The sequence below is a fragment of the Argopecten irradians genome, chromosome 10 (genome assembly GCF_041381155.1).
Source record: "Argopecten irradians isolate NY chromosome 10, Ai_NY, whole genome shotgun sequence".
Taxonomy (NCBI): Eukaryota; Metazoa; Mollusca; class Bivalvia; order Pectinida; family Pectinidae; genus Argopecten; species Argopecten irradians.
In genome coordinates this window covers 9143452-9431809 of record NC_091143.1, presented here as the reverse complement: position 1 = coordinate 9431809, position 288358 = coordinate 9143452, and the positions used below count along the sequence as shown (strand labels likewise).

Below are 288358 nucleotides of genomic sequence, written 5' to 3'. Positions count from 1 at the left end.
ATCAAATTAAGAAATTTAATATTTTTTTAAACTTAATGTATCCAAAAGGTAGGGAAAAAGGGGCCTAAAATCTTCCAACGTGCAGATGCAAAATGCCAGGCTCAACTGGTACATTGTTTGGGATTAAATGCAGTTGTTTTTGAAGCTAATGGTAGATACCATTTTGAACTTTTCATGTATGTAACGCTAGCATATTGTATTCATCCGGAATAATCATCAATCAATTAATCATTATACTCTAATATATTACGGGGATCCTTAATGATTTTATCCGTTATTGTCTATTGGGTTATACATGTCAAGGTAAAATTACTAAAATATTAATCCAGATGAATCAATACTTTTCGATTGATATCGATATACTATATTGTGAAACAATAGGTGCAGTTAAAAACTGAGGTACAGCTATATTTGTAAATATAGAGGTTACACAGCGAGCGGTTATTGGAAAGGGCTTTATATCACATAGGTGAGCCGTGCGATCTGTTTATAACACAACTATCTAAATCATCTACAAGTACGAGAAGGCCAGACTAAGATAAACAGTATTTGCCGGTATATGCACATAATGTGTACAGTGATATCTTCATAAGTAAATGTAGGCACTCATTAATAGTCAAAAATCTGAATTGGAAAAAATCTCCAGCCTCAGGTTTTACAACATTTTGTGACCCTCGGATAAAATATCCCTATCCTTCATATCCACACATGAAAGAGTAATATTCTACCACAATAAGTGGGTATTATTCAACTCCAGGGTATCAAATAAACAATGTAGCTGTTGATTAACAATTTGTTTATACCACACTTTAACTTTGTACGCATTCCGATTGATTGGCACAATGAACTCTGACCGAGTAACTTATTCCCCACTGCAAACGTCAACATTTGTCAATGTCATCAATATCCGAGTGACGTCATGTTATGTTATGATCGCCGCTTGACGTCGAAACTACTATTGGAAAGCATATGTGTCGTGGTCATTTTGTCAAAATACGTGACGTTTTTGTGTACAGTATAGTTATCTGTGTAACGCGTTTTCACGGAAAAGGAGATAACTGATGTGTTTGGTAGACTTGACGAGCCTGAAACAGACTTGAACTTGATTACGATGACTTGATGATTATTTGTGGCGGGAAGTTGACGGCATGGTCCTAGATATTTCAACTATTAGTGTTACATATATATTGTTGAAGCAACTATGAAAATTTGAACTCAATAAAACTTTACGTGGATAATCGCAATTAGAAGAATTTTATATCAATGAATTCTTTGGATTGTATCCGTTATTTCTATTGGTTTATAAATGTCGAGGTAAAATTACTAAAATATTAAACCAACACATGCCTGCCATTCCGTGCGAGACAGTGACGAAGATTTTTCAGAGCAAAGTATTTCATCGTTACCATGACTTCACTTGTTTTTCGCGGCCCTTCAGATCGCGAAGAGCTGCGAATGGCGGCGAAGAGCTGTGCTCTTAATAAGGCGCGTCGAAAATCGAACCTCTGCTCCGGTAACATGTACGTAAGCAAAAGTACATTTTAAGAGCAATGACCTGCATGCATGTATGGCTAAAAAAAATTCGTACTTTCCGGTTTAACATGTTTTGCTCCGGTACTGCTCTCCAAAATAAATATATATGCAAATGCATAACAGGAGTAATGAAACATTTTTTATTACTTTTCAAATAATAATAATAACACTTTGAAAATTAAAAGCTACGGAATGTAGTCAAAATATCCCCCAAGCGAAGATGAGGAATCATGACGTCAAAACACGTCAACAAATGGCGCGAAATCATAGGATTCGCATATGCGGCACTCTAGGCCTTGCATGAACACAGAGAAATCCGAATCTTTGAGTTCATATTTTTATGTTTATGCTTGACAATTATTATATTATATACTTCTATAACTTGAAGTAAGTTCTTTTATTTCTAAATTATTATATTTTTTTATACTCAGGCTCGTCATGTATCATATATACCATAGCCATATCATTAATAAAGAATACTAGTTGGGCGACACCTGAAGGAGTGTCGCGGATGAAATGAAGAGAAGAGAAAGGGAAGATAACTCTTGTTGTTACCCTTAAACGGGACCAATTCCATTAGGTTATGAACGAGAGGCCGATGGGCCTTAACGGTCATCTGACTATTGGCACAATACAACACCTCAAAGAATAAAGAAGTGGCACACAGTTATAAGGCAATCCAAAAAAACTCATTTATTAGAAGAAGTGCAGGTCCTGATATATTTAATGAATTAGACCATGAATGAAGGTCCCTTGATCCCCACCATGCTGCAAATCCAATTCCAGTCTCAAGGTATTCATTCATGTTACAGGCTCAATATCAGGTCTCTATAGGCCTTTAAGTTATTCACACGAAGTCGTTAAAATTTTTTAGCCTATTTGACCTGATGAAGGTCAAGATAATTTATTTGAACACAAACTTTATAGCCCTTCATCCAAGCATGCCGCAGACCCTATATGAGTACCCTGGAACTTTTGGTTCTTGAGAAGAAGTCGTTTAAAGATTTTAGCATTTTTGACCCCTGTGACCTTGAGTGAAGGTCAAGGTCCTTCATTTGAACAAACTTGGTAGCCATTCATTCTAGCATGCGACAGACCCAATATCAGATCTCTAGGCCTCTTGGTTATTCATAAGAGGTCATTTAAAGATTTTACCCTATTTCACCCCTGTGAACTTGAATGAAGGTCATTGTCCTTCATTTGAACAAAGTTGGTAGCCATTCATCTGTGCGTGTCACAGGCCCAATATCAGGTCTCTAGGCTACTTATTTATTCACATGAAGTCGTTTAAAGATTTTAGCCTATTTGACCCCTGTGACCTTGAATGAAAGTCAAGGTCATCTGTTTGAACAAATTTGGTAGCCATTTATTCTAGCATGCCACAGACCCAATATCAGATCTCTAGGCCTCTTAGTTATTCACAAGAGGTCATTTAAAGATTTTACCCTATTTGACCCCTGTGACCTTGAATGAAGGTCATTGCCCTTCATTTGAACAAAGTTGGTAGCCATTCATCTCTGCATGTCACAGGCCCAATATCAGGTCTCTAGGCTACTTATTTATTCACATGAAGTCATTTAAAGATTTTAGTCTATTTGACCCCTGTGACCTTGAATAAAGGTCAAGGTTATTTATTTAAACAAACTTGGTAGTTCATTGTATAATATATACTGGCAGTTAACCTGAAAGATACAATATAATTGATTGTCTATAAAAACACCAATAAAGGAATGTAATTAAAAAATGAAAAAATCCTTTTAAGCTACATCCTCAATACTAACTCCATGGGTAACTATCACTGACGTAATATCCACTCTTGGAATATCTCATAGTAACTTGGAGCCACTTCAGAAGAAACAAACTGACCAATCACAGGCTTGCAGAAATCATTTTTGGCTACATCCTCAATACTCCAGGGGTTACTATCACTGACGTAATATCCACCCATGGACAAATATTCTTAGTAAAATTGGATGCAGTTCAGGAGAAAAACAAGAGGCCCAAGAGGCCTTGATGGTCACCTGAGTGCTGATACAGAAAGAACATTGCAAAGTTGGTTCAAATCTTTAAAAAGCATTTATGAATTAAAAGAAACCCCTTTTGGACCCAATCCTCAGGCCCCTGGGGGTCAGTCATGGAAAATTTGTTAATAGGATTCAATGGCCATATCATACTGATAATTCTGACAACATTTGACTCATTTTCTATTACAAATGACCAAATAATGTTCAAAAATGTGTTTTCCCTATAAAAACTACAGTAAACTTGACCCCTCCCTCCCCAAGGCTCATATATAATTCATAATTATTGTAAAGGACCTTAAGACCTTTCCATCTATGAAGAGTATTTGATTCTACCATTTCCACAATTTTAGATGAAGGTTTTTGAAGTTTAAGCCTATCCTATTTGACCCATTTTAGCCCCACCCCTCAGGCCCCTGGGGGTCAGTTATGGGAAATATGTTAATATGATTCATTGACCATTTCTGATAATTCTGATAATTCTGATTCATTTTTTTACTATTACAAATGACCAAATAATGCTCAAAAATGTGTTTTACCTAAATAAACACCTATAGTAAACTTGACCCCCTTCCCCCTCGTGATTCCATCTATGAAGAGTATTTGATTCCACTATTTCTTGAATTTTAGAAGAAGATTGTTGAAGTTTTAGCCTAATTGACCCCTTTTGGCCCCAACCCTCAGGTTCCTAGGGGACCATATAATTCACAATTTTGATTGACCTTTGGCCTTGAAAGGTCTCTGCAAAATTAGATTAGGTCACTGGAGACTTCATCTCAGGTGACCTCAAAACTGAGTCCTGCATAGACTTCCTTTCAAGATTACAGAGAAAGTGACACCCAACTTCAAACCAACCCCTGAGTGATAGCCAACTAACCCCTGGCGTATGGAGAAGGATTAGGCTATTACTCTGCTATTTTCTTAAATAAAGGGAGACTTAAAACTTGAATGTGGCATTTTATAATTGTCCCTATGACATACAATTAAGCAAGGAGTTCATCATAATTGCTATTGCTGCCTGGAATATGCATTTTCATGAATAATCATGCAAAAGTCTCTGCTAGCTACCCCCATTTTATCGAAAAAAAAAGTAAAAAAAAAATGGTAATAATAGACAATATCGCCTGGCTGGCACTCAATCTCTTACAAATACATACATTTTAGAGAACAAGAAATGTTAAACAGTTTTTTACAGAGAAAAAAAAACCAAAATAAAACTACTGCTATAATCAAGTTAAAATAACCAGAAAATGTATAAATCTATGTAATAGATGTATAAATGTATGTATGTACTTCATATGATTGCAATTACTATACATACATGTATAATGTATATGGTATGTCGGAGTGAATGTGTATATGCCTGTATTATGTAATGTACTATAAAATGTCTTGAAAAATAAAAAAAAATTATAAAAAAAATAAAAATAACCAGAATTCATTTAATATGGATTATATCGTTTCATAATGACACGGCATCAAAGATTTGAAAAATATCATGTAATTATACATGTACATCACGAATAATCATGTAAAAGTCTCTGCTACCCCCATTTTATCAATAAGAAACTGTTTTTCCACATGTAGATAAAAAAAATGTCAAAATATAGACAATATTGGTCTGACCGAATACTCAATCCAAAACTAAACATACATTTCTCTGTTTTTGCAATTCTTTTAATGATATTGAGCATTTTGCTAGAAAATATACCTTAAAAAATAATAAGCCAATTACCTCCCTTTATCCAATCCCAATGAAAACTGTTCATATGAACATTTAAAGAATATAAAGTTTTTAATTTAAAACCCACGTACCCTTTTACAAGTAAGTCAGTTGTTTGATGGTATACATGCATCTGATCATACATGTACTTGCATAAGATATTTAACAGTATAGTGCTTTAATCAAGAAATGCCTTGGAAATGTATAATGCTAATTCGAATTTCATGTTGGGCAATTAGGGTAATGAGTTATATTAGGTGCCAATCTTTCTAATTATCATAACATTTATGTGACCTTTTATGAGAACTCTATTCGTGGGGCCACAGTGACCAAGTGGTAAAGTTGTCCCAACATATTACCCCAAGCCGTCCACCTCTGGGTCACAAGTTCGAATCCTATGTGGAGAATTTGCCAGGTACTGACAGCTGGTCGGTGATTTTTCTCCGGGTTCTCCGGCTTTCCTCCACCATCAAACCTGGCACGTCCTTAAATGACCCTGCATGGCTGTTAATAGGACGTTAAACTAATAAAAAAAAGAGAACTCTATTCTATATCCGAATTGTACATCCTAATTGGAACACATATGGTACCAGGTAATTAAATTATTTTAAATCCTTGATACTGCTGAATGATATGAAAATCAGTTAAATAAATCATCACATTAAAGGATCTATTTGTAGCTTTTATTCATACGCAGAAATGAATTACTTAATTGGTACATCTTTCATACTTCAGTCTTTTGTTTTATTAATCATATTGAATTTTTATATTGAGGAAGATTACCTACATATATATATATATATAGGTACTAGTATTTAAAATAGTTACCGTTTCCAAGTGTTATTCATCACAGATGAAAAAAATGTCAACAGCAAGCAAATCATATATTTAAAAGTCTATACCTTAACCGAAATGGCTTTCAATGTATCAATTTTTTTTTTTAAATTGTTTTTTTGATTTAGAAACATTTTGAAAACCTTTCTCAAGCTGATGAGGCTGTTACAAGTTTGACATTATCTACTGTATAGTGAGTGTTATAACCAGGTCTCCTTTTACCTAGATACTGTATGATATTTTAAAAAAACCCAGAAAACTGTTGTTATTTTGGAAATAAAATGTCAAAATATCCTTAAAGGCTCGTGGTATTTCAAATTTTATAAATTTAAGTTTAATAAATTTCAAATGATGTAGCCATGAGTGTAAGATTCTATTTATCACATAACTAGTATTAATCAAAACATAGTCAAATCTTCAGTGATTCTGACAGGACAGTGGCGTAGGAAGATGAATCGTAGTGGGGGGGGGGGGCAAAGGTCCTCAATATTTCATAATTTCATAACACCCCCCCCCCCCCCCCCCCCCCCCCCCCCACCCACCCACACAGGAGATACTTGATTTACTTTTTTCATATATCATTACATATTTTATTGGGGGTCCGATGGATTTGAACATACCGGATTCACACTATCGGCACATTGTTGTGTAACTCAAAATAATAATCAACTGATTGTCTTGCTAAGACATATAAACATATAAATCTTTTAAGAAGCATTTTTTGTAATAGTATAATTCCTTGATGGACATTTTTAGTCTAGTTCGTGTGTATTGAATTTTCATTATTAAAGGTTTGAACATTACATGCTTGAATGTTTTAGGAAACGCGCAGCGAAATATTTTCTAAAAAGTTCAAAAATGTGTAGGAGGACCCTTTTTTTCTTTCAAATGTGAATTTTTAGAACATTTCACTCGGCGAAAATGGGGGGGGGGGGGGGCAAAAGACATGTTTGCCCCCCCCCCCCCCCCCCCCCCCCACCCCCCCCCCCCCCCGCTTCCTACGCCCCTGCAGGAAAAAGGGCATCCATGGTGCTTAGTTTAAAGTGCACCTTGACCTCAATAAATGACCACCAGATCAGAGTCCAGGGGCACCAAGAAGATATCAACAACTTCCTTTACAAGGAAAAATCTTACAAATTTTCTTGAACATTGTTTATTTAATTCTAGATCTATTGAATCCTTGAGAGAATAGCCAGGGCTTAAGCTCTGGGTCAAAATTGGGATTACTTTGTTTAGTTTCAATTCTGTTTTATGTAAGAGTGGCGAATCAGGCTTGGATTCGATGTGTCAACCGAGATAATCATACAATATCACAGACGTCATTAATATCTACGACGCCACAATAACGTTCGTCTTACAACATTTATGACATGACCGTATATAACATTGCTAAATGGGTCAGAGTGATATTATATATGTATGCTAATTTTCACAACACGGGTCAATCTGATGATTCCTGTCGGCATCCTACATTGTAATTATTACGCAGTAGTTGTCTATCACTATACACAACACAGCAAAATTGTGAAATGAATTTTCATTAATATTATTGCCCTCACCCACCCAGTCTGTACAGTAACTTAAGCCTAAGCAATTATTATGTGTCATGTAAAACTGCAGTGCATACAAATGTCCATATCTACATGTAATAATGTTGATCATATCCATTGTCAAACTACATGTACATTGTTACCATTTTTTTCTGGTTCGTTTTCTTTAGTTGTCTAATATTCAGATTACTCAAAGACGTTTCGGTACCTCCTGAAAGTCATTTCGCCCTGTTCACTTTATGATACCGAAAAGACTTCCGCATGTACCGAAATGACATGTAACGAAGCTAACGTTACGTACGTTACATGTGAGCCTACGCACTACCGAAACGATATACATGTGTATATGTGCATGACTTTATGGTTTAACTACTAGCAATTTAATCATATGCTCAAACAATATATTAGGAGATACATATATTCAAACGGCATCTGCCTCAAAGTCGGTACAGTTGTCAGTTTACGTGCTGTTAAGCCACGATTTAGAACACATGCATGGTTCTGTTGTCAGACAGTCACTCGCGATGGTGATCATAAACAGACTGTAAACAGTACCTAACGTTATATTTGCAGGCCTACAAAAACAATCAAATATATCTGATAATACTAATATCCACCGATAATGATATTGATGTCTATAACAAGTAAAATGAACAATTACTTACCTGATAATGCCGGATTTAACTTGAACATCAAGGCGGCTTCAACGTTTTTACTCAACCGGATACAAACAATACACATTCCTTATAGGGGGCGCGATAGTCTGCGCCATGATTTTGTGCGTTCGAGACAGTACAAATAGATTCATTTCACTGTTGCACTTGTTGGACGCATTTTGTAACCTAAATCTGATGATTAGTGCATACATTATTTACTTATTTTATAATGTTTAGTCACTTCTACAGAAAATTTCAAAAATATCACTCATTTTGAAATGGTACATTTGCCGGTCCAATCGTTCAGAATAGCTCAGAAGGAAGGCGCCTGGGACCCCGAAATATCTCGTCTGTTGTGGAAATTTACCGAGAACCTGCGAAATACCACCTTTATTCATGGCTGTATTGTGGCCGTTGTATATAACATTTCCAAAAGTAAGAACTACCGTTTTGTTCAGAATTACAAGGACTTTTTATATGTAGAGTTCTAGCTTCTCAGCTTTATTAATTTATTTACTAGGATAGATTAAACAGAAATCAGTGGTCAAAATGCCGATTTTGGGGGTTTTACACCAAAATATCTCGTCGTTTTGAATTTTCACAGCTAAGGTGATTATATCAATCGATAGATCACGCCGTGATTAGCTTACATTCAAAATTTCAGCAAAATATATCGTTGGATTTCCTTATTACTCAAATCGCGGTTATAAGCGGGTTGATAGCTAAAAGTTGTCGTGTTAACATTTCGTTCCGAAGGAACGATAACAGTTGTTATCGTACCTTACGTCTCTTCATTTCATATCATAAAAGAATACTCTTTAAAAAATAACGTTTTTAAATATCCATAAGAATAAATAAAGTTGAATAAATAAAATAAAACAAAGAGTTGTTTAATCTTAAATGTAGAGAAATAAGTATTTATTAAATTGTGCTGTTCATGTCTCATGATGTACAGTACATCTTCGTACATTAAACTATTTAGTCGCTAGTTGCCCACCAACACTTTTTTATCATTGCAGTCCGGTATGTTTCTTGTATGTGTATGTCATGGTGAAGAGAAACATAATCCTTAAAGAATATATGTATATGTGTATAAAAAGAAAACACAACTATAAAACAGTTTTTTATTTACATAAAAAGAAAACACAACTATAAAACATGTATATGTGTCTATAATTTCACAAATCAAGAGCCTAGGGTCATTTGAGTGATTGAAAACCCCATGCATTAAGTAACTGACACACAAAAAGAAACAATGCCCATCACCTGGTACATCAACTACGCGATGAGGTGGTTGAAATATGGTTTGTGATTCGTCGGATTAACATCACCTTCTTTGGAATAAACACTAGCAACTACGCGATGGAGTAGTTGACATGGTTTGTGATTTGTCAGATTAACATCACCTTCTTTGGAATAGACATAATCATGATTGACGTTCATTTTCTCCTGCATGGGTGGATAAATTTGATTTGTTTGTATTCACCGCTTCAGCGGAGAATTTTTGACCAATGGTACACTGAGAGTGGATAAGATGTGTAAGATCAGATTGGTAACTGTTACGATCAACTGTTCTAGAATGAGACAAATAGCTATGGTCGTGTTTGATATTTGCTTCAGTGAATTCCGCGAAATCTTAAAAATGGAAAAAATAATCAAATCATGGTAAATAAAGTATCCAGTGGGCAGTGTGGAACGTTTTGGAGAAAAAAACTGACTCTCTAATCACTAATTAGTGTTTAGAAAAGGGGTTCCGATCACTTACGATCTCTACACCCCTGGACTATCTCATAGTGAAATTGAAGTCAGCTCAGCAGGAAAAAATTGACCAATCACAGGCTAGCAAAGATTTCCTTTGAAGACTACAGAAAGAGCGACGCCTTATATCAAAGCAACTACACAGTCAACCACAGTGTACCGTTATACGCCTCTTTTGATGTACATCAAATGACTAAATTACCTATTCTATTTTGTTGCCTCCAGTTTTACTATGGGATGGTCCAGGGGTGAAGAGATTGTAAGCGATCGGAACCCCTGGAATATCGAGGATGACATGTTCCAGGCGTTTCGCCCCATAGCTAATCAATATTCTACATTCAAAATAAAGTTTGATTCGAATTCTTTTATCGATTTAGTTTGTTATTTAAATAATACAAATGTATTCATTGAAATTAACACACTGTATTTTATTTTTTGAACAATTTTGATGTAAGTCCAAAATGTTTATGTCTTTACTGTTTTGGACATTCAATTCTCCCATGACGTTTCGCCTCATGCTTTTTGAACATTTAACATTCAACATTTCGTTTCATTCATTTTTTTTTAAATTATTTATTTAATTATTTTAAAGAATACAAATATATTCATTAAAATTAACGTACTGAAGTTCACTATTCACAATTTTGGTATTAGGTCGAAACGTCAAGTTTATTTTTATGTAGGGGACTAAGTCTCGCTATTTAGGCGAAAGTCTGTGTTTCTTCCAAATGGCTTGAACGCTTGCAAATAAAGAGCAATATATAGTTCTGAGCTTCTGCCGGATGAAGATTACTTCGTCGGATCATAAAAACGTTTGAACCGCTGGATTTTATAATGAGCTGACTTCAAAGCATCGCAATCACGATGATGGGATTTTTTATAATGGGTAAATAATGGCGGCCGCAAACTGAAGCTGTCAGTGTGTAGGTTTGAATTCGGAAGATTGTGTTTTTTCTTATATTTTCATGTATGTGTTACCGTAAAAGTGCTTCGAACTTCGTGCCCTACGAAGGGCTGCGCCCTTAATAAATGTCTATTATAATAATTTTTTTAATTTTAACAGAACTCAATAATTCGTATTTGGACGTTGATTTTCTGTGTCCTTGCAGTGCTACAGGCCTGGGGTGCCGCGTATGCGAATCCTATGATTTCGTGCTATTTGCTGACGTGACGTAATGTCAGGATTCCTTGTGCTCATCTTCGCCTTGGTGGATATTTTGACTGCATTCTATAGCTTTTAACTTTTAAAAGTGTTATCAAAACTATTTAGAAAATAAAATAGATAATGTATAAGTAATCCTGTGGAAGCCTTTGCATTAGTTAAATAAATTTACTGAAGAAAGCAGTATCGGATAAACGCACAAACCGGAACAGGTTAATCCGGAAGTACGAAAAAAAATAGCCATCTATGCATGCAGGTCATTGATATAAGTATGTACTTTTGCTTACGTACATGTTATCGGAACAGAGCTTCAATTTTCGATGATGTACCTTCTATCTAATTCAAATTCCCTAATTATTTTTCTCGGTCTATTTAGTCGTGCCTCAGAAATCACAATCGTTGTAGTAATAAACAACAAACTATTATCTTAAAAAGAAGCTACGAACCATTTCTCGTTGTGTTATTCCAGAAAAATTGAGCAAAAAAGATGTATGAGTTTTTTTATATTTTTTCCATACAAATTAAACGATAAGTGAATTATTTCAGCTCCAATGTATATAATGTTACAGTTTAATCACGAGAAAGACAAGAAACCATGAAAATAATTCGCCTCAACAATAATAATGTTGACATTTTTAATCATCAGAAACGATATTAAGGAAATTTATTAATACACCTTCTTCTGGAAATTTAAATTTTATTAGTACGGTGAATATATTTTAACAACTGCAAAGTAACAGAAAGGACATGCATGTGAGTGCTTTCTTAGTATTGTGCAAACGGAATGACTGTTCATTAAGTAATTAATTCCATGGCCACAACGTAAACATGGTAAATTATGAAGTACGAGAGCTGAAACACTTACAAAGTAAACAAACAAAAAGAACAAGAAAGAGACCAAAATAGGATATGGAACGCTTAAAAGATTTGTTTTTAGACGATCTGATCCTTATCGTTTAGAAAAGCAGCCTGATTCATCATACATGTACATATTGTATAAGAAGGTGTTTTGAACTTCATTACTAAAAGGTTGTCTGGGGACACACTATATGTCTGGGCTTTAACACCCACCAGGGAGACACCAACAGACTGGATCAAGAGGATGTTTATCAAGGAGACAAAAACAGTGAGGGTCACGAGGACAGGTGTCATGGAGACATCAACAGTCAAGGTCATGAGGACGGAGGACAAGAGGACACTAACAGTTAATGTCATGAGGACGGGTGTAAAATGGTTTAATCAACACTTATATGACTCATAATAAGGCACAACAGTGCCATGTATTCCAATAACCACATGGGGAATTTAAAGTTTTCTTCTGTATCATAGGGATCTGAGAATCAGTTACAGTTTATATAATTATGACCAGAGTGTCCTAAACCATTTTAGACGTTTTAAAGGTCTAGATAAAAAATCAGTAAAAATCATACTTTACAAAGTACTATTCACGTAAAGGGTGGAAAACTCTCCGACTACAAATGTCTAACCCGCCTATCTTTAGCGGTAAAAAACTAATTTCTAGTATATTCTCATAACAACGGTTACTACCGTTTGAAAGAGCGATAATTGTTCTTTCAAAATCATCCTACAAATCTTTACAAAGTGCCGTCACTAAGAATTAGCAGCCCCATTTGGACAAAAACATACTCACGGTCGCTGAGTTAAAATTCATGATTGCATTTTAATTATATTTTCTCGTGCATTATGCATGAGCGAGACCTCTGCTGCAATCTCATTGGCTGACTGAAATGAAAAGTTGTTATGCTTCTTTCTGAACACCTCGTCATTTATCTGTGCCGAAACCCACACACAGAAACATCTAAAGGGGTTATATCGTCATATAAGTGATAGTACTGATTTTAAAATTAATGTTTTCTGAAACGACGATACTAGGATACAGTCTGCATACTTGTGCTGTATAATTAAAAACAACGACTGAATTTCCCCTGTCGTGCTGTCTTTTTTCGAGCTGTCGCTTCGAGCGTAGCTATATCCCGTGTACGGATGATAGACGGTGGTGTTGAGGATGACTAAATGAATGAACCGAAGAATGTACCAGTGGGACTCCCTGATGAAGCAGATCAATATTATACCAACAAACCAGTTTGTTTTAATGTCTTAAAATATGTAGCTATTAGAGGAAGCGTGACAGTGTATACGTAGATAAAGTAGAGTCAGGGAGCAGATTGTCTTACTACATAGATAACAATGGAACAGATAAAAAACTTTTTATTGTTTTCATATATGATGATTATAAGTGTTTTAGCCACAACAAGACGTTTCCAGTTCAGCAGGATACTGCGGGTAGCTCCAGTGGATCTGAGTAGTCACTTAATAAGTTCCCAATCTGGAATTGCCAACCATGCGATTTGTGCGGGGAATTGCAAAAGTCACGAATGTCTCTCTTTTGCCTATACACCACAGGATGGGAAATGTGAAGTTTATTCTTATTTTCTCGAGGAGGAACTTACTGCCAGTTTATCTATGGATACCTTTTTCTTCACGAAGGGTAAGTGTTCATTACACCTCATTGTGTGTGTTAGTGGTGGATTCATGGACAGGTTGGGGTGGATTTGAAGGTGGAATTTTTTTTTATAAATTTGGACGCAAAACAAATACAACAAAGTGACCTGTGATATGTTTTGGCCATTGTGTAATTACATGACAATGAGGACAACGTGATATCTCTTGATATAAATCTAGTTCGAGTTGACCAAGCCCTGAAGATCGAGGATAACCGACAAGAGCCTAGCAAAAAGATATGAAGAAAATTGTATCACTTTTTGTGATGCAGATTTTCATATCTTTTTGTACAATGATATGGTACAAACACGTGAACGTGTTTTACGAAAGATTATATACATCTTTGGAAAATAAGTTTACATTCACTTCTTTATGTACAGTTGAAATGAGTCGGCAAAAAGATGTGAAAGCACAGTACACAATATGTGAAACAACTCTCTTTTCACATTGTTTTGTACCATAAATAGTACAAAAAAATTGTGAAAGCATCATACACAAAGATGTGAAGGAGTATAGGAACAGTGGTATCAAGCACCACAAAGGGTGTCATTAATCAGTTCTGATGACAAACGGAGTCTAAACCTGCATGTTTGGCTTGGGTTGGGTTATTATATTTAATTCCTATTAACAACATGTGTTATTTAAGGACGGCCTCCCATGTATGTGGTTTCTTGTGTGTGTGAAGTGCGAGGTGCCTGTTTTGAAAATTGGTAGACTGTATATTCGTTTTGTGTCTTCTTGTATAATGGAACTCTTGCCCTTTTTGTGTTGCTTTATCACTGAATCATGTTGCAGAAGACACCAAGCAACACATCCCACCCGGTCACATTATACTGACAACTGGCGTAGCGGTCGTCCTATCCCCTTAGTGCTGAACGCCAAGCAAGAACAGAAACTTTCACTTGTCTATGCTTTGGTGTATTTCAGCTAGATGTAGAAGAGATAGAATAACGAATAAATAATGAACAAAATATTCTAAAAAATTAAAGTTATCTTTTTTAGTAATCCATATGAAAACATATGCATATCATGCATGGCTATCGGTTCTGCGTACAGTTCTGATATCTTTGTTTTTGCCAGAGTCACTCTGGTCAATTGATAGGTAGTTGATATGAAGACAGCTTCAGCAGGGTGTCATATATGTCAAAATCAGTTACATTGTTTGGCCTTTTATTTGGTTGTGTACCATGACTGTTTACGACCGTTATTTAAGGGACAAAGAAGTTATATCAACAAGATTTTCCAGATGACACGGGATTCCATCAAACGTAAGTCTCTAGGATACAAATGACTTCAAATGGTAAATATGGGACAAAGAGGTAATTCCTACCGTGTGGACAAAATGTCAAATTTTCGAAGCGATCTGTCCCTTCATCAAGACACACTAAACGAACACGATTACATAATGTGAAACGAACAGTAATACGGGACAATGAAAGAAGACAAAAATTAAGAAGCACAATGGAGCGCAATTAACCCTTCTACAAGTGGCAGCCGAACTCCGGATCAAATAATTCGTTATTCGTCCGTTATTTCGGTAGAGAAAGGAACCAAAGCGGTTGCTCATTTATATCCCTTTCACATCTTTTGTACGATGCCTTCATAAAGTGCATTTGTTTTTGGCTCGGGCACTATTCCATTCCTCGACAGTACTATAAAGCAATACTGCTCTCTTTAGAAAGGCAAAATAAAGTTGACGTCCTATTATATTTTCGTAATATTTTTAATCGTAAAAGAAATGTTTATAATCTTATGAAGATATTTCTTAGGCCATTTTCAGACAAGCTCTTTTTTGTGTTCTATTTATATATTTATAATAAATATTTTTTGTCAAAAATTTACATATTTGAACCAAAAAAATAAATTCAAAAGGATATCGATATTTTGTTTTTAGAACAGTTATAAAAACATAATGGGACTTTAACTTTAATGTGTTGAAGTGTTTCTGAATTAGAAGAAAAAATGCGGAAATGTACAAATCACGAAAATGGTTTGGGTAATATTTGGATAGTTTTTCAGTCACAAAAAAAAGTAATTTACAAGCAGCTCTAAAAATAACATCCTAACATTAAGAATTCTCTAACATTGACCACCCATCATATTAAAAAATATTTGTAGAGCTGGGTAGATGATTGTGTTTATGTAAGCGTCATTAAAACAACGTTCCAGTACCGTATTATGTAACTTATGATTCATTTACAGTGTTTCGAAACTGTTCGTTTTTCCCGGACGGGTATTCCTCTGGTGTGTACCACATCAAACCATCAGACGACAGTATAGTAGCCTACTGTGATATGGACCGTACCGACGGACCGTGGACGGTAAGTAAATTATACTGGTCACTTATGTCCAGGTACGTAATACATTCAGTACCGACGGACCATGGACGGTAAGTAAATTATACTGATCACTTATGTCCAGGTACGTAATACATTCAGTACCGACGGACCATGGACGGTAAGTAAACAATACTGATCACTTATGTCCAGGTACGTAATACATTCAGTACCGACGGACCATGGACGGTAAGTAAATAATACTGATCACTTATGTCCAGGTACGTAATACATTCAGTACCGACGGACCGTGGACGGTAAGTAAATAATACTGATCACTTATGTCCAGGTACTTAATACATTCAGTACCGACGGACCATGGACGGTAAGTAAATTATACTGGTCACTTATGTCCAGGTACGTAATACATTCAGTACCGACGGACCATGGACGGTAAGTAAATAATACTGATCACTTATGTCCAGGTACGTAATACATTCAGTACCGACGGACCATGGACGGTAGGTAAATAATACTGATCACTTATGTCCAGGTACGTAATACATTCAGTACCGACGGACCATGGACGGTAAGTAAACAATACTGATCACTTATGTCCAGGTACGTAATACATTCAGTACCGACGGACTATGGACGGTAAGTAAATAATACTGATCACTTATGTCCAGGTACGTAATACATTCAGTACCGACGGACCGTGGACGGTAAGTAAATAATACTGATCACTTATGTCCAGGTACTTAATACATTCAGTACCGACGGACCATGGACGGTAAGTAAATTATACTGGTCACTTATGTCCAGGTACGTAATACATTCAGTACCGACGGACCATGGACGGTAAGTAAATAATACTGATCACTTATGTCCAGGTACGTAATACATTCAGTACCGACGGACCATGGACGGTAAGTAAATAATACTGATCACTTATGTCCAGGTACGTAATACATTCAGTACCGACGGACCATGGACGGTAAGTAAATTATACTGGTCACTTATGTCCAGGTACGTAATACATTCAGTACCGACGGACCATGGACGGTAAGTAAATAATACTGATCACTTATGTCCAGGTACGTAATACATTCAGTACCGACGGACCATGGACGGTAGGTAAATAATACTGATCACTTATGTCCAGGTACTTAATACATTCAGTACCGACGGACCATGGACGGTAAGTAAATAATACTGGTCACTTATGTCCAGGTACGTAATACATTCAGTACCGACGGACCATGGACGGTAAGTAAATAATACTGATCACTTATGTCCAGGTACGTAATACATTCAGTACCGACGGACCGTGGACGGTAAGTAAATAATACTGATCACTTATGTCCAGGTACGTAATACATTCAGTACCGACGGACCATGGACGGTAAGTAAATAATACTGGTCACTTATGTCCAGGTACGTAATACATTCAGTACCGACGGACCATGGACGGTAAGTAAATTATACTGATAACTTATGTCCATGTACGTAATACATTCAGTACCGACGGACCATGGACGGCAAGTAAATTATACTGGTCACTTATATATGTCCATGTACGTAATACATTCAGTACCGACGGACCATGGAAGGTAAGTAAATTATACTGATCACTTATGTCCATGTACGTTATACATTCAGTACCGACGGACCATGGACGGTAAGTAAATTATACTGGTCACTTATGTCCATGTACGTAATACATTCAGTACCGACGGACCATGGACGGTAAGTAAATAATACTGGTCACTTATGTCCAGGTACGTAATACATTCAGTACCGATTCAGTAGTTAAGGAATGTTGATGAATCTGTGCCGAGGTTAACTCTATAATACGCATTATTTGATGTCTGTTGCAAAAGTGAAACTAAAAGAAACGCAAAGTTAAGCAGCTATCGTTTGTTTTCTTAATACATATCCGTGCCATGGTGTTATGTTATCATAATCTGAGTACCACTTGTAATTGTATATGATTTTGCATAGGCTTGAGTAAAAGATCTGTCTGAGGAAGTTTTATGGTGCCGGGCCCAGATTTATCATAGGCTTGAGTAAAAAATCTTTTTAATCTTCATAAAGTTTTATGGTTCCGGGTCAAGGGCCCAGCACCATAAAACTATTCTCAGACAGATTTTTTTATTCAAGTATATGATTTAACACAGACTTGAGTAAAAAAATCTGTATGAGAAGTTTTATGGTGCCGAGCCCAGATTTATCATAGACTTGAGTAAAAGATCTGTCTGAGAAAGTTTGATGGTGCCGGGTCCAGATTTATCATAGGCCTGAGTAAAAGATCTGTCTGAGGAAGTTTTATGGTGCCGGGTCCAGATTTATCATAGGCTTGAGTAAAAGATCTGTCTGAGGAAGTTTTATGGTGCCGGGTCCAGATTTATCATGTATGTTAAGTATCTCGTCGATTAAGCAATACGACACATCCTATAGAGAACCACGTTATCTTGTTTTCCGCACATCATCGCGGAAATCCGTGCAACAAACACTCTTTTTTATTATTTTTATCTGGTTCAATAGACATTTAAATAACTCTTCAATAAAATTATGGCTTAGATATTACTTAAAGTTATACATTGTATGTGCCGTATTTTTCATAGTCACGAATCAAGAAGAGCTTTTAATATGTTATTCAACTCCAAAAGTTACCAACATTTTGAGAATTACAATACTTTCAATGTATAGGTTTAAATTTTACAAGTACAAAAGAGAGCTGAAAATGATTTTTGGCAGTACTGCCAAAAATCATTATATTATTATCTTTAGTGTAGTGAAATGAGTTCATACGGTCAGACCATGAAGCCATATTATTGTCCACAATTTCATTGCACATTTTTACAGTATTATTAGTAATTGTAAAGTGATTTCTGAAGGTATGTTTCCATCTAAATGTGTATAAGGCATAAAAAACAAAAATTTCACAGTTCATAACCTATGTGTTCTAACTAACGTTTATAAGGCATTATATATGTTTGTCTGTCCATTTGAATGATTTTCACAGCTTTATTCATTAAAACTTATTGTTTTAAATAGATAATTAAAGAAAAAATAAAATATCCAAATTTTCGGCCAGTTACGGCATACATAACTTTAAACATTTGTTTTCCATTATTATAACGACTGCTACAAATAATTAAGAAACCACATTTTTTTTTTTTTTTTTTTTTTCAAATGAAGACTACAAAGTATTACGTACTAATGCTGATTAAATGACATAAAAGGTCATATGTAACTTAATGGAACAAGTGCTTTTTTATAGCGATTTTAATTATGTCTCAGTGATACACGGGGCCAAGGCGTCATTGATATTTTCATGTACACTGTTATTGGGATGATGTTTCAGTTGATTCGGTCGCCTACTGCGATATGTAAACAAATCTTTAATTGTTTAGTAGACATTACCCTGCATTTATATGAATTCGAAACCAGTTTAATGAACATTCATTAACTTTAAGTAATCCCTTAACTTAACTCATCCCATAGAAAAGCATAGCATTTCAAAAATTAAGGAAAATATCTTAAGATAAAGAACCTTAAAATCTGTAATGCTTTATTATGGAGAATATTAAGTTAAGGGGTTCCTTAAATTAAAGTAATGTTCGTGAAGCTGGGCATCGACAGACACAATGTGCCCTCATGACGTGGATATGTAATTTATATGGAATTAATCAAATATGAGATAAACAGAACCAGGAGCTCCTAAAGATCATCGTCAACAATGGATTTTAGACAAAGTTAAGATGTCTTTAAGATGACGTTTATTGTTTAAAAGGGGACATACTCTAGATAAGGCCAAATTTGAGTTATCCAAAACAGGTCCCATGGGCACTCGCTTTCGTATTCGATTACGCTTTACAAAAGTAAAAAATAAAGTTGATTTTTCAATTTAAAATCCATGTCATAATTAGTATGAGTTACGACTCTGTTTGCATTCTTCCGTTATTTTTTGCAACAGTAACAATATCTTTGTGTTTACGAAAAGCTTTGGTAGAAGGTTAATGAAGTACTGGGGTTTGTATACCATTTCTCTCATGCTCTCTCTGTTACCTGAGAGTGTCACATTAATTATTATCGTATTATGTTTCCCTCCGTCGTCCTAATAAGCGAACGTTAATTGACTATCACTGTTTCAGACGACAAAACAGCAAACTGAATCTTCATTGTAAACATAGATTACTCAGGAAATCTTGCATTTGTTGTATGATATTGTAACCTCATCTTAGGTCACCGATAGATATATATATATATATTCTTATGCTATTAATGGTTTCGGAAAACATAAAGGGCCTTTAAGGTCACCCGTTTTAAATGCTTTCATACAATTGTGACAGATAACAGTGATAAGATGCATCATCTATAATTAAGATCGCACATATATTTAAGACATGCGCTTTATTACTGCATCACTCAAGTTTGCGAGCGTCTCGGGGGTTATCTACTGCAAGTTTTATGATTGTATGCTGGAAATACATAATTATTTCATAATGCAAACCCCAGGAACATTTGTAACATGCCCTCGATGGATGACTTCAAGGTCGCTATAGGTAAGAACTGTTTTGAGTGAAATAATATCATGGGCAAAATGACATGGCCTTTCATCACTTTTTCGTGTACAAATTAAAATGTTTCAATTGCAAATCTCACAAATTATATGAAACAAACAATTTACCTATCTCTGGTTGCCGTCCTATTGTTGTCACGGAAAACACTCCCTAAAAAATGATGAATCCTGCTTGAACTGTAAATTTCTTTAAATGCATGTACTTCATAAAAATATATATAAAAAAAAAAGAAAAAAAAGCGTTGCATCATATGTATCACAGTATCAGATGTATGTGTGTGGTATTCTCACCCAAAGCAAACATGCATAAAGATAGAAATTATCAATTGCACTCTATAGAGGTAAAACATCTGTCATGCAAGTATAGTTTGAAAAAATAACATGATTTCTGAATACCAGTATTTCGTTTTAATACCACTTCTAAACAGGGATAGATAAAATATGTATATAGACAATACGGACAGACAGTCACAATATGTTACATCAAGAACGAATTTAGTTAAACAGTCAGATAAGTGCATAGAATAATTGTATATTACAAATTATAGGAGAAAGGTGTTGAACGTTCCTGGAGAGATAGCTAAATGAAGGCTTAGACAAGACAAACAGCTCTAAGGACACGATATTGTTGACAAGAATATCTTATTTATTTATTTTGTTATAAATAATGGTGATCATTTGTATATATAAATCTAATTAGATATCATATTTTCATTTAAAGATGTTCCACCGCCGACATAGCATAAGCGATACTCATCATTAGAACAATTAATTACCAAAATATACATGTAAAAATAATTTATATCGCTCTCCGTACCTTATTGTAGAGCATAGTAACGTAGACTTTTGCGCAACGCAATTAACTTTTTTAATATTTTCATCTTGAAGTAAAATGAGAAGCTTAAACTGTTCAATGGTGGTAATTGTGTAAAGTAAGTAACTTTTGTTACCAAAGAATACTAACTCGTCTGTTCGTGTTTTTTAATAAAGAAAAAAATATCATTCTTCAGCAGTGGAGCATCTTTAAATGAAACCCATATCAAGCTTAGTAACATGTTTGTTTGTTTGTTTGTTTGTTTTGTTGTTGTTAGTTTTTTTAACATTTTTTTTATTCGATTTCAATTTTATCAACAACACATTACATATACAAAACATGTACATTCAAACTTATGAGTATGCAACCATATCAATTTGTATAGAATTTTACAAGTAAACATTAGCATAAGGTTGGCTATTTTATATGCCTTTACTTACTCAATCACACACATATATATAAAGATCTAGACAACACATACACAATGGGGGAATGGGGAGCTATATTAATTTGCAGACTCAGACTAGGTGATTCACTAACCACATGGTTAAAAAGTTAACAGTTTGAACATGAAGTTAATTTAGCAGCACAAAAAGGTTTCATTTTATATAAGAATTCCGTGTAATTATGTACATGTGTCTCAAATATAGATGCAAGTATATATATCCCAAGTTTTATTTTAATACAAGTTCATCCCAAGTTCCAATCGTCATTAAAGCTATAATGATTGTAGGTTTAAACAAGTACTGTTTAATTGATAGTAAGATAAGGTTATCTACTATCAAATCAGCATCACGAGAATTGAATTTTGATAGTTCAAAAGAAATTCACTTCAATATGGAGTTAAGCGAAAACTTCAACACTGGCTAATTATAACAGAGTTTTGTTGAACATTGGCCAATTAAAATTAGTAAAACAAAACTACATCATAGAGATATTAAGATCATATGTTAAGCCAGTTTTCAAGATTGTTTTGTAGCTCAATGTTGTTATGGTAAGCCTTATACTTAACCATCATCTGCTAATGAGCTTTAAGTTCAAATTGTATATGATTTTTTTAAACTTATTAAATTGATATCTTTTTCTAAACATTTCATTTGAAACAAATATTGCTTAATCAATAGTAAAATAAGGTTATTTACTGTTAAGTCTGCATCACAAAAACTGAATTTTCCAAAAATAAATTCCTGTTTAATAAAATCAACAAAAATGTTATTAGCATTATGTAATTGTTTTAAATCACTTAAAAGATTAGTTACTTTGTCACAATCCCAAAACATACGTTCAATTGTTTCTGGAAAATTTCTATAGAATATGTTATGTTATTAGTGTAAAATTGTATTTGTAGTTAAATTTCTATGGTTGATTCTGTATTGGAGCCATCTTAGCTTTGTTCTATTAGTGGTTTTAAAGACATTTACATAAATTTCTTTCCATTGATTTTCCTGGATATTAAAAGTTAAAGACCCTTTTCTTTGTGATGTGGGTTTTGTGTGATTATAACACAAGATTCTGTAGATGTCGTGTGTCCCTTTTTATTTCTTAATATAACTTTCAAATTTAACTGTATGTTTGGTAAACAGATTACTGAAGAGAAAGTTTCATGTTTACTATTTATAAAATGTTTTACTGCACTAGCAATACCATGAAATGTTAAAAAGTTGGATCTTATATCATATTTTTGTTGAAATTCTTCAAAACTATAAAACGTTACTTCTTTTTTGACGATATCATATATATACATTACTCCTTTCCTGAACCATTCTTTGCGAAAAAACCAGGTTTGTTGTATATTTTGATGTTATAATTATACCACAATGGGTTTTTACAAATTTTATCATTGTAAGTATTAGACCCATCTATTGTTTTATACCATGCTTCTATAACATCTTTCCAAAACAAGTTTGTACATTCTTTCAAAGTAATTTTGAGTTTTTGAAGTCCACAATTCGCTAATGAAAATTTATCCATATATTTATCTGCAATATGCATCAAACTAGCACCATCTTTATACATCCGCCTTATCCATGTTGCCTTGAAACCTGTTATAAAAAGATTTTAAATTTACCATTTTTAACCCACCTTCTTTATATGACTTAATTATAACATCACGTCTAATTTTATCTGTTTGATCTGAGCCATCCAGAATTGCAGAAGTATCGTCTGCAAATTGAGAGAGTAGTAATTCATGGTTATCAACTACAATACCATGTATGTCTGAATTATTTCTTAATAATATTGATAAAATCTCCGCAAATAATATTAAAACTTATGAAGAGACTAGATCCCCCTGTCGGCAACCTCGCTCAATATCGAAAAAAATGTCAAGTTACCTCCAATATTGATAGCAGAGTGACTGATTCTTTTTAAAAAGTTTAATCTTAAAAGTTAAAGTTTAAATAATTGATTGTCCAAAATTGAAAAAAAATTAAAGTTTTTGAAATGAATTTCCAAGAAATAAATTCAAAAGCTTTTTCAAAGTCAATTAACAAAAGAAGACCAGGTATATTATGTTCATTAGTATATTGCATTAAATCATTGTACCAGATGCCAGTTTGTAAATAGTATTAAGCAATGTAATAGGGCGCCAATTTTTGACTGATTACGTGGTTTATCTCCTTTTAGGAATACACGTTATAATTCGTTGTTTTTGAGTTACAGACAATTCAGATATAGAGTAACCATAATAAACGTAATAAACCATGGTTGACGTGACTATGAAATGACCAAGTTGCTTCCAAAATACTTTTAAAAATTCAGCTGAAAATCCGTCAGAAGCAGAACTTTTATTTTCTTTCATTGTTTTAATGAGTTACCCATCTCAGCTATGGTAATTGGTCCTTCTAAAGATAGAGGTTCAAGGGGAGATAATTTGGGTACATTACAATGACCTAATAACTCTTCTAAATCAGCATTAAGGATGTCATCATTTTTTTGTATAATTTTTTATTAAAAAGTTCAGTTTCCTTAAAATTTTTATGTTTTCTTAATTCTTCCAGTTCTTGCTTTTTAGATTCAATGCTATTCAGCTCAGTATCACTTACAATTGTCTCAGTTTCTAGTTTTTTAATATCTTCTATCAACTTCTTTTCCAAATTATTATTGGCTTTGTTTTTAAAAGAAAAATAGTCTTGCTTCTATTTTCTAACAATAAAATCTCTAAAAATAGTTGGTCATTAATAACAAACACCAAGTCTTCAGGAGGAATATTTTCTATGTTATCCATATTATATACTGGTAATGCACATTATTTTTTTAACTTCTTTTACTATCACAGACCGAATAGCGTCTAAAAAATCAGAATCCAGAAGTAACGAATTATTAAATTTCAATTGCCCCCTTGAAAGCCCTTTTGAAATTTGGTAATATTAAGGTTTATAACATGCAATGAGTGTTCTGATCGGTAACCGGTCTCAAGGCGTGACTCACTTAAACTTGATAACAGTCCGTCAGAAATAAAAATGTGGTCTAATCTTGCCTGTTTACACGGATTCCAAGTATTTCAAGTATATCTTGTAGCATCAGGATTGATTTCTCTAAATGTGTCAATAATTCTAAGTTCCTGTTTAATTTCCAAAAAATTCTCTCTAGCTTTTGGGTTGCCAATCTGTCTATAATTATCACAATCAACATCTGGGTTCATAACAAAGTTAAAATCACCACACATAATAAACTGATTATTGCCTAACTCTGTAATAATGTTTTCCACATTTTCATAAAAATCAAGTTTGTCATTGTTTGGACCGTATAAAGTAATAAGAGAGAGTTTCTCACCTTCAATTATAATATCAAATGCTAAAATATTTCCGCATTATTTGAAATTTTGTACTCAAAATTGTTGTTAAAAAGGATAGCTACCCCTCTACTATTTGACCGATATGAATTGAAATAAGAATCAAGTCCCCAGTTAGATCTAATCAAGTTTTCCGTTTCTACTGTAAAGTGTGTATTAAACTTAGTAACATATCTTTCCGTGTATTTAAATATTTCCTATATATAGCACAAAAACTAATTGTTGCACGAAAAGCATTGTTTTGCCCAAATACAATGCAATTCGTCCCGTGTATACCTTCCAGAGACGATGTCGGGAGGTAACAAGTTGTATTGCTGAAAATGAGTCACATACATGTAAGTTACAAAATGTGAAAGTCGACGAAGGGTTCATTCGAAGATGTCCTTTCGTCGAGACATGAAATTAAAAAATAAAAAACGAAAAGAAAGAAAGAAAAAACCAATACAAAATATTTTTGTTTACAAATGACAATACAACACTGTTTTTTACCATCCAGGTTATTCAGCGACGAATAAATGGGGATGTTGATTTTTATCGCAACTGGACGGAATACAAGAATGGATTTGGTGATCTACTGGGGAGTTTCTGGATTGGTAAGCAGCGTCAAGGGAAACATTTTATTACATTTCAAAATATAACAGTTAGTTATACGAAGTGACGTTACCATTAATTAAGAAATAACTTGAATAGATTTTTATGTGATGGAGATATAAGATCGACACGAAGCGGATTATGATGATAGTACATTAAAAGTTTTGCATGATAAATAAAACGATTCAAATTAATCCCCATAATTCAACCTACTTTTTTTATCTTTTCAAAATTCCAATTTTAGTTTGGGGGGTATTTTTTTTCTTTTTTTTTTGGAAATCACTGCGCGGTTATATCAGACAACCTGAAGCGACGTTTTAAATGACGACGTAATAAAATTGCGCTCAGCATACAGCGAGTGGGACGACTGGTGCGCCCGTTGTCAGTATAATGTGACCGGGTGGGGTGTGTTGCTTTGTGTCTTCGGCGGCATGCTTCAGTGTTATAGCACTATAAAAGGGCAACAGTTCCACTATACAAGAAGACACAACATGAATACACCGCAGTTCTCCAAAACACGTTCCTCGCACAACATACACGCAACATATCAAATAAATGGGAGGCCGTCCTTACATGAACATAGCTGTTAATAGGACGTTAATAAATCAAACAAACAAACAAAAATACATTTTAAGCAAATACAAATGCTTGTAAGAAGCAAATTAAAATATTTGGATTTGTTGTATTTTGACGGCGTTTTATCGCAATGACAATCATCAAATAAATGTAAGTTAAATAAATAAAGGGAGACAATAAACAAGATATAGTAATGATACAACCGTCTTATCCATTGTGCCTCATTGGTTATCACTTCTAGTTCTACCAGGGAGTACGAGAGTGTGTTGTCCAAGATACAATATTACACAGCGCTTTAGAAGACACTTAATTCTTTTTTGACGTTAACCTAAGCCTAGTTTTCAAAGCATTTTGTCGATAATACATCGATAACCATCCGTAATAAGTATGGAAATGGTCATGGTTGTTCTTCATCGATCAAATCTGATGCTTTATGAATGTCAAGAGGGATTAAATGATTTTATGTCTCTGATGATTAATTTTTGTGTTGAATAATTAATATCCAATTTTGTAAACCTTGTTATATCTCAGTTCTCCTTTGGATGACTGGTCTACAGTATATCTGATTTGTAGTTGTTGCTAATAGTGATTATCTCTTAAAATTATCTAATGTTTAATCTAACTTGGTGGATTTAAGTAATAAAAACTTATAATCCTTTCGGATGGCCATTTCAATTTCAGTCAGTTGTGTAATTGTCCTAGATATGTGCGGAAAGGCATACATTTATCTATAACCAGAACGCGAAATTCAATTTTGTAAAATTGACTACAAAATCGCGAGTTCTTGACCGGCGAAGATAACTAGCTATATGGTACATCACCTAATTATCTGGCACAGCCATTGGTGACATTACTGACGTAATTTATTAATTCATAGACTGATAAAATAAATTTTAAGCCAATACAAATAGCCAATTTATTGGGAGGCAATGACCATGATATATGAATGCATATCAAATACTAATATTTTCTGTAAATTGTAAAATTCATCAAAGACAAAATTATTATCTTGAGAATAGTACTTTAAAATAGAATTTGCTTTTACAACTTTACAACTTAATGTTTTAAAATAGAGGTTACTTAATTTGATACATAAATATTTATATTTGTAATGCTATTGCTTTTATCAACTATTGTCGGTTAGGTAATGACATAATTCACCAACTGACGATGAATGCTCCGAGGATTCTGCGTGTGGAAGTAGAGACGTGGGATGGAGTACAAGCATATGCTCAGTACTCAAGATTCCAGGTAGCTAGTGAAAGCCTGAAGTATAAAATACTCGTGGAGGGATTTTCTGGAAACGTCTCATGTAAGTTACATGGTAATTCCTGGAATTTCTTTTATTATTGTTCAGACCAATTTCATTTTGAAATGTATTTTGTAGAGTTTGTTTCTGTTATTTGAAGTTTTGTGACAATATAATATAAAATGAGATACATATAATATAATGTACATGAACCATCATCGCCTTAAACTTTCAGTAATAGAAGATTCACCTTTTGAGGTACATTTGTAAATCCAGATCAAGTCTCTATCACATGGAATGTAATCGGTAATGTTGAGGATATGTCATCGTTGTTGGATTTTAGTATAAATACAGCTCATATTGTTCTCGTCTATAGTGTTATCATTTTCTCTTGTATGTATACATTGTATGTATAGATAGTTTACACACCTTTCTGTTTACTGCCGTTCTATCATAAGATTGCACGATTGTGTTACATTACTAGTGTATCGACTACATCGCTACATGTTACAGGTGAAGTGTCTATGTAACACGCATTGTAATTGGCTGAGTTCTATATAAAAATATCCAAATTGGACGTTATAACTTTGCGTACAGTCGACAGAGCAGGTACATTTTCATTTGTACACACGTTTGCCTCAATAAGTTTGCTTGTTTTTTCATTTTCTTCTGATATTCAACGAATTTACCCACTTTGCGATGTTTCGACAGGTGGATTTACAAACGCTGACCGCTTTAGATATATTTCCATATGACACCCCATCATTGTACATTTTCACTACCCTTTCGCGTACTTTTAGATCGATTCGTGGTTCTGACATGTCGCCATATAATCGGTTGAGGACTGCTTCTAATTTTGGCTGTGATCGGTTGAACCGCTTCTAATTTTGGCGCAATTTTAGCGAGAGATTGAAATAGTAATGTACACATGTGCAAACACACATGTACCGGTAACTTTTAATATGCACGCTTAGACAGCTTGGCAACGGACGATTTTAAGTACTTCCACACTTTATTATTCAGTGTAAAGTTCAAATTAAGAGTTAAATTAACATTTTAAAATACCTTACCATAATTATGAAACTGAACAGTTATGTTTTAGCAGATACTTTCTTCTTGACCTTCATACTTATTCATTACCAGTATTATTATGTTTAAATCAGTATTATGTATTCTTCTACAGCTAGTATAACCTTATTGTGTGTTATCTTTTTCCATGTTTGATTTTTTTTTAATCATATTATTTACATATTAACAACAGCTATTTCAGGAAACTTGGACCGTCAAGTTCGTCAACGTCGGTAAGGCTATACGGAAAAAAACACCCCGGATTAAAACAGTCATGTATATTTTACAGCGCGAATTCTATATATCAGCGTTATTTATTTTTACGGCGTAATATTTCTATTTTACAAATATCAATTTATCAGATGTTTATCTATTTGAACATTTGTAATTGTTTCGACGTACTTACAACCTCCCGATTTCACAAATAGGGGCCATTTTAAACTGGGGTGTTTTCCAGCGGATGTACAATTAGGTTGTGTAACGTTTATTTATATACACACACTTCAGCCAATCACAATGCGTGTTACATAGACACTTCACCTGTAGCATGTAGCGATGTAATCTACTACAATGAGTCGATACACTAGTACTGTAACAAAATCGTGCATACTTATGATAGAACGGCAGTAAGCGTGATTATTCTATACCATAGTGTTTGAAGCTATTAGACGATATGTAACATTGCATTATTGTTAACTTTCAGATAATGCCATGAATAACGATAACGGGTACTCCTTCACCACTTACGATAATGACAACGATGAAAACGCAACAGCAAATTGTGGCATGCAGCGACATAGTGGCTGGTGGCACAAAAAGTGTACCCGCGCCAACCTGAATGGACGGTACCAGATTAATAACAACGACAGAAAGTTAGCGGTGTATTGGTTGTATTTCCCAGATCCTCTGACTAATTATACGCCTCTGAAGATGACGCTGATGATGATTAAATGACCATACATGCCTCGTATTATAGAAGGAATATCTTTCGATGTACATATACATGACACAAACGTATATGTATTATATAGATAAATGTTTTATATCGAACACTGCTGTTGATTGGATTAAGAGTATTATATATTGATGCTGAATAGTTACATAATTACATCAGATAATGAGCCAACTTTTTAGAAAGAACTTTTGGTGCACTCCTACTGGAAGCGGATTAGTCACATTTGTTAATAATTGAACTGGCCGAAAATAACACTCAAAGTTTTGCTATGTTTTTAAAATGTAGCCAAACATTTATTTGTTATTCATTTTGCTCACATATTTGTGATCATAATATGTAATATTTATACTGAAATTACTTAGTTTGACGACATACAACATTATTTTGAGACCGTTTTGGATCAAAAAGGGAACGCTGTCATACACCTGTCCTGGATAACTTAAATTTCGTCATAGCGCAGGCCCCTGGGACATTTTGAACTTTTTAACGTATTTCCAGGGTTTGCATTAATGTTGCTTCATATGAAATTAAGTTTTGATAAAATTGGTTCGTGGGCAAAATCCAAAAAAAGTTCGTGAAAGAGGTCTTTTCAATTGTTGTGAAGGACTCTTTTATTCTGTGTTATCCGAATGCGCCGTTGTTTCATCCAATCAGAGAGGATGTTACAAACGACGACTTCATGAGATGATAACATAATTTTAACCAACGAAAATCGTAACAATTAAGCAAGATTGAACTTCTGCATGATCTTTGGGCTGTTTTACAATATGTACAGAATTGACCTGGAACTACCGATACAACCGTCTTTTCCATTGTGCTTCATTGGTTAACACTTTTAGTTCTACCAGGGATTACGAGAGTGTGTTGTCCAAGATACAATATCACACAGCGCTTTAGAAGACACTTAATATCTCTTAACACAAGCCTAGTTTTCGAAACATTTTATCGATAATACATCTATAACAATCCGTAATAAGTATGGAAATGGTCATGGTTGTAATTTATCGATCAAATCTGATGCTTTATGAATGTCAAGAGGGATTAAATGACTTTATGTCTATGATGATTAATTTTTGTGTTGAATAATTAATATCCAATTTTGTAAACCTTGTTATATTTCAGTCCTCCTTTGGATGACTGGTCTACAGTATATCTGATTTGTAGTTGTTGCTAATAGTGATAATCTCTTAAAATTATCTAATGTTTAATCTAACTTGGTGGATTTAAGTAATAAAAACTTATCATCCTTTTGGATGGCCATTTCAATTTCAGTCAGTTTTGTAATTGTCCTTCATCGTGAGTTCTTGACCGGCGAAGATAACTAGCTATATGGTACATCACCTAATTATCTGGCACAGCCATTGGTGACAATAACATTTATTGCTGGCACAGCCATTGGTGACAATAACATTTATTGCTTACTTAAAGATGCTCCTCCGCTGACAAATGGTATTTTTTCACTATCAAAAACAGGAGCAGACGATTTAGTATTTTTCTTCACTTACAAAAGTTACTAAATTTACACCATTACCACCATTGAAAGGTTTGAGCTTCTAATTTTATTTTAAGTTAAAAATATAAAAAAATAATTAATTGCATCCCGAAAAAATTGAAATGATTGCCCATGCACCAAAAATAAAATGAATTATTTTATATTAATTTTTGTGGTGTTAATTAGACATATATATACATGATTAAACACAAATTATTGTTCAAATGATGAATTTCATTTATGCTCTGTCGGCGATGGAGCAACTTTAAGGTGAGCAAGACAGAGTGAAAGATGTCGTGAAGTTATTGTAGATACTATTAAACAGAAGCCTGTCGTTATATACACGGAGAGACATCTAAGTATTTAGCTGCAAAAGGCTGGGTCTTTTCATTTGCAATGTTCCAAAAAGTTATGGCAACAAAGCCCCTATAATTGGTTGAGACTATTTGATGGTCTATAGATAAGAATTCAATATTGTTATGGAAAAACCTTTTCGTTATTTAGTAACACCGGTCACAAACGAATAATTTGTATTAATAATTCGAATATGACCTCGAATATACAATATGAACCGCTACTACTTAAAGATAATATGTATAGGCTTTGCTTGTTATTAAATTTTGATTACAGATAACTGCGTCAATAACATTATTAAAAACAACGAAATGAGCATGGCATATTATTTCATTGGGTTTGTTTGTTTTATTGTAGATGTACATTTTATTAAATTGGAGATAGAATTATAGGCTTTGCATGTTATTAAATTTTGATGACTGATACCACTTCTTCAATAGAATTAAAAACAAAAATGAATTAACATGGCATATTATTTCAAAGGGTTGTTTGTGGTTTGTGTTATTATAGATATATTGTGATTTAGATAAAAGGAAAATAAAACTTTTAATTACAATGTATATGCTTCTCCCTAGTATTGTTTTTTTAGAATATAAATCAAGAATTGCATGTATACAAGTGTTCTACACCCCAGTGATGGCGGTGGCCGAACGGTTAAAATGTTCCGACACACATGTATTACCACAAGCTAGTTGGAATCCCATTTGGGACAGCTGCCAAGTACTGACCGTTTACCGTTGGGTTTCACTTGCTAATATGACGTTAGATTAATAAAATCACAAAAACCATAAACAAATCAGAAACATTTCTGCCTATAATGACCACTTTCGGTCAGTCTCTAGAATTTTACTAAAAAATTTGGCTGGACATATTTTATCTCTGCAACATGTGTGATTATATACCTAAATTACAATTGAGTCGAGATCCTCTAGTATTAGCATTCATTTGGGAAAACTTATCAATAACAGGTGACGAGTCAGGATGTCTGCCCTACAGAAGCATTCTAGAGGTCCTTTGTAGTAAACACAGCATGGCTTTGTTTGCAGGACAGTGTTCTTTGTCGAATTCTAGAAAAAATCTTTATGAAAAATTCAGTTATATCTTCGAATAGCTGTATAAAATTGTTGAATGTGGTCTCTTATATTTATTTTGATCTGTCTGTGATATGCAATGTGTACCCCATCGAAATCGACTTTTTGTAGGGCACTTTTTCAATCTAAGATAAACATATTATTTGCTTTCGATGATGGATGGAATACTGATTACCATACCATTACTGAGCCGTAGTAGAAATCAACAGAAGTTAATTATTATAGACTCAATAGAGATAGATCTACTTAATTTAGATTCGGTGTCAGTGTCGTTGTTCCGCAACTAAAGGCAAAAATATCAAAAGGTATCAAAAAGTGAGCGGATGGAGCAAAACAGATCGATAGCATTCCTAACGATACACTGCAACCATTTGGCGAGTCAACGTCGTAGGTAATGAATGTATATGCCAGAGTGTGCCAGGCGACGCGTAACAGTGGAAGCCAGACTTACTAACTATTTGGAGATACGGTCACAATGAAAAAGAAGAAGCACTCATCGTTATTGTTAATATGTATGATGAGTATAAGTTCAATAGCCACAACAAGACATTACCAGTTCAGCAGGATACTGCGGGTACCTCCAGTGGATCTTAGTAGTTACATAATAAGTTCCAAATCTGGCATTGCCAACCATGCGATTTGTGCGAGAAATTGCAAAAGTACTGAGTGTCTCTCGTATACCTACACACAACAGAAGGAGAAGTGTGAGTTGTATTCTCATTTAATTGAAGAGGATGACACCGCTGATTTATCGATCTCAACCTTTTATTTCTCCAAGGGTAAGTTTGGATATGTTCTGTGATCTTGAGATTGGCTTGTTATAATTAGAACAAAAACAACTTAATGATTTTACAAACGACATGGTCCCACAAGACAGCATTCCGTTTTCCTGAATGTTATATTGGTAGGTATAATTGGACAGTGTAGTAAGGGAATACACAGGCGTACTAACTTTGGAAAATAATTTTATCATTACGATCCCCATAGAAAAATTAATAATGTATCTACCGATTGAAAACATTGGTGCTTTTGCGTATTTCTCTTTTGATGGAAATTGTATCAGTGAGTTGCATGATAAAAGATACCGATACATTCTTCCGTGGACTCTCTCACAAAACTGTAATGGATATAATGCCGTAAAATTGTCCAAATATTAAATCTTGAGATCAGAAACGATTCAACAAACAATTTTTAATTTTCATATCATCTATAAGATATATACCGAAAACATAAACTTAAATGGTGGACACACTTAATTTAATACGTACAATCCATCAGCCTTTAGACGACCAATTTCAGAAACAAAAACCTTCCATACATGGTAAATGTACATTCGTGTTTTGTCTTCTTGTACAGTGGAACACTTGCCCTTTTTATAGTGCCATATCATTTTGATCATATCGCTAACGCTACTTAGCAACACATCCAACGCGGTCACATTATACTGACAACGGGCGAACCAGTCGTCCTACTCCCTTAATGCTGAGAGCTAAGCGGGATAAAAAACTACCATTTTTATAGACTATGGTGTGTCTCGGCCAGTGAAAAGAACCCAGAGCCTACTTTAAATGGGCAAGAGGGCAATTGAAGGCCAACGGTGAACCAGTGTCAAGGGAGACGTTAGGAAATGGAAAGTCATTTAGGAAGAAGAGAAAAAAGCATATCCAAGATTTAGTAGCCTTTTACCATTATGAAATAGGGGCAGCAGGTACAATGCTAACGTCCCATCTGCGTATATCATTATATGCTATATGTTGATCCCAAGGTTTGAATTTGAAATTAATGTCAAAATTGTAATCGTGGATGATTATTATATATGTACAATTTGTATCGATATATTGTTGTATAAATTAACAAAGCCAAAGTGAAGTCTATTAGGGTATAAACGTGATCATGATGCCATCACTTCATCGTCAAAATGGTTTCATCTTGTGCAGCATATCGTTATTGAAAACGACTTTCCAAATTTCACTTAAACATACAATTTTAATGCAGAGACACCAAAATCAGTTAATAATAATAATATATCAGTATTAAACTATATTCCTATGGCATATATGGTCTATTAAGATACCTAAGCTTTGCAGACAATCTTCCCGTAATGCGCGCTCTATACATTGCGGTAAAGGTAAACAGTGGTAAATAGCTAGGATGGAATTAAAAGTAAATATTTAAAATCCTTTCGGAAAAAAAAACAGACGAACGATACAGGACCTGTAGACCTCTTGGTAATTTACATATTTTAAAGAGCGTTCGACGGGATAAATTCGATACACAGTTATTAGACACCAAATACGGAAGAATATAGGGTCTTAAAGATACGTTTAACAAGCTCATCTTCGCCTAACCCATATAAGTTACTTTTTGACTCAATATCCTTCCGTATTAGGTCACTAACAAAATTTGTAAATGATAGAAATGATAGTTTGTTTGGCTAGGTAATTTGGTGACGAAGCTTGTGAGCTCGAGATCCTAATAGGGCACGACTCATAGAATGACACATCTATATATAGATTCATATGTAAGGCATCCATGTACAACTAGTTTTCCTGTGAATTTTTAAGTGGAGGAAACATAATTCTAGACACAGATAAATATATATGTATTTCCATGTCATGTTAAAATGAACCAAACAACCCTTTTTGTAAATAAATGATTTATCCACACAACATAAATACATAACATATTCAGGGTTTAAAGTGCCTTAAAAAGTCCTTTTTGTTATCTATGTAAATCTATAAGACTTTGGTTGGTAGAAACTTTATATGCTTACTCAAACATGTAGGCGTTAGAATTGTGCCTGCAGTCCCCATTGCACAGCAATAAAAGATAAGTTTTGGAATACTATCTATTATCACCTTCCTAATCGACCTTGACACCGGTATCGCTTCACTTTTAGCCTTGGGTTGAAATGCCTCAAGTTCTATTCCATATCATGGGATAAATATACGTGGACATAGCTCATAAAAATGATTTAGCAACGATTACGATAATATCCTTCACTGGTGAAAAATTTTCATCTATCGAAATTTAAAAAACAAACGGAATATGTTGTTTAATATTAAATATTCATTTTGTGGTTTTTTTTTTCTAAAATAAATCTAATTACGGATTGTATGTACAAGATGAATACAATAATGTTAATGAATATGTTAGACAATGTGTAATGTGCGGGGTTTGAGATAATTATATTTCAATTACAGTGTTCAGAGACTGTTCGTTTATCCCGGACGGGTATTCCTCTGGTGTGTACCACATCAAACCAACAGACGACACTATAGTAGCCTACTGTGATATGGACCGTACCGATGGACCATGGACGGTAAGTAAACAGTACCGACGGACCGTGGACGGTAAGTAAATAATACTGGTCACTTATGTCCAGGTACGTAATACATTCAGTACCGACGGACCATGGACGGTAAGTAAATAATACTGGTCACTTATGTCCAGGTACTTAATACATTCAGTACCGACGGACCATGGACGGTAAGTAAACAGTACCGACGGACCATGGACGGTAAGTAAACAGTACCGACGGACCATGGACGGTAAGTAAACAGTACCGACGGACCATGGACGGTAAGTAAACAGTACCGACGGACCGTGGACGGTAAGTAAATAATACTGGTCACTTATGTCCAGGTACGTAATACATTCAGTACCGACGGACCATGGACGGTAAGTAAATAATACTGGTCACTTATGTCCAGGTACGTAATACATTCAGCACTGAAAAACTCACAGTAGCAGTGTGGGTAAGTAATATGGTCAAATAATCCATTTCAGTTGAGAAAATGTAACTTCAATTCCCAATAGGAAAGCATAGGAAAACTCTTTAACATTGTTTTCTTAATCTCAGTAATGCTTTTGAATGGAGAATTTTACGTTAAGGAATATTGATGAATCTGTGCCGAGGTTAACTCTATAATACGCATTATATGATGTCTGTTGCAAAAGTACAACTTAAAGAAACGCAAAGTTTAGCAAGTCCAACGAAAGACAAGATAAATGTTAAGGGTCTACATTTAGGGATGGGGCGACTTCTTAATGCATATCTGTGATATATAGTATATAAGCCTACTGTCATATGGACCGTACAGATGGACCGTGGATGGTAAGCATAGCCACACCATTATCAAACAATATCTTGTAAAATAATTTCAATTAAAACGCTTGTTATGCACAAAACCGTAAATTATTTTGTTCGTGTGCAATTTTTTTGCAAAGTAAATCCATGAAAATGTACCTCCATGATGAAGAATGTTCCTTAGTTATTTGGAAAGATCATTGTGATCAGCTTTCCACCACGAAAGGAAAATTTAAAAAGTTAGCTTCCTCTCTACCTAGTGTAAACGTTAGGTGTTTAACAAAACTATTGCGAATTAATTGAAGTATTTTTGAAACGGATGACAAAATAGGACATATCGTAAATCAGTCGCTATAAACATACACTTTTCATCAGGCAGGAAAATATATTTTATGTAATGATAATTGTTACAATTGCTACAAATTCCGTTACACAAAACATGCTTTCCAACCTGATTTGTGCCCTGTTGATGACTGGTATAGTATCAGTACCCAAAGGGGTCAAAGTCTACAAGTTTTCATCAAAATGAAAGTCGAAGGTCGTTGCTCGTTGTGCGTGGTATATCCGAAGTTTATATACCGCAGGTGTCGACGTATTGAGAGCAACGAAACCCAACACTGTGTGCTTTTGTGTTGGTAATTCTTACTTTTTCCATGTTGAATACATTAAATGTTGATACTTAAAACGAATTTTCATGCAGACGCAAATGCAAAGACTAGTATCATTTGCATTTAGTTTGTTCATATCGAATTCGTTTTTGTGTTCGGTTACATCATTGTTTTAATATTTAACCACAAACATAGCGAAATACAAATCAAATGTAAAATTATATGGATATTTTCTGTAAAACTCGTAGAGTTAGCTGTAAAAATGTCTTATTTTCAAACCATTCATTTTTTTCTGGGATTGTTGAATTCTTAGCGTCCATAGAGTCAATTTCCAAATGAGAGTTCCAATCGATAAAAACTGCATAAAATTATTTTCTTCCATTATTAGTCGATACTTATCCTACAGAACGATAGTTATGAACATTCCATTCCAAATGCTACCTTAAAATGTGTTCGGTGATCAACTTAATTCCATATCGTGTTGTGCTCTGCGGATCATAGTTTATATAAAACTTATGTAATAATTATTTTATAGAATATGCGAACTGCTGAAACTTTTCCATTTCTTCATAACTCTGTGGAATAACAACTGACAAAAAACTATTTTTTACCATCCAGGTTATTCAGAGACGAATAAATGGGGATGTTGATTTTTATCGCAACTGGACGGAATACAAGAATGGATTTGGTGATCTTCTGGGGAATTTCTGGATTGGTATGTGTAGTCATTGCAACCAAGACTGTCATGTCACATCCAGCACTCTAAATATGTTACAAAGTTATGTTCGTATTGTACAAAGGTTTATCGCATTATAGAGTGTTATTTTATGAAAGATACATACGTTTTTGACGCACTAACTTTTGTAAAAGTAACGGAACTCGCCAGTAAAAGAATCCATGTAATATATTTCAAACGCAAATTTGCGCAGTTCTCCTAGAAAAAGAACTTTGTTGTTTTGACATATTTGTGTGTTTTGAATGCTATCTCGAATACACGTGATTACATCACAAACGTATATTGTAATTTAGAAAGGTTTAAAATCGATTTTCAACTACGAAGTTGAATACTTGGATTTTTCAGATTAATTTTCCTTACCCAAAATAAAAAAAGATATTTCAACAAATGGAAAAAACTGCTATTTTTGCGTTTGCGTCGTATCAATTATTCTCCCTAAGGTAACGACAAACTCCATCAGCTGACCGCCACCCCGAGGGTACTACGTGTGGAACTGGGGGCATGGAACGGAACAACAGGATTCGCTAAGTATTCGAGATTCCAGGTGGCAAGCGAAGATTTAAATTACAAAATCCTGGTTGAGGAATTCTCTGGACACATTGGTAAGTTACATTTGTTATCTTACAAATCTTCATTTTGGGACATGGTTCGCATCACAGCAGGAGCGAAAGCGTGTTACCAATAATTCCCGATACAGATATAATACTGTAGCTTGATTGACTGAATGACGTCAACTTTTCGGTTTTTTATCAACATTATATTCATGACAAACCTTTCTATCATACTTTTTTAGAAATTATAAATTACGCACGATTTGATATCATGAATGGGGTTGGTAAAACATAGTTATTCGGCTCCGATCTAATATTTGACGCCATGCCACGTAACGAAATGATATGTACAATTGACCTAGAGTTATGTGCGTCAAGATGCACTACCCATTGTTTTTGCGCTATTAAACGATATCACCTGTAGTATACTGTTTGTTACGTAGGACGAGCGTCGAGTAGTTAGATAGGAAATGAAAACAATGAATCTACAAACAATTAACCATTTATCTACATAAAACACATAACACACTCACTCTCAACCCGTTCCACACCGAATATTCAGTATCTAAAGTCTCTGCTTCGCCACACTGAGTCACAAAGAATCACGAAAAGTCACCAGCAACGCCAAGATCCACAAGTAGCTACAATCGGCGTCGGCCCACTATGGGAAACAGCATCTCTAAATATAAACATGCCACCAATCCTGACGCAATTTCAGCATCGCAACGTAGAGATAGTCCGTCACCACATACTCCTCATGGTCTGGCCCTTGGGGGTCTAATGGCTGACCTTCCTGAATGAGGGTCCTGACGCCCTCACTCCCTTATAAGTTGGCTAGGCCATGGTTGAGGTTATGTCCTCCTGATCATGTGACCGTCACTTGGAGCTTAAATGAATAAACAAACCAGCTAATACTTGCACACAGCTTAACATGCACCTATGTCTAAATATGGGAATCATTTTAGCAAAATAGCAGAAAATCATTACAGGAAACTGCTAAGTTACTGCCGAATATCATAAGACATATTCTATTACAACAACAAAAATGGTATGTTTAAACATAGAATACGTGCGAGGTCAGTATTCCTTAATATCTATATCAACAATGACAACCGCAATATTTTACGACCATTCATGGCTTCCATACTTTTTTCCACTCACACATACATTTCTCATCCGAGTACTTTACAAACCCATAATACTAAATATAAGTTATTATAATGACCCAAACATATGCATATAACTTATTCTAAGATTCACATATTAAAATACAAGACTATATTCGACTCTAATTGCACAAAATACAAAATGTACACATGGCAAATCACAATATCAATACTATGCATGACTCACCCGCACGTTCTAACGATTGTTTACCAATGATATTTATCAGTTATAGATCTACAAAAACAGTAAATTAAGAAAAGAATGATAGATATAGACTTACGATAGTCTGTCATCTGTGCCTGTATGTCGGTATAAAGCTTTTATCACAGCATATAAGGCGTAAATCACCCAAAAAACAACTCTGCACGAATTCACGTGTCCGCCTTGAACTCGGACTCACTTCGGTCGCACATCCTGGTACTGCGGCCCATATGGAACATTGACAAGACGGTACGGCAGCACATAAACGAATATATACATACGACGTGACACCGGTGATATATCCAGTACCGTTTGTATTGTTTCCAAACGATTTCCTACACGACTAATGCTCCATATCAATTACATTTAACGGTTCCACTTAGAAAAAAACAAATGAATTACACCATCATGATTTTGAACACAAGCGTCAAAAACCGATTGAAATAATTGTAGGTACAAAAAATATATGTGTAATGGTATTTGTGTGTGCTGATATATGTTTTGATACAATAAAGTCAATAAAGTGATATTTCGTCCACATCATGTAACAATGCTAATATTTTACTTTACTTAAATTATGTGTGAACGTATCAATGTATTTTAAATTTGACACGAGAATAATTCGTCTATAGATAAAAAAAAACTTTGAAAAAATAGTGATAATATTTTACAGAACATTCGCTCCGCTTTTAACATAAAATAATGCAGCATGATCTTGTAATATAATGGATAAAAACAAAAGACGAAAGACCAGTAAACAATTATTAGTGTTTTCTATAACGTTGTCCTGCAAAGCGGCGGCAGACGTGAAAGCGCTTGTGAAAATGCAGAAATGTTTATTCAAACCGGAATAATTAATTTTTCTTTGTTTTCATACCAAATCTGGCTTTCTGATTGGCCAATATTTTTTTGCATACCACTATGAAAAAAAAATCGAGAATGGCGCGAAACCCCGAGGTTATCGTGACGTCACAACAGGAATGTTGACGTTGCGTATTGATTCGGAAAAAAGAATCCTTTGAAAAACCACTATAACGTTACATTTAAACATACTTCATTTTATCAAATATAGTATAACATTAATTATAAGCATTGATGTCACTATTTTTTTTTATTTTATCGGGTTATGGAAAAAAACTTTCACAGTTTGCAAACAATTTTTTTTTCATATCCCGATAATATTAAAAAATAGTGACATCAATGCTTAAGTGAAACAGAAATACTTTAAGGTGAAAATCTATGGTAATTTTTCACCCGAGTGAAAAGATCAATTTTGACATTTTTACTCAATACTTAGCAATCAAAACTTAGCATTTACATTCACTGTAAAGATATCGTTTGAGCGGGGAAATCATTTTTTTTAAATCAAACCAAAACTGTAATATTACATACATGTACATCTTTCCACGCCCGTTATGTACATTTGATTATGGTAATGTATGTTTCTTTGAAATTTGCACCCCATATGTGGAAGTAAATTACTAATCGGGGAATAAAATAAGAGGGGTGCATTCAACATAAAGAAATACCTGTACAAGTATCAGTGGGCGTGTAGTGTAGACCTAGGTTAGAGACGTAAAATATAATAAATATTATACGTCCCTTGATTACTAACAGTTATATTTCATCTCGTGAGGAGGAATCTTTTTTAATATTTTTCACTCATGCATCGTACTCGTGATATATAAAACATATGAAATTTTTTACCCAATTCGATGAAATATAACTGTTACTCAGGAAACAAGGAATATTCTTTATTTATTATGTATACTACATGTGTGTTTATGTTAGGTACTGTGTAGAAAATTTTAAGTGTGCATGTTGATATTTACCATTACAACATTTCAAATATTCAGAGGATGCCATGGCTAACGATAACGGGTACTCGTTCACAACTTACGATAGAGACAACGATTCAAACACAACAGCAAATTGTGGCGTTGAGCGTCATAGTGGCTGGTGGCATAAACAGTGTACCCGCGCCAACCTGAACGGACGGCACCAGGAAATTAAAAACGAAATAAAGAAGACGATGTATTGGAGATACTTCCCAGATCCACTGATACATTTCACACCTTTGAAGACCTCAACGATGATGATCAAATAAAGATTCTCTCATGGAATTTGGATGAAAAAGTTCATTGTACTTAATATAATTTATATTGTTTATACGCCAATTAAAACATAGCTTTGTCCGCTATATTGTTTCTGTATTTTAACTCCAATGTCGTGGTATTATTACATGTATATGTAATATGTGCAATCTTGAACTCTATTGTAAGACAATAATTAATTCAATTGTAGGACAATATTTAACTTCATTGTAAGACAATAATTAACTTCATTGTAAGACATCAATTAATTCAATAGTATGACACTATTAAACTTCATTGTAAGACAATAATTAATTCCGTTGTAAGATAATAATTAACTTCATTGTAAGACAATAATTAATTCAATTGTAGGACAATATTCAACTTCATTGTAAGACAATAATTAATTCAATTGTAGGACAATATTTAACTTCATTGTAAGACAATAATTAATTCAATTGTAGGACAATATTTAACTTCATTGTAAGACAATAATTAATTCAATTGTAGGACAATATTTAACTTCATTGTAAGACAATAATTAATTCCATTGTAAGACAATAATTAACTTCATTGTAAGACAATAATTAATTCCATTGTAAGACAATAATTAACTTCATTGTAAGACAATAATTAATTCCATTGTTAGACTATGATTAATGACGTCATGACGTATTTCGTCTCACACATTGAATGTTATATTTTGTCAAGGTGAAATAAGATATTTGTAAAACCGCTGTCAGACGTAGCTGATAACAAGCATATAGCTACCACAAAACAGCCAGGAACACAAAAAACACGTTCGAAGCGATTAAAGGGTCATAATGAACTAAACAGCCTATATTTGATGAGATCTCCGGACAATTCCCTTAAGTTCAACACAACAATGAAAATTTCGTTTATTTTAATCTAAATTTCTAAAAAAATCCCACAACACAAATATGAACTCTCAAAATGAAATGTATCCAAATCTGTATGTGAATGTACCAGGTTTTTACAACATGTAACAGACATTTCAGATCAGTTAATAGTAGCACGTACAACTCTTTCTAACATTATAAAAACTTACATTTTATCCATTTAATAATTTGTAGATGTTTTACATAATTCAGTGAAAGGTTTATTGTTTATGTAATGTATATAGTACAGGATGAATGAGTCATGTGTAATTAGTGTGGTGAGATCCCCACTGTATGGGGACATTGTTTAATTTTTTGAAGGCTGATCCTAAGGCCCTAACATTCAAACGAAATTCAAATTCAAAAATGACATGATGTTTCTTGGGCATTTAATGTTTTTTTTTTTTTTTTGTTTTTTTTTTGTTAAAATACTTCATAATAAAATTTTAGTGAATAATTCCGGAAGCAGCCAGGATTTATAACTATAACAGGATCGTCACCAGTCTAAACGTGTACCCGAATCATGCTCACTTTACAGATTTCCTGGCTTAATTATTGTAACCATAGTAATGAAACAATATGATAATACTTATTCGCGTGTCTTTGAACCAAGGCAAATCCTAAGAAATCCATAACATGATCTTCTAATATCCATTAACCATTTTAATGTTAAACACTCATTTTCTTTCATACCTACACGTGTAATACTGGCTGGTCTAGGGCAATACACTCATGGCGCCTAAGGCTGTATTGCATGGCTACCCATGCAATAAAGCCTCGTGACGTCACGGCGTCAACAAAATCTCTATTTCCTCGGTAAAATTTTAACATTTTTTTTCACAAAATTGACTGGTTTTACCATAAAAGATGCAAGCAACGGAATTTGTGTTGAAAATATCACGTAATTTTTCATGTATGGAAATTGACTTCCAGTCGTGGATTTCTTCGAATTTATTTCAAAATGGCGGGATATTATAGTTGTAAAATTGCAGTAAAACGTCGTGGTATGAAAGAAAAATACTCTTTCATAAGTGGATATGAAGGATAGGGATATTCTACCCTCGGGATCACAAAATGTTGCAAAACCCTCGGCAAGCCTCGGGTTTTACTAAATTTTGTGACCCTCGGGTAGAATATCCCTATCCTTCATATCCACATATGAAAGAGTCTTATAGTATTGAAAGGTGTCAGAAGCTTAATGGAAATGCAAATATTATATATTACCGTGTATATCAGAATACAAAATGAAGCCAACAGATTTGCATAAACATCATTACTCAATCTGATAGGTTGAGGAGATACACAATCATGTTCAATGTAAAAATGTTATCGCAAATTTATAATACGTTGTCCCACACAGGAATTATTTGACTTAAATGGTCTTTCTCCGACGGAAAATCCATTTGCATATGTAAAACATTGTAACAGATATCTACAGCAATCCCGCTTTCTGTTGTCGGACACAGTTATATTTCATCTCGTGAGGAGGAATCTTTTTTAATATTTTTCACTCATGCATCGTACTCGTGATATATAAAACATATGAAATGTTTTACCCAATTCGATGAAATATAACTGTTACTCAGGAAACAAGGAATATTCTTTATTTATTATGTATACTACATGTGTGTTTATGTTAGGTACTGTGTAGAAAATTTTAAGTGTGCATGTTGATATTTACCATTACAACATTTCAAATATTCAGAGGATGCCATGGCTAACGATAACGGGTACTCGTTCACAACTTACGATAGAGACAACGATTCAAACACAACAGCAAATTGTGGCGTTGAGCGTCATAGTGGCTGGTGGCATAAACAGTGTACCCGCGCCAACCTGAACGGACGGCACCAGGAAATTAAAAACGAAATAAAGAAGACGATGTATTGGAGATACTTCCCAGATCCACTGATACATTTCACACCTTTGAAGACCTCAACGATGATGATGATCAAATAAAGATTCTCTCATGGAATTTGGATGAAAAAGTTCATTGTACTTAATATAATTTATATTGTTTATACGCCAATTAAAACATAGCTTTGTCCGCTATATTGTTTCTGTATTTTAACTCCAATGTCGTGGTATTATTACATGTATATGTAATATGTGCAATCTTGAACTCTATTGTAAGACAATAATTAATTCAATTGTAGGACAATATTTAACTTCATTGTAAGACAATAATTAACTTCATTGTAAGACATCAATTAATTCAATAGTATGACACTATTAAACTTCATTGTAAGACAATAATTAATTCCGTTGTAAGATAATAATTAACTTCATTGTAAGACAATAATTAATTCAATTGTAGGACAATATTCAACTTCATTGTAAGACAATAATTAATTCAATTGTAGGACAATATTTAACTTCATTGTAAGACAATAATTAATTCAATTGTAGGACAATATTTAACTTCATTGTAAGACAATAATTAATTCAATTGTAGGACAATATTTAACTTCATTGTAAGACAATAATTAAATTCATTGTAAGACAATATTTAACTTCATTGTAAGACAATAATTAATTCCATTGTAAGACAATAATTAACTTCATTGTAAGACAATAATTAATTCCATTGTTAGACTATGATTAATGACGTCATGACGTATTTCGTCTCACACATTGAATGTTATATTTTGTCAAGGTGAAATAAGATATCTGTAAAACCGCTGTCAGACGTAGCTGATAACAAGCATATAGCTACCACAAAACAGCCAGGAACACAAAAAACACGTTCGAAGCGATTAAAGGGTCATAATGAACTAAACAGCCTATATTTGATGAGATCTCCGGACAATTCCCTTAAGTTCAACACAACAATGAAAATTTCGTTTATTTTAATCTAAATTTCTAAAAAAATCCCACAACACAAATATGAACTCTCAAAATGAAATGTATCCAAATCTGTATGTGAATGTACCAGGTTTTTACAACATGTAACAGACATTTCAGATCAGTTAATAGTAGCACGTACAACTCTTTCTAACATTATAAAACTTACATTTTATCCATTTAATAATTTGTAGATGTTTTACATAATTCAGTGAAAGGTTTATTGTTTATGTAATGTATATAGTACAGGATGAATGAGTCATGTGTAATTAGTGTGGTGAGATCCCCACTGTATGGGGACATTGTTTAATTTTTTGAAGGCTGATCCTAAGGCCCTAACATTCAAACGAAATTCAAATTCAAAAATGACATGATGTTTCTTGGGCATTTAATGTTTTTTTTGTTTGTTTTTTTTTTTGTTAAAATACTTCATAATAAAATTTTAGTGAATAATTCCGGAAGCAGCCAGGATTTATAACTATAACAGGATCGTCACCAGTCTAAACGTGTACCCGAATCATGCTCACTTTACAGATTTCCTGGCTTAATTATTGTAACCATAGTAATGAAACAATATGATAATACTTATTCGCGTGTCTTTGAACCAAGGCAAATCCTAAGAAATCCATAACATGATCTTCTAATATCCATTAACCATTTTAATGTTAAACACTCATTTTCTTTCATACCTACACGTGTAATACTGGCTGGTCTAGGGCAATACACTCATGGCGCCTAAGGCTGTATTGCATGGCTACCCATGCAATAAAGCCTCGTGACGTCACGGCGTCAACAAAATCTCTATTTCCTCGGTAAAATTTTAACATTATTTTTCACAAAATTGACTGGTTTTACCATAAAAGATGCAAGCAACGGAATTTGTGTTGAAAATATCACGTAATTTTTCATGTATGGAAATTGACTTCCAGTCGTGGATTTCTTCGAATTTATTTCAAAATGGCGGGATATTATAGTTGTAAAATTGCAGTAAAACGTCGTGGTATGAAAGAAAAATACTCTTTCATAAGTGGATATGAAGGATAGGGATATTCTACCCTCGGGATCACAAAATGTTGCAAAACCCTCGGCAAGCCTCGGGTTTTACTACATTTTGTGACCCTCGGGTAGAATATCCCTATCCTTCATATCCACATATGAAAGAGTCTTATAGTATTGAAAGGTGTCAGAAGCTTAATGGAAATGCAAATATTATATATTACCGTGTATATCAGAATACAAAATGAAGCCAACAGATTTGCATAAACATCATTACTCAATCTGATAGGTTGAGGAGATACACAATCATGTTCAATGTAAAAATGTTATCGCAAATTTATAATACGTTGTCCCACACAGGAATTATTTGACTTAAATGGTCTTTCTCCGACGGAAAATCCATTTGCATATGTAAAACATTGTAACAGATATCTACAGCAATCCCGCTTTCTGTTGTCGGACACTTGTTTTCCAAACCAATCTGCCTTTAATTTTCCAAATTATGGTGTTATTTTCACTTATTTCGAAAATATTTAACATTAGGTTTCCAGAGATTTCGCCTAGGTCCTATCTTGTTGAATGAAGTTTTTTGAGAATAGGCGATGATAGAAAGACACACTATAAAACACATTTATAACGGACCCCAAGTGGGGTAGTTTCCAAATACTGACCGCTAGTCGGTGATTTTTCTCCGGGTACTCAGAGTAATTAAGATGTCTTGACATATTACAACTAGGTCGCGAGTTCGAATCCCATTTGGGGCAGTTTCTAGGTACTGACCGCTGGTCGGTGGTTTTCTCCGGGTACTTCGGCTTTCCTCCACCAACAAACCTGGCACGTCCTTACATGAAACTGGCTGTTAATATGATGTTAAACTAACGAAACACCGAACCCGCATATAACGAAATTATTTCGTTGGTCCCAAGATGTTTGTTATAACGTTTTTATCACAGAATCCGCCTGATATCCAGTGATTTCGCCTGTGCAATATTTTTGCATATGTCACTAGTGTAATACATGAATGACCTTGAGCGATTTTCATTGGATGAAAAATCATTGTAACGTCAGACCGAAACAATAAAATGACGTCAGGGAGTCAAGTTTAGATCATCGTTATGTTTTCTGTTTTTCGTCCATTTGCTTTTCTAAGACCTACCAGTAACCAACACACACTAGAGAATAGCACAAAAATCCCATAAAGAACAAAGACATTAAAATAAGGCATTCAAAATGATATATGTAATGTTATTAACATTGTTAAAAATTCTCCAAAATAATTTACTTAATAAAAATACGAGGTTTAAGTGGTATATTGTTTGAGATTACATTCAGTTGTTGTGGAAGCTAATGATAGATAAACGAGACCAGTGTAGAAAGAACAAGATAAAATATAAATGGATGTAACACTAGTGTATTTTAATAATCCGGAATAATCATCAATCAATTATTTATTATACTCTAATGTGTTCTGAGGATGTTCTGGATTCTCTCCGTCATTGTCGGCTGGTTTATCAATGTCATAATTAATAAAATATTAATCCTGATGAATCAATACGGTTTGATAAATATAGATGTATTGTGAAACAATAGATATAAAACCGAGGTGTAGCCAAAGGTGTAAATTACAATGGGTACACAACGGGCACTTATTGACGCCAGCTGCCAATCAAACCGCACGTGACTTTGCATTTGTATTGTGTATGCTACGATGTTTGCCCCGACATTGAATAGGTACACGTGTGTTAGCTGGCACGAGGCGTGGCTATGTTACAGCTTGTGTCCTTTGCTACCTTAAAAATATAACTTACGAGTGTGAAATAAATCTCATTTTCAATAGCCACGAGTTGTGTGACCTGTTTCTACTACAACTACATGTAAATCATCTACAAAAGGCCATACTTACATAAACGATATATATGCTTTTTTGAAAACAAGTCGCTATTCATTTATATTCCTTGAAATGGGTTTTATTATGTATTCAAATGCATTTTTTAAACTTTTTAGGTATTGTTTTTATATGCTTAAAAGGAACGCAAGGATAATGTCTGTTAAAATACAAGCGTGTCCATGCAAATGAGACACATAACCATATCAAGGTATCTAAAGGTATCAGGAACACTGGAAAGACAAATTCGTATAGTCATTCCAAAATAGGTTTCTATGTAAATATTGTAACATTATGTGAAGGGAGAGGGAAGAAGCCTTGCATATTTCGCTTAGATTTGTAGCTGACTTTGGAGGGAGTACTTGGGTGTCAAATATCTATCGTCATCCTGCAGTACTTACGTAGGTCCAATGTATGTTTTAATATTCTGCTTTATTACTGAACATGTACAGGTTAATTGTATAACACCAATGAACAAATATGACACTTTGCACATAAAATTCAGTTTAGGTATAAAAACTAAATGAAGCAAAAATGACAAGATCAAATGCACAAGATAAGAATATATTCAAAATGAAAAACAACACATTAAGTTCAATGTGAAAACATAAAATAATGATTATTTGTAAACTCTTTAAGCCTAATTCACTAATAAAATCACAATTTATACAAGGATATAACATTATCTACTTTATAGTTTTAGTATTCATACTTCAGTACGGATTCTCAAAGGTTTTTGTTCAATCTCCATTGGGTAATAGATTGAGTATTAGGTCTTTGTTTTCAGTGATCCGAAAAAAAATATTTTTAAAACATCCTGCGTTTTACTTCTTTGCTACTGTAATCATACCTTGTCCTCGTTATTTTCACCACCTTCGTCGAACATGACTTCGTTTTAACATTAGCGCATTCATGTAACAATTATATAACTTTACAATTAATTGCGTTGGAACTCTAACGCGAAGCGTTGACTCGCGAACATATAAGAGATTTATAGTTTATACAGTAAAATAGTTATAACACTTGTAAAACATAACGATCCAGGGAATTCACATTGCTATTCAAGTAGGTAACTTTTTAGATAGAGTACGTTAAACCAATCAGATATCTGTATTTGGTTATAAATGTACTTCAATTTGTTCAATGACTTCAGTGTAAGTATAAACGATTATCAACTTGTTAGAAACTTAAGTTTATGACCAGGTCACATTGTGCTCGCAAATAACCTTTCTTTTTTCTAGGAAAAAAACCAGCAAAATGTTTTTGTTGATAAGGTGTATAATTTCTTTCATTGGTGATTTTTATAACTACGAAAATGTGGTGAATGGGCACAATTACGAGTTCATTATACAACCAAAAAGTACTTATATAAAATTCATAGCACAAAATTTACGCTACTAATATTATATATTGCCGCATTTCATGAATGCGTTTTTAACCAAACAAGACCTGTTTGTTGCCACACATACAGCCTTAAGTTTTACTATGACATAGCCCACAAGTACACACATACAGCCTTACGGTTTACTATGACATAGCCCACGGGTAGAAATCATGACACCTGGAGTATCGAGGATAATACAAAATAGTTTTAATGAACTTGATTGGAAAATATTCTATCCGCGTTATTGCTTATTGATTTTAATTAAATTAAAATGTATGCCACGAAACAAATATACAGATTACTATCTGGCTGGAAATGGAATTCCAGCACAAGCTACCCCATATAAACAATCCAGGTATGTCGGCTTGAATTTACACCGATTAGTTTTTATTTGTCGGTTTTACGTGAAGGATTGGCAATTGAATATTGTGAAGCAGCAAAGCAAAACCAGAACGATAATATTCATGTTTTATGAGCCAGATTTTTTAAGTTCTTCGTCCAGATCTGTGCCAGGTTCTAGTGGATCAGCCCCTTCATTCAGTAGAGCATCTGGTACGTATTCTGTTAAAAATAAATTACTGAACTAATTAACATGCTTCCAACCCGGATACTGCAAATAAATAAATAAAGCAAATGACGCACTTTAAATAAATCAATATGTGCTAAAAGGAAGAAAGTGTATTAAAAGTAGTTATAGTACATTAGCAAAGCTTGGAATCCATTTAGGGATAAAGAAGTACTTTTGACGATCCCTCGAGATCAAAACTCCGTTCCAAAATATATAACTTAACAGCACATAGCCGTGGATCACGTTTCAAATATATACAGCCCACATAAATGATTACAATAAGACCAGCTGTATATATCTATGTGTATATCAGAACAATTGATTTATTTTAAATATCAACGGGAAAGGACTAAATTGGAAAATTTATGGGAAAATCTAATTGGAATTATACAAAAATAAAATGTCTTAATTTTAATCATGATGTAACATTAATATTCCATAGTACTAAATATCAAAAAGGTAATGATACTGAAACGGCAATTCAACATATAAACAAGATAGTTATATTGAAGCTATGTAAATATATTAGGCGTATAGATACAAACCATTGCAACGGTACACCAAGTCTGACCAAATGACCATTTCCTGTGAGAAACAGAAAACCCCCAATTTGCCTCCACGTAATGTGTTATCAAATATATTTCCAGAATCAGCCACCAGATTCGTCTCTTCAAAGAACAATACCCTGTCATGTAAATAAAAGTTTAAATTCATAAATCAACATCACAACAAAAGAACTACAACATTGGTTAATATACTTTGTTTGAATTAAATGAAATGAATTAAACATGAATACCAAAATTTAAACATGCCACGATGGTATAGATGAAAATATATGAAAATAGCGGTCATAAAAGTACGAATAAAATTCATAAATCAATGTTGTAAATTACAAGCATTTCTATAATTTGTGTATCATTTACATGTATTCTCCTATATAAATAAGCAGGAACGTATCTTTCATGGGGTCAACATGATCTCGACAGATCTAAAGTTATAACTGATACACAGATTATAGACAAATTTACAAAACTGGTCAATGAATTATTTTTTCATTTTCCTACTTTTTCATATAAGGACCATTATATTACACCCCGCAAGATTTATAGACATAACGGAACGCTATGTGACAGAAATGCACAGGATGATATCGGTAACTGTGACGCTACCTTCGTTCCTGGCGCTAATGATTGGAGCCGAATGGGATATAGAGTCACATTTTTATTCTGAAACATATTATGGTTTTAGTCATAGGACGATGGACAGTAAGGGAATTAGAAAACTGGATTAACGGGTACCGGTGTGACAACTGTTACAAGTAAATAAAGTTTATCCGTCAATACGATCACGTAGAGTTCCACATCTGAAGGAACAGTTTCTAACTTGACCCCGAGTTTTAACCATCCGTGAAATGAAACGGCATTCAGTCCCGCTAAAAAGTGACGTCACATTCTCAGGAATGACGTCATTGTTACGTTATCGGTAATATCGTATGGTGGTGTCGTCTTTTTCTTGGGTCATAGCAAAGGGATGTATTGTAAAGTAATTCTTTGATCGGCTGAGTGCTTTCATATTGTTTCAGTGATATTACACACTGAATAGAATTACTCGTACTTTTTGCGAATGTGCTTATATATTTCCAACGGAAGAAAAAAAGGAGTACACTCTCATTCGGTTAAGTGAATGAATCTTTTCATTTGCATCAAAGAAACATCTCGCGAAACCAAGGAATAACTGGCAATTTGCTTTCGTTTGAATTTTATAATTTTTGCAGGATAAACAGAATATATGATTTGTATCTTACAATGCAAGTTTTCTTTTGGTGCTCGGCACGGAAGCCGAGATGACTCGGCGAAACCTCATCACCTCGGCTTTCCTAAGTCTCGCACCAAAATAAACATTATATTGTAAGATACTAACCATGTATACTCTATGTATTCGAACACTGAATATTAGGTATGTACCAGCAAGTATGTGGTACTCCTAAATATACCCTCTTATTGATCTACAGTGTCAATTGAAATTGTTTTAGATTAATACTACATCCATAATCTACTTTATCACGAAGTTCAAACGTCTTGTCGTTTTCTAGCATATCATCTACCTTTACAATTCACTGCTGAGTTTGCATAATTAGATACGAGCTCCGATTCTAGTACACGGGGTCATAGCTAGCACATACACACATAAAGAGTATGCTGATCAAATTCTATTTCTATTATGGATTAAGAAACACTTGAATGATCTTCCAATCAATCGATGTCATTTATCTCGTGATAACTGTTTGACTTTTCAGTACTCTGCCAAGGTGCGTGCAGTCACATTACATCCATTGGTAAACATATCGAACTTACCCAACCTAAAGCCAGTCAATAAAATTTATATACATATACAAGACTAATCACTTACCGAATGAGTCCGATTTCAGGACGATGAATAAGCTCCCAACGATAGGCAGTTTTTTCCTTCCATCCGATATTACGAGGGTCGACCCATAACAACTTCACCTGAGAAAAATATTGTTATTCTTAATTTTGCAAGATAAAACACTTAGCGTAATTTTGCGAAAACTCGAACACTCATATTCAAATGTTAAAACGTATAAGTTTCATTATACAAGTTTATGTTAATTCACAATTTTCAGTAAGAGCCCTTGATCGCGGCTTTCTGTATTCGCTAATATGTGGGGGAAAGCGAGAACGATGACGCAAAATAGGCTATAAACAGTTAGCAATTTTCTGTAGGTGCCATGCATAATATTTTTAAATCGCTCGTCATTGTCATAACTGTCATAAAAATCTGATATCTATTTTTGTGTGTATAGTATTTACCAGTTAAAATAGAGGCCTAGTAGAGTGTAAACTGTATTGGTAATACGAATTAAAACGATAATGAGGATGAAAGACATTTAATGTCTGTTAGCTTTAGGACAGATGTCTACATTTCTAGTGCAATTAAGTACCTGGTTTTTAGTATCACCAGTGTGCCACAGAGCGTTACGGAGGAATTCCCCGGGTCCAGTCGATGAATTCACCAGTTTTAATTGAATACCTGGTTCTGCTACTGCGCGGAATGGGGTCGGATGCCAGTAAGTCTGTGTAGCTTTCTTCCACATTACAACATAGAAGTGGGCATTGTCCTGGTAGCTAAATATAAATCCGGCATAGTCATCGTCGACTTCAGAGTTGATGAAAAACGTCCCACTGAAGTCGACTCCGCTAAATTTCGTGTAGCCTGTAGTCAACAAAAATATACGGAAACATATAGAAAACTGTAAGCATCATCGGTTAAAATCTAAAACTCGTTGTTTTATATATTTGACCTTCTACAAAGCATAAATTCATGATTTCTTTTCATTAATATAATTTTGTAGATTAGATGCAACAAACTTAAATAATATATTGAAGATTTTTGCCTAATATACGTTATTAATGAGTACAAGAAGGTTTTATCAAACCAATCAAAACAAGTTTACTCTGACACATTACAAGGTCAGATGTCTATTTGAATCTATTGTAAAGAAAACAGGGTGTGTAAATGTATTTTGTATTGCAAACAAAATATCGCTGTATACGGGAATAGTTTCGTAACAGAGGATAACAATTTCATGATGAAATACATATGAACAATAACATACTGACTGCTATTCCCGGGTCACTGTTCATTGTCTGAACGATTTCTGCTCCCTGGGGACAAAATGTAGAATCATCATATAGAAATAACAGACCAAATTATATAACTGAAACAATAATTCAAACAATAAAAAAACAGTAAATGAACGAAATATTAAAGAAAAGAATAAATGTGTAGAATGCAAAATAAAAGCAAAACTATGTGCTCAGAAAGAATAATTATCCTATATTATATACTTATTATTATACTATAATTACAAATATCATTTAATTGATTTGGAATGGTTTCATGTGACATGTAAAGCAGAGATACTATCTCATGTAATTCGTACAATATTATCAATATCAAAATATTGACACCCAATAGCAAACGTTGAATTACAATCATATTGTTTTGATTCAGTAAACACGCTTAAAATGACTTCATTGTTATAAGATAGTAATTTACATTTAATGTTAAAGTTCTTCTAAGACGTTTGCAATAACGAGGCACTTTGTTACTGTGTTTTACTGTAAACCGCAAAGGCACTGATGCCAACTTTGGAATAAATTTGTATGAATACAGGTAGGCAACTACAGCTAGAAGTATAAGTATAAATTGATACAATACTGAAAACAGAAATTAAAACATATTCCAATCTAAACATTGTTAAAATAAAGTAAGTAATAATCCACCTCGTTGAGAATGACCCAATTAGGATCAATCTGGGAGTCTCCGACTGGATCCAGGATTATAGTGTGGAATGCTCGGAAGTCTGTGGAATGGATTTCTCCATTATCTGGACAGACATCTTCTGCATCCGGGTACCCGTCCCCATCACTGTCCTCCTGACACGCGTCACCAATAAAGTCGTCTGTACAAAAAGGTCCGTATTACAGCTATATTATATTTTGTGCATGTATAAATTGCATTTAGAGCAGCTGATGTTTACTGAAACTTTTCACACCTTTGACAGAGTGAAATAATGAAATTTAATGCTTTAATATGGTATCCCAGCAAGATGCATGTACATCATCAAAAATATTAACAAAGGAAAAATTACATTTGAACTATTATATAATGAAAGTTATTCTAATACAATAATCTAATAAATATTGTTTTATGGATGACCTAAAAAAACTTACCATCAGTGTCAGTTTGGTCTGGATTGTACACAAGCGGGCAGTTATCATCTTCATCGAGCACATCGTCATTGTCATCATCGTCATCACAGACATCACCTGCGGAGAAATAATATTAGATAAAAACAGTGAGAGGAGAAAATGACCATTCTCACTAACATATAAAATATGTTTTACCAGAATTTATAATTAAGTGTATATGCTCCAGTAATCCAACCATTTTTGTTTTTCATGAAGACGTATGCTGCCAATGAAAAGAGGTCGTTTTTTTCCAATTAATGATCAATGACCTTTTGCTGATCTCACCTTTTCCATCACGGTCCGAATCTGTCTGGTCCGAGTTGACCATATGAGGACAATTGTCTTCTGTATTTTGTACTCCATCTTGATCACTGAAATGTGTTGATGTTTTGGTAAGTGTCAATGAGACGAGCGATGAGTAACATTCGAGATATCGAGATGTCGAGACATTACAATACAACTGGATATCTTTAAAAAAAATCCACCGTTCAAATATCACTTAGTAAAACAGAAGTAAAATATAGTAAATTTCAATATCAATATTGAATACTTACTCGTCATCATTCGAGTCACACATGTCACCAATCAGATCATTGTCAGAGTCAATCTATAAAGATGATAGTTTATATAATATTTTATGCAAATATTGTCTTTAATAATTTCAATTTTAACCACCGTAATGGTAGTCAACTGAATTTTTTTTAATGAAAAGATTCGTTTGCAAAAAATGCCCAATTACTAGAAATCTTATTCAATGGTATGTATGTCTGAATTGTCAGAAAAATGATCACATTTATTAACTGAATTCGTAGAAAAACTTTGTGTTTTTAAACGCTTTTCTGATAATGGAGGAGATGCATACCTGGCCCGAATTAGGGAGGAAAGGACAATTGTCACACACATCACCGTACTGATCCCCGTCCGTATCCAGTTGGTCTGGGTTTGGTATTAACTCACAGTTGTCCTCATTATTAAACACACCTTAAACACACCAATAACAACATCTTAGGTCGGTTTTATGAAAATTTAGAGCTGAAGTTAGTTCTTGGCATATTTACATTTCCTTTATTGCTTTTCAACATTGAATTGAAGCAACTGGTATATGTCAAATCAATGTCTAAAGAGGGTTTGCCTGTCGTTAAAGCATTATTTCACACTTATTGTATTAAGACATATTATATAGGCCATGGGCTAGGAGGGTCCCACATGCACCCCCCCCCCTAAACCTCCGAACCAATATTTTTCTTAACCCTTATGACCCACTGATCACAAATCAAAATGTTAACATTGCGTAAGTTGGGATGAACTTTCGGTTATGACGTCATCATGATGGCCGCCATCTCAAATTTCACTAAAAAATGAAAAATAGTCATAACATCGACATTTTTCAACCGAAGTAGACAAATGAGGTATCAAAATGACACAAATAGAACAACAAATACATATCAGGACTAAAATATCAAATATTTGTAGTGATTGTTACGCAGAAAATGAAAAAATCGGATTTTAAGCTCAAAAATGGTGATTTTTCAGCAAATTTTTCATATTTGGCTTGACGCTGCAAAAATGTTTCCCAACAACAAATTATTATTCATAATCAATTGTTTGATCTCTTGTCAATCAGTTTATACAACAACAAAAAGAAAAGAGAATTATTGTTATACCATCATTTGGTTTACAAAATATCATCGGATTCGTATACAGGGCATATGATTTTTTTTCCAAACCACCGACACTAGTTTCCTGGTGTTTTAGAATTTCCTGAATATAATATTGGCTATTGACGATTTAGATCTTAACAAATTTGAATTTTAAGTTGGATGAATATCTAAGTGGGACTTCAAAATAATCCATTTTCATGTTCGAAATTTTGTGGACTAGTAGCGTCTCACACTTATTACAGCAAAACGGCAACTAATAGCTATATGGTAGCAAATTAAAACTGAGGTAAGCTTGTCATTCCGTAAATACCATGACACTCTCCAAAACGTTTTGGGTCTTTCAGAATGAGCACATCCATTGTTATTTCCTGTGTATAACGTAAGGAAATATCAGATGGTTACTACAGTGTCACATATTTCTTTCACTAGTTCTCTGTCTTCGATGGCGAAAAGCTGATGTGACGTTACATTACCGGGTTACCGTCGTGGTTCTAACTTGCCAACCGTCCATGGACAGAGTTATTATAAGAAACATCGGCTTCATGGATGTGGGAGCTCAACCTGTTTCCAACCTAGTGATTCAGATATCGTATATGATGTTCCAGACTTCACCGGCATGATGGAAAAGACACCAGATCCACATTCTGCGAAGGGTTGAGTTGGTTCTCCTTAATTCGTATGAAGCACAATTCCTCATTCGTGTGAACCCTCAGTGACCACAGATGGCACAGGTGGATTCTTTGTGGTCATAAATGAGGTCTGCAGTGATGTTGCACTATTTGCTAAGTCTGGAAAGCATTGTAGAAGACTTTCTGTAGAGTCTTCAATGGTCTCTTTATGCATACACCAGATGTGACACAACCAGCACATTCTAGGGAGTGGGAAAAGTCAGACCAATGATTTTTTTAAACATGTATGGCCTCATTAATGACCTCGTTAATATCACCTGTGCCATTTATTGTCGAACGAGGGTCCACAGGATTGATGAATGGTACTTCATACGAATTATGAAGTTATGTATTAAGGAGAACTAATTCCACCATTCGAAGAATGTGGATTTGGTGTAATTTCCATTATGCCGAATAAATCTGAAACAGCATACACATATATGTTAGACTCTGTGGGAGATCCCGAATTTGATACTGATATCTCGATTACTCTTATTTGGACTGCAAGCTTAATACATGCCTCTTCAGTGGATAGAGTAGTGAGGCGAGAAAGCACGCATAATGATAATGGTTATCATAAAGAACCAGTGAAAGAAATATGTAACATTGCACAATGAATGGGCTAATTTTCAAAGACACAAACGTTCTGGAAACTGTTAATGGTATTAACGGAAACACAGGCTTACATGTAGGTGTTGTGCTGTAATCATTATTTTTGAGACACTGCTAATCTCCGAAATTTCAAACATGAAAATGGATTATGTTAAACTGTGACTGGTCCCACCTAGATATTCTGTCAACTTTACATTATTTTTTTTCAACTTATAAATCGTCAATAGTTAATGTTCTATTTAAGGAAATTATAATACACCAGAAAACTGTAGTGTCAGCGGTTTTAAGTTCGAAAAATAGCATATGCCCATTATACGCTCCCGGTGATGTTTTGTAAACCTAATTAGGGTATAACAATAATTATCTTTTGCCTTTCTATATATTTTTGTATTTGTTGTTGTTTTTACTGATTGATAAGACATCAAATAACTGATTACGAATAAGAATTTGTTGTTGGGAAACCTTTTTGTTGCGTCAAGCCAAACATGAAAAATTTGCTGAAAATTTGCCATTTTTGAGCTTAAAATCCTATTTTTTCATTTCTGCGTACAAATTACTACATATATTGGATTATTTGGTCCTTGACTGTATTTGGTGTTCTATTGTGGTCATTTTGATACCTCATTTGTCTACTTCAGTTGAAAAATGTCGAAGTTATGACTATTTTTCATTTTTCAGTGAAATTCGAAATGGCGGCCATTTTGATGACGTCATAACCGGAACTTATACAATGTTAACATTGGTTTTTTGTATTTGTTATTGTTAAAACTGATTGATAAGTGGTCAAAAAACGTATTAGAAATGATAGGTTGCTGTTGGGAAACATTTTTGCAGCGTCAAGCCAAATATGAAAAATTTGCTGAAAAATCACCATTTTTGAGCTTAAAATCCGATTTTTTCATTTTCTGCGTAAAAATCACTACATATATTTGATATTTTAGTCCTGATATGTATTTGTTGTTCTATATGTATGATATTGATACCTCATTTGTCTACTTCGGTTGAAAAATGTCGATGTTATGACTATTTTTCATTTTTTAGTGAAATTTGAGATGGCGGCCATCATGATGACGTCATAACCGGAAGTTCATCCCAACTTATGCAATGTTAACATTTTGATTTGTGATCAGTGGGTCATAAGGGTTAAGAAAAATATTGGTTCGGAGGTTTGGGGGAGGGGTGCATGTGGGACCCTCCTAGCTCATGGCCTAAATATGGTGTAGTTACCACCTCCCTGCATTCTCTTTGTCATTGCCCCGTTCATCCCCTATATTATCACTATGATAACCATCTACCATCGTTATCTTTGTCAGGGTCACACATGTCCCCTATTCCATCACCATGGTAATCACCTACCATCGTTATCTTTGTCAGGGTTACACATGTCCCTTATTCCATCACCATGGTAATCACTTACCGTCGTTATCTTTGTCAGGGTCACACATGTCCCCTATTCCATCACCATGGTAATCACCTTCCATCGTTATCTTTGTCGGGGTCACACATGTCCCCTATTCCATCACTATGGTAAACACCTACTGTCGCTATCTTTGTAGGGGTCACACATGTCCCCTATTCAATCACCATGGTAACCACCTACCGTCGTTATCTTTGTCGGGCCTCAATCAACCCCTATTCCGTCACCATGACAACCATCCACTGTCGTTATCTTTGTCAGGGTCACACATGTCCCCTATTCCATCACCATGGTAACCACCTACTGTCATTATCTTTGCCGGGGTCATACATGTCCCCTATTCCATCACCATGATAACCACCTACCGTCGTTATCTTTGTCAGGGTCACACATGTCTCCTATTCCATCACCATCGGTATCAGTCTGGTCGGCGTTGGGTATACGAGGACAATTGTCGCAGGCGTCACCCTGTATGTCTGCGGTGTCGTCATCCTCCTGGTCAGGGTTAGAGACGTACGGACAGTTGTCCTGGAAACATAAAGGGTAAAGATTAATAGCAATACCGTACATAGAGTGTAGATGTGAATCAAATGTCCATGTTCGGCTTTTTTTCTCATGTAAACTCGTGTTCGCTCTTTTACATATTGATAAGATCATGTACATACCGGTGAATTGATGATGCCGTCGTTGTCAATATCATCGTCACATGCATCTCCGATGCCATCGAAGTCTGTATCCTCTTGTCCACTGTTAGGGATCAGAGGACAATTGTCCTACAACAATTACGATTCAAAGATAAGACACTTATTTAAGCTTCAAATCAATACAAAGCGATAAAACACAACGTAATTTAATAACATAACAAGGAGCCGCAAAGCGTGGCATTATCCCCCGCGCCCCGTAGTTTGTATAACAACCCAAATACATCAAGGTCAAAATAACAATTATTCAAGTATAGTATTGAAAAATTGAAAAAAGATAACAGCAAGTAACAAAAAGAAACTGTTATTTGGTAATTTTGACTGAGTTTCCATGGTTACAAAAAAAATCCAAAAACTGAATTTCCGAAACATCAAGAGGCACAACTAGGGCACTTTTCTGATATATACAGAAAGTTTCATGGAGCTGTGTTGAATGATTTTGGAGTTATAGCCCGGAAACAAACAAAAAACCAGTAATCTAGTAATTTTACTTAGTTTCCATGGTAACAGAAAAACGCATAACATGGAAGGTACGCAATAAAGCAAAAGGCACTACTAGGGCACTTGTCTGTTAAATTCAAAAAATTTCTTGGCGCTGTGTTGAACGCTTTCTGAGTTATATTCCGGAAATAAAAGGAAACAGTAATTTGGTATTTTTGATGTTTCCATGGTAACGGAAAATGTTCCAAAAATGGAAGGTCTATAATAGCAAAAGGCACAACTAGGGCACCTGTCTGATGTATACAGAAAGTTTCATGGAGCTGCATTGAACGATTTTGGAGTTATAGCCCAAAATAAAATCTCGGACGGACCGACGGACGGACGGAGCCCAAAACAATATCCTCCGCAAACGCGTTTCAAAATAATAAATAACATAATTAAATAAGCATTTCTACAATAAACAGCGAATAAAAGGTCTTTTCAATATTTTTTTTCGATTCAATTAAAACTGCATAATAACGTTATAGCCGAAACATCATTATTTAACGATGCGATGAAAGACGGCAAAAGAACAAACAGCTCGAAAGATAGAGCAGCAAACCGACGTAATGACCAGCAGACTATTGATAATTTGAATCGTGTAGTGATTGATTGTGTATAAAACTATTGATATGTTTATCAGTTCTAAACTTCTAACACACCTTCTTGCATCGGACGCCGGAACATGATATATTCTCATCTGGCCAGCTGTCAACATCCGTATCTCTACCGCAAACGAACCCGTCACCGGCATATCCAATAGAGCACTGAAAAAAACATATACATTAAATCTTACAAACCAAAAATCAATCACCACCACATCTTTTCCATATCAAAGTATTTTAGGTTATGACAAACCTTTCGTAAAGACAATGTCACCACGAAATAATTTACAGCATAGAACAATATTTTTTGTCGAGTTCTAATAATCGTGAACGTTAAAGATGCTCCACCGCCGTCAGAGCATAAATGGTACCCATCATTTGAACGATAATTGGTGTTTAATCGTGTGTATATATGTCTAATTAAAGAGACAATTCACTCAGGCTAATTCTTTTACATAACCAAGAAGCCAAATATAGCATAAATGTATTGTTCTACATTTCTTATGAAATATATAACGTAAAACATTGACAAATTCCTCGACATTGTTAAGTATTTTAATTAATATCGTTCAAATATCAAATCGTTGATCAATACGATTAAGCAGGTACAATATGGACGCTGTACCCATACCCGAGTCAAAGGCACGCACGTTAAACAAATGAACTACATAACCACTGAGAAGGTGATAAAATGATTTTTAGGCAAGACAATTCACCTAACAAGGTAAACACACTACCGTCAGAGCGATTTGAGCAGTTCTAGACAAAAATTGCATTACTCTACGAGCAAGGGACAGGGTTCGGCATACAAGAAGTTTGACCACAGTGTGTAATGGCCGACAGCGAGCGTGTTTGAACATTTCACACACATGTCACCCCCGTGGGCATTTCATGCATATCACAGTAAAACCGACTGATCTTATTTCCATAAGAACTAGTTTTTTTCGATATATGTACAAATTTTAATGTTCTCTTAGACTGAATTGTCCCTTTAAATAAAAAAAAATAATATAAAATAATTGATTTTGGTTTCAGTACATGCGCAATCAGTACTGCATATTCCAAATAGGATATAGTGCCACAGAATATTTTCGGGATGCAATCAATTATTTTTAATAATTTTATCTTGAAGCAAAATAAGAAGGTCAGACTTTTCAATAGTGGTAATGGTGTAAAGTAACTAACTTTTGTAATTGAAGAAAAATACTAAACCGTCTGGTCCTGTTTTTGATAGCGAAAAATTATCATTTGTGAGCGGTGGAGCATCTTTAAATTGCAGTGTTTTTATAATTCCTGTGTATCCTGTACGATTACCTGACAAACGAATCCCTTTATGCCTCTGCGCAGGATACACCTGGCGTTAATATCACATTCCTTTATACCATCAGGACACTGTGTACCTAGTTTACGACATCCAAAAGTCTGATTTCCAATATAACCCTCGTCACAGTCGCCGCATACAAAACTGCCCTGAAACATAAATTTGGTCATGAACTTCAATTTAAACACGTGATGACTTGAATTATGTAGAGTTGACAAATTACTTCCTTTCACCACGTGTACAGGTGGAATTAAAGCGAAGAATACATATACATAACATATACATTTTTTTATTTTGGTTTTGCTTGAAACACTCTCAAACAGGAAACAATTCCGGATGAAAATTTATGTCACCATTCACACTGCAAAGTTTACATAAAAACTGCTACATATATAGGAAATTGGGATGCCCTAAATCAATTAACGTCTATATAAAGATTTATTTCTCAACATCTGAACCACACGTATACGGTAGGAGGCAATAAAATTAGCTCATATTAACAAATCCAACACAGTTTTTTTATTCTCGAAAGTAGCTAAAACATAACTACGTCCAGTTTAGATAACATGGTCTGATATAACACCGTCCGATGATGAATACATACTCATCACAGTGTTCATACACACAGAGTGATCTGTACATCCTCCAGAGTAACTGATACTCACCACAGTGTTCATACAGACAGAATGATCTGTACATCCTCCAGAGTAACTGATACTCACCACAGTGTTCATACAGACAGAGTGATCTGTACATCCTCCAGAGTAACTGATACTCACCACAGTGTTCATACAGACAGAATGATCTGTACATCCTCCAGAGTAACTGATTCTCACCAAAGTGCTCATACAGACAGAATGATCTGTACATCCTCCAGAGTAACTGATACTCACCACGGTGTTCATACAGACAGAATGATCTGTACATCTTCCAGAGTAACTGATTCTCACCACAGTGTTCATACAGACAGAGTGATCTGTACATCCTCCAGAGTAACTGATACTCACCACAGTGTTCATACAGACAGAATGATCTGTACTGTACATCCTCCAAAGTAACTGATACTCACCACAGTGTTCATATAGACATAGTGATCTGTACATCCTTCAGAGTAACTGATACTCACCACAGTGTTCATATAGACAGAGTGATCTGTACATCCTCCAGAGTAACTGATACTCACCACAGTGTTCATACTGACAGAGTAATCTGTACATCCTCCAGAGTAACTGATTCTCACCACAGTGTTCATACAGACAGAATGATCTGTACATCCTCCAGAGTAACTGATACTCACCACAGTGTTCATACAGAGTGATCTGTACATCCTCCAGAGTAACTGATACTCACCACTCACCACAGTGTTCACACAGACAGAGTGATCTGTACATCCTCCAGAGTAACTGATACTCACCACAGTGTTCATACAGACAGAGTGATCTGTACATCCTCCAGAGTAACTGATACTCACCACAGTGTTCATACAGACAGAGTGATCTGTACATCCTCCAGAGTAACTGATACTCACAACAGTGTTCATACAGACAGAGTGATCTGTAAATCCTCTAGAGTAACTGATACTCACCACAGTGTTCATACAGACAGAGTGATCTGTACATCCTCCAGAGTAACTGATACTCACCACAGTGTTCATACAGACAGAGTGATCTGTACATCCTCCAGAGTAACTGATACTCACCACAGTGTTCATACAGACAGAGTGATCTGTTCATCCTTCAGAATAACTGATACTCACCACAGTGTTCATACAGACAGAGTGATCTGTACATCCTCCAGAGTAACTGATTCTCACCACAGTGTTCATACAGACAGAGTGATCTGTACATCCTCCAGAGTAACTAATACTCACCACAGTGTTCATACAGACAGAGTGATGTGTACATCCTCCAGAGTAACTGGTACTCACCACAATGTTCATACAGACAGAGTGATCTGTACATCCTCCAAAGTAACTGATACTCACCATAGTGTTCATACAGACAGAATTATCTGTACATCCTTTAGAGTAACTGATTCTCACTACCGTGTTCATATAGACAGAGTGATCTGTACATCCTCCAGAGTAACGGATACTCACCACAGTGTTCATACAGACAGAGTGATCTGTACATCCTCCAGAGTAGCTGATACTCACCTTAGTGTTTATACAGACAGAATGATCTGTACATCCTCCAGGGTAACTGATACTCACCACAGTGTTCATACAGACAGAGTGATCTGTACATCCTCCAGAGTAACTGATACCCACCACAGTGTTCATACAGACAGAGTGATCTGTACATCCTCTAGAGTAACTGATACTCACCACAGAGTTCATACAGACAGAATGATCTGTACATCCTCTAGAGTAACTGATACTCACCACAGTGTTCATACAGACAGAATGATCTGTACATTTTCCAGAGTAACTGATACTCACCACAGTGTTCATACAGACAGAGTGATCTGTACATCCTCTAGAGTAACTGATACTCACCACAATGTTCATACAGACAGAGTGATCTGTACATCCACCAGAGTAACTGATACTCACCACAATGTTCATACAGACAGAGTGATCTGTATATCCTCCAGAGTAACTGATACTCACCACAGTGTTCATACAGACAGAGTGATCTGTATATCCTCCAGAGTAACTGATACTCACCACAGTGTTCATACAGATAGGGTGATCTGTACATCCTCCAGAGTAACTGATACTCACCACAGTGTTCATACAGAGTGATCTGTACATCCTCCAGAGTAACTGATACTCTCCACAGTGTTCATACAGAGTGATCTTACATCCTCCAGAGTAACTGATACTCACCACAGTGTTCATACAGACGGAGAGATCTGTATATCCTCCAGAGTAACTGATACTCACCACAGTGTTCATACAGACAGAATGATCTGTACAGCCTCCAGAGTAACTGATAAACACCACAGTGTTCATACAGACAGAGTGATCTGTACAGCCTCCAGAGTAACTGATACTCACCACAGTGTTCATATAGACAGAGTGATCTGTACATCCTCCAGAGTAACTGATACTCACCACAGTGTTCATACAGACAGAGTGATCTGTACATCCTCCAGAGTAACTGATACTCACCACAGTGTTCATACAGACAGAGTGATCTGTACATCCACCAGAGTAACTGATACTCACCACAGTGTTCATACAGACAGAGTGATCTGTACATCCTCCAGAGTAACTGATACTCACCACCGTGTTCATGCAGACAGAATTATCTGTACATCCTCCAGAGTAACTGATACTCACCACAGTGTTCATACAGACAGAGTGATCTGTACATCCTCCAGAGTAACTGAAACTCACCACAGTGTTCATACAGACAGAGTGATCTGTACATCCTCCAGAGTAACTGATACTCACCACAGTGTTCATACAGACAGAGTGATCTGTACATCCTCCAGAGTAACTGATACTCACCACAGTGTTCATACAGACAGAATGATCTGTACATCCTCCAGAGTAACTGATACTCACCACAGTGTTCATACAGACAGAGTGATCTGTACATCCTCCAGAGTAACTGATACTCACCACAGTGTTCATACAGACAGAATGATCTGTACATCCTCCAGAGTAACTGATACTCACCACAGTGTTCATACAGACAGAGTGATCTGTACATCCTCCAGAGTAAATGATACCCACCACAGTGTTCATACAGACAGAGTGATCTGTACATCCTCTAGAGTAACTGATACTCACCACAGTGTTCATACAGACAGAATGATCTGTACATCCTCTAGAGTAACTGATACTCACCACAGTGTTCATACAGACAGAATGATCTGTACATCCTCCAGAGTAACTGATACTCACCACAGTGTTCATACAGACAGAGTGATCTGTACATCCTCCAGAGTAACTGATACTCTCCACAGTGTTCATACAGAGTGATCTTACATCCTCCAGAGTAACTGATACTCACCACAGTGTTTATACAGACGGAGTGATCTGCACATCCTCCAGAGTAACTGATACTCACCACAGTGTTCATACAGACAGAATGATCTGTACAGCCTCCAGAGTAACTGATAAACACCACAGTGTTCATACAGACAGAGTGATCTGTACAGCCTCCAGAGTAACTGATACTCACCACAGTGTTCATATAGACAGAGTGATCTGTACATCCTTTCAGAGTAACTGATACTCACCACAGTGTTCATACAGACAGAGTGATCTGTACATCCTCCAGAGTAACTGATACTCACCACAGTGTTCATACAGACAGAGTGATCTGTACATCCACCAGAGTAACTGATACTCACCACAGTGTTCATACAGACAGAATTATCTGTACATCCTCCAGAGTAACTGATACTCACCACAGTGTTCATACAGACAGAGTGATCTGTACATCCTCCAGAGTAACCGAAACTCACCACAGTGTTCATACAGACAGAGTGATCTGTACATCCTCCAGAGTAACTGATACTCACCACAGTGTTCATACAGACAGAGTGATCTGTACATCCTCCAGAGTAACTGATACTCACCACAGTGTTAATACAGACAGAGTGACCTGTATATCCTCCAGAGTAACTGATACTCACCACAGTGTTCATACAGACAGAGTGATCTGTATATCCTCCAGAGTAACTGATACTCACCACAGTGTTCATAAGACAGAGTGATCTGTACATCCTCCAGAGTAACTGATACTCACCACAGTGTTCATACAGACAGAGAGATCTGTACATCCTTCAGAGTAACTTATACTCACCACAGTGTTCATACAGATAGGGTGATCTGTACATCCTCCAGAGTAACTGATACTCACCACAGTGTTCATACAGAGTGATCTGTACATCCTCCAGAGTAACTGATACTCACCACAGTGTTCATACAGAGTGATCTGTACATCCTCCAGAGTAACTGATACTCACCACAGTGTTCATGCAGACAGAGTGATCTGTACATCCTCCAGAGTAACTGATACTCACCACAGTGTTCATGCAGACAGAGTGATCTGTACATCCTCCAGAGTAACTGTCGAGTGTTACACATTCGTCTATATCCTCACACACCTGAGGGGAAACACACTCATAAAACATGGACATATTAAGTCATTGGAGATCTGGTAAATTTGGATTTTAACCGCTATGTCTAGAATTCCATGATATTTCCCTAAGCAACTACATAACACGATATAAATTACCTATGTGACCGCTTTGTTACCAGGGAAAACCATTTTTTATTGAAGTGAACATATGGTATCAAGCAAGTTTTACTGATGATAGAAGTCAGATAGGATCAGAGACATAACATTGATGGTCGCAATAAGATGCAAGTGTAATTGAAATGCTATGCTAGAGATTATTGTATGTATTTCTTTCTTTTAATTTTGTTATCCATTTGTTTCAGAATGTATGTGTTAATGATCAAACATAAGTTTGAATTAATGATAATTTTCCTATATAAGATTAGATTCTAGGTAAACTGTTAAAACGCGTTTAAGCGCATTGTTCAATCCGTCTTCCGAAGGCGAAGGTAATTCGTAGAATCGGTTGAACAATATGTTGATAGTTGCTCTACGTTTCTTCTGGCATTTCTATCCGGCAAAAACTTTGCAAGTCCTTACAGGTTCCTGTGTGGTAATAGAGGCTCAATTGATATCAATACGAACTGAATAAATAGAACATTTATTAAAATAATATAATAATATTCCTACTTTACCTGTGTCTGGTTCTGGGCCATTTCCACTCCGAATCCCCCGACATCATTACCTATATAACCTGGGGGACAGTCCGAACATTGGAACCCAGGAACGGTATCTATACATTCTGTTAGGTCAGAACACGGGTTGTGGTGCTCGCACTGTAACAACAGAGGGCAACCAGTAAGTAGGAAATGGTAATGTGAATCCTGGACCTACATAAGGCTATTTACAATATTTCGTATGAGTTAAGCATTTTAAAAGAGTACCAACGAGTAAAGTCTTTAAATGAATTTGATAAGTGTAGGATATATCAACATATGTAAACACCTGGTGATAGGGCATTTTACAACATTCCTTTCCTAATAGGAGTAAAATAAGGGGTTTGCATATAAAGAACTTAATTTATAAATTAAGTTATATAATTACGACATTTTGGAAATACAACACGAATTGATAGATATGCAACACATTGAGTCAGAGTTGTTATAAATTCGCTCTATGAACGCTTATAAAATCACAAGGCTTACCTCGTTTACATTGTTGCAGACAGTGCCGTTACCCTGGAAACCAATAGGACAATCCCCACATTGAAACCCTTCTTCAGTGTCCGTACACTTGACACCAGGGAAACAGGGACTGACGTCACAACCGATCCTCAGGATATAACATCCGTTTATAAGACCGTCTCCCGTCATCCCAGGAGGGCATGGGCCACATCGGAAACCCTGTTCTGTGTCAATGCACTCGACTCTCGCGAAACAGGGATTGATTTCACACCCTATTCTTATTATTTCACATCCATCCCGTAGGCCGTCTCCCGTCATTCCCGAGGGACATTGACCACATCGGAAGCCCTCTTCCGTGTCAATACAATCAACACTCTCAAAACATGGGTCGGTTTCACATCCTATTCTCACCATTTCACAACCACCCCTCTGTCCATCACCAGTCATACCCGCCGGACAAGAGCCACATCTAAAACCTTCAATAGTGTCGATGCACTCTACTCCGTCAAAACAAGGACTGGTTTCACACCCTATTCTCATGATTTCGCAGCCGTTCCTCTGTCCATCACCAGTCATCCCTTGGGGACAGGACCCACACCGATACCCCTCGGGTGTGTCTGTACATCGTACTCCTCGGAAGCACGGCCTCGTTTCACAGCCAATCCTGATCACCCGACAACTTCCTCTCCGCCCATCACCGGTCATACCGGGCGGACATGGACCACACTTGTACCCTTGACGTGTGTCCTCACAAGGTACACCTGATGTAACGAAATATTTCGGGTCGGTGAAATAGCGTCATCAATGAAATAGTGAAAATTATCAGGACCAAATTACAGTGTATATTACAGTGTTTTCTCGTAAGACACCAGATCACGACAAAATGATTGCTATAGCCGAAGAGAACAAATAATAAAGGAGCTTTAGTCGTTCAAATTTAGCACGGGAATGGCATTATTCACTTATTTATGAATTAATAAATACATTATGAAGGCAACTAGGCAAGTACAGCAATTAAACTATTTAAGTAATAGATGCTGACAAAGCAGTGTATTTCACTGAAGCGTAAAAAGGACCGTGCCGCACAAGTGTATCACTGCGACATTAATATACCTCTACTTTATTTACGCTATGTAAAAGTTCCTTGGTTAAATTGACTAGCTCTCTACTTTTTTTCAAAACCCTCGATCAGCTGTGTGTTAGTTATTCAAACTAGCACACCCCTGGATGCTACAAATCTAGCACACACCCGGACTCTGGCTATTTCCGTTTAACCAATCAGATTCGAGATGGGTGGGACTTGTTTCCGATCACGCCATCAGTTGCTAGGTGGCGTAACAATTGGGCGGAGCTAGTTTCCGATCACGCCATCTCCGTTGACGTACTCAGACGACGTTAGTATAGATCGGAAACTGTTACCGAACACGTCGTCATGTTTATCTTGTAAGTGAGAGGCTTGTGAAAAATGCAATAGGGTCAGAGGACAATACCTTTTATATGTACATATACGTACAGTTGTTATGTGTATATTTAGGCTACCTGTAAGTAGTTAACGTCTCGGAATTTCAACAAAACTTGTTTATAAATCTAGTATTATGCCTTGTGGTATAAATGTTGAAATATCGAGAAATCATAACGGAATCAAATTTGCGGTTTGAATAGAAGCAAAACAAAACGGACATAAAATCACAATTATCGTCTCGGAATAATTTGTATGTTTGAAGATAAGATTACGTAGATCGATTACAATGTAAAATTCTCTCAATCTCTAAAGACCAGGACAGGAATATAGCGTATGAGAGAAATATATTTTTAGTCTAATCATAGCTTTTTTTATGTATCGGTATATTAAAACAGTTAAAGTATGGGATTGAGTGATATATCAAGTTTCCGGTTTCCCACGAACTTGTCTATTTCCCGAGGCGGAGTCTCTTGAAACCAGAAACTTGCTAATTCCCTCAACCCCATACTTTAACTTATATTAAAGTATAATTAATATTCAAATTTTGATAACATGAGACACAAAGATAACTCTGAACGATATACGAAATAGTTTTTGTTTAATAATAATAAAGTCGTTTTAAGACTAATTGTTTACTAACCTTTGAAACAAGGATTAATGGCACAAGTAGGAGGAAGTTCACAACGTACGCCATTACCGACATACCCCCTTGGGCATGCGCCACACCGGAAGCCACGACGTGTATCCACACATCTTACACCCCGAAAACAGGGATTGAGTTCGCATGTTCGCTCCGGTGGAAGTGGAATCTCTCTCCCTGAAAATATGCACAATTGATAAGCACCAATAGATTTTATTTTATGAGTAATGCATGTCAATCACATCAATTTGGTAGTAAACATTATAAGCGAAGACGGTCTCAAAAGCGTAAGGGATGAGTGTTTGTAAGAGAGTGCATTTGTAAGTATCTTTGTCTCATGGGGCTTGCGACTTTTACAGTATCCCCGTATTGTTTTATTTTTCATCTCTTACATGTAGGTAGAGTGTTGTCCTTTGACCGCTACCTACCATGACCTATCTGAAGAACAGTATTTCTCGTGAATGGGTTTTATATGAATAGTACTCACGTCTGTCCTGTTCAGAAAGCACTGTAGTGGGACCACGACACATACTACACTGTCGCAAGGTCTCCCGGAGGTACTGGGTCTCCCTAGTCTGGACACAATATTAATGTAAAATTGTGAACATGTGCTAGGTAAGAATTCGCTCGAGATTATCTTTTAATATGATTTATACCGATCAATTTATGAAATTAAACGTTAATGTCGACAACGAAATCACAATAATAATCAGGGAAGATAAACTTCCAATTACAGAGGGAACATAATGCTTCTCCTGATAGCGAAAGTCAACAAACACTCTCACATTCTGTTCTTTTTATCTGCGAATAATCAAATAAGGTTGCAGTATAGAAAAAAAGATTACACAATGAGTCATATGTCTATGATTTGCTCAAATATTAAAATAGCTTTAATATTATTTACACGGCTATGGTATAAACCTTGAATTGTGAAGGTAATGGCTATGATCATATCATAAACCCGTGGCATAAGAACGTAATTATAATATAATGGTTAATGGTATAGACATCAGTACCTGCATTTGGATTTCTCTCTGCAGCTGTCGGACTGTGTGACCCAAATCCCTCATGGTGGTGGTTAGAGAGTGAAAATGATGGTATTCTGTCAGCAATACAGTGCAATAATAAACATATAATGATTAAACGATTGGTTGATTTTTTTTTTTATTTATAAATAACATTATGTTCCTTTCACAGAAGGACTTGCACACAAATTTCCATATTTAAATAGATTATTCTAATCTTGAACACAAACTTTCACCGCTTTCACATTATTTACAGATATATTCATCATTTATTCATAATTACCTCTCAATCATTCATATCCATTCAAAATAAATTGATATTTGTAATTTCAAATAATTAATTTACATTGTGCATATAATATGTCAGGTAAGGGGAGACAACTCTAATATAAAAAATCGGTAGAAGGGAGACTACTCCGTATCACCTATTCTGACATTCTATTACAAATATGATATAAATGCTTTCTTACTTCTAATAAATTCAGTTGTTACATATTATGTAATGTTATTTGTTAATATGTACTTTTTTTTTACATTTTTAAATCTAACTTCTAATCAATCCATAATATTACTTTTAAGGATTATGATGAACACAAAAAAGTATTAAAATTGATATCAACAACAACAAGGGGAGCTAACTCTCACATATACTTGAGTGATAAAAGAGTAATTATAAATACATGTAGTTCTTAAGTCACAGTTTTTGTAATAAACTTCGGTATTTTGAAACTATCAATTCCTTTTTCCCATTTTGATTGATTTTTATGTATAATGACAGATTATCTTTAAGTAATTCTTTTAAAATTTGAAATGCTGATGTAGGAGAAGTTAATTTGTTTTGGTATTTTTTTATATTCCTGATCTTCCATATAACCCATTTAGTTGTAATTATGAGATATTGCATTTTTCAATAAATTATCAGTGCAGTCACCGAGCATCATTTTCTCCTCATCCATATTCCATGTCATATTTACAGTGTCAAAATTTTCATTATTGTAAAGATTAGCATGTATTATGTCTAACAATTGGGTTGTGAATAAACAGTTAAAAAACAAATGGGTCAAAGTCTCATTTTCAGTTCTACACATATGACATAGTCCATCGTATCTATTCATTAGGCTTAGTTTGTTTTCGGTATATATTACCCTATTTATACTTTTCCATTGAAATTCTTTCATTTTATTTGTAATTGCATAGTTGGTATTTCCAAAAAAAATCCAAACATTTATCCAATCTATTTCCTTCTGAAATTGAGTATTCCATTTAATTTCTGCTTCTGGTCTTATAGAAGGAGTAGTAATAGTATGCAGGGTTTTCAATTTAAGTTCTTTTGGCTTTACAATTTTAAAATGATTCACATTAAAAACACATATCTCTAATTTATTGTTAATATATACATGTTGTTTGTGTTCTGGTTCTGGTTCATTACCTTTAATAATTTCAATATATTTTCTAGGTATAGCTTTCTTTATTTTAGAAATCTCGGCAATCCAATTATGTTTAAATATAAGTTTCCTTAAAAGTTCTTGGTTGTTGATAAAGTTTTTCCTGTTCTCATCCCATATGTCAGACACTTTAGTGATTCCACTTTTCGAAAAAGAAGATAAAAATAACGGTTGATTATTATGCTGTATGTTTTTGTTACCAAACAATGGTTGTGACAAAATTTGTGATATTCCACTAGGTACTATTTTAGATTTCAAATTTGACCATGATTTCAAAATAGTGTAATAGAATTTAGGAATTTGATTGCTAATATTTAATCCATTCAAGTCAGAACATCTAGCTAGAAAATTGGTTTGCATATATTTGTTATCAATTTTTTTAAGTAGTGTTTTCCAATAGCATTCCATGCCTCGGTTTTTGTGTGCATAATTCTGATTTTTCTATTTTAACATCACTAGCTAAGGTCATGGAAGGATGACATCAACCAATGACCACGTGAGGTGAAGACAAAAACATACATGAATTTGTATAGCATGGATGCATTTATTTCCAAATGAAAAGCAAACCTCATGAGAACTTTATAGGGGTACGTACGCAGGCAAACTAACCTTACATGAAATTGATTTCAAAAAGTCAAAATTTTCTGAGGACAAATTCTAGTCAATTTTAGGTAAAAATTTCTTGTGGTCAATTCTAGGTTAAATTTCATTTGAAATTCTGGTCAATATTTCCTGAGGTCAAATTCTGGTCGATTTCAGGTAAAGGTTTCTTGTGGTCAATTCCGTGCCAATTTTTACGCGACTTTCTTGTGAGTTGCAGACCATTTTTAATCAGTAATTCATATGAATATTACGCATGTGCATTACAAAGATGGATGAAACACTCTATACTAAATGGTGTCTAAATTATCATAGTTTAATTGTAGTTACCATAATTTGGAACTGTCCTAGGAATTTCATTGTATCTGTTTGCACCCAGAGTGACTCGATCATCATCCTCATCGAGTCGTCTGCCCACCGGTGGTGGACGCAGTGGAACCTCGTTTTCAATGTTGTCTGCAACCGGACTTGGAGGTATGGGTAATAATTTGTTGGGCATATCATCGTCACAGCCTTTGAACGCAAACAGTGCGTCAATGGAAGGACTGGTGTACAGATTAAAGGCGTCATCCTTTATCTACAGTGTCAATACAATGGTATATATAGTACCTAGATATATATATAATCCGTGGACAATGGTAAATCTCTTCAAATTATCCAAATTTCAATATAAGACAATAAATGCACATGAACATATATATAATTTATTTCACATTAAGCAATATTTAAATGTATCCGATTTGGAATGAAGTAGGTTTCATTGTATTAGTTTAAAGTGTTATTGGTACCCTATTGCGGCTAGTACTTTTTCATAACAACAAAGTATCGGAAGTTTAACTTTTCACTAGCACTTTTCAATAACAAAATTCAGTAAGATTTTGACTGAAATACTGGATAACATTATGAGACAAGATTTGAAAAATAAAAACACAATCTAGTTCCAGTTCTGTTTTCGATTTACTTACGATGGACGGTTCACCTAACAATCCTTCCCTCAGAGGAACTTCTGTGGTGTCCCGTCCAATCAGATTACAGTTGATGTAAAGCGCTATACCGTTGGATGTGGTTCTTAGTCTACTTAAATGGATTGTTAATTGGAGGTAATCTCGTTGTAGATCGTCCACGGGGAAAGTTATCCTGTAGTCTCGGCCGTCTCTGGAACGCATCCGGATAACAACTGCACAAACACATATACTACTACTTATACTGCCAAACAACGATTTCGTAACGTCGATCTATTTTACTCACTACGGTAAAACATGCGTATAACGAACATGTTTACAGCCAATCCCTGGTTATAACCTAGTTATTTCCATTCTAGGTAATACATGTACATGTATAACGAACAATGCTTATAACGATTTCGTTGGTTCCCAAAGGTTCGCCGTAACGGTGCTTTACTGTATATACAAAATAAAATGAAATAATGATTAAAACAGCCACGTGTCACCCAAAGGTTTAAACAACAGCACAAACCGGGCTTTTTTTAGGCATACACATCCTTATAGGTGGGAATCCTCCAATATTCACGTTGAGTTACAATTGATGACACTTCGAGAATTCATTCTCCCATACCTGCTTAGATTACTTAGTACATGGGTCGTGGGTACTTCCTTCCATTATTTGTAGCTTTCAAACTATGCCATTGGTTGTTTGTGGTTAGTCAATGGGGGAGTGATTTCAATATGGTATAAAACAAGAACGAGATACTAGTTGGACTCACCTTCGTTAGAAATGAAGTCGACATAAATGACAAGGTTAGTTCTGAGTTGAACATTCTCCGCCCGGAAAATCCCAAACAAGCCATCCTGATTCTTTACGAGTCCAGATAAATATAAATCAGAGTTGAGGACAAATGCTGGACCAGTATTCTCCTCCGTCACTGAAATGTCACACGTAAACCTTAACTACAGATCATCCAGATTTGTAATAGAAGTTTTAACACATTAGTTCATCTTAAAACCCTCTTTTACTTAAAATAGTTAATAATACCAAACACCAAGTAGCAAGAGTACTTTCGTCAATACCAACTTTTTTTCGCTAGCGATTTATTTTCGCGAATTTCACGATCAAAATAAATTCGCGAAAGTTTATATCCACGAATTAGCATCTACATCACGGATAAATCCTCGAATTTTGATATTCGTGAACTTTTTTTGAAATGGGAATCGCGAAACTGAGTAGCCGTGAAAGGCAGTTGGTTCACAGTAACAGAAATGTATCACAATTGTAAATTAATTACTTGCAAATGTATTAGTCCCGTGGGATTCAACGTGTTGTGCGATGTGATTAATATTTACATATGCTATTTTAAAACAACATCAGGAGTGCCCCAAATGTGTGGGTTAAATCACAGACATCCATAGTTTTCCGACACGTAATGTGTATACATATACCCATGCTTTCTTCAAACAATCAACCAATCAAAGGCAAAATTGAAACTTAAAATAGAGCAGTAAAGATGTTTAAAACTAAGAAAGGACCAAATTTTAAAGAAATAAATGATATTCTCTATTTCGTGAATAATAAGTTATATTTCATCGAGTGGATGGAAACATATTTTTCACGAATGCGAAATAAAAGATATTGGTTTCAGCAATACTATTTAAATCTTTCCAAACGCAGTATAATACTGTATAAATTGTATTACAGTAATAACAATTAAAATATTTCTAAACAAAGGGTCCCATTTACCAATTATCATGAAAGCATCACACCCTAGAACAAGTGATTAATTAGAATATGATGTTTGGTACTGTAATAGACATAAAACACCTAACATGTGCATATCAATGACACGTCATTGATAAATAATTGTAACACAAATTACATACTAGTATACCAAAGCATGTTTTACGTCACTTAACTGATAACGTATCATTAAAGGAAACATTTATCATATCAGTCTTATCGTTAAACTAACAGTCTTTCAAATTAAGTTGCTTACAAATATATCCGTGTGCTGACTAAACACCAGTTACAGTACTGTAGAATCATTTACTAGTCTAGGTGTCCGTCATATGTTGTACGATAATGTAAGCTGTCGTGATTAATGCGCTTGTATCTAGAAACCATATGCCAAATTGATGTATTATAAAATGAGTTAAAACATCATAATAATGAATTATTTTCAAAAAAAAACTTTGTATGTCTGGCTCGTTACCTCGTACCGCTAGATTGAAACCTGCAAATGAAGCCTGGAGTGACTTACACATGCCAGAATGAATTAGTGATACAGTCACTTGAAAAACTGCTTACATTTTAGTACATATTAATGGCGAAAACATCTGTATGCACAAACGAACAAAAACTCTTAATCATTGAAGTTATTTAACAATAGCCTTGTAAACGTTATCAAAACTTTCTGCTGAGAGAAAAGAAAATTAAATAAAACTGTAGATATACTCCCTATAATCACTTTAGGCCAATTTTTTTGTCTGTTTAGGGTTACATTGGCAAAAAAAAATAGGGTCGGTAGGTCGGGAGGATTTTTGTGTGTGTGTGTGTGTGTGTGTGTGTGTGTGTGTGTGTGTGTGTGTGTGTGTGTGTGTGTGTGTGTGTGTGTGTGTGTGTGTGTGTGTGTGTGTGTGTGTGTGTGTCTTTCACTCTAAAATAATGACCGGAACCGGAGTCTGAGATTGAATTCTCGACTTTTAATTTTTTTCGTTATAGGGTCGAGGGTAAAAAAAAATAGGGTTACCCTAAACAAACATATTATTTTTTTGGCCTTATGAGATATTAATTGAAAATTGGTATGAAAGAAAGCAATCTAAAGGAGTCTTATGGGTGAGCTACAGATTTCATCGATACAAGTTAACTATTTAATCAGGTGACGCTTTCATGAGCAATATATCGGTCTGATTTAATAGTAAACTTTTACTAATAACAACTATAGTTTCCCCTAACCACGTGAGGAACGCATAACATTAGATCCAAGACATCTGACCAGCAGCAAATAAAGCATCTCTTAACCAAAAGTTGAGCATATAACATTTGAACTAAAACATTTCCATTCACCTACATGTACATTGTATATAGTATTCTTAAAACGGGAAAATTGTATTTATCTCCTATGGAGACATGAGAAAGAATTACAAATCATGAATAAAACCTCGTCATTTAGTATTTGATTATAAATTCATACATCATAATCGTAAAATTTAAGTATATCATTTGAAAGTGGTCTTTGAAGTAATTAATCATTAAATAAAACATAATTAACCAACGTAAAGTAGATATGTAACAGAATAGTAGCAAGTGTGGTATGAAAGAAAAATACCCTTATGAAATAAAGTTTCATATACAAAATAGAAGCTAGATTCAGACAATGATGTGACCAGTCGGGTGTTGATGGATGTACATCAGGTCTTCATACCTACCTTGCTGGACCTGACCAAATACTGAACATAGCAATCCGGGGAGAACACACAGCAGAACAAGCAACCACGTCATATCTCTGGGAATGTCTCACAAAAACACTGGATATTTTTTCGGTAGGATGGCGTGGGTGTTTCCTTCAGCGACTAAAACTTCAAAATGCATCACAAAAAAAAACTATTTTTCTTTTGATGAAAACATTGTATACGCCATATTAACGTGAAGCATGCTGTGAAAGCGACCTGCTACACTCAGTTAAAACATTTGACGGTAACCTTATCCGCCTGTATTGAAGTGCGTCTCTGTATTATGAACTAGAAGATCTGGCTAGGTCAGAGCCAGTTCTCGTTCGTGGCATGCTGATTCCGTCACTGGTAGTTATACTACTCTGTAAATTATTGTAGGAAATGCGTGCTATGCTGGTGTCGATGATACATTTTGCCTCTATGAACATACGCACGTTACAATGATGGGATGGCGATTTATAGCGATCGTTTGGTGTCATTCTGTTATCTGTATGTTACATACGTATAATGGAGGATAGAACGGCTTCAGAGACAAACGACAAACATCGCATGGACCCCCTGTCGCTAGGATATTAAAAATTATCAATATATAATTAAGCTTTGAAATGAAGGCTTGTATGATAAAATCTGGCTAAACCTGAACAATAATTACACGAACTGGTGAAGAGCCTGACGGCCAGTCTAGACTTCTACACATGCTTATCAATCCATACAATTGTCAGATTTCCTTTACATTCAGTTTAGATAATCTCCACAAAACACTTAGAGAAAAGGCCTGCTCCCTTTTTACGAAGGAAACCCGATCTACCCTCGACGGTCATAAACACGGGAAGTCAATGTCACTGTCCACGGCTTGTCAGGGTACTGACCAACAATTACACGGGGCCTAAAACGGGGGTGAAGTTTATTTCCAGTTGATTGTAATATTAGTTTTATCACATTTATTAAAAAATAAAATTACAGCAAAACCAAGCAGAGCCCCACAAGTCATTTTTTTTTGGAAACGAACAACCGGTTTCGATAACACTGACACTACACTAAACTGGAAACAATATGAAACTCGAAATAAATCAAATTACTTTAAAATATATGAACAATAAGAGCAGCGTTCCAGAAGAATAAAGAAACCTAACAAATCTCTATGAAAACTGCCACACGTGCTCGCATACCAGATGGTGACAAAGGACCACGATTAAACATATACTTATATCATATAGATTGAGAAGTTCACATGAGTAGCTCTTATTGAGTTCATCATATTGCCCATAAGGCAGTTTAGTCCAGTCATTTTATTAATAACCTCAATCTAATTTCAAAAGAATTTATTTCACTCGTTATATAGGGAACACGCTGCCCTTAAAACAATTCCAAAAGTCTAGTCAAATTTAAATGGTGGAACATTAAAAATATTAGTTCCTATCTACAATTTTCGATTAGGTATATGAATATATAACCACACGTGACGAGACCCATTTTCTGCAAGTTGTACATGTAATAGGAAACTATTTGAAAAACGTCAAAATATGCTACTTTCGCAGTTGCAATTAAATAATGCTGAAACATATTAACAACACTACATAACTAACATGTCTGGCAGCTTTCAACTTCTGTCACTCAACAAAGCAAATCAGCCATGGGTATGTTATATAATTACCTATAGCATATTATCCTCCACAGTATCAGTTGTACATTATGTAGTGATGGGGCTATATAATGCATACATGTACGTGCTGTGCGATTCAGTAATGTCTAAAGCATGCTGACAAAGAAAAGAAGCGGCCTTGTTGTCATGGATATATGTGCAAGGAATTGTTTAGAGATATGAATAATATTGATTCTTCCAAAACAATTAAGATTCCGGTTATGAACAAAAATGATGTGAATGCTGCATGCCCCCACTGGTGTCGATTCCATCCGTTGTTCTAAGACTCTCCTCGGTCATTCTTTAGAGGTTATTATTCCAAATATTGTTTCTGACAAATTCGTATATGAGGTTGACCTACAACTCGAAAAAGAGTGCAACAGTACTGGATCTTAAAGTCACAGAATTGATCACGGCACTTGCAACATATCACTCGGGGAAAATTAAATTCCAAATAATTAAAGAAATACGCAGGCATCGCGTTCCATGAAAATCTTTGAAGTGATTATGAGTGAATTTATACACAAGAATCGTAAGAAACTGAACAGTTTTGTGTCTATTGGAATGTATAAAAATGACATAAGCCACTGGTCAAACGATATGAAGGTGGGTCAGACTACTCTCACTACTATTTGTCCGAGAACTATGGGGGAAGTGGTCGACAACAGCGTTAAACGATGGAAGGATTCCAACGAAAGGCAGCTCGTCGCATACAAGGTTTTGATTCACGTTCACCAAACACTGTAACGATTGATCTCGTCATTATAGGATTACACTCTCAATTAAATGCGAAATCGATCAAGCAAAGCTTCTATTTTGGAATAAACTTTCAACCGGGAAAGAACATTTTTTATGGAAACAACTATTTGATCAACGATTTTCGGATTTTATAGCGAATATTCTTATCGGACATACACAGTGTTATGATAGAATACAACATAGAATACTTCTTTCGACTGGAACAACACGAGACTCATATAAAAACAGCATGGAAACATTTTATTACGAACATAATTCATTCACGAGATGAACAGGTATGGAGACAAACGCTGATAAAAAAGACCGCTCTTATCCTTTTTCTGGTATCCACGAAAAACGTCCAAAAACAACATGCAGAAAGTATACAGTTCAACTCTTTCACATACCACCGTATGGTAATCCGGCGGAACTAGTACCTCCAGAAGCGATGGTAAGAGAATCAGGATTTGAACAGAAGTAAGACTGTCGCTTCCCGAGATAAACATTTGCTATGAGCCATACATCTCCTTCGCTGTGTGCCATACGAGCCTTTTGACATACATGAGACGGACTGAGAAGTATTTTTCCAGAGAATCTACCCTTATATATCATAATAGAGTTATGTTATACTAAATTATGTATTTATGAGCGATGGAAAGTTCTTTTCCAGCATTTGTTACATCGGTACATTATGTACCTTCCTTGATGTGGTGGCATGTTTATATGTCAATTTTTTGCGACACTTCTCGAAAACCGTTTATATTGACCGATATATTCGAAAGCGCGTGTACCAAACGTCAGTATCCAAAAAAAAATCTCAAAATGCAAATAAAAGCGATAATCTGACCTCAATTCAAAACCTGAATTTCTTACTCTCGCTTCAGAGGATACCTAGCGCCAGTGTCATTACCACACAGTGTATGCACCCGAAATGGCACTCAAGTATTCATAAATAAGTAAACCCCTAGACTTTGTTCAAAAACGTGATTTATTTACTCCAAATGTGGAATATCCCTATCCTTCATACACAGCATAAAGGGCCTTTCTCTCTGATATCACATCCATATATGAGAACTCCTTTCCTTAAAACATTACGTTGGTGTCATATTGATTTTTACTGACTCAGTTTAATGTTTTATTGAATTGTTTTCATTAGATAAATGGCACTACAATAAAATAAAGCTTGAATCTTCAACTAAGTATATTGTGTCTGATCCTATTGTACATTTATCGAGAAAATGAAATATGTGTTGATTTCAGATCGGTCACAAAATCCAACTGGCAAACCTTGGGTCCCAGAGAAACTCCTTTTGAAATTTCAGTAAAGATTCCTTCGATGATCTTTAAATAGCAAACACAACGATTATTTATGGACAGACGATGGATCACGAACGCTGCGTCCCGATCTGAATGCTGATGACAGGTTTACAATTTGTATGCTATCAGCCTCTTTATATATAATTATCAATATAATTAATATTTTGTTTTGTGAAACATGAGCTTCCAGGGGGATCTTGGCGCCCACCAAATGATCTATGTCTGACAGAGGGATCTTTTCTCTTCCATCCATGCGGACGCTGCGCAGTGAAGGAAGCTCATCGGCCCTTTGGGCCAGGTGAGCTAAAAATCCAAGTCGACTGATTATCAGTCATTTTGTTTCCTTTTTATATACAAAATGCAATTGATAATTGATAGGAACAAGGATAAACCTACATATGAAATAAGAAAGTTCCCTTTAACAAACTCAATATGCAATATGCATAACCAAGGTCCATAGAGATCTTACATAAAAAAATCAGACTGATCCCTTCTGTGTAATACTTCCTAGACGTACAAATGTAATAGCAACAAACTTTTACTTTCAAAATCCAAAATGGCAAACTTCAACTATGCATGAATTTTAGAAAAATTCCTTGAGTACATGTACATTGTACATAGCGTTAACAAACTTCAACTTTCAAAACCCAAGATGGCTGCCTGTCGGCAGCCTGCACAGCTAGGTTCCTTGAGGAACCTATGCATGAAAATAAAAAATATTAGGTTTGTTAGATTCCATGACATGTTTTCTATGTGATCACTTCTACAGAAAGATGAAATGTATTTTTTAATTTTTTTTATTGAACTCTGATAGTAGGAATTCAAGATGGCAAAGGGCAATTGATAGGACTAATAAGGAGTTGTAATAACTTGTGTCCTTTTGTTTGGTTTCAATAAAGTATCTTTTTATTTACTATATAATGAAACTTTAAACGAAATCTAGAAGCATTTAAAAAGTGCAAGAACAAAAGCTGGTTGCAAGTTAAACTACATTGTCAATAACAACATGATCATCTACACTTGGTTTTATCTAACACATAAAGTGGAGAATTCTCTGTAACTGATCTATCAGAGTTACTTCCCTTGATTTCCTTGTGATGCTCAAATTATCATGGTAATAATTGTTAAAATATAGATGATCATAAAATAATGACTGATGTGTATCTGATATTTTAGATTATCATATTCTCTTCCTCTAAAAGAATTTTATCAATTATACAAAACAGAACACCAAATTTTAAAACAACATTTTACTAGTGTGTAACCTTCCAATGCTCAATCCAGGATAAGACTTTTTCTAAGTTATCCTCCAATTCCTCTGGTGTGTTACTCAACAGTTCATGAACAATTTCCTCTTTGTAAGAGTCTCTGGCTTCCTCTAAGATCGTTTGGAATATCTCACACTGAATGTTATCTTCTAATTTCTTTCCTTTGTAACCCCTGAAATATTAATCATATTAAATAAGTTGATAACACCATAGAAAACTTTCCAAACTTTTCTAAGCAACCACTGAGGTCATAAACTAGCCGTTCAATTGTCTGAAATAATTTAAAACATCATATTAAAGTCCAATACATGAATATAAATCCACATCATTGACATTTGCTCTAAGTTGAGTAACAAAATTGCTGTCGTCAATATCGGGATGAGAGTCTAGAAGTTTATAAAACAGGGATCAATCTAGGTTTGGGGGGAAACTACCTTTTTTTCAAAATAGGGAAAAGGTTTGGCAAAATATAGGGGAATTTGAATCTTATTTATATCCAAAATTATATTCATTTTGACGAAACATAACTGTAAAACAACAAATTTTATTTTTAGATTTAGTAAAGCAAAATTTTTAAGCTCAATAATGAAAAATTTGAGTTTATCATAAAATATGCATTAGCTATATGATAAATATGAAGAAATTTGTGAACAAAAGTATAAACAAATTAATGAAAAATAAGTCAAGGGGAAATTGTGTTACAAAAACGGTGATTTTTTTAGCTTCAAATGGGGAATTTTCAAATCTTCAGGGGAATTTTAGGCCTGAGGGGAATTCATTCCTTGAGGGGAAATTTACCCATAAACGGTAATGAATCAGAGCTAGATTGATCCCTGTAAAATCACAAATGGTGATGACTTAAAGGATCTTCATGTGTGAAAAGAATCTTCTTTTTTCGCTTTTGTAGGAAAACCCAACATTTTACACATGTATGTATGTTAAGTCATTTTTGAATGAAATTAACTAAAATCATATGCATATAGAGAACAAAATTGAAACACTGAAATAATGTGCATTACATTTCCCATATATAAGCTTCTGTAAGTACATGTTATAAGTTACGTACCTGTTTTCTAATCTGTCGTAGAGGATGGAGTTATCTGTCCTGAGGACAAAGACAATATCAAACCACCTTTCAGGGAAGAACTCACAGCTGTGGTAGTCGACAATGTTTCCTCCCTGCCCCATCCTGTCCTCCAGCTCATCGATTACCTGTAAGCATCAATAAATAAATAGTACCACAATTAAAACACCAACATAACAATCCTAAGCTCAGAATCAAAAGAATACCTGTAGATTAGTTCACCGTTACTGTAGTTACCATGCATTGTACTCTCTCCATCTACAGTTAGATAGACATATGCATTCCAGTAGCAAACTAAAGTTCAGGGAAAATAACAAAATTCACAAGGGTTATTTATACATATAATTTTTACTTTTTCAAAATATGTACATATAACTCTCTCCTTTTTGAAAAAAACAAACAAACAAACAAACCTACTCTAGTGGGGGCTCCCGGGAGATATGGTGGGAGTGATTAAGATGTCTTGACATGTTACAAGCCCTCCACCTTACAAATTCAAATTCCAGATGGGCCAGTTGCCAGGTTTTCTCTGGGTACTCTGAACTTCCCCCCCCCTTTTTTTTTAACAAAAGCTGTGTCACGGTGTTTGAATTCACTTTGTATATAATTTCGTATTATATTAGGTGTTGAAACTACATGCGCTGTGTATTGTCTGAATTTACATGTTCCTGTGTCAATTGTAATGTCCTGTACATGTAAATCTGTGTGTATGTAAGTTGTTATGATGACGTATGAGAGGTGAGTGAATGGATTGGTTGAGTGTGTCACATTGACCCTGCATGACCCTGTCCTTGCATGTGCATGCCCACCCTGGTGGAAGCGTGTCCACACATTACATGGAAAATAGGTACCGGACACAGACCACCTACAGCTGGAAGCCTGTACAGGCTTCCAGCTGTAGGTGGTACAGGCTTCCAGCTGTAGGTGGTCTGTGTCCGGTACCTATTTTCCATGCAATGTGTACATGTGTGCTTTACAGCCATAGTGCTGAAAGGTATGTTTATTTGATATATAACTAGAAATAAAGTAATTAACTTATACTTCATTATGCAATATAATTAATATACTTTATACTGTAGTTTTCTGTTAGAACTTCTTTAAATAACTTTTCCATAAACCTTTATGATATGTATATGTATCACAAAGGACCGCATGTGGTCCCTAAGGTTGGGGTAATGTATAGGGTAAAGTGATTGTAAACTAAATGTAATAACTCTGAAACTAAAATAGAATTTACTATAGTTATATAATAAATAAATACTTGTATATATATCTATTACTTTACAGTATAAATCTATATAATATAATAGCTGGTACATTTATGTGTCCCTATGTATTGTCAGATATTGTTCTTTTTATTTCAGGTTATCTGTCTTCGTTTGAATGTATTAAACTGTCAACTATAAATATAAACGCCATTTATGTTATCCAGTTGTAGCAATTATTAACTAGCACTCGATCTGTAAACTATGGACTGCACCATTATTTTTCAATATTAATTCAATGTTCAAGGTTAAAAGGAATAATTGGGTAAAATCATTTTTGATTTGGTACATTAAAATCTACATCTAAATTTTTCAGATACTTTTTAATGTTAGATATAAGTCCATGATACTGAAGGTAATTAATTATTGCACAATGACTATTACAGAATTCATCATATGTAAAGAAGGAATATGGAGAAAAGTTTTTTAACAAGACTTGTATAGAGATGGCTTTGTACTTATGATGATCAGGTTTCCCTCCACCTATAAACCTGGCACATCCTTGGATGACACTGGTAGTTAAAAGGACATTTAAATCATATTCAAAACAAACAAACCCAAACCAAACATACCTATTTTTATATCAAATTGTCTGTACCTAATTGGTTTATGAATACTCATGTCACTGCATTTCTCCACCCCTTCCCTAGCTACCTAACTGAGTATTATGTACAATAGAAAAGGAGAAAGATTGTAAAACCGACCCTGTCTTCGTCTATCATCTGGCAGTCGTACACATGGTCCCATCCCTCATACAGGTCTCCTTGCTTAGCTACTTCTCCAATATTTAAATAGTTTAACGCTGCTCTCTGACATATTTCAGCTGCCAGTGTGGACTTTCCTGTACCAGGGGTACCTACACAAACAAACAAAACATATCAAATTGAAAGTCATCATTATTGAACAGTACACTTAAAGCCTGCACACTACATGTAACTACCATTAAGTCATCATTATTGAACAGTACACTTAAAGCCTGCACACTACATGTAACTACCATTAAGTCATCATTATTGAACAGTACACTTAAAGCCTGCACACTACATGTAACTACCATTAAGTCATCATTATTGAACAGTACACTTAAAGCCTGCACACTACATGTAACTACCATTAAGTCATCATTATTGAACAGTACACTTAAAGCCTGCACACTACATGTAACTACCATTAAGTCATCATTATTGAACAGTACACTTAAAGCCTGCACACTACATGTAACCACCATTAAGTCATCATTATTGAACAGTACACTTAAAGCCTGCACACTACATGTAACTACCATTAAGTCATCATTATTGAACAGTACACTTAAAGCCTGCACACTACATGTAACTACCATTAAGTCATCATTATTGAACAGTCATCATTATTGAACAGTACACTTAAAGCCTGCACACTACATGTAACTACCATTAAGTCATCATTATTGAACAGTACACTTAAAGCCTGCACACTACATGTAACTACCATTAAGTCATCATTATTGAACAGTACACTTAAAGCCTGCACACTACATGTAACTACCATACTCTTAAAGCCACACTATACTAACTATCAACAAAAAGTCAAATTAAATTTGAACCCCAATTTTGTTAGTATTTGTAGATTTAGCTGAAATAAAGTAAGATCAAAGAGTATTATAATGATTTCTTAATAACTTTGGTACAGCAGTTGTTGAAAGTCGATACTAAGTTACTTGTAAACATTTTAAAACTGGTTGCCATAGATCTAGAAGTTACAATTATTGCCGAACGGAAGTCGGAAAGTTCATGACCCGTTCTCGGAAGATTTCGGACAGACCTTACATATTTACATGAAATCACATGAAGTTCTCGGCAGCAACATTACAATGTCGGCTAACTTCCGTTTTTTTTTTACTAAATCATTAAATGGGACCCACCTAGCGATGTTCAATATTTATTTGATTTTTGTCAAAAGTCTCTGAATCATTATTGCTCATCTTGACCTCGATTTAGTCCTGTCTCTGCATAACTTACAACAGGATTTTTTTCAACATTGATGAAAAGTATAATTAGCTTCTGTTGTAGCAGAAAAGATGTCACCTTCTGATTAACTTTTCTGAAGGTGATATCTTTTCTGCTACAACAGTAGATAATGTAAAGTACATGTGTAACAATTTCAAGAATTGATTTGCTAACTAGTAAATATATAAATTATGATTAATTTTACAGGCCATCAATGGCTACAATTGTAAGGTCATTTACATGTAGGTTCAAATGGACATTATAGTATTTGTCACTGTTGTTATATTTTATTTTTTGCATATTTTAGTACATGTATATTCACATATTCATAGATATGTTGTTTCCTGGACCCATTATGATATCTGATAGAGCTGAATTTGTTCATACATGTATACATGTATACATGTGTTAGAAGTTATTGGTTTCACTCCCAATATTTTATCAACAAATCTGGTACCTAAACTGAAATGATTTATCAGCAATTCATTATTGATAAACACTAAATAGACTATGAAAAGCAACAATTTTCATTGGTTATTAAGGGTCGAGGAAGAGGAAAAATTTAACTGTGGTGATAAATACAAATCATGGTCAGTGTTGCTTAACTGTATGTACTTATAGAGAGCAAACGGGCCTAAGGCTTGTTCTCGAAGCTAACACTTGTGATAGACGTGTCTTGGTAATGTTAATCTATGTAAATCATCCATATGTTGGAAAACTTTGTCATCAACAAGAAACGGAACTCACAACAAGATCCAGCATTAATGCGCAAGACAGTATGTGAAATCACACTCTCACGTACTTTGAAAAATTTCAATATGAAAACATAAGTGAAAGATACCACACAATGTACACCTTCCAATTTATTCTTACCTGAATCTTACATTTACATTTTGTCCTGAATCTTAACTGCTTTATATCTTAACTTTAAAGCTGTTTTATGTGACGATTTGCTTCGGAATTTTTCGCCTGGCAAAGGAGAATAACGTTGAGATATATTTTGTAGCAGCAGTCACGTATTTTTTTACAAAGTGAAAGTAGAAGTGTCCTATCATGATTAATATTGTTTTTCTTGGTATAAAGTCAATACCAGTAATTCAAGAAGGCTATGATTCTAATATAAAAATATTTTCTAGAAGTACAGAAAGTCAATGCGCACAATAAGCAATAAGTAAAGAATAAAACACAGAATATCGATATTGATAAGAGAAGAGTTCAATTGTTGAGTTAGGGGACTCTTTAATAACTCATTATTTATTTTACTATTCAGTAACAGTTTAAAAAAACAGCAAACAAAAGAATGGATTAATTGCTGCACTTTCAGATAGGCTTTGCGCAAAATTATATAAGTGTTAATACTTTTAATACAGTCCACAGGGACATGAGGTTCTGTCTGAAGATACATACTAGTATACAAGTACATGTATGTATTGTTTATAAGTATAGACAAAATATTCATTAGCAGTGATTACTACAAATAAGTTCCCAAATACAAGACCGAAAATTAAATACATTGCAGATCTATCGTTACTCAAGATTCTATTTGTAGTCGTGTACATACATGCAGAAACATATATAACTCCTTCTTTATCTTTGTTGACAGGCAGCAGGAACTCCGGTTTATGGGCATTTTCCCTTGGCTAACTACTTTTAAGAGTATTATTTTAAACAAGATATTTCTGCATCAAAACAAAGTTTAAAAATTAAATCATGGTTTGATATGACCAATTGTCCCGATTAATATGATTTAATATGATTTTTGAAAGTTTGAAAATTACCAATTTTACCTGGTTTTTCAATAATCATCAATTCAAAACCGAAAGTGCATTTTGTTTTGTTCGTATATAAGTTCAAATATTTTTTTTTCCAAGATCTTACTCAAACCATCTGAAAATTACTGAATTTTTGTAAAATATCAAAGTTATTCTCCTGTATATATACTTATTTAAAAGTATATTTAAAAACCCTGAACACATACAGAGGTAATCCAATAATATTAGATCTCGATATTGAGAAAATTCTGATGTGCAATCAAAAGTGTCTCGTCGTGCTATACCTCTAACATTGTTGGAGTAATACAGAGGTACCTCTGCCAATCGTTAAAATTGCAGAGTTGCCAATCTCTATGTACATGTATGTATGTTTCTGATACATGTAAGTAATGTCAAACAAAATGAAATGTTCAAATTTTAGCATTTCTAAAGAATATTGTAGTACAACTTGTATGTACCCAATGCGAATTCTAAAATAAAAAGAATGTACACAAGTACATGTTACATCGACACCACATATCAATTTTCATGCTGTACTGTACATCACAGGCGTCTGCTTCTGGTTTGATAAAAATATGATAACCTACCACTACTATATCTATGAACATATAGTAGGGGTATGATGTTTAATTTTTCCAAAACCAGATGCAGACGCCTGTGTGTACATGTATCATATATATCTAAATCCTATCAAAATATCAACCATTTTCTCGTGTACGACAACTCATGCGAGGTTAACGAGGAAAAACATTTATCAACATATGTGTTATGATTGTCAAAATAGCCACGTTCTTTATAAAAACGTGTTACCTGTTATCAAAATATTCGGACCATGTGCTCTCGCCGCCATGTTGTTTTGTACGACGTGAAAATGGGACTCGTACGCTCATCCCAGTTCCGGATCGGCTTCGATTATTTTTAGATTAAATACAAAAATTCAATAAAACGAGTTTAAACACAAAACAAAAATATCTAAAAAATTAGCTGCCGATAGAAAAATGATTTACACAAAACAATAAAATAGAAAAAAATAGATAAAATATCCATTTAATCCTTCCAGTGTTCAACTTGAACAATCCAGTACCATTATTTTTTATAAAATGACATAAGATATATAAATATCTTTCTTTTTTACTTGCATTTTGGAAATGTGATTATACAATATTGTTGGTTATAATATGTATCGTATTTTGATTTAGATATTATAAAAACTCAATATTTAATACTCGGTAACCTGACATTAAGGCGAGTTTGAGTCAAGCGTACAAGATTTCGACACACTTACCGGAAGTTTAAAATCGAAAGCGGAAGTAAACGGAACGTACTAATTACAGCCCGGTACCGCCCGGTACTGCCCGGTACCGCCCGGCACAGCCCGGCACCGCCCGGCAAAGCCCGGTACCGCCCGGGGAATCCATATTGACCGCCCGGGCTTTCATTTTCATTCAAACACCATTAAAAGTATAGTATACAGATAGATAACTAACGTATTAATAATTTAGACCAAAAATAGCATGAAAACATTGAAAAACGAAAGAAGTACGGGTTCGCGAAATTCGCGATCTCGCAACCTAACCTCAGTGAAGAGCCGTAATCTTGTTATTTGTAGATATAAGACCGCCCGGGCTTTAATTTGCATACCAACACCAATGCAAATATAGTTTACATGTAATTACCTAACACATGCATAATTTGGCCAAAGAGTAGTGTGAAAATATTGAAAAAAAGAAAGCGGTATGGCTTCGCTAATTTAGCGATCTCGCAAGCAATCCTGATTGTTGTTATTTGTAGATATAAGACCATTTATTTTCATCCAAACTTCGTTGAAAGTATAGTTTACAGATAGATACATTATATATAGATAATTAGCCTAAATATAGTATGGAAACATTAAAAAACGAAAGAGTAGTGGCTTCGCAAAATTTGTGATCTCGCAATCGAGTCGCAATCTTGTTATTTGCAAATATAAGACCGCCCGGGGAACATATATCTACCGCCCGGGCATTTACTTGCACTCAAATACCATTAAAAGTGTAGTTTACATATAGATACATAGCATATAGATAATTTTGTCGAAAAAAAGGTGTGAAATTATAGAAAAAAAAGAAATCGGTACGGCTTCGTTAAATTAGCGATCTCGCTACCGAACCGCGCGCGTAATCTTGTTATTTGTAGGTATAAATCCGGTGTGCTTTTATTTTCATTCAAACGCCGATGAAAGTATAGTCTACAGATAGATACATAACGAATAAATACTTAATCTAAAAAATAGCATGAAAATATTCATTAACGAAAGAGTCACGGCTTTACAAAATTCACGATCTCGCAACCCATTCGTAATCTTGTTATTTGCAGATATAAGACCGCCCGGGGAACATATATTTACCGCCCGGGCATTTACTTGCACTCAAATACCATTAAAAATGTAGTTAACCGCTAAATACTTAACATATAAACATTTTGACAAAAAATAGTGTAAAAATATTGAAAAAATGAAAGAGTTACGGCTTTACAAAATTCACGATCTCGCAACCCATTCGTAATCTTGTTATTTGCAAATGTAAGACCGCCCGGGGAACATATATTTACCGCCCGGGCATTTACTTGCACTCAAATACCATTAAAAATGTAGTTAACCGCTAAATACTTAACATATAAACATTTTGACAAAAAATAGTTTGAAAATATTGAAAAATGAAAGAGTTACGGCTTTACAAAATTCACGATCTCGCAACCCATTCGTAATCTTGTTATTTGCAAATGTAAGACCGCCCGGGGAACAAATATATACCGCCCGGGCATTTACTTGCACTCAAATACCAATAAAAGTGTAGTTAACAGGTAAATACTTAACATATAAACATTTTGACAAAAAATAGTGTGAAAATATTGAAAAATGAAAGAGTTACGGCTTTACAAAATTCACGATCTCGCAACACGTTCGTAATCTTGTTATTTGCAAATATAAGACCGCCCGGGGAACACATATCTACCGCCCGGGCATTTACTTACACTCAAATACCATTAAAAGTGTAGTTAATAGGTAAATACTTAACATATAAACATTTTGACAAAAACTAGTGTGAAAATATTGAAAAATGAAAGAGTTACGGCTTTACAAAATTCACGATCTCGCAACACGTTCGTAATCTTGTTATTTGCAAATATAAGACCGCCCGGGGAACACATATCTACCGCCCGGGCATTTACTTACACTCAAATACCATTAAAAATGTAGTTAACCGCTAAATACTTAACATATAAACATTTTGACAAAAAATAGTTTGAAAATATTGAAAAATGAAAGAGTTACGGCTTTACAAAATTCACGATCTCGCAACCCATTCGTAATCTTGTTATTTGCAAATGTAAGACCGCCCGGGGAACATATATCTACCGCCCGGGCATTTACTTGCATTCAAATACCAATAAAAGTGTAGTTAACAGGTAAATACTTAACATATTAACATTTTGCCAAAAAATAGTGTGAAAATATTGAAAAATGAGAGACTTACGGCTTTGCAAAATTCACGATCTCGCAACCGAGTTGTAATCTTGTTATTTGCAAATATAAGACCGCCCGGGGAACATATATCTACCGCCCGGGCATTTACTTGCACTCAAATACCATTAAAAGTGTAGTTAACCGCTAAATACTTAACATATAAACATTTTGACAAAAAATAGTGTAAAAATATTGAAAAAATGAAAGAGTTACGGCTTTACAAAATTCACGATCTCGCAACCCATTCGTAATCTTGTTATTTGCAAATGTAAGACCGCCCGGGGAACATATATTTACCGCCCGGGCATTTACTTGCACTCAAATACCATTAAAAATGTAGTTAACCGCTAAATACTTAACATATAAACATTTTGACAAAAAATAGTGTGAAAATATTGAAAAATGAAAGAGTTACGGCTTTACAAAATTCACGATCTCGCAACCCATTCGTAATCTTGTTATTTGCAAATGTAAGACCGCCCGGGGAACATATATCTACCGCCCGGGCATTTACTTGCATTCAAATACCAATAAAAGTGTAGTTAACAGGTAAATACTTAAATTATAAACATTTTACCAAAAAATAGTGTGAAAATATTGAAAAATGAAAGTTACGGCTTTACAAAATTCACGATCTCGCAACACGTTCGTAATCTTGTTATTTGCAAATATAAGACCGCCCGGGGAACACATATCTACCGCCCGGGCATTTACTTACACTCAAATACCATTAAAAGTGTAGTTAATAGGTAAATACTTAACATATAAACATTTTGACAAAAAATAGTGTGAAAATATTGAAAAATGAAAGAGTTACGGCTTTGCAAAATTCACGATCTCGCAACCGAGTTGTAATCTTGTTATTTGCAAATATAAGACCGCCCGGGGAACACATATCTACCGCCCGGGCATTTACTTACACTCAAATACCATTAAAAGTGTAGTTAATAGGTAAATACTTAACATATAAACATTTTGACAAAAAATAGTGTGAAAATATTGAAAAATGAAAGAGTTACGGCTTTGCAAAATTCACGATCTCGCAACCGAGTTGTAATCTTGTTTATTTGCAAATATAAGACCGCCCGGGAACATATATTTACCGCCCGGGCATTTACTTGCATTCAAATACCAATAAAAGTGTAGTTAACAGGTAAATACTTAACATATAAACATTTTGCCAAAAAATAGTGTGAAAATATTGAAAAATGAAAGTATTTAGCTGTTAACTACATTTTAAATGGTATTTGAGTGTAAGTAAATCCCCGGGCGGTAGATATGTGTTCCCCGGACGGTCTTATATTTGCAAATAACAAGATTACGACTCGGTTGCGAGATCGTGAACTTTGCAAAGCCGTAACTCTCTCATTTTTCAATATTTTCACACCATTTGTTGGCAAAATGTTAATATGTTAACTATTTAGATGTTAACTACACTTTTAATGGTATTTGAGTGCAAGTAAATGCCCGGGCGGTAGATATATGTTCCCCGGGCGGTCCTATGTTTGCAAATAACAAGATTACGACTCGGTTGCGAGATCGTGAATTTTGCAAAGCCGTAACTCTTTCATTTTTCAATATTTTCACACTATTTTTTGTCAAAATGTTTATATGTTAAGTATTTACCTATTAACTACACTTTTAATGGTATTTGAGTGTAAGTAAATGCCCGGGCGGTAGATATGTGTTCCCCGGGCGGTCTTATATTTGCAAATAACAAGATTACGAACGTGTTGCGAGATCGTGAATTTTGTAAAGCCGTAACTCTTTCATTTTTCAATATTTTCACACTATTTTTTGTCAAAATGTTTATATGTTAAGTATTTACCTATTAACTACACTTTTAATGGTATTTGAGTGTAAGTAAATGCCCGGGCGGTAGATATGTGTTCCCCGGGCGGTCTTATATTTGCAAATAACAAGATTACGAACGTGTTGCGAGATCGTGAATTTTGTAAAGCCGTAACTCTTTCATTTTTCAATATTTTCACACTATTTATTGGCAAAATGTTTATATGTTAAGTATTTAGCGGTTAACTACACTTTTAATGGTATTTGAGTGCAAGTAAATGCCCGGGCGGTAGATATATGTTCCCCGGGCGGTCTTATATTTGCAAATAACAAGATTACAACTCGGTTGCGAGATCGTGAATTTTGCAAAGCCGTAACTCTTTCATTTTTCAATATTTTCACACTATTTTTTGTCAAAATGTTTATATGTTAAGTATTTACCTATTAACTACACTTTTAATGGTATTTGAGTGTAAGTAAATGCCCGGGCGGTAGATATGTGTTCCCCGGGCGGTCTTATATTTGCAAATAACAAGATTACAACTCGGTTGCGAGATCGTGAATTTTGCAAAGCCGTAACTCTTTCATTTTTCAATATTTTCACACTATTTTTTGTCAAAATGTTTATATGTTAAGTATTTACCTATTAACTACACTTTTAATGGTATTTGAGTGTAAGTAAATGCCCGGGCGGTAGATATGTGTTCCCCGGGCGGTCTTATATTTGCAAATAACAAGATTACGAACGTGTTGCGAGATCGTGAATTTTGTAAAGCCGTAACTCTTTCATTTTTCAATATTTTCACACTATTTTTTGTCAAAATGTTTATATGTTAAGTATTTAGGTTAACTACACTTTTAATGGTATTTGAGTGTAAGTAAATGCCCGGGCGGTAGATATGTGTTCCCCGGGCGGTCTTATATTTGCAAATAACAAGATTACAACTCGGTTGCGAGATCGTGAATTTTGCAAAGCCGTAACTCTTTCATTTTTCAATATTTTCACACTATTTTTTGTCAAAATGTTTATATGTTAAGTATTTACCTATTAACTACACTTTTAATGGTATTTGAGTGTAAGTAAATGCCCGGGCGGTAGATATATGTGTTCCCCGGGCGGTCTTATATTTGCAAATAACAAGATTACGAACGTGTTTGCGAGATCGTGAATTTTGTAAAGCCGTAACTCTTTCATTTTTCAATATTTTCACACTATTTTTTGGTAAAATGTTTATATGTTAAGTATTTACCTGTTAACTACACTTTTATTGGTATTTGAATGCAAGTAAATGCCCGGGCGGTAGATATATGTTCCCCGGGCGGTCTTACATTTGCAAATAACAAGATTACGAATGAGTTGCGAGATCGTGAATTTTGTAAAGCCGTAACTCTTTCATTTTTCAATATTTTCAAACTTTTTTTGTCAAAATGTTTATATGTTAAGTATTTAGCGGTTAACTACATTTTTAATGGTATTTGAGTGCAAGTAAATGCCCGGGCGGTAAATATATGTTCCCCGGGCGGTCTTACATTTGCAAATAACAAGATTACGAATGGGTTGCGAGATCGTGAATTTTGTAAAGCCGTAACTCTTTCATTTTTTCAATATTTTTACACTATTTTTTGTCAAAATGTTTATATGTTAAGTATTTAGCGGTTAACTACACTTTTAATGGTATTTGAGTGCAAGTAAATGCCCGGGCGGTAGATATATGTTCCCCGGGCGGTCTTATATTTGCAAATAACAAGATTGCGACTCGATTGCGAGATCACAAATTTTGCGAAGCCACTACTCTTTCGTTTTTTAATGTTTCCATACTATATTTAGGCTAATTATCTATATATAATGTATCTATCTGTAAACTATACTTTCAACGAAGTTTGGATGAAAATAAATGGTCTTATATCTACAAATAACAACAATCAGGATTGCTTGCGAGATCGCTAAATTAGCGAAGCCATACCGCTTTCTTTTTTTCAATATTTTCACACTACTCTTTGGCCAAATTATGCATGTGTTAGGTAATTACATGTAAACTATATTTTCATTGGTGATGGTATGCTAATTAAAGCCCGGGCGGTCTTATATCTACAAATAACAAGATTATGGCTCTTCACTGAGGTTAGGTTGCGAGATCGCGAATTTCGCGAACCCGTACTTCTTTCGTTTTTCAATGTTTTCATGCTATTTTTGGTCTAAATTATTAATACGTTAGTTATCTATCTGTATACTATACTTTTAATGGTGTTTGAATGAAAATGAAAGCCCGGGCGGTCAATATGGATTCCCCGGGCGGTACCGGGCTTTGCCGGGCGGTGCCGGGCTGTGCCGGGCGGTACCGGGCAGTACCGGGCGGTACCGGGCTGTAATTAGTATCACCGGAAGTAAACAAATGTTAAACCCTGCTGTTTTTAACTAAACGCAACGTCACACGTTTTACGGTTCAACAATGCAGTGAAAAGATCATAGTACCACTATGACATCGGGAACAACTTTGAGACAAAAAATTACAGAGGATCAATTTGCAACGGACCTTGTTTTTAAGTTTCTTCGTCGCAGCACTGAAAAGTTATAAATTTGATTCCTTGTTAAAACCGTTCCCTCCCACTTTCAGTAGAGATGACGGAGAGAAGGATATGGCATCACTGGTAAATACTGGAATATATTGAATAACCCTCATTTATAGAAGAAAGTTAGAGAATCTTTTGTTTATGTTATCACTATCCAAAGATAATAGAAGATCAATATTAACAGATATCATTATCAATTGTAATAGCGCGTCCCCACTCCCGGGACCAGCGTCGAGGGGACGTCAGTTCCCAAAAGGTGTGATCGTATAGATTTTTGATTTACAATCCCCACGACACCGGTCAGCAGACGAATCCCGAGAGTAGAGACACGCACACACACGCGGAGCTGATTACAGACAGCTCAATCCCAAGTTCATAAGGATGTGGCGGAGCAATTTAATTACATATCAACAAACACTTACATGAAGTTAAATGGGATTTATTCATATTAATTAACTAGATCAATTAAACAGTGATACATATAAACGGTAACAAAGTAAGTAAAAGTAATACACAAAGATAAACGGTTTCAGTATACGGACACCCCTATATAGGATTATATAGGACCTATCGATAACGGTACATCTACCCCCCTCCTATACCTATAAACTTATACACTACACCCTCACCTCCCGGTAAACACTAGCAACAGCCCCAAACTTATACACTACACCCTCACCTCCCGGTAAACACTAGCAACAGCCCCACTACCTAACTAATGTGTACACACACACCCACGTGCCCTAACGTTTACGTAATGTACGTGTGCTGTTGTCAGCACTGTGTGGTAGCTGTTATCAGCTCCTGAGGTGGGAAAGGTATCTCTCCCTGGGTGTTGGCCGGTTATCCGGCCATGCAAGTCAGCCATTTTCGCTGTGCAGCCCTTTTTATACCCCAGCCCCCTGGTCCTATTTGCGACGTCGCACACCCATTCCGATTGGCCAGATCCATGGCATATGCGCAGTGAGCGCGGAACGTCTTCTGGCAACTCACCAATATCCTGTCGTCTCGAAGGTAAACACCAAGTTACCCTAGACTGCACAAGGATACATATGACAGCAGCCAACACACAACCGGAAGTATACGCGATATGTGTGTATAGCCCCATCCCACAGGTGTCACATTAAAACGGATTGGTATGAGTAAAGGGGATACACAGCTATTATGGACTTAGTTAACATATAAATGAACCTTAAATAGATAAGGCTAATGACCTATATTCTCACACAATACAATGTACTGATGTACATTTGTGTATACGGCTCAACCACCGAAGCCGACAAAGAAAAAATACGTCAACCAATTAGAACTTCGTGCTCTCCAATCCCTTCAACAACGAGAAATATCGTTATCAAACCTGCAGATAAAGGAGGAGCTATAGTTATCATGAACAAGTCCGAATTATGTGAATGAAAGCGTTACGCCAACTAAACAACCCAGCACACTACCTACTTCTACCAGCAAACGCACCAACCGTATTTGTCACAGATATCAATCAGTTCATTCTCACCCATAAGAACAAGCTGCCACCCGATATATTCCAAATACAATGTTATTAAAAGAGGCCGAACAACCATTTATTTTTTATCTCCTTAACAAAAATAACATAAACCAGGGCAATCCATGTGCCCGCCCTATTCGATGTCCGCCTCAGGCGGACCTACAGAAAAAACTTTTCGCGGCCACGCGTTGACTTCTTTCTCAAAACCCCTTTTAGGCACAGAAAGTAACGTCCCTGTACCTTCGACTAATTGGACACGGTCAATTTTCTACAGGAAGACTAAAATGATCCTAGTGGGAACATTCCATCGCAATATAATCCTAGTTACAGCCGAAGTATTCGAGCTTTATAAATACACGTCGATACCCGCATCGATTAAAGGTAATCGATAGCCAGCCAAAAGCGCCGTTGGTGAATCTAGTAGAGGTGACCCGGTCGGACACACCCACTGTGGAAACACTTAAAGGTTCTTTCATGCTCACTTCATACTTACACTAGCAATTGTTTTGAATTCAATCATCAGTACTATCTACAAATCCAAGGCACCAGTATGGGTAACGATCTGCGCGCCGAACTATGCCATTATCTTTATGGATCATTTGGAAACTGCCTTTTTACGCACACAACCTTTATTAACCCCTCGTATGGTGGCGGTATATAGATGACATATTTCTTATCTGGACTCATGATAGCGGGTCCCTTGACTCCTTTATGAGTGCCCCTAAACGAATTTCATCCCACCATCAAGTTCACACCTACGAAACCAGCGAAAAGCCGTATCCACTTTCTTGATACAACCATCACCAAACTAGATGACGGCACTCTCCAAACGTCCCTATACTCGAAACCCACGGATCCGCATCTGTTCTTACACTACAACTCGTGCCATCCATCTCATCAAATCAAAAGTATACCATATAGTCAAGCCCTTATAGAATCCGTCGCATTTGCAGTACTTTGCCAGAATACGACAAACACTGCCAGAACCTGCGTACCCAGTTTCGGGCCCGTGGGTACCCTAACCAACTCCTTTCCACAGCGATCAACAGAGCGCGAAATATTCCAAGAATGGATTTACTTTACCCTAGGAGAACCCCCAAACCCCCCAAGATCCCGTTCATCCTTACTTACAACCCGGCGAACCCACCGGTAAAACGAATTCTGGACCAACATATAAGTTTACTCACACAAACCCCACCTTGACAACCCTCTTCGGAACAGTCAAATTACGGTTGCGAATAGGAAAGCACCCAGCCTCAAGAAGCTACTAGTAAAAGCAGCCGTCAACCGCACACGTTCTATCAAAGGATGCCGCCCATGTGGGAAACCTTGCCATGTGTGCCCATACATTATCCGAACGCAAACCTTCTCTAGCAATATCTCAAAGAAATCCTACAACATTCTACAAAACCTTAGTTGTGAAACCACCAGTGTCGTCTATCTACTACAGTGCCAGAAGTGCAACATACAATACGTCGGACAAACATCCAACTCTATCCGTCAGAGAATGCATGGCCATTTCGCCGATATTCGATGTGCCAACCAATACAAACCTGTCTCCCGCCACTTTACGTCCAACAACCATCGCATCGATGACGTCAAAGTGATTGTCATTGCCCAGACAACAGATAACGTCAACATTCGTCTGAGAACTGAGGAGACGTGGATTGACACGCTCAAATCTCTGGAACCGTCTGGTCTCAACCTCCGCCATGGCTAAGACAAAAACAACTTCAAAGAATCCACCGCAAACCAACAAAACAAGATTAACCTGTCTCCACTGCACCACCACCGTTGGGAACTTATCAGCTTTACGCCGGCACATGAAACTTAAACACTCAGCAAACCCTACCAGATACACTTGCAACAAGTGCCACAAATCTTACTGCCGCATCGACACAGCGAAAAACCATGTCAAGAAGTCGCATCCAGAAGGCAACATTACAGTACTAACAGTACCATACAACCCACAGTCAATAGCCAAAAAACCTATGCCTTGGAAACCACCACCGGAAGCCTGCACCAACAAACAACTGAGGGCAGCTAAATTTAGAGTCGTCCAAGATACTAACCGGTACACCAAAGAGACAACAATTTCAACAACCAATACGTTAGAGGAGGACCTGGCTATCAGTGACTCCGAGTCTAACACCACCCTTCCTGAAGACAATCATCCTTCACCATATAAATACTCGGACTATGTACACGAGGAAACATTAGATTCTACATTCTGCCAAGATGAGAAACCACCTCACCTATGGAACGCCACAGTGGCTATATACAGTGTATATGGCATTTTTGAAAGTACTTAAAACTTTTATGTAAATCATAGTCAACCAATCCTTCAGACACTGTATTTTTTCATTGATACTTATATGTTACTATATTTTATTCTACATCCACAATTTTTGCTCCGAACACGTGATCCGTTAACAATTTATGTGACGTCACTTCTTGAACCGTAATTTACACTTTAGCTCTGAATATACCGATGTAAATTTGTTCTGATGACGGTTGGCCTAGCCATCCGAAACATGTAAACGAAATAAAAGTTTTGCACGGAACCCTTGGTGTTGATGCTCCATCCCATTTACAGTTGCTATTTGTGTATAAAGTACATTATATAACATTGTACATGCATGTGTACTACAGTATACGTACAGAATGGAATCATCAATGTATTGGGTGATCGGATGGTATAGTGGTAAAGTCCCTTGCCTTTCACATCCATATAGCCGGCTAGGCTTCAATCTCCGGCATGGACATGAAAAGAATCATGTGGGCTTTCTCAGGGACTTCAGTTTCCTTCTGCTATAAGATCCCTCACGCGCTTACATTAGGACCATCTAAAATGATTTGTATAAGTTATGTTAAGCTTATTTCGCAATCAATGTAAAGTGATAAAGTTCACTTATTTTATAGGAAAAGACTGTTGAAGACATGCCGTCATTGAGAGAGCTGACTTCCAATGGTATTAGTCCCAGAGAGGGTTGCCACGATTTGATGACTTGGGTGCTGGATAGAGGTTCATTTTCTGTACAAACACTGAAATCCTCCCAGGTAAATTTTATAGATTATTTCAGAAAAAAAAAAACCTTATCATTCATCACAAATTAATAAACAAAACCAAAAAAGTTGCCCGAAGTATCTTTATTGTATTTCTACATTGGTGGTAAGATCAGATATCTTTTGATGTCTCATTTTACCTGTCAAGGCAGCTAGTCCTCCCTTCACTCTATTGTCATTATTTTTATTTTATTTTTAGAAATATACCATATGATATTGTGGTAGAATTCACATGAATTAGTTTTGATATGATGATCCTGTAATTACTTTGTAGTTGAATAACTGGCCCTGCAGATAGGGCATTAGAATTGTACCTGCTGCCCCTATTGCATGATCGTAAAAGGCGACTGAATTTAGGATCTTATCTTTTCTCTTCTTCCTAACTGACTTTATCTTTCCTAATGCCTCCCTTGGCACCGCCTCACTTTTGGCCTTGAGTTGAGCGTTCGTCCCTGTGAGGAAGGCTCTGGGTTCTGTCCCCTGGCCGAGACACACCAAAGTCTATAAAAGTGGTAGTTTCTGCTCCTGCTTAGCGCTCAGCAGGGAGTGGGGCGACTGGTTCGCCCATTGTCAGTATAATGTGACCGGGTGGGGTGTGTTGCTCGGCGTCTTCGGCGGCATGCTTCAGTAATATAGCACTATAAAAAGGGCAACAGTTCCACTATACAAGAAGACACAACATGAATATACCGTAGCCTCCCAAAACACGCACCTTGCACAAATACATGCAACACGCCGCATACATGGGAGGCCATCCTTACATGACCATAGCTGTTAATAGGACGTTAATTAATCAAACAAACAAACAAACTAAGTTAAATAACACTCTATGTAAAAATGGCATTTCTGGGAATACTATGACCACAGTTTTTAGTGTAATGTGGATTTATACATATACATATGTATCATAAAATATGTTGATATAATTTTCATTCTAACAAGCACATGTAAAACATACATTGTGTTTTGAACAATTGAATGAAGATATCTGATAGCTTTGGACCAATTCTCGATTTAAATTGATAATTGATCTTTCATGATTTTCCTAATGACCATCGATTATGAAAGGTAATAAATAATTGTTAAAATGGGAGATAACTCATGCTTATTTTATTCTGTTTTGAACTTTTATTATGTAATATATATGTATGCAAAACCACTTTTCAAAACGCCTTAGACATGTGAGATACACAATAGCTCAAATTCGAATCAAGGGAAAAAATTGCTTCAATTCATACTTTTGGTTCATATTTCTATTTATTCAGAGAAACTAAAAGGTTCATTAAAAGTATAAATACAGGAGAGTGTTCTGTTAATGGCATCCGATTATAGAATCGATAATAGTAAGTTGTCCTTAAATGATCATCAATTATGATTTTACAACCGATTCCCATCACTTATATCTGAACTTAATTAAGATTTAGGCAGATTATAGTTTCCCACACACTGTATATACTTTAACCCTATCTTAGCCAACTGACATCTCTGATACTCAAACCTTTCTTAACTTAAGAGTCTCTTTGGTGAAAAGTCAAAATTTTCTGATGACTAACTTTTTTTCTAATATTTTATAGATCTTTAGAAATAGGACGTAAATCGTGATTTTACTGGAACTTCACTGTTTTGAGCATACACATGAAAAACTAAAGCAATAATTGCAAATTGGTTGTCTGATCAGTATATTTGCAAAATTGTCCAAAACAATGTATTTTAAAAATCACAAAAACTCTTTTAGTAATGTTGAAACAAGACTTCAACGAGACTGAAACCTTACCGGAGCAGATCCTTAAGGTAAATTTATGTACAATGTACCTCCTTCTCAACTCTACATGTGTCACATTTAATAACATACAATTAGGTTTAATATGTCATTAAATTCACATTTCTCTACCCGAGTCACATTTGCATGTAGTAGAGTTAAACAAAGGGTCAAAATATATATATATTCCCATTCCAAACTGGTCACAAGTCACTATAGTAGTGTTCGATTAGGTTCAGGTAGAGCTGTGGATAAAACTCTGTGTTGAGTCTAATTCATTAAAGATTGATTACCTTAGATTAAATTTATGCCCCCCCCCCCCCCCATCCCCCTACTCAAATTGAATCACTCAGAGAAGCATGGTGTTAGATTCACTGCACACAAGAAGTGCTGGTGCTGGTTCAATAAATGCTCTCTCCTTACTTTTCATTATGTTGTTTATACACCTACTTTCTGATTCTTCATGAGACACTCTCAGTAGTTTTAGATCAATTCATACCATTTCCTCAACTTTACTTTGGTTACCCTTAGTATACGTAGAAGGCATTAAGTTTAATACATAACATTTTCCATGCTGAATAAAATATAGAACCTTATGCTCACTCTTTTTCATATCTAGTATTGAGAACATCTTATTAGGAGTCGCATATTCTTCTGATCTTTTGGATTAATTGCCTTCAGAATCCTGAAGATGGTTGAAATTGCTTGCAGAACATGATGAATCATTTCCATGTCTCTAGTCATCTGACACAAATGACTGGGAAAAAAAGAGAAATATAAACATCAGCAAAACATGTTCACTAATGGGAAGTTGGCATAACAGACATAAAGCAGCATTAGGTACACATTCCCCATTTCTACCCTGTGACCCTTTAAACTTCAAAAAGAGTTAAATAGATCATGTTTCCCCACAATAACTAATTGAGTCTTTGAGACCTGATATTGGGCATGTAGAATCCTGGGATGTCGGGTTACCAAGTTTGTTCAAATGAATGACCTTGATATTCATTGAAGATCACAGGGGTCAAAAAGCCAAGACTCTTTAAAAGACTTCCAATAACAGAAAGGCCCAAGCTGCTGGAATTTTGGCTGTAGCATGCTGGGATGAAGTGGTACCAAGTTTGTTTATAAAAAGACCTTGACCTACATTCAAGGTCACATGGGTCAAATAGGCTAAAGTCTTGAAACGATTTCTTGTGAATAAGCAAGAGACCTGATAATGGGTCTGTAGAATGCTGAATGAGGGGTTACCAAATTTGTTCAAATAAATGACCTTGACCTTCATTAACATCTACTGTATATTGTATTAATGGTCAGATGACCGTTAAGGCCATTGGTCCTCTTGCGTTTATTAGATACCTATTCCTCACCTCCACTTTCAGTTGAAAACTTAGACTTGACATAATAAGACAAAATCTGAAAGATACCTTTCTTCAATTGCATTTTTGTAACTCTACTGTGGTGAACCTTATATTAATTAGAATCAGACATAAAGTTTAATTAATGGACAGAATAGTTTCAATGTTAAAATGGAGATGTAAGCAGATAGAGAAGGTTTAGAGATAAATAGATATAGATACATTACAATCAATAGCAACTTGTTAACACCTTGGTCACCATAGCAGCATTGGATTGAGTAGGTTTCCTCCCAAACTCAGTCCAATGTGGTCAATGTAGCAAACCAAGTTGAAGCTGTTACGTGGCATGAGACCAAAAGTTCTTTTTAAAACAAAAAAGTTAAAGACAGATTTTATGTTGATATACTGACCATTTTAAGATATCATTATGCCATTATTCTTACTGAAAATTTCATTGACATAGATTGTACATAAAACACAACGTCAATTCACACAAATATCAGTTTAACTGTTCATGTCCACTTTTGTCGCTCCCGATGTCAAAACTACGCTGAATGGTAGTCATGACAAATGATTAGCTGCAGGACCTTTATAGCTAAATCAAGATAACTTTCGTTTACAAGTTGCTGCGATAATTTCATATCCTAAAAATAAATCATAATTAAACATCTTTTCAATGCTTATGTCAAATAGTTTGAAGAGATAAAAAAACAGACAGGGGACACTGTATCCGTCACCAACCCAGACTTCGTGTTTGAGGTGATACCAAGTGAAGCAGAGGAAGCCAAATTCCAGGACACTCGCTCCCACAGAAAAACTATGTTCGCATATCATGGAAGTCGACTGGAAAACTTCCATTCCATTCTCCATAATGGTTTGGCTTCACATATGAACAAGGTGATAAAACAATAGATTTGGTTTACTTTTCTCACATCTTTACCGCACTATGTAACTATGTTGTAACTATAGTAATTGTCATTCTTCACAACCAAATGTAATATGAAGACAAAGTAATGAATAATTTCCTGGACAAGGCATGGTTGCAGTTCTGATTGTGTTTATCAAAGTTATCAAAGTAATAAGTGTAGAAATACAAACATAAAACAAAAATACTTCAGTATAGTAATGCAAACAATAAATCAAAATACTTCAGTGAAGAAATACTAAACCTTCCTATGGGAAATATTTAGTTTTAAATCGTTTTAGTTAACAATAAATAAACGTTAATAGAGAGATAAAGGAAGCTGAATGCATAATCAATGGAAGAGACTATGGTAGTCTTATTTTGTACATTATTGTTGATTCATGCAGACATCTGTGTTTGGTGAGGGGACCTACTTGTCCAGTGAACTCTCAGTCTCTCTCCTCTACAGCCCCACAGGTCTGGGATGGGACAAGAGTTGTCTTGGCCACAAGCTAAGCTGTGTGGCCGTGTGTGAAATTATTGATGACAATTCTGTAAAGTGTCAAATTAAAGAAGGTAATTAAGCCATTATTTGACATATCTTGCTTTTCTGGAAATATTAATTCCATAATTGTTTATTTTTTAATAACACATTTTATTATTTTTTGTTATAATTTTTGACAATATAAATGTCATTTTTGCTTAATTATTAATTTTCTACAAATATTAATGATCATAATGGAGAAAACTAAATGTGCCCATCCTATAGAAGTGATGATGATCATTAAACCACATTTATCTGAATCGGTTCAAGGTTTCTTGAAAACTGACTGATAAAGCAAAAACATAAAGACTTTTTTTCTGGGAGCTTGATAATAATATGAAACCTTTACAATATCTAGGTCTATCGATAAAACATGTTTTATTGACATTTAGATGGTAGTAATGAGAATCTGAAACGACGGCGGGCGTCAGCGGCTAACAGTGAGGCTGGGGACGTCCCTGAAAAGTATTATATTGTACAGAACAACGACATGCTTCGTGTGAAATTCCTCTTGGTGTATGTGGAGAAAACATCTCAAACCAAAAGGTAAACCTATTTCCTGTGTTTTCATAACAAATTAATGACGTTTTTATCAAACTTTTACGGCGTACCTATCAATACTGACCTACTATTAAGAGGATATTTCAACACATATAAAATTTAAAATATAGTCGTCTAGTATTCTTTAGGATTGTATGATAATACTTAACACAAAGTAGTGTATAGACTACACTGAATAAGATATATATAATGTGCGTCTAAATGTACTAGGTACATTTCGACGTTTGATATAGATTATCAAAAACAGCATACAGCAAACCCCATTATTATTGGTCCCTTTGAGACGTCACGCAGAACAGACAGTTCGCCGTTCATACAAACTCTTTGCTTCATACCCTTCAAAAAATCTTTTGTCCATCCTAGAATTTTTCCTTTTATACCATATTTTTCCATCTTAAGTAGTAATCGACCATGTGATACTCGGTCAAAGGCTTTGCTTAAGTCGAGGTAAATGACGTTTCCTTTTTCCATTTCTGATGTGACATAGTCTCTACAAAATATGTAGCTGGATGATGTGCAGAGACTGTACTTGATAAATTGCTCCAGTCTATTTTTTATAGTTAAAATCACCAGTGATAAGTATATGACTGAAGCTTAGCTGTTCTGTTTCTGATTATAAATAGCTCTAATAATTTGTTATTATTGTTGGAATCGCTATTTTCATTACAAACATTTGACTTAACAGACTTTGATGGTGAATTATTAAATTCGCAAATATGTGTAAATTAATGAAGGCTTAAGATATAGTATTCGTGAAACTAAAGTGGTCTATTATACCATAGTAAGTCTTATAGGTATATACATACCATTGATACAGTGTTTGACTTTATTGCAGCCTTTCTCAGTCACACAGCAGCTGGCTATACCAACATCGATTTGTGGTCATGATTGCCTTGTATGTCCTGTTGTTAGCCCTTGTAGCTGTCTACAATTCAAGGGCGTTTCATCATTATCTCCGCAAGTTCTGGAAGTCTAAGAAATCCTGATTTAAAACTCATCCATATATCTGATATAAATTAGAGACAGGATGAACATTAAGCATGGTGCGTCGTATGTCCTCCAGCCAATAATTGATCTTAGGCAAGATGTATCGTCGTCCGTCTGTGCTTTAAAGAATAAAATACCATATATCCTCTTTAGAATTATAGATCTTATTGAATTTACTCTAAACATGCATATCTTAACAGTAGAGCTGCTTTCACACACTGTATCACTGTTACTAATTATAACTGCATAATGTACTTCTACCAGTATTTTCTATATAAATACTTTCTATAACGTAAATTTAAATATGCTTTAATTAATTTATCACAATTTAAGTTACACACATGATAATAGTTTTACTGCTTTGGTTATTGTATAGTTCAAGGTAAGATCAGCAATAGTTACACATTTAAAAATTTATATAATGCGATGGATTTCCATATAAGTGCGATGTCTCACAACACTTTAACATGGTATCATTATAAAATGCTACAGCATATGACATTGGTCAGGTGTCATTATAAGCAAAAGCGACATCAGATATTTTAATACATCTTAACAAATCTATTGCTAAAGTGCTATTAATACATCTTAACAAATCTATTGCTAAAGTGCTATTAATACATCTTAACAAATCTATTGCTAAAGTGCTATTTGTTAAATGAGTTGTGATTGGTAGGGGAAATGAAATGTTAACAGATAATGTATGAAATTTGTATGAATGTTTATTTTTGTATGTTGATTAAAACACTCAATAAAACGTTTACAAATGTTTTTTGTCTGAATTTTCATATGTATATCGAAAATATTCGTATAATCTATTTCATTTTTAAAAGCATAAATGTCAATGTATTTTGATGTATTTCTGAATATGTATTGAATATCTTTTATAACATCATGCTTACTTAGGAAGATCAATAGATACTTAACTGGAATTTTGTAAAACAATGTCACATTAATTAACTTTCTTATTGACAATTGCGTCATGAAAATGAAAATTGTACAATGGGAACACATTGTTGTCCATCCTCGACACACCAGGGGTTCCGATCACATACGATCTCTACACCCCTGGACTATCTCATAGCAAAACTGGAGGCAACCGGAGAGAACAGGTAATTTAGTCCTTTGATGTACATCAAAAGAGCCGTATAACGGTACACTGTGGTTTACTGTGTGGCTTTGATGTTGGGCGTCGCTCTCTCTGTAGTCTTCAAAGGAAATCTTTGCAGGCCTGTGATTGGTCAGACATTTTATTCTGAACTGCCTTCAGTTTTACTATGAGATAGTCCAGGGGTGGATATAACGTCAGTTATGGTAACCCCTGGAGTATCGAGGATGATTGTGGTCCTTCACTGAAGATCTATCCATTTAAGTTGGTAAAGCTTTTCAATATCAAGAGTATCTCCCAATGTCCTTTCATTAAGGATTATTTATCAACTGGATTATACAATTCATAGTCATTGATAGTGATCCTATACGTTTTGTACAAAAATTTAAAATGCACTACATATGCGTCTATCCAGAAGTATATTTGTATGTCCCTTTGAACCACTTGCCTTCCTTTGACATGACGCAATGACCTAGTTGCTTACGTGCTCTTCCGTAGGTGTGTTAACCAAACCTCGATCAAAGTACATAGACACAGGACTGATGTAAACTGGATTACGTCACAATACATAGACACAGGACTGATGTAAACTGGATTACGTCACAATACATAGACACAGGACTGATGTAAACTGGATTACGTCACAATACATAGACACAGGACTGATGTAAACTGGATTACGTCACAATACATAGACACAGGACTGATGTAAACTGGATTACGTCACAATACATAGACACAGGACTGATGTAAACTGGATTACGTCACAATACATAGACACAGGACTGATGTAAACTGGATTACGTCACAATACATAGACACAGGACTGATGTACATTGGATCACGTCACAATACATAGACACAGGACTGATGTACATTGGATTACGTCACAATACATAGACACAGGACTGATGTAAACTGGATTACGTCACAATACATGGACACGGGACTGATGTACATTGGATCACGTCACAATACATAGACACAGGACTGATGTAAACTGGATTACGTCACAATACATAGACACAGGACTGATGTACATTGGATCACGTCACAATACATAGACACAGGACTGATTTACACTGGGTTACGTCACAATGCATAGACACAGGACTGATGTAAACTGGATTACGTCACAATACATAGACACAGGACTGATGTAAACTGGATTACGTCACAATACATTGACACAGGACTGATGTAAACTGGATTACGTCACAATACATAGACACAGGACTGATGTAAACTGGATTACGTCACAACACATAGACACAGGACTGATGTACACTGGATTACATCACAATACATAGACACCATCCTCGATACTCCAGGGGTTACCATAACTGACGTTATATCCACCCCTGGACTATCTCATAGTAAAACTGAAGGCAGTTCAGAATAAAATGTCTGACCAATCACAGGCCTGCAAAGATTTCCTTTGAAGACTACAGAGAGAGCGACGCCCAACATCAAAGCCACACAGTAAACCACAGTGTACCGTTATACGGCTCTTTTGATGTACATCAAAGGACTAAATTACCTGTTCTCTCCGGTTGCCTCCAGTTTTGCTATGAGATAGTCCAGGGGTGTAGAGATCGTATGTGATCGGAACCCCTGGTGTGTCGAGGATGCATAGACACAGGACTGATGTACATTGGATTACGTCACAATACATAGACACAGGACTGATGTACATTGGATTACGTCACAATACATAGACACAGGACTGATGTAAACTGGATTACGTCACAATACATAGACACAGGACTGATGTACATTGGATCACGTCACAATACATAGACACAGGACTGATTTACACTGGATTACGTCACAATGCATAGACACAGGACTGATGTACACTGGATTACGTCACAATACATAGACACAGGACCGATGTACATTGTACTACGTCACAAAACATAGACACAGGACTGATGCACATTGGATCACGTCACAATACATAGACATAGGACTGATGTAAACTGGATTACGTCACAATACATACATAGACACAGGACTGATGTAAACTGGATTACGTCACAATACATAGACACAGGACTGATGTAAATTGGGTCACGTCACAATACATAGACATAGGACTGATGTAAACTGGATTACGTCACAATACATAGACACAGGACTGATGTACATTTGATTACGTCACAATACATAGACACAGGGTTACGTCACAATACATAGACACAGGACTACGTCACAATATTTACACATAGGACTAATGTAAATTGCCATGACATCCTGAAAAATGGTGAAAACTGAAAATTGCACATATTGAATGAAGACTGATATTGATGAGGTGTTTAAACATAAAACCAAACGTAAACTACAAATCCATGTTGTTATTTGTGTTTTACTGACGAAAAATTACAATTAAATGACATTTACCGAGAGATTGACACGACATAAAACAGATATAAATTAGATTACATTTTAGATTAGATTATTGTGGTACGCGTTGACTGTCACTACATTATTTGTATGATGTTAAATAAATGTGTTTCCTAATGTCCATAACAGGAATGCTAGCGGTGATATTCTCGGTAAGAGTTCAAGTATGCTATTCTATCATACACCGATTTACATTTGTAACGTAGTAGAGTCGAAATGACCAAGTATGATTAATATGAATCTGATACCATTATCGAAATCAGAGGTCATCAATATTTAATTATCAAACCACCTGGGGACTAGACCACGATAACCAGAGATAGATAGACTGAGCGTTTATTTCAAATAAGGATGATTACGTTAGAGAGACAGCGTTATTTCAAGTAAGGATGATCACTTGTGTTACGCTAGATAGACTGAGCGTTGTTACGTTAGATAGACTGAGCGTTACTTCAAGTAAGGATGATCACTATACACTGTGAAGGTGATTACAATACACGAATTATATCCTTGGACGATGGTTAGAGATCATGCTGTATTAAAATGTAAACGTTACGAATTACTTTTAATGGGTTGTAGAAACTGTTTTGATCTAGGAACTGCTAAAGCCTCCTAGATTGATAGATACATGAGACTTATTGAACGTGCTGAAGTTCCGAGACAATGACATCAACTGTATATGTATTGTCGGGACGATGACAATGGTTATTTGGGAAACGAACATTTTGAAGGAATGAGAAAGCGAAACGTTAGGAATGGTATGGTAAATCTTTTGAAGAACATGTGTTCTGAGAAAATGAACCGTTTGAGGGAAGTGTTTGAACTTCCAGCTGAGGAGAAGAACATTACCAATGGTACGGTACACTTACAGATGAACCAGAACTTGTGTAACATGACAGAAGCATTAGGTCTATACGACACCCGGACGGCCTGGAGACTGGTGTGTCCAATATTACTAGTGCTTGGGACAGCCACTGGAATCATCAACCTTATTGTCCTCGCCAGGAAAAAAATCAGGAAGAATCCGTCCGCCATGTTTTTCACGGCTCTGGCTATTGCCGACCTCGTTGTGTTACATACTGGTCTCACTAGACAGTGGATGATATATAATTTTGATGTAGATATTCGGTTGACAAACAACTTTCTGTGTAAAACAAATTATTTTGTGGTATATTTGTCGCTCCAGATGTCTTCGTGGACTTTAGTACTGATTACCATCGAGCGGATGGTTATTGTGCAGTTCCCGCACAAGGCGCGAGTGTTTTGTACCAGACCGAGGGCCCTAAAGGCTATCCTCTTAGTATTTATCGTTCTTGTTCTAGTCAACATGCATAGTCTAATAGGCAGTGAGATCGCCACAGAAAACTGGAATTCCACGACCTACCTGGTGTGTGAAGGCAGGACACACCAGTACCACTCGTTCCTCAGATACCACTGGGACTATATTGACCTCATGATATTCTGTGTATTACCATCATGTATCATATTAGCCTTGAACACAGTGATCATTGTCAGGCTCGCAAAGCGTTATCAGACAAGACGGAAAACTTTTCCATCCATTAAGCTACAATCGAGCAGGCGACAGTTAAGTTTTGAAAATTTCACCAAGAACTGGACTTCGACTATTTCCCTACTTATTCTACTAGATGGCTGGTTTATCATCTGCACTTTACCAGTTTCTATTGTACTTGTACTGTTTAACTGGTGTTCTTCGTTCAAGTCCGAGGACGAGGTCAAACTTGTATGGGTGATCACAAATATATTGATGTACAGTAACAACACTTTTAATTTCTTTTTTTACTGCATTGGCGGCTCCAAGTTCCGCAAGGAACTTAAAGATCTATTCTATCAATGTTATGGTCATAGACCAGTTGCCAATCAAACTATATACGATCCAACACCGATCCAACCAGAACGATTTTAGAAATACCACAATTGTTGTACTCGACGTAACATTTCTTTTTCAGAATGTGAATAGCGTCGTATGTTTTCAATCACGTATGCATAATATCTATTTGATTTATTTATTGTTAGGTCGTACAACTGACCGTATTTGGTATATTTTTGATGATTATTTTTTATAATTGGTTTTAAACATAATTTGTTATTAGACTTTCATCAAAAGTTGGTATTGCATCGCCTCTTTAAGGATTATCGAAACTACACGTAGTTCGTCTTAAGATGTATATTCTTATACGGTCCACAAGTGATAAATGCTTGTTTATTAGGCCCTGAATGGTATTACAAACGATAATTTATTATTCAGCCCATAAATAATTATTTCTTGTCATGTCCAACGCTTTGATAACGGTATTCATTAACAGGTAACTATAAACAGAGATTTGCTGTGCACATAAAATATCATCCAATTCAATCCAGTAACAAAATATATATCAAACTTGTAATTATTGTCGACACATTGACTTAATGATATCTAGCGCATGAATTCCATCTGAAGCGATACCATTTTTGTTAACTTAATTTCCTCCCTGATTTACACTAGAACCGAACACATCTCAAAATAGCCAAAGGAAATGAGTATATGGTATTATTGCAATATAAATAAATTATTGCCATTAAATCTATTAAATTCATCCACAACATATCATGGGACGATTATTGATTTGCTCTAGCTCCATTTAATTCGAGTTAGATATCACCATAATGAGAATGGGAGATAACTCATTTGCTTTACTGTCACCCAATAATTAACGGATTTAAATAGTGTGAACATATACATATAGGATCTTACACTCGTGACTATGTTATATGAAATTTGTCAAACGAGTTCAATAATTTAATATGCCAAGAGCTTTTATGCAAGTGGCAAATCAAATCATATTTAACGTGTTCGAAACAAATCATATCACATATTGACATAGTCACAACTGTAAGATTGTATTCATCACATAACGTTTATTAATGGAAATATATATATATATATATATATATAAAGAAAACCTTCAAATTTCGACTCTATAGAAAACAGTAGAAATCTGGCTCGGATAAGACGTATCAGTCTTTTGAGACAACCGTGCAACATCAGATATAGATTATGGAGTTAAAACTACATGTGAGGTCATAATAGTGATACTACATTTGTGTCATACGATATTTATGACATGACTGGACGGGCCAGTAATGTGATAATTTCAAATATTTCATGAAAACATCCGGAAGTGTTAGCTTTCATATAGAGTTAAAATTTTAGTTATTAAATTCACTGAATAAAGATAATGCTGCTATATATGTTAGCTTCGTGTTATGTATTACATGAAGCCCTAGACAAAATTATTCTGAATTGTCATTTGATGTTATCATTTTTTTATTTAATGTTTATATGGCTCATTCAATTATTCAATACCTCTCAAGAATAAATGTTTTCTGGATAATGAATTATAGAACTATCCTCAGTAAACATTAATTATTGTATAATACTTGGGGACTATCGGTATGTCTGTTGAAAGAAATAAACATGCGGCAAAACGTCGGTATTTTCTTAAACACAATCATCTGATCTTAGACTGCCGTATTCAATATTACATGTTCATTAAAAATATAAGGCTTTGTCCATTATCCAGTAGATTTTAAGTGTGAGCCTTTATGAAGGAAGGGCTTGACTAGCTCTATTATCTGTTGACGGTGATTGTTAAAAACCACTCATGTTGTAACAATTACTTAACGCAGCAGTGCAGTGACATGAAATTCTAAAAGCAAGTGAACTCTTTTACTATCAAGAACTAGTTTCATTCGAAATCGAAGTACAGTTGTGCATGACTTGTACGTTGTTTAATCAAATATGACTTTCTGTAGGCATTCGACCGCTGTATATATTTTTTAGCTGTATTGCTGATAGTTGCTACATATGTATATATGCGATATGACATATGTTCTGTTTACGATAAAGGTATTTAATACCCCCGTTCGATACAAGAACATTATGTAAAATATATATAAAAAAAAATCTTTTGTTGGGTACGTTAAATGCCCATATACTTTTGAAGGTAACAATGGAACCGATATTCCAATACAGCTGGTAATACAGTACACTTTAATTGTTTCACATAGTAGTGCATGCATTACTATCTATAGCCCGCTCATTCAGACAAGGTGTGCAGAATATGGCCGAGGGTTAGATTTAATTATGAAGTATTTTGTATGTCCTATTGTACCCGCCGAACTGTGTATCAACAAGATAATCGCTCAACGTATTATAATGTACTGATAATGATAATCTACAAAGTCCATTTGTTAGGTTAGTGTCGGTGCAAACTATGCCTACCTAATGTTTTATTTTTAGAAATGCTCGCTTGTTTTGATTGTCATCTTACTTGTAATACCGTTGTGTTTTATTATGCTATCAATAATTATCTACTGAACAACTGGCATGTAACCCGATACACGTTTTAATGGACATGCGCAGACGCTATCTTCACCTGCTGAGGCTTGGAGACTATTCTGTTTACAAATGGAGAGTATACCGTAAGTAAATATCTTTATACACTTGTTATTGTTTTATCATCCATATAAGATTGATTTGATGTATATCACACTATTCTGTCTTATATCAGGATGTTGTCCAGTGCCTAAATAATCCACAATTTACCGGACATACCTTACATGTAAAGGCATTGTTATTTTTATGAAAGGTTTTAGTCGATGTCACCAAGGATTTATAAGTGAGATCCTTGATGTCACATGTGTGACACTATAATAATAGTTTGAGAAAAAGCAATTAATTAATTGGACATACATTAGAATAATAAAAGTGTCTCGCGTATGCAACATTGATTGCAAGTAATTTATGTTATAGACGAATTAAATAAAGAATGCTTTTGATGTGCAAATAAACCGGAGCAAATTGTTACTGAGAATTATCGTCGTTTCCGGTTTCGCTTTCTACAGCAACATTTTCTATTACCAAAAATGCTTTCTACAGCCCAAATTTGGTATATTGGTGATTTAAATACTTGTTATTTGATATGTTTGCTTTAGTAGATATTAATTTTAAATGCTGGCAAAATCTTTGATTAATTTTATTACATAAGTAACGAGTAGCGGTATACTTTAAGCTATACCAAAACATGTAACAATGTTGCAAGAATATCATTAACCCAATAAACCTGAAACGTGTAGTTTCAATTAAAATTATTTATTAATTACAGTTTAATTAAGCTTGTTTATTTTACAACTGGTTTTAACACCAATAAATACCAGTTACCAAACACAAGGGAAACAAGCAAAAACATTCGAATCATAAATTTCTTGTTTCAAGGATGAATAACTTTATTACTGCATATCATTAAGTATTAAGATGTAATTAAGTGATACAAATGAGTAGTCATTTGCCCTATAGAACACAGTAATCGGTACTTCATACACATGCGAATTTACTGCAGTATAACAATTAAAAAAAATCAATTCTCATACCTGCTTATAGTCTTAAGAACTGGGAACAGCCAAAAATCACAATTACATGTATATTTAGTCTTGAATCTAAAACCGAATTCGAATTCGTGCTAGTTCAACAGATTTATAAAAACTTGGTGTAATGTACATGTATCACTTCCCTTGTTATTCAATAATATCAATGCATATGCAGGTATGAAATACAACCCTTTTATGCCCAGCTCGGTGACTAATTGATAACTGATGAAAAATATTTCCTTGTGGTTATATAGAGATATAATGCATTCCAAAATAAAATACTTATGCAGAAAAAGGAATCAGCATGTATAAATCAATCCATCAACTTTGGAGACCAGTCATTAATGGAAACTCTAAACATCTAATGTAGCACTCCTTACTATATAGGCAAAGGATGCAAAATCATTTACTTATTTCTAAAACAAACACTATTTTTAAACTTATATTACTGAAACAAAAAAAAAATACGTAGATATGAGGTCTATTCCCTCAGTTCTCGAGACTAATTAATAACTTGGTACGGCATCATCGATCATCAACAATACCTGAGCTTTATATTATAATGAATACCCAATTATAAGCGATCATTTGCTTAAAATCTTTTCTCCATATTGACATTTTTAAGTGACCTAATTTCAATATTTCTCTTGAGAAAAAAATAATTTGCCTCTAAAGATATCAATGCGAAAAATCTTTTTTTAAAGTCGAAAAAAAGAAACTGTTTATTTTCAAGATAAAATTATATAAATGCTTTAATTGTTGCATTGTATCATATAATTTTCTCTCAGAATGATAATATGTTTCTATTTTGCTTCTTTTGTTCTTATTTTCATAGCATTTTTTTATTATTTATTTTAAGAAATATTATTTAAGCTTTTGATATTCATAAAGTTCATGTTGAATTCCATTTACACTCCATGCACTTCACTTTCACTGTGTACAAAAAAGCTTATATTTTCCATATTACATTATCAGTTGAAAATCATATTTAACGAGTTCGAAAAACAACATATCACATAGTCACAAGTGTAAGATTCTATTCATCACATAATGTTTATTATTAGGAATATATAAGAAAACTTCAAATTTCGACTCTATAGAAAACAGTAGAAATCTGGCTCAGATAAGACGTATCAGTCTTTTGAGACAACCGTGCAACATCAGATATAGATTATGGAGTTAAAACTACATGTGAGGTCATAATAGTGATACTACATTTGTGTCATACGATATTTATGACATGACTGGACGGGCCAGTAATGTGATAATTTCAAATATTTCATGAAAACATCCGGAAGTGTTAGCTTTCATATAGAGTTAAAATTTTAGTTATTAAATTCACTGAATAAAGATAATGCTGCTATATATGTTAGCTTCGTGTTATGTATTACATGAAGCCCTAGACAAAATTATTCTGAATTGTCATTTGATGTTATCATTTTTTTATTTAATGTTTATATGGCTCATTCAATTATTCAATACCTCTCAAGAATAAATGTTTTCTGGATAATGAATTATAGAACTATCCTCAGTAAACATTAATTATTGTATAATACTTGGGGACTATCGGTATGTCTGTTGAAAGAAATAAACATGCGGCAAAACGTCGGTATTTTCTTAAACACAATCATCTGATCTTAGACTGCCGTATTCAATATTACATGTTCATTAAAAATATAAGGCTTTGTCCATTATCCAGTAGATTTTAAGTGTGAGCCTTTATGAAGGAAGGGCTTGACTAGCTCTATTATCTGTTGACGGTGATTGTTAAAAACCACTCATGTTGTAACAATTACTTAACGCAGCAGTGCAGTGACATGAAATTCTAAAAGCAAGTGAACTCTTTTACTATCAAGAACTAGTTTCATTCGAAATCGAAGTACAGTTGTGCATGACTTGTACGTTGTTTAATCAAATATGACTTTCTGTAGGCATTCGACCGCTGTATATATTTTTTAGCTGTATTGCTGATAGTTGCTACATATGTATATATGCGATATGACATATGTTCTGTTTACGATAAAGGTATTTAATACCCCCGTTCGATACAAGAACATTATGTAAAATATATATAAAAAAAAATCTTTTGTTGGGTACGTTAAATGCCCATATACTTTTGAAGGTAACAATGGAACCGATATTCCAATACAGCTGGTAATACAGTACACTTTAATTGTTTCACATAGTAGTGCATGCATTACTATCTATAGCCCGCTCATTCAGACAAGGTGTGCAGAATATGGCCGAGGGTTAGATTTAATTATGAAGTATTTTGTATGTCCTATTGTACCCGCCGAACTGTGTATCAACAAGATAATCGCTCAACGTATTATAATGTACTGATAATGATAATCTACAAAGTCCATTTGTTAGGTTAGTGTCGGTGCAAACTATGCCTACCTAATGTTTTATTTTTAGAAATGCTCGCTTGTTTTGATTGTCATCTTACTTGTAATACCGTTGTGTTTTATTATGCTATCAATAATTATCTACTGAACAACTGGCATGTAACCCGATACACGTTTTAATGGACATGCGCAGACGCTATCTTCACCTGCTGAGGCTTGGAGACTATTCTGTTTACAAATGGAGAGTATACCGTAAGTAAATATCTTTATACACTTGTTATTGTTTTATCATCCATATAAGATTGATTTGATGTATATCACACTATTCTGTCTTATATCAGGATGTTGTCCAGTGCCTAAATAATCCACAATTTACCGGACATACCTTACATGTAAAGGCATTGTTATTTTTATGAAAGGTTTTAGTCGATGTCACCAAGGATTTATAAGTGAGATCCTTGATGTCACATGTGTGACACTATAATAATAGTTTGAGAAAAAGCAATTAATTAATTGGACATACATTAGAATAATAAAAGTGTCTCGCGTATGCAACATTGATTGCAAGTAATTTATGTTATAGACGAATTAAATAAAGAATGCTTTTGATGTGCAAATAAACCGGAGCAAATTGTTACTGAGAATTATCGTCGTTTCCGGTTTCGCTTTCTACAGCAACATTTTCTATTACCAAAAATGCTTTCTACAGCCCAAATTTGGTATATTGGTGATTTAAATACTTGTTATTTGATATGTTTGCTTTAGTAGATATTAATTTTAAATGCTGGCAAAATCTTTGATTAATTTTATTACATAAGTAACGAGTAGCGGTATACTTTAAGCTATACCAAAACATGTAACAATGTTGCAAGAATATCATTAACCCAATAAACCTGAAACGTGTAGTTTCAATTAAAATTATTTATTAATTACAGTTTAATTAAGCTTGTTTATTTTACAACTGGTTTTAACACCAATAAATACCAGTTACCAAACACAAGGGAAACAAGCAAAAACATTCGAATCATAAATTTCTTGTTTCAAGGATGAATAACTTTATTACTGCATATCGTTAAGTATTAAGATGTAATTAAGTGATACAAATGAGTAGTCATTTGCCCTATAGAACACAGTAATCGGTACTTCATACACATGCGAATTTACTGCAGTATAACAATTAAAAAAAATCAATTCTCATACCTGCTTATAGTCTTAAGAACTGGGAACAGCCAAAAATCACAATTACATGTATATTTAGTCTTGAATCTAAAACCGAATTCGAATTCGTGCTAGTTCAACAGATTTATAAAAACTTGGTGCAATGTACATGTATCACTTCCCTTGTTATTCAATAATATCAATGCATATGCAGGTATGAAATACAACCCTTTTATGCCCAGCTCAGGTGACTAATTGATAACTGATGAAAAATATTTCCTTGTGGTTATATAGAGATATAATGCATTCCAAAATAAAATACTTATGCAGAAAAAGGAATCAGCATGTATAAATCAATCCATCAACTTTGGAGACCAGTCATTAATGGAAACTCTAAACATCTAATGTAGCACTCCTTACTATATAGGCAAAGGATGCAAAATCATTTACTTATTTCTAAAACAAACACTATTTTTAAACTTATATTACTGAAACAAAAAAAAAATACGTAGATATGAGGTCTATTCCCTCAGTTCTCGAGACTAATTAATAACTTGGTACGGCATCATCGATCATCAACAATACCTGAGCTTTATATTATAATGAATACCCAATTATAAGCGATCATTTGCTTAAAATCTTTTCTCCATATTGACATTTTTAAGTGACCTAATTTCAATATTTCTCTTGAGAAAAAAATAATTTGCCTCTAAAGATATCAATGCGAAAAATCTTTTTAAAGTCGAAAAAAAGAAACTGTTTATTTTCAAGATAAAATTATATAAATGCTTTAATTGTTGCATTGTATCATATAATTTTCTCTCAGAATGATAATATGTTTCTATTTTGCTTCTTTTGTTCTTATTTTCATAGCATTTTTTTATTATTTATTTTAAGAAATATTATTTAAGCTTTTGATATTCATAAAGTTCATGTTGAATTCCATTTACACTCCATGCACTTCACTTTCACTGTGTACAAAAAAGCTTATATTTTCCATATTACATTATCAGTTGAAAATCATATTTAACGAGTTCGAAAAACAACATATCACATAGTCACAAGTGTAAGATTCTATTCATCACATAATGTTTATTATTAGGAATATATAAGAAAACTTCAAATTTCGACTCTATAGAAAACAGTAGAAATCTGGCTCAGATAAGACGTATCAGTCTTTTGAGACAACCGTGCAACATCAGATATAGATTATGGAGTTAAAACTACATGTGAGGTCATAATAGTGATACTACCCTTGTGTCATACGATATTTATGACATGGCTGGACGGGCCAGTCATGTGATAATTTCAAATATTTCATGAAAACATCCGGAAGTGTTAGCTTTCATATAGAGTTAAAATTTTAGTTATTAAATTCACTGAATAAAGATAATGCTGCTATATATGTTAGCTTCGTGCTATGTATTACATGAAGCCCTAGACAAAATTATTCTGAATTGTCCTTTGATGTTATCATTTTTTTATTTAATGTTTATATGGCTCATTCAATTATTCATTACCTCTCAAGAATAAATGTTTTCAGGATAATGAATTATAGAACTATCCTCAGTAAACATTAAGTATTGTATTATACTTGGGGACTATCGGTATGTCTGTTGAAAGAAATATACATGTACCTGCGACAAAACGTCGGTATTTTCTTAAACACAATCATCTTATCTTAGACTGCCATATTCAATATTACATGTACATTACAAATATAAGGCTTTGTCCATTATCCAGTACATTTATGTGTGAGCCTTTATGAAGGAAGGGCTTGACTAGCTCTATTATCTGTTGACGGTTATTGTTAGTTAACGCAGCAGTGCAGTGACATGAAATTCTAAAAGCAAGTGAACTCTTTTACTATCAAGAACTAGTTTCATTCGAAATCGAAGTACAGTTGTGCACGACTTGTACGTTGTTTAATCAAATATGACTTTCTGTAGGCATTCGACCGCTGTATATATTTTTGAGCTGTATTGCTGATAGTTGCTACGTATGTATATAACACTATTGATTGAACTTATATTATTGAAACAAAAACAAAAAATACGTAGATATGAGGTCTATTCCCTCAGTTCTCGAGACTAATAACTTGGTACGGCATCATCGATCATTAACTATACCTGAGCTTTATATTATAATGAATACCCAATTATATACGATCATTTGCTTAAAATCTTTTCTCCATATTGACATTTTTAAGTGACCCAATTTCAATATTTCCCTTGAGAAAAAAATAATTTGCCTCTAAAAATATCAATACGGAAAATCTTTTTAAAATCGAAAAAAATAAACTGTTTATTTTCTAGATAAAATTATATAAATGCTTTAATTGTTGCATTGTATCATATAATTTTCTCTCAGAATGATAATAGGTTTCTATTTTGCTTCTTTTGTTCTTATTTTCATAGCATTATTTAAGCTTTTAATATTCATAAAGTTCATGTTGAATTCCATTTACACTCCATGCACTTCACTTTCACTGTGTACAAAAAGACTATGTTTTCCATATCACAGTATCAGTTGAAAACGGCATTTCGTTACAGTATTCCACCTTCACTGAAATTAACTACAACAATAACCCCGAGTCACACGAGTTTTTAAAAGTGTTATCAGTGTTGGCTTATATTACTACCACACCTTGTCTGACGTTATATCACAGGTTGTCCCGCACACACCTTAACCAATTGATTTACATCCAACCGATAACAGAACTACTTCAAACATCAAGAAGGACCTTGATCCCGGAAATGAGACGCATAAGGATGCATTTTATATTTGGTACAGGTTTTAAACAGACGTGATCACACAGAAGGACAACCATGGGACAGTGTCTATCACGTCAAACCAGACGGACGGACCGTCCGACAGGGGACCTGGTATTATCATCCGTCATGGCGGATCCTGTTTACTCAGACCCTTGTATTCAACATGCAGAGCATGTAGGCAACACACATAATATCCAACAGGTAGGCAGGCCATAGAACAAAGACACTGGGATGTCTAAATAGTTGTGTTGTAGTCTTCATTTACTTCTACCTAGCCTAATGTTACTGTCACACACTTTATATGTTTATTTCCATAAAAGCGTATATGTATGTGTTTGTTTAGACTAGAAACAAATTAAAATGTTCGATAGACACTAATATCGATCTATCAAAATCACGCAATGTAATTCGTGGATCCATGTGTTTAATGCATCTACTGCATCAGGCTGTATTGTATTAACGCATCAAAATAATTTTATCAATACCTCGGCCAAATAACAGTGAGCGCCACATGATATATAATTGCTATATTTTCTTATCTGGCTTTGTAACACAACAAACATTGCGGCTGGTTTACTGGTTTCTTACCTGTAATCAACAGGCTTGTCACAGTGTTGACTCTGACCCATTTTATCACGGCAGTCCGTCGTTTCTTAACAGGACGTTAACTCAGTTGGCAGTTACAGAGGACCAACTTAATGAAATACAAATAAAATTATTACTTCATCCATTTTCATTGAGTTGGTCCCCTGTTTAGGCAGTATCTTATGTACATGTAATCCCTATGGTTATTACTGTAACACGAACTGACAGTATTTATTTACATATACCTCCTCAACAACGTTAGGGAGTATAATGGCATCAGGCTGTCCGTCTGTCGTCCGTCGCCTATACGTCTATGTGTAGGACTTACAAACGGAAAATTAGATGTTATTACAAGGAAATTTTCTACCTATTCAATAGGAAATTAGACAAATGACATGTTCCTCCGGTACACTCCCCACAGATGCGTAAAACTTAAACAGAAAAATATTTAAAATTGCTGTGGAGTGCATACAAACTAAAACTGTAACTGTTCTACCCAAAGATAAACCATGGTTTCATTCAAAATTACAGTTGTATAAAGAGAAATTAAAACAGGGACCTATCTTTCACCGCTCTTTATCAAATTTGAAATCATACAGGAAACAACGTAATCACATGAATAATTTAAAAATAAAACATACAAAAGAACATTTCTTTGTGAAAATTAATGGTATTTAAAATAGATATTTAGATTAAAACCCTATATATTTTGGTTATTAGTAAGTAACGTTGTTTTTAAAGGACGGAAACACTCATCTGTTTATTATAGACCCATATCCTTACTTTGTACATTTCGAACGATTATTTGTCAAATATATACAAAAATACTGCTTAAAATTCGCTTATATATATATATCAATTTGGTTTTCAGACCGGACATTCTACTGTTGATCAAATTATAGAAAATCGTACATTATGTGAATATCTTGAAAACTACAACCAACTTGTTTTATTCTGTGATATTTCAAAGGCGTCCGATCGGGTATGGCACAATGGACTGTATGTAAAACTAACAAATTATTGTATTGTTGGAAATGGTATTAATTGTAAAATACCTTTTTTTCGATGCTGACGGTAAAAGAGAAACGTATATTGTGGAAACCTGGAGTTAGATGATAGGAGTACGAAAACATGGCACGCGGTGTGATAGACATCGAAAAGTTACTGATCTTTTGCTGTCAGCATCAGAAAATATGACATTCAAGCAAGTCATTTTTTAGAATGATAACGGTACTTCCTTTAAAATCAGTTGGAAAACTTGCTCCCGATCCAATTGTATTTACAAAATATATTTGATACAAATAAGTATTTTCAAACTAATATTGACATAACTTTCTTTGTAACATCATGCCTGGACACTGAATTTCACAACTTTGTGTTTCTCCCTCAGTGTTAGTCTTAAATCTGATTATTAATTTTATTCATCAGTAAACAGAGCTTCTATTTCAGCGAAAGGATCACAATGACCGATTTCTGGTTGTCGCAATTGACTTCGGAACCACCTATACTGGATACGCTTTCTCTTTCCGGCATGAATATCAGAGGGACCGTCTGAAGATATCAACGAATATCTGGACCCACAATGTGGGGCTTTCTGAGAAAGCACCGACCGCCATACTTCTCAATAAGAACCAAGAAGTAGTCTCATTTGGGTAAATTTATTATCTGATGTGCATCCTCTAAATATAATGCATTTAATTAATTGCATTTGAGTTTATTTGCTCATTAGTCAATTCAAAATTACGAGACAAGTCTGTCGAATCATATGCAGCTTTAGACTCCAATATGAAGAATTTTAAATGTCGAGTAATATCCAGCATTTTGACTTTAAATTTAAGTATTATTTATGTAATGAATATTTTACGGAGTTTCTAGATACATGTATGTAATTATTGCGCATTTATTTTTTATATATATATTTTTTTAAATATCAGTAGCACTGAATTCTGCTTGAATATCATTTTTTGTTATGTAAAATCTATCACATAAAGGAAAACATATCGTTTCGTTATTTCCTAATCAAATAGTACTGTTGTTACGCTAATTCATCATTACAACAGATCTTTATTTGGTAAAGATCCAGAGTCGATCACTATACAATATGTCAGATGATGCACCATTTCTAGCTCACTGAGTCTGATATTTATCCTAGATACGATGCCTTAAATGACTACGCAGAACTAACAGAGGCTAAAAAGCAGTCCAAGTTCTTCCTCTTTCATCGCTTCAAGATGAACCTGTATACCGATGAGGTACGTTATTACTATGTTTTGTTGGATGATAGCATATAAAATGGTTTTACCTTTAGCTTAGGTGGTTGGGCTTAGTAAGGATAATCTACGAAGGTGTTCCATAGTCTGTGCAGAATAGGATGTATATTGTAATTATCGAATTTCCGTCTCGAAAGTAAAGTCAGTCTGACATGTTGAAAGAACTAATAGTATAATCGTATATAATAAAATCCATTATTTTTAATAATTTAATTTACGTCAATGCTAAAAGATCTTTTCATAATTAATGACGTTATAAGGTTAAGAATATTCTTAGTTATTATTTCACATGAACGCAATCAACAATCTGTTAATTTTGTGTTCAATTAATATTAATAATCATGTTAAATCTCATTACCATCACCCCAACTATGGAATGTAAGACTTGTTTCATCAGAAAAGATGCAATAATTGTTAATTTCATATCCATTTTCAACACTTGTACAAAAATGTCACTGTAATTGGTTGGGTTTTTTTGTTTTTGTTTTTTGTTTTTTTTTTGTATTTTGTTCCGACTCAGAAAATATTTAAACATGAACTATATCTTTGTTTAAGAATATGTTTATATGTTTATATTGTGTTGGATCTAACAGCGACTAAAGTCTAACACAATGTTGTCTGACATCCGTGGGAAACACCTCCCAGCGATAGTTGTGTTCTCGGCTGTGATTGGTTACTTAAAAGACCACGCCATACAGCGTATCAGTGGAATCGACAACCAGTTGAACCTGGAAGGAAAGCACATACATTGGGTGTTAACTATTCCCGCTATTTGGCACGACAAAGCGAAGCAATTCATGAGAAAGGCAGCGGAGCAGGTATGTCTATCAGTATAATCTGTGCGTGATTCTAAACCATTGTACGTCGTAGAAATGTATACATATTACAAAAGCTATGACAAATCCATAATCTTAATGTAGATGCATTTATAAGTGAACATAAAAAACTTCCTCAGACATAAAGCGGTTTCCAAGCCACCGAAAACACCCTGATGACAAAAGGTAATTATCATTAATCCAAAGCATTAAAATTGACTGCAAGTAGGATTATATTTTGTATTCATTTGAATATGAGAAAAATTGTCAAAGTGAACTAGAGTAAATATTGTTGGTTTCTTTTTTCGAATCATCTACTGTTTGGTTTCCGGTATTACGGTTTTTTTTATATTCTGTACTATGTTTACCAGTACTGTTGAGATTATACCAAAGCTATGTATGATGTATCAAAGGTTCGAATATTACTTCTTTCCATATCTGCAGCCTCTGAATCATTTCTGTTTGTATGTGTTATACTATAATACTGTCTTCTCTTATTTAAAGGACAGCTTGTTGTAAACTAGGGAATTGGAAAAGCATCTTCTTTTTTGCTATCTTCTTTGATTTCGCCGCGACTCAGAGGTAGACGCCTGCCCAACCACATGATTACTATATTGTCGCTTACTAAAGGATCTCCTTTGTGATCATGGTAGATTGGTAGTCACATTCTACCGGTAGACGTCAACATCTTGCTCCTCCTAATCACCATTTTTATTAGATATCCATTCCAGTATTCACGTCATTGTGATCATTTATTCATTCATTCATTGTTTCATTCATTCAATCATTCATTCATTCGGTGTTTCATTCATTCATTCATTCATTGTATTTTTGTGGCTATATTGTTCAGGCTGGGATTGAAACTGACCGGCTGACCCTAGCCTTGGAGCCTGAGGCAGCGTCGCTGTACTGTCGTTATGTCCCAGTGTATGACAGTGCTGCTGCTAACTCACAAAGCCAAGAAGATCTCACGAGACCAGCGCCGGGTAACTCATTTAACAATTTTCGGCCCGGATCGAACTACATCATACTTGATCTCGGAGGTAATTTATGCTTTACTAAGTTCATAATTATATGTCTCCTTAATCTCCATTTATTCTTGTGTGATTATGTTGTTATATTGGAGACCTAGCACGATGTTTGCGCGGGATAGTATCCGGCATGCTCTGTGTTAGAGGCAAGTAGGCAGAAGTTTTTCAGAATACCGTGTAGAATCCTCGATACACCAGGGGTCACTATTACTGTCGCAATACCTACCCCTGGACTACGTCATAGCAAATATCTGTATGCTACAGTAAATGAGTAAGTAGTTCGGTCCTCTGTGGCACGGCAATCGAATAATGGTGGTTGACTGTATGGCTTTGAAGTTGGGCGTCGTCGCTCTCTTCATAATCTTCAGAGGAAAGCTATGTAGGCTTATGATTGGTCACGGTTTTTTTATGTCCTGAAATGACTTCAGAGAAATCATTGACATCGCTATTCATATTTCAAATAAAAGGAGCTATAGTGTAAGTAATGCAAGAGGTTTTCACAGCTCAAATTGAATTACTAAGATGGTGTTACAAAACATACAAATCTACTTAATTACTTGATTATTTTAAGACTATGAAATTAATGACAGAAATGCGCATGGTCTTATGTATTATCATAGAGTATGATACTTTTCTTACCTTATACCCCCTGGCATATTGCCATAAGTCCTCCACCACTAAGTTAATTGCAAGTTCGAATCTCATATTGGGCAGTTGCCAGGTACTGATCGCATGGGAGTGGTTTCTCCGGCACATGGCACGTCCTGAAAAACTTAAAATCAAAAGCATTATAGTATTTGTTTCGCTTACAGGTGGGACCGTTGACATAACTTTCCACACTGTGAGAGCAGACGGAGCTCTTCAGGAACTCCATCAACCCACCGGGGGATACTGGGGTGGAACGTTAGTGGATCAGGAATTCTCCGACATAGTTCGTCGTATATTAGGCGACGAAACTATGATGCGTGCGCATGTTGAATATCCACAGGAAATGGTGGAATTTATGTCAGAGTTCGAGGTGAAAAAACGCATGTTTAAATGCGGTCAAGCGACACCGATACAGATAAAAATCCCAACCTGCTTAACTGACCTTTACACTGAAATGAATGGCACCAGTTTGTCAGAGGGACTTGCTAACCATGAACTGAAAGATAAATTGAGTGTTAAGCGAGACAAGCTTGTGTTAACAGCAGAACTTTTCGAATCATTGTTTGCCTCGTCTTTATCTCATATTATTGGACACTTAATCCAACTGCTAAATTCAGAATCCTTGAAGTGTATTGACACAATATTATTGGTAGGAGGGTATTCCGAATCGCCAGTTGTCAAGGAAAATATAAGTCGGGTATTCCCCAATATTCGTGTCATCAATCCAACTGATGCCTCCTCTGCCGTTCTGAAGGGCGCTGTTCTTTTTGGTCACGATCCATATGCCATAGCTAGTCGGGTGTGCAAAAACACATATGGTGTTGCCATGCAAGTTCCTTTCAACCCAAACATACACTTTAAAGAGGAATGTCGTATTATCGACGGTTTGGTATACGATGTGTTTGACGTTCATTTACGCGCTGGGGATACGGCTTCTGTTGGGGCAGAGGTCATCGAAAAAAGCTATTACGTTAGTAAAGGCGCCGCCTACGGTATTTTGGACATTTACATGACGTCACATGTCTCACCCGTGTCTGTTACGGAGCCTGGATGTACAAGATTAGGAACTGTAACCATTCAAGTTGAGAACGTAAACAATGAGAGTGATACAAAGATTGCAGTTAGTCTGGTTTACCACGGGACCGAGCTTGATGTGGAGGCTCGAGAGGTCGCTAGCGGCAAAATCACCAAGACAACCGTTGATTTTCTTGGTTGATCTCATGATGATTTTGATCGTTGCATCGAAGACAAATACGTCATGATACAATATGAAGATTATGCTTTAAAATATTGAATGAAATCTTATCTTTACATAGTTTATACTTAGGTGACAACAATCAGATGTGATTAACTGTCTCCATGAGAGTGCCTTCAGACAACGAGTCAGCATTATTTTTTTGGAAAGCATATATACATATATTTGTTTATTTGCGTATCTGGAGGACAAGTTGTTGACTTGAGTTATTTTTTCATCAGCAATATATCTCAAACCGTCAGGTTTTGATAAAAATTAACCTGTGGAAATCATTCAAATAGAGAGACAAACGTGTATAATGCCTTACAAACATATAGTTACAGCACAGAATCAATGCTCTGTAAAAGTCTTGGTTTTTTGTTTTACCTTATGTATGTTTAGATGGAAAGAGATCTGCAGGAATCAATTTGCAATTACTAATAATAATGTAAAAATGTGAAATGCTATTGTAGACCACAACTTGGTTTCATAGTCTGACCATACGTATACTTTTTACTGCACAATAGGTGTAAATATAATGAGTTTCGGCAGTACTCTAACAATACTTGTATAATTGAAACTGAAGCATTGTATGTAATGTTATTCTCAAAATGTTGGTAATTTTTGGTACATACAGTTACTAATATATTAAAAACTCTTCTTTATGTGTGAGTATAAACATTATGACACATACTGTATAACTTCAATTGATCCGGTTATTTTATTAATTTCAGCATACAGCCATTTAATTAAAATACAAGCGTACATGTAACGCAGAGCATCATAGTGGAACGAAATTACAAGTCTTATTTTAATAAGATTGGCATACAGCTATATTTTAGTTGATTTCACTCTATTTTAAATTTCTATCTCTATCATTATTTTGTTTTTAACTAATTTTGTTTTTAATCAAATTATTTATGAATGATTAATAAATGCGCTATTTTATCGTTTTTGACACCTTTCGTGCGTTTCTTCTTCAACATACCGATGTTGGTTAAGTGATGCGACAAATCCCCAATTCGGTTCCCGACCTAATCCACAGTTCGTTTGCCAAACAAAACCCCAGTTTATTTGCCAAACTAATCCCCAGTTTGTTTTCTAACCAATTTCACAGTTTGTTTCTTAAAATTATCTCCAGTTTTTTTCTAAGCCAAATCCCCAGTTCGTTTCCCGACCTAATATCCAATTCGTTTCCCAGCCTAATCCCCAGTTTATTTACCAAACTAATCCCCAGTTTGTTTCCTAATCCAATTCCCAATTTGTTTCTCAAACGAATCCCTAGTTTGTTTTCACAGATTTCACATTTTGTTTCCCAAAACAAATCCCAGTTTGTTTCTGAGCCAAATCACCAGTTCGTTTCCCAAGCAAATCCCCAGCTCGTTTCCTAAGCAAATCCTCAATTCGTTTCCAAATTAAACCCCTGGGTAGTTTACCAAACAAATCCCCTGTTTGTTTCTGAATCAAATATCCATGTTGTTTCCAAACACATCCCCAATTCGTTTCCAAACGAAATCCCCAGTTCGTTTAGGAAGCAAAATCCAAGGGTTTTTTTTTTTCAAACAAATCCGCAGTTTGTTTCCTAAACAAATCCCTAATTCGCTTCTTAACGAAATCCCCAGTTTGTTTCTCAAACAAATCTCCAATTCGTTTCCTTAACAAATCCACAATTCGCTTCTTAACGAAATCCCCAGTTTCTGTCTCAAACAAATCTCCAATTCGTTTCCTAAACAAATTCCTAATTCGCTTCTAAACGAAATCCCCAGTTTGTTTCTCAATAAATCCCCAGTTCGTTTCCAAACAAATCCCCAATTCGCTTCTTAACGAAATCCTCAGTTCTTTTCCAAAAAAAAATCCCTGTTCGCGTCTAGTTCGTTTCCTAAAGAGGATGGAAAATGTCAAAACTGTTAATTTAGACCTTGCGTAACAATAAATGTTCAGTCATGGCTTGGTAATGGTGCACCAGCTCATGCAAGAAACTCAGGTATCCGTAAAAAGTTTTGGACAACACTTGCTTAAAGAGGTTTGTGGAATGATAGTCGTTATAAAAGGAGAAAATTGAGACAATTAAATAGGAAAGAAATTGATGGATGTGTGTGGACTAAACGAGAACTAACGTCACTATACCCCAACCCCGTGCCACAGCCATACATGGGGCACAGATGGGTATAGGATAATAAAATAGAATAGATAGTTCATAATTCTTTCGTTTTTACTCATTATACAGTTGGATAGTGATTACAATGCATTTAGTGAAAAACAGATATATATACATTAATGGATTATTGGATTACTGAATTATGAATTACATCTAATGGGTTCCTTTATATTCTAAAAATGTTGTCAACTCAAGGTTCGTAAGCATGTTTTTATCATTGTTGTTATTATTCTTCATAAATACAGGTACAATAGTATATATGTGTATACATTTGTATAGCATGATCACTATATGTAACACAACCTCACAACCAAGTTCAGTTGTTTTGATGGGAGGTTAGCAAAGGTCACTTCTCCTTATTTGGAGGAGGATTTTTTTCAAATTATACTACACTCAAATAATATTTCCCCTACTACTACTTTTAGCTATCACTTTCATTGCAGAAAAGAGGTCTATGTGTTCTTGAAATCTTCATAAGCATGCATGACAAAAATAAATTCCAGTTAAATCTAAAACGAATGGATTTTTTACAAAATTACTCCTCTTAAGTGAAAACTTATAAAAAAAGAAACATTTTTAATTAGGCTCCGCCCATTTCCTTTTATAGTTTTGGCTTCAGTTTAATCGGAAGTGCCACCGAGAAATCAAAGACATTAAATTCATCACAATGACATTCTGCATTAATCTTTTTTTTTAATGGCAAAATAAAACCCAACAGAATTGGTGAACTTTGACCCAATAATGAACTTTTTTATTTGATCTTTGATCTAATTACGATATATTATATAAAAAAAAGATCTACACAAACATCAAAAATATTTGCTGTCTCTCAAACGGTTTTTGAGTTATAGCTGTTTTTAACTTTTGAGGTATAATGTCATGGCGGTCATATTGGATTTTCGACTGACATGAAAATGTTGCGGTCACCCCTTCAACTCGTGCTATACAACACGACAATAAGTTCATTAGCATATCTCTTACCATATCGTAGATTTTTTGCACACAATTTTAAATCCGGAGAGAGAAGAAGAATAAAAAACAGACAAAATCAATAGGTCTTTTCAGCCAAAAGTGAAAAGCCCTTAAACAGCGTTGTTATTGTTGGATGAAGTTGCAGAAGACGCCAACCTCCGGTCACATGCGGAGCTTCCAAGGTATTATTTCCCTCGCCTTCCAATTCCGGTGAAATATCTAATTTCTTCAATGTGATATGAACAAGTTTAATCCAGTCATAACATTTTAAATGAAAGTGGGGTAGAATAATACTTATTATCCTGGCTCAGACAATAATCTTGCATTCCTATTGGTTAGAATGACGTCAAGTGATATCCAAGATATATTCGTATTAGGTAAGTAGAAAACATATTATGTTTGGGCGAAAGAGTTATCGTTCTTTGCCCCTAACGTCATAAGCAACAAGATGGCGATCAATTCACGTTTCGCGACATGTGTGAACGATAACACTGATGACAACTTTCAAGAACAAATTGGAATTGCCAATAATAATTTGGGGCTATTTAACAGAAATGGACCATGACAATGTATTCGAGTCATTTAATGAGGTGATAATTGCTTAAAGGCACAATATGTGTGTTTTTTTTTTTTTTTTTTTTTTTTTTTTTTGGTAATCACAAACATTTACAAGAAAATTACCACGTTATCTCTGCATCAATAGTAAAATGTTACTGAGACCAACTGTGAAGTTTCGAAAAAAAATATAAAAATGTTGAAAATAATTTATGTTTCCCACAATAAATACAAGCCGAAGAAACGATACGAAGAAGTTAACGGAAACTTTCGATTTTCCGAAAATATTACGTGACGATATAAGCTATAATCCTATATTCGGTAATTTTATAAGTAAATTGAACGTCTATTGTATATATATAGTAACATATATATAATTTTAATACCCCATGTGAAATGTCCTTATGTATGTTTATTTGCCTTGTAGAGTTTATTCTACTGCGGAATAATAAATGGTTAAACATAAGATATGACGTCGTCATGTGTTCTCGAAATACATTAAGTAGCCCGTGAAACCTGCTACATTTTGGAGATTCCAGTGTGTGGAAAGAGGGAATACTTGAATTTGCCCTTTGTGGCTGAGATGTGTCTGTATGCGTAGGAATGTGTGTGTCTAGCGCGGGTGTCAACAGGTGTTAGATAGTGTTCTGGGTTGATGGCGATAAGATGGTGTGTGATTTTGTAAAACAAGAATGAGGCGTGATTGTAAACGGCGCGTTTTAGGGTTGACCATTGAAGTGTGTAGAACATGTCTGTTACTGAAGAGGTGTTGTGATATCTGTTTGGTACATATCGTGCTACTCTGCATTGCATTTTTTGTGCTGAATTTGGCTAGTGTTGTTTGGGTCCCCGATAAAGGATCAGTACTCTAGTTTGGGTCTGATGAGTGCTTTATATGCGTGTTCTGTAATATGTGGTGTGTTGATGGTGAGGTTTCGTTTTAGAAATCCTAGTGTTCTGTTTGCATTAGCGGTGATGTTGTCAAATTGTCCCATTGAAGATTGTTTTTATATGAGGAATTTACTGGATTTGACGTGTTCTAGTGTGTAGTTATGGAGGGTGCAGTTGTGGTGGATTTCACTTGTCGGGGTGAAATTGCATGAGCCAGTCGTGTTCCCATCGTCCTGCGTTGTCAAAGTCATGTTGTAGTTTTTGAGTGTCTTCTTGTTTATATATGGTCTGCGCGGAATGATGTCATAGTACAAGCCTTTCGTCTTTATTCTAGGTCATTGATACAATGTTCGATCATTGTTAATGTTTGTGATTACAAAAAAAGAATAAAAAGTCACGTATATTGGGCTTTTAAAGTAAAGTGTACCACGTACTGCCAGAGTAATGCAGATACACTTCAGACCAACTCACGGTTACTTTTAATGTTGAAGTGACCTCTCTTAAAATCAATATATATAATTTGATTTGTGATGAGTGGGCATTAAGGGTTCAGAAATTTATTGGTTCGGAGGTTTGGGGAGGGGTGCATGTGGGACTCTCCTAGCCCATCGCCAATTTCCTTGTTACAAAGTAACTTCGTTCTGCTTTGGTTAGTATACGACCTGCATAAGCAACAGGTATCTCCTTCTATGTTCTGTGAAAGAACTGCACCGATTGATGTGTCGCTTGTATCAGTGTCCAAGATGAAAGGCTGCTTAAAATTTGGATGAACCATTATGAGGCATTCATCAAATGATACTTCAGGTTAGTGAATACCCACATAAACCCAAAAATGAACTTACTTCCTTGGTATTCTTTTGAACGGACCATTGCTCTACAATATTCACTTTGTGATCATCAGTGGCTATACCCAACTCGGATATTACACGTCCAAGATAAACTACCTCTTTCCCAAATAGTTGGCATTTCCTACTCTTTAATTTCAGCCCTGCAACAGAAAGTCTTTCAAACACAGTTTGTAGATTTAGTAGCAAATCATCAAAATCCTTTCCTACTACTATCACATCATCCAAATAAATGAGACAGATCTGCCATTGAAGTTCGACAAACACAGTCTCCATTAACCGTTCGAATGTAGCTCGAGCAGATGTCAATCCGAATGGCATCACCTGGAATTCATATAAATCAGTTCGAGTCAAAAATGCAGTTTTAGGACGATCATCGCTTTCCAGCTCAACTTACCAGCACCCTGCATTGAAGTCGAGTGTAAAAAACCACGTCCACTATGAATGTGATCTAGTACCTCATCAACCCGTTAGAGGTGAGACGACATTTCGAGTGTCTACCTAGCATATTTTTCGTAAATTTCCCGATTCATCAGGTCATAACTTCGTCAATACTTGGCCAATTTTGTTCATCAAGCACTCATTGGAAAGATAGATTATTTCTCTTTAAGGTATATGTAAGATTTTCGTCACTGGTATATAGAGTCCGTTTACATGTATTTAAAATATCACGGATTTGAAAAAAATAGTTCCGTTTTTCTCTACCTTCGACTTCATACCGTTAATATATGTACTATGATATATGCAAATGCTTATACTGTTGGTAAAAATGCGTGCCAGGTCCCTGTGCCCACGCGCGGTCTCGACGTCAGCAGTGAACGCGCAAACGTTGCCAGCACTGATCTTGATTACAGCAAAATAAATAAAAAAAAGGTTGGAAATCTGCGTTTGTACATTAATTATTTACATAAATCAGAACTTGAAACAAATCATTTACTTAATATAGACTAATACATTTCAAATTCCATTCACCGCCTACAAGGAGAAGCCTTAGGCCTATCTTTCCTCACGATACACTCGATCGTGGTCAACTATTATGTAAATTTCCGTCATATATTAGTTCTGTGTGTAGAAAGAGATATTAACTACATCAAAGCAAAGAGTATCAAAGTCGTGCCCAAATCTAAACTCCATCTCGAAAATTGCGATATAGGTATGACAGTGACCGTTTAACCTTCTTAATCCAACCTGCTTAACGACGCACCTGCACCTTCCCATAACCTCTGGTGTCAAATGTAGTCTAAAATGTTAGTCAATCGGAGAGGAAGAAAGTGAGGGGGATATTTGATATGAAATTAACAATGCAAAAAATATACAAAATATTGATAAAATATGTTGTTTTACTGAACTTTCAGGAGCATCAAGTACGGCATTTCGCCTTATGTCCATTTATGATGAGAGTATGGAAATGATGCCGAGTTTCTTGTGCTCACTGAAGCGCACAGTCTGTGATAGGGAAGGACACTGATAATGCGTGACCCAGACGGTAGTAACACCAGTGTTTCTCATGTTATCATTGATATACCCCACCTCTCACACAAACATGGCGGCGAACACGTGTCCTGTTTTGACAATTCCAGAAACACAACGTGACAGGTACGTACCGAACCATACACTAGCAGTACATTAATATTTTGAGTTCCATAATTGTTCTCGTGTAGCTTAATCAACAGTTTAATAACTATACGGTTTATTCCTGTTATGAGCGTGTGTACGCACCTCGGTAATTTTGTGTTGTAGATAACTATTACATACGTCATTCACTGGGATTATCAAGTCATTGAAGTTTTTAAGATAAAGACATACCGAGCCCATGGTCACCTTGGTTATGATATGCCGGATGGCTTCGTGAACATAAACCCACCTTTAATGCAGACATCCCTTGATAAATTCCCATTTCAACTTTGAAAGGGTTTTGAACCATCCATACAGCAAGACCTACCTCCCTGGACTCTTGCCTCTCAGCCATTCGTTTTGTGAGCTGAGGTAACTTCTTACACCTAAAATAGAACATTTGTCTTGTATCTACAGATATGACCACCTCACACAGACCTTTATCGATAGATTTGGTCATCCTCCTGCATTCTTCGGACGGGCCCCAGGACGTGTCAACATCATAGGTAATACAACAGTCATTAAGTCAGATCAAACAGATAGACAATATGTCATTTTAACCTACCGTTTGTCCTAATGTATTTTCGTTGTGGTAAAGGCAATGTATAATATTACGTTTTACTCATTTTCAACAAAACTTTAAGGCGAAATGAATGATAAAGATATAAAGTCACTAATACGCCTTATGTGGGGGTAATGCCATAATGGTGTTTAGAAATTAACAAATCTTCAATTCTTCATACCTGGTTCAAACGTCAGGTAAAGCTTTTTAGATAAGAAATATCAACATTGTTTTTATACTGTTGCGCACTGGTTTGTTGGATTTTTGCATTTTTGGCGAATTCAAACAAAATTAACAAGCAAGCATTGTGTATAGAAACAATCAGTTTACATCACCATTGTTTTGAATATTATCTCCATCAGCTAACCAGAGTTCTTTTTTAGAAGACAGGTAACTGAGGTTAGAGATTTTCATGATCATTACATTTCCAAAAAATTAACCTATTGTAAGAGGTTACCTCATCCATAAGATGATCCATACAAGATAATCCTTTACTAAAATTAGAAAAGAAACTAGGCAAACATACAGACAGAAATATGGGTTTAGACGGAAACACTGTGATCATTATCAGTTTGAAAGTAACATATATTTCCATTGGATTGCTGGATATCTTGATTTAAGGAAACAACAATTATAGATAAATCGAAAGATTTAGCAATGTTCCAAAAAAGTCATACTGAGACGTTTACAAAATTAAGAAATAGATTGTCTATCTTGCTGAGCTCGGTCCTTATAGAAGTGTTTACGTTTATCAATAAAAAAATGAGACCAGGCGTCCCTGGAGAGTAAACGACTTCTTCTTTTGTGGCATCGAACAGTTTGCACTAGACTATGGTAATGATTATTGAACATTCGTTCAAACATGCGTTTCCTACCACAGGGGAACACATTGACTACTGTGGGTATGGAGTGTTACCGATGGCGATTGAACAGGACGTGATCATCGCAGTGTCACACGAGCAGACGTCCAACAAAATAATAGTCACTAACGCGAACCCGGCATTTAGGTTAGTAAATCCATATCAATACAAGAGAAATCATATCTTATTTATGTTCTAAATAGAAAGTATTAATTGAATGCCAGTAAAGTCAAGAATCAACGAGGTCCCTGAGCGGCTGGATCTCCATACGGGTGATAAAACGTGTCTAAAGGTGGACATATTTAAATGACTTGTTTTATTTATTTTTCAATGCTTGATATTCTCTCCGTACTCCGGCCATTTAATAATTAGTGTAATAGTTGAATATGATAATAACTTTGCCATTTTATTGTTTTCGAAAAAATAATCATTCCTGATTTCAATCATTTTCGCTTTTCATTGATATTATTTTAACAGTGATTTCGAATGTGATAAAGGCGACATACAACTAAACAAAACATGTCCTGAATGGTACAACTACTTCCTCTGTGGTGTACTCGGGGTGTTCGAAAACCAAAATGTGCCATGTAAAGACAGACAGGGCATGCGCTGTGTTGTTTCCGGTACTGTCCCTACAAGTGCTGGTCTGTCCAGTTCCAGCGCTCTCGTCTGCTGTTCAGCTCTCGTCACTACACATGCTAATAAACTTGTCATCCCGAAGGTAACACGAGGTGAAATGACTAAAACATTTTGTACTTGGTACCGTTATGGAACACATCTTTTCCCCCTTTAGATTCGTGGTTATATAACTATTATTTAAAGCCGCATTATCTGTATCGTTCATCCGTAAAACGAACAATGACAATATATGGTTTAATAGCCCTAAAAAGTTGTGAACTTTCCCCTAATTACAAATCTAAAAAATCTGAGAACCAAATTATGTAAATATGCAAAAATATCAGAGATCTATCTTTGATATACTCCACAATGTATTCATCACTCTCAAGACCCAATAGGTCATTTAAAGGAAATATCTTGAAGTTTTAACATGGTATTGATTTTACTTGGTTTTTGGTTTTCTTACGACATAAATTTATTTTAGTAGACATGTGGGGATCTTTCATACTCTATGGACGATAAAGAGATTCTGGGTTAAAAGGAGACAAAATCATCATGCTACCATCGTTTCATACCTTATGTGCTATCCTTTTAAGTTTCAGTGTGTATTTTATTATCTGTAGGATGCCCTTGTTGATCTCAGTGCGGATTGTGAAAACTTTCTGGCCACAGCCACCGAGGGAGGGAACATGGACCAGGCCATAGCCATCACGGCAGAACAGGGACTGGTAGGTATCACAGTATGTTCGCATTTGTGACCGATGCTGGCATAAATGTATAAATTACAAAGGGGATAAAGACCATAATTCAGCACAATGACATCCTTTGTTTATATTTATGTACAAATCAACACAAAGTCTAAACAAAATGACCTATATTGATATATGTATAAATAAGCTTTTCCTCAAACCCTTCGCTGTTCAGACTATACGTATGCATACCATGAAATGGGGTAAACTACTTATGTATCAGCTTTCATTTTATTTGGTATTATATATATGTGTGTCAATTAAGACAATCGTGCGATGCTATACATATGTTTTTTTCATTATCACCTGTGATGTTACAAAAGTGTTATAACACATATGCAAGCATCTTGCAATATTTATGACACGGCTGAATGCAATGCCTAAGTAGGCAAGTTATGTGATAAAAATAATATTTTTATGATTAAAATATATAGATTTTAAATGTATTGATATCCAGAAAAAAGCATTTGGAAGTTTTCAAAGCTTAAAACTGGTAATTGTAGGCACAACTGATTGAGTTCTCGCCATTGCGCCTTACGCCCGTAAAGCTTCCACCGGAAGTAGTGTTTGTTATCACACACAGCTGTACCGAGATCCACAAAGGTGCCACAGCATGCTTCAACATCCGGGTGGTGGAGTGTAAGATCGCCGCACAGGTATATGAGATACATATTTATATTAAATGCCTGTATACTTTTTGGTCAGTGATCACTTGCAGAATCGGATATATGTATGTGCTACTAGAATCATTTTGGGTCATTTGACATTAATTGCATTGTTGCTTTAATGTTCTTTTCAAAAGTGCAGAAACAATTGAAACAATTTGTGTTCATGTGATTAAGGGGACTTATTTTGTTGGCTAGATTTTTCGTTTTAATTTCCTGCTTTGCATTTTGCAATATTGCAAATTTCATTTGACATGATTCGAAAAAGAATTATGCTTAATTAGACATTACAAACTTTATTTGATAAATAAAGGAAATGACCGTTAACTTCATGATTTTTTTTAAATGCTAGGTTATTGCCAAGATAAAAGGCTTAGATTGGCGTACCATAACTACCCTAAGAGATCTACAAGAGAAGCTGGCTCTTAATCTTACAGAAATGGTAACACTAACGAAGGACCTACTTCATCCCGGTATCTACACAAAACAGGAAGTATGTGAGGTGTTGGAGATACGAGAAGAGGATTTGGTCAAAACATCGCTTATAGCATTCACAGAAAATGGTACAAACCTATGCTTAATTCAGATCACTGAATCAATGATTCACTATTTAATTTCCCTCCATAGTATATAATTCTTAACTCATTTTAATGTCACTACATAGTTCTAAACTCATTTTAATGTCAGTACACATAGTTGTAAACTCATTGTTTAATGTCACTAAATAGTTATAAACTCCATTTAATGTCACTACATAGTTATAAACTCCATTTAATGGTACTACATAGTTATAAACTCCATTTAATGGTACTACATAGTTATAAACTCCAGTTAATGGTACTACATAGTTATAAACTCCATTTAATGGTACTACATAGTTATAAACTCTATTTAATGGTACTACATAGTTATAAACTCCATTTGATGTCACTACATAGTTATAAACTCCATTTAATGGTACTACATAGTTATAAACTCCATTTGATGGTACTACATAGTTATAAACTCCATTTAATGGTACTACATAGTTATAAACTCCATTTAATGGTACTACATAGTTATAAACTCCATTTGATGGTACTACATAGTTATAAACTCCAGTTAATGGTACTACATAGTTATAAACTCCATTTGATGGTACTACATAGTTATAAACTCAATTTAATGGTACTACATAGTTATAAACTTCCATTTAATGGCACTACATAGTTATAAACTCCATTTGATGGTACTACATAGTTATAAACTCCATTTAATGGTACTACATATTTATAAACTCCATTCAATGGTACTACATAGTTATAAAACTCCATTTAATGGTACTACATAGTTATAAACTCCATTTAATGATACTCATAGTTATAAACTCCAGTTAATGGTATACTACATAGTTATAAACTCCATTTAATGGTACTACATAGTTATAAACTCCATTTAATGGTACTACATAGTTATAAACTCCATTTAATGGTACTACATAGTTATAAACTCCATTTAATGGTACTACATAGTTATAAACTCCATTTAATGGTACTACATAGTTATAAACTCCATTTAATGTCACTACATAGTTATAAACTCCATTTAATGGTACTACATAGTTATAAACTCCATTTAATGGTACTACATAGTTATAAACTCCATTTAATGTCACTACATAGTTATAAACTCCATTTAATGGTACTACATAGTTATAAACTCCATTTAATGGTACTACATAGTTATAAACTCCATTTAATGGTACTACATTGTTCTACATAGTTAAAAACTGCATTTAATGGTACTACATAGTTATAAACTCCATTTAATGGTACTACATTGTTCTACATAGTTATAAACTCCATTTAATGGTACTACATAGTTATAAACTCCATTTAATGGTACTACATAGTTATAAACTCCATTTAATGGTACTACATAGTTATAAACTCCATTTAATGGTACTACATAGTTATAAACTCCAGTTAATGTCACTATATAGTTATAAACTCCATTTAATGGTACTACATAGTTATAAACTCCAGTTAATGTCACTACATAGTTATAAAATCCATTTAATGGTACTACATAGTTATAAACTCCTGTTAATGTCACAACATAGTTATAAACTCCATTTAATGGTACTACATAGTTATAAACTCCATTTAATGGTACTACATAGATATAAACTCCATTTAATGGTACTACATAGTTATAAACTCCAGTTAATGTCACTACATAGTTATAAAATCCATTTAATGGTACTACATAGTTATAAACTCCAGTTAATGTCACTACATAGTTATAAACTCCATTTAATGGTACTACATAGTTATAAACTCCATTTAATGGTACTACATAGTTATAAACTCCATTTAATGGTACTACATAGTTATAAACTCCAGTTAATGTCACTACATAGTTATAAACTCCATTTAATGGTACTACATAGCTATAAACTCCATTTAATGGTACTACATAGTTATAAACTCCAGTTAATGTCACTATATAGTTATAAACTCCATTTAATGGTACTACATAGTTATAAACTCCAGTTAATGTCACTACATAGTTATAAACTCCATTTAATGGTACTACATAGTTATAAACTCCAGTTAATGTCACTACATAGTTATAAACTCCATTAAATGGTACTACATAGTTATAAACTCCATTTAATGGTAATACATAGTTATAAACTCCAGTTAATGTCACTATATAGTTATAAACTCCATTTAATGATACTACATAGTTATAAACTCCAGTTAATGGTACTACATAGTTATAAACTCCAGTTAATGTCACTATATAGTTATAAACTCCATTTAATGATACAACATAGTTATAAACTCCAGTTAATGGTACTACATAGTTATAAACTCCATTTAATGGTACTACATAGTTATAAACTCCAGTTTATGGTACTACATAGTTATAAACTCCATTTAATGTCACTACATAGTTATAAACTCCATTTAATGGTACTACATAGTTATAAACTCCATTAAATGGTACTACATAGTTATAAACTCCATTTAATGTCACTACATAGTTATAAACTCCATTTAATGGTACTACATAGTTATAAAGTCCATTTAATGGTACTACATAGTTATAAACTCCAGTTAATGGTACTACATAGTTATAAACTCCATTTAATGATACTACATAGTTATAAACTCCATTTATTGGTACTACATAGTTATAAACTCCATTTAATGGTACTACATAGTTCTACATAGTTATAAACTCCATTTAATGGTACTACATAGTTATAAACTCCATTTAATGGTACTACATAGTTATAAACTCCATTCAATGGTACTACATAGTTATAAACTCCATTAAATGAAACTACATAGTTATAAACTCCATTTAATGGTACTACATAGTTATAAACTCCATTTAATGGTACTACATAGTTATAAACTCCATTTAATGTCACTACATAGTTATAAACTCCAGTTAATGTCACTACATAGTTATAAACTCCAGTTAATGTCACTACATAGTTATAAACTCCAGTTAATGACACTACATAGTTATAAACTCCATTTAATGTCACTACATAGTTATAAACTCCATTTAATGGTACTACATAGTTATAAACTCCATTTAATGTCACTACATAGTTATAAACTCCAGTTAATGTCACTACATAGTTATAAACTCCATTTAATGGTACTACATAGATATAAACTCCATTTAATGGTACTACATAGTTATAAACTCCATTTAATGGTACTACATAGTTATAAACTCCATTTAATGGTACTACATAGTTATAAACTCCATTTAATGGTACTACATAGTTATAAACTCCATTTAATGATACTACATAGTTATAAACTCCATTTAATGGTACTACATAGTTATAAACTCCATTTAATGGTACTACATAGTTATAAACTCCATTTGATGGTACTACATAGTTATAAACTCCATTTAATGATACTACATAGTTATAAACTCCAGTTAATATCACTACATAGTTATAAACTCCATTTGATGGTACTACATAGTTATAAACTCCATTTAATGGTACTACATAGTTATAAACTCCAGTTAATGTCACTACATACTTATAAACTCCATTTAATGATACTACATAGTTATAAACTCCATTTAATGTTACAACATAGTTTTTAATGCCATCTCGTTTTCGTTGGTTTTGTGATTTGTTAGAAATAAAGTTTGTGATAGAAACAATCTAATTATCTAAGCATGGTTTATGAAATGCCACAGATACATTTAATTTAAAAACACATCTTATATTTCGTGGTCTTCAAACAAGATCTTAACCATTTCAATTTGAAAATTTTGGAAAGAAGCGTCCATGATTTAATCTGGGTTTGAAATATATGTTTCAGAAAACCAATTCTGCTTACAAGACCGTGCAGTTCACGTGTTTAGCGAAGCAAATCGGGTGTACCAATTCAAGCATGCCTGTGAAACAGCACATCACAACTCTGCCAGTCTACAGCAGATGGGAGATTTGATGTCGGCGAGTCACTCGAGTTGTCATCAACTATTTGATTGCAGTAACGAACAACTTAACACGCTCGTGAAAACATGCATGTAAGTAGGTTTCCGACCACCGTATGCATGCTTGAAGTAATTAGTACTTGAAAAGGGTTTTAAAGAATTTGCTACATTTCTCGAATTGGCCCCTTTCACACATTCAAGGATGAGGAGCCGTATCAACACGGACTATCAATCCTGGACAATCCTTGACAATCCTCCATCACCGTGTTAGGGCCGTGTCCGGCGATATCCGGGGCCTTCCGGCATGGTAACGCTGGTCCGGGTGAAAATTAAACATGCTTATTTTTTTCGCCTGACCTATACGGATAGAAATTGTCCGTTTTGATTCGTGTACGATCCGTGTATCTCCGTGTAACATCCGAGATGTCTGTGTAGGTACCAAAGTATCCTTGTTGGTTCCAAAGTATCCTTGTTAAGTTCGGGGGCATTCGTGTGCGAATTTATCCTCCGAAAGAACACTGGTATCTACTGATTGCACACGGAGTGTTCCCGGAAGCTACACGGACTTAACACGTGGTATTCCGTGAATATACGTATCAACACCGGGTTCCTCCGTGAAATAATCCTGTAGAGACCGGCACAAACCGTAGTGCTCCGGACTGTCCGCGAACCATCCGGTACATTCCGGTGAGTTGTCGGCAGACAACCGGATAGTTACCGTGATTAACCATAGACAGACCGGTGTTGCTCATATCCGATGACTATAAGAATATGAAATTTTCAATTTCGGGTGAAAATCGTTCTGAAGGAGGTCTTACCCGACGTCTTCACCGAAGTGATATCTGATGAAAATACGATGCCCAAAGAAAGCTACACGCTTGTATTCGAATCAAACACGATGTCAACGCGAATATGTGTTTTATGAGGATGTAGATACGAAGGCTGAAAGAAGGACACACGGATACTGAAACGAAGGCGACACGATGGCTATAATCAAAAACCGTTAAAGCCCAAACAAATATATTATTTTAAACAGATATAACATGTAATGATTTAATTTAATGAAATTGGCAATTGAAATAAAATGTTGTAGAATATGTAGAAGAAATATTATGACATGTTAAAGTTTGATGTGTCATAACTGGGCGAGCGTTTTGACATGTTTTTACTTCAGTAATTTTTGAAAATCAAAACTTTTGAGAAATTCATTCAAAATCAAACACAGGCATGGGGAAACATGTATAATGCTTCATAAAAATTTGCAACAGCACAGAATTAATGCACTGTGATAATTCTTGGTTTTTTTATACTTTATTGTTTTTATGATGTATGCTTAGATGAACACAATCCTAAAGAAGTCACGTTATAATTATTAATATCACAATAAAAAAAATGTGAAATGAAATTGTAGACCACAACTTGGCTTCTTCGTTTGATAAAGAGTTCTCTTTCCATTACATTTTAGACCTAAATATCATCATTTTTGCAGTACAGCCAAAATTCATTTTGAGCTTTAATTTGACTATATAGAATTAAAACCTATGCATTGTAAGTATTGCAATAATAGAAATATTGATAACTTTCAGTGGTGAATAACATTAAAATCTCTTCTTGATTCGTAAGCATACAAACGGCACATTTAACTTTAAGTATTATAGTTTCAATGTTAGTGTATTGTGGAATCAGTGTAGGATCGTTATTAATTTTACATCTTCAAAAACTCGAAATATATCAATAATGAAAAGTTCTGTGCCTGCAATGGTTGTTCATCTTACTCTCAAAGTTGAAATAATAGAAGAAATGTATCAGTCTGCTTTTCCTATTTATTATCATCATAAGATATCAGTTCTGCTGTTACCCAGGATGACTGAGAAAGATACTCTGGTGAGTTGTATACAATTATTCATATGAACGACTGAATTAACGTTTTATACAAGTATTCATATGAGCGACTTAATTAACGCTGTCTTCGTCAGCATCGTACATGTAGTTATATAGTGATGCCATCGTACTAGAATACGATGTCTTCAAGACGGTCTTACTAGGGCTTCACGTAGTCGTGTTGCCTTCTTACAACCATTGGATAACTTAATGTTTCCTTCGTTTTGCGTTCGTGATTATAAATGAGTCCATTGTCGTCGATGATTACATGATGGTAAGGCGAAGAAGACACGAATTGCCAAGATGTCCTCGCGATTGTCTTACGAAGGGCAAGATGGACACACGAATTCAACACGAAAATGAACCTCCGTGTGGTATTTGGGCATAACGGCATGCCAAAGATTTTGGCGTCACTCACGAAGTTGCTGCCGAAGCATGAGAAAGTTCCCCGGCGATCTTACGATGGCTAAAAATGGCCATCTTTTCAAATGGCCCGATGCGCTCACGATCAGTGGAAATTTTCTTTTTCGTGTGTCCATCCTGTGTCAACTTCGGGACAGTGACGCCAGCAATCAAGACCGGCATTATGACGTAATAGAGCCCTGGGACGCCGGATGTTCCCGGATGATCAATTTTGTCCAATCCGTGGTGATCCGGCGCCTCATCATTGAATGTGTGAAATGAGCTTTATTGATGACAGCATTGAGAACAATAATTATTCTAATCAGGAATAACAAAAAATAACGTATGTGAGAGGACACACTCTCAGATACCATCCTGTCATATCTGTTCAATCCAATATCAACAAGTGTAAATGTGATGTCAGTATTTTGTGTAAACGCGTTTGTTAGCTTTATTAGTTAATAAGAATATTTTTTTTTCAAAATTCCTATTTTGTGATAGGATGTCTGGTGCACTGGGGTCTCGCCTCACTGGAGCTGGTTGGGGAGGATGCGTTGTATCGATGGTACCGACCAATCAAGTGGAAACATTTCTCCTAAAGGTCAAGGACGAATACTATGCAAATGATCCAATCAGATCTGGTAAAATGGAATCCTCCGTTTTCATCACCAGGCCAAGTGGTGGAGCGGCGATTTACACTAGTGGAATAGCAAGTCAAGTGTAACAAGTATAACGGCAGTGAATTACATTATATAAACATTCCTTTAAGCGTTGGGGCATAACTTACTGTCCCTTCAAGAGTTGTGCCATCCTCGATACTCCAGGGGTTACTACTTAGTATTACTTACGTCATATCCACCCCTGGCCTATCTCTTAGTCAAACTGGAGGCAACAGAACAGTACAGGTAATTTCGTCATTTGAAGTAAATCAAAAGAATCGTAAAACGGTACACTATCATTGACTGTGTGGCTTTGAAGTTGGACGTCTCTCTGTAATTTCTGTAGTTTTCGCATGCCTGTGACTGGATTTTTTATTCTCTTGAACTGCCTTAACTTTTACTATGAGTTAGTCCAGGGGTGGTTATAATGTCAGTAATCGTAACCACTTGAACATCGAGAATGGTGTTTTAAGTACAACTTAATATACATTGTATTTGATCACTTAACCAAAGATAGGGGAACAATTTACACTAATTGATCACCACGTGATATCGGTTACTAGTAGAGTGTGATATTTGATCACAAGGCTAAGTGGAGGGATAGTAATATGCACTTTTTGATCACTCGGACAAGTGAAAGGACATTTATTTACACTGTTTAATCATTCAGTATAAAGGATCAGTGCAAGTATATCTGACCACGATGTTTTGTTTTAGAATTCTAAAATGACTACGGATAACTTCAGCTCAAATCTCACTTACATTAAACTTATCTATATATCTATCCCACGAGCGTATCGGTGAGAGGGGAAAATTGAATGATTTGTATCGAATGTTAGAATTCATCACAAAAACAAACACTGGCCAGCCCACAGTTCAGGAATATGGATTTACAAAATCAGAAAAAAAAACTGTCATATTTTCTTCAATACGGGCAATAGCCCTACAGATGTACATGAAAAGCTCCACCGGCTTGCCTCCACCATCCTGACATGTACTTAGTGACCACGGCTGTTAACAGGGCGTTAGACTAACAAAACTCCTCAGTAGACGGAAGTAATTGCATACCCAATAGAACAATCCACTTGTGACGACAAGTAGTGTAATTAAGTTTGTGTTCTCTAAAATAGCATTTGTTATATTTGGTTTCTTCGTGGACGTATCCAAGTATTAAGATTACTGTGACAGAGGCAGTCTGCTGATAGAGAAAGTTACAGTGTGATAAGTGCTTAAAGTCCATGCGTATGCATTTTACAAATTGAATGTTGTTTTGGCTATATCTAATTTCAATCGAAGACGTATTAATGGAATAGGTTTTTTTCATATGAGACAAATAAATCGAAGTATTAATTTACAGAATTTAAATCTCAACCCTTTAAACGTCTAAATGATGAATTGATATCTGCAAAAATATGTGAATTGTAACTAAATCTAAGGCATATACACTTGTATTTTTTCAATATAAGATGTAAGAATGTAAGTTTATAGAATATCACGTTTGCACACTATTTCTTTGTTCATGACATTTTGCAAACTCTCCAGCAAAATCTGACTCTGTTGTTACATCGACCGTATATTCACGTTTTGTTTGGGGGGTGTTGTTAAAAGATATGGAAACCATAATGAATTGAAAGTTGAAAATAAAAATACTTTATAGGTATACTTGAACATAACTAAGTTGGTAAAAGGTGTGTCTGCATCAGGTCTAACCTTAGGTATTACTGCTGAGTCGTAGATCGTTGTGTTGCAATTTGAAGGTGTGACAGAAGCATTTTAACGTTGGTCAAAAATCCAATGTGGCCGCTATATGACCTCACTTCCGATTTTTAACTTGTGCCAATATCGGCTCCTCAAATTTCTTTTTGTCTTTAATATGTTTTGCAGAACCATAAATGGAGCAAAAAACTATGGCAACACTTTACTGTAAAACGTCACTTTCCAGTTGGAAATATGGGTCAAAGTTCAAAAGTGCAATTTTTCGAAAAAAAAATCTTCTTCTCAAGTTATCAAAGGCCAAATATTAGGCCTGCAGCATGCTGACACAAATGCCTACTAAGTTTGTTAATATGATTGACCTTGACCCATATCCAAGGTCACATGGGCCAAACTAGCTGCAATATTGTAGCTCAAAAGACTTTTAGACTGAAAATGGTGTCGTCTTTAGAGCTACAATTGGTGCCTATTACTGCTAATGGAGCAAAGCAATGATAATGCAAACCATTTTAAAACGTTTGTTTGCATTTTATCTTATTTGTTTGATATCGCTTACCTACTAGGCAATAAAACTGAACAACATAAAATATAAAATTCTCATCGAAGCATTATATTTTTACATAATACATATGAAGGTCTTTCTGAAGAGAATTTATACAGCAAGTCCACAAATTGTGAATTTGATGTCGTGTGAGCGGTACGGTAGATATTAAGAATGGTAGTTATATTTGTTTTGAAAAAAAAATATTATGTAAAAGCATGTTTACACATAAAAAGTTGGAAACCTACAAAAAGTATAGAAAACTATGCCCGAGTGATTTTCGGAGGCAGTGCTCCACTACGACACATAGGGACCAATTCGTACCCGGCCGAAAGGTATAGTGGGCCGGGTACGTATATTCGTTCTAGGGCCAAACAAAAAACCTGAAAACTTCAAATGACTGCTTGTGAAGTTCTAGAAGGCATAGAGACCTAATATTATATCTGTAGCATGCTGACATAAATGGCTATTAAGTTTGTTAATATGATTGACCTTGACCTTCATTCAAGGTCACTGGGGCCAAAAATCCCAAAATCTTCAAATTACTTTTTGTGACGTTCAAAAAGGCATAGAGGACTAACATTACGCTGCAACATGCTGGCACAAATGCCTATAAGTTTGTTAATATGATTGACCGTGACTTATATTCAAGGTCACGTGGGCCAATAAACCTGAAATTTTTAAATGACTGCTTGCAAAGTTCTAGGAGGCGTAGAGACATGATATTAGGCTTGTAGCATGCTCACATAAATGACTACCAAGTTTCTCAATATAAATGGCCTTGACCTTCATTCAGTGTTACATGGTCAAAAATTCCTAAAATCCTCAAATAATTTCTTGTGAAGTTCTAGATGGCTTGGAGACCTGAAATTGGACCTGTAGTATGTTGAAATAAAGGACTATACCAAGTTTGTTAATATGAATGACCTTGACGGAAATTCCTTGTTGGTGAAAAGCACGTCAAATTATCCAATAACAATTGTTATTATTATTGAATGTGTATATCATTGTGATAATTTAAAGACCTTCCAATCTGCAATTTTTGCATGATATAATATACAATCGCCATTTGCATGACAAGGTCAAAAAGAACTCGATGTGTAAACATAATAGCATGGTTATTTAGTGACAGAAATATACCGAACTATGTGGACTTCTAAACCGATTTTTTTTTTTTTTTTTTTTTTTGCAAAAATTTACAAGCAAAACAACAATTAACTGTAATACCTGAGGTTAGGCCTGATGCACATGCACAATTTTTATCAACTTATTATGTAGTGTTCCTTAGATATGATATATATAGACATACAAAATATGACTAGTTTAAACAGGGACCGATACCATGAAGGTATAAACTTGGACCAGCTCACTGTTTAGTATGACAATATCAATTTAATTCAAAATATGTATTGCATATATATATAGATTGGGTAACAGGCAGTGTCTATATCAACCCTTTCCCGCTTCAAGTAATGTATAATTTATATTTTCACTTCACTTCTAAAACAACTCCCCCACACTTGCATAGTCAGCAAGCTCTGTTTACTCAAGAGAAAATGACTCAACAAGGTATTGGCGAAAAAATGGCTCATATCTTTGATGGCCGTATAATTTATTTTTACCAATTAGCTGCAAATATTCTCATATTCTCATTTTATCGGGTAAAGGTGCGGCATATAAATAACATGCCAAAAGACATCATATAGTGCGAACGAGAGTGAAACATGGTATGATGACGCCGCCACCCTTGCTGGCTTCTCTTGAGCTTACAAAAAAAATATTCTTCGGAAAAAATATTTATAAACAAAAAACATAACCATATAGTCATTGATTAAAAGAGGACGTAGCCTCATTATCATTTACGTCCAGACAATGGTGAAAAATTTAAACCATTAGTTAAAATGGTGGGCGTAACGCCACGTTACCATGAAAACCAGCTCTAGTACAAAATGATATTAAGGAACAATAGTACAATAACATTATCATAAAGAAGTCAAAAATGACTTGGAGTTCAGCGTTACCATGAAAAACTAGCTCTAGTACAAAATGATATTAAAGAACAATAGTACAATAACATTATCTTAGAGAAATCAAAAATGACTTGGAGTTCATGATAAAATGTATGTTACAAACAAACAAGGTATACCTTAATATTGAAGAAACAAACATGCAGTAAAGTTAGGGCGTACCGCCACTCTACCTTTTTACCTACACTCTGACATTTGTTCTTCAAACTTCAAAAAAAAATGTGCTACTGCATGTGATACATTTCACTATATACAAACAATACATAACATAAACCCTTACTAGTCTTAGTTCTCGATGTAGGGCGTACCGCCACAAGAACACCAAGAATCACAAGTAATGTATCATTTATTTATACAAATTAAACATTATATTAATTGATATTTATATTTTGCCACAGTGACTCACATTACTCTAATGAAAATCGTGATCTGCATTATGAGCCAATAAATTCAAATATTCACTTGCATTTAAATTATGTTTTACTTTGAACTTGAAAGTAAAATGTGAATGAACAACTAAAGAATTGTTATATTGCATTTATATCTCCAATAAATGCAATCTAATAATCCTTTGTTAAATACACACATCCTTACACTCACACACGCACTCGCGTACCTACAGACAATAAATACAGTTGCCAAGGAGGTATCCTGGGTAAAGATTAGTTCCTTAACTCTTACAATACCCCTTCCCATAGCAAGTCACTAGCCTATGAATTTTACGGTTACACATAATTTCAGTTAATGAATGTGTGACAATATATATATATAGGTAAGATCATTTCAATGTATTCCAATTACTTTTTATGCACGGTTGAATACCATGTTAAGTACAGTTACATTCAGAAAGCTACATGTTGTATCCGTTTATATGTACGCTACCGGATCAAATTACACTTACAGTATGCCTCGTTCCTTCCGGAGAAGTGGGAAGTGTGGGTAGGAAATGGTATCCGGCTGTTATTGTACTTAAGGTGCGGTTTCATTGTTACACGAACAACAATCAATTTTCTATGAATAAAATTAGGAAATTAAAAAGTGATCAAAACATTTAGCATTTTGGACAACAATATGGCGTTTGATACTGTGTGGCACGCCGACCTACACGGTTCTCAAAGGGAAGGTATGTGTTAGCTATATTAATGGTAAGCATTGTTTATAGAACAATATGTAAAAAAAAATACTTTAATATACTAAGATATCAAACAGAAAAAATGCCAATTTCTAATTACTTACAAATGTGTTTTTATTTTCACAGTAGAATAACCGAACTATTATGTCTCCGTACTAAAAGGACATTCTGTGTTATAAGGGTGTCGCCAAACTATTCACTACAGAACGTATACGTATACAATGTAATTTGAAATAATTAGTTGTTTATAATGACCTTAGTCATCCTCCTTATCCCGCAACAAATTATGGCTACTTCTAAAGTAAAGTTTGTCTCGTTAACTCAGTAAAATATGGCATACCCACTACAACGATGCTTACACTCCGATCCCGATACACCAGGGGTTTTTATCACTCTCATGAATATAATGACCGTAATAGTTACCTCTGGAGTATCGAGGATTTTGTACTTCGCGAGGAGCATCCGTGGTGATCTGGTGGATAAAACGGCAGTGATAATAACCCATGGAGTATCGAGCATTTTGGATAAATAATCAGTTGCAGGTAAGTGTGGAATGCATATTATACTTAATATTGTGATTGTAAGACTTCAAACAGTTTCAATATATCGCCAGAATGGAAGGTCGTAATATGTTTAGATACCATGATTGTGATATAAAAACAAGGAAACATTGCTTATATAGACTCGCTAGACTCACAAGCAATTTGTCATCGCCATTATTAAAGTCGGTCTAGTTTACCATGACATGTTAACACATGACTCGCGTTTATTCATTTTTTTTTTTTTTGGGGAGGGCGGGGCTCGACTGTGATGTGTACGATAGGTTTGTTCCGTTGTTGCCACATAAACCGTTTTATAACAGAAACTCGGATTTAATTCATAGTTATGGTTCTCAACTGGTACATGTATCGTTATATCCCCTTTTACTTTTTCTTTTTTTTTCCTTTCTTTTTATTTAGAAATACCGAAAGAGATGGCTTACATACTATTTTATGGCTTCACTCAGACTGACGTTGTGTTACCAGCTCAAGCACAATCAGGAAGCATCAAGACGTGATTTCAAAAGTTAAGATTTGATTCGTTATTATTACGAGTTATCTTTCTTTGCTCGCTTTTAGAGCTTCTCCTCTTAAAATGCCAAAAATAAACACATATCATAGTTGTCAAGATTTTTATTGATTTATGGCGGTTTTTTAAGTTATCGAAATGAGCCATCTCTGATTTCATTTTTAATGATTAAGCGTAGTCCAATACATCAGTGCATGCCCTTGGCTTTCGGTGTATAATTATAGACATGCGTTGTTAAATACCTGTGTTCATTTGCACTTTGACCTTAACCCAAAACATTGATTGTATTCATCATACATTGTACTTTATCATACAATTCATTACTGTATGCAGATTTTTTTCATTGATTAATGTATTTAAATACGTGGACAGCTAATTATAGTTTATAAGAATGATTTATCGGCTAGCGTTGAGTATACCTGGCCAATGTATATATACTATGAGATATGCATCAATGGACTCGACCTGTTTGGTAATCCAGGCGTATACCACAAACAATTTACAGTAGTATGTAGTGGTAGTGCTGACCGGGCTGGGTAGGAGATCAGGGAACAAATGCTATCAGTCTGGTGTACAGAACAATAACAAACGTCTGGAGTACACTCGTGTACTGTGAAGTGTACACTAATATTCCATACTAACAGTGAGAGGTGAAGGCAGACTGAACGTGAGTATACCCCATATACAATGTACAGGTCCGTACGTATCCATTTGCCTGTATAATGGCTGTTAATAAATACTTGCGACATTTTACGTATAATGTGAGAGGGAAGCAGAATGGCATTATCGTATATCATGTTACAGGAGAACTGGGTCATTACTATATGTTATAAAGCTGTTGAGACTGTGACCCATATGTGTGTTACCGTCGTTGTGCTTACGCTGTCATCTAAACGTTTAACAAGCATGGTTAGCTTAATGGTCAATTTTATGGAAAGTTAAGAATTTCTAAATTACTGTAAGTATTCCCTCGTCTTAAGCTTGGAAACAGTCAGTACTATATATGGTTATCTTTAAATAAATGCACTGTAGCCCATTTTACTTGTGTATAGGTTAGAAGAGAGGAAAAGCTAATGTTAAAGTTAGATGCAGCTAACCATGTTTGAGAATATGCTGCGAGACGTATAGTGGAGCGGCCAAGGTCGATTTTTTAGCAAAATCGTTCAAAGTTTGAAGAAAGCATGAAACTTTGCAAATGACCTCTTTAGGACATAAGGTTTCAGGAAAAAAAATGGACCCCAAAAAATCACGGCCCCTGGCGGCCGCCATTTTGGTTTTCAAAATGGCCGTCAAAAACCACCTTCTGCGACCAATATCTCGCGTTCTATACCAGCTAGGCTCAAATTTTAAACGTCTACACCCATATTATTGACACTTAGGAACATTCTGAGAGTGTTAAACTTCATGTAGGAGGACCGCCATTTTTGTATTTCAAGATGGCCGCCAACTTTGCGAGCTGTATCTGTACAAAAATACATCTAATGGCTAAACTTACTTTAAGCAAATAGGCACATGCAAAGATAGTGAAAGTACTTATATTTTTGTAGCGTTTGATACGTAAATTATTTTATTCTTATTTTAACTTCAAAATGACCGTACTTTTAAGATCCAAGATGGCCGTTTGAAAGTTGTATCTGTATTTCACTCTGTAAGAGAAGTAAAAAGTTGAAATGTTGATACTTATGAGATGCCTTGAATGATCTTGGAATAAATATCTGAATTGCAACTCTACAGACGTCATCAGATGATCATCTTTCATGTGCTTCATCGAGTCCTCAATGGAACATCTTCAAAGTCATAAATCAGCAGTGATTGGCCAAATCTCTCTCCATCTGTGGATTACACCCAGCTCTTACCTTGTCGCTTCTACTGCGGTCAGCCGAGCGCCTTCTCTCCTGTTTTGAGAGTACATCTTCAGCTGATTTCTTCTCACTGCTCATTACTTCCAATGTTGGAAATAGCTTTTAAGTTGAACATGCAGGAAACAGGAACACCAATTCCGACATTCTAGGGCATTGATATCTCCAACCAATCCTTTATACTTCGGCTTCCTACTTTCTAATCCCTCCTCACAGTGTAACTGACAAGTTATCCATAACCACGCGCAAGAGTTGTTGTGGTACAATCAGCAGCTGCATTATCGGTCCTACTTTTTGTCACATATCGATGTCAACCTCAACTAAAGTCGGCAAGGTTACAGATGACAATATCAATAAGTTAGTTTTCAGTTAATGTGGTTTCCAATCTTGATTATACTCCCTATCATCTCCACATTTTGCACTTAGTTTTAATTACCATATATACTTTCTCTTTGAAGACTTAAAGTTCTCTTGTTCTACACTGCTGCTATTTATTTGTACCCAGTCCTTGGTACCGTATGTATGTTTTACTGACGGTTGCTATATGTTTTTGGTGGCTTTAGTTTGCATCATCTTTGTTCTTAACTCAACACCATCATCTGTTTTACCTTCGCCATCTTTATCTCCTAAGCCTGCATTGGAATTGGAAGTTCTGGCTCTGAGGCACAGCTTACATTTGTAAAAAAATATGTCATAGAGGTAGGTATGACTTTTTTCGCAAGTACTTGTTTGTGGTTAATTTCTAGGGCCATTACTGTCAAATTCATAAACGTACCCACAAGGTGTCGTGTCAAACCAGGAAGACATCAAAGTTTTGGCGGAAAAACCTTGCTTTGGACTTACTCGAAGTCCTTCCTTAAGTGGAGTGTCCTGATGTTGTTGGAGTCGTGCAGGATTGTATCGAACAAATTTTCCTGGCATTTTATCTGATTATTATATCGGGAATATCTTTCCCTGAATCCACATAAGATTTCCTGAGACGCGGTTGAAGGCCGGACATGAACGTGGTTATGCAATATGAGTGCGGTCATCTCATCCATGAAACCTTCTTTGGTAGACGAATTCCAAATAATCTTGCATTTATTACTTCTGTTTGCAGGTTTGATATTAAGGTGAATCTCATCACGCAAAGTATTTCGGATGCCTGCCAAAGTGATTTCGTTTAGATATTTTCTGATAATTCCCTTGCTCTGTTGAGAGATAATGATGTGGTATCATCCATATGCATTAAATAATTGAAAGTCATAATAAACCATGTGAAGCCTTGCTTTTTGCTTTATCCAAAATATATTCGTTAGCCGTCATGAAGATTACCATTCTTCTGGCAAATACTTCCATTCCACATTAAAAAAGGAGATGATCCTCGATTGTTTTTGTTGTTTACAATTTGAATCTTTCTGAAAAACCTCCTCTGTTCTCTACAGTTTATCAGATATCCTTTCTCTCTTACAAATAACATAATGAGTCTCTACAGTATCTTTAATAATGTTAGGGTACATCTTGTATTTGTAGACAATGTAAGGTATACCAATAGGACATTGTGCCGATGTAGTGAAGATCTCCATCAGGATAGGCTATTTCCAGTTACACGGTATAGCTCTTGTATGGGTGTACTATCCAGAATGACAAATATTGCTATCGTGTTAAATTCAATTCTAGAGCTATAATTATCTTTTTTGTATGATAACGGGTGTGAGGAATGTTTTCCAAGCTGCTGTACTCTGAAAGAGTTATATGTCTGCTACCTTTCCGAAATGATGAAAAGGTTAAAAAATTTCTAATGACCGTATTGAAAGTCAATCACGATGTGTTTATAAGGACGACGTCGGGGATCATAAGCGACCCGCTTTATGGAAATTAACGTTTGTATCTAATTTCTCTATTCAGATTGGTTCAGAGAGTAATGGTATGTCTAATATTTGTAGAAGTTTATATCAAGTGTTTACGTAATGTTTCCGAAATTATCAGCCAATATGGTTAACTTATGTACCTTTAATTAAATACTGCTAGACATCTTGAATTTCAGAACAGAGGCCATTTTGAAATTCAAATAAGAATGGAATTATTTTGTATCAAACGCTACAAAATATAAATACTCACTGTATTTGCAGGTTTTTTATTTACTTAAAATCAGTTAAGCCAATTGTTATATTAGTATTATATACAGATATAGGTAAATGAAGTAAATTGGCTGCCATCTTAGAATACAAAATGGCGTCTTTTTACATGAAGTTTAACACTACCAGAATGGTCCTAAGTAATAATGATAATAACTATCAATAATTTGGGTGTAGATGTTAAAGAATGTTAACTTGATTTTTACAGATAAATAATGAAACAACTTGAAATTATACGTTGGATTTCAAAATGGCGGTCATTTTGAAAATGAAATAATAATCAAATTATTTATGTACCAAACACTATAAAAGTATAGATACTCTCACTTTATTTGCAAGTGTTTATTTGCTTAAAGTTAGCTTAGCCAATTAGATGTATTTTATACAGATATAGCTCGCAAAGTTGGCGGCCATCTTGAAATTCAAAATGGCGGTCCTTCTCCATGAAGTTTAACGCTACCAGAATGTTCCTAAGCATCAAAAATATGGGTGTACACGTTTAAAGTTTTGGTCTAGCTGGAATAGAACATAAGATATGTGTCGCAGAAGGTGGTTTTTTGGCGGCCATTTTGAAAACCAATATGGCGGCCGCCAGGGGCCGTGATTTTTTGAGGTCCATTTTTTTCATGAAACCTTATGTCTTAAAGAGGTCATATGCAAAGTTTCATGCTTTCTTCAAAATTTGAACGATTTTCGTGCTTAGCCGCTCCACTAACTCTTAAGATTTTTGTTCCGGGTGGTTTACAATCAAGGCCTTAGACGTCTGGGGTACACGTACAATAGTAACGTATCTGTTACAGTTACCCTTTATATGGCACTGTAGATGATATGAACGAAGTGAATACTACGAGAACAAAATTCTCAATTCAGTTTGTATGGATCATTCATGTAGCGTGAGGGCAACACAAATATTAACAAAACTATTTATTCTTCCTCAATGCAGAAGAGAAGACACCCCATTGTTTAATCTAAATTGCTATATTTGACCACCTAATTGTTTGAAATGAGATATAATTTCATGCATTTAAACATGTAAATCCATGCATTGTAAGTCTTGTAATTGTCAACATGCATACATGCTGATCACTTTTAATGGTGAATAAGATATTAAAATCTCTTCTTGTCCCGTGAGTATAATACATATAACTTTAATGATGAACTATATGTATGAAAATTGGAATGTAAAAGATCTATTTATTTACTTATTTATTTATTTATTTTTTATTTATTCATTTATTTTAATTATATAACCTCTTGTAAAGAGAAAATAAAACAATGCCTGTCATAAGGAAATAATCATAAGTTAATGAACTTTTTGTAACTTCTGTAATGCTTTCTAAAGAAAGAGTTGGAGTTCAGAAGTTTCCCTAAATTAAGGAATATTCTTGAAAGAAGTCCATGAACTTAAACATGCATGTACAATATCAGCATTGATTTATGTATGCACATGTATTATATATGTGCATTTTTCACTTTGCAGCAGTTTACAACACATTTTAATATTTCCATATTTTCCATATATGCAAACCACCGCTATTATGTATTTGCCCTGTATAGCAGATTTAAATATCGTTTGACACAGTTTTTAATGTCAGTACATGCCGCGAGTGTTTTTTCGCTGTAGTAATTAATATATGTGACAAAGCCTGGAACTGTATTAATTTACACTAGAACATGGTGTGGTATATACACATCTCTTTACGTTTATTTTTGTCCCTTGACCACATCATAGACTGTAAAAGTGGTAGTAGAAATAGTTTCTACTCCTGCTTAGCGCTCAGCATGAAGGAAGTGGGACGACTGGTTCTCCCGATGTAAATAGGAGTGTGTTGCTTAGTGTCTTTGGTAGCATGCTTCAGTGATATAGCACTATAAAAAGAGCAAGAGTTCCACGATACAAGAAGACATAACACGAATATACCAAAACACACACCACACATCATACTCGGAACATACCGCATACTTGGGAGGCTGTCCTTACATAACCCTGACTGTAGGACGTTAATCTAGTCAAACAAACACATTTTTTTTTCGAAATGGTGTCTCTATTTAGTATATTGCTTGGTTGGTTGATCAATGTTAACAAGGTCATTTAAGGACGGCCAACCATGAAGGTGGTGTGTGTGTTAAGAGCGTACTTGATTTGGGAGACAGCAGAAAGTTTGTGCTATGTAAATTGAAGATGTTAATTATGAAGCCAAATATAACTAACGTCATTTTTTATCTTTCAGACGACAAAATGTTGCTCCTAGCCACGGGAATACTTGCTGCTCTATCTGGTACTATTTACCTTGGGATTAAGATTTTTGCGCCATGGCTTCATTTTGACCTTATTTACTTGCGTAAGGCGTTGAAGAGCGTCAATGAATTCAATGCTGCGGCGAAAGCTAAGAAGACGTTGGCGGATTATTTTGACGAGACTGTCGCCAAGTACCCAAACAAAGTGTTTATCATTTTCCAAGAAAAGTCCTACACTTATAAACATGTGGAAGAGAAGGCGAATCAGGTTGCACGTGCAGCCTTAAAGATGGGGCTCAAAGCTGGGGACGTTGCAGCCGTTCTTATGTACAACCAACCGGACCTTATCTGGACCTATCTAGGTAGGCGGATTAGGAAATTGTTTAATCTTTGTTTAATTTCATATCAATGACCAAAGTCATTCAAACTCAGGCAAATACCTTGGATAAAGCAGCTGTATGGTGTCCTTAATATCACTAGCACATCTAGAATGACGGGAAAGCTGTCTGAATATCCTTTATATCCTTTGGACGGCCGTAACGTATTTATGCGTAATTATGCATTTGCCTTGTTCCATGCACCCTTCTGGAGCCCACTGAGACCCTTGAAAACTAAATACTAGTTTTTTGAAAAGAAGATGTGCATCACTATATAACATGTCAATATCGAATCGGTCATTGCATTAGTGACGTCACAAATCACCTTGGAACACGCTCAAATAAGCCAAAAAATGAGGTCTGAAATCCGGATTTTAGTGTGTGCCCGGAAACCTGTCGTTGTGAGCTTAATTATCAAGATACATATATGCAGATGATCTTAAACGATAGAAATGATATCAAAGTAAGAGAAAATAGAGAGAAAGGGGAAAAAGGGGGAAAATAGCACCACCGTTTGCAAAAAAACAAAACAAAAAAGTCCCACGCGCAGGTTTCTGCCTCCCATGACCCGTGCGTGGTGACCTTTATGGTACTTCCGGTGACTGTTTTTATTTGTTTGCAGATTGTACTGTTATTATCGTGAAAATGGCATCAAACCGAAATCTAGATGCAAACTGCTTTCATTAATGGCATTTGTTATAACCTACTATTAAAATTGAGTCAAGATTCGAATCCTGCTGGCCGTCGATGTAGAAGGACGAGATAGTTGTATGCTATGTGTAGCATCACTGGCTAATCCTATAATAACTGTTTGATGTCCCTTGAAGTACACATTTGTCACATATAGGTTCCTTAGTGGAACTCTATAGTCATTTGATGTAAGATTCCCTATATTTTCAGGTTTACAGAAGATTGGAGTTGAGCAGGCGTTTATCAACCACAACCTCAGGTCCAAGTCCTTATCACACTGTATTAAAGTGTGTGAGCCGAAGATTCTCATAGTCGGTCAAGGTAGGCGAATCATTTATATAACTTCCCATCCCGTACCCCAGAATGGTAGTCTGGGGGTTAGAACTGGTAACTATAGCAGCAATGTAGAGAATATTTCCCTGAGTTAAATTAAACCTTCAACTTCTTTTGACATTTGTGAACAGGAGCAGGCGGTCGACCCCTAGCGGAGATGATTGACTTGCCGTCATTCTCAGTCAGTAGTTGGTTATCATCCGTCGCTGATGTCACAATTTGTTAAAATACAATAAAGAAGAGTAATAGTTAGATTAATTGATAAAGGTGTAGAATTCCCTGCGTATTGCTCGGATTGTAAAGGGTTTACTCTGCTATTCCGCACACATGAAACAGTTTATTGTATTTGGGGATCAGTAAAAGGATGGGTCAATTTCCATGGCTTCGTTCTAGTCATCGAAACATTACACATTACACATTAATTAAACCATACATAAACCACACTCTCTAACATGAAGAAAGTGTGAAGATATATCTCAATGCTATTTTATCTCCTATTTTCTTTTACAGGAAAGGATTTATCAGATGCTGTACTTGATATTAAAGATGACATCACTGGAATTTCATTTTACTCGTGTGACACGTCACTTCCGCCAAGTTTCACGTCGTTTACTGAGGCGTGTTCGAGTATGTCCACTGATCCAGTCGACGCGTCCGAACGATCCTCGTTAACGTTATCATCTATTAATTGTTATATTTTTACTTCCGGGACGACAGGTGAGTAGTTTCACAGCGCTACAGCATTGTTGTAGGGAAAATAGCTCTTGTAGTCTGTTAAAAAGGATAACCCAAACATAAAATGTTCTATATATACTGATATATTACAGTCGGGTGCGGAGCGGAGAAATGTATACCTCCACACTTCTAAACCTAGACCTAAAGGGGAATATACAAGTTACACAAATGATAATATACAAAGCATATAGGAACAAACATGTAAACAGCACTTGGTATAAACGTGATATGCAATAGTCGCCAATTTACGGACGCAAGAGTTACTGGTATGAGAAGTGCTAAGAAGGATTAGCTAAAGAAATAAGGTTAATACGTTTCGGCAATAGATCACAATAAAGAAAGGGCTGTGATATTTAAAATCATGATTTGCACTTTGCTTCTTAACTTAGATATTAAGTATTTCCGATTAGATTAAAACAAAGAAGTATTTTCACAAATATCCTAATATGAACCTGTCATGAGCCGCATGACAGTAGTGTCAGGAAAAGCCACAACAAGTTAAATTGAAATACATATACAATACATATACATGTACAGAAAAGACAATGCATGTAAAATTGAAATAATAACTCATACAGTTAGAACATCAATAACAAAGGAAAAGACTTTTGATAAATAGTAGAGTTTAACAACGAAAATCTAACACATCATATCAAACTGAATGAGCCGGCTACCAAAGATAGATCTTTACGATTAATAAAAAATCAATCAAATACAAAAATATAGAATTGAAAAAACATTTGAATTCATTTTTATACTAATATACATATATGATAAAGAAACTGTTCAAATTATATTACATGTTTATTTAAAGTTTTATCTGAATACCAAAGTGAATGTTGTTGGAAAACAAAAATAATCTCAATAGATTAGTTTAAATGTTAATTACCCAAATGTCACTTTGAATCCTTTGAATGTTGGTATCAGGCCTACCAAAGCCCGCTATAGTTACACACGCCAAAACTCTGAGGGGAGCCTACGTCATGTGGATGTTTGACATAAGCAGTGACGACATTGTGTACGAAACGCTGCCGATGTATCACTCCGCAGGCCTGTTGATCGGTATCGGCGCGGTATTGTCGAAAGGTAGGTAAAATAGTTCGATATCATCATTGGTATAACCCTACTTCAGGTAATCATAATGTCGCTGGCTTTTATTTTATATTTATTTATTTGAAACCAAGCAATCTTATGAGATCAAACTGCGATTTTGTTTTCTTTACTACTGATAGAATTTAGAGCGGGAAATGTGAAACTTTAACATGGGCTAATAACTTTCAACATGCAATACGTGAATGACGTATTTTTATTGACATAACCTGTCACATGAAGTGGTATAATATAGTTTAAATGGAGGCAAGAGCATGGATTCCACTGCTGACCTAACGAAACCAAGCTCAGTGCTGATAAAATCCAGTCAAACTTATTATTTCAGATGTACCGAATTACAGAAATGTATAAGAAATTGAAAGCGAAACATTTATCCCGGTTATTTTATCATTCAGGAAGTTTATGGATTTGTTTGAATAAATAAATAAAGATTTACAACGAATTCTTTAACTGCTGTAGTAAATTGGCAATCCATTGTATGGAGAAACCAGACATTACATACGAATATCTCCTTATTTAAATGATGTGTATCCCGAAGTGTTTTTCTCTTGATAGGCGCGACAGTTATATTGAGAGAGAAATTTTCCGCCACCCGTTTCTGGGACGACTGTCGAAAACATAACGTGACCATCATCCATTATGTCGGTGAATTATTAAGATACTTGGTGAACACCCCAGAGGTAAGTGACAGCAATGGTTCGACATCACACATAATAGCAGCCTATATACATCCAATTTACTATCTGACATTATTATTTATATTTTATATCGGATTGTATGAAGGACATCTCCATTATTCGTCCGACTATGCAACCATCTTTAAAATTGAATTATGGGAACAGCATAATTGTTATAAAAAGAAGGTACACTAGTACACCGAAGCATCAGTCCACAACAGTCCACAAATTTCAATAATGTATGTATATACAAATGATCTGTTATATCTTGAAATATTAATACTAATATAATCAAAATTGGAAAGCGAATTTTGCTAATGATAATGACGATGTTATATTTTTAAGATGAAGGGGAATATATGATGATGATTATAATTGTTTTATGATGAGGATGATAATTGTTTTATGATGATGATGACAATAATAATTGTTTTATGGTGATGGTGATGATGATGATGATGATGATGATGATGATGATAATTGTTTTATGATGATGATGACAATAATGATTGTTTTATGGTGATGATGATGATGATGATGATGATATGATGATGATGATGATGATGATGATGATGATGATGATGATGATGATGATGATGATGATAATTGTTTTATGGTGATTATGATAATTGTTTTATGATGATGATGACAATAATGATTGTTTTATGATGATGATGATGATGATGATGATGATGATGATGATGATGATGATGATGATGATGATGATGATGATGATGATGATAATTGTTTTTTGATGATAATGATGATACTAATTGTTATATGATGAAGATGATAATTGTTATATGATAATGATGATAATTGTTTTATGATGAGGATGATAATTGTTTTATGATGATGATGACAATAATAATTGTTTTATGGTGATGGTGATGATGATGATGATGATGATGATGATGATGATAATTGTTTTTTGATGATAATGATGATACTAATTGTTATATGATGAAGATGATAATTGTTATATGATAATGATGATAATTGCTTTATGATGATAATGATAATTGTTTTATTGTGATGATGTTAATTGTATTAAGATAATTATGATAATTTACAGTCCCCTGATGATAAGAAACACTGTGTGAAGCATGCCATTGGTAACGGTCTCCGCCGTGACGTATGGGCGGAGTTCCAGAACCGGTTCGCTGTCCCGAACATAGTGGAGTTCTATGCTGCAACTGAGATGCCAGTTGGTTTCATCAATCTTTTTAACAAATTCGGAGCATGTGGCAGAAGCTCTCCGTTCTTGGTAAGACAATAACTTAATGTTAAAAAAAAGTACAGTGTTTACCTATATATACAAACGAATGCGTGAAGTATGTACAATTTTCTGTATCTAAAACCTCTACCAATGGCAAGGGTGAAAGACGGATATCTGAGTTCCGTTTTTTTTGCGAATTTCGAATGAAAAGAAAATCAGAATATATCATTTTGGATTCAACACGATTTTCTTTAAAATTATTGTTTAGCCGGTCATGCTTTCGAACAGAGAACTCATGACTGAGTATTAGAATGACTGTTATTATTCCAATTGACAAAATAACTGGAAACTAGAAATGGCAGCGACTTTATAATGTGTTAGTCTCTTAAATCAATGACAGGATAGTTAATCAAGTGTATACTTAACGCTGTCGTTTATAATAGTTGTTTTATCATTAACGTTTCAGAGGAAAATTGTACCTTGTACCTTTGTGAAGTATGATGTGAACAACGATGAGCCCGTACGTGGCGATGATGGGTTGTGTTTACCTTGTGGTGCAGGTAGGAAGGATGTCCAGATAAAATGTATTGTCTAGATATATAAGTTAACTGATATCAAAATGATGTTTTGTTGTAAACAGAATGTACAAAACCAAGCTCTTCGAAACAAGTTGTTCCTTTCGTAAGTTTGAAACTAAAGCAATAGTTTTACCAACGATGTAAATTACAATTTTTTAATGACAAGCAATTACAATAAATGTCCCCGTGGTATTGGGATCTAAATTTAAATTAAAGTTCCGTAGATGCTTCTTTCACACAATTTTCAACTCCAATTACGTTCACGGAGTTTTAACATCAGAATACCTCCAGCTCTATTACCTGACTGGAAATTATCTAAATATCCTGATTTTTGTTCCTGAAATTGTTTTTAATATCACACAAAGAAAATTGCACACCAGATTTATAAGAACTTCGGATACGACAGCATTTTCATACAAAGTTCTTGTCAAGTATATGTTACATTTTTGTCAATTAAGTTAAATTTCACGTCATACAAAATTCTATGACATTATCTTTTTTAAATCTCAATTGATGACAAATAGAAAAGAAGAAATTATATGTCAATGTCCTCATCTCTCTACACAGCCAAATCAAATCTTCTGATGCATAGCCGATCTTTAGCAAGGACTATCATGTAAGCGTCATGTTTGCTTCATTTTATTTTTGAAAGATATGAAACATACGACCCTTTATATCAATATTGTTGATAGAAGTTTTACCTGAAATGTAACAAATCTTACCTGCAGACGAGGTCGGTCTATTAGTGATCCCTCTTAACAAGGAAGTGACGTTTGAGGGATACAAAAACCAGGACACTGCCAATAAAAAGAAGCTCATTCAAAACGTATTTAAACAAGGCGACGTGTATGTTAACGCTGGGGATCTTCTGTACGTCGACAAAGACTACTTTACCTACTTCCACGACAGAGTCGGCGACACGTTCAGGTAAATGTACGGTACGTCAGTCCGACACAGAGTCGGCGACACGTTCAGGTAAATGTACGGTACGTCAGTTCGACACAGAATCTGTGACACATAAATGCAAATACTGTAAACGCACTTTTCGTGTTGTCTTAGAAGCGCAAATTCATGCACAGCACTAAATGTTTTAAACGGGTATTGTCAGTATTGAATTTTGGAATTGCGGTAATTTATATCCGCATTTATTAATCATAATTTATTTTTCTGGATTTGCGCTACAAATTGATTGAGCAGAAACAACCACGTTTACAATCACGAAAATGTTATAATGGCCTAAAATAAGCCATAAAGCGAATACAAGTAATATTTCTCGGTATGTTTTGAATATTCTGGGGACTGGGTACGTGCAGATCAAGTAAATAGCGCGATAAAATACTAATATTGGTATGCCAAGGATGAATAAATATGTCTGATTTGCTTGAAGGTGGAAAGGAGAGAACGTCTCCACAACAGAAGTGGCCAATGTTGTGTCGAGTGTAGATTTCCTCTGTGACGCTTGTTGCTATGGAGTTCTAATTCCAGGTAAGTTTTCCATTATTTTTTTTTTAAATTCAGATTATTTCAGATAAATTGTAATATTCACAGAAAATTATCGACTTCTACGAAAATGTTCAAACTTTACAAGAAAATCTCGGTTTTATCTACGTTATATATTTGGTTTGACGATTTCCCCACAGTTTACTCTTTTAACGTTGAGCACTTGTTATACTGTCTAACATTGGGTACTTTCGTTCGTTTCTTGGGTAGAAAAAACTGATTGCGAGGATCTCCGACAGAACAATGATAACAAAATATTTCGTTATTTATCTTTAAATCCGGGAGGCTGAAGTTGGTTCCGAGTTCCGAGTTCCGAGTTCCGTTTAAGTAAAACGGAACTCGGAACCAGTTCCGAGTTCCGTTTAAGGATTTTGTTTTTTAAACAAAATTTTAAAAAATTCAATTTATGTAATTTGAACATATTACAAATGTTTTCTGTTGTGTTTTTTCATGGATAATTTGTGATAGAGCTAGTTTAAATACGTTTTCAAATAACCACTTCCGATTTCCGTTTAAGGAAATTCTCTATCTTTTTAGATAAAAGTTGTCAATGTGCTTTGGACATATTAGAAATGTTGCCTGTTGGCTTTTTTAATGGATTAATATTGGTAAATCCTCTTTAATTTAGTTTTCGATCAACTCCCATTTCCCAGTTCCGTTTAAGTAAAACGGAACTATGGAACCATTTATCATCCGTTTAAGGAAATTTTCTATCATTTTGGATAAAATCATTCTATATGCCTAAGACATATGAGAAATGTTGCCAGTTGTCTTTTTTCATGGGTTACTAGTGATGGATCTACTTTAATTCAGTTTTTGATCAACTCCTATCTCCCAGTTCCGTTTAAGTAAAACGGAACTCGGAACCAGTTCCGAGTTCCGTTTAAGGAAATTTTCTATCTATTTAGATAAAATCATTCTATATACCTAAGACATATGAGAAATGTTGCTTTATCTGAGAAATTTTTACTTAAACGGAACTGGGAAATGGAAGTCGATCGAAAACTAAAATAAAGTGGATTTGCCACTAGTAACCCATGAAAAATGACAACAGGCAACATTATTCATATGTCTTAGGCATATAGAATGATTTTATCCAAAATGATAGAAAATTTCCTTAAACGGAACTCGGAACTGGTTCCGAGTTCCGTTTTACTTAAACGGAACTCGGAAATGGGAGTTGATCGAAAACTAAATTAAAGAGGATTTACCAATATTAATCCATTAAAAAAGCCAACAGGCAACATTTCTAATATGTCCAAAGCACATTGACAACTTTTATCTAAAAAGATAGAGAATTTCCTTAAACGGAACTCGGAACTGGTTATTTGAAAACGTATTTAAACTAGCTCTATCACAAATTATCCATGAAAAAACACAACAGAAAACATTTGTAATATGTTCAAATTACATAAATTGACTTTTTTTAAATTTTGTTTAAAAAACAAAATCCTTAAACGGAACTCGGAACTCGGAACCAACTTCAGCCTCCCTTTAAATCCGTGATCATATAGCAATTACACTTCTAAAATTGATACACAACGAAAGTTTCATGTTATACAGTATGTGATATCTCTCTGATCTTTTAGGTTGTGAAGGGCGAGCTGGGATGGCAGCTGTTTGTCACAAAGACACCACCCGATCGAAACTGACTGATGCTGAGTTGGATGCCATTTGGAACCAGTGTAAGGAACTACTACCTTCCTACGCCAGGCCACGATTCCTCCGCCTCAGAAAAGAGTTCGAAATTACGTCCACATTCAAACAAAGGAAAATGACTCTTCAAAAAGAGGCTTTCAATGTCTCGAATATATCCGATGTAGTGTACTTCCACGATTCAGACAGGTACCGCCCCCTAACGGAAGGTACATATACAGAAATCACAACAGGACAGATAACTTTGTAACGAAACAATTTTTTCACCTACATTTGTCATTTCTTGTAGTTGGCTTATATTTTGAAATGGGGCGGAAATATAAGTTATGTTATCCTGAAGCTCGCGGTATTTATTTTACCACGAAAAGATTTCTAATGATATTAACCAATTTTAATAGGTTATCGACGTACATAACCTATAAATAGAATGTGTAATTAGTGACATTATATTTTCACATTACGGAATTTATACTGCGGAAAACTCTTACATATACATACAATGTATCATGACCACTTAAATACGGATGTCGGTAAAATGCTGCTGAACACTATTACCCACAAAGTTAGACATGCGCCTGGAATTACATTGTTACAGACGTTATCTTTTACAAGTAATCAAATCGTTTACGTTTGTGTGGATGTAATGAATGATTAATTTATTATGTAATAAAGGTACATTGTAACCACTAAAGTAAGTTATGCTATGGAAATATTAGAATATTTTGTGTGATACTTTATACGACAGCTAACTGCTATATACTGTAAGTTACGTTTATACCGTACACGATAATGAAATGGATTTTGAGAAAAATACAGGATAGTGAGGACTATCACGATAAATAATCGACGAATTAGGATCAGTTTCACACGACACAAAGTACCAATTCTAATCACATTCCAGTCTTTTATTTACAATCATTCGCCATGCATTAGTTCATATATAATAAACATTAGGCTTATCATTAATCAGTTCACTTGCTAATACTATAATGATCACTTGTTTTTGAATAGCCGTCTTTGGTATTCTTATCATGATACGTAGCGTTATCCGTCATTTTTGTCTTGCCTTCATCGATAAGTTAAATCACATCCGATTGACCGGAAACTTTGTCAAGTCACTCAGTGTATTTGTGTAACACATGAACAAAAGTAAGAAAAACATATAAACCGCTTTCGGTTTTTTGTGGGTTTTTTTTTTTTTTTTTTTGTTAAAAGTTTAGAATTTGAGAGTTCAGGGTTTGCGTTAAAGTACACAACAATCACATCGGATTTACTTGAAACTTGATTACGTTGTTATTTACATCAGTCAAAGCACCGGGACAAAGATTTAATAAAACATTTCACCCTGATGTTGTATTTTAGGATGTAAAATCTTTTGATTGTGTTACTTTTTGAGAATTTGTCTGATATGGTCTGTGACTTGTTGTATATCTGACATAGAAAAAATATTTAAAGTATTCTAAATATTTTTCTCTACCTCTCTAGTTTTAAACTTTCGATATTTACCGACTTTTGTAAAGTTCGTATTCGCAAAGTTATTAAACAATCAAATTTAATATTGATTTTTAACGTGTACACGTTTAAAATAGCTCGGAAGTATCCGAACTCACGTGATGCAACTCGGTTTTTCGATATTACACCGAAAGTTTGACTTTCAAAGATTAGATATTTCATGCGACATTTACCGATATGTCAATAGTATATTGGTGCTTTCATGGATCTGAGCCATCATATATAAGCATCCATATTCACACATTGTATGTTAATGAGAGTTTGTGATGGTGAAAATTACAAGAAATACAGCTTTAAATAATTCAGTATTGTAGCTTAGATAAGTTACTCCCACCAGAACACAATAGACACTTATTAACTGTAATGTTTTACCTGGTTCTAGTATCTTTGGGGTGAAACACTAAACTAAATTCGGTGGATTTCGAGAATGTTGTGAAGTCTTTATTTTGAGTTTACTTTTACTGCTGTCATAACATACATAGGCTCACTCTTAGGGAGATAAAAATGTCTTGTTTGTCTGTAATCAAATGGACCGAAACATTATATGCAAAGCTGAATAGGCAAGGATAATTATTACATATTTCAAATATATCCTAAATAAACAAATCCGGATAAATGTAGTATTCTGGTATGGGCGTAAAAACAATATAATCAAAAATACATGGTAAAAATTTCAAAAATATAGATATTGAAAAAGGGGGCCAATGTGGGGTTACAAAAAGCGTCCCTTTAAAACACGAAAAATAAAATCAGCTTAAATATGTTAGGAAGAGGTTGGGTAATTTTTGTGAAAAATGTCTGAATAAAAAGTCTTAAAAATCAGCCCTTCTCTTCAAAATCCAATATGGCTGACTGATGAGTGGGGCTTCAGCATCCCACAATGTAATTGACCAATCAGCGTGCGAGATGTGCGAAAAGGGGGCGCCCAATTTACAAAGGGGAATAACTCTAACAAACGAATATTTTCAATTAAGGGAGATAACTCTAAATACTAGTACTCTTGCTGTGTGTTTAAGATGCCTAAATTAAGCTAAACATTTAGCTGCCTTTTATCATTATCAAATGGCAATATTACAATGCTAGGGTATTCAGCATTGATTCACAGAAACACATTTATATTTATGTTGTTTTTGTGTATATTTTAGTAAACTGAAATCAGTGTTAGTCTATGTCAATGTTGATATTATTAAAGGGAAAAACTGTTTCTACTATTCGGACACCACAAATACACCGTTCTGTTTGTTGTCGATTGTTTAATGGTATACAGCCTTTTGTAATGTATCTTTATACAGATCTTAGGATAAGTAACCTAGTGATATTATACCAAATTATTTTGTATCTATTTATATATTCCTAAATTCTGAGTGCCATGTGAGATTTTCAACGCATCCTAATGCGAAGATGATTAATGTTTGGTATGTTGTAAAGAATCAAAGATGATAAATAAATACTTTTTATTTTTGTATGATTTTGTTCATTATAATTTTATCTCATAACTGGTGTATTGGGCTACACCATGAACATGATACACTTTTATTCTAAGTTGAATGAACTTACATGTAATCATTCGGAATATGGAAACCCTCATATCCAAACAAGATTTCTCCTAAGGAAATTGAATATTTATCTTGTGCTTACATAAACGTACTAATATGTGTAAAGATACTTTGACACACATAATTCATTGTGATTGATCTGAGTTATCGCCCTTAGTTTTACACCGGCAGTACTGACGGAGTACAACTAAGGGAATTAACTCTGATAAATCAGAATGCGCAGCAATCTCTAGCTGTAATTGTATGGAAGTCTTTGAATTTGGACCATTCGACATCCCTCCTTTGTCGAGACTTTTTTATTATTGGAATGTATACGATTCATATTTCATCGTAAAAGGCTTGAAAAACATGACGATCTGTAAAATAACCCAATTACGTAAATAATACACTTTAAACAGGTTATTATAATTTTTTTATTTCATAGAATCTGAGATCATGGAATAAATTAGAAACTGAATTACAAATAAGCATTCTATAACATGCATGTAAGATTCACCCTTTTGTGATTTAACTGCAGAACATTTTTTTCGTTCGAAGGAAATTTACCATTTCAATTAGGAATACCTGATTTCCCACCTTCAAACTTTTCGGCGACTTGAATAATTGGCCCTATTTAGAAAACATCGATTACCGAACGTATACATAGTCTATATATACAAATCGGATTATCTTATACATGTAAATGGATTCGTGTATTACTATTTCAAACGTTTTGACTACCTTTGTGGGACAAATATAAGACTACGCGCAATTTTCTGGTTCTTCTTTTTGCAGTCTCCCATTAAAAACAGATAACATTACACAACATATTCTGTCTTTTCATATTACAGAGTTATCGTTGCTTGCGGGTAGGTATTGAATGTAATTGCATCAGTTTGGGAGAGCAAATTAAACTGTCATCGTTTTACACTCAAAAACATGGCGTAACAATTAAAGCATACCCGCAATGGCGGTAGTTTTGTAATATTTAGTATCAAAGCCTAGATTGAAGAATTGTATTCCTTGTTTGATGAGTAAGAGGAGAATATGTCTTATTGTCGTTATCTATAAAATACATTGGGTCCTGAACCCTGTCTATATCGAACCCTTCGTCTACCAGCTCCAGCTTCCGGTGTTTCATTGTCTGTGTTACGATAAAGACCTTCTGAAAGCGGATGAACATTGGCCGAGCATAACTCGGCAGGTCCTTCTGACATACTCTGTATAGGGACTTCAACATGGCCGGAGTTGGCTCTTTGTTGTCTTTTACAGCTATGGCTGCCATCCCTGCTCTTCCCTCCGTGCCTGTAATGATATCATGGAAACAGAGAAACAAATCAAAACAATATTTCATTACAACGACTGTTTTAACTGGGTCAAAAATATGTACTATAACTCCAAAACAACAAATATCACCGTTATGGTGTCATTTTTACTGGCGTACTGAACTCGGATATAGCGGCCTTACTAGAACATAGCACCATAAAAATGTAGTCCCATATATGTATTGTAAACTGCCGCTAAATGAAACATAGATTACTAATTTATTCATTAACAATATCCAATATATTAAAAGTTTCACTAAGAATATTATGTATGCCTTCTATTATTAGTAAATGCATAATAATATCTATATGAGGGAACATTTCGTCTTCGCCTTTGTTTACCTGGAATTTGTACTCCATACACATTGACGTCTTGCACGAAGTCTAGTGTGCTGATGACGTCACAAACTTCACGCGTCGACACGTTTTCGCCTTTCCACCTAATAATATATTAATCATATTTACTAGCAACTAACTATACTATAGAAGTAAACTAAAGTTACCTATACACTGGCACCACGGAATGTAAAATTTGCTTATGGATAAATAATCAATACATCTTTAAGTTTCTCGTGATATTTTTTCAGGTTTTGCAAACTAATTTCATTCTTTTGTAAATTAAGTACTGTGTCACCAGTACCTATAATAAACTTTTATAAAACCATTCAGAAAATCAAGAAATAATCCCTGATTGTTCTCTCTATAGTATAATATCTAAATGTCCCGGAAATGGTCCCTGAATAATGTCTACAAGATCTACCTGAAGGTGTCCCCGACACGGTCCCTGAAGTAGATGTAGTAATCTTTGTCCATGTAAAGAAGATCTCCAAAATTGAAGTATTTGTCGCCCTTCGCAAAAACATTTCTAAGAATTTTCTTCTCACTTAGTTTTTGATCTCCCTTATAGAAGCCGGTGTATGTGACTGGTATGGGAGTTATAAGCAGTCCTTGTTCGCCTAGAAATACAGCAAAATATTCGCTTATAAATTACACTTGTCGTTTTATAACACCAAATGTTTTACAGCGTTGATGTCATGGGATGAATTTGTGCAGAATAGCAATTTGTTTTTCAAAAGACGTGACCTCCTCGACAATGCTATTAATTCATTACAATTTCTACCACAATAGGCGTTTTTATTCAACACTCACGGTATGAAATACACGATGCAGCTGTTGATTAACAATTTGTTTATACGACATGTGCACGCATTCTGATTGGCTGAAACGGTGTACTTTGCCCGAACTCCTTTTTCTGGGGGGTCACGTCATCATTTTCAACGTCATCGATAATCGAATGACGTCATAATTCAAACTGGTGGTGGAAAGCGTATGTGTCGTGTTCGTTGTGTCAAAATACGTGACTTGTTATGCGGATTGTAAAATCGACATGAAATGTTATAAATATATTCGTTATTAGAATTTGACTTTTGAATATTAATTAGTACGTTTTTGCTTATGAAAATATTACTACACCCTTTTTGAATATTTCAGCAAACACAGCTTACCTTATCCTACCGTATTTATATCTGCTAAAAGCGAACATCATTGTGTTAGAAACAGGTCACACGACTTTTTTATGTTAAATATTGAATTTATTTCACACTCCTAAGTTATTTTTTAATAATTACAAAAGACAATCGCTAAAGCTCGTGTCTATTGTAACTTTTAAAAAATAACTCACTCGTGTGGAGTAAATTCAATATTCAACAAACACTTATTGGGTAATATATATATTAACACAAAAGACGTAATTTAAATGCAATTATACAAAATGATACATACTAAGTAACGGCACCAATTAATGTTATCCAACGTATTCTGTCAACGGTGTTTTTATCTTGTTAGAACCGCTGTTTTCATCAAAAACAGAACGACTAAACATTTAAAACAGGTAATTATTACGTTTTCTTAGCATTAAATATTTCATGGCGCGGGGTAAATATATATATATATAGCATTGTACCGGTTTTTCTGGGAATTGACAAAAATGTTTTGAGAGATGGTAAATCTGTTGGGTTTTTTTTGTTTAGAAAATGTAATTGAAATTAAATACAATGTACATGTATACGGCATTGAATTGTTTTAAAAAAAGTTTAAAAGATTAAGTAGAAATGAGCGTATTGGTCATCCTTTCCAATTCGATGACTTAAATAGATGCACAAATGTGATAACACTGTTTTCATTTTCGGCATCCTTTGTTGCCACCATTACCTGGTTTGACCTTGATGCAGTGGCCGTCTTTATCTCGGATAGGGGCGTCCTCGATTGGGTCATACCGTATGATGTGGGTGTGCTCGAACTGTTCTTTACTCGCCCAACGCTTTAACATACATTATATGCGAAACATCAAATACAATTTTAAATTTGTGTTTTCGTCCTGTACCACCATATAACGCACAAATACAAATGTACAATCATCATACTTTATATTCTACAAGTATCATACAAATATATAAAAGACCAAAATATGTTTATAGATTTCAAATAAAATCATTCAATGTCATTTTTAAAAGAAATTTATTTTAACTTTTTTTTCGGTTTTTATACAAAATGACATCACGCGTACCATAGGTATTAAACTCGTCTAACAATATGTGCCAATATATAATCATAGTGCTTAACACTTGTTTAGAATTGTGAAATTTGGTCGTTTTATCAGGCCAATGGAGTTCCTTACATTGATTATATATTGACATATATTGGCAGACGAGTTTAATTACTATGACGCGTATATGCATATCATAGTATTCTATACAGTGAAATGCAAACGGAATCACATCAAACTTTGGATCATCCCTTTTGTTAAAAGGCCAATGCGAAATTTCCAGACTATATTGAAATGCAATCCAACTATGACGAAGACTGTGAATATAACTTCAGCTTTTAACTGAAAGTTTTTAACATTACAACACATTTCATTAAATTAAAATTGACATAAATAGATGAGAGAATAGGCCCATAATAATCTCACGGTTTTGGTAATCATAGTTCTTACCATGAACGGCGACAGTCGTCCACAGGCTCCGACCTTGTTCGTTATATTCAGTAATGCACCTGTACCCTCCGTAGCACCGAAGAATTCCATGATCCAAGGAATGTTGAAACGCTTTCGGAACTCGTCCCAAATATCTTGCCTCAGCCCATTTCCGAAAGCGACTCGTATCTTGTGGACAGGGTCAAGGGGGGTCTGAAATAAGTTAAAACTTGTCACTATTCAAAGTCAAACAATACATTTCGGTAATTTTCTCATGCACTAGCATAATCTTCCGAAGTGACTTACTGCCACACTTCTTTGGTGTGAGTCTGACAGTCACCATGCACACAAGCTATACGTGAAAATATAAAAAAATCAGCACAGAAAGGGGGTTATAAGTGACATATAAATACGAAAACGCAGTAGTTAGAAACTTTTTCTCATCTAAGGACTATACCTGACTATAAATTACTTATATTTACCACAAGGTAACAAACATAGCTCATGAAAAGCAAAAATGTATCGCAATCGAAGCAGAGGCAGAGTATACTGAAAACAGATACAAGCCTAACTTCTCAAAACTAGTGGATACCGGAAGTAGACATGGACATTAACCTACCTATGGAAGAGCTATAATATACCGAGAGTAGATATAAACATACCTCTGGAAGAGCTAGAATATACCGGAAGAGCTCTCCGATATATTGGATGACTGTCACATCGTACTTCCGGCAGTCTTCAAAGAAGTGTCTGGCTGAAAACTTTTTACGTAGAACCATTGTTGCCCCTGTAAGGTTATGGAACTAGTGTTATTCACTGAATAAAGAATAACGCAAAAAATTCAAACAATGTTACTAGTAGTTATTCACTGAATAAAGAATAACGCAAAAAATTCAAACAATGTTACTTATACTATTTATTATATTTGTGTGTCAGTACACTGTGGCGAGAAAATCTTACTAAAGTGGGATACATTCTATCATAGATAGTCAACGAACAAATAGATCTTAGCTTTATTATAGATCGAAATACCGTCATCTATATACTATAATTCGGCGGTCTTCCACCATCTAAACCTGGCAAGTTCTTAAATTAATATGACGATAATTTAATAAAATCAAAGTACATATAATTTTTTATTAAATGATCTATCAAACATTCCACATGAGAACCCAGGCAATAGTTTCTTTTATGAAAATATCAAAGTTAATCTATCTTCTTCTGACACACATACAGTATTTTGAAAGACGCACCATAATACAAGCTCTATATTTTACAAGCCACTTTCAATGAAATAACATTTTATAACGAATTCAAAAAGACATTAAAACATTTATTAGAACTGACTGAGAAGACAACATTTCGAGTTAACAGAAATAATATTTCAGGCAATATCTAATTATTTCAGGCAAAATCAAAATATTTCATTCAATATCAAACTATTGCGCATTTCCATAAGATGTTCTATTATTATACACCTGAATACCTCTATAACATGATCCCAGAAACTGTTTCTGATGGTCATTCATATGATACTAGATACTCGGACCATACATTTATTTCACCTATATTACATTAAACCTCATTCTACCAAAAATCTTTTCTTCCTTCTGTTATAAACCAACGAATGGTCTACCACAAAGTATTCGCTCAAACCCTTTTACTACTGCCTTAAAAACTTATCTTAATCATAAGCATTCATAGAATATGCCTCCCATTTCAGCTCTGGTACCTATAGGGTCAAACATTTCATGCACGTCTAAGATGGAGTGCAGTGCTCACAATAGGCATTTATTTGCAAAACATATTGTACCATCTCTGTTATTTATATATGGTGTGGTCGAAAACAGCATTTTTTTTTTAGATTTCAATGTTAATTTCTTTCTTCTTCTTTTTGGAGATGAATCTTTTTCTACAGCTGATAATAAATCTCTTAGCCGTAGAGCACTACAAAATAAAACAGGCAGATTTGCTACCGTTGAGTGATATTATATTTCTACCTCATTAGGCGCTGTTATTTAACTCTCAGGGTATCAAATAAACGATGCAGCTGTTGATTAACAATTTGTTTATTGCGGTATAAACTCTGTACGCATTCTGATTGGCTGGCACGATGAACTTTGACCGAACTACGTCTTTCTCAGTGTCGTATCATCTTTTGTCAACGTCATCAATAATCGAGTGACGTCGTGCTATGCTGTGATCGCCGCTTGAAACCAAAACTGCTGTTGGATTGCGTACTTATTCTCGTCGTATTTCTATCGGCTAAAATCGGATATTATTGTGGTTGAAACCGGTCACACGATTCATGGTTGTTGGATATGGAAAGTATTCCACACGAGTGAGGTTTTTTTTAAAAGTTACAAAAGACACGAGCTTAAGCGAGTGTCTTTTGTAACTTTTAAAAAATAACTTACGAGTGTGTAACCACTATGTAAAATATTACATCCCATAAATTTCATGCGAGTTTAAACTTGTTTGATATATATATGTATATCTTTATTCATTATCAAATGTTAATGCGAGTGAGTAAGCTATCGTGTAAGAAGGGTGTTATCATGCTTCAGAGTTACCATATGCTATAAAACACATGGTGATAGTTTTACATAAATGTATGTGACACTTGTTCCTTTTCCCTCCTGATTTGATTTAATTATATATATCGAAATAAAGAAGTTTAAACTAAACTATTACAGGCAATTCTAAAATATTTAAGCAATGTAAATTTAATTAGTTTATGTAAAGTCTAACAATTGCAGATAATACCTAACTAATTCACACAATACCTAAGTATTTCAGATTATACCAAACTAATTCAGACAATATCTAACTATTTCAGATAATATTTTACTATTTCAGATAATATTTTACTATTGCAGACAATATCTAACTATTTCAGACAATATCTTACTTTCAGACAATATCTTACTATTTCAGACAATATCTAACTATTTCTGGCAATACCTAATTCAGACAATATCTTCCTATTGCAGACAATATCTAATTAATTCAGACAATATCTAACTAATTCAGACAATATCTAACTATTTCAGGCAATACCTAATTGCAGACAATATCTAATTAATTCAGACAATATCTAACTAATTCAGACAATATCTAACTATTTCAGGCAATACCTAATTCAGACAATATCTAACTATTTCAGACAATACCTAACTAAGTCAAAAATATTTAACTAATTCAGACAATATCTAATCATTGCAGACAATACCTAACTATTTCAGTCAATATCTAACTATTGCAGACCAAATCTAACTATTTCAGACCAAATCTAACTACCTGTGTTAAACACATTGAAGAGACAGAGTAAGGTGGCAGCGCTGTGGTACAGTGGTGTCACAATGTACATGACGTCACTAGGGGAAAAATCAAACAAGGCATAGGTCACACTCGTCCCGATAGATTTGGCGTGGTTAATGATAGCTGGTTTCGGAAGTCCTGTAAATATATGGAACAAAACGTTGTAACATCGGTCAGTCATGTTATGTTTGCTATGGCCTGTCAACAGCAATGTGAAAGTGTTTTATTGTGATTGTGATTTGCACCACCAAATCAAGGGTGGCAGCTCCACATGAGGTGAACATTAGACCCGAAAATCACGCAATACTTTAAATTGCTCCAGCTCTTTTCATAGCAATAAATCAAATATGTTTGCGAAGTTTCAGAAGTAGACCTGTCTTAGCAATTAATATTTGAATACATATACCCCTTCATTTACAAAGTCTTAAAAGGATATCCAAAATCACATAGTATATATTTTAGTATGAAAATTGAAATACTTATAACCAGACGTGTTTCCATAGTAACTTTACCTGTTGTTCCAGATGTGTATATAAAACACATTGGTGACAGCAAATTTACGTGAGACCTAGCTGTTCTACAGACGTTTACGGGCAGGGTGCGGAACATGGCGTCGTCAAACGACAGTACCCCTGGGGGAAGACCTTCCTGTCCCTTTCCCTGGGCGTAAACAGGAACGGCTGGTAATCCGTCCCTGATCTCCAGGAACGAGTCCAACAGTTCATCACCTGAAATATGTGGTCATAATTCAAGGAAAAAATGGCACCATCGTTTGTAACGTCGATTCTGATTGGCGATGAGATAACTGCGTAATAATTTCATAAAAAATAGATTCCTCAGAGAATTATGGAGTTATGGAGATAAAAAATGAACATCTGAGTGTACTCTCGGGTATACTCTCAACATCAATATTGATACTCTATGGACATTTCACAACCGGCAACCAAGATTTTATTCATTGAAACTTTAAGTTAATAGATACATTTACTATTGCATATACTTTCTATTGCAATGTAAACGCCAGGTGCTACTTCGATGACAACAAAGTTTAAAAACAAAAATCAATCAAACATCCTAAGCATGATATTTGTGTTTCCATGTGCCTGAATGATTATTTCAACACTGAATGACTTCTTAACAATACAAATTATATAACTCGCTCCTTGATCTAGAAATACTCAATTGAAACCATTTCGTTTGTAAATATCAGCACTTAGTCTAGTAGAATCAAAAAGACCTCTCCTGAAGAGTACGTGTTCTTTGCTTCATAGACAATACTCGTTATACGAATCTAGGTCATATCTACACCCTCCATACAAATAAGGTCACAGCCACACCGACATAAAAATCTAGGTCACATCCATCCCGACATAAAAATGTAGGTCACATTTGCCCAGACATAAAAATCTAGGTCACATTAATCCCGACATAAATATCTAGGTCTTAGCCACCTCGACACACAAATCTTTATCACAGCCACCCGACATAAAAATCTAGATCACAGCCACCCCGACACAAAAATCTAGGTCACAGCCATCCCGAGATAAAGTTCTAGGTCACAGTCACCCCGACATACAAATTTAGGTCAAATACAAATTAAGTAATAACTCGACTAGAAATGTGGAGGCGACACAGGAACGTAAGACGAGAATCACTAAACACTGGCCTCGAATCGTATACAAAAACACTCATTGTAAAATGGTAAATATGATGACGACCATTATACTTTGCCCCAGTATTCCCTATTGTTTTGTCCTTCTCAGACAGCTGTCGGAATTATTCGCCCTAATAATAAATATATCGTTAACTTGAGCATATAAGTGTAAGTAAAAAGTTCATGTATTCTCTATATTGGAATTTGATGTTGCTAGTAATATTTTCTCCTATATGTTGAACAGACGTATTGTTAAGACGTCAGTTTTATTACCTACCTGCCCCGATTATGATGACTTTAGCGTCGCTAACTTTAAGGGAGTGTAACAACGGCTTTGCTGTCAAATGGTAGTTAATAAAAGCATCCGACAGACCAATTTTCAGAAGACCTACAAAAACAATAAAATATATCTACACATGTATATCATATTTTAATTACAATCTATTTTGTATACATGTACATTCCTACGGGAAGCTGTATACACTATTAACGTGGAAATTAAAAGGTTGTGTTCAAGCTCATGTTAAAAATCATATAGAAACTGCCCACAGCCTAATTTTCTTTAAAACTTGCATATCGAAAGTACTACTACATTCTAGTTGCCCCTTTAAAATAAGACTATTTTTTTCCTTTTGTGATTTAAAAAAAGCCAAAAGGGCCTGAAATATGCCTGTTTATTTTCAATAAAATTACCTTCGCAAATTTGTCAAAATACACCATTATTGGTGAAATATTCTACATGTTTTATTCATAAATCATTTGCGTAGATCGTAAACTTTATATCTGAGTCATTTTTTTCAGATTTTAAACGGGAAAATTTGTTTTAAATAATTATTTTGACAAAAAATTAACACTTTTCGGGAAAATGGAATACGAAATATTGCTCTATGTCATCTCATTTCAACGTATAGAGAAGTTGTGCACAATTTGGACCTGCATTAAAATATTCTCAGGACGTTGTCTGTCTATGTGTACATGAGTTTCAAAATCATAACCCGGGAAAACAGTTTTTTGGTGATTTAGTTATAGCGAGTACAGGTAGCAACAGAACTCTGTTTTGTTTACATACCTAGATAAACTTTCCAGTTTAAGATTCCAGAGTCGAATTTAGATGAAATCAGTGTATAGTAATACTTTTGGATGCTTAATATAATGGTAACAGTTTGTAAAGTGTTTGGTTGCCATGATAACAAAAAGGAGGCCTCTAATTTGCTGAAATCCTTTAGATAATGTCAAATTGAAGTGAAAATTGGTACCAAGGGGCTATGAGGTATGCTGAAAATCAATGTATCAAAATTTTCAAATATAATACTGTTTCGCTATCTAATCTACATTAATTCAATTTTAAATAGTTTTAATGTGCGTACCTAAGAAGGGATGATAATATTAATTTGTATCTTTTGAGTTTTTGTTACTAACGAAAATGCATTTCTTTTTAATCATTTATTTATTTCTAATATTAAAAAAGATGTCATTTGTTTCACTCAATAACATTGTCTAGTTGTTAGGCATTTTTTGTACTCTAAGGGAAAATGCAAGAATAAAACTGCACTTATTTTATAGAAAATATGTTAGTTTACAAAATTCTATCACTAATTATTGTTTTATTGAGGTACATGTAACTATGTTCAATTTTGATTTTACAGTCACCAAGGACAAATTAAATTTTTCGTTTAGAAAGTCCTCTCTGGCCTTTGAAATGCTATTTTCCCGGATTTCAATTATTTAAAGTATCTGCTATAAGACAGCAAATATAGCATGTTTTAAAATGATTTAAAAGTGTTGACAAAATCGATAACATGTCAAATACTTTGTGCAAACCTAATACCCGTAATTTTTATTCTGTCAAAAATTTGACATTTTTGCTTGAAAAACCAATTTGTAGTAAAAACAACTAGTAAATATCAATATGAATTGGTATGCAATACAGTATCAAGTATCTTTCATTTACAAAAATAATAACAAAATATTAAAAATATGTTCAAAAGGTAGCCACAAGGAGTCCCCCTGAGACATACCCAAAGCAATGTTAGAAACCATCATTTTAGGCCCTTTATGTCTTTAAAAAGGGCAAAATAGATCAAAAAACACATATGAAGTAGCAATGTACCTAGACCTATAACACTGCAAAATTTGAAGAAAATCGGAGCGTCAGCAGAATTTGCCACCCCAACTTTTGTAAATTTAAAAACTATACATTGTATTACCAAAAGTTCGAAGTTTTATCTATAAAACACTGACGCGAAATGTTTACTCTTACGAACCGCTAATTAAACCACTCGCGAAAATATCAATGTTTACAGTGATTCATTGGTGTTATGCACATGTACGTAAATTCATTTATTTTAATCTATTCTAATTTCTTATTATACACTGTACATATGTGGCAACATTTGTCTGTACCATCGAGTGCAATATTCAGAACACTCTGTATGCATGATAATTTTGCACCTTTTAATTATGATGCTATATCCATAGACCTACTCATTGAAAGCATAAGAAACACAGCAGAAATAACGAATTAATAAATAAATTTTAAATCATTATTCAATGCATAAGAACAATGCAACTTAAATAATTGATCAATGCATTAAGAACAATTCGATTTACATTGTGTTTTAATTTGTTATTCAATGCAAGCTAACATTGTGCTAACATTGTGCGGTATCAAAATAATCCTCGGCAGCAGTAGTACTTACCCAATAATGTCCACACAAATGCGGGTTCGTTATAGATCATAGTGGCTACTGTGGCACTAGGCTCGAGCTTCCAGGTTTGAGCCAGGTTGGCCACCCTGTTGGCCATGTGATTCACCATCTCGTAGCTGTACGTTTTATCTTCATGTATGATGAAGGTTTTTCTTGGATCCCTGGCCACATGCTTTTCAAATACATCCACTAGAAACTTCCCTGACAAAACTTTCTCGCCTACAAGTTTGGGTATTCGGTTGAGTCTTCGAATTGTCTGCAAATTGGAAAGAAAACCTTACATATAGTTAATAAAATTGTGCATACCGATCACATTAAGTATGATTTTGTCGGCTGTTATTTCTGATGTCTTCCTTTTTAAAGGCAAGTAACCTCTCCGAAATAAAAAATATATAAAAGTTCCTTACAAAACAATAACAACATCAGAAAATTAATATCGATGGCCTAGGATAAGGTTAAAACACTGAACGAATGCAAGAGTTCGTGTGTTACTAATAATTGTTGCTACTCTAAGAATTGTTGATCTCGTGGGCCCTTCTGAACAAAATAACTAAAATTAATTAGATATTTCATGTTTTGTTTTGGAAAGGTATTGCGCCTTTAATATTCATATTTTTAAACATATTCACTCGAGTTTATATAAATCAATTACATTAGGATATTTTGGTGTTTGTTGTTTTTATAACTTGCTTGCTTTTTTATTGTATCTTTTTAAAATGGCATTTATTTTCTGCGATGCGCAGTTTAGGTACACAAGTAAATGATTTCGATAATCTTATCACAATCAGGTACATGAATAGATAGACACGAAAAGTTACGCAATGAATAACGTGTACGGTTACCGTTTAAATGGATATACTTTTCAATGGCGTAGTAAGAGTTTGAAACAATGTGGGTGCAATATTTCACCAAGATAATGCCATCATAATGACATCATAATGCTTTTAATTTTTAATAAAATTATCAAATAAAGTCAAGTTAGATGTCCAATGAATTGGTGAGAAATAGTTTTATAACAGTTAACTCAAAAGACATTTTGGCGTTAGTTTACGGCTACTTCTACAGTTCCATTTTATACAGTAAAACGAGGTGATTTTTATAGATTATGGCTAAACGTTATCGGTATCAATTTTAGATAAAACTACGGGAGTCTACCATGTCTCTGGTACATATAGCTTGTTTTGAAGCTGACTATCACAAGCGATAGACTTGCATGGTATAATAAAATAGAAATACAGAGATAGGAAACAAGGTAGTTAATAGCAGTGAAGTTTCAAATTGGAAAAAACCGCTAAATGAAACCATCAAAAGTAAATAAGCAATGTTATCTCACCGTGATGTCGTCCGCTAGGTATGGAAATAAGGTCCTCCACGCCAGTAATCCGGTAGTGGCTGTCCCGGCTAACGCCCCGAGAGCGAGCTCCTTCGGGGTCGGCATCTTGAAGGACTAGATTCTGTAGACGGTACAACAAACACGAATATGTGTGATCATCTTATGTATTCAATAGGTACTGTACCACAAGTGTAATCTACATGGGGAAACACAAGAAGATAGGTTGAACGTTTTAGTAGTAACAAAAACCGTATAGTCAATTTTGTTTATTTCCTGAATATTTCATATGTTATGTAACTTTGCTACTGTTGGTAAACAGTAACTTGGTACGGCCTTGGGTTGGTTGTTTTATGGCAGTGTACTTCAGTGAGATAGCACTATAAATATACAATAGATGTCTACAGTCTTTTAGCGTTTGCCTCCCAATGCACGCACACAGACACAAACATGCGTAGTATAACAAAAATAGTGGTCGATGAGACGGGAGACGTTAAACGTCATCATTAGATTATGTGTAAAACAATCGGCCCCACCATATATACATCTGTAGATTTAGTCTCTATCGGTGTTAAGTCGGGAAATCGAGTTAATGTATCAGTGATTATTTCGGAACAATTGAATATTAAGGTTGATATCGGGGTCAAGGATTAAGGCCTGTTACAAATGACGTTTGACCGACGTAATCTGTGCCTCAATCACAGCTTACTAAGATAGGGTGTCCGTGACAAATGTTGGTAAATAAACGTTTCGGCGTTATTACCGGATTGCAATGTCGACTGTTTTAAGGATGTATTCTTCTGAGGTTTCAGTCCCATTGAAGTCTCGTTTCAACATAGATCAAAGAAGTTATGAGATTTTCAAATATAATTTATCAGTATCTGTAGCAAGTTGCCAGATGCAAATTTTGTCAAAAAATTACATTTCTATTTTTAGTAGATTTTTTTAAACGGGGATTTTAAGAAATGACCCATTTGGCGGCCATTTTGAAATTGTGTCTTTTTTCGCTTCAAGTAGTTTTAACATTTTTTACTGAAATTGTTTTTACTTAAATCATTACTGCGCCAGCATTTTTAGCTGTATTTAGCTAAAATTTGCTGCAAATCGTTACTAGGTTCGTAGTAATTAAAATATTGAGCATTAATATGTGAAACAATACACTTTTGTGACTTTATTTTTACATTTAATGGTAATCTGGGCACTTTTATTTTTTACTCTAAAATACTGAAAAATAACAAAAATTCAAATGGGGCAAAAAAGTAAGCACACGGACCCCCAATTTTTCTTCCTGATTTAGAAAGAACAACCGTTTCCCTATTGATATGCAAAATAATAACAAAAGTTTAATACCAGAACTTTTTCTATAAAGGGTTAAATTTGGCAAAAATGGCTGAAAATGGTGCATTTTGTTGCACAAAATTAAGGGGTAGGGGTAGCATATGTTGTTATTCTGAGAAAAAATATTAGTCTAATTGATCAAAACTGGTATATTTTTAAAGAAGACTACTAGAAAATGAATTCTACAAACATTCATACATATCAAACACCTCATTAAGAAATTATGGCTTTAATCTCTAACTTATATGGCCAAAATGGCAAAATTCCCATAAAATCCAATATTTTGTCAACTGGGTGTCTTTGAGTGACAAAAGCTCAAAAACGAGCACACGGACATATGTTTTTTCTTCCATTTTCTTTTATGGTACAAACTCCTTTTTCCAAAAATCCATATGAGAAAAAAAGTTTAATACAAGAAAATTTTGACTTCTCAGAGGTGTACATCCTTAAGGTACGTTATCATGATTATTTCAATCTAGTTGCAGTGTGTGTCAATTGTTATATATGAAGAGTCCATATTATGGTACAATATGTATGTCACACAATATCATGTCATATTATAAGTACATAGTATGTCGCCAACACTAGCATAATTAAATCTAAATTAAATTTGGGTAATATCAAATTGTTTAACTGACTGCTGCCAAAACACCAGATATCAAGAAACTATACAATTTTATTAATTAGTTTGCATATATAGAGAATCTTGGCCGATATACCAAAAGAAACCATACATATTTTGATTACATTAATTGTAAACCCTCTTAAACCGTTTTATCTGTGATAAGTGTACAGTAAGGAAGGGAATCTTGAATAAGTAGTTTCCAGTTACTTATACAATGTTGTTTTATCGAACAAATCCGATTTAAGGATTTAATAAGCAAGGTATATGTATGCAAGAGATAAACCAAGTAAAAGAAGGTACATAGTATGATGTCCATATCAGATCAGTAAGGGTAATATTGTCTAACGGACACAGAGCTAGTGTTTTCATTTTAGTCACTGAAACGCATCAGGTCTAGGATATTTATGTTCATACATGTAATGTAACTTCCGCTAATATAATTGGAAAAAAATTAATTCAGACACAAATAATGCAGTACTTCGTGATGAAATACATTTGCTGGCTATAATGGTCTATAATAGATATTGACAAAAAATAATCAAACCGGTACTCTGAAGTAAAAGTTTACATCGTCATGTTGGGTGACGGTAATGAAATAAATCCCCACACTCTCTCTCTCACACTCTCTCTCTCTCTCTCTCTCTCTCTCTCTCTCTCTCTCTCTCTCTCTCTCTCTCTCTCTCTCTCTCTTTCTTAATCTGTTATATATTGTTGCTTGATAAGTTTGATCAACGACATGCCGAAAATCATGTTTAGGCTAATGAAAGATATGTTCTGTTTACAAAATATCTTTATTATAGTTTGATATTCTAAAAGGTTTCTGTATGTCATATTCTGGTGAAAGACTAAATTTACTTTGTATGATAGGGTTTGTTAAGGAGGTCAACAACGCCCTCATTTTTTATCCATTCTTGGATTTCCCTAATGTTGCCTTGATGGACATGTACACTATATAACTGATATCTATTAGAATGACCAGTGGTCATTGATCAATCTGATTGGTCATTGATGAAACAACAGTCGGACATTAAAACTGATTATCATATATAGCTATCTATATTTTACCTGTATACTCGGTAGCCAAGTTGTCCGACAGTTCACACAGGTTACACAGGGAATGATAACGCATGTGTTATTTTCTACCTGTTCCCCGCGGCCACATAAATATACCTAGATAACGGGGGTACGAACTGACTATATACGATTTGATTAAAACGAAAGTCAGTTTTGAATATGTTATAGAAGTTTGTTACAGAAGTTTGCTATTTAATCCTTTGGTAAATTTCGCATTCAACACAAGTGATAGACTATAAATGATCAACATCAAACAGCAAAGGTAGATCTGATAGATAATTAGCTGATGGTGTAACATTACGTCATAAATAACCACTGTCACCATATATTTAGAACAAATTCAGGATCCCACATTTGTGAAATAAGCATTTTCCTCAAATTATTCTCTGTCTAGAATTGCTTAGTAATGTGACTACCGATCAAGTCTCGTTGACCTTATAAAAGGAAAATGTACTTACACATACAGAAGTAACAATCCCTAGCGTCCACGAACCCCAGCCCCGTAGACAGCTACCTGTAATAGTCCGTACATCTGTGGCCTACTTTATAACCCTATCTATGTAAATCATGGTTACTGAATAAATATTGCATATTACCTGTTCCCAGGCCGCCTGTTGGACCCTATAGTAGATTCATATGCTCAAATGCATTAACACTTTTATCAAATACCCTTTAACTCTCACTTGAACACTTGCAAACACGCCCTCTAACTCTCACTTGAACATCAATAGAAATACCCCCTTTCTCAGTTGTACACCCTTACTAACACTCCCTTTCATTTGAACACCCATACAAACACACATTTTCTCCCTTGGGCACTAATAAAACACATCCTCTCTCTTTTGAACACTCGTACAAACAAGCTCACTAGATCTCTCCATTTAACACCCATACAAACACACCCTCTCTCAATTGATCACTCATTAAACACGCCTTATCTCACTTGAACATCAATACAAACACGCCCTCCCTCACTTGAACACCAATACAAACACACCCTCTCTCAATTGATCACTCATTAAGCACGCCCTCTCTCACTTGAACACCAATACAAACACGACCTCTCTCACTTGAACACCAATACAAACACGCCCTATCTCACTTGAACACCAATACAAACACGCCCTCTCTCACTTGAACACCAATACAAACACACCCTCTCTCAATTGAACTCTCATTAAACACGCCCTATCTCACTTGAACACCAATACAAACACGCCCTATCTCACTTGAACACCAATACAAACACGCCCTATCTCACTTGAACACCAATACAAACACGCCCTCTCTCACTTGAACACCAATACAAACACGCCCTCTCTCAATTGAACTCTCATTAAACACGCCCTCTCTCACTTGAACACCAATACAAACACACCCTCTCTCAATTGAACTCTCATTAAACACGCCCTATCTCACTTGAACACCAATACAAACACGCCCTATCTCACTTGAACACCAATACAAACACGCCCTCTCTCACTTGAACACCAATACAAACACGCTCTATCTCACTTGAACACCAATACAAACACGCCCTCTCTCAATTGAACTCTCATTAAACACGCCCTCTCTCACTTGAACACCAATACAAACACGCCCTCTCTCACATGAACACCAATACAGACACGCCCTCTCTCACTTGAACACCAATACAAACACGCCCTATCTCACTTGAACACCAATACAAACATGCCCTATCTCACTTGAACACCAATACAAACACGTCCTCTATCACTTGAACACCAATACAAACACGCCCTCTCTCACTTGAACACCAATACAAACACGCCCTATCTCACTTGAACACCAATTCAAACACGCCCTATCTCACTTGAACACCAATACAAACACGCCCTCTCTCACTTGAACACCAATACAAACACGCCCTATCTCACTTGAACACCAATACAAACACGCCCTATCTCACTTGAACACCAATACAAACACACCCTCTCTCACTTGAACACCAATACAAACACGCCCTATCTCACTTGAACACCAATACAAACACGCCCTATCACACTTGAACACCAATACAAACACGCCCTCTCTCACTTTAACGCCCATACTAATACGACATCTCACACTTGAGCACTAATACAAACACACTCCCTCTCGATTGAGAAACTGAAACAGTTTCTCTCTCAATTGAACATTACTACAAACACGACCTCTCTCACTTGAACACACATACTAATACGCCCTATCTGACACTTGAACACTAATACAAGCACACCCTCTCTCTCACTTGAACACTCATTAAACACGCCCTCTCTCACTTCAGCACCCACACAAACAAGAGCCCTAGATCTCTCAATCGAACACAAATACGCCTCTCTCATTTGAACTTCCCTTCATGCAAGCCTTCTCTAACTTTAACACCTATAAAACACGTCATCTCCTAATTGAACATTAATACAAACACGCCCTCACTCACTTGAACACCAATAAAAACGCACTCTCTCACTTGAACACTAATAAAAAAACACATCCTCCCTCACTTAAACACCAGTAAAAACACGCCCTCACTCACTTGAACACCAATAAAAACACGCTCTCTCTCATTTGAACACTTATAAAAAAAACACATCCTCCCTCACTTAAACACCAGTAAAAACACGCCCTCACTCACTTGAACACCAATAAAAACACGCCCTCACTCACTTGAACACCAATAAAAACACGCCCTCACTCACTTGAACACCAATAAAAACACGCCCTTACTCACTTGAACACTAATAAAAAAACCACATCCTCCCTTACTTAAACACCAATAAAAATACGCACTCCCTCACTTAAACACCAATAAAAACACGCTCTCTCTCACTTGAACACTTATAAAAAAACACATCCTCCCTCACTTAAACACCAGTAAAAACACGCCCTCACTCACTTGAACACCAATACAAACACGCCATCTCTCAATTGAACACTAGTACAAGCACGCCCTCTCTTAAATGAACACCCAAACAAACACGCCCTTTATCACGTGAAAACCATAAAACACGTCATCTCCTAATTGAACATTAATACAAACACGCCCTACCTCACATGAACACTAATAAAAACACACTCTTTCTCAATTGCACACTAATACAAACAAGCCCTCCCTCATCTGAACACCAATAAAAACGCACTCTCCCAATTGAACACAAATACAAGCATACGGTATGTACACTCTCTCAATTGACATCATACAAACACGCCCTCTTTCACTTGAACACCAATAAAAACGCACTCTCCCAATTGAACACAAATACAAGCATACACTCTCTCAATTGCACATTCATAAAAACACGCCCTCTCTCAATTGCACATTCATAAAAACACGCCCTCTCCCACTTGAACACTAATAAAAATACGCCCTCTCTCACTTGAACACCAAGAAAAATACGCCCTCTCTCAATTGAACACCAATTAAACACGCCCTCTCTTGATTGAAAACTAATACATGTACAAACATGCCCTCTCTCGATTGAACACTAATAGATCACGCCTTCTTTCACTTGAACACCACTAAAACACGCCCTCTCTCACGTGAAAACCCGTACAACCACGCCCTCCCTTCTACTTCAACGCTATAAAAAACGCACTCTCTCAATTGAACACTAATACAAGCATATCTTCCCTCACTTAAACACCCATGACGACTACACCCTCCCTCACTTGAACACCAATATTTTGTTTGTTTGATTGATTATTTTAACGTCCTATTAATAGCTAAGGTCATGTAAGGACGGAATCCAATGCATGCAGTGTGTAGCGTGTATGTTGTGCGAGTTGCGTGTTTTAGGAGCCTGCGGTATGTTCGTGTTGTGTCATCTTGTACAGTGGAACTGTTGCCTTTTTATATGCCATGCTATTCATCATAATACTGTGCAGAATTGCACATATTTCTACATGATGTAGGCTTGATTGCATGATTGAGTTAGAAGTTGGGGATGGGACATCCATACTCATTTCACATTGTAAGCGTTAGAATAATTGTTTAAAATAAAAGTGTACTAAGTAATCACGTCAATACATGTATCTAATTTGTAGAGGTAAAACCTAGGCTATTCAGTATTTAAGAAAAGGAACAATACCAAGGGAAGGTCATCGTCGGTGACCGGCGGTTGATTGCACTATACGTATATACGCTGCACTAATTAACACCGGGTGATAATTAGCATATAGTGTAGTGCAATCAATACCGTACTTTTCACCGACGATGAGGGAAGTTATAATTTTTGCGTTGTGTCTGAGCGACATGCATATTATTTTATGATTATTTTTTTTTCCTTAATATCTACAGGAGTCAAAAATGATTCAAGTTTATTTCCCTACAGTTTTAAGAAAAACGATTATAAAATGTCCTCGTTAGCATCGATCTCAGGACCATGCACACTGAACAAGATCACTTGAATAATTTACGTTGCGCGACCTACATGTACAAAAAAAATCATGTATATTTAGAGTAGCCTCCCTTGACTTCTTCTACTTTCGTTTTGACTAGCCACAACTCCCGCCAAAGCAGACGGATTCAGAGTGTTCATATAGATGGAAAGAATTGTTCAGCTGCTTCGGCATCCGATGTAAAAATACCAAGTCAAGATGGACAGCAAAAACGAACGTTTGGTCTGGGTTGATTTAGAGGTACTTTAGCATGTAACAGTAAACTACATTTGTACATGTATATGGGCATACAATACAGTACTACTACAATGTACATACAAAATGTAATTGTATACGGCAACGTTACATTACTATTAATTCTATAGTGGAATGGGGCTCATCCACATATATAATCGACCCTAAATTGCCCTATCTTACTGTTCTTGATTTGAATTAAATTATTAATTTAATTTTAATGAACATGTGCACCCTTTATACAGTATACACTGTATACGTGTATCTGTGCTGGTCAATGTGGGAATGGAGTTCTAAAAATGTACGTGCAAATGTAGGCACTAATGTGCAATAATGTAAAACTATAACGAGATATTGGACTGGGTTGATCATCAGTGAACAGGTACCTCAGTCGAGAGAACATTTGGCTAGTGTTTGGAGGTCCTGAGTTTGAATCCCATTCTGGTCGCTACATTTTCTCCTCTCCTGCTACAAAACAAAGGACCCCCAAACTTGATCTACAGTACATTGCTATGAATTGGGCCTCATATAGTAAACTGTTGATGAACTCGGTCAATTAGAAAAAAATAAATACTATATTATGAATATATTGATTGTTGTGTAACTTATTTCTCTTTCTGTTTATTCCTAGATGTCTGGACTTGACATAGAGAAAGAACACATTTTAGAAATGGCTTGTTTGGTCACTGATGGACAACTGAATATCATAGCTGAGGTAAGAGATCTATAGATAAAAAAAGGAAATATTCTGGGGTTGTTTTTTTTTAATTAACCACTACATGTACTTGTATGTTTCTCAAACAAAATTAGAAGTTAATTTATAACAATTACAGTGTCAGAACATTTATATTGATGACCTCAGATGAAGTTAAATTACAAAACAAATACAAAATGAATTTATATGTGACAGAAGGTTCAGTTCACTCTTTTGTGGCATGTCATTGTGAAACATGGGAAACTTGAGACAACTGGCATTTAAGAAATTAATATTTGATTTATGTATTTAAAAGTTGTATTAATTGTGAGCTAATAACTTTTCAGACTATATATTTACTGAAATTATCAAACTTATTTTTATAGTAAATATTTATAATTAAATATTCATTTCGGAAATCTATAATAGGCTTTTAAAAAATCATTTAGAAAAGGCATGTCTCAGAATTTTATGACAAAAAACTGCAATGTATGCATAAAACAGCATTTGAAATCTCTCAATATAGTAGATGAGGTAAATGGGAAATATTGGACAGTTGAGTATAACAGCAGGGATAAAATGAGATGTTTCACGTGTGTGTTACAGGGGCCTAGTCTGATCATACACCAGCCTGACAGTGTACTAGATGCGATGGGGGAATGGTGCACAAAACACCATGCAGAGGTATTGTATACTGTATAACATCATTCATCAAAACTACGTCAAAAACACTATATTTAATGTCATGATGTGATAAACCCATGAAACTAAAGAACTGTTGAATCAACTATATCTAATGCCAACCACAAAACACAGATAAAACAGCTTTCTGGCTTTATGTGAAGATATCAGATGTTCAATATGATAGTAGACATAGCAAAATTGGTCAGATCGACGGACATGTCCGGAAAAATTTGATGTGGACTGCCTATTTTAAAATCCAGTCCAGACCAACTGTCTGTAGTACCAAAAATCAGTAGAAAAGGCATGCTCATTTGATTTAACAAAACCGTTTTTTTTAACCCCACAGCAATGTAGAATTTCAACTGCATAAAAAAATCATGAAAGCAGCTGCCTGGATGCTAATAGCAGGAAGTTATGTTTTCTTTTAAAATTCACATTAATGTTCAGTCCAGCAAAATCTTGTTCTGTCCAGCTTACAGTCCTTGCGGGTCTGAATGTCCGGTAATTTTTTTCAACTTTCGTGATGTCTGTGATACACCATTCAATACTTAACTAACATTCATGAAAGTGATCAAAGTACAAGTTCTATCATAATACAAAGTTATCTGTTCTTGCATGTAAGAATTGTTTTGTTATTTCATTGATTTATGAGCAAATATTTGGTGTTTTCTCTTGAAAATATGGCACTACACTGAAAACCATATGATATTACAATCAATACCTACCTACAAAAGGGGCTGCAGTGGCTTAGTGGTTAAGATGTTCCGACATATTACCACAAACCCTACACCTAAGGGATGCTAGAATCAAATCCTATGTGGGGCAGTTGCAAGGTATTGACCGCTGGTCAGAGGTTTTTCTCTGGGTACTCAGTGTTTTTTTGGTTGATTAGATAGGAGGACATAAAACCAACCTACATATTTACAAGAGAGGATAACTATGCAATATGACAGAACAGGCTGACTAGGTGAATATATTAATGCATACCCAATATTTATATAGGTATGATCAATTAATGTTATTATATTTTTTCCTGACAGTCTGGACTTACAGAAGCAGTGAGGAAAAGTGACATATCTCTAGAAGCAGCAGAACATCAGATGTTAGATTTCATACAGAAACACACTTCTCCGAAAGCAGCCATATTGTCAGGAAACTCTGTACATGCAGACAAAGTCTTTCTCGACAAATTCATGCCGAGTTTCATGGCTCACCTTCATTACAGAATAGTGGATGTCAGTACTGTCAAGGAGCTGTGTCGGTAGGTACCTGTAAACATTCTGTTTTACAGTAAAACATGGTTATAAGGAAGCTCTGGGGACCATTGAAACAATAAGCATATATTCACTGAATACAAACATCTGATAGAAACCTTAACAGAGAATGAAACTCTAGTCTACATTATAACCATGAATTCCTTATAAGCATGCTTGTTATCAACTTCGCTAGCCAAAGGTACAGTAGTCTACGATGTCACGTCAAAACTGAAGTTTTCACAGAGCACTACCTGCTGGATCACCGCAGTTGCGCCTCTTTCATTTACGTAATAAGCAACCAATGAAAAAGCTCGGATCATAGTTGTAATGATTGAAAAATGGCAGCGCCCTTTGAAATGCACATGTTGTGTGTGATAGATTCAAAATACCAAAGAAAAATATGTTTGTGAGTCATTTGTTTGTCAGTTTAAACACTGGTATTTGTGTTTCAATGCTTCAGTGTCCAATTATGTCAGGAGATTGCAGTTTATCTGTGCATAATTTGTTTAACTTTGAGAAAAACCACTCATGTATTTATTTTCCCAATCTGTTTGAAGAGCAACATATACATGTACTTCATTTAGCTGGTCTACAACATTTAATAATTGACTATAAAGTAAAGAGGACTCTGCTAGGAGCTGTTATTGACAGTCAATTTACAAATGTAAATCGATTCAGTTTTGTTGACATATGAAAACTGTGTTTTCATTGGTCGCCTGAACGTAGCCACATCCAATCAGATTTGAAAGCGAGAATATCAATTTTGACACGACATCGCCAAGGATTGCAGGTAAAGTATCGTACTGAATCACCTTGGCTATTGAAGTTGTCTTTGTTATGTGTTTTATTTGATAACAGCTGAGGTTAATATTTGTGGCCATGTCAGTCCCTACAGAGCCTGTGATAGTGGGTTTGATCAGGTGTCACATGTGACCTAAAGGTCTGACAGATATCATAGAAGAATACCAGGATCTCTAACAGTCAAGCTTCCATAGCTCAAGTAGTAATAGGCAGAGCAATTAGATGAAAAAAATCCTGATTTATATAGAATGTAGTCATGGATAATAATATGGAATGTAAAAGATTCCAAGCCATATTGTAAGTTAAATCTCATTTAATTTCATTTTTCATCTGCCATGTTTTGACCAAATATACAATTTTTAATTCTATATATACTGTACATTGTACATTGAAGTTCATTTATGCAATGTTTATGGTTAATCAATACAAAGTATACAGATTTTATTTTAGTACTTGAACCTGACTGAAAATAAAAAGTACTAATTCTTCATACATGATCTTCATTTTTGGTTTGTTTTAGGAGGTGGTATCCTGAAGAATACAAAAAGGCTCCACCGAAAGCAGGTGCCCACAGGTATGGTATTTGTATTTCTTCAGCATAATTCATACTGAGCCAAGAATACCAGATAGGTTCAGACATTTCTCAGTCTATTTGGATTATAAATGTATATAGGCTCCATATCCTATGATAAAAAAATCTGCAATGTACATGTACTATAACTTAAACTGTGGAGAGCATGTGCGATTGTACATGTACCTATGCTAGCTACAAATCAATTCTACTATTCACAATGTTTAAAGAATGTCATCTTTCAACTTAAGTAAAAATAGATTTAAAACTATGGTATGTCAAACATAGTTTAAATTTAAATTAAGTTTAATTATTAAAATTCTGCCTTTGTTAAATAAGCCCATCATCGCTAAAATAAAGTTAGAAAGAGTCAAATGGAATCTGAGAAACAGTAAAATTGATCAAAATTAGACTTCAGAATGTCAAATAAAAACCAAATCTGTTTTATTTGACTCTAATGATTCATAATTAATTGTTATATAGAATAGCGTAGATACTTTAGTATGAAGTAAGGCATTAATGGAATTTCTATTTTTCTGTGAACATCATCATGAAATTAACTTAAATGATTTGTATAAATTGTTGAAAATTCAGAAAAGTACACTATTCTTGATATTAAATACAGCTATTAAATCATAAGACCTTGGCTTATGAATACAGCTTAATTATGATCTGTTTTTGGATTCCAGGGCTTTGGACGATATAAAAGAAAGTATAGAGGAACTGAAATACTACAAGACCACAATATTTAAGTGAACATATCACGGAACATTCTGAATCATATGCCGTGATATCTATCCACTGGGAAGAGGATCGACAAGGCCAGAGATTGTGATCACTGTGATCATTTCTGGGCAGGAGAGTTGTGTTTTCAGACAGAAATGTTCTGTTTTTAAACAGAAATGATTTAGATGTTGATAACCAGTCATGGTTATAGATAATGTGGAGGAATTTGTTCATACTTTTCTTTTTCAAAGGTCACCTGATGTGAGATCTGTGTTGACTAATGTCCTTTGTCAGCGTAACAATAAAAACAACTTCTGTTTGACCTAATGGTTTAGTAAGGAGGTGAATAGAGAAAGGAATGACCTTGTCTTACTCTCAAGGTCACAGTAGTTAGCTGTTCAAAACGGTGCCTTTGCATTAAAAGTAACCTTTCAAGATCACAGATTGAGCTGTATAAAAAATCTACTTAAACCATAGGCTACAACCAATCAATGATCGAAATTTTTTGCAGATTTAAAAAAAACCATTTACTATCCCTTTGTACCTTTCTCAGGGCACAAGTAGCATTAAGTCACATGGTCATTTTATTGTTTATTATTAAATGAGTTTTTGTTTTACATTTTATTAAATTATTTTGTTGCTTTTGTATTTAACTCATTATCTAGCACTATGGGTGAGTGTTATTTAACTCCAAGGGTATCAAATAAAATTGTACAACAACTGAAGTCAGTGTTCTACATTGGATGGTGAATGCAGTTTGATTACCAGATTCATTATTAATGTACCGTTCGATTTGTCTATTCATACAGATCATATCATATCAAGTTTTTAGCCCACCATCATCAGATGATGGGCTATTCAAATCGCCTTTCATATGTAGGTTTCCCTAGGGCACACGGAGTGTCATGCTGATTTTGAGACTGATCGGAAAAACAATATGGCCACCAAGCAGCCACCTTTGATTTGGGCATTTGATGTTTGTTACCGCTATTTCTCGGAAAGTACTGATGATACCTGTCTCAAATTTCATATGTGGGTTCCCCTAGAGCCCTAGGAGTGTCATGCTGATTTTGAGACTGATCGGACAAACAATATGGGTGCCAGGCAGTCGTCTTGGATTTTGGCAGTTGATGTTTGTTACCGCTATTTCTCAGAAAGTAATGAAGGGATCTGTCTCAAATTTCATATGTGGGTTTCCCTAGAGCCCTAGGATTGTCATGCTGATTTTCAGACAGATATGGCCGCTAGGTAGCCATCTTGGATTTTGATAATTGAGGTTTGTCACCGCTATCTCTCAAAAGGTACTGAAAGGATCGTTTCAAATTTCGGATGTAGGTTCCCCTAAGGCCCTAGTTGCGCATATTGCATTTTGGGAACAATCGCTTAACAAGATGGCCACCAGGCAACCATCTTTGATTTTAAAAGTTAAATTTGTTACCGCTAATTCTCAGAAAGTACTGAAGGGATCGTTCTCAAATGTTCATGTAGGTTCTTCTAGAGCCCTAGTTCTGCCTATTGCATTTTGGGACCGATTAGTAAACAAGATGGCCGCTAGGCAACCATCTTAGATTTTGTTAGTTTAAGTTTTTGACCGCTATTTCTCAGAAAGTACTGAAAGGATCGTTCTCAAATTCTCATGTGGGCTTTTTAGGTCACCTGAGACGAGGTGAGACGAAGTCTCAGGTGACCTATTCTAATTGCCTTTTGTCCGTCGTCGTGCGTCGTATGGCGATAAACAATTTACTTTTTCGACTTCTTCTCCAAAAGTACTGAACGAAATTAGTTGAAATTTTGCAGAAACCTTCCATAGCTAAAGGTCAACCAAAATTGTGAATTATATGGTCCCAGCCCCCCAGGGGCCAGAGGGTGGGGCCAAAAGGGGTCAAATAGGCTAAAACTTCAAAAATCTTCTTTTGAAATTCCAGCAATGGTAGAATCAAATACCCTTCATTGGTTGAAAGGTCTTGAGGTCCTTTGCAAAATTTGTGAATTATACATGTATGACCCTGGGGTCTCAGGTTCCCCCTTGGGGAGGGGTCAAGTTTTCTATAGATTATATAGGGAAAAGGCATTTTTGAGCATTATTTGGTCATTTGTAATAGGAAATAAGTCAAATGTTCTCAGAATTATCAGTATGAGATGGTCATTGAATCCTATTAAAAAAATTCAACGACTGAACCCCAGGGGCCTGAGGGGTGGGGCCAAAAGGGGTCAAATAGGCTAAAACTTCAAAAATCTTCTACTGAAATTCCAGAAATTGTAGAAGCAAATACTCTTCATAGATTGAGAGGTCTTGAGGTCTTTTACAAAATTATGAATTATATGACCCTGGGGTCTAAGGTCCCCCCTGGGGAGGGGATCAAGTTTACTATAGTTTATATAGGGAAAAACATTTTTGAGCATTATTTGGTCATTTGTAGTAGGAAATAAGTCAAATGTTTTCAGAATTATCAATATGAGATGGCCATTGAATCCTATTAAAACATTTTAACGACTGAAACCCAGGGGCCTGAGGGATGGGGCCAAAAGGGGTCAAATAGGCTAAAACTTCAAAAATCTTCTTCTGGAATTTTAGAAATGGCAGAATCAAATACTCTTCATAGATGGAAAGGTCTTGAGGTCCTTTACAAAATTTATGAATTATATGACCGTTGGGTCTCGCGTTCACCCCTAGGGAGGGGGTCAGGTTTACTGTAGTTTATATAAGGAAAAGACATTTTTGAGCATTATTTGGTCATTTGTAATAGGAAATAAGTCAAATGTTGTCAGAATTATCAGTATGAGATGGCTATTATGGTGCCTACTGAATCAAATTAATAATTTTCCACGACTGACCCCCAGGGGCCTGATTGATGGGGCCAAAAGGGTCAAATAGGCTAAAACTTCAAAAATTTTCTTCTAAACTCACAGATGTGGTAGAATCAAATACTCTTCATTGATAGAAAGGTCTCAAGGCCTTCTACAAAAATTGTGAATTATATACATATGACCCTGGGGTCTCAGGTTTTCCCCTGGGGAGGGGTTTAAGTTTACTATAGTTTATATAGGGAAAACACATTTTGGAGCATTAATATTATTTGGTCATTTATAATAGGAAATTAGTCAATTGTTATCAGAAATATCCTTATGAAATGGCTATTGAATCCTATAAACAAATTTAACATGACTGACCCCCAGGAGCCTTAGCGGCGGGGTCAAAAGCGGTCAAATAGGCCAGAATTTCAAAAATCTTCTTCTGAAATTCCATAAATGGTAAATTCAAATACTCTTCATAGATTGAAAGTTCTTGAGGTCCTTTAAAAAATTGTGAATTATATGACCCTGGGGTCTCGTGTTTCCCCCTGGGGAGGGGGTTCAAGTTTACTGTAATTCATATAGAAAAAACACATTTATGAACAATATTTACTTATTTTTCATAGGAAATTAGTCAAACTGGGTTAGAATAATTAACCTGAAATATCATTTTAACACCATATCCATATTGGTCCTGGCTGACCCCCAGAGACCAGAGGGGCGGGGTCAAAATGGTTAAAATTTCAAAAATCTTCTTCTGAATTCACAGGTTTGATGGAACCAAATAATCTTCATAGATTAAAAAGTGAAATTTATAAAATCACTGACACTGACTTACTTCTAGTTTGGTTTTGTTGTTTAACGTTGACAAAGCAAATTGGAATTTTAAGCATAAGGTTTGGTAACATAATACACTAACTATCAAAATGAAACACAAAAAATAAAAATTCTAATACAAAGGTTCAACTTTAAAGTTTATTCTTATTTGTAAACACTTTTTACAGATTTGAACCAACTTTGCAATGCTCTTTCTATATCAGCACTCAGGTGACCGTCAAGGCCTCTTGGGCCTCTTTTCTAGGGCCCTAATTCTGCCTATTGCATCTTGGGACCGATCGGTCAATACTACTGGCCGACCACCATCTTGGATTTTGATAGTTTAAAGTTTGAAAAACAGAGAAAAGAAGTTTAAGTTTGAAAAGCAGAAAAATGGAATGGACGATGCTAAATTCATCAGTTCCCTTTAGTTCATGTATGTTAATGAAAACGAGGACAAGAAATTATATCTTAGTCACTTTTCCTACAAAGACGATTTCTCGTATACGTTTTAGACTCATTGAGGTCTAGTTTTACGAACAGTCTTTAACATTAAAAGGAATTTTCTTTACGTCATTTCTCATAAGAAACCATTACAGAAGTTAAGGAGACTTTAATTCAGTCGCAAACTTCTGTAATAAAATGTTGTTCAGGGGCGTAGGAAGCAGGGGGAGGGGGGCAAATGCACATTTGAAAGAAAAAAGGGTCTTCATGCACATTTTTGTACTTAATTTTAGAATTTTTTCCGCTGCGCGACGCGTTTCCTAAAAAGTTCAAGCACGTAATGTTCAAACTATTAATAATGAAAATTCAATACATACGAACTAGACTAAAAATGTCCATCAAGGGATTATACTATTTTAAAAAATGCTTCTTAAAAGATTAATTTGTTTATATGTCTTCAATTCATTATTACTTTAAGTTACTTTAAATTCAACAAAAATGCGCCCTAAAACTTGTCTCTTCCATTCTAAATCGTAAATTTTTCCCAGGAGAGACCCCCGAACACCCCCCCCCCCCCCATACACCAAAATCTCGCGCCTTCGGCGCTCGCAAAATCCTCAAATTCCATCGTAAAACTCATCACAGTCGTTCTTTATCATATTTTCCAGGGGATACCCTTTATTTGCGCATTCATTAATTTCCTGTTAGCGACACCGCTGTTTATAGTAATGTACAAGGATTATATGTAATGATATATGAAAAAAGTATATCAATTACCTCCCGTGGGTGCGGGGCGCCCAAGGGGGGGGGGGGTTGTTACGAAATATATATATATAATAGCATTTTAAATTTATTTTAGACATATACAACAATGACAGTTATAATTCGACGATCGTTTATGAAGCGGTCTCATGGAACCCGAAGTCCCGGGACATGAAGCAGTCTCATGGAACCTGACGTCCCGGGACGTGAAGTGGTCTCATGGAACCTGACGTCCTAGGACATGAAACGGTCTCATGGAACCTGACGTCCCGGGACGTGAAGTGGTCTCATGGAACCTGACGTCCTGGGACATGAAACGGTCTCATGGAACCTGACGTCCCGGGACGTGAAGTGGTCTCATGGAACCTGACGTCCTGGGACATGAAACGGTCTCATGGAACCTGACGTCCTGGGACATGAAACGGTCTCATGGAACCTGACGTCCCGGGACGTGAAGTGGTCTCATGGAACCTGACGTCCTGGGACATGAAACGGTCTCATGGAACCTGACGTCCCGGGACATGAAACGGTCTCATGGAACCTGACGTCCTGGGACATGAAACGGTCTCATGGAACCTGACGTCCCGGGACGTGAAGTGGTCTCATGGAACCTGACGTCCTGGGACATGAAACGGTCTCATGGAACCTGACGTCCCGGGACATGAAGTGGTCTCATGGAACCTGACGTCCTGGGACATGAAACGGTCTCATGGAACCTGACGTCCTGGGACATGAAACGGTCTCATGGAACCTGACGTCCCGGGACATGAAGCGGTCCCATGGAACCTGACGTCCCGGGGCACTAAGCGATCTTCTCTATAATAGGACATGTCATACAGCTTCTATGTCGATTTCTGGTCAAGTAGGATCAAATGGGTATAATACCAGAGGTATTTCGGCTTAATTGGTAACATCCTTGTGATAAGGAAGCTAAACCCCACAGTGGAGTCGCCTCAGCAGCGCGACACAAAGCTAGGAAAAATAAATTTGCTAGAAGCGAATTCCCGAAAAAAATCAAAAAGATATGTCAATGAGGATGTTTTTATGTGCTAACATTTGTCTATTAGAAATATTATATTGCCCAAATTATTTAAAGATGCTTCCACGCCGACAGCATAAACGATACTCATCATTTGAACAAGAATTGATGTTTAATCGGGTATATGATGTCCATAAAATTCAACAATTTATTTTGCTTTTGGTACATGCGCAATCACTATTGCATACCACATAGAACACAGTGCCATGGATTTGTTCGGAACGCAATTAAATTGTATTTATTTTTAATATTCTTATTTTGAAGTAAATCTAGAAGCTAAAACTTTTCAATGGTGGTAATGATGTAAAGTAAGAAACTGTTATAACCAAAGAAAAATACTAATTCGTTATATTCTGGGTTTTTTTATAGTACAAATACCATTTATCAGCGATGTACATGTAGCATCTTTAATTTAAAAGATGAAATACTACCATTCCATTTTATCATCACAGTGGACTATATAACGAGGTGTTTCAGGAACATTAGGAGATAGTGGTATGAATGTGACTGATCACTTTATTCTTATAAGTGATCGGTACCTTTTGTCTGAAATTTTCATTTCCAATTATGAACTTAATATCTAAATTATCAACGCGACAGTGATGAAATTTCTTTTTATTTGGAAGATATATCGAATATTATTGTACGTGGTCTTTTAACTTGCGTTCATTTTGTATCATTTATAGCAAATAAAATATGTTCAATTACTTTACTTCATTAAAACACAACACGAAACAGTCACACATGTATGATTATACATACGGACGGACGTCAGAATTAGTATACCGTGACGTTCATTTATAAAATGCCTTCATACCTCGATTGAAATGTATTTAGACAATTACTGACATCGTGTGACCAATGAAGTAAAAACGACCCAGCTAAACTCATGGTCGAAGTTGGAACAAGTCAATCTCTACACCGAGGGAGAGGAAATACCTCTAAAATAGGTATCTTATTTTATTTTACATACAACAATTGATACGTAAAATAAAAAAAAAGTTCACAACAAAATGTTAATTTCAGAATAGTATTTACAAATCGTATGGACGACGATAAATGATAATCGCTCTAAATGAAAATGGCATGGACCTGCCCAACCCTTTTTAGTCGTCTGACAGTCGTGATGGACTCGTCCACCTGTGCCGAATGTAAACACGGTACATGTGTGAATACGTGTCGTCCCAGCTAAGATCGGTATATGCGGTGCCAATGCACGTTAGGATATTCGGACTTTGTCTAGGAATTCCCAGTCCTGATGTCAGCCGATAGTCCGCCAGCCTTATTTCCGTGCGCATCCCTTGCCCTGCTGTACTCGTATCCAGGCGGGACCTTTCCCGTGGACACGAAGCTTGACGTCCACCCAGCCTCAGAATCCGCATCATACATACTGACAAGCTGTCCCAGCCCCTCATCAAACATGTCAACCACCCTCGGGACGACCGTCAACTGTAGCTCGGATCCCCCACCCCCGGGAAATGTGACGTCACAGTGCGTAGTCTCCTCCTCAGCGCCTATCATCCAGCTGATACCGCCTATGAACTATATTTCTTCTGAATATCAAGATGTTGACGTCGAGTTTTTTGTCGAAGAATCCAAGGATACGGTAATATCAAATATAGGACATAGAGTGAGAGTCGGTTAAATCCCCACTCCCATCCCGCAGGAGAAAAAAAAATCTCAAACACTTTGTGGTTCTATCAACTCAATTTAAAGGGAAGAAAAACTAACCAAGATGTCGTTTCGACTATTAATGTAGTTTTAATACTCTTAAATTGCAAGATTTCAAATATCCTAGAAAAAAATCCAGAAAACATCCGTCAAACCCCTCTCTAGTCCGCTAAACCTGCCTACTTGTTAGACTGAAATATTTATAATATAGGCATGTTTAGCGGACTAACCCAACTCTATCCCACAGATTGTTTTTTGATATTTCCGTTTTTTTCTTTAAGCCCTTACATAAGTCATTCGCCTATACAATTCGCCAATACGTTAATGCAATTAACGTCGCCGTACTTAACGTCGTTTTTGATTGATTGGTTTCATCTTTAAAAAGATTAGATATGGAAACATGCAAGACCAGTGATGATTGTAAAAGTGGTATTAGATAGCAATTTTCAAATATTCGATGTAGCAATAAATTAATATTTCATCATTAAATTGAACAAATGACGTGACATTGTTTTATGAATTTGAGCTAAAAACTCGTCGTTTCTCATTGTGTTCTTGAGAATATAACGTGAGCAATTATTTTTACCGCTTCAGTCGGTGTACCCTTATGAATAAAAATCGTTTTCACGAAAATTTGCAGGTGTCGTCCATGAATCGGTAAACGATTAGTGTTGACTAGAAAGTATACAGTGAAACGACGATAATTGACAGCTCGGGTACGTTGTTTTAGAAAGGTCTCGATACTCGACAGAAGATTACGTGTGTCGAACCCGTCTGTCCAGTTTGTACTTGTCATAGTCTGCGGATTGTCACGCACGCTTTACTCCACGATACCAAATATAAGTTACTGCTTCTACCTTTATATATATTTATAATTAAATCGATATAATAAATATATTAAAACATGTCTTATAAAGCTCTTTGTCCTGTTCATCATTACAAATTGACATGAATGAAAATGATAATGTTATTAATAAACTTAATTTATTGAGGAAAACCTATTTCAGCAATTTTTAGTCATTTTTAGGTATCACAGGGAAAAAACTGTTTACATAAAACAATTGTCATTATAAAATGGTTGATGAAAATCATTTTTAAACACCGTTTGTTTCATAAACAGTAATTTTTCACAATCGACAATTCATTTTACTGACTGAATATTTTCACTGGAACTGATTGTTTCCAAATTTATATAATCTATTTTAAAATACATTACAGAGTAAGTAAGTGTAAGGTCAAGGTCATTGGTTAAAAATTATAATGACAGTAATGTTATGTCAGCGTGAAGTATGTTTAGTCGAAATAATTAAACGTAAAGGTCAGATGCTTGAAGGTCAAGTCAGTGCTCCTGTTAAGACGAGTACACTGGTAAAATACCCATTTGTCAATTACTCCTAAAAACTGTATGACCGGGTGCTGATTACCCTCGCTGCAATAATGTAGCTCAAAAGACTTTTAGACAAAAAATGGTGACTATATTCGTTCTATGATCACCCCTACATAATTATATTTGTATAATGCTACCAAATTAATATGAGCGTTTACATCCAGATATAAAATCAGCAGAGATTAGTAAAGTCGGAAGAATTCCAAGTCTTGTTTAATAGTCTGCATTAACTGTACTCTTGTTTCAGATAAAAAAATTGCACAATTGCTACTGCACATTAGCTTTGTCATCGATTTTTTACACTATAACCGTATAACTTTTTCCGACATATTTCTGTTATGACTTCGCATAGCAATCAGAGTTGTACACATCCCATTTCAAAAGTACTAGTGCAATTACCCACCCTCCAAAAATTATCTGGAGCGCTGTCAAGGTCATATACATGTACTTTTAGTAATTTGGCGGTAGAGAGCAAGAGTGACCTCGTATTACAATATAAAGGTAAAATAAATGTATTTATTACATCACATGATAATTACTAGGAATGTGATTGGATGAAAGCCATGGTCTATTTTGCGACAGTTTCATGTCATTCTTGACTATGAAAACTATAAACTATACCAAAGTATGTTTACTGGGAATGAGCACGCGACCAAGAATATGTCCTCTTAATGTACATGTCATGTGACGTACTAAATATATTTTTTTTCCTGGGAAACAGGTCCAAGGATCACAAAACAGACTTAAGTCTAAAACAATCTTAAATTCAGACTTAGCCAATCACAAATCACGTTACAAAACGTTACGTGATTAACTAAGCTAAAACTTAAGTCTTGAAGACTGTTTCTCCTATAGTGTTGTCTGTTGCATTTGTTTGATACATATGTTTGTAGTATTATGAATTACGCTTGTGAAGTTTGGGGTTCATCCAAAGCAATTGATATTGAAAAAAGTTAACTTAATGTTTTGCAAAAAAATCCTGAAAGTTAAAACATCTACATGCAATGCCATGATCTATTTTGAACTTGGACGATACCCATTGTAATGCATGAGAAAGTTCTGAATGATTAAATACTGGTTTAATCTTAATAATACAAACAATTGTATATTGAATGTACATCTTACTCCTTTTCATGTAGCAATAATAAAGACAATTATTTTTAATTGGGTGTCTCATGTAAAACGTTGTCTTTTTTCATCAGGCGTTGGTGAGGCTTGGGAGTAATAGTCCTCATTTAATCATAGAAATATTCTTCTTTTGATAAAACAAAGAACTTTTAATCAACAATATTTAAGAGGAATACTTGATACATCTTCAAATGCATTCTTTATAAACATCTAGTTATCAATCATATTTTGCAGTTTTATTTGACTAAGTATATTCCAGTCAAATATCGAATTTGTCTTACAAAATTACAGCTGTCTGCTCATAACCTAGCAATAAAGACTGGTAGATATCTTAGTTTACCAAGGGAATAAAGACTTTGTGCAAAATGTAATCTAGATATAGGAGATAAATACCATTTTATATTAATTTGTAATATATTTCACGATTTAAGAATTAAAGATGCTCCACCGCTGATCACAAATGGTATTTTTCGCTATCAAAAACAGGAGCAGACGATTTTGTATTTTTCTTCAGTTGCAAAAGTTACTTACTTTACACCATTACCACCATTGAAAAGTTTCAGCTTCTAGTTAAAAATATGAAAAATAATTAATTGCATCCCGAAAAAATTCCGTATCACTATATCCTATATGGAATGAAGTACTAATTGCGCATGCACCGATGGCGAAATAAATATTCTACAGTGGCGTAGGAAGATGAAACGTAATGGGGGGGCAAAGGTCCTCAATATTTTGTAAACCCCCCCCCCCCCCCCCACCCCACCCCACCCCACCCCCCGTCGCACCTTCAGGAGGAGATTAACTCCCAACCTATATGCTTTATGTACATTTTTCATATATCATTAAATTTAATCCTTGTACACATTTATAGACAGTGGGGTCGCTAAAAGGAAATTAACGAATAATTAACAAAGATTTTGGTGTTTTAGGGGTCTGAGGGTGACCCCCGGGAAAAATATTGTAATTTAGAATGGCTGAGATGAGTTTTACAATGTATTTTGATGATTTTGCGAGCGCCCGAAAGCGCGAGATTTTGGTGGATTTTTTTTTTTTTTTTGGGGGGGGGGGGGGGGGGGGGGGGGGTCCGGGGGTCTCCCCCGGAAAAAAATTACGATTTAGAATGGCTTAGATGAGGTTTTATTTACGATGCATTTTGATGAATTTGTGAGCGCCCAAAGGCGCGAGAATTTGGTGTTAGGGGGGTCCGGGGGTCTCCCCCGGGAAAAAAAATTACGATTTAGAATGGCTGAGATGAGTTTTACGATGTATTTTAATGATTATAAAGCGTTCTTAACATGGTAATTTTTCGATTTAAAGCTACCTGCATTTAGAAATGATAATTTTGTCGTTATAACATTATGCAACCCTACTCGATCTGAATATACCGGCTTCACACCATCGGCACATTGTTGTGTAACATAAACAAATGAATTTATTGTCTCGCTAAGACATATAAATAAATTGATCTTTTAGAGACATTTTTTTTAAATAGTACATAGAATCCCTTGATGGACATTTTTAGTCTAGTTTGTGTGCATTGAATTTTTACTATTTAAAGATGCCCCACCGCTGACAAATGGTATTTTTTCATTATCAAAAACAGGAGTAGACGATTTAGTATTTTTCTTCAGTAACAAAAGTTACTTACTTTACACATTTATCACCATTGAAAAGTTTGAGCTTCTTATTTTACTTCAAGTTAAAAATATGAAAAATAATTAATTGCATCCCGAAAAAATTCCATGTCACTATATTCTATATGAAATGAAGTACTGATTGCGCATGCATCAATGGCGAAACAAATCATTTTATTTTTTGTGTGTGTTAATTAGGCATATATATACACGATTAAACACCAATTATTATTAAAATGATGAATATCATTTATACTCTGTTGGCGGTGGAGCATCTTTAAGGTTTGGCATCATGTGCTTGAACGTTTTAGGAAATGCGCCGCGCAGCGGAAAATTTTCTGGAATGAAGTACGAAAAATGTGCAGGAGGACCCTTTTTTCTTTCAAATAAGCATTTTTTAGAAAATTTCAGTCGGCGAAAATGGGGGGGCAAAAAGACATGTTTGCCCCCCCGTCCTGGGGAACGGGGGGGCAGTTGCCCCCCCTGCCCCCCCGCTTCCGAAATAAATATTCTATATTATTTTTTGTGTTAATTAGACATATATATACACGATTAAACACCAATTATTGTTCAAATGATGAATATCATTTATGCTCTGACGGCGGTGGAGCATCTTTAAGTATATTAAACCATATTACTGGCGAAAAACATCAATGTTTAAACTTATCCACTTAGTTAGTGTTAATAAGTTTGTTGAAATTAATAAATTATCAAGATGCATATACGAAGCTAGTAAAATAAGATTATAACCGGTTACAGGTGCTTGTGTAATGGATGTATACTTTTACCCTGATGTTATCTGGTTACTTTCGTTATTAGGGAACACTTAATTTGATATTGTGAAAGTTAAGGTATACATGGTATATTAAGTATAAATGTGTAGATTATGTCATAATTAATGTAATATGCATTTCCTTTGTATAATATATCATGATACTTCTGTACAAAACTGATTGACAAAAGTAATAAAAGAATTTGAATTTGTCTGGCGAGGTATAATCCCCTCGTCTTCGACTCGGGGACTTTACCTCGCCAAACAACACTATAGGAGAACAGTTCTTTCTGGAAAGGGCCATAACAGAATAATATGATGTCATTATTACTATAGTACACAGAAAGTGTTGTAACCAAGTTTTTTGTTACTTCCCTAAAGGAGTCGGAGTCGCCTGATACCAATTCTGTACCTGACACGGTACCAGAGACGCCCTGCCTGACAGACTCTGGGTACGAGGGCTCTCTAAGCCTACAGTGCCTGGAGACAGTACTAGACTGGAAGGGCGTGTCCCAAAGCCCTGTCCCCGCCCCTCTGTACCTCTCCTCTACACTGCTACACAGTCCCGACCACCGAGGCTTCGAGGACTATCTGGACGATATTTACTACCACCGACTAAGCATCGAGTACAAATACCAAGTCAATAACTGTCTGGAGGGACAAAGAGAGGTAATGGAACCTTACAAAGGGCATCTGTTATAAGTGTTTTTCTTTCTGTTGAATTTTTGAATTTTATTTTGTCAAAGTTAGCACCTATACTCTTGACTACTTTCCATAATATGGATGTAAAATATTTTCCATTTCGAAAGAACAATTGTCGCTTTGTTAACATTGAACCCTTAATTTTGACGATTTGTATATTATATACAACACATGACATCATTACACCTTTGGCCGTTTCAGGTAACCCCTGGCATGAGAGGTTTGTTAATAAGCTGGATGACCGGGATCCATCACCAACTGAGCATGCGCCAGGACAGTCTGTTTGTGGCCGTGAACATCATTGACCGGATACTGGACATCATGCACGCATCCAGAGACTACCTCCAGCTCCTGGGAATCTCAGCCTTACTGATAGCCGCCAAATGTGTAAATATAGCTAGGGTGTTTCTCATGAGACATAAACTCATCTGATGAAAATATTACCTAATGTCAAATTGCTTTGATTTTACTGAACTCGTTACTAAAGAAAGAAGTTTAGAAAACTGACCACATAACATTTTACATAAAATAAGTATACCAATTAATAAGTCTATGAGCTATCTGGTTTAATCAATGAAATGATCACTTTGGCAGTTTGCTTAACTTATCTTCTCTGTTTGCTAGGAGGAAGTCACACCACCGGAAATCACAGAACTTTTGAGTTGTTGTATGGACACTTACTCACGTGATCAGGTCAAACATCTAGAGAGGGTCATACTAAATGCAATTAAGTTTGACCTGTTGGTGCCAACCCCACAGTTCTTCCTCGAATATTTCTCGTCCTGCTGTATCTGTCTGTTTGGAGGCTTCCAGAGTGATCGTCTGAGGTAAGTGTAGCGAAGAATTTGTTGGGATTTTCCATGATGGTCGCCTGAGGAAAGTGTAGGGAAAATTTGTTCGGATTTTTCATGGTGGTCGTCTGAGGAAAGTGTAGGGAAAATTTGTTCGGATTTTCCATGGTGGTTGTCTGAGGTAAATATACGGAGAATTTGTTCGGATTTTCCATAATGGTTGTCTGAGGTAAGTGTACGGAGAATTTGTTCGGATTTTCCATGGTGGTCGTCTGAGGTAAGTGTAGTCGAGAATTTGTTCGGATTTTCCATGATTTTATCGTCTGAGGTAAGTGTAGTGGAGAATTTAGTCTCAGGTAAGTGTAGTGGAGAATTTGTTCGGATTTTCCATGATGATCGTCTGAGGTAAGAACCTGTTCAGGAGGTTCTATCTGGTGACTGTCAGAGGTTTATTGCGCAATAAAGAAGACTAGGGTTATTTCATGTTTGTTATTAAACTTCATATAATGAAAGGGAATAAATGTCAATCCATAATTATCTTGACTACTGATAGGTGTCTAAAAATTAAAATGCCTACATAGCTTCCGCCTCGACTTCAGAATACTCAGTTCGAGTCTATGTCTTGACTTTGCTACATATATATGTTCTATCGCGCTTGTGAAAGTGTTCTATCGCGCTTGTGAAAGTGTTCTATCGCGCTTGTGAAAGTGTTCTATCGCGCTTGTAAAAGTGTTCTATCGCGCTTGTGAAAGTGTTCTATCGCGCTTTTGAAAGTGTTCTATCGCACTTGTAAAAGTGTTCTATCGCACTTGTAAAAGTGTTCTATCGCGCTTGTGAAAGTGTTCTATCGCGCTTGTAAAAGTGTTCTATCGCGCTTGTGAAAGTGTTCTATCGCGCTTGTGAAAGTGTTCTATCGCGCTTGTGAAAGTTTTCTATCGCGCTTGTGAAAGTGTTCTATCGCGCTTGCGACGCCATGCTTTATAAAACCATAAACATATATTAGAGTAATTGGCAAATCCGCCATTTTTACACTTAGCAGATGTAGCTCTTTAAGTACCTTAGGTTTGTAGATATACTCCTAATTAGTTAAATGCATGAGCATATCTCTGATATGTTACGAAATTCAGTAATTTTCAGATGGTTTGAGTAAAATTTTGAAACGAAAAAATAATGCTTTAACTTATATACTAATAAAACAAAACGCACTTCCAATTTTGAATGTCTTATTTTTCGAAAAACAGAAAAGTGCTCATTTTCACGCTTTCAAAAGGGAAAATGCCTATATAATTTTCACAACAATTGTGCTACAAGTTTCTGCAATATACACGTATTTTAGTTCCCATTCAACAAATGAAAAACATATGAGGTGTTACAAAAATAATGTCATTCTTGCCTTTATTTTGTGAAAATTATGCACTATGAACTCAAACCGTCTCTGACTGATAGATTGATTACTGGAGCTCAACACAGTAAAATCACTGAGAGAAGATCTTTAAATGTGATTCAAATGAGGGCCTTCATAAAAGGTAGGTTGCTAATCGGCATACAGCCGATATATATCCAGCGTGAAGTGTGCGACATTTTTGGGGAAGGTATAATGTCATAGGTCTATTTTTAGGTGGGTAGCTAAATTTAAGACTGGTCAACAACAGCTAAGATGCTGCTCGTCCAAGTCTTCCTGCCACAAATACAACCAAGAACAACATGGAATGTGCATTACCCTGTGTGGAATTTAGCACGGTTGACGAATTTGTCTTTCACGCGAGTTCAAAGAAACATTAATGCTAGATAGACATCCCGTTGACCGATCGCCAGGTGTAATATGCATTATAGCCACACCTCGTACTCACAAACGCACGTGTACATTTTCAATATCGTAGCAAACATTGTAACACACGCAATACTGAATAAAAATTCAGGTGCTGTTTGATGGACAGCTGGCGATCCGTCAAATTTTAACAGATTAACACAAAGTATCCCGTGTTGCAAACACAAAACCCTTTCTGAAAATGTAACCAAAAATATATAAAAAAAGTTTCTGAAAATGTATCCAAAGTATAACCAAAAACACCTTTCTGAAAATTTATCCAAAATATAACAAACCTTTCTGAAAATGTTTCCAAAATATAACAAAAAAGCTTTTCTCAAAATGTATTCAAGCTACCAAGATATAAAAAAGGCCTTTCTGAAAATGTATCCAAAATATAATAGAAAAATCCTTTCTGAAAATGTATCCAAAATATAACACAAAAAAACTTTTTGAAAATGTATCCAAAAATATCAAACAAACAAAAACCCTTTCTGAAAATTTTTCAAAATATAACAAAAAAACCTTTCTGAAAATGTATCCAAAGTATAACCAAAACATAACTTTTCTGAAATATATCGAAAATATAACAAACAAACAAAAATATGGAAATGTTTCCAAAATATAACAAACCTTTCTGAAAATGTTTCCAAAATATAACACAAAAAAACTTTCTCAAAATGTATCCAAGATACCAAGATATAAAAAAGACCTTTCTGAAAATGTATCCAAAATATAGCAAACAAACAAAAACCTTTATCAAAATGTATCCAAAATATAATAAAAAAAATCCTTTATGAAAATGTTTTCAAAATATAACAAAAAAAACTTTCTGAAAATGTATTCAAAAATATCAAACAAACAAAAACCCTTTCTGAAAATGTTTTCAAAATATAACAAAAAAAAACTTTCTGAAAATGTATCCAAAATATAACAAAAAAAAATACCTTTTCTGAAAATGTATCCTAAATATAACAAACAAAACTTTCTGAAAATATATCCAAAATTTAACACACAAAAGAAACCTTTCTGAAATATATCCAAAATATAACACAAAAAAAACTTTCTGAAAATGTATCCAAAATATAACAAAAAAACTTTCGGTAATTTTTAGTTACTGGTGATGAGACATGGGTCTACTATTTCGAAGAAAAATGGAAACGTTCCATACGAATATGGAAAACAAAAAACGCGAAACGCCCAAATATTGCCAAGCGACAATATACGATCAAGAAATTTTTGTATGAGTTTTGCTTAGAATATAAGGGCCCGGCTATGATAATACTAGTATCAAAGGGCCGAACGGTCACAGCAACACTCTACAAAATGTTGTTTTGAAAAAGAAATGAAGTTTTGTTTCAAGAGTCGTCGTGCCAAAACAGGACTCAAGTTTTGCATGATAATGCCTTTGGTTATATAGCCGGGGAAAAAGTTATCGTCCTTCCGCACCCTCTTTATTTACCCGACTTGGCTCCGCCCTGCGATTACTTTCTCTTTCCCAAACTAAATCAGTTTATTACATGTGTACCCATTAAAGACTATGAGTAATGCTGAGGAGTATTGTGATGGACAGGGAAAACTAAAAAGATCAAAACACTCACAGTTTTGGAGAAATAAGGCAAGTGACATTACATTTGGAATATCTCTCGTACATTCTGGCTCCTTCGTTTCATCTTGCATAATGAAATGACTAAAACTGTTGCAAAATCCGCGTCAAGAGCGTTCGATCTCCTGATTGCGAAGTCCAAAGCCGTGGGTGGGCTTCCATATTATACATTCACCAAGCTGTATGAATGCAAGATCTGGTCAATGATAAGCTATGGTATTCATGTGTGGAAGAGGAAATGTTATTCTTTGGAGACGGCAAATACACACCTTCAGAAACTGTATCTGGTAATAAAGTATGGGAACCTGTCCGTGTTAAGCAATGGTTCTCTGTAGTGAGTGTATGTTATCCCTCAGGAGTGAGGGTACGTTATGTAAACGGATCCTTATGTGGGCGAAATAAAAAAAATGATAATTTGCGATGCAAAAACTAGTGCTACAAAGTTAGAGAGAAATGCGAAGATCTGAATCTGTCATTTAAGCGGCTTTAGAAAGAGCTGAGGAGACAGCTTGGAATGACTTCATGAGGAAATAGCGCGAAGATGTAACTAGAGTTTCGTCTAGGTCGGGTTATGGTAACAACAAGTTTATAACTGAAATTTAAGTGTGACTTCAAATGTGAGCATCATCTGAGTTCAAATGCCGAAAGCCTGGAGGAGCGCGCTCGCCATATTTCGATGTCGGGTGGTACCTATTCGCGTGGATATAGGCCGATACCAGGGTCTTGAGCGAAATGAATGATTGTATCCCCATTGTCTCGATCTAGTGGAATGTGAAGAACATAGCTATGCCATCGATGCGCCATTATTGTCATGGCGCATCGCCTTGATGCCAATGTGCAATATACGGCTGTTATAAGCTACTATTAAGGTCGTATACAATATAAACTGTATACGATTATGATATTTGGAGAATACATGGACTTCTTAGGCTCTTACCATATCTAAAATTTTTGTTTCGCATAAAATCTAACATCCATAAATGAAACGGCAAATTTCTTTCGTTAACAAAGGCAGGAAAACGAAACTTTCTGGTTATTGCTTTGTCCGCTAAACCTGCCTATATATTTAACTTTTTAGGTCATCTGACCGAAGGTCAGGATGACCTATTGTCATCGTGTTTCGTTCGTCGTCGTGCGCCGTGAGCCGTGAGCTGTCTGCCGTGCGTCGTGCGTAAAACTATTTATACAAAAGCCTACTCCTCCTAAACCCTTGAGTGAATTACATTCATATTTGGTGTGAAACATCCTTGGGGAAGGACAATCATATTTTATATAAATGAGATAGGTCCGACCAATAGGGGCATAGGGGCGGGGCCCCAAAAGGGGAAATTTTCTTAATTTAAGCTTTTAAATCCTACTCCTCCTTCATCCTTGGATGGATTTCATCTATATTTGGTATGAAACATCATTTGGGACGGACAATCATATTTTATATAAATGTCATAAATGAGCCTGGTCTGACCCCTAGGGGTTGAGGGGTGGGGCCCCAAAAGGGCAACTTTTCTTAATTTTAGCTTTAAAATCCTACTCCTCCATCATCCTTGGATGGATTTCATCCATATTTGGTGTGAAATAAATGAGTCTGGTCCGACATCCATATTTGGTGTGAAATAAATGAGTCTGGTCCGACCCCTAGGGGCTGAGGGGTAGGGCCCCAAAAGGGCAAATTTTCATGATTTTAGCTGGCCCACTTCCTGTTTTCAGGTTTCCGTCTCCGATCTCAATGAAAATTGATCTTTAGGATTTTAATTGATGCCGAACTACATGCAAACATTTTCGTAAAGATTTTGGTATTCGAAGATGGCCGCTGGCCCACTTCCTGTTTTCAGGTTTCAGTTTCCGATCTCAATGAAAATTGGTCTATAGGGGTTTTAATTGATGCCGAACTACATGCAAACATTTTCGTAAAGATTTTGGTATTCGAAGATGGCCGCTGGCCCACTTCCTGTTTTCAGGTTTCAGTTTCCGATCTCAATGAAAATTGGTCTATAGGGGTTTTAATTGATTCAGAAGGGGGAACTTTAGGTGAGGACAATCATATTTTATAAAGGATCAAGATAAGATAAGACCCATGGGGATAGAACGTCGGAAGTCCAAAATGGGAGCTTTGCTTAAATTTGGCTTTAAAATCTGACTCCTCCTTATATTAATCCTTGAATGGGTTACAACCATATATGGATGAAGGGCTACCAAGTTTGTTCAACAAATGACATTTACCTTTCAGAAACTCAGATATTCAACTAAGGAGTTCCTTGTATTGTTTATATTAATCGTTAATCAATACTTTATACTATGACTTTGTTGTTTTGTGCCATGAGTCATATGACCGTAAAGGCCCATGGGCCTCTTGTTTAAATTTGTTTTAGGAAGTTTTGCCTAATACATAGGCAAATAAAATTACAAAAGCCTAATGTTATAGGCAGGTTTAGCAGTCTAATTATTGCTACATGTAGGTCGGTTACGACACAAGCGGTGTGGTGAATTGAACAAGAGTGCAAATCATACAAACGTTCTAGAGCCTACATGCATGAAAACATTAGTTTATCCATTAGGATCGGTTTGGTAAATCCTTATTTTGATTCCTTTGTGTTGTAGACAGGCCCGTGCGCATGCACGTTGTGTACTAGAACTGTCTCTTCAGGATTACGACCTGAGCCAGATCCGCCCCTCCATGTTGGCCCTGTGTGTGTGGAAGGTGTCGGTAGATCTTACGGACTGTGATGACGGAGAGTTCGTTCCCCCTGAACTCCACTTCCGGAGAGAGGAATTCGATGACATATACACCCAAGTCAGAACGTTTGCCGAAAATTTGAAGAAAAGTTTTCCGGAAGTAAGCAGCATTTGTGAATATTACTTCAACCTTTACGGAGCCGAATAATTAATATGTTAAAGTACATAATGTGTACTTTATTATATATGTAATGTACTTGTTCATAGTTTCTGCGCTAAATTATCAGAGAAACTCCCGACATTATGTTTGGACGGTGCTGTTTTGTGTCGACACACTAATGTGTACTGGTCCAATCATGGTACAGTGCGTTAGGACCAATGACTTATCAGCTAATGCACTTGGTCTGGTACCTAAACTTTATTAGTCATATTGATTTCTAGACACTAATGTCAGAACCAAAATAAATGCATGTAGGGTATAAATAATATTACAAATGTTAAATGATTTATATTATTGCAAAAAAGTCAGTTGCTTTACACATTTGCAGATGTCATGCAGACATCCGGCATGTTATATACAAAACACGTGTTGATGTTTGTTTAGGATTGACTTGGAATTGTCAATATTATATTCTGTACTATGTACGCTCTGATGTAATGACTTTATATACATGTACATGTACAGTCTTGATCTCGTATCTTTCGGATGATCACATATAAGTGCTGTCTGTATAATTTATGAATGAGACACAGGTTCCTGTCATCAGACTATTTTCAAATATAGATATACATCTGACTTTCAGTGGTAAATCTTGTCATTATGTCCAAAGGAAACTGGTCTTGTATGTTACATCAAGTCTGAAACGTTAATATTATATTTATGTATATGTAGCTGGCTATTTTTGCTTGAAAAAAAATCGCGATTTTTACTCGGAATGAAAGGAATTTATTTTTGTCTTTGCCTTACGGAAATTTACTACATGTTTCTGTCTTCCAGAGTATATTTGATTTACAGTTTTCTTTTCTTATTCGCTATCAAACTGGCGATCATAGTGATAATGTCGAAGTCGCAGAAAATCGCGAAAATATCATTTACGCTAAAATAACTGGCTCAACGGTATGACATTTATTTATTTGCATTTTTGAACATTTCAGTATCTGAATTATGGTATTCCATTTTTACATTATATATAACAATGGTGCTTGATCGGGTTTGTTTAATGCCATTTTTGTTTTATAGTCGACCTTGTATCAATTAATGACATGAGTTAGTAGACCAGACAGAACTGCTTCTGTTTGTTTTGTATCGTAGAGTAGGTAGGATTTATGTTGGTATGACGCTTGAAATTTTCTTTACTTAAAATTCAAAAGCCAGTATAGCTTAACATACATGAAGTGCTATTGTTACCAGAATGAATTTCCATGGTTGACTGTGTTCGACAATAAAACTGGTTTCTTTACGTGTTATGGACGTTTTGTTTAAGCATTAAACATTCAACACATGTTTGCTTGTTTGTAATTCGTTAGGAGCAGCTGAAAACTTTCTAGATGATTGTCTTTCCCTATTTCCACCAAGGGATCATCGCCAACGAACTGAAGCTTCTTGCAAGACTTCTTAAAGTTAAAATTGTTGATCTGGAGATGTGATGATCTGAAAGCTTATATAAAAAAAAAAAATCAAAAAGTATTTGAGTGGATCTCTTGTGCTCTCACTTTCTCTTCCATGACCGAGTTTGTCTCATTTTAAGCTTTTAGTAAGAATTAGAATCTATTGTTTTGACACATTAATTAAATACCGGTTATGTTGTTATTTGTCCAAAATACCCTTTTTGCTTTGCTTCCAAGGTACGAAAACAAGTGGAATTATCTATTTTACAATTATTATCATCGTTACCTAAAATTACGTCGAAAACATGTCCTTAAATGGCTACGATTCATCACTATGATGTTTTACAAACTACATGTAATTTTAGTTTATTGTAAACAAATGACATTAACTGATACGATTCCATCATTTCTGAAGTATGTCTTTATTGCCGTTCAAAATAACAAAAATAGCCAATCGTTCAAAATAACAAAAATAGCCAATCGTAGTAAAAGTTACAACATTTATTATAAGAAACGCAAGTAATTATGTAACACTCAAAAGCTATAATTAATAGATAGCCAAGAAACATAATTTGGTAATTTCTCAGCTACCGAGATACATTTCCTAGCCATTTGGTCTTGAATATGAAATTGGTCAATGGAATTCAAACTGAGACATGCTTGTCAATTAATGAGGCATGAAGAATCCTACCCACAACGTCACTGTAACAACAAATGATGAAAGAGGTAGATGGATGTTCAGACATAGAAATGGTTCTGCTAGTGATTTTGGGAAGATGAAATATGGCAAGAACAATAAACACTCGGGAGTGCTAGTTACCTCCCTTACCAAGACAATTTACTTAGATACAGGGTTCTATCTATGTAGGGTGTGTCGAACTAATCAAACCTGGATTTTGATAGACGTGACGAATTATTTAAACGATGTCTTTCTAACTGAGGGCATTGCTGAACATGTGTTAATGTGTAATATACATGTACGAGGCTGACAATATGCAAAAATTGTCCTTTTCCGACCAACAATGATAAAATGTACTTAAAATTAGGCCTAGATGACGTCTGCGCGATATATACTGGGTCTATGGGATTTCACATATAAACGAGACGGCAGCATTGCAGTTGTGATCAATCAGTACTCCACTAGACGCGTCATAATGAAGGCAGTTCTTGTTTTTATGACCGATTTTGTTAGCGCGACTCTCAACCCAATCCATCTGCTGCCCATTCGGTAATCTCCAGGTGCCTTCATCGGCCTCATCCGTTCCTGCTAAAGCGTACTTTCCAGAGTCTGTAAGAAAACAAATCCTATATCATTACAATGTGCTCATAAACTGATTGTATTCAGAATAATTCTCTGTACATATACCTATTGTATTCAGAATAATTCTCTGTACATATACCTATATTAAGAAAAAATTATCCAAGCAAGGACGCCATCTTTAAAGTCACACTCTAAAATGCACATTGTTCATTTTAGAGACGCTAGACACTTACAATCTGCTTACACGTTTTAAGATGATAGTCAAGAATCAGGAAAACAGTCTCGACAGACAAACAAACAAGAAACCCTTCATAAGCTATACAAAATATTCCAATCTCGTGTTACTAAATTTAGATAAAATTTTGAAAAGAAAAATCCATAGATCTCAAGGTCACATAGCATATAAAATGTAATCAAGGACGTAGAGGACGTATTACTTAAAAACTCATGGCGTTAAACAACTGAACTAGAACATTGACACGTCAGAAAGGGCCCCCTCAATGTGCCTTACGATTAGAAAATGACTGATGACAGTATAGTACAAGATATCCTAGAGGGATATTGGCGCCTACCAAAGAGTGATCTGGCAATGGAAAGAGGGATCCTTTCTCTGTATTTTTTAAACTTTAAATATCAAAATCCAATGGCTTCCTGTTGGCCATCTTGTTGATGAATCGCACCCAAGATGACATATACACAACTAGGGTCCTAGGGGGAAACGTACCTATGAAATTTGAGACGGATCCTTCCGTAATTTCTGGAAAAAAGGTCACAATTGTCAACTACCAAAATCCAAGATGTCTGCCTGTCAGCCATCATGTTAGGTAGGTCCCGAAATGCAACATGCACAGCAAGGGCACTAGGGGAATCTATGAACTTTGAGATATATGCCTCTGCTACTTTGTGAGAAATAGCGGTAACAATTTTCAACCATAAAAATCCAAGATGGGTGCCATTTTCTTGGTTGATGAGATACAAAATGCATTAAGCGTAACTAGGGTCGTAAAGTAGCCTAAATATGAGATAGATACCTTCAGTACTTTCTGAAAATTAGCGGTAAAGAATATCAACTATCATAATTCACGATAGCTGCCTGCCGGCCATCTTGTTGATCGATCGGTCCCAAAATGGAATATGTACAACTACATATGAAAGGCCCCAGGGAAACCTAAATATGGAATTTGACACGGATCCCTTCAGTAATGATCTTTAACCATCAAAATGGCGGCTTGTCTTGTAGATCGATCGGTCACAAAATGCAATATACCCAACAAGGGCCATAGGGGCACCTACCTAGAAAATTTGAGGAAGATCCCTTCAGTGCTTTTTAGAAATAGCGGTTACAATTTTTAATTATCAAAATCCAAGATGGCGGCATGGCGGCCATCCTGTTGATGAATCGGTCCCAAAATGAAATATGCAAAACTAGGGAAACCTAACTATAAAATTTGAGAACGATCCCTTCAGCACTTTTTGAGAAATAGCGGTAACAATATTTAACTTTCATAATCCAAGATAGCGGCCTTGCGGCCATCTTGTTGGCCAATCGGTCACAAAATGAAATATGCCTAGGGGAACCTGCTAATGAATTTTAGACAGATCCTTTCAGTACTGTCTGAGAAATAGTGTTAACAAGAAATACGGACATACAGACAGCCTGATTACTATAGGGAACCCGCATCTGTATATTGGGCCCAAATTACCGTATAAGAACATTTTATGCTATGCAAGTTCACAAACCTTATTATAATGGGTTCCTCCGCATTTGCGCTCAGTTTTCGTTATCTGTAAACTATATGTCATATTTTGTAATTTTATCTGTATTGTATCTGTTATGAACCTTGTGTCGATATGTAATCTGCTGTAGATACATAATCAACTATTAAGGATTTGTGTTTCTGTATGTTTTAGATAATCTAAAGAATGATTTACATCTTTTAATCTTGGTATCCAGACAAAGCTTATAACTTATACAACACTGGAATATTCCCACAATTGAACCATCTTCGTGGAGTAGAATAAAAATGGAGCGCAAATATTCGTTAGCCCATCTTTAACTCGAAATTAATCTTTGATATAGAGGTATAAATTAGCTTTATTAAATACCAATAACTGTCACGATGGCATCAAACTTCTCAACACTTGTCATCCAAATAAGTCGGCCATTTTTCTCCTGACAGTGCGTCTCAGCTTTGGCAGGGCTAAGTTTTGATCCCACTATCTGGATACAGTACGTACCGTCCACCAGGTTGAAGTTAGGCACACAACCTGAAACAATAGGATACTATATAACTGTACGGTAAGTGACCAGACAATCATATATTTGCGGCCATGTCAGAAACACAACATATAAAGAAATACGACACAACACGAACATACCGCAGCCTTCCAATACACACAAACCATCACAAACGCAACACATCGTATACATGGTATGTAGTCCTAAAATGACCTTAGTTTTTACAGGACAAATAAACCACCAACGTTCAAAGACGAACACCACAAAGAGAATAATTGTTTCTGACTTCATTTAACAACTTCTGTCTTCAAACTTTCTGTAGATCAGAAGAAAATAAATTGCAAAATATTCGATGGTAAGTGTTTCAATTTAAACAAAACGTATTTTAAGATATATGAAACAAGATCAAACAACAGGCATAGCCTATATAAGTTATCTCCATGGTAAATGTTTGAGAGATCGTAATAAATGTAAAACGTAAAAAACAGCAGGTATTGATTATACACGACTTATCCTTGGTGAAAATGGCTTGTAGTTTCAATTTTTTTAAAATGATGGCGCTCATAAATCTCACGGTGCATAAATTTGGAAATGAAAAATACATCTAAATGGATAAGTGTCTAATATATGTTCCAATATGACAAAATTAAAAAAGAAATATATAAGCTATTACAACATTATTAAAATAACTAGAAATTGTCAATGGACAATTTACCTTTTCACCAACCGACCCGAAATTTTGGCCAAGGTCTTTCATATTAACAAACTTGGCAGCCCGTTATCTTAACATGATATAGGTCTAACTTCATGTATGTAGGCTTTTCAGAACTTGACAAGAAGAAGTTTAAAAATTTTAGGTCCCTGTGGCCTTGACTGAAGATCAATGTCAATCATATTATGAAACTTGGTAGGCATCTATGACAGCATGCTACAGGTCTAATACTAGGTCTCTAGGTTTTCTGGAACTTCACAAAAAGTCATTTGAAGATTTTGAATTTTTGTCTTCTGTTACCTTGGATATAAGACAAGGTCATTCATGTCAGGATCTTGCAGGCTTAATATTAGGTCTTTAGGCCTTCAAAAGAAGTCATTTGCATATTTTTAGGATTTTTTGCCCATATAACTTTGAATGACGGTGAAGAACATTCATATAAACAAAACTTTTAGGCATTTATGTCAGCATCCTGCAGCCCTAATATTAGGTCTGTAGGCCTTCTAGAACTGCAGAAGAAGTCACTTGAAGAAGCAAGGATTTTCAAACTTGGTAGCCATTTAAGTCAGCATGTCATAAACCTAAATTAGGTCTCTGGGGCGTCTAGAACTTGAGAAGAAGATTTTTGAATGATTTTTTTCGAAACGTTGCACTTTTGAACTTTTTTTGCATTCATACTTGAATGTTAAAAGCTTTGTAGTTCATGCGACACGGTTGATGACTTTTAAAATTGGCCTTTTTAAAAACATATTGAGCATGTTTATCCTAGGAAAGAGCATCATCAATACAGACACCACGCATTTTTTTTCATTTTCAATCGGAAATTTGGATTCCAAAGAAAATAGCCATCATCTAGTCATATGACCAAATGACATCCCCCTCCCACACTAGTGACATGTGCAAAAGCATGACAGTCACTGGATAGTATGTAATAAAAGATCGTATGTACAAATTCTTAACTTACCAGCGTTTTCTATAACGGTAGTATCAACATTTTCTAAAGCAGTAGTGTCAGCGTTTTCTATAACGGTAGTGCCAGCGTTTTCTATAGCGGTAGTGCCAGCGTCTTCTATAACAGTTGTATCAGCGTTTTCTATAGCGGTAGTGCCAGCGTCTTCTATAACAGTAGTTTCATCGTTATTTATAACGGTAGTAGTTTCGTGTGAATCTGTCTTAACTGTCGTTAACTCTTTTGGTTCCACACATTCTGAAAAAAAATGTCAGCAATTTGTCATAAATGGAAAAAATACTTTCTTGATTAATTATGAAAAAAAAATATTCACACGATTCACATGATAAATAAATGTATGATATTATTGTTATTTGTTATTCAAAGCTATTTCAATTATTGTACAGTTCTCATAAAATATTCATTTTAGGTTTGTTTCAATTTACAATTCATTGAACAACCAGTTATCCAGTTGTCAGTATAATGTTACCGGGTGGTTGTGTTGTTCGGTGTCGTCCGCGTCATCCTTTAGTGAAAAGGGACCATAACAGGACAAGATGTCCATACCATACATCACCATCCCAAAACACAATCATACATCACCATCCCAAAACACAATCATACATCACCATCCCAAAACACAATCATACATCACCATCCCAAAAACACAATCATACATCACCATCCCAAAACACAATCATACATCACCATCCCAAAACACAATCAACATCACCATCCCAAAACACAATCATCATACAACACATCACCATCCCAAAACACAATCATACATCACCATCCCAAAACACAATCATACATCACCATCCCAAAACACAATCATACATCACCATCCCAAAACACAATCATACATCACCATCCCAAAACACAATCATACATCACCATCCCAAAACACAATCATACATCACCATCCCAAACACAATCATACATCACCATCCAAAACACAATCATACATCACCATCCCAAAACACAATCATACATCACCATCCCAAAACAAAACAACACACCACAACACACACCATCCCAAAACACACAGGCATCCACACGCACAATGCATTGCATTTAGGTGAGGCATCCTTAAATGAATTTAGCTCTTACTAGGAAGTTAATAGCCCAATAAACCAAATTAAACCAAACAACCTCAATCATGTGAAGGAAGGTTGTGTAATGTTTTGTTTCACTTGTTATATGTTGTACAATACTTACCCGTGCTAACAGGCACACATACGATAACACCCGAGGAAAGCTGAGTACACCTTTCACATGTTGTACACGGATTGTCGGAACAATTTCGAGCTATACTCTGTAATTAGAATCGCAATCATGTTTTAAATATCGAATGAAAGAAGAGTTTCAGATATGTTACTCCACTTATGATGTATTATACTTTGTTATGATAGCTTCTAATGTCAGTGTCTGCTGGTTTTCTGCATTGGATTCTGTATATTAACTATAGAGTGTATTAATATGGAAACAGTTATCAACAGTGACTGGTAGTTCAGTAAAATTTAAACATCAAACCAAATGAAAAGATGAAATACAGGATTAATTGATGTACGGAAAGTATACTCTTGACTTTCATATATAGTACCCGCATAATGCATTACCAACTGGAATGACCAACTTGTTCCAAGGTATGTAGAGTCCTTTTAAAACTGTCTAACTGTTTTTATGTACAAACCAATGATAAAAAGTTTTATTGTTGTTGCTGATTTAATTACAAGGGTACCCAATCAGGCTGTTGGATTTTGAATATTTTGAATATCATTTTGTGGATTTTTTTACATCCAATTGAAGAGTTCCGTATCGAGGAACGTAATGTAAAAAGACAACCATTTCATGATATGAATAGCAAGAACCCTCACCACCAGAAAATTCATAATTTACATTTGTCAACTAAAGTGCGCTAGTATCTATTTCCGGGTGATTTGCGGTAATTAAGACGAAAAAACATGATCAGCTGAAGAAGGCTTGGACTGATTTATACTGAGAGGAATATATAGAATAATATCAAATTAAACAACTCAACATAATTTGTGAACTAAAAATATCTAGAGATTCCATTTAGTAGTCTTGTGCATTTCGGCCATTTGTGAGAAACAGACCGGAATAATGCTATAAGAATAATGTATTTCCTTATGTTCAACGTCGTTGTATTGATTATGTCGACACATCTGCACATATTAAATGTTTATGCTATTTGTTGGAGATACATACTCTAACAGATTTTTTTTCATTCAAAAATTAAAATGTAAAGCCGTTCATTTGACAACCTGCAATGGTGTGCTTATTCAGCGTTATAAACTGAACACATGTAAATTGTATGTCGGTCAAATGTTACTTTTATCTGTACAGTCCTGCGTCATATAAACTGAACTTATCATATGTATTGATTTACATAACCTATTTATAATTAAACAACACAGACTGCCGTTGAGTTAGAAACATATACTAAGCTTGAAAAAGAAGCGATAATTAGTCAGATGTAAGGGAGTCCTTTGAGACACGCAAGCCCACACTACCTAATTAAGGAGATCTCTTCTACGATCAATGCCATTCATAAGTATGGCATTACTGTTATTTTCACATATAAAGTTGTTTCCAATCAGAAAAAAAGGCAAACTGAACATTCACATAATGTTATCTATCATTTAAGCATGACCATATTCTTTTATATCGGGTATAGTAGAACACGAATTTTTCGTTATATAGAAAATTTTGTCGTTTCCATGTATAGAAACAACGATTTCCATTGTAGTTGTTCCACCATTGGCTAACAGCAGATGTTTTAATGAAATCTGAAAAACACGAAAGACTAAAGCTATGACTATATCCTCTCTAAACCTCCAGTGTACTCTATTCTACAACGAATGGTATGAAATGGTATCTTTGGGTCCTAATGGAGCACTGCCTTAGTGAGAAACCTTTTTGTAGGTTTCCAATCAATTTATGCGTATATATGTATGCATTCATATATGCTCTATGTTTGTCCCAAGAAAACGCATTCTCCTAATATATATATATATATATATATATATATATATATGTATATACTACACTATGCAAGAAAATGTTAGTTGTAGAATTGCCTACAATTTTACATTGAGAAAGATCTTCAAATTTGTATGTAGGAATATAATGTCTGGCTGAGAATTTTACCATTTAAACAATACAATCATGTTACCTAAAAGATGAATGATATTGAACTGGTATGATGTAATAAAAGAAACATTTTAATAATGGTTTGCCTGATCGCTATTTTCTCCAACACCAGTAATAGGTACATTAATAATGGTTTGCCTGGTCGCTATTTTCTCCACCACCAGTAATAGGTACATTAATAATGATTTGCCTGGTCGCTATTTTACTCCACCACCAGTAATAGGAACATTAATAATGGTTTGCCTGATCGCTATTTTCTCCACCACCAGTAATAGGTACATTAATAATGGTTTGCCTGATCGCTATTTTCTCCACCACCAGTAATAGGTACATTAATAATGATTTGCCTGGTCGCTATTTTACTCCACCACCAGTAATAGGAACATTAATAATGGTTTGCCTGATCGCTATTTTCTCCACCACCAGTAATAGGTACATTAATAATGGTTTGCCTGGTCGCTATTTTACTCCACCACCAGTAATAGGTACATTAATAATGGTTTGCCTGGTCGCTATTTTACTCCACCACCAGTAATAGGTACATTAATAATGGTTTGCCTGATCGCTATTTTACTCCACCACCAGTAATAGGTACATTAAAATGGTTTGCCTGGTCGCTATTTTCTCCACCACCAGTAATAGGTACATTAATAATGGTTTGCCTGATCGCTATTTTCTCCACCACCAGTAATAGGAACATTAATAATGGTTTGCCTGGTCGCTATTTTCTCCACCACCAGTAATAGGTACATTAATAATGGTTTGCCTGGTCGCTATTTTACTCCACCACCAGTAATAGGTACATTAATAATGGTTTGCCTGGTCGCTATTTTACTCCACCACCAGTAATAGGTACATTAATAATGGTTTGCCTGGTCGCTATTTTACTCCACCACCAGTAATAGGTACATTAATAATGGTTTGCCTGGTCGCTATTTTACTCCACCACCAGTAATAGGTACATTAATAATGGTTGCTGATCGCTATTTTCTCCACCACACAGTAATAGGTACATTAATAATGGTTTGCCTGGTCGCTATTTTCTCCACCACCAGTAATAGGTACATTAATAATGGTTTGCCTGATCGCTATTTTACTCCACCACCAGTAATAGTAATAGGTACATTAATAATGGTTTGCCTGGTCGCTATTTTCTCCACCACCAGTAATAGGTACATTAATAATGGTTTGCCTGGTCGCTATTTTCTCCACCACCAGTAATAGGTACATTAATAATGGTTTGCCTGGTCGCTATTTTACTCCACCACCAGTAATAGGTACATTAATAATGGTTTGCCTGGTCGCTATTTTACTCCACCACCAGTAATAGGTACATTAATAATGGTTTGCCTGATCGCTATTTTACTCCACCACCAGTAATAGGTACATTAATAATGGATTGCCTGATCGCTATTTTACTCCACCACCAGTAATAGGTACATTAATAATGGTTTGCCTGATCGCTATTTTCTCCACCACCAGTAATAGGAACATTAATAATGGTTTGCCTGATCGCTATTTTACTCCACCACCAGTAATAGGTACATTAATAATGGTTTGCCTGTCGCTATTTTCTCCACCACCAGTAATGGTACATTATAATGGTTTGCCTGATCGCTATTTTACTCCACCACCAGTAATAGGTACATTAATAATGGTTTGCCTGATCGCTATTTTCTCCACCACCAGTAATAGGTACATTAATAATGGTTTGCCTGATCGCTATTTTCTCCACCACCAGTAATAGGTACATTAATAATGGTTTGCCTGGTCGCTATTTTCTCCACCACCAGTAATAGGTACATTAATAATGGTTTGCCTGGTCGCTATTTTCTCCACCACCAGTAATAGGAACATTAATAATGGTTTGCCTGGTCGCTATTTTACTCCACCACCAGTAATAGGTACATTAATAATGATTTGCCTGGTCGCTATTTTACTCCACCACCAGTAATAGGTACATTAATAATGGTTTGCCTGGTCGCTATTTTCTCCACCACCAGTAATAGGTACATTAATAATGGTTTGCCTGATCGCTATTTTCTCCACCACCAGTAATAGGTACATTAATAATGGTTTGCCTGGTCGCTATTTTACTCCACCACCAGTAATAGGTACATTAATAATGGTTTGCCTGGTCGCTATTTTACTCCACCACCAGTAATAGGTACATTAATAATGGTTTGCCTGGTCGCTATTTTACTCCACCACCAGTAATAGGTACATTAATAATGGTTTGCCTGGTCGCTATTTTCTCCACCACCAGTAATAGGTACATTAATAATGGTTTGCCTGGTCGCTATTTTACTCCACCACCAGTAATAGGTACATTAATAATGGTTTGCCTGGTCGCTATTTTACTCCACCACCAGTAATAGGTACATTAATAATGGTTTGCCTGGTCGCTATTTTACTCCACCACCAGTAATAGGTACATTAATAATGGTTTGCCTGGTCGCTATTTTACTCAACCACCAGGAATAGGTACATTAATAATGGTTTGCCTGGTCGCTATTTTACTCCACCACCAGTAATAGGCACATTAAATGGTTTGCCTGGTCGCTATTTTACTCCACCACCAGTAATAGGTACATCAAATGGTTTGCCTGATCGCTATTTTGCTCCACCACCAGTAATAGGTACAAATTGTAGCTCTAAAGACGACACAATGTTTTACAGCTACGCAATTGCATCCAGAGTTCTGCTTACACACTGAATAATACAAACTACAAATGTTATATGCATAATGTAGCAGGTTGAACCAGTCATCACCCATTGAGTAGAACATATTTTCAGCGGTAATATACACTGAACTGTAGCCGGAGTCCATAGAAATATTGAAGTAATTGTCCGTCATACATTTCTATCTGTGTTTATTGCTCATTTACCTTAATTAATGGGTTTAGAGGCGACTTTAAAGTGCCAATGATTACATCGTTAATCGTACTTTACCTGGTGATGGAGGCCTCTATTGGAAAACAACGTCTAGTTAGGGAAAGCCTCGTCATATGAAAGTACCGTACGCGGTATATGTCCGAAAACAATTCTTTCAAACAAAGTAGATTTCTATACACTTGATATCACTTTAGGGCTACATACAATATTTCAGCTATTTTTTATTAAGTAACATGTCAAAAATGACAATCAATGGTATCGAAGTCGACCAGAAAACTGCACTAATTTGACAAAAATTGATTCTCGAAATTATTTAGGATGCTGCTGCGAATACGGTACACCAAACAAGAAACAATAAGTTCGGTAAAACGTCAGGTACAGCACATTTTCCTAACTAAACAGGGTCATGTACGATACCATTAGATCACGTGACTACCTCATACTGAACATGGTAACGGAAATCCGGTTAACCATTATTGGTTTGAAAAAATATTCATTTTATTTTACTTGGATTGAACGTTTTTAGGGGAAACGTAACATAGAATGGATGCCTTCATCAAAACACAGTATAACAGGTGTCTTTGCATTTTCGTAGTACAGTGTAGTGGTCAAGGAAATTCAATCCGTAAAATGATAATTAATGGGTTAGTCGATCCTCGATACTCCAGGGGTTACTATAACTGATGTTATTATACCTTTGCTTCCTTTTCACTATATAAAGAGTAGAGAATAGAAATGCTATTCAAATCCAATCGTAACCCAGTCGTTTAAAACAGCTATTTACCGGGTAAATAGTCATTCGAACTATTTACCTGAAAATGAGCTATTTACCTGCATTCAAATTTTCGCGGACTTTTGCTTAATCATGAATTTGATTGGATAACGCATTGGGAGTACTTCATTCGGAACCTCTCTGACTGTATCTCATTTCCAACGAAAAAACACAAAGCGCTTAGGTGATCTAGATTTGACGCTGCAGACGACAACTTGTGTAAAACATGGCCTCCAGATTCGACAACTTAAACGAGGAATCTCTCAAAAAATTATTGACCTATAGGGACAGTGGAAATACACAGCAATTTGCTAATACAGCAGTTAATATTTCAAAGGACTACGTACGAGAAAAATCACTGGGCACTGTCGATGATATGGAATGTGGAACAAGTGAAAATATCAACGGGTTATATGTTATAGCATTTGTCTCAACGGTATAATAAAACACTTATTGAATGGGTTTGTTCGGGAAATATCACTTTTATTGTCCCCCTTGACACAACTATTTCCCTCGGCTTCGCCTCGGGAAATAGTTTATGTCTCGGGGGACAATAAAAGTGATGTTTCCCTCATACCCATTCAATAACTGTATATTATACCCACCCCTGGACTATCCAATAGTAAAACTGATGGCAGTATACATCTTATTTTGATGCTGGATATATAATTGTGTGTAACATTTTGTCAAAAGAAGAAAAGTTAAGAAAAATCAAAATTTATTCCTAAAAACTTAGAGAACTTTTCACGTGATTATTACTTGGAAATAAGTACGAAAACCACGTGTATTTGTTTTCAAACAAACAATAGTGACTGATATACAATTTTGTAATGACCAGGAAGGTGGTCGACCCTACCGGTGTCTCTATTCTATAAAGAATGCAGTGAGTCGAATCATCAGAAAATATATAGCAAGCATCTGTATCAATAACGGTCATCAAAGATCCAAACTTGTATAGCCCTATCACTGTTGCAGCACAAAGATTGTTTTCCATATTAAAAAAAATGAAAATGCAAAGAACAAACAAAATGAATTATAGAATGGAGAATTACGCGTGACCCGAATTCTTATGAATTGGTGAAAACGACAACAGGAGAAAAAATAATCTACAAGACTGAATAATGAAGGAACATTCAGAACATTTGTATACAATGCACTGTAAGACTATTCAGATTAATTCAAACGTGACAAAAAGGTCGCATGAGACAAAGAGGACTAGAAACCAATTAGCTTTATAGACCTACATCTGTTTTGCCCTTGTAGTACTTGACACTGTTGCTAGAGAGTCCAATATTTGCCACTTTTAATGACCTTTGTGTTATTATTAGTTCTGTGTTTACGGCCTAATTAATAATTAGGTTAAATGTTGTTTCTCTTACTCTGTATAGAAATGTCATAAAATTTACCGGTGTGAGATTTCTAAGCTACATGAGATATCTGTGCACGTTCTCCACATTACCATGATACGGAAACAATACCATGACATCACGACAACAATGCAATGACGTAAAAATGACGATGAGACGATGGAAAGAATCTTCAGATGTCAAACACTTCTGTTTAATGATAAACAAAACCGTGCTTTTCTTTTGTTCCGAGGAGCAGTTCTCAAATCAACAAACGCGAGGCTTGTCTTGCCAATGTTTGACATCTTAAGAATCTTACCAGAGGGAGTACATTGTATGATTCCAATGGAAGATATTACTTTATCTAGAAAAGAAAATTGTTTATATGAAATGTTGATTCTAGATTTAAACCATCTTTCCGTTTCAATTTTTTTCTGTGAAAATGTTGTATTTTATTAGTAATAATGATACATATAGCTAAAAAAGCATTTTTTTCATGGATCTGGAAATTTCACACAATATCCTAACTAACTATTCCAATAAAAATGATTGGTTTAAGGTACGCTAACTAAGTTTACCTTTTGTGGGTTCCAGTCCGTCGGATGGCTTGATATAATCCTGCTGTCCCCGACCCTTTCTAGGTCCTGGCCCTGACTCCCTAGGTGACAGTAGTGATCCCTAAGATGATATGTTATCGACACACAATGTTTACGAAGTAAACATTCCCTCACACATCCGGAATAGGCCGAGGTGTCTAGTATCAGGAACACTCCGGTCCGTAACTTAAATCCAGCCACGTACGTGACGTCAGCTAGATCTGTGATGACGCAGTCAGGTCTTACAAGGGATGGCAACGCTATCAACTGAACCAGCCATATTGATGCCATCATAGCACTATCAAGAGGCGTTAGTGACTTTCTGTTGTTTTCTATCATTTTTGTGTTGATGACCTCTTTTGTATGATATATGCTGTCTAGTGTCTATCTTATTGCAATTTCATTAATCTTGTTTTGAAAACATGGTCAATATGTTCAGTGTACTCCTCATCAGCGAAGTGTTCGAGGATGTCTTCATGATAGTGTACGTCTGCCAAATCTCCTGAAATAGAAAACACAGACACTGCATGGCCAAAAGAATGATGTTACGCATGAGCTAGTTTGAAAAAAATTGGATATCATCAGATCATACTCAACGAATATCTATATTATCTGTTTGCGAATATTTTGTATGATACATATGGGTTTGAGGTACATAAAACACACATTAATTTTTAATATATCAAAGACTTCTATTTTTGAAATATTGAATAAAGACAGAACATTCCACAATATCCCATGTATATTTACATGTTTTGTCTAAAAATATATTTAGTAAGCAACAAAGAAAACCTTGAGGGTCTGCTCTTGTGAGGATTCAGTCTCGTTGAAGTTTCCTTTTAACATCAATTATAGAGTTTTTTAGATTTTCAAAAACTAATTATCTCAATTGTAAGAACTTGCCATATAGAAAATATGTCAAACAATTAGCCTTCTATTGCTTGTAGAAACATATTTTAAGGTATGACCAAGGTAGCGGCTATTTCGAAAAGGTGTTTTTAACACTTTGTAAAAGATGATATTTCACCCTTTTTACTTCAATAGTTTTACTTAACTCGCCCATGTTCAGCTATATCAAATTGATTTTTGCTGTAAATAATTTTAGGTTCACCGAGATGAAAATGATAAGCATTTAAGGTTGGAATCCTATTGATTTTTTTTTTTTTTTTTTTCTTTTTTAACATTTTAGTGAAGATCAGTTGATTTTAATTTTTAGCTTGAAATGCTGAAAAATAAACAATTTTGTATCGGGACAAAAATCAAGCACACTGGCCCCCTTTTAATGATGGTTTAAGAAACAACATTTTTTTCTTTTGAACTGCAAAGGTTAAGAAAAGGTTAGTCATCCGAACTTTTTCTGGGAAGAGTTGAATCTGCAAAATATTGTCAAAAACGCGGTATTTCTATATTCATTTGGTAGGGTTAACATATACGATTGCTCTGAGCAAACAATAATGAGTTGACTGCGTTATATTATCTTTTTCTGAAAGATAACATTGGTTTTGACAAGTTTGCGATTATTCATACTTATCAGACAACTGATATGGAAAATATTGCTTTAGATTTAATGAATGTTGAAAACAGTGAAATTCCGGTAAAATCACAATTTATATCAAACTGTTATCTTTGATTCATAATAGCTCAAAATCAAGCACACCACCATATCATTTGTATTGCAATATCAACTTTGGTATGAAATCCTTTTTCCAGAAATCTATGTTAGAAAAAAGTCATCAGAAATTTTTGACTTTTCAAAACAGCAGATCCTTCAAGTAAATAGTCGAGCAATGAAAACCGGTCAAAATGCGTTCACTGGCATTCTAAAACTCCTTTCATATCAAAACGACGGTCAAATTCTAATTGTGTTGTCCAGTTTTTGCCATTGGAATTATGAAAAATGAAACAATTTTATTTTTCTACTTCATAAGAAATATACAGGATATATTAACACCATTTTTACCGACTCATGCCTTCCTTTGATGGACTATTCGCTCAAACAATATATTTAAACAAATTTCCATGCTGATAACGACAAGAAAGTTTTAAGGCAGTTATCCTTATTTTATCAAAAGTTATTCATATAATATGTGTAGATGTAGGACGTATTTCACACAAGTGAGTTATTTTACCATCTTTAGCCAGTGTCTTTTGTAACTTAAAAATATACTTACGAGTGTATAATATTGGTTTTGTCAGATATTGCATAACCAATAAATACTTATTCTTTGCATAAATTCATCAAAGAGCAAACTCACTTACACAGATTAAACATTTACTCCGTGTACATTTATACACAATAATAATGAGTGTCGACAAAATAGACAATTAGAAACATGCGTTTCGAATGAGTTTTAAAAGCTTTGTAGTTCTAAGGAAAACTATCTCATTTAAATGGCATAATACTAAGAACATGGTATGTGAAAAACAAATATGGCGAACTGCTTTCATTTAAAAAAAATATTTTACACGCAAAATGTGCTCTCATTCTAATTAGACAAGGCTCTAAGATCCTGAAGCAGTCTTAGACTAGAGTGTTTGCTTAGCCATTCAAAAAGCACGTATTTTAAACATCTCAATTGAAAATATAGTCTGTTGGCATTGATGGACAACTGCATTAATTAATTTGTACTTGTGCGTACAAGATTCTAACTTGCACGTACAAGATACTAACTTGCACGTACAAGATACCAACTTATACTACAAGATTCTAACTTGCACATACAAGATTCTAACTTGTACGTACAAGATACTAACTTGCACGTGCAAGATACTAACTTGTACGTACAATATACTAACTTGTAAGTACAAGATACTAACTTGTACGTACAAGATTCTAACTTGTAGTTACAAAATTCTCACTTTCACGCACAAGATAGTAACTTGTAAGTACAAGATACTAACTTGTAAGTACGAGATACTAACTTGTACGAACAAGATACTAACTTGTATGTACAAGATACTAACTTGTACGAACAAGATACTAACTTGTATGTACTGGATATGAAGCTGTACGTACAAGGTTAAATCTTGTTCGTACAATGTAATAAGTTGTACGTACAGGATACCAGGTTTTAAATGAAAAATTAAATTTTCGCTATCAAGTGTAGGAGCTAATCACCTCATGAATCGTAAAGCATAGTATACAAACACTGAGTATACTGGTGTTTGTTCTGAACAGAGAATAGATAACATCTCCGAAAGAGATAGTAATATGAAAAGGCTATTCTATAATGTCCACCCCAGAATCTCAATCATGCTCTTACCTGTTTGGATTAATTCATTAAACCACCAATACCATCTATTGGTCCACTAATGCGACAGTGTCTCCACGAAAGTATTGCGTAATAGTGACTTCTAAGTGAATGATGCCGTGCGATGTAACTTTCACAAACAGGCAGCCTAAATGATAACCGCCATATAAAAGCTTTGTCCCTTGTCTGTATGTTTAAGTTTTCTGTGACGTTTTGTGACAATTTTGTGTAAATTCTAGTTCAGTACATTCATATATAATGAATACCTTTTTAGGCTGACGGGCAGTTCTCGTACACACCACTAACTCGCATAACTTCATTCCATATTGGAACTTAATCAGGCTAGTCTCCACGGCCTTGGAACTTCAACGAGTTCACGTGCTAATTAGTAATAGGTCCCTCGGGTATGTTTGTTATATGCTTGTTTTAAATTAAATTTACTTAAAAATAGCTAATGTCAACGCAGAGATGCATCACTACGTACAATAATTCATTGTTACGTTTATGCCAACTATAACTGTAAAATATATATTAACACAGAAAAAAATTCTCTCGGAAAATAACCATAAATAAATAACGCTTAGCGTTTTAATACTTGCCAGTCAGTTTTCTGACATTTCTGTGTGCTCAAGATAATATATCAGACGGTCCAGATGTTATGTCGAGTTCTAGAGATAATAAAGACAGAAAATATATTTCCTAAACGTTTTAATGCACAGATGAAAATAACTAATATTTTCAAACATTGTATGTGCCATGGTCAGCCACTATTACTGTTGATACGTAGGTTGTTGAATTGCTTATAAATTTCGACAGTCTAAATAAAATTAGACTTGTTAATCCGCTCCACTACGATGCTCTGCATTGAGAAACCGTTTGCAAACAAAATTTCTTTCATACCTCTATGAAGTTAAAAATAGTAGCATCAATGCTTTATTGAGAATGGCTTTCTGGCTAAAAGAAAAAGAACCCCGAAACGTCTTTGTTAAGCTGAAGTAGAACGAAATGCATTCAAATACAACTAGTAAACAGCATATAAAAACCTTAAATTAGATATGCTTGTTGATATACAATACTTATGTTTTGTGGGTATAAACAAAGTAAATGCCAAGAAAACCATTTTGAATGTCCGACCACATAAAATGTAATTGGGCTGTTATGCGATTAACATACACTAATGATGATAGAAATTTGTTTTGAATATCTGTTCACATAAAAATATAAGAACAATTAACGTTATATTTTGGGTTGTTTTTACAGCAACGTGTCCTGCGTTATTACGGCAATATTCAACACAGTTTGTGGATCATGGGGTGAGAGCTTTGATCTCTTTCACATATGGTTGTTGTATTTCTTATAGTATACAGTATCATACATTTAATTACTAAAACTATGCCCATCAATACCATTCGCAAATATGCATCATAACTTAGATCTCTCGATTAAATACTGTGATAGTGCACAATCAAAACAACGTGCGCCTTAGCAATTGTGATGATTTTAGTCGATTTAAAAGTTTGCATGGATAACTTCGTCCGTCGTCTCTTTGGTTTCTTTGGAAACACATATCTTCTTTTCAAGCTAATATTTGCGGTAGAGTAGTAAGTCTGTGGTTGTTAAGCCTATTTTTCTCTCAATTTTCTTATAATAATGTCCTGATTTAGGACGTCAAATATGTGCTAATTTTATAATCACTTCCATATTTCTTTTTATAATTCTTTGTCTTAAACTTTTGTATAAAATCTTCATTTATGGAGGAATAAAGTCAAAGAAGAAGAAAACTACCACTGTTCCGTACTCAGTACGACTGTTTATAGACATCAAAACGTACATCCAAGAAATGGGATCTCTTTAGATCTCTAGTAGATGATGTAACATTACAATTCTATCTTAACGACATCACTTTCAAAACAACGTAGAACCTCTGTAACCAAACTCCCTCTTTCGGCTCACAATCTTGCAATCGAGACAGGTAAATATGGAAATGTTGAAAGGAATAATAGATTATGTAGAAACTGGGAACTCTTCGAAATAGGAGATGAATATCATTGTGTTATGCTAAACTTTCGTTATGGGTATTGTTCAATGTGTGAAATTTTAGACAGTCAATGATATTTCGAGACTAATATTAATTGAGTATTTCATATTGTTATGGATACTGTAAGGTAATTATCTAATCGTTGTAATTAATCAACATTTTCACACCTGATGCATTGTTGCTTCACGTATAAACTTTGATACAGATCATTGAATCAGATCTGAAATGTTTTGTTGCCCCCTGAACTATATTCATGTCATGTTCATGCTTTTATTTTAGAATGTATTATTTGTCGATAAGCTGCTGCTTTGTTAACTCTAAACGACGATTTTCTTTCTTACTTCCATTTTCTTTTCCGAATACACGAATAAATTTACATTAGTCCATATATGTGACTTGAATTATCAGTGTTAAACCATATGCCTTATTGCCAATGTTTTTTCCCATTTCCTCTGTTTGCTTGTATCTCTGCTGTAACACATCCTGAATACTTTGTCTGAGCGTCACTTCAGTGGATTCATAAAAAATAAATTATTATAGGTTTTACTGATTAGTTGGCGCTGTACGCATCACTAACTGCCATAACTGCACGAACAATAATAACTTGATCAAGTTCTACTTCGTAACCTTGAAAATAGATCGAGTTCACGCGAACTGCCAGTTAATAAATGACAGAAAAAAAGAAAAAAATTCCTAGGTGTGCCTTCCCTAGTATTGTTGTTCCAAACTGAACTTACCATTGACTTAGAAATAGCAAATACCAACTTATATGATAACCGTTGCCAAAATCATATTTACATAAATGATAATGGAACCATCAGAGGAAAAATCATGTATAACCATACAAGACTTAAACAATGTAAAAGTGGTTGGTCACTTTTCACAGCATTCAAAAGAGCAATTTTGTTCAACCATTGTCATTATGAACGTTTTCATACATAAATAAATGTATGTAAAATGTATATGCTATAAGTGTACAAGTAAAAGTTACAAAATAAGGTTGTACGTGAATAAATATGATAGACACATAGGTCATAAATTACAAAAGTCATGCTAATACACTATCTTTACTATATAATGTTGAGTGAGCTCATATACATGTAATTGTATATAAATACAACCTGCATTAGAGGGTGACAGTGCCTAGAGGATATCACTGTCACCCTCTAAAGCAGGTAGTATTTATTTTATTATACCAAAAGTCTAGAAACAAAACTAGTTTTCAAGTATTTGCAATATATTGAAACACTTTAACTGATTTTAGCAAAAGTCGAACAGTCACCTTCGGCAGAAGAATAGCATATCAGCTTCTACTCAGTAGCGCTAACTATCACTGCATTATAAAAAAGAATACTCACAATAAGCATTTAGTGAAAATTCTTGTTGTCTTGTCTCCTGCGTTTGTTGAAATCTTAACGTTTTTGTAAATCTCAATGAATTTTGGTTTCGTCCCGTCGTCTGTTTACAACATTAGCAACGTCACGAAGACGCTTGAAATCGCATGTCTTCCGTTCACCTAATCACCGATGGGTCCATAAAATTCAACACATAGCGCTTTGACGGTAAGCGAAAAGACATGAACGTAAAGCTCCGTTCTTAATATGATTTTTTTTTTTATTGATAAACAGAGTAATTTGGCAAAACTATTACTAAACAGCTCCAGATAAATTTTAAAGCGTCGCTTCAAAACACAAAGATGGTGTCGAAAAAAGAAACGAGTGCGCATCTTTTTCGGGAGGTTAATATTTTGCACTGTAAAAAATACACTATCACCCGTTGATAGGGATTGCTAGGAAAGTGTCTATTGTTTCCTATTGTTCTAATGTTACCTGCCGTGTGATAGTGTAAAATACCAAATATCTCTCGACCAATCAGAATGCAGGATTCTCACTTGAAGTATAATAATATATATTGTTGCTTCTGTACTTTAACTACAGAGTTATATTTTTGGATCATGTACTGCAACTAACTTAAGGATCTAGGTCCGGTTGTTTAAAGAATGATAAGCTTAATCACATGCATAATCTTGTAAAATTTTGTAAAGTTAGTATTACAAGAAATAATTTTATCTTTATATGAAAATTATTCTTAAACTTAATTAATTACTTAATTAAGCTAATCACCCTTTCAACAACTGGACCCTGCTCTGTACTGGTGAAAAGTTGAATTTTCTCATAAATGACGTTTTATCTAATATATATATTTTTTGAAAGAAGCATGTATACCAAAGTTTAAAATGTAATAGAAATATGTTGGTACTATTGATTTCGAACTATTATGAATCTCTTGACTAAAATGGAGGGAAAAAAATAAAAACCGAAAGGTTATAATTTCACATGCTTATTATGCTCATTAGAGTGACTCGGAGAAAGACTACTACAAAAAGTGAACTTGATAAAGCTAACAATGTAGTCGCAATGAGATTAAGGTGAAAACATTGAGGTAAAAATGGTTACATTTCACCTCTCCGCAAAGTTTATGAAATGCACTTTTTGCAAAATGACCGCCAAATCGTTCATTTATGAAAATTCGTGTATAAAAAATCTACAAAAATAGATGTGTTGACATATTGCTACAAATAGTGACAATTATTTTATTTTTTAAATCACAAATCACTAGTGTAATATCACATGAAGTGATTTTCCAATAAAGTCGTAGTTCGGGTATATGTCGGGACAAAATGGCTGCATCTGCTGGATTTTTGCAAAACATTTTGATGTTGTTGTAGTTATGTGATAAAAGTAATCTAAAGTGTTTATTCTTTCTATATTATGAATATCGTTTTCATTTTTGATCGCAAATGCCTTGTGAATGAATAGAACCAATGAAGGGAGGTAACTTTGCTTTTCATCAGCAGCTTTACAGAAAAAAATCTGCTGCTTACACAACCATATATACATGCACACTACACAAGCAAAAAAAAAGTTTTGTGAATATGAACCTAAACATATAAGTAAAAGTAATATGGATTAGAGAAGCTAAAGATAATACGAAATATTTGGAGAAATTATGAAATGAAGATGCTTGAATTGCATTTATTGCAATTACTTACTCAAATGTTGCAGACTTGCAGCCCATATTGTAAACCATTGTGTTTTAGTGTCTTTAAAAGTTATTTCGAAGATATTTTTGTATGTTTGTTTCCAATTTTCCATTTGAAAATTATATTTAATTTCCATTTTAATTCTGAAGTAATGATATTTTGTTTTGATTTTATCAAATTTCTATATATAATTTTATATATACACTGTAACTGTGGATGTGTCGCTGTGGTGAAAGGCGCAGCTATGTTTGGCTAGGCGATTGGGTGCCGTAGATCGTGAGTTCGAGGCCCGGAAAGGGCACGAGTCAATAAATTGTCATGCTTTGTTAGATTGTGTTTCTTTGATATTTTATATTTTATATTATATATATATATCCTTACATATCTTCTCGTGTTTTACAAGTATATGGATATCATATGGAATAAAATGTGTATTTACAATTCGTATCAGTTACACAAAAGAACATTTCAATACAAATAGAAATATTAATTAGAACACGTATAGAAGGTTATCTGCATCAGCTTTCCGTGTTGATGTTTAACATACATACAATAGTCTTCGATACACTCCAACTAAACGACCCATACATATTCTCACAGGTATCGCGGTGGAATCATTTGATTCCACGATAAGGCTCCCCATCTCAACAAAACATCATGTATAGACAAAAGAGTTCGAAAGGTGAAACAGCGCATCTTGTAATTACCAAGTGTATGTATTTATGGGTGTTTCCTACATTCATTTTTCATTTTAAGATACGGTTTTAATAAAATCGGCATATCTAGAAGGTTTGGAAACATTGGGAATATACCCTCAATATTTAGGCCAGTATAATTATAAATTATAGTATTTGTTTGAATATGATTTTTGTTATATATCAATATATATCAAGTTTTAATAGACACAGCCTTGGTGTGTGTGTTGTCAGATACAGCTGTATTATTTAGGTTGTTTCCTGTAGATATAGGAAGCTGTTTTCCTATTTATAGTGCTATCCTACTGAAGAGTACTGTCACGGAGAACAGATAGCCACCCCACAGATCCGCGATCGCTTGGCGCTAATTAGAAGCAGTAACTACATTGGTTTCGTGGTACAGTAAACAGACAATTGTCATACAAAGTTCAAACCATTGATTTTTTTTTTTGATTTTTTTTTAATAATCTTTAGGTCACAGGCAATTACAATTGGTCGAAACCCATTGGTTCCGCTCTGCTGGGGTGTTATTTAGAGAACTGCAATGAGCTAAATCCTGGTACTGGTGGTAGGTAGGTAATATCTTCAGTCGTTCCAGAAACATTTATTGTATGAAAACATCCATTTACATAAATACAACTCATTCATTCTGAAATAATTAAACGTCATTTCTTTATTTAATAATCAATATACAATAGGCACATCGTTAGAAATAAAGAATACAAAACTAAGTGATACTTAAATTTGCAATACTCTTATTGCATATACCCTGTACATATACATTGTATTTACAAGAATAAAACGACCTGTTATAAATATAAAGAAATGTCCATTACGACTTTATACATAGTTTTACTCAACTTAGACATTAGTCATATCTAGATGGCTTTCATCTAGATTTTTATAGACACAAAAATGTCCAAACCAAACATGTCTATTACAAATACATTATCAAGGTGATCGAATGGACTTGCGTTTGAAAAGTAAATTCCGCTTCATTAATTAGTTTCTTGTAAAAATTAAATGTAAATCAACGTGCCATGTGTAATTAATACAAGGTGTCGTTTATATTATAAGTTTGCATATAAAATAGGAGATATAGCACGTCATACGCACATCATCTGTAGCATCTTATCAAAAGATAACACCGCGAGACATATCGGGAGTTTTATCAAACTTTTGTGATGCAGAGAATGAAATAGCAGTTAATAAAAGACAAAAGAAAGTAACAAAATGTGTAAACCGTCATCACGCGCATGACATCATCTACAATGTGTAAACCATGAAACTTGCCGAGTGTCTCATGATAGATTACAAACAATGATCAACGTCATAGCTGGTATTAAAAACAAGTAATTTAATGTCTACAGACGTGTGTGTTCGTTATCCATACCAATAGAACGTGACATTATATTTATATATTTAAGGCTATGGTATCGGAACCAATAGACTGTAATAATATATTTTAGACTATGATATCCATTAAAAGTCATGTGACATTTTATCTGTTAAAACACAATATTCTAGTTCATGAAATTTCCAAAATATACCGTATGCATAATGAAAATTCTTAGACTAAATTTCCAAATTAAACGTGACGACGAACTGATTTGATAATAAAATGTGCACCTTTATTATCCGTATGTAGCCATAAAATACAAATACAATCTATCTCGCAGTTGATTGCGGTCTCTCATGCATCGTCAATCTCTCCCAAAAATAGTAGCGGTCACTCATGCACCGTCAATCTCTCCCACAAATCGTTGCAGTCCCTCGTGCACCGTCAGTCTCTCCCAGGGTTCATTGCAGTCTCTCGTTTATCCACTCTCTCCCCGCGTTCATTGCTATGTCTACATTCAAAATGTAATGTGGGGACAGCAACGCAATCAGGGAGGGATTGTCGTTCAACGTCAATCTCCCACAGTTCACTGCAGTCTATTGTTCACCGTCAATCATTGCAGTAATTCATGCATAATGAAATTAGGTAAAGTAACAAAAACTCTAGTAGAGATTGATAAAGACTCATGAGAAATGAAGGCATTTCATGGAATGAAACAAACAGCACTACACGAGATATGGAAAGAAGGAAAAAATACTTCACTCAGAAAATAAACGTTATCGTTAATAATTATACGACTTTCCATATGAAATATAAGGTACAGTAAACAAACTTTCGTTATTGGCTACTAAATCTCGTGTTTGTTATTTCGAAACAAGTTCGCGTAGATTAACATTCGTGGATTTTGTAAATGGATGGAAAATCCTTTCAATATGTATGGTGTATGTATTTAGAGATAAGCTTTAGAATTTACTCTGATCCAAAATTTGCGAAAGTTAACAACACGCGAAAGAAAGTAGGTTTACATTACTGAAGGGTTATCTGACTTGATACAAAAATACTGTCTAAAATAATCAAATCTATACAACTTGGCATATAAACTTTTATAGCACATCATACCATTGATTTATTTCAAAAGAATGATAGACGTTCATCCTAACGGTTTATACGATTTCACATATTGTGTACCAGGCACCGTCACACTTAAAGTCCCTTAGTTTCCCGAAACTATCATCATACGTTATACAGTCCTCACTTTCTGTCACTATAACTTCCGCTCTACTGTGAACCCATGACATCAGCTCACCATCCGGTAATCTCCACGTACCTTCAACATCCGCGTCTGATGCCGCCAAAAAATATCTCCCGGATTCTACAATAAGACATTGTGAATAAAACAATATCATTTTTATTGTCTTGAATTTAATAGTATTGGTCGCTAAAGACATGCTCCAGGACATTTGCAATATGGTGTTTAAACTGAATATTTTGCATTAATATTTTCTGATCACAATAATGTTGTGCTTCATTATGATATTTAACTAGCGCGCTTCATGGAATTTGCATCTGTCCAGTTGGCATTTATAATAGCTTTGAATGGCAACTGAAAGACGTTCAATGTTTAAATGTCTAACGGTAAGATATACCAACGAACACTTCAGGTCATATGTCTACTGATTACGAGATACCATGGAGAAAAGGTGTAAAAGTAAAGGAAAGCATAGCAACTTACCAATGACTGCGACGATTGTGTCGAATTTTTCCACACTTGTCATCCAGATCATTCGGCTTCCTCTGGTCTGACAGTACGCCTCCCCATCAGCGAAAGTTCGTTTCTGGTCCGTTACTAATAGGATACAATAGACACCGGCCACCATCTGGAAATCTGTTGGGCACACTGTAGAAAAGCGCATTTAGTTATAGCTCCATGAGCGAACATATTTACAGGTGTACATTGGGTAACTGATGTGATGGGTAAAGACTACTTACAAAATTCACATCATCTTAACAAATAGGTCACACAATACACTACCAATAATGTTATACAACTCATAATAAGACAGGTTTAACTAGCTTTGTGAAATTCATCAAATTTAGTATTGGGGATTATATAATAATAATTCGTTAATGTCAATTAATTAAAATTAATTAAAAATTCTTAGGTTTAATATGTTAAAGAACAATTTAAAAACCATCATCAGATATCCAGATAATTAACAATTAACTTCTTTATAAGGAATGCAGGATGGGTTCCAGTTAGAATTATCAAATCAATACTTACCTATTACACTTAAGTTCGAACTCGTCCACGTGCCATCAGCCTGACATGTGATATTAGGACTTCCGAAAATGATTGTTGTAAATGAAGCATTGGTTACGGCTTCATAGGTAATAGTAACACCCACGGATCGTAAATTAGACGTAAATGATGACGTAATCTCAGGTGGATCTGAACATTCTGCAAAAGGACAATTTTCACCACTGCTTGAACTAATGTCAAAAGGTGAGACGATGTCAAGGGAGACATCGGTAAGAAAAGGCTGTCAGTTAGGAAGAATAGAAAAGATAAAATCTCAAATAAAGCCAACTTTAACGGTCGAGTACCAGGTACAATTTTAATGTTCTACCGGATCGTCTTTCAGATTCATTAGACGATTCTATTCATGACGGATTAATATATCTAAACATGACAAGGTTTTAATTGAAATTGAAATTGAGCAAATGATGAAACATTTAACAGAAATATTGGATCATTTTGCATCATATGTAAGCTGGAAAATTCTATAATTGAGCGAACTTACCGGTAAACACACACACGACTGTCCCGGATGACAACTGCGTACACCTCTGTCCAGAAACACATGGGTTGTCTGAACAATTACCTGCAATGCTCTGCAAAAGATAGAAAGAACTTTATTTAAAAAGGTTGAAATCTGTTCATTAGGGGGTGGTTTTTTTTAACTACTGCCTGCTGTTTCTTTGATAAATTAAACACCTATAACTTCGAGATAAAATGTAGGACTCACTTCTGATAAAATCGCATATGTGTATTGTTAGCCAAGGTGATATTTTACATCCATGCTAAGATAATATCCACATATAAGGTTTTAGTAACATTGCAATTCAAATAAAGGACTAAAACTGAGATATTTTCATAATGCTGTTCGACAAATAATTCACATTAGCGAGTGATAAATCGCATCCTCTCTTCTCAATGGGTCGTTATATCCACCCTTAGACTATGTCTTATAAAATCTGCAGGCATTTCAGGGTAAATAATCAATATCATATATTTAAGGATTTACTTATAACAGTAACCAGACTGTAGTCTAGGCGGTTGATGATTGAGAGCACTATGTTTTAAGGATTTACTTATAGCAGTAACCAGACTGTAGTCTAGGCGGTTGATGATTGAGAGCACTATGTTTTAAGGATTTACTTATAACAGTAATTAGACTGTAGTCTAGGTGGTTGATAATTGAGAGCACTATATTTAAGGATTTACTTATAACTGTAACCAGACTGTAGTCTAGGCGGTTGATAATTGAGAACACTTTGCTTTAAGGATTTACTTATAACAGTATTCAGACTGTAGTCTAGGCGGTTGATAATTGAGAGCACTATATTTAAGGATTTACTTATAACTGTAACCAGACTGTAGTCTAGGCGGTTGATAATTGAGAACACTATGTTTTAAGGATTTACTTATAACAGTATTCAGACTGTAGTCTAGGCGGTTGATAATTGAGAGCACTATATTTAAGGATTTACTTATAACTGTAACCAGACTGTAGTCTAGGCGGTTGATAATTGAGAACACTATGTTTTAAGGATTTACTTATAACAGTATTCAGACTGTAGTCTAGGCGGTTGATAATTGAGAGCACTATGTTTTAAGGATTTACTTATAACAGTATTCAGACTGTAGTCTAGGCGGTTGATAATTGAGAACACTGTGTTTTAAGGATTTACTTATAACAGTATTCAGACTGTAGTCTAGGCGGTTGATAATTGAGAGCACTGGTTTTTTTATGTTTCATCTCCATGACATAAAAATATATTCAAGTTAATTCATTATTATTCACTAATTCCAAATCTATTGATGAAGTCGTTTTTCTATGAAACCATTGCCAATCAGAGTCGGCGTTACAAACGTCAGTTTTAATGTTATGAGATGATAATATAATTTTAAGCCAATGGCAATGCTCGTTACAAGCAAGCAAACACATTGGTTAGTTTCATCTAGCTACTATACTCATGGGTTTTTTTTTTTTTTTTTTTTTCCAAATGGTGGTTAACTTTTACTTCATTTGGTTTCATGATGTGGTAAATTGTATTTAAATCAAAATGGAAACCATGAAAATATATAAAATATTGTACATGTATTGTTAGATAATAGATACAAATTGCAATAGTACTGTGACATATTCTGTTTTTCTTTTTTGAGTCCCGATTAAAAAGACATACGCCATTCTTCAAAAAGAATAAACAAAAGAACATAACTTTAATTTGTTTAAGAATAATGTCTCTTTTTAAATTGGTATATTTTCGAGGTTATCTTGATATTTATTTAATTTTTTCCTGACATGTGTTACGAATAGTATCAACTGCATTCTAGAAATATTATTCAGATGTCGAAACAAGTTAACAGAAAAGACTATCACTGATTAAAGGCAAAACCCATCATTAGATACTTGTAAAAGAAGCAGACACATCAATGAAGGTTTTGTGGGCATGCATTGATGTGGAACATACATTAGATACCTACATCCAACGCGATATTCAGTGTACATTCCATACCAATATATATAAAACAATACATTATTTACATTTTGGTGAATATAAATTCAGTTAACTAAGATCTAAATATCATATTAGTTTATGCAGACAGCAGTAACCACCTGACATTCAAGCTTTTTTAATTCCCAACGGGCAGTTATGACGTCATGCATAATAGACGTCATTAGTCGTGTCCTCAATTATTATTACGCAGATTCAATTAGTTATTGTATAGTGGCTATGTAAGTGATGGTATTTCCAATTGCTCGGGCCTGACACTATATAACCTTACCAACCAAAAAGGAAATTTATGAGAGACATATTGAAGACAAATAAATCATAGCGCGCTAACAATTTGCCTGCAATCCTGGGAGAATTATAGGACCATAAATCCCCCAAGAAGGCGATTTAATGATTGAATATCTATATAAGTAGAGTAAATGGCGACAACGGCAATGGGTATGTACTAGTTTATTTTATCATTCTTGCCTATCATTAATCGTTACCTTTTATTTGTCGTTTTCAGTTATATTAGTATTAAGTACATGCCATTAATGAAATGTTTCTACCTGATAATCAAACGTGGGTGTGACAGGAAATTGAATATGTTCTTTATATTGTTAATTGCTAATTTCCATGCTCGTTTCTATTTCCTTCTTTTACCATGTGCACCTATGAGATCGATCTGATGTAAAACCCAATCATGTGATCGATCTGTTTCCGAGGTAGTTACACTACATCAACTCCATTGACAGTATTCATTTTAATTAAGGATTAAAGTATATTTCTGGTAATTCTATCGAAGGATAACGTTGACTAGGACATCGATATTTGGAATGGAAGCGGTGCATGAAACATACATCGATACTCAATCTATCGAGGAATAACATTGAGTAGCATTTGGTTGAAATCGACGGGGTCTATACTATCAACATTGACTGTAAACATCTTACATATATTACCTTATCAGCTGATCTTTAATCCACTATCAATATTCTATCTGTATAAATGCACCAGAGCAAACAGATTTAAGCAGACACACGTCAACCTAATTTGATTTAAAACACGGTTACGTAATCGTGTTTATTCGAACCAGCATTCGTACAATGAAGGCAGTATAATCAATTTGCGTTTCCGTTCATGCAACGAAACTCGACCGTGGTTTGGATTGATTTGAAACCATTGAATAATCATAATGAGAATAACCTCCTACGTTATATCAAACTCAAATTAAATGATCCGCGTAATTATCTGCATCTTGTTGATCTTCTATCACCAACGTATGTCAGAACAGGACGATGTATTTTTATGTGAAAGATTTTGTAATGAAAAGGGAACAAAGTCACGGCCTGCTTCAAAGACATCATCCTCGATACTCCAGGGGTTACTATCACTGACGTTATTTCCACCCCTGGACTATCTCATAGTAAAACTGAAGGCAGTTCAGGAGATAACAAAAGACTAATCACGGGCCTTTGACGACTGCACAGAGAGAACAACGCCCAACTTCAAAGCAACACAGTCAACTACAGTTTACCGTTATACGATTTTGATGTACATCAAAGCACTTAATTACCTGTTCTGTTCTGTTGCTTCTAGTTTTATTATGAGATAATTCAGGGGTGGATATAACGACGATCAATATATTCAAAATTGTTTTTTTTATTCTTGAAATATCGTCTCGCGGATAATTCTACTCTACCTTTAAAAAGCAGTTTAAACTTGAACCATATTTAGTAAAGCTTGATTTCAAAGAACGTGTTACTATTAGTAAATTTAGAACCTCGAATTTGAAATTTCCTGTTGAAACTGAAAGATGGGCTGGTATACCACGTAATAACCGTATTTGTTTATTATGTAATAACGGCATTGGAGATGAATATTACTACTTATTTCAGTGTAGTAACGCAAGTGTAACTACTAATAGGCATAAATATATCCCACAATACCATTATACAAATCTAAGTTTACAAAAAATGGGAGGCATGTTTGAAATCTGTAATTGAACTCACAAGAATGAGTTATTTTCTTAAACAAATAGAACAGTTATGTATTTTAGATTGATCAAAAAGTACGGCGTACTTGTTATATACACATGCATTTCGATTTCTTGTATGTTATTACTTCTTATTATGTTGTGATTATATTTGTTATATGATATAACTTTGAATATACAATTGTATAACTACTACATGTATGTGTTCAATCTATTTATACTATGTATAAAGTATTAAGCGTTCAAGTTCAATTAAAGCTGAAAGTATGAACTTAAGTAAAATAGAAATATATTCAGTGGTTATGCAATTGTATTACACTGCTATGGCTACGCTAAAAGTCACTGATATGAATTATTAAGCATATACCATTATAATATTAAAATATTGATATGGTTGCTTGCTTATCCTACAATCAAACATAGCTAACGATGAATATTCATTATACTCTCCAATGTACGTAAAATATTTCATACACGAATATGTAAGCTTGAGTGTATTATGTTTATATTGTACTATCAATTACCCTGTCTGCTAGGTATGTTTTGTATAAATTGACCTCTTGTGGCACACATAAATTAAACTTTTTGAAACAATCTATTTTTAGTAACAGTGACCTTTATAATTGATCTTTTGACCCCAAGCGTTTGAAGGTAGCGCAGTTGTAGTACATAGGCTTAGCTATGATGAATTTTATACAACTGCTAAGTGACGATTGTGATACAGAAACATGCATTAATCATCTTATAAAAACATATAATTCATGCATACATGAGAAAGAAAAACACTACCTTGTCACTTGTATGCATACGAGTAGTTATTTGTATGATGAATCGAAAATTTTATCCTAAAATTATCCTAAATTTTGCTATTTAAGAACATAATGATACCTATATTGAGGTGAAAAACCATTCAGATTCAAAATTTATACCTGTAGTCAGAGGGCTGAATAGTGCTACCAACTATTCATGTTTAGACATTATGATGAAGCCATTGTGTAAAAGTGAAAACAGTTATAGCAAAGATGATTTGTGTCTATACACTAGCATCCTACAGGATCTAAGTAAAGCAGCTGTCAATTATTGCTTGAATATGAAAATGCAAGCTAATGATTCACGCTTTAGTAATGGTTTCATACTGAAAACTTTAGAAATTGTTTTTATTTTTATTTTTATAAAGGCTATTTTCCCAACACATCAAATGTACAGCAAAGGAAACTCTTACTTATGACACTCTGGTTTTTGGTTTTAAGAGATTTGGAGGAAACTCATTACTAAAAGTGCACGAAATACAGGACAAAGTATAATACAATAAAACATCGATTTTGCTTCTACGCATTGGTGAAACATTCTACTGTTCCGTGGGTAACTTATTTGGATTCCTAACCGTGAGTTGAACACCGAGCAAATATTTATCACATACGCACCCCTAGACGACATTTTGTAAATTTGCAGTATCGCACTACCCAGAAATTTTGAAGTTAATTGTAAAACATTTCTTACATGTGCTTGAATCCAGATTTTCTCTTAAAATTCCACAAATAGATGCATTCAGATTTAATTTCGTGATTTGTTAACTTGACAGCAGTGCCTATACAAAAATATAGTTCTTGGAGCATGCCGGGACCGGCTCTGTGTTTCAGGTTCGAGTACCCAAATTTGAACACCTCCTATATATGGCTTAATTATTAAATGTTTTTAGTTTTTAGTTAATTCAAGTAAAATAACTGTTACTTGTTTTAATATACATAATATACATGGTGTTTTAGGGCTGTCGCACGACGTCATTTTTCTTTTTTCACAATTTCATTATTTTCATGTTTTAAATAGAGATAATAAACAGCGGGAGAGAAAATGACATATGAATATAATATTGTAACAGCTAATATTCAGCACCATAATCTGTATTCCTAACAGTTTCGATTGTAAACATTCAGTATCGCCTATTGAAAAGTGTTTCAAATTTGGTAGCATTATGTTACTTCTCCGTGGCTAACATTTTAGTTACGGCTTGATAACCTCGTGATCGTGGAGGGTTAATGCTAGGCTACTGTAGTGTTGTGGCTTTTATGCTTAGATGCTCCTAACCTAGTGTTCAGTTGGACGTATAGATAGCAACAACTATCGAAATTTAATATTTTTTTTCTATCAGGTAAGTAGATTAATCTACAATTTTGTTCTCAATCATATTGGCTAGGTTTCATCTCTACTGTACCGTGGGCTAAACTTAGGCGGCGAACCCGTGACGATAGAGCCAATTTTCATAAACACACATACAACCTGTTTCTAAAATATTAGCATGATACTTCGACTGCAATGGAGATTTCCCTGAAATGTCTGTTGTACGAAAATGGAATTGCCCTTGTGAGTAGTTCCGGCTAGCTGGACGAGAAGCATTGGTATCACAAACATAACAAACAGAACATGTTAAAAGATAACATAAGTATGTGATGGAATTACTACTGAGCTATAGTGTAAGGCTACAGACGACCAGAATTATCTCAGATTTTATTCCAGTTATAGTAAGAATAAGTACTAAAGTAAACTAGAAGTATTACTAATGATTACAAAAAACAAATGCAAGATACCTGTCTTGGTTAGTTGAAACAAAAAATTCAAAATCACAATGATATCCGATTGTGGTGATAGATCGTGGTATAAGAAAACGTATGGAAAAGGGTCCTTTCACATCCCTTGTACCTAAACTACGATATCTACCACAGGAAATCAATAACATATACATGAAGTGAAAAAAGACAGCATTTTCAGAACAACCACGTATTTGCCTTCTTTCAAAAGAGTTTGTGATTAACTAGGCCAAAACTTTACGAATATCAATATCATTAAGTATTATATTAATGACTTTTCATCGTGTAGTATTTCCAGTGAATGATGAAATTTCCAATACCTATGGAATAAATGATGCTTAATTAACTCATTCGTCAGCTAATGAACTCCGGTATATGCATTTCTATAGAATACTTGTCATTAAAACGTCAAGCTTTTTGCCATTAATGTTAAAGTTATTGGCATTAACTAGTTTGTATCCTAGCTTTGTTTTAATAACTTGGCGAGTTAACAGAGTATATTACCTGTCATGTCACACGTTACATTCATTTATTTTGTAATACCCTTGTCTCGCTTGATTGAGCTAGAGGCATTACATTATTTAATGGACGCGGAATAACCACACACTAACCATGAAATTCCTATTTAAAAGCTTGCCATAATAGGATTGTGATATTATGGATAGTTTAAAATTGATCTAGACATTTGCATATTATTAGTTCTAATTAGAGGCTATTTTCAAATATTAATCGTCACTTAATTAACCTTACGATCACTGGCAATTCCTAGTACATGTGTAGGAACTATGCACGCTACAATATCGCTATTTTTTAAGGGCGATATTATACACTTATCGACTTATTTCCATGTGGATACGATGGGTTATCAACCCGAGTAAGTGATATAACCCGAGGAAGGAGGCCAATTGTTATATCACTTTCAAGGATTGATACGGCAAAAAAACATGTCTGTTTAGGGTTACCCGACAGACCCCAATTTTTACCCCCGACCCTAATTTTTTCCACTTTGCTACGATTTTTGTTAAATAAAGTCGGAATTTCGATCTCAGGCTCCGGTTCCGGCTTCATTTTAGAGTGAAAGACATTAAAAAAATTCCTCCCGACCGATCCTTTTTTTTTGCCAATGTAACATTAAACATATATATCTTTTTTGGCCTTAATCACGAAACATTATTAAAGATGCTCCACCGGCGACAGAGCATAAATGATACTCATCATTTGAGCAATAATTAGTTTTTAATCGTGTTTATGTATGTCTAATTAACATAAAAAGTAATTTAAAACAATATGTTTTGCTTTCGGTGCAAGCGCAATTCAGTACTGCATTCCATATAGGACATAGTGCCACGGAATTTTTTCGGGATGCAATTAATTATTTTTGATATTTTTATCTTGAAGTAAAATTAGAAGCTCAAACTTTTCAATGGTGGTATTAGTGTAAAGTGAGTAACTTTTGTAACCGAAGAAAAATACTAAATCGTATGATCTTGTTTTTGAAAGGGAAAAATACCATTTGTCAGCGGTGGAGCATCTTTAACGAATTCCAGAAAACACAGAACATATTCTGGTGACTGTAACATAACTGTCGAATGTTGGAGGGGTGACCAGAGTATTACTGACGGGTCCTAGAGGGACGGAACAGTTGTATGGTGACAATCACTAACATGTCCTAGAAGGAGAGCACAGCTGTATGATGAAAACCACTGACAAGTCCTAGAAGGAAAGAACAGTTGTAAGATGAAAATCACTAACAAGTCCTAGAAGGACACAGTTGTATGTTGACAATCCCTGACAAGTCCTAAAAGGACGGAACAGTTGTATGGTGACAATCACTGACAAGTCCTAGAAGGACAGAACAGTTGTATGATGAAAATCACTGACAAGTCCTACAATCACTGAAGGACAGATCGAGTGTATGGTGACCATAACTTACCACAGGGACATGGCACGATGTTTTAACCAACAGTATTTATATATATATTATAGTATCATGGGTATGAGCTCGAGGGTACAGAAAAACGGGCCAACTTTTTAAAATTTGTTTTTAATAAACGGTCTCTTTACTACAGTGATGCATATCTTACCTTAAAGAGAAATAATTTATCTTTCTAATGAGTGTTTGATAAAAAAAATAGCCAAGTATTAATGATATACCCTAGATAACCATAGAATCACTTAATGGCTTCAACGAGAACATTATCTGAAATTCTTATTCTATTTTTAAATATTTAGAGCTTTTCACCTATGTAAAAAAGACCTATTGTTTTGTCCTGTTTATTATTATTTTTCTGTACAAAGAGTATACAAACGATCTACGAAATGGTAAGAGGTATGCTAATGAACATGTAACCGAATTGTAGGGTATATTTTGAAAGTGTGACAGCAGCATTTTTACATCGGTCGAAAATCCAATATGGCCACTATGGCCTCACAGTGTTGGAGGGGTGACCAGAGTATTACTGAAGGGTCCTAGAGGGACGGAACAGTTGTATGGTGACAATCACTGACAAGTCCTAGAAGGACAGAACAGTTGTATGATGAAAATCACCGACAAGTCCTAGAAGGACAGAACAGCTGTTTGGTGACAATCACTGACAAGTCCTAGAAGGACAGCACAGCTGTATGGTGACAATCACTAACATGTCCTAGAAGGACAGCACAGCTGTATGGTGGCAATCACTGACAAGTCCTAGAAGGAAAGAACAGTTGTATGATGAAAACCACTGACAAGTCCTAGAAGGAAAGAACAGTTGTATGATGAAAATCATTGACAAGTCCTAGAAGGACACAGCTGTATGGTGACAATCACTGACAAGTCCTAGAAGGACAGAACAGCTGTATGGTGACAATCACTTAAAATTCCTCCCGACCGACCCTATTTTTTTGCAAATGTAACACTAAACATATATATCTTTTTTGGCCTTAATCAAGAATCATTATTAACGAATTCCAGAAAACACAGAACATATTCTGGTGACTGTAACATAACTGTCGAATGTTGGAGGGGTGACCAGAGTATTACTGACGGGTCTTAGAGGGACGGAACAGTTGTATGGTGACAATCACTGACAAGTCCTAGAAGGACAGAACAGTTGTATGATGAAAATCACTGACAAGTCCTACATTCACTGAAGGACAGATCGAGTGTATGGTGACCATTACTTACCACAGGGACATGGCACGATGTTTTAACTAACAGTATTTATATATATATTATAGTATCATGGGTATGAGCTCGAGGGTACAGAAAAACGGGCCAACTTTTTAAAATTTGTTTTTAATAAACGGTCTCTTTACTACAGTGATGCATATCTTACCTTAAAGAGAAATAATTTATCTTTCTAATGAGTGTTTGATAAAAAAAATAGCCAAGTATTAATGATATACCCTAGATAACCATAGAATCACTTAATGGCTTCAACGAGAACATTATCTGAAATTCTTATTCTATTTTTAAATATTTAGAGCTTTTCACCTATGTAAAAAAGACCTATTGTTTTGTCCTGTTTATTATTATTTTTCTGTACAGAGAGTATACAAACGATCTACGAAATGGTAAGAGGTATGCTAATGAACACGAACCGTATTGTAGGGTATATTTGGAAAGTGTGACAACAACATTTTTACATCGGTCGAAAATCAAATATGGCCACTATGGCCTCACAGTGTTGGAGGGGTGACCAGAGTATTACTGAAGGGTCCTAGATGGACGTAACAGTTGTATGGTGACAATCACTGACAAGTCCTAGAAGGACAGAACAGCTGTATGGTGATAATCACTGACAAGTCCTAGAAGGAAAGAACAGCTGTATGATGACAATCACAAACATGTCCTAGAAGGACAGAACAGCTGTATGGTGACAATCATTAACATGTCCTAGAAGGACAGAACAGCTGTATGGTGACAATCACTAACATGTCCTAGAAGGAGAGCACAGCTGTATGATGAAAACCACTGACAAGTCCTAGAAGGAAAGAACAGTTGTAAGATGAAAATCACTAACAAGTCCTAGAAGGACACAGTTGTATGTTGACAATCCCTGACAAGTCCTAGAAGGACAGAACAGCTGTATGGTGACAATCACTGACAAGTCCTAGAAGGACAGAACAGTTGTATGATGAAAATCACTGACAAGTCCTACATTCACTGAAGGACAGATCGAGTGTATGGTGACCATTACTTACCACAGGGACATGGCACGATGTTTTAACTAACAGTATTTATATATATATTATAGTATCATGGGTATGAGCTCGAGGGTACAGAAAAACGGGCCAACTTTTTAAAATTTGTTTTTAATAAACGGTCTCTTTACTACAGTGATGCATATCTTACCTTAAAGAGAAATAATTTATCTTTCTAATGAGTGTTTGATAAAAAAAATAGCCAAGTATTAATGATATACCCTAGATAACCATAGAATCACTTAATGGCTTCAACGAGAACATTATCTGAAATTCTTATTCTATTTTTAAATATTTAGAGCTTTTCACCTATGTAAAAAAGACCTATTGTTTTGTCCTGTTTATTATTATTTTTCTGTACAGAGAGTATACAAACGATCTACGAAATGGTAAGAGGTATGCTAATGAACACGAACCGTATTGTAGGGTATATTTGGAAAGTGTGACAACAACATTTTTACATCGGTCGAAAATCAAATATGGCCACTATGGCCTCACAGTGTTGGAGGGGTGACCAGAGTATTACTGAAGGGTCCTAGATGGACGTAACAGTTGTATGGTGACAATCACTGACAAGTCCTAGAAGGACAGAACAGCTGTATGGTGATAATCACTGACAAGTCCTAGAAGGAAAGAACAGCTGTATGATGACAATCACAAACATGTCCTAGAAGGACAGAACAGCTGTATGGTGACAATCATTAACATGTCCTAGAAGGACAGAACAGCTGTATGGTGACAATCACTAACATGTCCTAGAAGGAGAGCACAGCTGTATGATGAAAACCACTGACAAGTCCTAGAAGGAAAGAACAGTTGTAAGATGAAAATCACTAACAAGTCCTAGAAGGACACAGTTGTATGTTGACAATCCCTGACAAGTCCTAGAAGGACAGAACAGCTGTATGGTGACAATCACTGACAAGTCCTAGAAGGACAGAACAGTTGTATGATGAAAATCACTGACAAGTCCTACATTCACTGAAGGACAGATCGAGTGTATGGTGACCATTACTTACCACAGGGACATGGCACGATGTTTTAACTAACAGTATTTATATATATATTATATAGTATCATGGGTATGAGCTCGAGGGTACAGAAAAACGGGCCAACTTTTTAAAATTTGTTTTTAATAAACGGTCTCTTTACTACAGTGATGCATATCTTACCTTAAAGAGAAATAATTTATCTTTCTAATGAGTGTTTGATAAAAAAAAATAGCCAAGTATTAATGATATACCCTAGATAACCATAGAATCACTTAATGGCTTCAACGAGAACATTATCTGAAATTCTTATTCTATTTTTAAATATTTAGAGCTTTTCACCTATGTAAAAAAGACCTATTGTTTTGTCCTGTTTATTATTATTTTTCTGTACAGAGAGTATACAAACGATCTACGAAATGGTAAGAGGTATGCTAATGAACACGAACCGTATTGTAGGGTATATTTGGAAAGTGTGACAACAACATTTTTACATCGGTCGAAAATCCAATATGGCCACTATGGCCTCATAGTGTTGGAGGGGTGACCAGAGTATTACTGAAGGGTCCTAGAGGGACGGAACAGTTGTATGGTGACAATCACTGACAAGTCCTAGAAGGACAGAACAGCTGTATGGTGACAATCACTGACAAGTCCTAGAAGGACAGAACAGCTGTATGGTGACAATCACTAACATGTCCTAGAAGGACAGAACAGCTGTATGGTGACAATCACTAACATGTCCTAGAAGGACAGAACAGCTGTATGGTGACAATCACTAACATGTCCTAGAAGGAAAGAACAGTTGTATGATGAAAAATCACTGACAAGTCCTAGAAGGACAGAACAGCTGTATGGTGACAATCACTAACAAGTCCTAGAAGGACAGAACAGTTGTATGGTGACAATCACTGACAAGTCCTAGAAGGACAGAACAGCTGTATGGTGACAATCATTAACATGTCCTAGAAGGACAGAACAGTTGTATGGTGACAATCACTAACATGAAGTCTAGAAGGTCAAAACAGCTGTATCCTAGAAGGACAGAAACAGATGAAAATCACTGTATGAAGGACAGAACGCTGTTATAGTTGACAATCACTAACATACAAGACATGTCCTAGAAGGACAGAACAGCTGTATGGTGACAATCACGTAACATGTCCTAGAAGGACAGAAACAGACATGATCACGTACAATGCCTAGAAGGACGAGTCCTAAAAGGACGATTTATGGTGACCATTATTTACCACAGGGACATGGCACGATTATTTAACCAACAGTATTTATATATATATTATAGTATCATGGCTATGAGCTCGAGGGTACAGAAAAACAGGCCAACTTTTTAAAATTTGTTTTTAATAAACGGTCTCTTTACTACAGTGATTCTATTTTTAAATATCTAAAGCTTTTCATCTATGTAAAAAAGACCTATTGTTTTGTCCTGTTTATTATTATTTTTCTGTACAAAGAGTATACAAACGATCTACGAAATGGTAAGAGGTATGCTAATGAACATGTAACCGTATTGTAGGGTATATTTGGAAAGTGTGACAGCAGCATTTTTACATCGGTCGAAAATCCAATATGGCCACTATGGCCTCATAGTGTTGGAGGGGTGACCAGAGTATTACTGAAGGGTCCTAGAGGGACGGAACAGTTGTATGGTGACAATCACTGACAAGTCCTAGAAGGACAGAACAGTTGTATGATGAAAATCACTGACAAGTCCTAGAAGGACAGAACAGCTGTATGGTGACAATCACTGACAAGTCCTAGAAGGACAGCACAGCTGTATGGTGACAATCACTGACAAGTCCTAGAAGGACAGAACAGCTGTATGGTGACAATCATTAACATGTCCTAGAAGGACAGAACAGCTGTATGGTGACAATCACTAACATGTCCTAGAAGGACAGAACAGCTGTATGGTGACAATCACTAACATGTCCTAGAAGGACAGAACAGCTGTATGGTGACAATCACTAACATGTCCTAGAAGGACAGAACAGTTGTATGGTGACAATCACGTACAAGTCCTAGAAGGACAGAACAGCTGTATGGTGACAATCACTAAACAGGTCCCTAGAAGGACAGGATGGTGACAGTCCTAACAGTTGTAACGGTGGAAGGATAGAAACAGTTGTATGGTCACAAACAAGTCCTAGACAAACAGCTGTATGGTGACAAATCATTAACATGTCCTAGAAGGACAGAACAGCTGTATGGTGACAATCACTGAACAAGTCCTAGAAGGACAGAACAGCTGTATGGTGACAATCACTTACAATGTCCTAGAAGGACAGAACAGCTGTATGGTGACAATCATTAACATGTCCTAGAAGGACATGCTTAGGTGACCAATCACTAACATGACCTAGAAGGAAGCAACAGTGTATGATGAAAAATCACTGACAAGTCCTAGAAGGAACAGAACAGCTTTGTATGGTGACAATCACTACAAGTCCTAGAAGGACAGAACAGTCTGTATGTTGACAATCCTGACAAGTCACTAGAAGGACAGAACATGTATGGTGACAATCACTGACAAGTCCTAGAAGGACAAGAACAGTTGTATGATGACAAATCACTGACAAGTCCCTACAACTGAAGACAGATCGAGTGTAAATGGTGACCATTACTTACCACAGGGACATGGCACGATGTTTTAACCAACAGTATTTATATATATATTATAGTATCATGGCTATGAGCTCGAGGGTACAGAAAAACAGGCCAACTTTTTAAAATTTGTTTTTAATAAACGGTCTCTTTACTACAGTGATTCTATTTTTAAATATCTAAAGCTTTTCATCTATGTAAAAAAGACCTATTGTTTTGTCCTGTTTATTATTATTTTTCTGTACAAAGAGTATACAAACGATCTACGAAATGGTAAGAGGTATGCTAATGAACATGTAACCGTATTGTAGGGTATATTTGGAAAGTGTGACAGCAGCATTTTTACATCGGTCGAAAATCCAATATGGCCACTATGGCCTCATAGTGTTGGAGGGGTGACCAGAGTATTACTGAAGGGTCCTAGAGGGACGGAACAGTTGTATGGTGACAATCACTAACATGTCCTAGAAGGACAGAACAGTTGTATGATGAAAATCACTGACAAGTCCTAGAAGGACAGAACAGCTGTATGGTGACAATCACTGACAAGTCCTAGAAGGACAGCACAGCTGTATGGTGACAATCACTGACAAGTCCTAGAAGGACAGAACAGCTGTATGATGAAAATCACTGACAAGTCCTAGAAGGACAGAACAGCTGTATGGTGACAATCACTGACAAGTCCTAGAAGGAAAGAACAGTTGTATGATGAAAAACACTGACAAGTCCTAGAAGGAAAGAACAGTTGTATGATGAAAATCACTGACAAGTGCTAGAAGGACAGAACAGCTGTATTGTGACAATCACTGACAAGTCCTAGAAGGACAGAACAGCTGTATGGTGACAATCACTGACAAGTCCTAGAAGGACAGAACAGCTGTATGGTGACAATCACTAACATGTCCTAGAAGGACAGAACAGCTGTATGGTGACAATCACTAACATGTCCTAGAAGGACAGAACAGTTGTATGGTGACAATCACTGACAAGTCCTAGAAGGACAGAACATCAGCTGTATGGTGACAATCACTAACATGTCCTAGAATGACAGAACAGCTGTATGGTGACAATCACTAACATGTCCTAGAAGGAAAGAACAGTTGTATGGTGACAATCACTGACAAGTCCTAGAAGGGCAGAACAGCTGTATGGTGACAATCACTGACATGTCCTAGAAGGAAAGAACAGTTGTATGATGAAAATCACTGACAAGTCCTAGAAGGAACCAGAACAGCAATTATATGAGTGACAATCACTGACATGTCCTAGAAGGAAAGAACAGTTGTATGGTGACAATCATTAACATGTCCTAGAAGGACAAGAAACAGTTGTATGGTGACAATCACGTACAAGTCCTAGAAGGACCAGAACAGCTGTATGGTGACAATCACGTACAAGTCCTAAAAGGACAGATCGAGTTTTTTGGTGACCATTATTTACCACAGGGACATGGCACGATTATTTAACCAACATATTTATATATATATTATAGTATCATGGCTATGAGCTCGAGGGTACAGAAAAACAGGCCAACTTTTTAAAATTTGTTTTTAATAAAACGGTCCTCTTTACTACAGTGATTCTATTTTTTAAATATCTAAAGCTTTTCATCTATGTAAAAAAGACCTATTGTTTTGTCCTGTTTATTATTATTTTTCTGTACAAAAGAGTATACAAACGATCTACGAAATGGTAAGAGGTATGCTAATGAACATGTAACCGTATTGTAGGGTATATTTGGAAAGTGTGACAGCAGCATTTTTTACATCGGTCGAAAATCCAATATGGCCACTATGGCCTCATAGTGTTGGAGGGGGTGACCAGAGTATTACTGAAGGGTCCTAGAGGGACGGAACAGTTGTATGGTGACAATCACTGACAAGTCCTAGAAGGACAGAACAGTTGTATGATGAAAATCACTGACAAGTCCTAGAAGGAAGAACAGCTGTATGGTGACAATCACTGACAAGTCCTAGAAGGACAGCACAGCTGTATGGTGACAATCACTGACACAAGTCCTAGAAGGACAGAACAGCTGTATGGATGACAACCACTGACAAGTCCTAGAAGGAAAGAACAGTTGTATGATGAAAATCACTGACAAGTCCTAGAAGGACAGAACAGCATGTATTGTGACAATCACTGACAAGTCCTAGAAGGACAGCACAGTTGTATGGTTAGACAATCACTGACAAGTCCTAGAAGGACAGAACAGCTGTATGGTGACAAATCATTAACAAGTCCTAGAAGGACAGAAACAGCTGTAAGGTGTGACCAATCACTGACATGTCCTAGAAGGACAGAACAGCTGTATGGTGACAATCACTAACATGTCCTAGAAGGACAGAACAGCTGTATGGTGACAATCACTAACATGTCCTAGAAGGACAGAACAGCTGTATGGTGACAATCACTAACATGTCCTAGAAGGACAGAACAGTTGTATGGTGACAATCACTAACTGACATGTCCTAGAAGGACAGACACACAGCTGTATGGTGACAATCACGTAACAAGTCCTAGAAGGAAAGAACAGTTGTATGGTGACAATCACTAGTGTCACAAGTCCTAGAAGGACAGAACAGCTGTATGATGACAATCACTGACAAGTCCTAGAAGGATCAGATCAGTTTTTGATGTGACCATCATTTACCAGTCCTACGAAGGACAGAATATTAGCATTATAGTATGTGGGTATGGTAGAAGGACAATAACTTTTTACAATTTGTTTTTAATACAAGGGGGTCCTTTACAGAACAGTGTATGGTGACAAATCACGTTACAATCCTAGAAGGAACAGAACAGCTGTATGGTGACAATCACTGAAAGACCTAAAAGTGACAGATCGAGTTTTTGTTATTATTTTCCACATCGGGGGACAAAGAGTCCGAATAGAAACGACCAGAACAGCTGTATGGTGACAATCACTAACATGTCCTAGAAGGAAGAACAGTGGTATATTGTGACAATTACTGTCCAGCACAGCTGTAAAATTTTTTACAAGTCCTCGGACAGAACACAAAATCTATATGTATGGTGACAATCATTAAACATGTCCTAGAAGGACAGAAGAGACCAAACGAACTACGTACTTTTCCTAAAGGAACAGAAACAGGTGTATGAAATTAAAAGTCAAAGGTCCTGTAGTGGTGAGGGTGGTCTAAACAGTTGTATGGTGACAATCACTGACAAGTCCTTTTTTATGAGGACAGAACAGATTGTATGATGAAAATCACGTACACAAGTCCTAGAAGGACAGAACAGCTGTATGGTGACAATCACTGAATGTCCTAAAGGGACATGAACAGTTGTATGGTGACAATCACTGATAGAAGGACAGAACAGTTGTATGGTGACAATCACGGACAAGTCCTAGAAGGACAGAACAGTTGTATGATGAAAATCACTGACAAGTCCTAGAAGGACAGAACAGCTGTATGGTGACAATCACTGACAAGTCCTAGAAGGACAGCACAGCTGTATGGTGACAATCACTGACAAGTCCTAGAAGGACAGAACAGCTGTATGATGACAATCACTAACATGTCCTAGAAGGACAAATACAGCTGACATGGTGACAATTACTGACATTGTCCTAGAAGGAAAGAACAGTTGTATGATGATAACCACTGACAAGTCCTAGAAGGAAAGAACAGTTGTATGATGAAAATCACTGACAAGTCCTAGAAGGACACAGCTATATTGTGACAATTACTGACACAAAGGCCTAGAAGGACAGCAACAGCTGTATGGTGACAATCACTGACAAGTCCTAGAAGGAACAGAACAGCTGTATGGTGACAATCATTAACATGTCCTAGAAGGACAGAACAGTTGTATGGTGACAATCACGTACAAGTCCTAGAAGGACAGAACAGTTGTATGGTGACAATCACTGACAAGTCCTAGAAGGACAGAACAGCTGTATGGTGACAATCATTAACATGTCCTAGAAGGACAGAACAGCTGTATGGTGACAATCACTAACATGTCCTAGAAGGACAGAACAGCTGTATGGTGACAATCACTGACATGTCCTAGAAGGAAAGAACAGTTGTATGATGAAAATCACTGACAAGTCCTAGAAGGACAGAACAGCTGTATGGTGACAATCACTGACATGTCCTAGAAGGAAAGAACAGTTGTATGATGAAAATCACTGACAAGTCCTAGAAGGACAGAACAGCTTTATGGTGACAATCACTGACATTTCTAGAAGGACAAGAACAGTTGTATGATGAAAATCACTGACAAGTCCTAGAAGGACAGAACAGCTTTATAGTGACAATCACTGACAAGTCCTAGAAGGAAAGAACAGTTGCATGATGAAAATCACTGACATGTCCTAGAAGGACAGAACAGATATATGGTGACAAACACTGACAAGTCCTAGAAGGACAGATCGAGTGTTTAGTGACCATTACTTACCACAGGAACATGGCACGATGTTTTAACCAACAGTATTTATATATATATTATAGTATCATGGGTATGAGCTCGAGGGTAAAGAAAAACGGGCCAACTTTTTAAAATTTGTTTTTAATAAACAGTCTCTTTACTACAATGATTCTATTTTTAAATATCTAAAGCTTTTCATCTATGTAAAAAAGACCTATTGTTTTGTCCTGTTTATTATTATTTTTCTGTACAAAGAGTATACAAACGATCTACGAAATGGTAAGAGGTATGCTAATGAACATGTAACCGTATTGTAGGGTATATTTGGAAAGTGTGACAGCAGCATTTTTACATCGGTCGAAAATCCAATATGGCCACTATGGCCTCACTTCCGGTTTTAAACTTATGTCTTTATCTCGCCGACGGCTTTTCGAATTTCTTTCTGTTTTAGATATGTTATGTAGAATCAAAAATGGAGCAAATAACAATCCAACACATTTCTGTAAAATGTGAACTTCCGCTTAAAAATAAGGGTCAAAGTACACTTTTCGAAAAAAAAATCATTAAGAATTCTTCTCAAGTTCTAGAATGCCCATAGATCTAATATCAGGTCTGTAGTTCGCTTACATAAATGGCTACCAAGTTTGTCAATATGAATGACCTTGACTTTCGATCAAGGGCACATGGATCAAAAATCCAAAAAATTTCAAATGACTTCTTGTGAAATTCTAGAAGGCCTAGTATTCAGCTTGAAGCATGCTGATATAAATGCCTTCTAAGCTTAAGTTTGTTAATATTATTGACCCTGATCAAAATTCAAGGTCACAGGAGCAAATAACTGAAATCTTTAAATGGCTTCCTGTTTAAGTTCTAGCAGGCCTATATTATTTGTTGATATGATTGACCTTGACCTATATCAAAGGTCACAGATGCCAAAAAAATGACTTCTTGTTCTAGCAGGTCTCGAGACCTAATACTAGGCCTGTAGCATACTGACATAAATAAATACCAAGTTTGTAAATATGAATCACCTTAACCTATAGTCAAGGTCACAGGAGGCCTACAGACCTAACATCAGGTCTGTAGCATGTTCATATCAATGCCTGTTAAGTCTGTTAATATGAACGACCTTGACCTTCCTTCAAGGTCAACACGGGCGAAAAAATCTTCAAATATTTGGCTTCTTGTGAAGTTCTAAAAGGCCTAACGACCTGAATTTAGACCTGTAGTATGTTGAGATAAATGGCTACCACGTTTGTTAATATGATATACCTTGGTAACAGGGGTCAAAAATCATAAAATATTAAAATGACTTCTTGTGAAATTCTGTAAGGCCTAGAAACCTGAAATTGGACCTGTAGCATGTTGAGGTAAATGGCTACCAAGTTCTTGTCCGAAATTACTTGTTGGTTAAAAGCTCGTCAAATTGTTCAACGGCAATTTCTAGTTTGTGTTGTTTTTAGCAAATTATGGTGTTATGGGCGTAGCAGCGCGTAGTTTCCTATTGCTTTAATACCGTAATCTATCGTCACTCAATCACATTTTTTAACTCTCTTTCATCAATTTGTAGTTGGTTTTTATAGTTTAAACTGTATACTATTGGTGCTCTAATAGGCGTTTGCTTCGGATATTTGATTGAATCAATGTAAAGACAAAGATGTCGGGACGTGCTGTAAATATCCTACTTCACTTTCGTTTGCTTTAACAATAAGTCTGTTTAGATAAGATAAAACAAGTATAATGGCTATTGATTTATGTATTTGTCGCATTGTTCTCCAGTACAAACGATAAAACAGTAAGTATCCTCACACGCGTTACCGAGTAGACTTCCTGTTGTAGTCACGTCACACAGGACAATGTCACTAACACAAGTACGATAAATACCTTCACTTTATCAAAACATCGCCATTAATACAAAATACAATATTCTAAACAATTAACCGTACATTCAGGGATTATTTATATTTTTCGATCAAACATAATGAATGCTTTTGATTTGTTTTACCTTCACTTAATGCGTCTACCCTTGAAATACTTCCCTTTATGAACGTTTCACATTACTTAATAAATCAAAGACTTGTTAATTTCATATTACTCATTAATTATTACACAATGTGAATAAATATTACCGAAAAAAGAACACAGCTTAATTACGCACTGCCAATTAAGTGGAGGAGTCTTTATTCCAATGTAGTCAGTAAATGATAATCTTACCAAGACTCCTTCTATTAGCTTTTTTTTTTTTTTTTTTTTTTTTTTTTTTTTTTTTTTTTTTTTTGGGTTTTTTTTTTTACATTCTTATAAGACAAAAGAATATTTATTTAAGAGTGGCTGATGGCCTATGATTTTCTCCGGAAACTTTGGCAATATAAAATTAAAGACTGTAAATAACTACCTTGGGTGGGTTCCAGTCCGTCGGATGGCTGGATATAATCCTGCTGTCCCCGACCCTTTCTAGGTCCTGGCCCTGACTTCCAAGGTGGCAGTAGTAATCCCTAAGATGATATGTTATCGACACACAATGTTTACGAAGTAAACATTCCCTCACACATCCGGTATAGGACGAGGTTTCTAGTGTAAGGAACACTCCGGTCCGTAACTTAAATCCAGCCAAGTATTTCACATCATTTAGATACGTAATGTCATCTTCGGATATACTCACATTCATGACCACAAAAATCGGCAAGCTCAACAACACTATTCCTCGTACAAACATCGTCAACTATGAAAGAAAATATATCAAGCAATGAGGAGTTAAAACTGAATTCTAATATATGTTGCCATGATTATTTTATATTGGCTTGAAGTCCGTTTTCGATTATACGGTTTGACTGGTTGGACCAAGTTGTTCGTTTATGAATTAATTAAAGAGAGACCTGGTGATTTTATATTGATTTCAGCCGAGCCTTAACAGGCCCTATTAGGTCTGTATCAAAAACTGCAGGTCCGTCTGATCTTCCACTTGAAATGATTACTTTAACAACCGGTCGACAAGTCGAACCGGTTGTTCCGAATAAACGAAAACGGTCAGTGTTATCATCTCCTCACAATGACGTCGCCGTTTGTTACGTCTCAGCTGATTGGCTGACACAATGGCGTTAGAGAAAAATATCCCTTGATGAATTAGCAAACGAAATTTTGCTGATGATTTAGCAGATTCACAAGGTGATGATGAATAAGCGAATTTAAATTGCACTAAGGAATTAGCTTACACACTTTCAGAATGAATATGTAAAATCTACTTGGTGAATTAGCATACATAATTTCACTGATGAATAAAGCGAAAACATTGTTTACTGATGGATACAAGCCTCATTGATAAATTAGAATATATATACTAAAAACCTCACTGATAAATTAGCAGATGTACAAACTTTACTGATGAATTAGCAGACGACAAATCTCACCGATAAATTAGGATAAATACCAACCTCACTGATGAATTAACAGGTATACAAACCTCACTGATGAATTAACAGGTATACAAACCTCACAGATGAATTAACAGGTATACAAACCTCACAGATGAATTAACAGGTATACAAACCTCACAGATGAATTAACAGGTATACAAACCTCACAGATGAATTAACAGGTATACAAACCTCACAGATGAATTAACAGGTATACAAACCTCACTGATGAATTAACAGGTATACAAACCTCACTGATGAATTAACAGGTATACAAACCTCACAGATGGAATTAACAGGTATACAAACCTCACTGATGAATTAACAGGTATACAAACCTCACAGATGAATTAACAGGTATACAAACCTCACAGATGAATTAACAGGTATACAAACCTCACAGATGAATTAACAGGTATACAAACCTCACAGATGAATTAACAGGTATACAAACCTCACAGATGAATTAACATATATACAAACCTCACAAATGAATTAACAGGTATACAAACCTCACAGATGAATTAACAGGTATACAAACCTCACAGATGAATTAACAGGTATACAAACCTCACAGATGAATTAACAGGTATACAAACCTCACAGATGAATTAACAGGTATACAAACCTCACAGATGAATTAACAGGTATACAAACCTCACGATGAATAAAGGTATACAAACCTCACAGATGAATAACAGGTATACAAACCTCACAGATGAATTAACAGGTATACAAACCTCACAGATGAATTAACAGGTATACAAACCTCACAGATGAATTAACAGAATACAAACCTCACAATGAATTAACAGGTATACAAACCTCACAGATGAATTAACAGGTATACAAACCTCACAGATGAATTAACAGGTATACAAACCTCACAGATGAATTAACAGGTATACAAACCTCACAAATGAATTAACAGGTATACAAACCTCACAGATGAATTAACAGGTATACAAACCTCACAGATGAATTAACAGGTATACAAACCTCACTGATGAATTAACAGGTATACAAACCTCACAGATGAATTAACAGGTATACAAACCTCACAGATGAATTAACAGGTATACAAACCTCACAATGAATTAACAGGTATACAAACCTCACTGATGAATTAACAGGTATACAAACCTCACAGATGAATTAACAGGTATACAAACCTCACAGATGAATTAACAGGTATACAAACCTCACTGATGAATTAACAGGTATACAAACCTCACATGAATTAACAGTATACAAACTCACATGAATTAACAGGTATACAAACCTCACAGATGAATTAACAGGTATACAAACCTCACAGATGAATTAACAGGTATATACAAACCTCACAGATGAATTAACAGGTATACAAACCTCACTGATGAATTAACAGGTATACAAACCTCACAGATGAATTAACAGGTATACAAACCTCACTGATGAATTAACAGGTATACAAACCTCACAGATGAATTAACAGGTATACAAACCTCACAGATGAATTAACAGGTATACAAACCTCACAGATGAATTAACAGGTATACAAACCTCACAGATGAATTAACAGGTATACAAACCTCACAGATGAATTAACAGGTATACAAACCTCACAGATGAATTAACAGGTATACAAACCTCACAGATGAATTAACAGGTATACAATACAACTCACAGATGAATTAACAGGTATACAAACCTCACAGATGAATTAACAGGTATACAAACCTCACAGATGAATTAACAGGAATTATAGTATACAAACCTCACAGATGAATTAACAGGTATACAAACCTCACAGATGAATTAACAGGTATACAAACCTCACTGATGAATTAACAGGTATACAAACCTCACTGATGAATTAACAGGTATACAAACCTCACAAATGATGAATTAACAGGTATACAAACCTCACAGATGAATTAACAGGTATACAAACCTCACAATGAATTAACAGGTATACAAACCTCACAGATGAATTAACAGGTATACAAACCTCACAGATGAATTAACAGGTATACAAACCTCACAGATGAATTAACAGGTATACAAACCTCACAGATGAATTAACAGGTATACAAACCTCACAGATGAATTAACAGGTATACAAACCTCACAGATGAATTAACAGGTATACAAACCTCACAATGAATTAACAGGTATACAAACCTCACAGATGAATTAACAGGTATACAAACCTCACAGATGAATTAACAGGTATACAAACCTCACAGATGAATTAACAGGTATACAAACCTCACAGATGAATTAACAGGTATACAAACCTCACAGATGAATTAACAGGTATATACAAACCTCACAGATGAATTAACAGGTATACAAACCTCACTGATGAATTAACAGGTATACAAACCTCACAAATGAATTAACAGGTATACAAACCTCACAGATGAATTAACAGGTATACAAACCTCACAGATGAATTAACAGGTATACAAACCTCACAGATGAATTAACAGGTATACAAACCTCACAGATGAATTAACAGGTATACAAACCTCACAGATGAATTAACAGGTATACAAACCTCACAGATGAATTAACAGGTATACAAACCTCACAGATGAATTAACAGGTATACAAACCTCACAGATGAATTAACAGGTATACAAACCTCACAGATGAATTAACAGGTATACAAACCTCACAGATGAATTAACAGGTATACAAACCTCACAGATGAATTAACAGGTATACAAACCTCACAGATGAATTAACAGGTATATACAAACCTCACAGATGAATTAACAGGTATACAAACCTCACAGATGAATTAACAGGTATACAAACCTCACAGATGAATTAACAGGTATACAAACCTCACAGATGAATTAACAGGTATACAAACCTCACTGATGAATTAACAGTATACAAACCTCACAGATGAATTAACAGGTATACAAACCTCACAGATGAATTAACAGGTATACAAACCTCACAGATGAATTAACAGGTATACAAACCTCACAGATGAATTAACAGGTATACAAACCTCACTGATGAATTAACAGGTATACAAACCTCACTGATGAATTAACAGGTATACAAATGAATTAACAGGTATACAAACCTCACAGATGAATTAACAGGTATACAAACCTCACAGATGAATTAACAGGTATACAAACCTCACTGATGAATTAACAGGTATACAAACCTCACTGATGAATTAACAGGTATACAAACCTCACTGATGAATTAACAGGTATACAAACCTCACTGATGAATTAACAGGTATACAAACCTCACAAATGAATTAACAGGTATACAAACCTCACTGATGAATTAACAGGTATACAAACCTCACAGATGAATTAACAGGTATACAAACCTCACTGATGAATTAACAGGTATACAAACCTCACTGATGAATTAACAGGTATACAAACCTCACGATGAATTAACAGTATACAAACCTCACAATGAATTAACAGGTATACAAACCTCACTGATGAATTAACAGGTATACAAACCTCACTGATGAATTAACAGGTATACAAACCTCACAGATGAATTAACAGGTATACAAACCTCACAGATGAATTAACAGGTATACAAACCTCACAGATGATGAATTAACAGGTATACAAACCTCACAGATGAATTAACAGGTATACAAACCTCACTGATGAATTAACAGGTATACAAACCTCACTGATGAATTAACAGGTATACAAACCTCACTGATGAATTAACAGGTATACAAACCTCACTGATGAATTAACAGGTATACAAACCTCACTGATGAATTAACAGGTATACAAACCTCACAGATGAATTAACAGGTATACAAACCTCACTGATGAATTAACAGGTATACAAACCTCACTGATGAATTAAAGTAACAGGTATACAAACCTCACTGATGAATTAACAGGTATACAAACCTCACAGATGAATTAACAGGTATACAAACCTCACTGATGAATTAACAGGTATACAAACCTCACTGATGAATTAACAGGTATACAAACCTCACTGATGAATTAACAGGTATACAAACCTCACTGATGAATTAACAGGTATACAAACCTCACTGATGAATTAACAGGTATACAAACCTCACAGATGAATTAGGATATATACAAACCTCACAGATGAATTAACAGGTATACAAACCTCACTGATGAATTAACAGGTATACAAACCTCACTGATGAATTAACAGGTATACAAACCTCACTGATGAATTAACAGGTATACAAACCTCACTGATGAATTAACAGGTATACAAACCTCACTGATGAATTAACAGGTATACAAACCTCACTGATGAATTAACAGTAACAGGTATACAAACCTCACAGATGAATTAACAGGATATATACAAACCTCACAGATGAATTAACAGGTATACAAACCTCACAGATGAATTAACAGGTATACAAACCTCACAATGAATTAACAGTATACAAACCTCACTGATGAATTAACAGGTATACAAACCTCACTGATGAATTAACAGGTATACAAACCCACGTAATTAAATCAAACCTCACTGATGAATTAACAGGTATACAAACCTCACAGATGAATTAACAGGTATACAAACCTCACTGATGAATTAACAGATATACAAACCTCACTGATGAATTAACAGGTATACAAACCTCACTGATGAATTAACAGGTATACAAACCTCACTGATGAATTAACAGGTATACAAACCTCACTGATGAATTAACAGGTATACAAACCTCACAGATGAATTAACAGGTATACAAACCTCACTGATGAATTAACAGGTATACAAACCTCACTGGGGAATTAGAAGGTATACAAACCTCACTGATGAATTAACAAGTGTACAAACCTCACTGTAACACTAGCGGATATAGATATTACTAAAGTCCGTAATATTCCCCATTGTATTGTATTTTAACATTGGCTTTGAGTCACTAAACACTCAAGGTCAAAAGACATCAGATATAGAAACTTGACTGATGACAAAATATTATAAAACTCACTCAGCATTTTAAACAAATTCAACAGCAAATAACTTTGGGACTTCCCACTAAAACGAACATTTTAGCTCTATAAACGTGCTTTATTTTCCTAAAGACGGTTGCTTACATTTATAGATGTAGTGGAGTTTGTCCAAATACCTCCTTCTATAAGGGATCGTCTCCAACACTGTAAACTGTCATTTAATGTTCAGCAATAAAAGAATCACATCAGATCTTCCGTCGATGGTGGAAGTACTTTTATGTTTTGTATGTTTTAAATCAGAAATGGACCACAATATATATACACCACTGATATTGTGCTATTGTAACCTCAGGAATAAAGTCATCCCAATCCTCATACATAAGAAAGCGCATTTCACTTCTTAATCACAATTGAATCAAATTATGCATCCTCCGAATTCCAGTCACAAGTTTTTAAAATGAGATCTTCGTCGTTTATTTTCATTAGAATATCCTGGTTCAGAATCATTAGGACAATAATTCTGCAGTTCCTACTCGAAAGAAAAATGCACCTATATCTAGTCTTCTCATCTACATAACGGATGTCAATTAACTCACTTTTAGTAAATAATATATAAACGTTGATCTACTGATACACGTCCGAGTTGTTTGTTGGACAAATAATGTATAACCACTATTCCGTTAGGGCTACATGTGCTTAGAACAACTGTCATTCTCCATATGTCTGTATTCTTGTGAAATCATCAATATTAACTGTTTGCGTTTTGATTTTCAGGTCCATTGGTTAAAGCTTAAATGAATATCCGTGTTCATTTAAAGCAATGGGATTGTCAGAATTTAAATACGCATGGTTTTGAAAATCATATCAACAATTCTCCAGGTGCGATTAACCGGAACACATTTGAATAGTGAATTGCTAGGTATTTTTTATTATCTCTCAATCCACCATTATGGTACCGATCCGACAAAATGGATTAATCGATTGAGTGATACGGCTACTATTGTAACGTTGTCGGTTATCGTGCACTGCCGGTATAGGAGACCGCCACTTTGATAAAAACTACTTGATGGTAATTTTTTCGCGAGCTGGCGACATGCGTACGAATGCACCTAATACTATAATAGAAGAGTATATACATGATATAAAATCATTAACAAGGTCGGAACGAAAAGGCGTTTTCTCTTATTCTATTATACACTACTTTTTGTTTCTCATAATTTTGGCTGGATAGAACTTAAGGATGTATTCTTCTGAGGTTTCAGTCCCGTTGAAGTCTCGTTTCAACATAGATCAAAGAAGTTATGAGATTTTCAAATATAATTTATCAGTATATGTAGCAAGTTGCCAGATGCAAATTTTGTCAAAAAATTACACTTCTATTTTTAGTAGATTTTTTATACGGGGATTATAAGAAATGGCCCATTTGGCGGCCATTTTGAAATTGTGTCTTTTTTCGCTTCAAGTAGAGCCACAGTTTTACCATTTTTTCCTGAAATTGTTTTTACTTAAATCATTACTGCGCCATCATTTTAAGCTGTATTTAGCTAATGTTTGCTGCAAATCGTTACTAGGTTCGTAGTAATTAAAATATTTAGCATTAATATGTGAAACGATACACTTTTGTGACTTTATTTTTACATTAAATGATAATTTTGGCACTTTTATTTTTTTCTCTAAAATACTGAAAAATAACAAAAATTCAAATGCGGCAAAAAAGTAAGCACACGGACCCCCAATTTTTCTTCCTGATTTAGAAAGAACAACCGTTTCCCTATTGATATGCAAAATAATAACAAAAGTTTAATACCAGAACTTTTTCTGTAAAGGGTTGAATTTGGCAAAAAAAATGGCTTCAAATGGTGCATTTTGTAGCTCAAAATTAAGGGGTAGGGGTAGCATATGTTGTTATTCTGAGAAAAAATATTAGTCTATTTGATCAAAACTGGTATATTTTTAAAGAAGACTACTAGAAAATGAATTCTACAAACATTCATACATATCAAACACCTCATTAGGAAATTATGGCTTTAATCTCTATCTTATATGGTCAAAACGGCAAAATTCCCATAAAATCCAATATTTTGTCAACTAGGTGTCTTTAAGGGACAAAAGCTCAAAAACGAGCACACGGACATATGTTTTTTCTTCCATTTTCTTTCATGGTATGAACTCCTTTTTCTAAAAATCTATATGAGAAAAAAAGTTTAATACAAGAAAATTTTGACTTCTCAGAGGTGTACATCCTTAAAGAAACTTTACCTTTAACATAAACATCAGAGGGAGAGGGCTTGCTTCAAATAAGTTGGAAAACTTGTGCCCAATCCCATTGTATATAAAAATTCGCAATAAAATAAGTTTAAATCATAAACATCAACAATTCTTATTTTTCCATTCTGGAAACAAAAGGAGAAATGGGTCGAAATAAACCACGTTTGTAACAATAACATGCAGTTAAATAAACAGTAGTAAAATTACAACCGACATCTGCACAGTGAAAATATCAAGGGTTGGTAAACCTCAATAATGTAGGTACGAACTCGCCGATGACAAACTACATACTAATCCAAATTACAAACCCATAAGTCCGCCACGTGATGACAACAAAATATATAAAGATTCTATGAAGTATTTTATTAAGAAACAGGCCAGAATAAATGTTTCTATGGCATGCATGTCAAACACTCAGTTTCGCTATTCATTTTCTAACGATTTTACTATCAAATACAAAAGAATGACTTTTCCTTTCAGTAACACTCTATTTTGCTAACAGCTGAACTCCCATGGGAGCAATGGTGGTAGCTGTCCACCTAGTATCGTAGAGAAACGTTAACTACTGTTAATTAGTGAAAAGTATATCATTCTCTGTAATAAAGCGAGTTTACTACTTTTTCAGTAATTAACAGTACAGTATGACATGCCGGTGAATCCAGAACGTTTCAGTGCCAGAGAACCCAAAATGTTAACTATTCATAAACACGTCTACGTCAGATGGTGCTTTAAACAATGTGTAATCTGAGTTACACTACAGTGAGATACACTATAAACAATGTGTAATCTGAGTTACACTACAGTGAGATACACTATAAACAATGTGTAATCTGAGTTACACTACAGTGAGATACACTATAAACAATGTGTAATCTGAGTTACACTACAGTGAGATACACTATAAACAATGTGTAATCTGAGTAACACTACAGTGAGATACACTATAAACAATGTGTAATCTGAGTTACACTACAGTGAGATACACTATAAACAATGTGTAATCTGAGTTACACTACAGTGAGATACACTATAAACAATGTGTAATCTGAGTAACACTACAGTGAGATACACTATAAACAATGTGTAATCTGAGTTACACTACAGTGAGATACACTATAAACAATGTGTAATCTGAGTTACACTACAGTGAGATACACTATAAACAATGTGTAATCTAGACTACAGTGAGATACACTATAAACAATGTGTAATCTGAGTTACACTACAGTGAATACACTATAAACAATGTGTAATCTGAGTTACACTACAGTGAGATACACTATAAACAATGTGTAATCTGAGTTACACTACAGTGAGATACACTATAAACAATGTGTAATCTGAGTTACACTACAGTGAGATACACTATAAACAATGTGTAATCTGAGTTACACTACAGTGAGATACACTATAAACAATGTGTAATCTGAGTTACACTACAGTGAGATACACTATAAACAATGTGTAATCTGAGTTACACTACAGTGAGATACACTAGATACTATAAACAATGTGTAATCTGAGTTACACTACAGTGGAATACACTATAAACAATGTGTAATCTGAGTTACACTACAGTGAGATACACTATAAACAATGTGTAATCTGAGTTACACTACAGTGAGATACACTATAAACAATGTGTAATCTGAGTTACACTACAGTGAGATACACTATAAACAATGTGTAATCTGAGTTACACTACAGTGGAATACACTATAAACAATGTGTAATCTGAGTTACACTACAGTGAGATACACTATAAACAATGTGTAATCTGAGTTACACTACAGTGAGATACACTATAAACAATGTGTAATATGAGTACACAGTGAAAGTGTAATCTGAGTTAACTACAGTGAGATACACTATAAATGTGTATCTGAGTTACACTACTGATAACTATAAACAATGTGTATCTGAGTTACACTACAGTGAGATACACTATAAACAATGTGTAATCTGAGTTACACTACAGTGAGATACACTATAAACAATGTGTAATCTGAGTTACACTACAGTGAGATACACTATAAAAAATGTGTAATCTGAGTTACACTACAGTGAGATACACTATAAACAATGTGTAATCTGAGTTACACTACAGTGAGATACACTATAAACAATGTGTAATCTGAGTTACACTACAGTGAGATACACTATAAACAATGTGTAATCTGAGTTACACTACAGTGAGATACACTATAAACAATGTGTAATCTGAGTTACACTACAGTGAGATACACTATAAACAATGTGTAATCTGAGTTACACTACAGTGGAATACACTATAAACAATGTGTAATCTGAGTTACACTACAGTGAGATACACTATAAACAATGTGTAATCTGAGTTACACTACAGTGAGATACACTATAAACAATGTGTAATCTGAGTTACACTACAGTGAGATACACTATAAACAATGTGTAATCTGAGTTACACTACAGTGAGATACACTATAAACAATGTGTAATCTGAGTTACACTACAGTGAGATACACTATAAACAATGTGTAATCTGAGTTACACTACAGTGAGATACACTATAAACAATGTGTAATCTGAGTTACACTACAGTGAGATACACTATAAACAATGTGTAATCTGAGTTACACTACAGTGAGATACACTATAAACAATGTGTAATCTGAGTTACACTACAGTGAGATACACTATAAACAATGTGTAATCTGAGTTACACTACAGTGAGATACACTATAAACAATGTGTAATCTGAGTTACACTACAGTGAGATACACTATAAACAATGTGTAATCTGAGTTACACTACAGTGAGATAAACTATAAACAATGTGTTATCTGAGTTACACTACAATGAGATAAACTATAAACAATGTGTTATCTGAGTTACACTACAGTGAGATACACTATAAACAATGTGTAATCTGAGTTACACTACAGTGAGATACACTATAAACAATGTGTAATCTGAGTTACACTACAGTGAGATACACTATAAACAATGTGTAATATGAGTTACACTACAGTGAGATACACTATAAACAATGTGTAATCTGAGTTACACTACAGTGAGATACACTATAAACAATGTGTAATCTGAGTTACACTACAGTGAGATACACTATAAACAATGTGTAATCTGAGTTACACTACAGTGAGATACACTATAAACAATGTGTAATCTGAGTTACACTACAGTGAGATACACTATAAACAATGTGTAATCTGAGTTACACTACAGTGAGATACACTATAAACAATGTGTAATCTGAGTTACACTACAGTGAGATACACTATAAACAATGTGTAATCTGAGTTACACTACAGTGAGATACACTATAAACAATGTGTAATCTGAGTTACACTACAGTGAGATACACTATAAAACAATGTGTAATCTGAGTTACACTACAGTGAGATACACTATAAACAATGTGTAATCTGAGTTACACTACAGTGAGATACACTATAAACAATGTGTAATCTGAGTTACACTACAGTGAGATACACTATAAACAATGTGTAATCTGAGTTACACTACAGTGAGATACACTATAAACAATGTGTAATCTGAGTTACACTACAGTGAGATACACTATAAACAATGTGTAATCTGAGTTACACTACAGTGAGATACACTATAAACAATGTGTAATCTGAGTTACACTACAGTGAGATACACTATAAACAATGTGTAATCTGAGTTACACTACAGTGAATACACTATAAACAATGTGTAATCTGAGTTAACTACAGTGAGATACACTATAAACAATGTGTAATCTGAGTTACACTACAGTGAGATACACTATAAACAATGTGTAATCTGAGTTACACTACAGTGAGATACACTATAAACAATGTGTAATCTGAGTTACACTACAGTGAGATACACTATAAACAATGTGTAATCTGAGTTACACTACAGTGAGATACACTATAAACAATGTGTAATCTGAGTTACACTACAGTGAGATACACTATAAACAATGTGTAATCTGAGTTACACTACAGTGAGATACACTATAAACAATGTGTAATCTGAGTTACACTACAGTGAGATACACTATAAACAATGTGTAATCTGAGTTACACTACAGTGAGATACACTATAAACAATGTGTAATCTGAGTTACACTACAGTGAGATACACTATAAACAATGTGTAATCTGAGTTACACTACAGTGAGATACACTATAAACAATGTGTAATCTGAGTTACACTACAGTGAGATACACTATAAACAATGTGTAATCTGAGTTACACTACAGTGAGATACACTATAAACAATGTGTAATCTGAGTTACACTACAGTGAGATACACTATAAACAATGTGTAATCTGAGTTACACTACAGTGAGATACACTATAAACAATGTGTAATCTGAGTTACACTACAGTGAGATACACTATAAACAATGTGTAATCTGAGTTACACTACAGTGAGATACACTATAAACAATGTGTAATCTGAGTTACACTACAGTGAGATACACTATAAACAATGTGTAATCTGAGTTACACTACAGTGAGATACACTATAAACAATGTGTAATCTGAGTTACACTACAGTGAGATACACTATAAACAATGTGTAATCTGAGTTACACTACAGTGAGATACACTATAAACAATGTGTAATCTGAGTTACACTACAGTGAGATACACTATAAACAATGTGTAATCTGAGTTACACTACAGTGAGATACACTATAAACAATGTGTAATCTGAGTTACACTACAGTGAGATACACTATAAAACAATGTGTAATCTGAGTTACACTACAGTGAGATACACTATAAACAATGTGTAATCTGAGTTACACTACAGTGAGATACACTATAAACAATGTGTAATCTGAGTTACACTACAGTGAGAACTATACTATAAACACAGTGTACACTATAAACAATGAGTTACACTACAGTGAGATACACTATAAACAATGTGTAATCTGAGTTACACTACAGTGAGATACACTATAAACAATGTGTTATCTGAGTTACACTACAGTGAGATACACTATAAACAATGTGTAATCTGAGTTACACTACAGTGAGATACACTATAAAACAATGTGTAATCTGAGTTACACTACAGTGAGATACACTATAAACAATGTGTAATCTGAGTTACACTACAGTGAGATACACTATAAACAATGTGTAATCTGAGTTACACTACAGTGAGATACACTATAAACAATGTGTAATCTGAGTTAACCAGTAATACACTACAGTGAGTATACACTATAAACAAATGTGTAATCTGAGTTACACTACATAGATACACATAGTAGAGTACAACTAGATACACTATAAACAATGTGTAATCTGAGTACACTACAGTGTGATACACTATAAACAATGTGTAATCTGAGTTACACTACAGTGAGATACACTATAAACAATGTGTAATCTGAGTTACACTACAGTGAGATACACTATAAACAATGTGTAATCTGAGTTACACTACAGTGAGATACACTATAAACAATGTGTAATCTGAGTTAACACAGTGAGTTACACTATAAACAATGTGTAATCTGAGTTACACTACAGTATATAAACAATGTGTAATCTGAGTTACACTACAGTGAGAATACACTATAAACAATGTGTAATCTGAGTTACACTACAGTGAGAATACACTATAAACAATGTGTAATCTGAGTTACACTACAGTGAGATACACTATAAACAATGTGTAATCTGAGTTACACTACAGTGAGATACACTATAAACAATGTGTAATCTGAGTTACACTACAGTGAGATACACTATAAACAATGTGTAATCTGAGTTACACTACAGTGAGATACACTATAAACAATGTGTAATCTGAGTTACACTACAGTGAGATACACTATAAAAAATGTGTAATCTGAGTTACACTACAGTGGGATACACTATAAACAATGTGTAATCTGAGTTACACTACAGTGAGATACACTATAAACAATGTGTAATCTGAGTTACACTACAGTGGAATACACTATAAACAATGTGTAATCTGAGTTACACAACAGTGAGATACACTATAAACAATGTGTAATCTGAGTTACACTACAGTGAGATACACTATAAACAATGTGTAATCTGAGTTACACTACAGTGAGATACACTATAAACAATGTGTAATCTGAGTTACACTACAGTGAGATACACTATAAACAATGTGTAATCTGAGTTACACTACAGTGAGATACACTATAAACAATGTGTAATCTGAGTTACACTACAGTGAGATACACTATAAACAATGTGTGATCTGAGTTACACTACAGTGAGATACAATATAAACAATGTGTAATATGAGTTACACTACAGTGAGATACACTATAAACAATGTGTAATCTGAGTTACACTACAGTGAGATACACTATAAACAATGTGTAATATGAGTTACACTACAATGAGATACACTATAAACAATGTGTAATCTGAGTACCACTTCAATGATATACACTAAAACAATGTTTAATCTGAGTTATACTACAGTGAGATACACTATAAACAATGTGTAATCTGAGTTACACTACAGTGAGATACACTATAAACAATGTGTAATCTGAGTTACACTACAGTGAGATACACTATAAACAAAGTGTAATCTGAGTTACACTTTAATGATATTCACTATAAACACCGTGTAATTTGAGTTACACTACAGTGAGATACACTATAAACAATGTGTAATCTGAGTTTCATTACAGTGAGATATACTATAAACACCGTGTAATTTGAGTGACACTACACTATAAAAAAGAGGCCCAGAGGGCATGTATCGCTCACCTGTTTTTTTAAATAATTATCACAAAGACTCTTACAATTAGAAAAATTAGCAAAATTTACAAAAAAAGTTTAATTTTGAATTACAACCATTCAATGATGCTATTGATACCATACAAATATGCTATCCAATACATAGGTTCAGAGAGGAAGTAATTTATATGAAAATAGTAGCTTAATTGACCTTTTTGGCCCCGCATTTATTGCCGTCTAAGGCCCCGGGGGTCAGCCCTATCATTTGTACAATTTCAAATCCCAACCCTATAAGGATGCTGCTATTGCATTATGAGTGCTCTTCCATGCTTAGTTGCTTAGACCCTTCAGGTCCCCGGGATGTCAGCCTCATCATTTGCACAATTTGAATCCCCACCCTATAAGGATGTTACCATTGCATTATGAGCGCAATTCCATGTTTAGTTGCAGAGAAGAAGTCTTTGTTTGTTTGATTAATTAACATCCTATTAACAGCTATGGTCATGTAAGGACGGCCTCCCATGTATGATGTGAGTTGCGTGCATGTTGTGCGAGGTGCGTGTTTTGGGAGACTGCGGTATATTCATGTTGTGTCTTCTTGTATAATGGACCTGTTGCCCTTTTTATAGTGCTATATCACTGAAGCATGCCGCCAGAACAGCAAGCAACACACCCCACCCGGTCACATTATATTGGCAACGGGCAAACCAGTCGTCCCACTCCCTGTTGACCACTTTTGATCCGCCCCTCAGGCCCCGGGGGGTGGGGGTGTCAGCCCCATCATTTGTACAATTTTGAACTCCACCCTATAAGAATGCTACCATTGCATTATGGGTGCTATTCCATTCTTAGTTTCAGAGAAGAAGTCGTTTATATTGAAATAGTCAAATTGGCCCCTTTTGACCCCGCCCCTCCGGCCCCTGGGGGGTCAGCTCCATCATTTGTACAATTTTGAATCCCCACCCTATAAGGATTCTACCATTGCATTATGGGTGCTATCCCATGTCTAGTTTCAGAGAAGAAGTCGTTTATTTCGAAATAGCCAAATTGACCCCTTTTGGTACCGCTACTCAGGCCCCTGGGGGTCAGCGCCATCATTTGTACAATTTTCAGTCAGTAGCCTATAAGGATGCTACCAGTCAAATTTTGTTGAAATCCGACGAGCGGTTATGGAGAAGAAGTCGATTTTTGACGGACGGACGGACGCCGGACGCCGGACGCCACGGTATGGCATAAGCTCACTTCGGACCAAGGTGAGCTAAAAAGGTGTAATCTGAGTTATACTTCAGGTCATTTCGGCATTTTCTAACTTAAAATAAAGAGATTACCAAGTGCTGACTACAGACCATAGTGGCCAAATGTCCTGGTTCTAACTACCAACCACTATGACGGATTCCTTGGAAAAATTAAATTGATGAAAAATTGGTATAGTGACAAAATGTAAACAAAATGAACAAATATCAGGAAAAAAAAGCTACATTCTCTTCCTAGTTCAGTTTTAAATGTTTTGAACAGTTCGAGTGAATTAGGACGTAACGAATTTATACGGAGGAAATAAAATGCTGATTTGAGTGTAAAGCACCAAACTGGCGATCCAATGAGTCACGGGCACATTGATTAAAACAATAATGTATTGGTTTAGTGTGATCTCGTGTTCACGGGTGAGTGATCACATACATGACAATAGAAACATTTTACTGATTTGATCAATATCAGCGGAGCGTTTTTATGTGTTGTTTGTTGATGCAAAGTAGACACAAAGCTTGGCGTAGTGTTACTGAGGTTCTCTACGTAAGTGTCGACACGTGTGAGAGGGAAATCAACTTCCGGCTGTATTATTGTCGATCTAAAGCAATAACTTGACATGATCTGCGGGTGGAGAACTTGTTTTTAGGTTTTCATGAGAAACTATTAATTACATTTGGTTCCATTATATTGGGCAGTATTGAGGAAAGCACTTACCTTATTATATGTATAGGGTAGATGTATGGTGATTGATTTCGGGTTCGATGAATGGTTCAATGTTGTCGTTAAATAGAAATGCTACATTGATTGTACCATGGAAAACGTCTAGGTATGTTCCGCTAATTCTGAACAATGAAATAAGGACAATCTTTGTGCACGTCATCAACACCGGGTTTCAGAGCGTACTTTCTCCTCTATCGTCATATTCTACACCTCAAATCGTTTTATTCAAGGTACATTTTTAAATGAAGGGAGCCCATCTGTTAAATGAAGAACATGGTGTTCTTCATAACATCTGTATTATCTATTAAATTAATTTTACAGCGAATTTTTCATAAGTTATCGACCAAACATGATGTCCATACTTTTTTCATCTCTTGGGAGACTTTAATGAAAATATTTTTAAAAATAATTCTTTCACATGCATGATTAAAAAATATCATTTAAAATTTGATACTTCATTTATTAAATCAATAATCCATGTAATTAACTTCTATTTCTTGATATCACAATAGAAGGAGAAAGTTGATAAGTTATTTCTGTGTAAATGGAAATTCGTTGACATTTTGATTTGGGCTTACTCGTCTATGATATTGGACGTTTTTGTTTAACCTTTTTCCGCTCTTCAATAATAACTCACTACCAATCATAAATAACTAATTTGTCTTTGTGCTCATACAAATCCAACTTTCGATTGGCCGATTCTTTTATTATCTAATTAAGTATGTGAGTATGAATGTTAACTGGACAGCAGAAAATCTAATGAAGCGGAATAGAATTTAAAACGTGTTTTACTTCATCAAGTAGTGTAAAACTGATGACACTACAAATATTTTCTAATTTCATCAGGATATGAAATATTTTTTTATTTGCAAACACTTCCCTGTATAAACTCGTGTGTATAATGCATTTCTGGGAAGCATTGAATCAAATTATTACCAGCAATCGATCAACTGAACGTTTCTGGATCTGTTTTATGTTTTAGTTGTTAATAAAACACGAGGAAACGTCAATGTGTTTTGGAATAGCCAGGTTGATAAAACGGACGCCCTTTCTTGTAGATGATATGCTGTGTGTGAATTATGTTTGTTTTGGGAGACTAGGGTATTTCGTGTTTTGTCTCCTTGCAATAATGGGACTCTTATTTTTTCTTATTTCTATCATGTTTTATTTCGTTATCCTTTTATATCTATACTTGCTTAATTTATTTTCCTTTATAAGTCTAGAGAGGTGCCAGTGCCTGGTGGACGTCATTCCGTTTTCACACTCTTGTTTGAAAAGTCTCTAATTTTCTTTTTATGAACTTTAAACAATTTCTTGTTAATGAAGACAAATGGTTAATTTTTACCATTAAAATGGTTTTTAGCTCGATCGCAAGGATTTAGCCTGTGCATGTAGCGTATTTCCATTAGAACATTACCTAAAGCAATTGTGAATTACCTTTTATTTGGTACTATATAATACAAATAATTTCACAGTGTAAACGTTCATGAATGTTTTTCTGAATATAGCAATTATTACAAAATAATTCAATTTTGCTTGTAACAAGCATTTTCACTGGCTTAAAAATTTACTTTATCGGTCCATAAAGGAATAAATTGCGTCACCGTTTGTAACGTCGATTCTGATTGGCTGAGATGACGGCATAATCATTTCATTATATCAATCGAGTTCATCAGTATTTGATTTGATTTACATCTATCAGTGCTTTGTTTGGTGTCATCATTTTCGGTATTTTGTACTCTTTAAGCAGTAAATGATTCTAATTTACATTATACACAAACATTATTATTTTATTGTATAGGTACCTTATATGATTATACTTTTCAATTATGTGATTGTACTTGTCGATATTAATTCATTAAATCGTATGGTTTTCAATCGATTACTGTAGATATATAATGTCAAAATTTCCAAAAATAAAATATAGTTTTAATACAAATTACAAAAAGAAATTCGTGCAGGAAAGACTTTATCAAGTATGCATTGGGGAAACCAAACTATTCTAATCTGCTCAATCCAAAACAGTTTACAAACAAGCAGGACAAGTTGACATGCTGATTATAACATACATATAGGTTACTGATCAAATAATCTGGTATTGTCATAGAGAAGATTTAGGAGATTCGTCATGTCACTATGAATATTTGTACTACATGTACCGACGATAAACTGTTTAACATCAATATCGACCTTGGTAAACCTATACTGATGGATCAAACTTTCCCATTACAGTATCATAAAAATGGTCGATTATCGATTCTGAACGATTAAAACCATTTCCTCTGCATATTGTGCATTTCAATGATATTCGAGTGACAAGTTTGTTAATTATTTAATAATTGATAGAACTTGTAAGAGAAATAAGCAAACATTAAAAGTAATCACATCGCTGTTATAGTATTTTTACGTGTAGAACTATAGGTATGTGACGCAGTAAATCATTTAGTTACTAAAACATCTTTCTAAGCCCAATACCATGGACAATGTGTGCTTATGTTTTCCGTTTCCATAGACTTTATTGACAATTGGGGATTAACTTTCACCATAGAACCTTATTTCAGTTACGTTTCCAGAAATAAATTATAAATGCCGAACGCGTGATACGAACATGATAATTGAATCAATAATACCATTGTTACCTTTGAATTGAGATTTACAATTGAGTCTCGCATGTCTCTATAATACTCGTCGTGAAGGGCGGTTTCGGATTTCACTAATGATAAGGTCCGAGCGCAAGTATTCCATGCAAGGCTATCCAATAGAATACAAATTTCTATACTTTTGTAAACAACTTTCAAAGTTCATTTATTGAGAGTATGTAGAACATGTTTTCCAATAGTATATGCCACATCTAGATTTATTAAATGAAGCATATTTTTGTTAATACATGTACATATTTTTTTATATTGAATAAAAAACGATTGTTATTCGAACGTTAAATTTTAATAACATGTACATTGTATAGGCATGAATTAGTCGTTAGCATGTGGGTCATATCCGCTTTGTATTCTCTTCTTTTTTCCCGGTCTGTCCTTTCGCTTCTGATCTTTTAAATGATTATTGGACGATAGAGCTTTTGATTATTGATGATTCTGTTAATAAGCATGTCTTAATATTCACAAACAAGCAGAATAGATACATCTTTTTATCTTGTTCTGATACGATATAAAAAGGTTATAGAAGACTGGCGTATTTCCCGATGGACAAATATGTC

General features: G+C 35.0%; 14 protein-coding genes and 1 long non-coding RNA gene across 22 annotated transcripts; 9 read left to right on the top strand and 6 right to left on the bottom strand.

The window, feature by feature from the left end:
- The first annotated feature begins 33117 nt into the window (after positions 1-33117).
- Positions 33118-38969, top strand: LOC138334074 (angiopoietin-related protein 7-like). Its single transcript, XM_069282790.1, has 4 exons — positions 33118-33181; positions 35811-35929; positions 37924-38020; positions 38482-38969. The coding sequence occupies exons 1-4, from the start codon at positions 33118-33120 to the stop codon at positions 38724-38726; spliced, it is 525 nt and encodes a 174-aa protein (XP_069138891.1). The 3' UTR covers positions 38727-38969.
- Positions 38970-39082: 113 nt separating this feature from the next.
- LOC138332527 (uncharacterized) lies at positions 39083-40272 on the bottom strand. Its single transcript, XR_011209841.1, has 2 exons — positions 40040-40272; positions 39083-39478 (listed from the first exon to the last, which is right to left on the bottom strand). It is a non-coding gene; the product is annotated as an uncharacterized lncRNA (long non-coding RNA).
- Positions 40273-49228: 8956 nt separating this feature from the next.
- Positions 49229-78976, bottom strand: LOC138333063 (cartilage oligomeric matrix protein-like). The gene is made up of 24 exons (XM_069281176.1): positions 78626-78976; positions 75970-76128; positions 75212-75423; positions 74577-74823; positions 72193-72278; positions 71664-71751; positions 71177-71353; positions 69096-69835; positions 68586-68726; positions 67853-67936; positions 62863-63018; positions 61606-61710; positions 60428-60535; positions 60128-60290; positions 56267-56385; positions 55959-56011; positions 55690-55775; positions 55387-55482; positions 54937-55115; positions 54267-54315; positions 53592-53863; positions 53039-53136; positions 51175-51314; positions 49229-50622 (listed from the first exon to the last, which is right to left on the bottom strand). Exons 1-24 carry the CDS (start codon positions 78696-78698, stop codon positions 50531-50533), a joined length of 3723 nt encoding a protein of 1240 aa, XP_069137277.1. The 5' UTR covers positions 78699-78976; the 3' UTR covers positions 49229-50530.
- Positions 78977-83581: 4605 nt separating this feature from the next.
- Positions 83582-90619, bottom strand: LOC138333062 (adenylate kinase isoenzyme 6-like). The gene is made up of 4 exons (XM_069281175.1): positions 90534-90619; positions 86668-86819; positions 84681-84826; positions 83582-83786 (listed from the first exon to the last, which is right to left on the bottom strand). The coding sequence occupies exons 1-4, from the start codon at positions 90571-90573 to the stop codon at positions 83600-83602; spliced, it is 525 nt and encodes a 174-aa protein (XP_069137276.1). The 5' UTR covers positions 90574-90619; the 3' UTR covers positions 83582-83599.
- Positions 90620-97394: 6775 nt separating this feature from the next.
- On the top strand, positions 97395-109041 carry LOC138333060 (protein mono-ADP-ribosyltransferase PARP16-like). Its single transcript, XM_069281173.1, is given in 7 exon segments — positions 97395-97559; positions 97561-97668; positions 102014-102151; positions 105968-106171; positions 106586-106754; positions 107115-107268; positions 108119-109041. Coding segments are annotated over 7 exon segments (987 nt in total). The 5' UTR covers positions 97395-97496; the 3' UTR covers positions 108270-109041.
- LOC138333061 (uncharacterized) lies at positions 99595-101487 on the top strand. The gene has a single exon (XM_069281174.1). The coding sequence runs from the start codon at positions 100804-100806 to the stop codon at positions 101401-101403; it is 600 nt and encodes a 199-aa protein (XP_069137275.1). The 5' UTR covers positions 99595-100803; the 3' UTR covers positions 101404-101487.
- A 3524-nt stretch (positions 109042-112565) lies between the features above and the next one.
- LOC138334073 (galanin receptor 2a-like) lies at positions 112566-113708 on the top strand. The gene has a single exon (XM_069282789.1). It carries the CDS (start codon positions 112566-112568, stop codon positions 113706-113708), a length of 1143 nt encoding a protein of 380 aa, XP_069138890.1.
- A 5874-nt stretch (positions 113709-119582) lies between these two features.
- Positions 119583-131027, top strand: LOC138333058 (heat shock 70 kDa protein 12A-like). 2 transcript variants are annotated; one of them, XM_069281169.1, is made up of 7 exons: positions 119583-119811; positions 123511-123692; positions 125526-125728; positions 126229-126328; positions 126940-127164; positions 128012-128204; positions 129005-131027. In XM_069281169.1, exons 2-7 carry the CDS (start codon positions 123546-123548, stop codon positions 130054-130056), a joined length of 1920 nt encoding a protein of 639 aa, XP_069137270.1. In that variant the 5' UTR covers positions 119583-119811; positions 123511-123545; the 3' UTR covers positions 130057-131027. The 2 variants fall into 2 exon arrangements, with proteins under 2 accessions (XP_069137270.1, XP_069137271.1); XM_069281170.1 differs by lacking the exon at positions 119583-119811 and having other exon boundaries at positions 123179-123692.
- A 140-nt stretch (positions 131028-131167) lies between these two features.
- Positions 131168-152690, top strand: LOC138333059 (N-acetylgalactosamine kinase-like). The gene is made up of 9 exons (XM_069281172.1): positions 131168-137091; positions 137527-137615; positions 138552-138678; positions 139009-139252; positions 139773-139877; positions 140402-140554; positions 140916-141126; positions 144913-145120; positions 147812-152690. Exons 1-9 carry the CDS (start codon positions 137003-137005, stop codon positions 148032-148034), a joined length of 1449 nt encoding a protein of 482 aa, XP_069137273.1. The 5' UTR covers positions 131168-137002; the 3' UTR covers positions 148035-152690.
- Positions 152691-153221: 531 nt separating this feature from the next.
- On the top strand, positions 153222-172516 carry LOC138333055 (long-chain fatty acid transport protein 2-like). 4 transcript variants are annotated; one of them, XM_069281165.1, is made up of 13 exons: positions 153223-153373; positions 153708-153924; positions 154342-155117; positions 160658-161026; positions 161942-162052; positions 162575-162781; positions 163727-163885; positions 164465-164589; positions 165662-165853; positions 166272-166365; positions 167112-167310; positions 167771-167868; positions 169473-172516. In XM_069281165.1, the coding sequence occupies exons 4-13, from the start codon at positions 160666-160668 to the stop codon at positions 169787-169789; spliced, it is 1863 nt and encodes a 620-aa protein (XP_069137266.1). In that variant the 5' UTR covers positions 153223-153373; positions 153708-153924; positions 154342-155117; positions 160658-160665; the 3' UTR covers positions 169790-172516. The 4 variants fall into 4 exon arrangements, with proteins under 4 accessions (XP_069137268.1, XP_069137266.1, XP_069137265.1 ...); XM_069281167.1 differs by lacking the exon at positions 154342-155117 and having other exon boundaries at positions 153222-153373; XM_069281166.1 differs by lacking the exon at positions 153223-153373 and having other exon boundaries at positions 153440-153924.
- Positions 172517-173006: 490 nt separating this feature from the next.
- Positions 173007-189506, bottom strand: LOC138333057 (long-chain fatty acid transport protein 2-like). The gene is made up of 12 exons (XM_069281168.1): positions 189394-189506; positions 185902-186022; positions 184560-184824; positions 182138-182248; positions 180719-180934; positions 180186-180344; positions 177548-177672; positions 176907-177098; positions 176123-176231; positions 174672-174867; positions 174254-174351; positions 173007-173891 (listed from the first exon to the last, which is right to left on the bottom strand). Exons 2-12 carry the CDS (start codon positions 186004-186006, stop codon positions 173581-173583), a joined length of 1887 nt encoding a protein of 628 aa, XP_069137269.1. The 5' UTR covers positions 186007-186022; positions 189394-189506; the 3' UTR covers positions 173007-173580.
- A 3904-nt stretch (positions 189507-193410) lies between these two features.
- On the top strand, positions 193411-198928 carry LOC138333054 (oligoribonuclease, mitochondrial-like). The gene is made up of 6 exons (XM_069281163.1): positions 193411-193573; positions 194199-194282; positions 194868-194945; positions 195986-196206; positions 197523-197576; positions 198263-198928. The coding sequence occupies exons 1-6, from the start codon at positions 193532-193534 to the stop codon at positions 198327-198329; spliced, it is 546 nt and encodes a 181-aa protein (XP_069137264.1). The 5' UTR covers positions 193411-193531; the 3' UTR covers positions 198330-198928.
- Positions 198929-205307: 6379 nt separating this feature from the next.
- On the top strand, positions 205308-219781 carry LOC138332526 (cyclin-O protein B-like). Of its 2 annotated transcripts, none has more exons than XM_069280530.1 (5): positions 205308-205759; positions 211127-211414; positions 211649-211834; positions 212072-212274; positions 218247-219781. In XM_069280530.1, the coding sequence occupies exons 1-5, from the start codon at positions 205412-205414 to the stop codon at positions 218527-218529; spliced, it is 1308 nt and encodes a 435-aa protein (XP_069136631.1). In that variant the 5' UTR covers positions 205308-205411; the 3' UTR covers positions 218530-219781. The 2 variants fall into 2 exon arrangements, with proteins under 2 accessions (XP_069136631.1, XP_069136632.1); XM_069280531.1 differs by having other exon boundaries at positions 218251-218412.
- A 662-nt stretch (positions 219782-220443) lies between these two features.
- On the bottom strand, positions 220444-240670 carry LOC138332525 (uncharacterized). Of its 2 annotated transcripts, none has more exons than XM_069280529.1 (6): positions 240524-240670; positions 233859-234378; positions 226312-226408; positions 225106-225348; positions 223297-223458; positions 220444-221217 (listed from the first exon to the last, which is right to left on the bottom strand). In XM_069280529.1, exons 2-6 carry the CDS (start codon positions 234213-234215, stop codon positions 221009-221011), a joined length of 1068 nt encoding a protein of 355 aa, XP_069136630.1. In that variant the 5' UTR covers positions 234216-234378; positions 240524-240670; the 3' UTR covers positions 220444-221008. The 2 variants fall into 2 exon arrangements, with proteins under 2 accessions (XP_069136630.1, XP_069136629.1); XM_069280528.1 differs by lacking the exon at positions 240524-240670 and adding an exon at positions 237140-237307.
- Positions 240671-243138: 2468 nt separating this feature from the next.
- Positions 243139-274858, bottom strand: LOC138333053 (uncharacterized). 2 transcript variants are annotated; one of them, XM_069281161.1, is made up of 6 exons: positions 274303-274858; positions 268195-268521; positions 247044-247134; positions 246524-246700; positions 245975-246139; positions 243139-245614 (listed from the first exon to the last, which is right to left on the bottom strand). In XM_069281161.1, the coding sequence occupies exons 2-6, from the start codon at positions 268513-268515 to the stop codon at positions 245406-245408; spliced, it is 963 nt and encodes a 320-aa protein (XP_069137262.1). In that variant the 5' UTR covers positions 268516-268521; positions 274303-274858; the 3' UTR covers positions 243139-245405. The 2 variants fall into 2 exon arrangements, with proteins under 2 accessions (XP_069137262.1, XP_069137263.1); XM_069281162.1 differs by lacking the exon at positions 274303-274858 and having other exon boundaries at positions 268195-268816.
- Between the last annotated feature and the right edge of the window lie 13500 nt (positions 274859-288358).

Bases quoted from the DNA above. Each gene is read 5' to 3' on its own strand.
- LOC138332526 (XM_069280530.1), top strand. From the start codon at position 205,412: ATGTCAGCCGATAGTCCGCCAGCCTTATTTCCGTGCGCATCCCTTGCC. The intron at 205,760-211,126 runs GTAATATCAAAT...ACTTCCCTAAAG, and splicing joins TCGAAGAATCCAAGGATACG to GAGTCGGAGTCGCCTGATAC. The intron at 212,275-218,246 runs GTAAGTGTAGCG...TTTGTGTTGTAG, and splicing joins TTCCAGAGTGATCGTCTGAG to ACAGGCCCGTGCGCATGCAC.
- LOC138333053 (XM_069281161.1), bottom strand. From the start codon at position 268,515: ATGTTTGTACGAGGAATAGTGTTGTTGAGCTTGCCGATTTTTGTGGTC. The intron at 247,135-268,194 runs GTAGTTATTTAC...TATCTTTTGCAG, and splicing joins CGGACTGGAACCCACCCAAG to AGCATTGCAGGTAATTGTTC. The intron at 246,701-247,043 runs GTAAGTTCGCTC...GTCCTTTTGCAG, and splicing joins AGTCGTGTGTGTGTTTACCG to AATGTTCAGATCCACCTGAG.
- LOC138333054 (XM_069281163.1), top strand. From the start codon at position 193,532: ATGGACAGCAAAAACGAACGTTTGGTCTGGGTTGATTTAGAG. The intron at 196,207-197,522 runs GTAGGTACCTGT...GGTTTGTTTTAG, and splicing joins ACTGTCAAGGAGCTGTGTCG to GAGGTGGTATCCTGAAGAAT. The intron at 197,577-198,262 runs GTATGGTATTTG...TTTGGATTCCAG, and splicing joins CCGAAAGCAGGTGCCCACAG to GGCTTTGGACGATATAAAAG.
- LOC138333062 (XM_069281175.1), bottom strand. From the start codon at position 90,573: ATGGCGGCGAGAGCACATGGTCCGAATATTTTGATAACAG. The intron at 86,820-90,533 runs GTAACACGTTTT...TTGTTTGTGTAG, and splicing joins TCCGAATATTTTGATAACAG to GTACCCCTGGTACAGGAAAG. The intron at 84,827-86,667 runs GTCGGTTTTACA...TGATGCTTACAG, and splicing joins AGATGATAGACGAAGACAGG to GTAATCGATGAGCTGGAGGA.
- LOC138333061 (XM_069281174.1), top strand. From the start codon at position 100,804: ATGGCTAAGACAAAAACAACTTCAAAGAATCCACCGCAAACCAACAAA.
- LOC138333058 (XM_069281169.1), top strand. From the start codon at position 123,546: ATGGGACAGTGTCTATCACGTCAAACCAGACGGACGGACCGTCCGACA. The intron at 123,693-125,525 runs GTAGGCAGGCCA...CTTCTATTTCAG, and splicing joins ACACACATAATATCCAACAG to CGAAAGGATCACAATGACCG. The intron at 126,329-126,939 runs GTACGTTATTAC...TGGATCTAACAG, and splicing joins TGAACCTGTATACCGATGAG to CGACTAAAGTCTAACACAAT.
- LOC138333055 (XM_069281164.1), top strand. From the start codon at position 153,322: ATGGCGTTTGATACTGTGTGGCACGCCGACCTACACGGTTCTCAAAGG. The intron at 164,590-165,661 runs GTAAGTGACAGC...GATAATTTACAG, and splicing joins ACTTGGTGAACACCCCAGAG to TCCCCTGATGATAAGAAACA. The intron at 166,366-167,111 runs GTAGGAAGGATG...TCTTACCTGCAG, and splicing joins GTGTTTACCTTGTGGTGCAG to ACGAGGTCGGTCTATTAGTG.
- LOC138333057 (XM_069281168.1), bottom strand. From the start codon at position 186,006: ATGCCGACCCCGAAGGAGCTCGCTCTCGGGGCGTTAGCCGGGACAGCC. The intron at 180,345-180,718 runs GTAAAGTTACTA...ATATATTTACAG, and splicing joins ATACACATCTGGAACAACAG to GACTTCCGAAACCAGCTATC. The intron at 173,892-174,253 runs GTAAACAAAGGC...ATATCATTACAG, and splicing joins GTATGGAGTACAAATTCCAG to GCACGGAGGGAAGAGCAGGG.
- LOC138333059 (XM_069281172.1), top strand. From the start codon at position 137,003: ATGTTATCATTGATATACCCCACCTCTCACACAAACATGGCGGCGAAC. The intron at 137,092-137,526 runs GTACGTACCGAA...TTGTATCTACAG, and splicing joins CCAGAAACACAACGTGACAG to ATATGACCACCTCACACAGA. The intron at 140,555-140,915 runs GTATATGAGATA...TTTAAATGCTAG, and splicing joins AGTGTAAGATCGCCGCACAG to GTTATTGCCAAGATAAAAGG.
- LOC138334074 (XM_069282790.1), top strand. From the start codon at position 33,118: ATGTATGATGAGTATAAGTTCAATAGCCACAACAAGACATTACCAGTT. The intron at 33,182-35,810 runs GTACCTCCAGTG...TTTCAATTACAG, and splicing joins AGTTCAGCAGGATACTGCGG to TGTTCAGAGACTGTTCGTTT. The intron at 35,930-37,923 runs GTAAGTAAACAG...TTTACCATCCAG, and splicing joins GTACCGATGGACCATGGACG to GTTATTCAGAGACGAATAAA.
- LOC138332525 (XM_069280529.1), bottom strand. From the start codon at position 234,215: ATGATAGAAAACAACAGAAAGTCACTAACGCCTCTTGATAGTGCTATG. The intron at 225,349-226,311 runs GTAAGTATTGTA...ATTTTTTTTCAG, and splicing joins ATGTGTGCCTGTTAGCACGG to AATGTGTGGAACCAAAAGAG. The intron at 223,459-225,105 runs GTAAGTTAAGAA...CTATTGTTTCAG, and splicing joins TACCGTTATAGAAAACGCTG to GTTGTGTGCCTAACTTCAAC.
- LOC138333063 (XM_069281176.1), bottom strand. From the start codon at position 78,698: ATGACGTGGTTGCTTGTTCTGCTGTGTGTTCTCCCCGGATTGCTATGT. The intron at 72,279-74,576 runs GTAACTACAATT...TATTGCTGACAG, and splicing joins TAGGACAGTTCCAAATTATG to AATACCATCATTTTCACTCT. The intron at 67,937-68,585 runs GTAAAGTAGGAA...GTTTCCCCTCAG, and splicing joins TGGCCCAGAACCAGACACAG to GTGTGTGAGGATATAGACGA.
- LOC138334073 (XM_069282789.1), top strand. From the start codon at position 112,566: ATGTGTTCTGAGAAAATGAACCGTTTGAGGGAAGTGTTTGAACTTCCA.